This window comes from Choloepus didactylus, chromosome 1, assembly GCF_015220235.1.
Source record: "Choloepus didactylus isolate mChoDid1 chromosome 1, mChoDid1.pri, whole genome shotgun sequence".
Taxonomy (NCBI): domain Eukaryota; kingdom Metazoa; phylum Chordata; class Mammalia; order Pilosa; family Megalonychidae; genus Choloepus; species Choloepus didactylus.
In genome coordinates this window covers 166691359-166921939 of record NC_051307.1, presented here as the reverse complement: position 1 = coordinate 166921939, position 230581 = coordinate 166691359, and the positions used below count along the sequence as shown (strand labels likewise).

The 230581-nt window shown below is 41.3% G+C and overlaps 2 protein-coding genes and 1 pseudogene across 5 annotated transcripts; 2 read left to right on the top strand and 1 right to left on the bottom strand.

Annotated features, from left to right (window-relative positions):
* The first annotated feature begins 47498 nt into the window (after positions 1-47498).
* On the top strand, positions 47499-48619 carry LOC119526305 (annotated as a pseudogene).
* Positions 48620-53956: 5337 nt separating this feature from the next.
* Positions 53957-121819, top strand: SH3BP5 (SH3 domain binding protein 5). Of its 2 annotated transcripts, XM_037845163.1 has the most exons (9): positions 53957-54100; positions 55875-55937; positions 82912-83040; positions 109509-109673; positions 116039-116169; positions 117379-117421; positions 118175-118394; positions 119660-119920; positions 120432-121819. In XM_037845163.1, the coding sequence occupies exons 1-9, from the start codon at positions 53957-53959 to the stop codon at positions 120653-120655; spliced, it is 1380 nt and encodes a 459-aa protein (XP_037701091.1). In that variant the 3' UTR covers positions 120656-121819. The 2 variants fall into 2 exon arrangements, with proteins under 2 accessions (XP_037701091.1, XP_037701101.1); XM_037845173.1 differs by lacking the exons at positions 53957-54100; positions 55875-55937; positions 82912-83040 and adding an exon at positions 108707-109193 and having other exon boundaries at positions 120432-120655.
* A 2010-nt stretch (positions 121820-123829) lies between these two features.
* CAPN7 (calpain 7) lies at positions 123830-177034 on the bottom strand. 3 transcript variants are annotated; one of them, XM_037845141.1, is made up of 22 exons: positions 176623-177031; positions 173516-173624; positions 171533-171587; positions 168677-168834; positions 167758-167825; positions 165655-165855; positions 163828-163914; positions 160155-160281; positions 159253-159338; positions 157889-157982; positions 156294-156440; positions 146922-147028; positions 146037-146157; positions 142029-142173; positions 141806-141905; positions 141332-141467; positions 140658-140733; positions 136987-137132; positions 136146-136208; positions 135454-135584; positions 125173-125265; positions 123831-125064 (listed from the first exon to the last, which is right to left on the bottom strand). In XM_037845141.1, exons 2-22 carry the CDS (start codon positions 173552-173554, stop codon positions 124920-124922), a joined length of 2325 nt encoding a protein of 774 aa, XP_037701069.1. In that variant the 5' UTR covers positions 173555-173624; positions 176623-177031; the 3' UTR covers positions 123831-124919. The 3 variants fall into 3 exon arrangements, with proteins under 3 accessions (XP_037701077.1, XP_037701069.1, XP_037701060.1); XM_037845132.1 differs by lacking the exon at positions 171533-171587; XM_037845149.1 differs by lacking the exons at positions 136987-137132; positions 141332-141467; positions 171533-171587 and having other exon boundaries at positions 123830-125064; positions 176623-177034.
* Between the last annotated feature and the right edge of the window lie 53547 nt (positions 177035-230581).

The window sequence follows — 230581 nt, the reverse complement described above, 5'->3', positions numbered from 1 at the left end:
GAGATCACTCCTGTTTCTTTACAGCAGGCTCTGCGATCATGGTCAGTGCTGCACAGGTCGCCGTTTCAGCCATGACATCTTCAACACTGCTGCTGCCCCATTCCCTCTCACTCCTTCTTCTGGGACTCTGATAAATGTATGTTAGACCTATCTGAATATTTTCTATGTCTTGTCTGTGTTTTCCCTCTTTTTGACTCTTCAAATGACAGTTTGGGTGATTTCTTCAGACCTATATTTCAATCCCTAAATTCCCTCTTTAGTTGTATTTCATCTGCTGTTAAACCTAGTCATTGAGATTGTTACGTATGTATGTGTTTATTGGTTTTGGTTATTGCATTTTTTGTCTTGAAGATCTATTTAGTTCTATTGCATGTTTTATAGTTTCCTATTCCCTGAAGATATCAGCACATTTGCCTTAAAAAAACAACAACAGCGAATTTGTTTTAAGAGTCCGCACCTGATAATTCCAATGTTTTAACTCTTTGCAGGTCTTTTCTCACTATTTTTGGCTTTTTTATGCTAGTTGCCACTCTTGGACTCTATGTATTTTCTGTGTGTGCTGGATATTGTTTTGAAAAATTATATGTAGGGACAATTTGAACCTATGTTGAAGGTGCTTTCCCTCAAGAAGTATCTGCATCTACTTTGGTGAGGTGTCTGGGGACACCATGACCCCCAAAGCACCTTAAATCAAGTTCAATCAAGGTTTGATATTCCCTGACCCAGGCAATGGCAGTCTTCCACATAAAGAAATTAAAATAAAATAAAATATAAAATAAAATAATAAAGTTAAGTAAAATAAATTAAGCATATTCAGGCACACACACACACATTTGATACAGAAAATGGGAGCATGGGTACAGTATGAGGTTGTTACTGGGGTTGCAGGATTGAGGATGGACTTAACATTTTCCAGGCAGCAGCAGCAGCAGCAACTGTGTTGACAAGGGCAGGAAAAATTGGGAACTCCCAGGAAAGTATAAAAGTGGTAGGAACCTGCCACAAAGTCAGTGAAAACATACAAGAGAAGGCAGAACACTCATGGGGCTCTCATGTTCTTACCTGATCAGTTGGAGCTACTAATATGTCCTTTAGGCTTGGCCTAAAGGTTTGTTGGGTAGAAAGACCAGTATCATAATATGATGTAAAATAACTGGCAGATGTGTCAACCCATGGAAGAAGGGCTATTTGTGAGTGGGGCACTTAGATTTGATACTTTTTTTTTTTCTCTAAATGCTGTATTGTCTTGGAAGGATCACTTCATCTTTCTGGGTCTTGGTTTCCACAGCTGTAAAACCACCTGATTGTACTAGACTAGTGGTTCCCGAATTTTAATGTTCATGCGCATCACCTGGGGATCTTGTTGAACTGTGGATTCTGATTCAGTAAGTCTGGGATGGACTCTGAGCTTCTACATGTCCAATAAAAAGCTCCCAGGTGATTCCAATGCTTCTGATCAGTGATCCACACTTGGAGCACAGCAAAGTTTTATTCAGACTCTAAATTTTCCTCCTGTATAAGTCCAAGCAAATAGGGACCCTTTGGGGGCTTGCTGGTTAAACAAACCCCCTATTCAACTGGCTAATTCCATCTCATGCTCAGGCGTGGGTTCCAGTGTCACTTCCTCTAGGAAGCCTTTCCTGGCATCTGTATCTACAGTGCCTCCCTCCAGCAGTGCGGGCCGGGAACTCCTCTTCTGGGCACCCACTCCCCGAGTGCTGTGAGCACGCCTTAGTCACACCGCACTGCAATTGTCTGCCTGATGTCAACGTCCATGTCCCCTCTGCCAGCACAGCAGCTGGCACATAGTCAGCCCTCAGTAAATAATTGTGGTGTAAATGAATGCAAGGGCAGACTATCAGAAGTTTTAACTGGGGGTCGGGTATGAGAGGTGCAGTATATTCTCAACCAGGGCTTAAAAGCCAGGGCTCTGTTTATTCTCAGAGTTACAAATGTCCACTTGGCTTCTGACCTGGGAATGGAATGGGAGCCTCCGGCTTCTAGGCTGATTCTTTCTGCTCTCAACCATGGTGATCTCCTTCAGAGGCTGCTCAGATCCATTCAGCTGTCACCCTAAAGCCAGTAGAGGAGAAACTCCTCTGGGCTAGATAGGGTTTTGTTTTGTTTTGTTTTGTTTTTTAGGGGTGGTGGTAGTTGCGGAGACCAGAGAAAAAAGACTGTGCCAGATGGGATTTGTGATATTTCAGGGCTACTGACTCTTAATATTAGTAGGACCTGTCTAAATTCCAAGGCTTGATTTTCAGGTGCTACATTCTTGCTGAGAAGCCTCCTCCTAACAGTGATATCCAGGTATTGTCTGTGACTACTCTGTCCCATTCCTGCCTTTTCACATTCCCCTCTGAATCTTAGGGGGTTGGAAGCCCGGAAGCTGCATGTCCCAAACTTTCTTGCCAGCTGGGTTTCTTGCCAGTTAGGTTCTGCGAGTAGAAGTTGCTTGTGTAAGGTTGGTTGGAAGGCAGGAAGAAAGGAACAGGCATTTTTCTTTTTGTTTGTTTTTGACATTAGCAGCAGCTGTGGCCAGCAATTTTGGGCTCTGCAGTGGCGGAGTGCTGGGGCAGGGGCAGCAGCAGGGGCTTTGGGTGACTAAGTGCTCCAGCAGCTCTGTGGCAGTTTCAGTAGCTTGAACAGGTGGGCACTTGACTTCTTGCTCCATGGAAGAGGTGGCAATTTTCAGTAGCAGCAGCAACATTCCAGATGCATCCAAGGGCAGGGAGTTCACGCTACCCTTTTTGCTCTTCCAGCCCAGTGGTGCGCTAATGGCCTCTTACATGCTCTGGTTTTTTGATAACATCGTTTCCCCCCCGGGGTCATGGAGAAAAGCTGAGCACATCACACAAGTGGTCAGAAGGCCTTGAGTGCCAGCTAAATAGCGTGCCTTGCACTTTGTTCACCTTGCTGGGCCACTTTGTCCTTGGTGGTCCTGACAAGGTCTTGACCTGACCAGTCCTTTGGAGGTGGATGACGGAGAAGTTACCGTCACCTCCTCATTTTTCACCAGGGAGAGCTGGCAGGGGAAACTGCACTGCTTCCTTAATCATTGGATATCCTGCTTCAGACAAGTTTGCCCTTTCTCAACCCTGAAAGGAACGGAAGAGAGAAGGCAGGGGATCCACCTAATGTGCCTGGGAAACGGGATGGGCTTCCTGCTCCTGCGACGTTCTTGGCTTGTCTTAATGTCCCCCATGGCTCACCCACTCTTACTTCCTTGACTTAATCATGCCAGTCTCACCTCTGAAGCTATGAGCCTCTGATATCTTTCCAGTAAATTCCCATTTTGCTTAGCTATCCAGAGTTGACTTTCATTGCTACTGAACCATTCCTGACCAACAGTTACTCTTAACCAAGAAGAAAGGTTAAGCCCTCTGGTCAGCTCTTCAGGGTTGCCAGGAGGTTTCAGGGATCTCCAAAGAGCTCCTGGGAAAAACTGTGCCGTGCAGAGTCCTCAGAGGAGAACAACGGGGCAGGCTGTGTGCATCCTCCTTCCACCCCACTCCCCCACCTTGCAGGAGAAGGGCCACCCTCATCTTCAAGCAAGGAATGGTAAGAAGTTGGCAGGGATTCTGCTTGAGTTTGTTTATTCTCAGCAGAATAGATCTTATGTATTCATCCAACAAATAATTATCGAGCACCTCTTATGGGCCACTTTGCGCTGGTGATAGAGCAGTGAGCCAAACAGATGTAGAGCCCACGAGCTGCATATTCCACTGGGGAAAGGGAAAACAAACAAAATCAGCCCTAAACAAATAAAATAATAAGGCGATTTTAGATGGTTGTGACATGGAGAAAATAAGGGTATGGGAGAAAAGAGAGGAGGGGAAAGAGTTACTTTAGCTCAGGAAGTCAGAGAAGTATACTCTGAGGAAATGCGGTGATGTGAGAAGAGGGAGAACCAGGCTTATTGAGAAGGACAGGAGGAGCTTGGCGGACAGACAGCATGGCCAGGGTGAAGGCTGTGAGGTGGGAGTGGGTTTGGTGTTTCTGAGGAACCACATGAGGGCCAGTGTGGCTGCCGAAAAGTAAGCAGAGGCGTTGGAGGGGTAGGCAGGGGCTAGATCATGTCGGGGCTGGGGTGGCACACACAAGGATGAATTTCTATACTAACGGAAACATTATTGGAAGTTTTAAGCAGGGGTGGTTCCTAAGATCTGACTCATGGTGTGGAAAGATCACCTGGCCGTAGCGTGGAGAATGGACTGTGATGGAGCAACCGCGAAAGCAGGAAGACCGGCTGGGATGCTGCTGCTGAGGCCAAACGCAAGAGACCGCAGCAAACAATCTGTGAAAGGCTGTGCTTAGTCATCTGAAGTCATTCCTCAAAGGCATCTTCTCAGTTAGAACTTGCTGCTGCAACCCAGAAACACAGCAATTACCTACCAGAAAAAACATACTTACGCTAAAACAATAGTAGTTATAGGGAAACTCCTCTCTGCTTCTTCTCGGCTAACTCCTGATTGCCCTAACAATTAACTCTGGCAAGGGAGTGATCTGCTCAACCCACCTGCTCTTGCATTATAGGGGTGCTTGAATCCCTCAAGGCCTCCACCCTCCCCTTCCATGCTCGCCTCCTCCAGTGTTAGAGACTTTCATTACCAGCTTGTTATTATACAGTGTCAGAGTTGAAGGGATCTGATAAATTTTTGGAGACAAGTTCCACATATTACAAAGTATTTGGTTACTGTGACAGCACTTAGTTATTCACCTCTAATCCTTTACCATTCTGGAGAAATGTCTTCTCTCATTCATTTGCCCAATTACTCATTCATTCAGGAGACATTTTTTGAACACCGACTATGTACCACATCCCATCTGGGTAGAGGCTGGAGATACTGAGGCGAAAGGCACTCTGGGAGTGGCCATTTGCAGATTTCACTGTGACCAACTCTTTATCAACTGTCTATACCAAACCGGATTTGCAGACCACAGAACTATGTATTCTCTCTCTGGTAGAAGGAAGGTAATGAAAATTCGTATTTACAGAATATCTGCTCTGTGCCGAACACTGTGTCTACATACCTAACCTCGCTTAATCTTCACAACATCGTGGAAAAAGGATATGATTGTTCCCATTTTTACCAAGAGTATATTGAGGCTGAGAGAGATTACACTGTTTGCACACTATTATATATAGCCAATTAGTAGCAGAGTTAGGACTGAAACTAGCTCTGCTTGACTCAAAAATCTAAGGGCTTTCCACTCCCCATAGTTAAAATTGAAAGAAGTAGATCAAACTCAACTAGAAGGGAAGAACTTAGGTACATGCTCAGGACCCACTCCATCAGGGAAGAGAAAAGTGTGCCCTGTAAGGCAAAAAGTTAAATCAGGAATGATAAATCTCAACAACAACAACAACAAAAGAATAATGAAAACAATAATAACAAACACAAAGGGACATGGTGGAAAAACCCAGCAAGCTGTTTCACTTCACAGAATGAGTCATCCCTGAAAGACTTTGGAGAAGGATTAGAAAATGGAAAGGCTTTGGAATAATTACTCCTCTGAACTGTTTCCTGGGAGACAGCAGTCCTGCCAGATGCCGCCTATTTAGCATCCAGCTGCCTGGGAGGTGGGAGGAGGGCGGAGGTGTCTCTTGGGACTTCTGCAAGTTAAAGTCAACAAATGGTGTCCTCACCTCTCGGGTCAGGAAGAGGGGCTTTCCGGGTCCCTGCATCCCAACTCGGCACCTGTGCCCCCAGGATTATGGGCAAGACGGAGGGTAAAAGAAACCACAGGAGAAAGGGAACAGATATATTAAGGAAAGTGTCCATTTACTTAAAAATTAGGGCAAAAACAATAAATTACATTATTTTAATAACAAGCATTAACGCACTATGGAAGAGGCAGCAAATTTCCCATGAATGTTTAAGGTAAACACTAACCAGTCTTCAAGAAAGTTTCATGATTGTGGTGGGCTGCTTCAAACCTTGCTCCCAGCTCCCCAAAGATCCCTGATCCGTGTTAGGAGACAACTCCCAGCCCCCAAATCAACTTTAAGTGACATTTACTCAACTCTCATCCTGGGCTGAACCCTCTGCTGGGTCCTGTTTAAGATTAAGAAGATACTGTCTGTGGAGTTGACGCTAATATATGTTCACGATAACAATAGCATAATGTGCTCATTATGCTTTGGTAGTGGTATGTGGAAAGAGTTACGGGAGCTCGGAGGAGGAATGATTAATTCTGCCTGGGAGAGGGGATCGCGGGGAAGATTTTGCAAGTTTCAGCTGGGTGCTAAGGACTGGGTCACAGAGGAGCTCATTCCAGGCAAGCAGGGAGGGAGCCACTGAAGGGCGTTAGTGAGGAAAGTTATAGCAGGGTCAGATCACATGGTGTCCTTGAATGTCATCCCAGGCACCCTCAACTTTATTCTCTGGGCAATGAGGGTGAGAGACTCAATCAAATCTGTGTTTTTAGAAAGTTAATGCAGGTGAAGAGTGGACTGGAGGAAAGAGGTCTTATAGTTCAGATTTCTAGAGCCAACCAGACATGTGTATCCTGAAACCATCCAGCCATTTGGACAGCTCAGCCCGTTCTTGTCAGTCTAATGACAGACTCAACACTTTTATGGAGCCCATTCCAATGTGTAATCACCCCACAGGATGGGTGGATCTATTACCAGAGCACAATTTTTGATAACATTTTGATAAATGCATTTCAAGGTAATTGATTTCCTTTGTAATCCTACGTGTTTTCCTTCATACTCTTAGAAATATTATTCTGTGTTGGGCGGCATGGGCTTTACCAGACTGCCAGAGGAGTTCATGGCTTGAAAAGAATACCCTCTCCCCCTTTTTTTACAGAACTCCTTTAAACATTTGAAGATATTAGATGGACCATCTTCTTTCCCTTCCTTATGTGTAGTAACTCCAAATCAAGCAAACATTTAGCAAACATCTCCTACCTGCTCAAGACTGCTGGAGGCACACACTCCCTTTATCCGGTGTACAGACAGATGAGTAGAAAAATGGGGACAAAAACTAAATGAAAAATAGGGTGAAATGGGGGGCGGTGGAATGTTTTAGAAGCTCTTTTTTACTTTTTTTTTTTTTGAGTAAGGAAAATGTTCAAAAATTTATTCTGGTGATAAATGCACAACTGTATGATGGTACTGTGAATGATTGTACACTGTGGATGATTTAGGGTATGTGAATATATCTCAATATATTTTTTTAAAAAAAGGCTGCTGGAGGCAGAGATTTAGGAACCAGGCTATCTGGGTTTCAATCCTACTCCACCCCCTTTCTAGCTGTGTGACCTCAGGCATGTTACTTTAACCTCCCAGTTTCCTCCTTGTAAAATGAGGATAAAATAGTGTTCACTGCATGGGGTTGCTGTGAGAATTGAATCAGTTCCTGTGTGTAAATGTTCTGTGCAGTACCCAGCTCCCTGCCCCTGTGGGTTCAGACCACAATGTTTATAACAGAATTAAGGAGGCGGGATAACCTCAGGTGATGCTGCTTGAAAACAGAGCCAATTTTGTGTATCTCTCCTCATTTCCGTTTCTTTTCATCAGGCCTTCCTCAAGATGGCTCAGAAATTTCTGAGGAAAGGTGATAATGGAATCCCTTTAAAGTCTGTTTCATCTAAAATTTGGTAAGCGTCTTTGTTGGGCTTCCCCAAAGGCGGACCTTATAGCAAAGGGTTTGGGGCAAGCAGTATGTTTGGGAAGTGAGCCCAGGAAGAAGGGTGAGGAAGTGGTGAAGGGAGAAAAGCCAAAAAGCGTAAGTTAATAAGCAGGCTACCTCTGAGGGCACCTGGGGCTCAGTCCTGCTGGAGACCCTCGAAGGGGCTGTAGGACACACCTCCAAACTGTCCCACCAAGGGGTGCGGAGGCTGGTGGGTTTATTCACCAACCACTCCCACTCATCGCGCTCTCCCTGGGGACTGTTCCTGGGGGTGTCACCTCCAAGTCCTCTGGCCAGTCCCCTTGGTGGGCTGAGTGTGGCCCCGCGGCAGGAAAGGCCCTGGCAGCAGACCCAGGTGCTGAGGGAGCACAGGCTTTGTCCTCTGACGCCACAGGGGACCTGCGGGACTGGGACTCGGACCAAGTCCGACTCAGCGGGGGTGGGCAGAGTGAAACTGCTGCCAAGAATAAGCAAAAGAGATGTGAAACAGATTGTTATTATTATTATTTTTTACTATATTTGATTAAACATGTGACTGAAAGAGTTTCAGATCTCAGCCTGGATCTTTCAACTTCTTCCTCTCACCCCAACTTGTCAGCGTCTGTGATTTTCACAGGGGTTCTTTTATAACTTACATGTGGTTTAGTCTTTTAAGGGCGTGTTTATCAGAAATTCCAACCACCCACTCTTCAAAGTCCACATATTACTATGGATAAACTCTTGAGTAATTTAAGGGGGATAGTCAGAAGATAGTCATTATTTTGATAACTGCTTATTAGCAAGGAAAACAAGTACTGGAGCTTTTCTCTTTTATTGTTGTCTTTTAATCAACAAACAACCTAACTACAGCAATGCAAAAATCTTCGGACTGTGGGATATTAAATTCATCTGGTTAGAGTTCCATATAAAGTAGCGCTTGCACTTCATTGAATAAATGAGTGACTGTTATGGTGTTAAATTCCAGAAAAAGAAAACAAAACAGTTTTATCTTTTCAGTTTCCAAGTGAGAGAATGCAGAAGCTAGAGTGCAAATTTATCATCGTTATTTTAAAAAGCACTCAATGGTAAAGCAAAAGAAATACAGATACTACATTTTTAGTTATATTATGGGTCAAATTAATGTATAAATGATGTAAGTTTGTAGACAAGAACAGGAAGGTAAAATGGGGAAATGAACACTGTTTTGCCAATACAGTTAATTTTCTTTAAAAACAGAAGGAGGAAAGAGAGATCAGCAGTATCCTTATAAACAAGTCCAAGTGGAAACATGAAACTTTCAATGTGTTTTTAGTTAATTTTGGCAAATTTTCTAGGCTTAGACCAAGTTGCTGAGGAATTTCCCCAAATTTCCTGCCAACCCATTTTTTTTCTTTCAGCCATTTTTTTAAATTTACAGTTTATGTTCAATGTAAATCAATTCCATAGCATCAGAAGTTAGTATGAATCAAAGCATAAACACACAAACACAATATACAATCTAAAACAGATGTATGGCATTCAGATATGAAGAAAAAGGAGGTGTTCATTCACACACAGAGTAGCTTGTGATCTGTTGGATCTGGTTGTTCCTGTGTAGGTTTCTAAAGATGGAAAGAAATGACTGGCTATAGAGACTACTGTGGCCGTATCATCTCAGCATCAGTGTGCAACTGTGTGAACAAAAAACTTCATGGGGGGTCTATTTTATAAAAAGGTTTCTGTGCATTGAGGTAGTGTATAAGATTTAGTTTCCAGAATCAAGCCTACGTTAAGCTTTAGACAAAGTTCTAACAATCTAAAAATATTAACTGTCACAGAAAGTGTTCCAAATGAGGCTATTTTGATTCATAAAGATAAAAAAGTATTTATAGAAAGGGTACAAAAGTTTCTGATAATTTAATGCAAGGTTGGTTACAGTCTTCACTTCCCAAATACTGTATTTTCATTATTTTTGGCTCCTTCATATTTGCCTTTTAAATTTTAAGACCTGTCAATTTTACTTTCAAAACAGATCTCTTATTAAATTGTAGCAAGTATTCAAAATATGCAGAAACAGAAAAGCAGCATTTTAAAATTGGTTGAGGTCAATGCACTTCTACTCTTTGGAATCAGTTTAGCTAAATGAATCTGGTGCTGTTGTTGGATGGGAATGTGTTGGGAAATGCCTACCATATGACTTTTTAGGTGTATAAGCAAGATTTCTTCATTATGCTTGCATGGGGTGGGGGTAGATTCCAATGCATCATTGCACTGGCACATGTCGATTACTACATAAAAAGTCAAATACAATGTCAAATCCAAAGCCTTGGAAATAAGAGTTCAATTCCCAAGAGAACAGAGGTAGCTTAACAATGCAAAACTTTTGTCTAGATTTTATCAGCATTAAATTAGTATTGGTGAAACAGTATTTGGAGAATTTACAGTAACACCTGGAGAGTCCTTCTAATGTACATATAAATAGAATCATGGAATCTTTTATATTACCCAATCATTTCATGGCCCTATATATTTAATGAACCAAAATGAAAACTGAATCTCCATTCCATATCCCATTGTTTCTCTCTAGATAAGATACAAACTATTTGTTTCTCAAGGTGGACTTTTTTAAAAATTCAGTTTTATTGAGATATTCACATAAACTACAGTCATCCACAGTGTACAATCAATTGTTCACAGTACCATCATATAGTTGTGGATTCATCACCAAAATCAATTTTTGAACATTTTCATTACTCCAAAAAATAAATAAAAGCTCTCTCTTCATCTGTTACATGAAACTCCAGCAGATTTAATATTGGCATTCATCATCCAGTCAAATCCTTCACATATTCTTCAAACCGCCAAATTTGGGATTCTCAACATTCTCTGCATCAATAAGCTGTGGAACGAGTAGATTCGATGAAGACCTGTCTTCTTCTTGCCTCATCGGACTTTAGGTGCCATTTGGATTGGGTGCAGAAGCTGGGGAAGCAGAGATGTTTCTTGGCCTGAGTCTCTTAACAGTAGAAATGTAAAAGGAAGAGCGTGACCATGAGGAGGCTGGCTGCAGACTGCAGGGCACTGCCTCCTCCTGGGGTGGTGGTGTTAGCTGGACTTAGGGCAGCCAAGGTGTTCTGGGAGGAGTTACTTGAAAGTGTTATGACAGTGGTTTGATTTGAATAAATCTGCGTGGGTAAGAGCAGTGCCAGAAGCAGCAGCCCCAGCCTGACCGTGGCCACCATCGCTTTGCCCATATCTGCTGCGCTGGTGCACTGTGCGTCTCACTGGATGCCGGGTGCGTGGAGAACCACTGGCGAGGGGCAGGTGCAGGCAAGGTCCCAACCCATTTCTGTTTCCTCCAAACGTAGGCAAAAGTAGGTAGAAAAATTGGGACTGGCAAAAGAAGTACTGGCCAACATGGATGAACCTCAAAAAATTATGCCAAACGAAAGAAGGGAACCATGTAAGACCACATATTGTATGGTCTTATTTATACAAAATTTTGAGAAAAAGCAAATCTTTAGAGATAGAAAGCAGAGCAGTGATTGCCTAGTGGTTGCCAGGAGCAGGGACTGACTGCAAATGGGCATGAGGATAATTTTCAGGTAATGGAAGTATCGTAAAACTGGATCATGGTAATGATTGCACAACTGTGTAAATTTAGTAAAACCCATCAAACTGTGAATTTTATGATATGTAGATTACATAATAAAGCTGATTAGAAAAAGAGAGAGCAAAGGACTGGGAAGTGTGCACTGCCTCACCATCTTTAAAATGCAAGGGAATAATAAAATAATTTCTAAAAACAAACAGAAAATAAGTATTCACAGGATGTGGAGAAACTGGAACACTTGTGCATTGTTGTTGGGAATGTAAAGTTGTGCAGCTGTTGTGGAAAATTTAGCAGTTTCTCAAAAAGTTAAACATAGAATTATCATATGACTTACCAATTCCACTCCTAGATGTATACCCCAAAGAATTGGAAATAGGGATTCAAAAACTTATAAGACAGTGTTAATAATAGCATTATTCACAGAAGCCAAGAGTCCGTCGCTAAAGTGTACATCAACTGTGGATGTATATATATCACATGGACTATTATTTAGCCATAAAAAGGAAAGAAGTTCTGATACATGCTATAATGTGGATGAAACCTGAAACATTATGCTGAGTTAAAGAAGCAGACATGAAAGGACAAATATTGTATGATTCTACTTATATATCTAGGAATATCTAATATTAGCAATTTCATAGAGACAGAAAGAAGGTTACAGATTACCAAGGTTTGGGGGGAGGGGAAAGGACTATTGCTTGACGGTTAAAGCATTTTTGTTTGGGGTGATGAATTTTTGTTTTGGTAATGGATGGTGATGAATGTATTTTTTGGGGGGAGGGTTAAACACTGGCATTTATTATTTTTTTATTAAATTCAGTTTTATTGAAATATATTCACATACCATACAGTCATCCATGGTGTACAATCAACTGTCCACAGTACCATCATATAGTTATGCGTTCATCACCCCAAACTATTTTTGAACATTTTCCTTACATCAGAAAGAATCGGAATAAGAATAAAAGATAAAAGTAAAAAGGAACACCCAAATCATCCCCCCCATCCCACCCTATTTTTCATTTAGTTTTTGTCCCCATTTTTCTATTCACCATCCATACACTAGATAAAGGGAGTGTGAGCCACAAGGTTTTCACAATCACACTGTCACCCCTTGTAATCTACATTGTTATACAGTCGTCTTCAGGAGTCCAGACTACTGGGTTGGAGTTGTTAGTTTCAGGTATTTACTTCTAGCCATTCCAATAAGTTAAAACCTAAGAGGTGTTATCTATATAGTGCATAAGAATGTCCACCAGAGTGACCTCTTGACTCCATTTGGAATCTCTCAGACACTGAAACTTTATTTCATTTCATTTTGCATCCCCCTTTTGGTCAAGAAGATATTCTCAATCCCACAATGCCGGGTCCAGATTCATCCCTGGGAGTCATATCCTGCGTTGCCAGGGAGATTTACACCCCTGGGGGTCAGTTCCCACATAGTGGGGAGGGCAGTGAGTTCACCTGCCAAGGTGGCTCAGTTAGAGGGAGAGAGGGAGAGAGAGAGAGAGAGAAAGAGAGAGAGAGAGAGAGAGAGAGAGAGAGAGAGAGAGAGAGAGAGAGAGAGAGAGAGAGAGAGAGAGAGAGAGAGAGAGAGAGAGAGAGAGAGCGCCATATCTGAGCAACAAAGAGGTAGTGGGGGGGAAGGGGAGACTCTGAGGCACAATTATATGCAGGTTCAGCCTCTCCTTTGCAGTAATGAGCTTCCTAAGGGCAAGTCCCATGATAGAGGGCTCAGCACATCAAACCCCCAGTCCTCAATGTTTGTGGCAACATCAGCATCAATCCAGGTGAGGGAGTCCAGCTCTTCCACATTTTCCCCCAGCTCCTCAGGGGGGGACCTGCAAATATATTTTTATTCTCAGCCCAAATTACTTTGGGATGTGTCACTATTTCACTCTAGTCAATGGATGTATTTAATACCACTGAACTGTACACTTAAAGTGGCTAAAATGGAAAATTTTTATTATATGTATATATATGTTGCCACAACAAAAATGTGAAAAAAGACAATTTCTGGTTACTGTGGACTAGAAAAGCTCACTGATACTGATGATGCCAGCAGTTTCCTGGAATAGTTATAGTACCCCCCGCCCCAAGTAACCTCTAGCAGCCCTCACAAAGAAACCTTTCCAAAGACACATCAAGGAAAAATTGCACTTGCTTTGCCTAGGAACTTCAAGACAAGCCTCTAACATCCTTTCCAACAGATTGTCTCCTAAAGCTCCTATGCTATAGACAGCACTGTCCAATAGAAATATAATGGAGACACATATGTAGTTTTAAATTGGGGGATAGGCACATTACAAATGTAAAAAGAAACAGGTGGAATTAAATTTAGGAATATCTTTTCTTTAAGCCAATATACCCAAAGTATTACCCTTTCAGCATGTAATCAATATAAAAAATTATTGAGCTGTTTGACTTTTTTTTTTTACACTAAATCATTGTATTTAACTATTTTACACTTAGACCACATCTCAATTCAGACTCTCCACATTTTAAGTGCTTGATAGCCACACTGGCCAGAGGCCACCGTATTGGATAGCACAGGCCTAGGGGCAGCCTGACTCATTGATGCTAATGCAAAATCTTCAGATTGTTTGTAAAGAATTTTCATATAAAGAGCCACTGTTAAGAAAAAAAAAACAAAAACAAAGTAAAGATATCTGTTGAATTATGATCTATAAAAGCCCATTCAGCTCTGTGGTCATCTTTTTTTAAAATTAATTTTTCAAATGGCCCAAGGAACTTTTTGAATGTATTCAATGAACTTCATTTGCAGGACATGGCAGTTAAATCCCTGGGGTCACTTTATCTAGTGTATGGATGAGTGGAGGAATGGGGATAAAAACTAAAGGACAAATGGGGTGGGATGGGGGGATGATTTGGGTGTTCTTTTTTCACTTTTATTTTTTTTATTCTTGTTCTGGTTCTTTCTGATGTAAGGAAAATGTTCAGAGATAGATTATGGTGATGAATGCATAACTATGTTATCATACTGTGGACAGTGGATTGTATATCATGGATGATTGTATGGTGTGTGAATGTATTTCAATAAAACTGAATTTAATAAAAAAAAAAAATCCCTGGGGTCAGCACATACAGTAGGTATTTGAAATTAATGTTGTGAAGAAGTCATTTTGAGACTAGGAATTATGAAGTGAGGATCTTAACTAATAATTAAGTTTATTTCCTTCATCAGAAAATTGCATTCTGTCCTTAAAAAAGGAACAGCTGTGATGGCCTACAGACATAGGTCTATCTGATTATTATAATTACTGAACTGAAACTATGAGCAACCATATAGAAATTACAGCATCACAGATAAAGACCTAGTTGGGAGGGTCTCGAGTGTCTTGAGTGGGTTTTTTGGTTTTGTTTGACTGGGGGTGGGATGGAGGTGGTCTAATTTTTGGATTATACAGCTATTTGAAGTAATCTCAAGATTCTTATTCTGCAGATTCATCAGTGGGTTCTAATCTGCTATCCATTGCAAAAGAATCTGATTTATTTCACAAAGTATTTGCTATTCAACTTTGACAAATGTACTTGTAGCTGACCACACAGCTTTCTTGTGGAATTAAAATTGCTCTGCAGCTGTAGCACCTGAAAAAATATTTCTTTCCCCAAAACACTATAATATTATAACATATCTTCTCCGTAGACCCAAAATACCAAAGTAAGAAAAAAGCGACCTCATAAAATCAGCAGGAAGGAAGGCCTGTGATTGTTTGATTTCTCAGTTATTGTTGATTGTTCTTGGAAATCCCCCTTTGGTAATGGTGACTTTTTGTTTTAGTCTTCCTCTCCCTAGGTTAAAATCATGCCCTAGGGGTGCAAGTGTCCTTATTGGACCCAATTTATTTTAATCTCTACCTCCTTCACTTCATTTCCTTTTCTCTTCTCCTACAAATAAATCCTTGGTTGGGAGTGGGGGCAGTGGTTCTTTCTTTCTTTTTTTTTTTTTAGAGAAGTTGTGGGTTTACAGAACAATCATGCATAAAACACGGGATTTCCACACACCACTCCACCACCAACACCCTGCAATGGTGAGAATCATTTGTTACAATTGATGATGGCACATTTTTACAACTGTACTATTAATTAAAGTCCCAAGTTTAATTTAGGACTCACTGTTTAGTGTAGTTCCATGGATTTTTAAAATTTTTATTCTGTTACTATGTATACAATCTAACGTTTTCCCTTTTAAACATATTTGGATATGTATTTCAGTGCTGTTAACTGCATTCACAATGTTGTGCTTCCATCACCACCATCCATTATTAAAACCTTTCCATAATTCCAAACAGGAATCCCATACATTTTAAGCCTTAACTTCCCATTCCCTCACCCCTCCCTGTTCCCTTGTAACTTATATTTTAGATTCTGACTCTATGAGTTTGGTTATTCTAATCATTTCAGATCAGTGAGATCATACAATATTTGTCCTTTTGTGTCTGGCTTATTTCACTCAATGTGATGTCTTCAAGGTTCATCCATGTTGTAGCAGGTATCAGGACTCCACTTCTTTTTACGACCGAATAATATTCCATTGTATATATATACCGCACTTTATCCATTCATCGGTTGATGGACACTTGGGCTATTGTGAATAATGCTGCTGTGAATATTGGTGTGCAAATATCTGTTCGAGTTTCTACTTTCAATTCTTTTGAGTATATACTTAGTAGTGGGATTGTCGGTTCATACGTAGTTCTATGCTTAGCTTTCTTAGAAACCTCCAGACTGTCTTACAGAGTGGCTGCAGCATTTTACATTGCCACCAGACATGATTGACCGTACCTATTTCTCTGTGTTCTCTCTAACAGTTGTTATTTTCCATTTTTTAATAGCAGATATTATAATGGATATGAAAGGGTATCTCATTGTGATTTTGATTTGCATTTCCCTGAGAGCTGATATTGGGCATCTTTTCATATGTTTTCTGGCCATTTGTATATTTTCTTTGGAGAGATGCCTGTTCAAGTCTTTTGCCCATTTTTAAATTGGGTTGTTTATCTTTCTGTTGTTAAGTTGAAGGATTTCTTCATATATTCTGGATATTAATCCTTTATTGGATATGTAGTTTCCAAATATTTTCTCCCATTGTGTAGGTGGTTATTTTACTTTCATAATAAAGTCCTCTGATGCATAAAGGTTTTGATGAGGTCCCATTTATTGATTTTTTCTTTTGTCACTTGTGCTCTGGGTGTAAAGTCTAAGAAACCATTCCCTAACAGAGGTCCTGAAGATGCTTCCTTATGTTTTCTTCTAGGAGTTTGATAGTTCTAGCTCTTGTATTTCGAGTTGATTTTTATATATGGTGTTAGTTAGTGGTCCTTTTTTTTTTTTTTGCAAAAGGAGATCCAGTTTTCCCAGAACCATTTGTTGAATAGACTATTCTTTCCCAGTTGAGTGGTTTTTGCCCCCTTGTCAAAAATCATTTGGCCATAAATGTGAGGGTTGATTTCTGAGCTCTCAATTTTATTCCACTGGTCTATATATCTGTCCTGGTGCCAGTACCATGCTGTCTTGATTACTGTGGCTTTGTAACAGGTTTTAAGATTAGGACGTGTGAGTCTTCATTCTTCTTTTTCAAGGTGGCTTTAGTTATTTGGGGCCCTTTGCCCTACCATATAAATTTGATAATTGGCTTTTCCATTTCTGCAAAGAAGGTTGTTGGAATTTTGATTGGGATTGCATTGAATCTATAAATTGCTTTGGGTAGTCTTGACATCTTAATAATATTTAGTCTTCCAATCCATAAACACAAAATACCCTTCCATTTATTTAGGTCTTCTTTAATTTATTTTAGCAATGTTTTTAGTTTTCTGTGTACAAGCCCTTTATATCTGTGGTTAGACTTATTCCTGGATATTTGATTCTTTTAGTTGCTATTGTGAGTGGAATTTTTTTCTTGATTTTTTCTTCCAATTGTTCACTACTTGTATATAGAAACACTACTGATTTGGGGGTGTTGATCTCATACCCTGCCACTTCGCTGAATTTATTTATTAGCTCTAGGAGCTTTGTTGGGGATTTTACAGGATTTTCGGTATATGTGGTCATATCACCTGCAAACAGGGAAAGTTTTACTTCTTCCTTTCCAATTTGGATGCCTTTTATTTCTTTTTATTGCCTAATTGCTCTGGCAAGAACTTGCAGTACAATGTTGAATAACAGGAATGACAGTAGGCAAACTTTTCTTGCTCCTGGTCTTAGAGGGAAAGCTTTCATTCTTTCACCACTAAGTAGGATGCTAGCTGTGCGTTTTTCATATATGCTTTTTATCATGTGGAGGAAATTTCCTTCTATTCCTAGTTTTCAACATGTTTTTATCAAGAGAGTATGCTGTCTTTTGTCAAATGCCTTTTCTGCATCAATTGAGATGATAAAATGGTTTTTGTCCCTTCATTCTGTTAGTGTGGTGTGCTGGTTTGGATGTATTGTATCCCCCCAAATGCCATGTTCTTTAATGAAATCTTGTGGGGGTAGGGGACAGATGTATTAGTGGTGATTAGGTTGCAATCTTTGGATTAGGTTGTTTCCATGCAGATGTGACCCACCTAACTGTGGGTAATAGCTTTGATTAGATTATTTCCATGGAGGTATGGCCCCACCCATTCAGCGTGGGTTTTGATTTAATCATTGGAGTCCTATATAAGGACTCAGACAGAAGGAGCTCGCTGCTGCGGCCAAGAGACGTTTTGGAGACAGCCATTGAAAGCAGACTTTTGGTGACACTTTGCTCCAGAGAAGCTAAGAGAGGACAAAACTCCCCAAGAGCAACATTTTGAAGAATGCACAGGAGCTGAGAGAGGAGCTGAAACATAACTTGGGATCAGCAGATGCTAGCCATGTGCCTTCTCAGCTATCAAAGGTTTTCCAGACACCATTGGCTTCCCTTCAGTGAAGGTATACTTGTGTTGATGCCTTAATATGGACATTTTCATGGCCTTCAGACTGTAAATTTGTAACCAAATAAACCCCCTTTATAAAAGCCAATCCATTTCTGGTATTTTGCCTAATGGCAGCATTAGCAAACCAGAACATGTGGTATATTACATTGATTGATTTTCTTATGTTGAACCAACCTTACGTACCAGGGATAAAGCCCACTTGATCGTGGTGTATAAATTCTTTAAATATACTGTTGGACTGTTGGATTCAGTTTGCTAGTATTTTGTTGAGGATTTTTGCATCTATATTCATAAGAGATATTGGTCTGTAGTGTGTGTGTGTGTGTGTGTGTGTGTGTGTGTGTGTGTGTGTGTGGCATCTTCATCCAGCTTTGGTATGCGGGTGATGTTGACCTCATAGAATGAATTAAGGTGTATTCCCTGCTCTTAAATGTTTTGGAAGAGTTTGAACAGAAATGGAGTTAGGTCTTCTTGGAATGTTTGGTAGAATTCTCCTGTGAAGCCATCTAGTCCTGGGTTTTTCTTTGTTAGGAGGTTTTTTTGTTGTTGTTTTGTTTTTAATTCAATTTTATTGAGATATATTCTTATACCATACAGTCATGCGTGGTGTACAATCAACTGTTCACAGTACCATCACATAGTTGTGCATTCATCACCTCAATCTATTTTTTGAACATTCTCCTTGTACCAGAAAAAGTGAAAATAATAATAAAAAATAAAACTAAAAGAGAATACCCAAATCACCCCCCCACCATATTTTTCATTTAGTTTTTTGTCCCCATTTTTCTAGCCATCCATCCATACACTGGATAAAGGGAGTGCGATCCACAATGTTTTCACAATCACACTGTCACCCCTTGTGAGCTACATTGTTATACAATCGTCTTCAAGAGTCAAGGCTACTGGATTGGAGTTTGGTAGTTTCAGGTATTTATTTCTAGCTATTCCAATATATTAAAGCCTAAAAAGTGTTATCTATATAGCATGTAAGAATGTCCAACAGAGTGACCTCTTGACTCATTTTGAAATCTCTCAGCCACTGAAGCTTTATTTCGTTTCATTTCGCATCCCCCTTTTGGTTAAGAAGATGTTTTCAATCCCATGATGCTGGGTCCAGATTCATCCCCAGGAGTCATATCCTGCATTGCCAGGGAAATTTACACCCCTGGGAGTCAGGTCTGTTGGGAGGTTTTTGATTACTGATTCTATCTCTTTACTAGTGATTGGTTTGTTGAAATCTTCTACTTCTTCTGGAGTCAATGTAGGTAGTTTGTGTGTTTCTAAGAATTTGTCCCATTTCACCTAGTTCTTCTAATTTATTGGCACACAGTTGTTCATAGTATCTTCTTATAATCCTTTTTATTTCAGCAGTGTTGGTAGAAATGTCCCCCATTTATTTCTGATTTTTGTTATTTGTATCGTCTCTCTGTCTCTGTCTCTCTGTCTCTCTGTCTCTCTCTTTTTCTTCTGGTCAGTCTAGCTAAAGGTTTGTCAATTTTATTATCTTTACAAAAAGCTACCTTTTGGTTTTGTTGATTCTATTTTTTTTTCTGGTTTGTTTTCTATTTCATTTATCTCCACTCTGATCTTTGTTATTTCCTTCCTTCTCACTTTGTGTTTAGTTTGCTCTTATTTTTCTAGTTCCTCCAGTTTTGAGGTTAGGTCTCTGATTTGAAGTCTTTCTTCTTTTTTAACATAAGCATTTAAAGTTAAAAACTGCTCTCTCAGCACTGCCTTCAGTGCATCCCATAAGTTTTGTTACATTGTATTTTCATTTTCATTCACCTCAAGATATTTCCTAATTTTGCTTCTGAGTTCCTCTTTAACCCATTGGTTGCTTAGGAGTACGTTATTTAATTTCCATGTATCTGTGAATTTTCTCTTTCTCCCTCTGTTATTGATTTCTACCTTCATTCTCTTGTGATCAGAGAATATACATTGTATGACTTTAATATTTTTGAATTTATTGAGACTTGTTTTGTGACTCAACATATGGTTGTTCTGGTTTGCTAATGCTGCATTTTCGCAAAACACCAGAAATGGATCGGCTTTTATAAAAGGGGGTTTATTTGGTTACACAGTTACATTCTTAAGGCCATAAAGTGTCCAAGGTAATGCATCAACAGTTAAGCACCTTCACTGCAGGATGGCCAGTGGCATCCAGAAAATCTCTGATAGCTGGGAAGGCACATGGCTGGCATCTGCTCCAGAGTTCTGGTTTCAAAATGGCTTTCTCCCAGGATGTTCCTCTTTAGGCTTCGGCTTCTCTCCAAAATGTCACTCTCAGTTGCTCTTGGGGCATTTATCCTCTCTTAGCTTTTCTGGAGCAGAAGTCTGCTTTCAAAGGCCATCACCAAAATGTCTCTGTAAGCTGCAGCTCCTCTCTCACCTCCTGTGCATTCTTCAAAGTGTCCCTCTTGGCTGTAGCAAGCTTGCTCCTTCTGCCCGATCTTATATAGTGCTCTAGTAAACTAATCAAGGCCCATGCTGAATGGGCAGGGCCATGCCTCCATGGAAATTATCTAATCAGAGTTATCAACTACAATTGTGTGGATCACATCTCCATGGAAACACTCAAAGGATTCTAATCTAATCAACAGTAATATGTCTGCCCACACAGATTGCATCAAAGAATATGGCTTTTTCTGGGGGCATATACATTCAAACTGGCACAATGGTCTATCCTGGAGAATGATTCAGGCACACTTGAGAAGAATGTGTATTCTGTTTTCATTGGGTGCAGAGTTCTATATGTGTCTGTTAGGTCTAGTTGGTTTAGTGTATCATTCACGTCCTTTACTTCCTTACTGATCTTCTGACTAGATGTTCTATCCTTTATTGAGAGTGGTGTGTTAAAGTCACCTACTGTTAATGTAGAACCATCAGTTTCTCCCTTCAAATCAGTATTTGCTTCATATATTTTGGGGCTCTGCTGTTAAGTACATATATATTTATTATTGTTACATCTTCTTGTTCGGTTGTTCCCTTTATCAGTATACAAGGACCATCTTTGTCCCTCCTGTTTTTTACTTAAGTCTATTGTATCCAATATTAGTGTAGCCACACCAGCTCTCTATTGGTTACTACTTGCATGGTGTATTTTTTCTATCCTCTCACCCTCAACCTACTTGTATCTTTCACTTTAAGGTGAGTCTCTTCCAGACGGCATATAGTTGGGTGATGCTTTTTTATCCATTCTGCCAATCTCTGCCTTTTGACTGGAGAATTTAATGCATTTACATTTACATCACTACTGATAATGCAGGACTCTCTAGTGCCATTTTGCTATTTAGACTTTGTATGTCTTATATCTTTTTTGTCCTGCTTTTCTGTTAAAATCTACTTTTGTATTTATTTGCTTTTTTTGTGTTGTACTATATTGAGTGACTTCTCACTTCTATCTTGATATATTTTTCATCTATTTTCCTTGTGGTTACCATGGGGTTGAAATATAACGTCCTAAATATATGGCAATCATATCTGGTTTGATACCAACCTAACTTCAATGGCATGCACATATACATTTCCTATACCCCTCTATCCCCCCATCATTTTTTTTACTTGTTACCACTTATATCTTTGTACATTATATGTCCAAAAACCTAAACTTATCATTACTTTTTATGCATTTGCATTTTAGCACCTGTAAGAAGTAAAAAGTGGGGTTACATACCAAATAATATAACACAATAATACTGGCATTTATAATTACCCAAATGGTTATCTTTGCCACAGGTCTTTATTTGTTAATGCTGCATTGAATCTCTATCTAGTGTCCTTTCCTTTCAGTCTGAAGAACTTCCTTTTCATTGCATATAGGGTAGGTCTAATGGTGATAAACTCCTTCAGCTTTTGTTTCTTTGAGAATGTCTTAATCTCTCCCTCATTTTGGAAAGAAATTCTCACCAGATATAAAATTCTTGGCTGGCAGTTATGTTCCTGCGGTACTTTAAGTATTTCAACCTCCTTCCTTCTTGCCTCTATGGTTTCTAATGAGAAACTGACACTCAATTTAATTGGGCTCCTGTGCTGGTTTGAATCTATTTTGTCCCCCACAAAAGCCATGTTTTTTTAATCCAGTCTTGTGGGTGCAAACTTATTATGGGTGGGATCTTTTGATTAGGTTGTTTCCATGGAGCAGTGACCTACCCAACTGTGGGTGAGACCTTTTGATTAGATTATTTCCATGGAGGTGTGACCCTGCCTATTCAAGATGGGTCTTGATTAGTTTACTGGAGTCCTTAGGAGAGCTCAGGGGCTGACACAGACCTAGACACTTGGAGATGAAGACAGAAAGATGTTTGGAGAAACTAAGAGAGGACTCCCCCTCCCCAGACACTTAGAGAGAAATGCCCTGGGAGAACAAGCAAGGATGCACAGGAGCTGAGAGAGAGAAACTGAGACAGAAGCCCAGAGACATTTTGGAGAATGGCTCCATTTTGGAGCCATTTTGAAACCAGAACCCGGGAGCAGATGCCAGCCATGTGCCTTCCCAGCTGACAGAGGTGTTCTGGATGCCATTGGCCTTTCTTCAGTGAAGGTATCCTCTTTCTGATCCTTAGTTAGGGAACATTTATGGCATTAGAACTTAAAATTTGTAACCTAATAAATTTCCTTTATAAATGTCAATCCATTTCTGGTATTTTGCACAATGGCAGCTTTAGCAAACTGTAACAGCTCCCTTGTACTTAACATGTTGATTTTCTCTTGCAGCTTTCAGAACTTTCTCCTTGTGCTTTGCATTTGATTGTGCAATCATTGTATGACAGTGCGTACTTTTCTTCGTGTTTATCCTGTTTGGTGTTCTCTGAGCTTCTTGAACGTGCATTTCACATCTTTTTCTAAGTTTGGGAAGTTCTCTGTCATTATTTCTTCTACTATTTTTTCTTCCCCTTTCTCTGTTTCTTCTCCTTCTGGGACTCCCATGATGCATATACTGATGCACTTGATAGTGTCTGTTCTGGTTTGCTAATCTGCCAAAATGCAAAATATCAGAAATGGATTGACTTTTACAATGGGGGTTTATTAGTTCACAAATTTATGGTTCTAAGGCCATGAAAATGTCCCAGTCAAGGCATCAATAGGATGATACCTTCTCTGAAGAAAGGCTGATGGCATCTGGGGTTCCTCTGTCACATAGGAAGGCACATGGCTGGAGTCTGCTGGGCCTCTCCCAGGGTTAGCATCTCATTTCCATTACTTTCTCCAGAATGTCTGTGGCATCTGTCTTAGCTTTTCTGTCTCACCTCCTGCACATCCTTGCTTGTTTCTCCCAGGACATTTCTCTCTAAGCATCTGGGGTCCTCTCTTAGCTTCTCCGGGACAAACCCTGGATTTCATCTCTTAGCTTCTCTCCTGGTTCTGGTTTCAATGGCTGTCTCCAAAGTGTCCCTGGGCATTTTATCTCTAAGCATCTCTGAGCTCTCTTCAAAAAGGACACCTGCAAAGACGATTAAGACCCACCTTGAATGGGTGGGTCACATCTCCATGGAAACAATGTAATCAAGAGATTCCATCCACAGTAAGTCTGCTCCCACAAGAGTGGATTAAAAGAACATAGTCTTTTATGGGATATGTAATAGATTTAAACTGGCACAGTGTCCCATAGCTGTCTTAGGCTATTTTCACCTTTAATATTTCTGTTTTCTTTCTGCTCCTCAGCCTGACTCATTTCACAAATCTTGACTTCAAGTTTATTGATTCTTTTTTTTGCCAGTTCCAATCTGTTCTTGAAACCCTCCTGGGCACTTTTTATTTCAGTTATTGTGGTCTTCAACTCCAGTAGTTCTATATGGTTCCTTTTTAAAATTACTATCTCTTTACTAAGTTTCTCATATTGTTCATTCATTATTTTCCTGGTATCCTTTAGTTCTTTCTTTGTACTTTCCTTCATCTCCTGAGCACTTTTAAGATCATTTTTTTAAAAGGCTTTGTCCACATTCTCATCTTCTTCATTCCTATTTTCTGGATTTTTATCCTCTTCCTTTTGATGGGCCATCATTTCCTGCGTCTTTGTTTATCTTACACTCTTTTGTTGTACATTGTACATTTTAATGTTTTAAAATGTTAACTCTGGGATTTACTCCTTAGGATGTCTGTTTCTTGGTTTTACAACCAGTTGATGGTAAGATAGAGATTTTCTTGCACTTCAGCCCTCCTATCAGGAAGGTTTGCCCAAGGCGAATGCAGTGTGCAAGATTTTCCCTGTCTTTCTGGTCTTGTGTCTTGTCCAGGCTTGTGCTTGTTAATTGTTTTGGAGCTCTCCTGTTTACAGGAGTTTTGTCCCCTCTGCTTCCCGGGAGACAGACTTCCCTCTCTGAAGTATTTGAAGCCAGCAGGTCTTTGTCCTAAACTGCCTGCTTCTATAGTTTTTACATTCCTTTTATTATCTCAGGCTGCTTTTGCCTGCAGGGCAAATTCTGGGAGGAGGGTCACCCTGGAGAGGACTTTTCCAAGTCAGTCTTTCTCAGCCAACAGAGGGCCAGGGACCCACAAAGGGGGTGCAGACTGGCTCCAAAGTAACCTCGGGATGGTATCAGTAAGGGTGCCAAAATCTTTTCTGATGGCTCCCCCAATCTGAGCTTTCCTGGCCTGCCCAGTAAATACAGTCCTTTGACGTCTCCCACAGCCCTGAGGAAGCACCACATCTTTAAATCTCCACTACCTCCACTCCTGTCCAGGGTTGGTTGAAAAAATATCTGCCCTCAGAGCTGGGACACAGTGATCTGAATTTGCTAATCAAAAGCTGAGTTCAGCGATTGGCTGTGCCCACCTCTGTTCTTGGAGAAGAGGATTTTTATGTCCCTGTCTGTCATCAGCAGCCAGCCAGGGACTGGACCCCATGGTGGCCTGCTGTGAGGGCTGGGGAGGGCACTGGGAGCTGCTGCTCAGAGAGAACAATTATAGTTCTTTACTGTAATTTATCACTCTCTTTCTCCAGCTCTTCCCCAGATGCTATACAGTGTTCTTCTGACCTCTGGGGTTTCAAAATAGTTTCTTGGACAGTTCCCGTCTGTTTAATGGTTATTTTGGTGGAAGAACTGAGTCCTGGAGCCCCCTTCTCTGCCATCTTTCCCGGAAGTCCAGGAGTGGTTGTTCTTACATCCACTGGGATTCCTAGGGCATTGATCCACTGCAGGCTCCTCATGCAAATGTCAGGAACAGGAAGAAGCTGTTACCTTGCCCTACCTCCCTGGTCTCTGCAATTAATCCAGACCACCTCCTGCTTCACTAGAATGCCTTTCCCCCTTCATTTCCTGACTCTTTAACCTCAGTATGGGCTCCCCAGGCCTCCATGATGTGTCTTGAACATTTACTTCTGCCTCAACCCACAGCCTTTTCCCGTTCACCCATTCCACCTGCAGCCCCCAGCACTAGGACTGGAAATAAGACATACACCCACACTCCAAATCAGCCAGGCTATTCCTCCCCAGCCATCAACAGATCCTCACTTATTTTAACAGTCATCTTTAAGGCTTACCTTTGTTGCTGGTGGTCAGAACTGAATTCTCACTTCTTCAGCTTGAAGAAAAGCTCTTCTTCCCAATGCTGGTGGCAGGTTTCCTTTTCATTCTTGTTCAGTAAAGGAGCAACTATATCTTTGAATGTTAAAAAAAAAAAAAAATTCCATAATGCTCAGAGTTCATGTTTTAGTTCAGGTTCTTCCAGAAATAAAACCTCAGATAGGGACTTGAGTGCAAGTAGTTTATTTGGGAGGGGAGTCTAAGAAGCAGGAGAAGCAGGAGTGAGGGAGTGGGGAGAGTGGGACTGGGAAGGAAAAAAAAGCCAATAACAGGATGTTTGTCTACTGTTTACTGTTGTGGGCAGCCAGGGCTCGATCCTGCTGGGAATTCTCTAAGGAACTATGTGGAATGCTCCCCAGAATTGAACCTCTGAAGGACCCGAGGCTGGGGCCATTCTCCACTGACTTTCCATTCTTCCAGTGGTTGAGTAGTTCAACTACGTGAACTACTGCAGCTTCAAACAAAAAAGTAACCTGAGGGGAGAAGTCGAGGGACTCCACAGGTGCTTGAGGTGGGCTGTGCACATGTTCGTGGATAATGTCCACCCTGGCTGCAGCGGAAATCCTAGAAGGACTGAGGGGAAGTGGTGTAGAGCACAAAAAGCATCTGCTATTATTCACAAATGGTGATTTAAAGCTATCCTCCCAAACTGCCTCAAAAAAATTTTTTTTAAAGGAAATATCCCCATGTGCCGGTTTGAATGTAGTATGTTCCCCAAACACCATTATCTTTGATGCAATCTTGTGTGGGCAGATATATCAGTGTCAATTAGATTGTAATTCTTTGATTGAGTGTTTCCATGGAGATGCGCCCCACCCAACTGTGCGTGATGATTCTGATTGGATAGTTTCCATGGAGGTGTGGCCCCGCCCATTCAGCGTGGGCCTTGATTAGTTTACTAGAGCACTATATAAGCTCAGACAGAAGGAATGAGCTTGCTACAGCCACGAGGGACACTTTGAAGAACACACAGGACCTGAGAGAGGAGCTGCAGCTTACAGAGACATTTTGGAGACAGCCTTTGAAAGCAGTCTTTTGCTGCGGAGAAGCTAAGATAGGACAAATGCCCCAAGAGCAACTGAAAGGGACATTTTTGAGGAGCTGCAGCCTATAGAGGAACATCCTGGGAGAAAGCCATTTTGAAGCCAGAACTCCAGAGCAGATGCCAGCCACGTGTCTTCCCAGCTAACAGAGGTTTTCTGGACACCATTGGCCATCTTCCAGTGAAGGTACCCGATTGTTGATGACTCCTTGGACACTTTATGGTCTTAAGACTGTAACCTTGTAACCAAGTAAACACTCTTTATAAAAGCCAATGCATTTCTGGTTTTTGCAAAAAGGTAGCATTAGCAAACTGGAATACCCATGACCTGATATAACTTCTGCTGGTGTTTTTTCATGTCAATAAGATGGAATACTCAAAAACAGTCAGCTTACATACAATCAGGTCAGGGCCTATGCAAAGAACCTTTTCATGAGAGTTCCTCATTTTTTAGCTGCTACATACTTCTAAGTTAGATGAGTTTCACCAGCTAAAGTCAGGCCAGAAAGATGGTCATTCCCAGGCCTGTACTATGTCAGTCTTTGAGGAAACTGATCCAGAGGGGTCTGGAGCTGAGGCTTTGGGAATATTCAAAGCCCAGGTGCAGATTGGTCCAAACAAGGTCTGTTGGTGATGGTGCAGTTATTTCCACAGCAAAACAATTCCCATGGCAATGAATTTTTTATGCAACTTTATTGAGATATAATCACATAACATACAATCATTCAAAGGGTACAGTCAGCTGTTCACAGTATCGTCATATGGTTGTGCTTTCATCACCAAAATCAAACTTTGAACATTTTCGTTACTCCAAATAATAAAATAAAAATTAAAATAAAAAAGAACATCCAAAACATCCCAATTCCCTCCTCCCTCCATTGTTCATTTACTTTTTTTAATACAGTTTAATTGAGATATATTCACACACCCTACAGTCATCAACAGTGTACAATCAATTATTCACAGCACCGTCACAGAGTTGTGCGATCATCACCAGAATCAATTTTTGAAACTTTTCCTACTCCAAAATAAAAATAAATGCAAAACGATCACCTAAATCTTTCTATCCTCTCCATCCCATCCTATTCTTCATCTTATTTTTGTCCCCATTTTTCCACTCATCTGTCCATGTATTTGATAAAGGGAGTGCAAACCACAAGGTTTTCAGAGTCACACAGTCACACCATGCAATCTGCATAGTTATACAATTGTCTTCAAGAATCACGGTCACTGGGTTGCAGTTTGATAGATTCAGGTATTTCCCTCTAGCCATTCCAACACACTGAAGACTAAAGGTGATATCTATATAGCACATAGGAATACCCTCCAGAGTGACCTCTTGACTCCATTTGAAATCTCTTAGCTACTGGAACTTAATTTTGCTTCATCTCTCTTCCCTCTTTTGGTCAAGAAGATCCTCTCAATCCCACAGTGCTGGGTCCAGGCTCATCTCCAGGAGTCATGTCCCACGTTGCCAGGGGGATTCACACCCCTGGGAGTCACATCCCATGTAGGGGGGAGGGCAGTGTGTTCACCTGCCAGGTGGGCTTAGAGAGAGAAGGGGCCACATCTGAGCAACAAAGAGGCTCTCTGGGGGGCAGGCGGAGGGTGACTCCTAGGCACAATTATAAGTGGGAGACATTTCAACTCATCAACAAAACCTGTGAATCTTGAGGCTCTGATCCCAATTTTGCTTAAAATTTTGCTGCCAACAATAGGATTTCCACAGCAGCAAGGTGGAAAGATGATCTAGATTGTGGGATAGGATAACTCAGGAGTTCTGGGAATCTTCCTTATAGATTGTGGCATAGCTTGGCCCTCTCAATAAGGATTGGATATACTCAAAGATATTCTCGTTCATGATAACTACCATTTGTTGTACTCAGAATACACACACCTTCACAGAATGCAGACTGTTATAGACATTGGCTTATTTAATACTTAACTCTGCAAAGTAGAATCCATTATCACCATTGACAAATGAGGCCACCATGGCTCACAGAGGTTAATTGACTTAGGATCATATAGCTACATAAGTAGAAGAGCTGAGTTTGCTAATGCTTCTTGAATGCAAAACACCAGAGATGGATTGACTTTTATAAAAGGGGGTTTATTTGGTTACACAGTTACAGTCTTAAGGTCATAAAGTGTCCAAGGTAATGCATCAACAATGGGGTACCTTCACTGGAGGATGGCCGATGGTGTCTGGAAAACCTCTGTTAGCTGGGAAGGCACGTGACTGGTGTCTGCTCCAAAGTTCTGGGTTCAAAATGGCTTTCTCCCAGGACGTTCCTCTCTAGGCTGCAGTTCCTCAAAAATGTCACTTTCAGTTGCTCTTGGGGTGTTTGTCTTCTCTTAGCTTCTCCAGAGCAAAAGTCTGCTTTCAACAGCCGTCTTCAAACTGTCTCTAATCTGCAGCTACTCTCTCAGTTACTGTGCGTTCTTCAAAGTGTCCCTCTTGGCTGTAGCTCCTCTTCAGAATATTACTCTCAGCTGCACTGAGTTCCTTCTGTTTGTCGTCTCATTTATATGGCTCCAGTGATTTAATTTAGACCCACCCTGAATGGGTGGAGTAACACCTCCATGGAAACTATCCAATCAGAGTCATCACCCACAGTTGGGCTGGGCCAATCTCCATGGAAACACTCAAAGAATTACAATCTAATTGACACTGATACCTCTGCCCACACAAGATTACATCAAAGATAATGGCATTTTGGGGGACATAATACATTCAAACTGGCACAGCTGGGATTCTGAATTAGTTCATGGGCAGAAACAGAAATACCGTATAGCTCCTGTTGTGATTACATATACACCTTTTTATAGACCCAGGAAGACAGGCAACCTAACGAATGGGTCAGCCTGCACCTCTATAAAATAGTGTAGCAAATGGTTCAGAGCTCAGACATCGGGGTAGGATAATTTCTTTTGTAGATAATTAGGGAGTGGAATTAGATACAAAATTGTCTCCATGTCTTTTATACAGGCTGTGCTTAAAAAGTAATATTTTTTAAACAATAGATCCTGTGTGTGTGCATGTGTGTGCTTTGTCCTGGATGTGTATCATGAGAAAATAGTTTCCAGAGAAAAATAGCAAAATGTTGCAACAAAGATGACATGTTGGATCCTTCTACAAGATGCATTTGTGTCCTGTTTACAAAAATCTGCTTTTTCTTTGGGTCGCACATGTATACTTGGCAGCAGATTTCAGAAGTTTGCATGAACAAGCTTTCTTGGGAAAGTGTGGAAGGAAGAGCAGTGCGCACACCCAGCAGAAATGAAACCGCTGGCTTTATGTGTTTGTAGGTCTCCCTACAAAGGAGAAACCAGTTTGAAAATCTCCATTTGCCTATCTGTGGCTGCAATCTTGATTTTTCACTTTTTTCTTGAAGCTATAGATATGAAATCCAAACATGTTGTGCTCTGTCCAAATTCCCTGTGAGCTGTTAGGAAGAAACTCATTGGCATCACAGTCAAGTAATGGGTTTGCACGTAGGACATGTTTCATGGAATCAAAGTTCCTAAGGGTTGAAAGGGACTGTAAAGGTCATTGAGCATGCAGTGGCCATCTGTAATTTTGACCTGCCCATTTTGCAGCACAGCTTCTCAAAAGAAGTCTGGGTATTTGCTGTCGCTGCTTCCCCCATGTTTTCCTCAAACGACTGTGGCCAGGGTCTGGTCCCTTTTACTCTACCTAAATTGCTCTTGTCAGGGTTTCAGAGACCTTGTATCACCCACCTCTTCCTCTACTATCCAGTAGCCTTCAACACAATGGACCACTCCCTCCCGCTTGAAATGTCCTCTTCAAGTCTTTCATAAAACCACAGTCCCACGATTCCCTCCTGCCTTGCTAGCTACTGCTTCTTAGTCTCTTTTGCTGACTTCTCTGCCACTGGTGGCCTCTAGTTCTTGATAGGCATAGGACTCTCTCCACACCATTTCCCTGGAGATATCTCTTTAGGCCTTTGGCTTTAAATGCCATCTATCTACTGATGATTCTCAAATTTATGCCCGCAGCTCCAGATTCAAATATCTAACTGCCTTACTTAACCTTCACATAGCTAGTCTATCTCATCATTCAGGTTGGCCTGTAGCAGCTCATCTTTCCTTTGAAAAGGTACTCTTCCTTCATTTTCAGCACGTGTAGCTGAACCCCCTCTCATGCTCACCATTCTCCCTCTGGACTCCAGGGTCAACCTGTAATCAAGGCCAAATCAAATTGTAATTCTACCCACCTCCCTCTGGCCTCAGTAACTGAGTCAGGGGTGGGCCTGTAATCCAAGTTAGTTCAATGTGAGTCAGTCCCAGGAATTATTGTTGAAAAATGACTCTTGCCTGGGGTTGTTAAGCTGGTTTAACACAATCCTAGAGCTGCTGGTGGCCAATCGTCCACCACAAAGGGAGACCTGTCTGGGAATGGAGCCAACGCATAGGAAAACAGAGCAGAGGACCAAAGAGAGTGAGATAGACTCCTGGTTATAGCCACACCTGAAGCTATTACTTCCAGAAACTTCTCAATTGCATGAGCCAATATATATCCCACCCTGCTATCACTCCTCTCTTCCTTTGGTTAAACCAGTTTAAGTTGTATTTTTGTTACTTGCTCTTAAAATACCATCGATTGCTTGATTCACCCTCACCATTTACAGTAAATGTTAGGTTGACTCATATGAAATTGCCATTCCTATAGGTCAAAAATAACTGAATACGACCCACTTATTTGAATACCTTCAGAGACAGGTAACTCACTACCTTCAAAGGCAGCCCAATTAAAAATTGGATATATTTAACCAATCAAAAGTTATTTTTATTTTAGGCCAAAATTCATCTTCTCTTCCTGTCCCTTTCCTGTTTTGGGTATTCTCCTCCGAACACATGTCAAGTCTGGTGTAGCACTAGGAGGAAGGCTTTCTGAAGCACAAAAGAGTGAGATTGTCACCTCTTCATTCTAGATATGATAATTTTAGTAATGCAGCATAAAACATCGAAATCTTTTAAAATATGTGCTGCTTTAGGCCATGTCTTCTCTACCTTGTTTTAGTTTATTTACATTCAGCCCCAGTGAATTTTGCCATATTCAATTTGGCCCACCACCCCTCCCTTTTAAAATTAAGCTTCTGCCCCTGCCCACTGGGTTGAAGTCTTTGTCCATTATTCTCTCTATAGTTGTCAAGGATGCAACAACAAAATGCAAATACAGTGCTGAGATCTTAGTGATCTGTGATTTTGTAATCTGAGGTACCCCTTCCAGCATTGCGTCTTCCAGTCTGAAAAGCGTACCTTCGCTACATTCGTCTAAATCATTCCTACAAATGTGGAAAAGAACAGAGCTTAGAATCAATTCCAAAGCAAAGTGTAGGCTTGATAGTGATTCACTATCCTTTAGGTTTGGTTGTTCAATCAATTGTTCCTTCCCTGACTCGAGCCAGCAACCATCCTGATTTTCAACCTTGTCTGCAGCAAGTCACACACAGTTCCGGCTCAATATCTTGCTGAAACATACAGGGAGCTCCTCATTCCTGGGTATTCATTCTCCCATCCCTGAAATTAGGGATGGCAGTGTGTTATTTAGGATAAGCTAAGCCACAGTAACAAATAGATCCAGATGTTAATGGCTTAATAGAATGACTTTTATTTCTAGTTCAGGTAAAACAGTTCAGAGTACTCAGGGATGTTGCCGTCCGGCCAATCAGGTATCCAGGTTCTTTCTACTTGTGGGTCTGCCATTCCCAGGGTCTCATTGCCAATCTGCATCCAGCCACAGAAAAGGCTGTGTGGAAAGTTTTTGTGGGACGGGCCTGAAAGTGAGACAGCTGCATGTAGGTGGGAAAATGCTATTTAGCCATGTGCCAAAAGAAGGGAGCATGGATTGGGTGGACAGCTAGTGGTCTCCACACTAGGCAGCTAACAGCATCGTGACACAAAGTTAATCACTAATAAACTTGCCTCTGCCCGTTGGGACAAAATCTTTGTTTTCTCTTTAGTTGTCAGGATGCAACAACGTACTACAAATACAAGGCAAATAACATAAAGGTTGATGGCAGAATGAAATGCCAGTTATGCAAAATAAGCATGATTTCATGAAGATTAGCAAAGTTATTTGAGAGAACTGCTCTAAACCTTTGCAAAGCCATTGACAAATGAGGAAATGGCAGTGCTAGATCAAAGAAAATCTACAAGGATAAGGACCAAAATGATGCTTCAAATGAGAATCCTTTGAATATCAAAGGAGTAGGAGAGATACCTGGGAAAATTAACAAAGGCCTCAAATATTTTTCCCAAAATTATACTGTTTATAATTGTGCTATTAAAGCCAAATCTGAATTGAAGGATTTCATATTATATATTCATATAGTTTTATCAGGAAATATGAAAAAAAACAAAACAAAAACTCAACAGTTGGTTGATTTATTTTTGCAGTGGTTGTTGCTATTCTAAGAATTAGCTGGTTGTAATCCTCATGCCTGGCTTTACTTCCAAGGCTCAAACTCTAAATATTAGTGTGTCCCAGAGCTTCATCCTGGTTCTCTTCCACATCCTCCCTGTCCTGATTGATCTCACCCGGACCCTTGGTTTTAGAGATCATGTACATCCAGTTGACTTTCAAATTTATGTCTCTGGCCTCGGCCTGTCCCCTGAGCTTCAGACATGTATCCAACTGTCTGCTCAACATGTCCACTTCAGTGCTTAATAGCCTCCCAGACTTAGGTGTCCAAAAACAGACCTGATTTCAAACCTGTTCCTCAAGTCTTCCCTACATTGCTTAGTAAATGGTAGCATCATTCAGCTACTTGCTCAAGACAAAATCTGCAGAGTCATTCTTGATGTCTCAGCCCAACCCCACGTCTGATGGATCAGCAAGTTCTGTTGGCCCCACCTTCAAAATATCTCCTGCACTGACTCCTCTCCATCTCCCGCCTAATGCTTTAGCCCAGGTTGCTGCATCTCTCATTAGGGCCCAGTGCCAGCCTCCTATCCCATGCCCCTGCTTCCACTCTTGCCTCATGTCCATCCGTTTCTCATACATCAGCCACAGTGAGCTTCTAAACATGCAAACTGGATTATGGCATTGCTTGAATTAAATTCCCTCAACATTCATAACAAAACCCAAACATCTGATTTGTGCCAAGGTCTCCCACCTCATCTCACACCCTGTCCTCCTTGCTTCCTCCTTGCTTACATGACTGCTACCACATAGACTCTCCAGCCAGCTCCCTCCTCAGAGCCTTTGCTGTTCGGATTTGACTCCTTCTCATCACCCAGTTTCAGCTCAATGTTATATCCATAGAGAGACCTTTCCATCTTCCATCTAAAGTAGCCCCCATCCAAAAGGCCCTCTGGATCCACTTTCATTTTCTTCAAAGCAATTATCATTATCACTACCCGAAACTATCTTATTTATGTATTTAAATGTTTGCCTGTCTTTCCTTGAACTATAAGTCCCATGACTTTTTCTGTCTTGTTCATTGCTGTGTTTCATTCTCACATAAATGTTCCATAAATATTTGTCAAATAAATGTCTATTTTAAAATATAAGATAAACCTATTTTCATAATTAAAAATTTCATTTTGCAAAATCCCAGTAAAAACATTTTTTCATTATTTAATGTAAAGTTTTGGTATCCTTTAAAAGTGAATTTTTTAATGGCCTTTTCATGTACCAACTCTCTTTAAACAATGAAGATCTCCTATCCTGCTAGTTCCTTCCTCCTCTAGACTAATGAACCCATGGAATCAGGAGGTGAAGGCAGGACTGATGTGACTTGTTCTTGGTTAACCCAAGCTAGGTCAGTGATCAATCAGTTTTCTTCCAGGGGCACAGAAACACCTTATCCCTTTTAAAATCCATTCTAGAATCATGTCTGCAGTCTGTTAAGCTCACTGGTTTAACTGTGTACGGAACTCTCATTCCTCTTTTTGAGCGGACTGCTTTTTCCATCTCCAGGATTCAGCACCATTCTAAATATCTGCATTTCCTCTAAGACCTAGGGAAACACTTATTTCTGGGTTCTCTAAGGACTCTGGGCCATAATTTATCTGCTTCAAGAGACTTGAGTTTAATTTCATTTAGGAAACAAATAAAAGTTCTCATTAGAGGGGAGTGGCTATAGCATGAGACAATTTGGCAACACACTGATATCACTGAATAAAGCCTTTTCAAATAATTGGCTTCTATAGCTCCTTGAGTGCTTCTGAGAACTACTCATCTGGGGTTGAAGAGTGTTGTTGATGGGTTAATGGTCCACTTTAAAATTCTCCTGTGCCTTGCCATGTGCCATGATCCTTTGTGGTTGATGGGAAGAGAAGTGAGTGGGGGACAGTGGAAAGCAGAGAGAACCAGCTTCCCCTCCCCACTTTACCATGGGAGTGTCTCCAGGGTGAAGCGAAGTCGGGTATTTACCTGTGTATAGCCTGCTAGGTGTGAGCAGGTCTGCCAGCAGGGTCAAGGGCCAGCTTGAGAGCACACACTGAGTCTCAAGGGGTCAGTCACTCCTCACTTCTGCTCCAGACAATTGCCAACCAAAGAAAGCTGAATTTTCATGTCATATCTTCCAATTTTTAACCATTGGCTCAAATTCATAAGCACCATGCCAGCCAGAAAAACATGCCCATGGTCTGATTCAGTCAGTAGCTCCCAGTTTGCTGCCTCTGGCCTAAAGCATCATGTAGAGGTCACAGGTGGAGCAACGCAAAGCTGCGATTGTCAGTCACTGATACAGAAGGTGGCGTGAATGCCGGACTCACTCTTTCTTACTCTAGAATTGCAGTTTCCGTCTTACAGGGGTGGACCAGCAGATGTGAAACATTTTTATAATCTTGGTGTTGCAGGGACTCTTCATTTAAATGGCATTGGAGTTTGACAGAAAGAAAGAACATTAACTTTACAGTGAGGAGCTCATGGTGGCTGTTTTGTTTTGTTGTTGTTTTTTGGCATGCGAGACGATGACTTAGTCATATACATGTGTTTGGGTCCCTCAAATTGGTACCAGGAATAGTGCATGCATGTAATAGGTGTTCAAAAATGTATTGAACAATGGCTACTGACCACTTTAAACTTGTAGATTTCCCTTTAAAAATATGTTAAAAAAATACCTTGTGTAAAACACCGGATTCCCTAGGTTTAAGCCGTGGAATAGAGGAGAACAAAGACAAGGGAGCTATGATGAATTAAAGTTTGGTTACATGTCAGTCATTCTATAAACATCATCTCATCTGATCTTCAAAATGTCTCTTATATTATGCTTATATTGCAAGTGAGGATACTGAGTTCAGAGAGAATAAATAGCTTGTCCAAAGGTAGACAGCTTGCAGATGGTATAGCGAGGATTTCAACCCCACCCAAATATCATTCTTGCCACTGGAACTCTCTGTGAGCCACACCAAAAGGAGAGCAGACTTCTACTGCTCCTCTGGAGGCCTCCAAATATCTGAAATAAAACCTACATTGTCTTCAAACACCTGATGAGCTGTGACACACTTGCTAAGGCAGGGAAGTGGATTGATGCCACAAGAAAAGTCCTTCCAAAGAGTTTTTGTCAACCCTTAGGTAACCTGGATCCCTATTTCCAAATAAAACAGATGGTTGAGGTTTGGGGATTTTTCCCTTAAAATCAGAATGTTCACAAATGATTCATCTCCCCCAACAAAGCTTTTATAGTCTAGATCTAAGTTAATGGCTTCACACAGTTGTTCAAACCAGAAATTCTGGCATCTTTGATTCTTCTCCCTCCTTCCAGATCTTATCGGTCCCCAGCTTCTCTAAAGTCTCAAATTCATTTCCATCTTCCTAGCCCTTGGTTCCAAAATTCATCATTTCTCCTTGGAACTGGTTGAACCATCCCTAACCTCCTCATGTCTGCCCTTACCATTTGATCCAGTTTCGATTCCATGACCCTTCATTTAAAAACTGTGTTCTCACAGTCACCCTCAACTCCTTCTCCTCCTTCCCCCATTGTAAGAAGCTGGCATAATCCAAATCCATCATCCTTACTACTTTTTTGCCTGTACCCAGCAGCTGGGCTGGACTAAAGAAAAACACTCATTCTTGATGACTGGTCTCATTCAGAATCTCCAACCACAGGTGGGTCCTCAGAGCAGTTTGGAAATCTTGTCTCCCTGGCCCATCCCCTGTCCAAGCCTCCCGGGCAGCTATTTCACAATTTCTGTATCCTTGAACCTTCAGTGTTGCTCCAATTTCCCCAATGCCCCCATGTTCTGGGCTGATGTCCTTGGTCCTTGCTCATTATTTCACTGAAAAAAGAGAAGCAATTAGAGGAGCCATTCCTCATACCTCACCAAGCTTCCCGCACCTCTACCCACACTGTGCCATCCCACCTGCTATGCATGAACAGTCTGTTCTCTTGCCAACAGCAGCCCCTCTCCTTGTACACTAGTGTTCTAGTTTGCTAATGCTGTTGGAATGCAAAACACCAGCAACGGATTGGCTTTTATAAAAGGGGGTTTATTTGGTTACACAGTTACAGTCTTAAGGCCATAAAGTGTCCAAGGTAATGAATCAACAACTGGGTACCTTCACTGGAGGATGGCCAATGGCATCCAGAAAACCTCTGTTAGCTGGGAAGGCACGTGGCTGGTGTCTGCTCCAGAGTTCTGGTTTCACAATGGTTTTCTCTCAGGACGTTCCTCTCTAGGCTGCAGCTCCTTTTCAAAATGTCACTCTCAGTTGCTCTTGGGGCATTTGTCCTCTCTTAGCTTCTCCTGAGCAAGAGTCTGCTTTCAACAGCCATCCTCAAACTATCTCTCATCTGCAGCTCCTCTCTCAGCTCCTGGGCATTCTTCAAGGTGTCCCTCTTGGCTGTAGCAAGCTTGCTCCTTCTGTCTGAGCTTATGTAGTGTGCCAGTAATTTAATTCAGACCCACCCAATGGGTGGGCCAACACCGCCATGGAAATTACCCAGAGTCATCACCCACAGTTGGGTGGGGCACATCTCCATGGAGACACTCAATTAAAGACTTACAATCTAATCAACACTAAAACGTCTGCCCACACAAGATTGTGTCAAAGATAATGGTGTTTTGGGGGACATAATACATCCATATTGGCACAACTGGATTCCATCTTCCCTTACCCGCTCAAGGACACTGCTCCTGCAATTGTTCCCTTCCTCTCTTGCATCATCTGGGGACTTACGCAGATATGTCTCAACATATGTACAAAGGACATGTGTACAAAGTTATTCATTGCAACACTGTCTGTAATAACAGATTAGAAACAGCTAAAAAATCCACTAAGAAGAGACTGGCTAAACAGGTTATGGTAGATGCATTCAATGAGATACTGTGTAGCTAAAAACAGAACTAAGAAGCTCTCTGCACACTGATGGGGAAAGATATATTGTGAAGTGGAAAAAGCAAGGAGAACAATAGTAAATACTATGTTATGTTTTACAATAGCATATCTTTTTTGTATTTGTTTCTATATGGACAAAGAAACTCTGGAAGAAAACATAAACCATGGCTTACACAGATGGGGCAGGGAAATTAGGTAGATGGGGAACAGGGATGCTGTTATATGTTTATTACTTTGAACAATTTGAATTGTATTTTACCTAGTCAAAAAATTAAATTAAAAACTCAAAGGCAAGAACATTCCCACCTTTGATCACACATCCCCTTTCAACTACCAGCCCACTCCTCTGCTGCCCTTTTCATCAAAACTACTTGAAAGAATTGATCAAACGCATTGCTTCCACTTCTACTTCTCCATTTCTTCTTTGCGTGAGCTCCAGTCAGGCTTTCACCCCTACCACCCCATGGAAACTGCTTTTGCCAAGGTCACCAATGGCCTCCACATTACAGATCCAGTGGTCAATTCTCAGCCATGTTTCTTGGCCTTGCGGAAGCATTCGACTTAGCCTATCAGTCTCTCTCTCAAATACTCTCCCGGGTGCACTTCATCTTGATTCTCTCCTACTCCACTGATCTCTCTGACTTGGTCTTCTTTGTTGATTCCTCTTTCTCAGCCTGATGTCTAACACTGGAATGTCCAAGAGTGAATCATCTCTCTACACATTCCCTCTCAGGGTGATCTCATCCAGTCTCATGGTCTTCAATGACACCTTCATGCTGAGGACTTCTGTCCTGAATGTTACCCTCGGACTTGTAAGCCAACTGCCCCCTTGATCCTTCTTAGGTGTCTAATGGGCTTCTCAAAACTAAATGTCCAAACTCAACCTCACAATTTCCATATCTCCCCCATACCCACCTTCTCTCCCAGTCTTTCCCATCTCAGTAAATGGCATCTTCATCCTACCAGTCGTTGATGCCCTATTCCTCATAGTCTCCTGTACTCATTTTTTTTTTGTTTGTTTTGTTTTTTTCCCCGCTTACACTCGACGGCTAATCTATCAGCAAATTCTGTTGGTTATACCTTCAGAATACATTGAGACTCCAACCACTTCTCACCACTTCTATCACTTCTTCCCTAGTCCAAGCCACCATCTACTCCTGAAAGTAGATTACAGGTTACCTGGGACCAGGGGTGGGGGGACTGTAGGGATGAGGGAATGGGGAGTTATTGCTTAATAGGCATAGAGTTTCTGTTTGGGATTATGAAAACATTTTGGTAATGGTTCTAGTTTGCTAATGCTGCCAGAATGCAAAACACCAGAAATGGATTGGCTTTTATAAAAAAGGGTTTATTTGGTTACACAGTTACAGTCTTAAGGCCATAAAGTGTCCAAAGTACACTCATCAACAATTGGGTAACTTCACTGGAGGAAGGCCAATGGTGTCTGAAAAACTCTGTTAGCTGGGAAGGCACGTGGCTGGTGTCTGTTCCAAAGTTCTGGTTTCAAAATGGCTTTCTCCCAGAACATTTCTCTCTAGGCTGCAATTCCTCAAAAATGTCACTCTCAGTTGCTCTTGGGGCGTTTTTCCTCTCTTAGCTTCTCTGGAGCAAAAGTCTGCTTTCAATGACCATCTTCAAACTGTCTCTCATCTGCAGCTCCTGTGCGTTCGTCAAAGTGTCCCTCTTGGCTGTAGCTCCTCTTCAAAATGTCACTGTCAACTGCACTGAGTTCTTTCTGTTTGCCAGCTCATTTATATGGCTCCAGTGATTTAATCTAGACCCACCCTGAATCAGTGGGGTAACATCTCCATGGAAATTATCCAAACAGAGTCATCACCCACAGTTGGGTGAAGCGCATCTCCATGGAAACACTCAAAGAACTGCAATCTAATCAACACTGACATGTCCACCCACACAAGATTACATCAAAGATAATGGCATTTTGGGGGACATAATGCATTCAAACTGGCACAGTAATGGATGGTGATGATGTTGTACAATATTGTGAATGTAATAATGTCACTGAATTGTACACAGGAAAATGGTTTGGGTTGTATGTAGGTTACAACAATAAAAATAAAATGAAGGAAAAAAAAAGGAAAGGGAAGGAAAAAAGAAGAAAGCACCCTAAACGGATCTCCTTGTGTCTCCTTTGCCCCCAGCTCCTCAAGTTTCCATCAGGTAATTTTCCACACACCTTCAGAGTGACCACATGGTCACTCACTCAGAATAAAATCCAAACTCCTCACCATGGTACAAAGGCCCTACGTGGTCTACCCACCCTCCAGGTCTCTGATTTCATCTCCCTTGCCCTCTCCCTTGCCATTTCTGCTCTGTGCACAGTGATAGCTTTCTCCCCAACACTCCAGCACATTTCCATCTCTGGGACTCTGTTTGTGCTGCTGCACTGGCTGGCATGCTCTTTCCCCAAGTGTATGTGTGGTTTGCCTTCTCAATTCATTCGGGTCTGGGTTCAAAAGTGCCTTCTCAGAAATAAAAAGACAAATACTATAACACCTCACTAATACAGACTGACTATAATGTGCAAACTCTGAGAATTGAATCTTAGAGCACAGTTTATCAGGGGAAGGCTTATTGTAAAGGTCCCTAGATTGTAGGCCCTTAGAGCAGTCACATCTATTCCTGAGATGTAATGGTTATCTCTTAATTTGGAGATGCTGAGCTCTTTGTGTGTCACCTGGTCAGTCTCTGGAACTTGGGTATCTGTGTGACACCTGAGATTCAGAGCTAGAGTTTGGCAACTATGAATGTCAGCATTACCCCATACAGCAACTGTTAAAAAAGTTGAAAAAGAGTTCACATTTCAATTAGGGATATGAATGAAGCAGATCTGGTTAGGACTAAGGCAAATCAGACTAAAGGATAAAGGACGATATTGATGGTGTTTTAAAACTTCAACTTCTGTGTGAGATCAAGGGAAGAGATGTTTATTTGGTGCAAAATATATATTTTCCGTAGCACACTATATAATTTAACTTGTATGGTCAGTTTATTCAAACAACATAATTACATGGAACGTGAATTGGGAGTGAGATCTGGTTTGTTTGTACAGGTTAGTGTAAAGCCCCAATATATCCCAGAGTAATTTGGGCAGAGAATAAGAATGTATGTGCAAAGTCCCCTTGAGAGACTGAGGAAAAATGTAGAATTATTAAAATTCTCCATCTGGGCAATTACCGATATTCTTGCAAACACTGGGGATTACCAATTTAGAAGGCTGAGTCCTCAATCTTGGGGCTTGCCCTCATGAAGCTTGTTACTGCAAAGAAGAGGCTGAGCCTCTCTGAGAATTGAGACTCTATTTGAGATCTCTCAGCCACTGAAACTTTATCTTGTTTCATTTCTCTTCCCCTTTTTGGTCCAAGAAGGCTTTCTGAATCCCATGATGCTAGGGCCAGGCTCATCCCTGCCAGTCATGTCCCATGTTGCCAGAGAGATTTATACCCCTGGGAGTTATGTCCTACATAGGGGGGAGGGCAGTGAGTTTATCTGCAGGGTTGGCTTAGAGAGAGAGGCCACATCTGAGCAACAAAAGAGGTTCTCTGGGGGTGACTCTTAGGCACAATTTTAAGTTATTTCCTTATTATGATATATAACATATATACAAAAAGGGAATATCTTTCAAAGTATTATTTAACAAGTAGATATGTATGAAATTTCCAAAGTTATTATGAGTTATAGTACCATTGTTTCAGTTATTTCCTTATTGTGAAATATAACATTTATACAAAAAGGTATAGCTTTCAAATTACAATTTAACAAGTAGCTATAGAACAAATTTCAAGGATACTATGGGTTACAGTTCCACCATTCAATTCTTTCCTTCTAACTCTTCTAATACCCTCAAAACTAAGAAAAAGAAAATTATATAAAGATTCAGTATTCATAATCCTTTGTTAAATTCCATCTTGTCTGTTGCTACCCCTTCCTCTAGTTTAATCAATTTCCTGTCTTCAGGGATTTTTAGGCAGTGACCACCTGTACCAGTTTGTATATATTATGTCCCCCAGAAAAAGCCATGTTCTTTGATGCAATCTTGTGGGGGCAGAAGTATTAGTGGAGATTAAGTTGGAACATTTGGATTAGGTTGTTTCCATGGAAATGCGCCCCACCCAACTGTGGGTGATGACTCTAATTGGATAGTTTCCATGGAGGCGTGGCCCCACCCATTCAGCATGGGCCTTGATTAGTTTACTGGAGCACTGTATAAGCTCAGACAGAAGGAGCGAGATTGCTATAGCCAAGACGGATATTTTGAAGACTGCACAGATGAGAGGCAGTTTGAAGATGGCCATTGAAATCAGACTCTTGCTCCGGAGAAGCTAAGAGAGGACAAACACCCCCAGAGCAACTAAGAGTGATATTTTTGAGGAACTGCAGCCTAGAGAGGAATGTTCTGGGAAAAAAGCCATTTTGAAACCAGAACTTTAGAGCAGACCCCAGCCAGGTGCCTTCCCAGCTAACAGAGATTTTCTGGATGCCATTGGCTGTTCTCCAGTAAAGTACTCTTTGTTGATGGACACTTTATGGCCTTAAGACTGCAACTTTGTAACCAAATAAACCCTCTTTCATAAAAACCAGTCCATTTCTGGTGTTTTGCATTCTGGCAGCATTAGCAAACTAGACCACCACCCTAACCTGTTCATATTGAAAAAGGGTGTTAACTTTATGAGCAAAAGGAACCCATCTAGTTAATGTTCTTGAAGAGGCTATTGCCGCTTGGTTTTGGGACTCAGCTGGAATAGGAGCTGTTCCAGTTTGCTAAAGCTGCCATTATACAAAATACTGGAAATGGATTGGCTTATATAAAGGAGGTTTATTTGTTACAAATTTACAGTCTGAAGGCCATGAAAATGTCCAAATTAAGGCATAAACATGAGTATACCTTCACCAAAGAAAGGCCAATAGCGTCCAGAAAACCTCTGTTAGCTGGGAAGGCATGTGGCTGGCATCTGCTGATCCTGGGTTGTGTTCCAGCTCCTCTCTCAGTTCCTGTGCATTCTTCAAAATGTTGCTCTTGGAGCACTTTGTCCTCTCTTAGCTTCTCAGGATCAAACACTGGGCTAGCATCTCCAAAGTGTCAGCAAAAGTCTGCTTTCAATGGCTGTCTCCAAAATGTCTCTCTCTGCGTCTCTCCAAAATGCCACTCTTAGCTGCTCTGAGGTCCTTCTTTCTGTGCACCCTTTTATAGGACTCCAGTGATTAAATCAAGACATACCCTGAATGGGCAGGGCCCATACCTCCATGGAAAGAATTTAATCAAACTTATCACCCACAGTTGATTGAGTCACATCTCTGTTGAAACAATCAAAGGATTCTGACCTAATCAACACTAATACATCTGCTTCCACAAGATTACATTAAAGAACATAGCATTTTGGGGGACATAATACATCCAAACTGGCACAGGAGCACTCTGAAGGATTTAAGTTTCTGACTAATAAACTTAGTGAGTGAAATATTTATAGAGTCTCATATAGGGATCCAAGTATTCTTTAAGGTTTTCAGGACTACTATTGACTTGGGCTTATCATACTGTGGTCATTTGGCATAGCTAGGTGAAGCTTGCATCTGAGTAACCTCCAGGACAACCTCTTGACTCTATTTGAATTCTCTTAGCCACTAAAACCTTATTTTGTTGCCTTTCTTTTCCCCCTTTTGGTCAAAAAGGTATTCTCAATTCCTCAATTCCAGGGTCAGGCTCATTCCCAGAATTCACGTTCCATGTCACCAGGAAGGATCATTAATCTTGGGGGTTCGGTCCCACACTGGGGGAAGGGTGATGAATTTATTTGCAGAGTTAGGCTTAGAGAGAGAAAGTCCACATTTGAGCAACAAAAGAATTTCTCTGGAGGTGACTCCTAGGTGTAATTACAGGTGGGCTCAGCCTCCTCTTTACAGCTGTAAGTTTCACCCGAGCAACCTCAATATCGAGGGCTTGACTTATGAAGTAGGGGGTTCCTAAGTTCACATAGCATATGTTAAATCCACAACAATCCATCCATATCTCACATTATCATCACTTAGTTGTACACTCCTCATCACTCTCCATTTTAAACAATCCTCATGACCAAAAACATCTCAATGCTCTTGTCAGCTGTTAATTATTTGTCCCTAGTATTTGTGTAGTACTAGTATGGTATTCCTATTAATTATAGTCTCTAGTATGCAATGTGTAGATTTTCCCCATGTACGCTTCTGTTGTCAACATGTGCTAGTGTCATACCTTAGAAGTATATCATGCAAGCACCTATCTATATTTGTGGTGCTGATCTGTGGGAAACATGCCTTTAAACAACCCCTTTCATTCCTATTCACTTTCAATAGAGCTCTGATACTTATAATCCCATTAAAAATAATCACCCCCATCCATTACCATACCTTTGAATTTGACTGGCATTAACATAGCTGAACATATTAGATTATCATTCCCCACTAGCTACTATCTATCACTAGGCCCTCAATATTCTTACAAGACATTGGTTTTACATTGTTCAGATAGTTCATGGAAGTGGTATCATACAATATCTCTCCTTTAGTGTCTGAGTTATTTCACACAGAATTATATCTTGAAGTTATCCATATTGCCGTATGTTTCAGGACCTTGTTGCTTCTTACTGCTGCATAGTATTCCATGGTATGTATCTACCACATTTCCATCTGTGGAAGGACACTTGGAATATTTCCATCTCTTAGCAATTGTGAACAATGCTGCCATGAACACTGGTGTCTGTTCATGTCACTGCTTTCAAATCTTCTGGGTATACACTGAGAAGTGGAATTGCCAGATTATAGGATAATTCAATATCTAGTTTTCTGAGAAAGGCCAAACTGTCTTTCAGAGTGGCTGTACCATTATACAGTCCCACCAGCAATAAATAAGAGTTCCAATTTCTCCACATCCTCTCCAGCATTCGTAGTTTCCTGTTGTTTGATAGCAGCCATTCTTATTGGTGTGAGATAATATCTCATTGTGGTCTTGATTTGCATCTCCCTAATAGCTAGTGAAGATGAACATTTTTCCATGTTTTTTTAACCATTTGTATTTCCTCTTTGGAGAAATGTCTTTTCGTATCTTTTGCCCATTTAATAATTGGGCTTCTCCCTCATTTTTGAAGGACAGTTTTGCCAGATATAGAATTCTTGGTTGGCAGTTTTTCTATTTTGGTGTTTTAAATATATCATACCACTGCCTTCTCGCCTCCATGGTTTCTACTGAGAAACGTGCACATAGTCTTATCAAGCTTACCTTGTATGTGATGGATTGACTTTCTCTTGCTGCTTTGAGAATTCTCTGTCATTATTAAGTGTCTTGACATAGGTCTATTTGGATTCATTCTGTTTGGGGTATGCTGTGTTTCTTGGATCCGTAATTTTATGTTTTTCATAACAGATGGGAAATTTTCAGTGATTATTTCTTCCATTATTCTTTCTGCCCCTTGCTCCTTTTCCCTTCTCTTGTCCTCCTGGGATACCTATGACACATCTATTCTTGTGCTTCATGTTGTCATTCAATTCCCTGAGACTCTGCTCATATTTTTCCATTCTTTTCCCTATCTATTCTTTCGTGTGTAGAATTTCAGATGTCCTGTCCTCCAGTTCACGAATCTTTTCTTCTGCCTCTTCAAATCTGCTATTGTATGTCTCTATTGTGTTTTTCATCTCCCCTACTGTGCCTTTCATTCCCATAAGTTCTGCCAATTGTTTTCTCAAACTTTTGAGTTCTCCCTTATGTTCGTCCAATGTCTTCTTTATATCCTTCACCTCTTTTGCCATATCTTCCTTCAACTCATTGATTTGACTTTTGAATTGATTTAGGAGATTTGTTTGATTAATAATTAGTTGTTTCAATTCCTGTATCTCAGTTGAGTGTAAGTTTGTCCCTTTGACTGGGCCATATCTTTGTTTTTCCTAGTGTGATTTGTAATTTTTTGTTGTTTAGGCATCTGGTTTCCTTCATTACCCCAATAAGATTTTCCCAGACCAGACTGGCCCAGGTTTCAGGAGGAGGCTTTATTCAGTATCAGATTTCCCTGAGGGCAAGACCCAGCAGATTGTGAGACTTTCCTGTGAGGCCTCTAGACTCTGTGCTTTTCCTATCCTTCCCAGCAGGTGGCACTTGCCAGCCCATAGCTCCCCACTGGCGTAAAGAAGTGTGGTCCCTTTAATTCTCAATAGACCCTGTCCTGGCCAGGGCCCAAGAGTATCAGAAACTAAGCTTAAGTTGTTTCTGTTTCCCCACCTCCACCCCCACCCCAGGCCCTAGGGTCTGAATTCTCTGAAGGAGGGCAGCCACTTGAGCTGGGCCCCATCCCCCTTTTCTTAGGGAGGATAATCCCTTTAGGGATTTATTTTCTATACCTGAATTCCTCCTTTGTCTCTCTGACTCTGTTGACTCCACCCTTGCCTGGGTCACTGCTGACAATTGAAAATGCCTGAGGCTTTCTCTAATGAGCTCCTTAGGATGAGAGAGGAAAAAAAAAAAAAGGAAAAAAGAGAAAGCCCCCTTTCAGAGCCAGTCCCCAGCCCCCCAGTTTCACTGGTTGACCGGTGTTGGTACCTGGTTCTCCATGTCCCTTTTCTTGAGACACAGCCATTTTCCAGTATTCTGAGCTCAGCTGTCTCCAAAGCCTCTGTTTTTACTTATTTATGTATTTTTTTTCTGTCAGCCCTGTCTACTCTCTGCTGGAAGGAATTCAGTTTCCTTTCCTGCTTGCTCCAGGTTTATCTGTGCTTGTAGCTTGTATTCAGTCGTCCAAATTTGTTAATTAAAACCTTAATTGGAGCTTGGTTGAGTTACTTTCCCTCGCTTCAGGTAACCTGTTTTCACAGGGAATGTTTCAGCTTAGCCAGCTGTGCCAGTGGGGGAGGGGTGCCAGCTCCTCAGTTTGGGTAGCTTTACCTACAGTTCTATGCTGCGACCTCAGCCGTTCCACTCATTCCAGGCTGGTGTATGATGTGTGTTCAGTCACGAATGTTCCCCAACAGTTGTTCCAGACTATTTACTAGTTGTTCCTGGCTATTTACTAGTGCTCTAGAGAACTAACTAAATTCCACACCTCTCTATGCTACTATCTTGCCCTGCCTTCTTTTGATTTTTGAAGACCATTGTATAACTATGTAGGTTACATGGTGTAACTGTGTTATTGTGAATTGTTGTGTCTCATACTCCCTTTATCCAGTGTATGGATGGATGAGTAGAAAAATGGGGACAAAAATTAAATGAATTGTGGGGGTGGGGGTGGGAGATGGGAGTTTTGGTGTTCTTTTTTTACTTTTATTTTTATTCTTATTTAAATTTCTTTTGGAGTCATGAAAATGTTCAAAAGTTGATTGTGGTGATGAATGCACAACTATATGAAGGGAGTGTGAATAACTGATTGTACACTGTGGATGATTGTATGGTATGTGAATATATCTCAATAAAACTGAATTTTAGGTGGGAGTGCTAATTTCCATCTTTCCTGTCTGGCCGCCACCATGAAACAAACCACATCTCCTGGATAACTGTGACACCTGAGGAAGAACAAAACTTGAATCATTCTTTACAAGTTTTATAGAACATGCTATTGATTGTTCACACTAAGGAGCCAAGCCATGAGAAAAAAATCAGTCTCCAAATAATGTTTATTTTACAGGATCGCAGATACCAAAATTTAAGGAGATAATTACACATGGAGAAACTTCAAATGAGCATGATGTTTTAACCTATCCCACCACTGAAGAAACTACAACTTTCCTTACTAGAGGCTTCACTGGAAGCAAAGAAAAGAGGTACTAAAGGTTCAGCATTCTGGTCGATCAAACCAAAAAATGTTTCTGTTGTTTCATGTGTAAAAGAACCTTATATTGAAAAGGAAGAGCCAGATCTGGATGAGAAAGAAACTGAGGCACCAAAGGTATTGCCATATGTTACTGATTCAGTTACTGATTCACCTATGATTTCAGATGTCACTTTTGATAGAACAACTGTCTCCTATTCAAACGAGGACGATGAAGAAGATAACTCCATAGATGGAAGACTTCCACAGCTCTCAGGCAGAGCTCAAGCAGAAAAACTTTCTGTACCAACAATTGAACAACATCTACTCTCTTCAAATAATGAAGACATTTTGAAAAAAATTTCAGATATGAACGCACAGGTACAACAGGTACTTCCTAGTGAAAGAGCCTCAATCCAGAATATAGAGAGGACATTCAAGCCTCTAGAGATCACGTAAAATGAAGTCTTGCTTTAGCAGCAGTAGCAGAACATAAATTAACTAAATTATATAAATCTCAGTTAATGCCACTAGCACGATCCAGTATTGAAGTTGATAACATTGAAACTGTTAGAAAAACGCTGCATAATGCTAGATTAAAATTATATGAATATTTAAATATCAAATATGTTCCACCAGAGATGAAAAAAAAAGTTATTAAAGTAGTAAATATATTGAAAAAATATTATGTGTACATTGAAGAGAAACTCAAATCCTTATTAGGAAGTTATTAAACAATAATATAAAAATTTTAAACCTACTAGATAGTCCATGACAAAGTTGATTTAAGCAAATTGTACATTCATTCACAGGAGAAATAAACATATTACTGGTTTTAAAAGTTATGTAAAAATACTTTCTATTACTTCAATGTGCTAACATCTTTACATGTCATGTGTTATGAAAAATTTTCATATGCACTAAAAACCTAGTAATTTAAAATAAAATTTTGGTTCAGTTAAAAAAAAAAAAGCCTTCTCAGAGAGGCCTTCACCATTACTACAATAGCACACCTCATCACTTTCTGTTCACTTCCCTGCTTCATTTTTGCCCTTAGCATTGCTCACACCTGACAGATGGTACATTTATTTCTTTATTGCCTATCTCCTCCTCCAAGAATTTAAGTTCCATGATAGAAAGGAGTTTGTCTCCTTTGTTCGCAATTGGTACCCTGGCATCTGGTACAGTGACCAAAACATGCTAAATGCTTGTTAATAGTTGTTGGATGAATAAATGAACAATTAATGAATGGCATTGCATTTTTTACAGTCGGTAGTCCCAAGTTTTTATCCTGGCATTGAAGACCCTTGGGGACCTATTCCAAACTTCTGGTTTCATCATCTGCTCCTTTCACTCTCCATCAACCCTTCCTGAGTCCCCAACTCTGAATGACGCCCCTCCTCACTGTTCACGACCAGTCCATCTCCTCCATAATTGTCCCTGTGTTATTTGCTTCATCTGGGAATGTTTTGGTTTGCTAAAGCTGCCGGAATGCAATATACCAGAAATGGGTTGGCTTTTACAGTGGGAATTTATTCACTTACAGTTTACAGTTCGTAGGCCATGAAACTGTCCACCTCAAGGCATCAACAGGACAATGCCTGGATTCTGAAGACAGGCTGCCGGCATCCGGGACACCTCTGTCACATGCGAAGGCACATGACTGGCATCTGCTGGTCTTTCACTCTTGGGTTTTGTTGCTTTCAGCTTCTGGTTCCAGTGGTTTCCTCTCTGAGCTTCTGTGGGTCCTCTCAGTTTTTCTGGGGCTTTTTGCTATGAGCTTCTCTCAATTTCATCTCTTATAAAGGGCTCCAGTAAGGGGATTAAGACTCACCTTGAATGAGGTGGGTCACATCTCAATTGAAATAACCTAATCTAAAGTTCTGCACCCACAGGAATGGATTTAAAGAACATGGCATTTTCTGGGGTATGTAACAACTTCAGACCACCACAGGGAAGCACTTTTTCTTTCTTTGGCAAAATCTTACTCCCCTTTTCAAGGAAATTCTGTTTATTGTTCAAAGCCCAGTATCAGCTTCTCTGTAAAATCATCCTGGCCCTTCCAGGCAGAGGTGTGAGTGTCATTTCTGTGTTCACGCAGTGGGTAACAAGCTCCTGCTCAGGTGCCAGGAATGGAAGGGGTCCTTGCTCCCTTCTCCCTGTGAATGGCCAGCCCTCTCCTGTTTCCCAGTCCTTCTGCCCTAACTCAATCCCAGCGCTTCAAAGTCAGCAGATCTCCTCACATCCTCTGATTCCTCCACTTCCGGGTGTTGAAGAGTTTGGGGGAAGTTGTCCTCTTCACAAAAAGAGACGAAATAGTATTGAAAACATATTTGGAGATCCCTCTTTCACCCAGAGACAGAAGTGACACCCTTTGAACATGGCAGGGTTTTCTGTGAGTGCTTCTTAAGCAAATTCACATTTATCTCCACACCTACAGAAATAGAAACACACCCCAGCGTTTCGTCACTCCAAGGTATGACCCAAACAGGGAAAAGCTTTCTCTTTGCTGGAGATCCACTTGTTTTATAATGCAGGGAGAACAAGGCCCAGAATGTAAATGTTTGCCATCAGTGAGGAGGTGGGGTTACAAAAGGAGAGGTTGATTTGAATCCCTGGAAAGAAACCAGATCATAGGAAATAAGAACCCACAATGGAGGAATGTATAGACATAGGTTCATCCTGCCGGATACCATTTCCTCCTCCCTTCCACATTTAAGTCCACTGTTTTAAATGGCAACTGGGAGCAATGCAAAGGCTGCGATTTTTACCAAGGAAGATTTACAACTTGAGGAAGTGTTGGGCAGTGAACAAACACACATAGCACGCCCCCCCCCCCAATGTCTGGACTTAAACAATCTGCAAGGAGGTAATAAAAATCAGTTGATCAGGAAGTGCAGTCTCTAAGCAAAGCTGTTCTCAAGATTTCTGCTGAGACATCATCATCCCATCTTTGCCCACACTGTACGTGTGAGACCAGCCACTGCCCAGAAACAGCCGCTTCTACACAGGGGTGCCATGCCCGCTCAAGGCCCAGCCAAAGACTGGCAAGAATAGGTGTCTTCTTGGAAACCACATCACCGACAAAGCACTATAAAGTTGGTCATTTTCTCCACTGGAGCTACATTATAATTGGCATAGTGGTTGGCAAAATCTAGATCCTAGAAAATAACGAGTGGTATGCCACTTGAGCTACCCCTTATCTAATCATCTCCAGCATTTAAAGTTGTTCAATTATATTTACGCTCTTCTAAAATGGGCATAAATGTTACTGTGCCTGAAATACTTCACCAATGGTCAACAGGGGTCCTGGGGTACATATCTTTCTAATGAGGGAGGAAGTAGAACACAGAAATACAAATTTTAAAAAGACAACTCAAACTGGAATATACATTTCCTCTAAATCAGTGGTTCCCAAACTTTTTGGTGTCTGAATCTCTTTATATTCTTAATAATGATTTATTTGAGGATCTCAAAGATCTGTTGTTTATGTGGTTATATCTATCGGAAGTTACTGCATAGAAATTAAAACTGAGAATTTAAAAAATAGTTATTTATTAATTCATCTAAAAGTAACAATAATAAATTTATCACATGTTAACATAAATACGATTTTGTGACAAATAACTATAGATTCCAAAACAAAATAAAAAGTGAGAAGAGAAGCAATGTTCTACATCTTGGCAAATCTCTTTGATGTATGGCTTAATAGAAGACAGACCGATTCTCGTACCTGCTCTGCTTTCAGTCTGTTGTGATATCACATGTCACATAGCTTATGGAAAACTCCAATGTACACTCATGAGAGTGAAAAAGGCAAATACTGTCTTAGTATTAGTATGAACGCAGTTTTGACCAGATGGACATCCTGAAAGGTCTCAGGGACCGCCAGGGGTCTCTAGTCTCCTTTCAGAACCACTCCTCTAGATCAATATGCCAGCCAAAGTAAATATTAATGCATTTTACTTAATAGCATGGCTTGCCTTCTAAGTATGTGTGGAGTCAGAATTATAAGATGGTCCCTATTTTCTGCCTCCTGGTGTACATGCCGCTGTATAATTTCTGGGGCTTGTGAATATGGTAGGTAGTCGCTCCCTTGATTAGATTATGTGTACGGTACAGTTGACTTCAAGAATAGGACACTAGCCTGGGTGGATGTGACCTAATCAATTGAGCCTTTAAAAGGGACCGGGCTCATCCTGAAGAAGAGATTTGACACACCTGCGAGATTCAATACAAGGAAGACTCTTTGTTGCTGGTTCTGAAGAAGGAGAGGGCCACGTGGCAAGGAATGAGGGCAGCCTCCAGGAGCTCAGTCCTACAACTGCAAGGAAATAAATTTGGTCAACTACCTGAACGACCTTAGAAGTGATTCTTCCCCAGAGCCTCCAGAAAGGAATGCGGGCTGGACAGCACCCTGACCTAGCCTGTGAGACCCTAAGCAGAGAACCAGTAATGCTGGGTCAGAACTTCTGACCCATACAACTGTGAGATAATAAAAAGCCAAAAGCAACTATGTCTTTAGCAAGGAGCTTCAAAACATCTCTCACAGAACTGCGGACTGTCCCCTGATTTAAAGAGCAATGAACAGGTAAAAGTGGAGGGAAGGGGAGGTGATGGTGTGGAGGGGGACATGGAGCCTCCAAGTGAAAATCCAAATACTGATAACAGCATTCTGTACAGGAGAGAAAGATCTTTAAAATGGGGTTGAACCACTATTAAGCTCCTACCACAGTGACCTTTTCAGAAATAAACCTATGGAATATACCTGTACTACCTCCAGGGGACAGGACAAATCTTTGACAATGGGCCATAATGCTAGCAGGTAGGGGGTCACCTTTTCTCAGGAGTAACTTTCTCAAGTTAGCATCTGACAAAACCATCAGAAGTGGCTTTAACCATAGGCCCTCAGAAAGAAAGTCCTTTCCTAAACCAGTTTGTCCTCCAAACTCACAGAGCCCATTGGCCACAAGCCTCCATACGGGGAATGTACACTTTCTCCATTTTTTTTGTAATACAGGAAACATCAGCGGTGGTGAGTGACAACATCCCCAGCCTGCTTTGCTCAGGCTGTCTGACCCTGTGTCCACCTGACATCACAGTGACACTGACATTTCATAATAACGCACACATGCCCTTTCGGTTGTTTGGCCTTTTGTGATGATGAGTTTCCCAGGTAAGCTTTGGCATCCTACTTGTTGAGGGTGTGCAGGAAAGCTCACCAGTTCATAAATGGTTAGTGTGTGGCCATCAACAGGGGCTACACTTGCAGCAACCGTGAAAAGGCTGTGTCAACCCACCCACATCCATGCTCAATGGATTCTCAGTGCTTCATGGCTATTCAGGTAGGACCGTGCCACACCTATGAAAGCACAGGTGTTTGGTTTGATACGCCAAACCTCCCAGCTGAGGCCACAGCCTTGGGAAAACGAATCCATGCATGGACTTGCAGCTACCTCCTCTCTTTGTACTTTTGCGTCTCTACAGAGTGTATGTTTCAGTTCCCTTTTCTGGGGAAATCTCCAAGTAGATACAACTCACAAGGTACACCCAAGGAAGAAGGATGCTTTAGGTACGGGGGTTTGAGGGAGTCTTGAAAGTGGTCCAGGGGCATTGAACACAGCTCCAAAAGTGATTTCAGAGAGTGGAAATGTCCCAAACCTTCCTCCCATACACGAAACCTATCTTGGCTGAGGAGGGAGAAAGCTACCCAGAAAGCAGGTGGCTAAAGTTGAGTGTTATGTCATTTATTCCGGCTAAGTTAAAGGAGGCGGGGGTGGGGTGGGGTGGGGTGGGGAGGACGCTCCTGTTTCACCAGCCTACAGGGTTTCAGAGAACTGGGGTTTTCGTGACGGAGACCTGGGTAAGGGGGACTGGTGGATGAAAGGTGTCAAGGCAGTGCCGAGGGGCGGCCCCGGCGGGACGAGGGCGGAGCGGGCGCCACTGCGCTGACGGCCGCGGCAGAAAGGGGGCGGCCGCGCCCATTTCCACCGCTCCGCTCCGCCTCGGCCCGAGGGATCCGCATCGGCGAGCGGCGCTTCCCGGACTGTGCCCGATTGTGGCAAGAAGGCTTGGCCCAGCCCGCGACCCCCTGAGGCGCTCCAGAGCCCCCCGTGAGGTTCCCGTTCCGGCTGCAGCGCCCCGGCAGCTCTGCTCGCATGGACGCGGCGTTGAAGCGGAGCCGCTCCGAGGAGCCGGCTGAGCTCTCACCGCCTGCCCGGGACGTGGAAGAGGAGGAGGAGGAGGAAGAGGGGATGGAACAGGGGCTGGAGGAGGAGGAAGAGGTGGACCCCCGGATCCAGGTATGGCGCTCGGGTGACGCCTGGAATCCCCGCTCCGCAAGGGCTGCCGCGGAGGTTGGCGTCTACACCTACACTCTGAGGATCCGCAGCCCCTAGTGTCGGCGGTCCGCGGGGTGGCGGCCACATAGGTCTGAGGGCGACGAGAGAGGGTCTGAATACACCGTTTCGAGGCCCCCGTCCCAGTCCCCCGGAGAGGCTGCAGTGCCCGCGTGGATGCGGCCTGACTACATTGCGGGGATCCCCCTTTCCCGCAAACTCGGCGGGATCTGGGGGTTTCCGGAGATGGGCAACAAAGGGAAAAGGGGGCAGGGGCGCCATTCCCCTTTCCGGGGTACCCCCACGTCAGGTTCACGGCGCCGCGGGCATCGCCTAGCCTCCTGGCTCAGGGAGAAGGGATTGCCCGGCCCGCGTGGGCGCCGGGCTCGGGGGCGGACTGGGTGGGCGTTGCCCGCCCCTGCAGCGTGGGCACCAGTGCCCTGGGTGCGGAGCCCCCACCTGGCCGAGGTGACCGGCCTGTGCCGCCCTCCTCCTCCTTTGAGTCATTGTTAACAAACTGGGAGGTGGGGGGGTGGGTATTGTCACCACTGGCTCAACCCTCCGCTTGGCCTGAAATGGTTTCAAGCCCTGGTTCTCGTTGCTGTGAGGTCGGTTGTGAACAGAAATCAGGAACAACTGATGCGCAGTGCTGACGCGTGCAGGCAGTGAGGGGGGTGGCCTGCCTTTCTGTGCCTCCATTTCCAAGAGGGATGATTAAAAAGCAATTTAGAAGCCGACATCTATGAGTGACGACCTCTTCACCCCCTAAGCAAAAACACAGCAAATCACCTTTCCATGCCCTTTTTTCTACCCTTACCATATATCTTTATTTTTAAAATATATATATTCCTGAAAAGCATACTGTGCAATTTTTGGAGCTCTAATTGGTTTTCCAGTGCACAGATCAATTAAAAGCTCATTTAACTCAGTGGTTGGGGTTTAAATGAATTGTTTTGGCAGATTAGCAAGAGAAAGATCAGGTGGAAAAATCCATGCCTTAGGAATAATTCTGTTAATTCAAATCATCGGTTTGAGCTACCTTAAGTCTTCTGTTCTAGCTAGGAAAGATTGTTAGCAAGATCCTTTGTTTGCAGAGTAAAGAGAGTTAAGTTCATGCTCCATACTTTTTTACAAATGTTAGTTTTTAAATGTTTATTTAAAGAATTGGGGTTAAAGCTAGTTAAAAAAAATAGCTAGGTAGGTTGAATAATTGGCAGTTTGGGGGGAAAAAAGGATTTTCATTCAGTTCTTTACCGAAAAGTAGTCAACCACAGATGAGTTAATGCCAGCTGTCTGTCCTTGATTTAAATGATTTCACTGGGTGTATTATCTTTTTGGCTTGACCAAGTTTCTTTTATTGTTTTGTTTTTTTTTTCCTGTTAATTTCTTCCTTCTAGGGCAGAGGGTACTGTTTTGATTTCGGCCACTAAATTACTTGTAATAGTTGGGTCTATCTGAAGGCACATTCCTGAAATAAAGATTTGACCTTAAAAGACAAGTAAGTCCTAGACCCTTAATTCATTTTTAAAAAGGACATCATCAAGAAAAAGGCTTCCGAATTGGTGACATTCATTTGCTCTTCTGGACAAGGCTCCCCTCTTTTCTTTGAGAATTAATACCAACTTTTCCCTCTTCTACAAATTGAGCTGGGGCGGTTTTTCAGGTTATGGGCTGGCTGAGTTATACTGGAAACACAAAGACGGATCCCTCAAATCCTCTTTCTCCCTCTCTTCACTAGGGAGAACTGGAGAAGTTAAATCAATCCACGGATGATATCAACAGACGGGAGACTGAACTTGAGGTACAGAAAGCCGGGTCGCTGTTCTGGGTAACGTGGTATCAGTTATGCTGACACCAGTTCGGTTAATTTTGTTTTAATAGCTGGAGGGTTATTGCTGGAGGCCCTTCCTTGGGAGTTAAGCAACAGCTCAGCTACACAGCTGAGCCCAACCTGTGGGCGGAAGGCCTGTGGATCCAATTTCACATGTTTTTCATTATGGAAGCTCCATGGGGCCAAAACCAAGGGCTGTGTGGAGCATTGCACATGCTTAACGCCCCAAATTTAATGTGTCTATGGAAAAGTTGAAAAGACAGGGGAAAATGAGCTGAACTCTTGAATGTAGAATAATGAAAGAGCTTGCAAAATTGCTTAAATATTTAGGGCTGTTCCTTCCATTTGAACTTGTAACTGTGTTGTGTTTCCTCAGACTTCTACCATATTTTGACTTTCTTATCGTAATAATTCACCTCCCCTTCCACTTCTCTGCTCCTTTTTTTATTGTCTGCTTGTGTGTAGAATATAATTATCTTAGTTAAAAAAAAAAAAGTTGTTTAGACTGGGAAGGGCTTTCCTGCTGGGAAAAATCTTGGGAGGCAGCTTGATTTGAATTTCATGAGCATTTTCCAACCTGAGTGTAAACACATTAGCATACTTCACAGCTACCAATTAGTCCCTACCCCTGATAAGTAGTGGTTGGTTTTACCCTCCATCAGCAAATCTTAACAACCTCTGTATATATCTGAGAGCCTGGAGCTATAGGAATGCAGGGAGCCACCTGGAGGACCTGTTTTTGTAGCAGTAGCAGAAGAAATAGCAAAGAAAGGTCAACACAAAGGACAGGAAACATCTGGGCTTGTCACCAGGCCTTAAGAGTAAGGTGCGGGAGATCGGAATGTCATCCACTGGGGAGTCACTGGCAGTCTTGACTGCTGACTGCTTGTGTAGGCCCTGGAGGCACCAAATTGTGGATGTGACAATCTGGATTAAAAAGCTTGTTGCTCTTTTTTTTTTTTTTTTTTTTCCTTCAGCACATTTTTTTTTATATTAAATTCAGTTTTATTGAAATACATTCACACACCATACAATCATCCATGATATACAATCCACTGTCCACAGTATGATAACATAGTTATGCGTTCATCACCACAGTCTATCTCTGAACATTTTCCTTACATCAGAAAGAACCAGAACAAGAATAAAAAATAAAAGTGAAAAAAAACACCCAAATCATCCCCCCATCCCACCCCATTTGTCCTTTAGTTTTTATCCCCATTCCTCCACTCAAAAAAAAAAAAAAAAAGATAGTGTATAAGGAACACATGGAGCTGGAAATTGTTTATATTGGTAGTTACATAGGTGTATACATAGATAAAAATCCATTGAGCTGTACAACTAAGATTTGTACTTCATTGTATGTAACTGTAACTCAGTAAAAGTATTTTTTCAAAAGTAAAAAAAAAAAAAAAAAAGCTTGTTGCTCTGAGCTCTGTGAGCGGAAATGCCAACACACTTATTCCTATGTAGGTATCCACTAACCCTGGCTGCCCTTCTCCCCAAGTGAAAGTAAAATCTGTTTACATTTTTTTTTTTTTTTTGCTTATGATGAACTGAGTCTTTCTAACGTTGGTCAATTGAAACCTCTCTGAATATCAGATTTCTAATACATAAAACAAAAACAACAGAAACCTTACCACTTCTGTAGGGCTTGGAGTTGTCAAGGTGTTTTTGCAACCTTTGTCTTTGTCTCAATAGCCTAACGAAGTGCCATCCAATATGGTGCTACATGTGGCTATTTGAATTTACACTTAAATTAACTAAAATTAAATAAAATTTAAAAATTCCGTTCCTCAGTCACAATGGCCACATTTCAAGAGCTCAGTAGCCACTGTGTTGGATGGAGCAAAGAACACTTCCATTGTCATAGAAAATTCTACTGGACAGATCAGGCCTGGACAGGTGGGGAAGACAGGGACCACCTCTTCCCAGGTGAGAACTGGGAGGCTCAACATCTCACAGTTGAATGATGCGGCTGAGCTGGGTCTCCCATCCTAGAGCCAGGCACTTCCCAGATCCCCCTCTGGTTTTAACTTTCTACCGTCCCAAACAAGTAGACACTTTGGAAGGAGTCTTTTTTTTTTTTTTTAAAGGATTGGTTTATTCATTCAATAAATATTTGCACACCTAGGTGCTGTAAAGAATACATCTCAGCCTTCCTGGCGCTTACATTCTGAGGGTAAAATTGTTTTGTCTGTTTTTTAGCACTAATTTCTGAATCCCGCTTCTGAATACACGTATATATTTGTGTTGTCAGAGGAAGCCAGCACGACAGGTGCTTCCTGCCTTCCTCTGAGAGCAATTGGCAGCAGTGTGTGAGGCCAGCAGAGTGGGAGAGCGGGCAAGACCTGGGTTCTGTTCCTGGCTGGCTTTTCATGGTAATATTAAAACAAGACTGACTAATACAGGGCTGCCCAATAGAAATATAATTCATGCTATGGGTGTAATTAACATTTTCCTAGTCATTTCAGTAAAAAGTAAAAAAAACAGATAATTAATTTTAATAATGTATTTTATTTAACCCAGAATATCCAAGATAGTGTACTGTCAACATGTAATCATTAACAAATCGTGAATGAGATATTTTAGTTTTTTGTATCATGTTTTAAATCTGGTGCGTATTTTACACTTGGCACATCTCAGTTCGGACTGGCCACTTTTGAGTGCTCAGTTGTGACGTGGCAGTGGACAGCACAGGTCCCAAAGGTGCTTCCGTCACACCCACAAAGAAATGTGTGGGATTTCACTTTGGTGCAGGCTCTCTGGACACTTGTCATCTGCCAGAGCCTGGAGGAGAGGACTGTGTGTCTGTGTGTGCGTGCGTGTGTGTGCTGGAGACTGTGTTCTTTAAATCGAGCACTGGGCACCAGCTTTGCATCGGATACTCTGTGGGCCCCTGGGGATATGTGGGTGAGCAAGACAAGCCAAGACCTTGCCCTCATGGGGTTTATGTTTTAATCAGGGCTGAGGAGTGGAGAGGCAGAGAGTAATTACTGATTGTAAAAACTGTAGTATGAGTGATGGGACAGAGACACTGGGAGAGGAATCATTTGAGAAGATGATGTCTGAGCAAAGAGGGGCAGGCCTTGTGAGCAGCTGGGGCACTTGAGGGGGTGCGGCAAAGGATGCAGGATGGGAAAGTGAGCCGTTCTGATACATACATGCTTCTGGGGCCCCTTGGCGAGGGTCTCTTGCTGTCCGTCGTTTCCTTTCCCTTTGCTTGTTTGATTAGGATCTGGAGTGTTCGTGTTCACTTCTCCATCCTGACTGTCTGATTCTGATTAAACTGAATTGATGACTGCATTTGTGACGGTTGCTAATCCACTCCCCAGATGTGGTGCACTTGTCTCTGGGCAGCCGTAGGCCCTGGTTCCTTCTGGTTGTTCACCTTTGCTATGCCATTCTTCATCTCGGCTGTTTAAAGCGGAGTTAGGAAGAGGCCGCTGGATGCCAGCCACCTCTGTGTTGTTAGTTGGAGGTCTGCCTCCTTTTGCAACCTCGGTTTGCCTCTGACCTTGTTTGAACAGTGCTCTGTCCCTTTGCACACTGATTTATACCAAAGAGCCGATTTTTTAAGCTTTTGAAGGAAGTAACCTTTTAAGCAGAAAGGCCTTTGGATATAAGCCTGATGTTTCTCATTAAGCACATTTATTTTCCCACAGCATATTGATGAATCAACTTTAACAGTTAATTCACCAACTATTTATTGAGCACTTACTGTGTGCCAGGGACTGTTTTAGGTGATGGGGATAGAGCAATGAACAGAAGGGACAGAAATACCTGCCCTCCTGAGTCTTACATGGTAGTGTGGAGGAAATGCAATAAGACAACTAATAAAAATACACAGTAGTTAGATTATTTGGTGATATGTGCTCCAGAGAAAAACAAAAAGGAAGGGAACTGGGCAGGGTGGGTATTTGGGGGTGAGGGGAGGGTGGGGAAGAGGGAATAGAGTAGCTAATGGGGGAGTGTGGGTGGGCCTGTTTGAGGACCAGCAAGGGAGGTCTGGGAGCTGGGAGTGGGATGTGCAATGGATAGAGAAGTTGACAAGTCAGAGAGATAACTGGGTCATTCAAAAGTGTAACAAGCCATGTAGGTGAAGTAATAAAAGTAAATATGTTGTGTAATTTGAAAATGCATATTTTGTAGAGCTATCTTTTCCCAGATGTTTGTTAAAACAGATGCAGCACAGAGAATTTCTAAATCTCACTGTAATCAAGATATGCAATATTCTGTGCCAATTCTTTTTTTATTATTTTACTACAATGTATAGTGTTTTCATAACTTCTCTTGCTTGCTTCGAAGGCACATTATTCTAGGGCAGTGAAAAGGTCAAAGGGAGAAGGAGGAAGGACAAAACAGGGCCTAGTTACCCAGATTCAGTTCATCTGGCTCTGAGTAATCAAAAGCTGACTTTTTCAACCGGCCCTTCCCCAGGGAGGCAAAAGCAGTTAATTATAAATGTTCATGTTCTCTACCTCTCTGCTTGCATGGGGAGGGTTTCTGGACAGATTTGCAGGGCAGTTTGGAAATCATTTGACTCTGGACATCTCTGTTCCTTAAACTTGCATAAGACCTGCCCCCAGAATCTGTGTTTTCCTCCAACAAAAAATTTATCTTAAAAAAAAAAAAAAAAAAGACTATTTTGAGCTTGGAAACTCTGAGCATGAAGCGGAAGCAGCTTGGCCTCAGTAATGAATTATTAGCTCAAGTCAAGGGAAGAGAAACTTCCTTTCTGAAAGGACTGTGTTGTCATGTTCTAGCACTTTCTCCTTCCAGCCCCGTGGGGGTAGGGGTTGGGGGTGGGTGGGTGTATGCCTGTGTGTGTGCTGGGTCTAGGAGGATCCTATAAGACTTCTGTTGTATTTTGAAGAAACTGCTAGGGAATGTTCGGAGTGATAGATAATGGGACGTGAAGCCCTTGAAGCTAGTACCAAAGACAGGGTGCCCAGGGGCAGGCAGCCCGTGGGGGTGGGTGGTTGGGGGCTGACTTGACCCAGGTGAGATCTGGGTTAAGTAATCATTGGTTAGAGGCATGCATGCAAGCACTGAGCACCACCTGTTTGCTAAGCCCTGTGTTGGGAGCAGGGGTCTACAGTGGTGAACAACCCTCAGACTCAGTCTCTGCCCTCAGGAGCTTGCAGTTTCCCTGCATCCCAGCAGGCAGTTTTGACAGTGAGAAAGGGACATGCAGGCTCCGTTGGGAGGGCAGGGGAGGCTCTGTTGAGCACAGGGCATCAGAGTGGAGGACTGAAGCCCGCTTCACTGGGGAGGGTAGGTTGACGTCCAGAGCAGCCTCGAAGTGGGGGAGGAAAAGAGCTGACCTTCCAGGAACATTGAGGAATGTTAGGGAGGGGCTTGGGGAGCCTTGTTGATAGGACGCTTTGGTGATTGTCTGATTGTGAAGGTAAAGACTCTGGGCGCCTTCTGGGTGCCCTGAGCTGGTGCTGTTGTCCCCACAGCTCTGCCCCAAAGTTTGGCCATCAGAACAGTAGGCTGGGGCTTCCTGCTTCAGGGATCCCCCCATGCAGCTGCTGGATGTCAGGGGACCCAGCAGTTGCACTTGTAAGAATTTATCCTTAGGAAATAACTGGGCAAGGATCTGGGTCCAGTAATGTTCTTTGCAGCATTGTTTAAAATATTGGAAAATTATAAATCTAAATGTCTTATCAATGGGGATTGTTACATCAATGAATACTGTGCACGTGCAATGACTGATAGAATCTAGGCCTTAAAACGACGATACAGCTTGCTACTAACATAGAAAGATTTATCAGCCAGTTCCAAAAGAGCAGGTGGTATGGTGTTCTTTAAAGATAGGTTTATATTCATAAAAATGCTTGAACAGGATTACACACCAGTTCTATCTGGGAGGTGGGATGAGTGATATTTATTGTCCTTATATTTTTCTATGTTTTCTGAATTATTTGCATTGGTTTTGTATTACCTTATTAACAGGAAAAAAACAAAAGCCTTGAGGAAGGGGGTGGAGGGAGGACAGTGGTTTTGGCATCAGGAGAGGTGGATTGAAATCTGAGGTCTGCTGACTTTGAAGGGTCCTTAGTACCTTGGAGCCCCAGCCTCCTCATCTGTGAACTTGGAGGTCATGATTCTTGCCCTCACCCTTGGATTTCCCACATGAGAGGGGACTGTGGGAGCCTCGAGGCCTGGGAAAGTAAGAGGCTGCCTGTGGGTGGCTGGCCTGGGGTGGGCTGAGGCTCCACTGGGTGCTGGACACCAGGGAGGCTCCTACTGGACGTCCACTGGGGCCAGGGGCCTGGCGATGGCTCTGCTCTCCTCCCCAGCCCCTGCCATGACCTTTCTTTTTCAGAGAGACTGGCACTGGGCAAGTGACGAGAGGGAGGGCTTGTGCAGCCAGGATTACAGCGGGATGGATTTTATAGTAACTGGATTATCAGGGCCTTGTTCTGTGGACTGTCTCCTGGGATGTGGGAATGAGTTTGTTAACCCAAGTGAATTCTGTTTTGTTAGGGAGCATCTCCTTGGATTTGCCTGACACAAATGGTTGCTCAGTGGATATTTGGATGAATTACAGCAGATTATCTCTTAATAGCTGTGTGACCTTGGACAAATTAGTTAATGTCTCTGGGCCTCATTTTCCTCACCTAATAATGGTAGCTGGTAAGCCATCAATAAATATCATCGTTGTTGTCCTTGAAGTGGGGACAAGGTGAGGGCTGCAGTGTGGCAGGCACTTGCAGGAAGGTTTTTTTTTTTTAATGGCTAATTGATTAAAAAAATTTTTTTAATTAAAGAAATTTTAGGTTGACAGAAAAATCTATAAAAAATATAGTGTTCCCATATACCATCCTCCATTATTAACATTTGCATTAGTGTGGTACCTTTGTTACAATTGATGAAAGAATATTATAATTGGTCCATGGTTTACAGTAGGGTATGTACTTTTTTTTTTTTCCAGGAAGGGTTTTGGGTCCATTCTGGAATGTCTTTGCTGCCTGTTTTTGTGTTCTAGCTGCTCTTCAATAGTAATGATAGCTAATAATATTAATGAGTACCTACCATTATGAGTGCCTGTTCTAAGCACTTTATGTACATAAATTCATTGAATCCTCAGAACAGCTAGTATTACCACCTCTGTTTACAGGCATAGAGAATTCTTGGGCCGGATAATTCTTTGTTGTGGAGGGCTGTCCTGTGCATTGAAGGATGTTTATCAGCATCCTTGGCCCTGGCCTCTGCTCACTAGAAGCCAAGAACACTCCCTTCCTAGTTGTGACAACTAAACATGTCTCCAGATCTGCAGACATCTCCTGGGACATTTGCAAATGTCACTGCGAGTTGCAAACCTCTGCTCTCAAGCGGTACCATCAAAGTGTGGTCCTCGGACCAGCAGCATCAGCATGACCTGGGAACCTGTTAGAAATGCAGGATCTTGGGACCCACCCAGACCTACTGAATGAGAATCTCAGGGATGGGGGGCGGGGGATAGGGTGGTGTCCCAGGATTCTGTGTTTTAACCAGCTCTTCCTATCGCATGCATTTCATATCACCCCTTCCTACTGCCCTGCGTATATTCAGGCTGTGTTATGGTCATTTGTTTACTTGTCTGTTTCCCCCACTGGACTCTGAGCCCCCGGATGGCAGGGACTGGGTCTCCTGTCCTTGGTCTGCAGTGTCTTGTTCACTGCCTGCACACAGGGCCGCAGTGAACGTCAGAATGGAAGGATGTGGTCTGAGTCAAAAGTACATGCCCTTGTGGACTCATGGCTCTTGGCATTGTCACACCCAGTGTCCTGCAAAATAGGCCTGTACCTTTTCTTCAGTGCCTGCTCTGAAATTGCATTCAGTTCCCAGACTCTTCCTAGGCAAGGCCCAACCCTGGCACGATTGCATGGCAACATTGGTAAAGCTTGACCTTGTATTCTCCTTCCCCTCCCCTAGCCCCCCTCTGCATAGGGAAGTGTTAGCTCATCAGAGGGTAAGATTCTGCCCTGCTGGGGGATATTTGCATTTTAAACATGGCCTTTCACTTTAAGAAAGGCACATGTGGATGTGGACAAAGGAAGAAAAATGAGGTTATAAAACTATATCTAAAATACACAAAAAACTGTCTGTAGGGTATCTATAAAACCATGCATAGAATAAAAGACTATGTATATAAGTAAGAAAAAAGGTTTAGACTAGAGTTAGTCATGATCTGGAGACCATGAGCTTCTTGTTACCATTCCAAGATGAAGTAGTTACAGAAACTTCTTTCACACGTGACATTGTCATGATATCCAAGTGGCATTTCATTTTCCTAGTTGTTTATTTTATTGTATTTTACAGAAGTAGTGTTTCATAATGGGTTGGGGGAAAAAAGATCCGTCACCACTGGTAGTTGAGATGCACGGCTCTAGAAATATGACATCCTCAGATTTTAAGTGGTTATTGCTAGTTGCTGGAATGCTAGTGATTTTTATTTTTCATTTCTCTGTATTTCTGAATTATTTCCAATAAATATGCTTTATAATTGTCATAGGCAAGGGAACGGGGTAGGGAATAAAGGCCTATTAAGAAACAGTGTCTTTTTGAGCCAAAGAAATGAATATCTATGGATGGAATTTTAGAAACTATGAAGAATGGTGGGAAAAATATTTTAAATAGGTAGTTGCTATCTTAATCATGTAAATCCTAAAGTTGTTGGGTTTACTTGGTGAATTATAGTATTGTTAAACATTCAGTGTGGTAATTCATGGAGGGCTGAAAAGTGCTTTAAAGGCATTTTAGTATCGTCCACAGCCTAGAAATCCTCATTATACACTCATTTATAAAATATAAAGAGAAAAACAAAAAAACCAAGATGTAACGATGAAAGACATTCAAAATATTGAGAATATTTAGATATTTAAACTTAGTAAATATAAATAATGTAAATAATTTGAACATTAGTATACTTCTAATTGGATAAAGACCTGTGGGCACATCTAGACTCTTGCACAACCTCATTCACTATAGCCACATTAGCAAAATGATATTAGTATGGACTGTTGGCTAGACCATAGAAGAAGTTACCTAATATTGAAATGGACTCTTGCCTGAAAAAAATTGGATTTGTCTTCCTCTTAAACTATAAGGACCAATAAGATAAAGTATAAACTTTCTTGGCTTCTCAGCTGGAACTCATTTTAAGAATGTAGGCGTTTGCTATTGTAGGACAAACGGACTTTTCTACTATGACATAATTGCACCCCCAGGTCTATGCAAGATGCCTTCCCCCTGACTCTGACATGTCCCTGGGTATCCCCCTCATCGAAAAGGCAGGCTGTGGGGTGATGGACTCATTGCTTGATAGAATTCGTTGGTTGACAGAATCTCCAAATCCCCAAGTTGGCAATGAATGTCAAGAGGTGCCCTTCTGTGCAGAAAGTTGTAGTCCCTGTGGACTGCAACCTTTTAATATTGAGCTATTTTTCCTTTTGAGTGTTTATTGCTGGGACTTTTAGCGTTGTGGTGTATGTGTGTGTGTTTTGGCTGGATGAATTAAACATCTATTGAACCTCATCCTTTTGGCAGGCATCCCAGTTATCTTTGCCCAGCCCTCCCCTTTGCAAGTTACTTCATCTGCCTGTGGCCACATAAATGTTTCTAACAGTAAAGACTATATTGCTTTTATGCAATGCATCTTAACCAAGGGTCTCACAATAATTTGCAAAAGCAGCTCTTACAAAGCGTGGAGAATTGGTCCCTTTCATTTCCTTAAAGGAAAATGGAAACATTTTTGTTCTATTCTTGCCTGATTTTTCCTTTACTGTGTTTTGCTGGATTATCTAAGAGATATTAATGTTTGCTCTGACAGAAAGAAACTGCTAGTGGAGAGACAATGAGAGGAATATCCGCTATTTATCATAACTGCGCCAAGCTCACTTAATATAAACTCTTCAGTTTCTTTGGCATGAAACTCACCCGAAGCATGATGAATGGGTTTGGTTGTCTGCATCCATCCCATCCTTTTATTGCCAGTATCAAAAGGAGTCAGCTTCGTTTTCATAGATTTGGAGCACGCAGACTTAATCTTCCCGTGTTTTTGTTTTATTAGAAGAAGAGGTGAAAATGGGGGTGCTGTCCTGCCTCATTGTTCAGGTTACTACTTCTGCCTAACAAACTGCCCCAAAACTTAACAGCTTAAAACAACCGCTTTATTCTGTCCGTGATTTTGTGGGTCAGGCATTTGGGAAGAGCTCAGCTGGGTGGTTCTCGCCTGAGTAGTCTCACACAGCTGGGACTGAGATCATCAGAAGGCTCAGCTGGATGGGATGTTTAGATGGCTGCCTCACATGCTGCCAGTGGGTGCTGACTCTGGGAGCTCAGCTGGGTTGTCACCCAGAGCACCTACATGTACCTTTCAGTTGGCAGACTCAGGCAGTCTGACTTCTTACTGTTGCCAGGCTTTCCCCAGAGTGACTGTCCCAAGACAAAGGCTCCATGGCCTTTTCTGGACCAAACCCTGGGAGTCACGTAGCACCACTTCTGTTGTATTCCTTTGGTCCCATCTCACCAGCCCACCCAGACGTCAGAGGACTCCATCTCTTGATGGGATGATGCCAAAGAATTTTGGGGCCATGTTTTAAAAACTGTCATACTCATGGTGGTGATTTAGAGATGATGGCTCATTTTGAGGTCTTTAGAACATCCGTTTTCATCCCTTCCGTTCCTTCCTTCCTTTTTTTTTTTGCTGGGGGAGGTTTCATAAACAACCATGTTTCACAGTGCCTTCTCAAGTTGCTTTAATGGTTAACCAGCCAGCAAAGCAAGGACTTTGGTTAGCACTCCCAGTGACCCTTAAACAAGCCAGCAAAAGCAAGAAGCGGCAGTTGTTAAGCAGGTCTGTGGGTCTTGCTATGGGGAATTCTTTGCCTCTTTGCCCATTTCTTAAAAATTTTATCTGAGAGAAAATTATATCCCACAGCTTCAGTGCCTATTGAAACATTATTGGAGCAGAAAGTCAAAAGCGTCATGGTGAGACAGACATTTTATAAATTCAGGGGAAAAGGTTGTAAAACATCTTGGATAAACTCTTGACTTGCTGCTTTCTTTCCCTTTCTCCTCTTTCTCTGGTTTTGCTCGTGTGTCTGCTGCTGAGGCAAAAAAAATCATTAGCATTGCATTCATTTGCTAGAAATTGGATCTGCTTCCCCAGTTGGAACTTGTTAAACACAACCACACATTAATGCTATGAAACTTGCATAAATTAAAAAAAAAAAAAAGCACAGGGGAACTATTTTGGAACCCATAGAGACTAAAATACATTGCATGTGAAAAGGGGGTAGCACAGGCCTTGGAGGTTGGGAGAACTGAGTTTGAAGTCTCCCTTTGCCTCTTATTTTTGGACAAGTTGTTGTTGTTTTTGTTTTTTTTTTTGCTTTTCTTCTGTGTTTTAATATCCTTCCCTCAAAAATGGGGAGGGCAATACCTATCTTGATGGGGCTGTTAAGGATTAAATAAGGTGAGGTTTGTAAAGTATCTGACTCGGTACCTAGCATATAATATTCAACAAAAGTTGGCACTTTTCTTCCCACTGTTTGCCATTTGTTGAATAACAGAGCCTACCGAAAAGCAGCTACCATTTAATGAAAGTTTATTTCATGCTGAGTATTGTGCTAAGTGCTTTATATACTTTGTCCTATTAATTCTCATAACACAGCTAGAGGATGTTGAGAAAAGGAGGTCCTGAAGAGAATAAGTAACTTCCCCACGGTCACAGCCTGGGTGGTGAAGCCAGTATTTCAATCTATGAGCCCAAGGCCGGGACCCATCTGCTTGAATACACCTGGTGTTTGGAGTTGTGGAGGATGTGTATTCTGAGGCCCCATGGGATTGGTGAAATTGAAAGAACGCTGGTCTAGGATTTAGGGGTTCAGCTTTTCCATCTTTGCCCTGACACTAGTCAGGTGTGCATCCTCGGAGCAGTGCTTTACTTCCTGAGGTTTTGTTACCTCATCTGTGAAATGGGAGCATCTGAGCCAAATGATGGGCAGTGTTTTCCAGCTCTGATATTGTATGACTCTGAATTTTTAATTTTAATCTAGCCACATGCTGAATGAATTATGAATCATCCGTAGTCTCAATGATATAGGCAAAAGGGTATACAAAAGCTCTTTGGTCAATCTATACACTACACTTAAAATTTTATTTTTATTGAAATAATACTTATTAAAAAAAAAGATACTCTGAAAAGCAAAAGTCCTCTGCCCCACTCCTCCCCACCTGCAGCTCTACTCTGAGAATTGACTGCTCTAACTATTTTTTTAGCTATTTCTTCTGGACATTTCATTTGTGCCTCTACAGTTATAGCAGTGGACTCTGACTTTGGTTCTTCTGCACCCTGTACCTTCCTTTCTTTCCATTCTTATTAGCTGCAGTTGCGAGGGAGGTTATCCCAAAAGCCAGCAGAAGCAAGACAGCTAGCTTGCCTGGGATGCTGGGGTGAGTGGATGCATGCTTCTGATGGAGGCTACACTAAATGGTCATGAAAGTTTTCCAGTATTGGGCCCTGAACTCACCATACTTCCGTGATTCTAAAACTCATGTTAATTGTAAAATGGACCTTATATTTAATGACTATTTTGGTGGTGGTGGTGGTGAATGACTACCTCTGATAAATGTGCACATCAATTGTATAATCCATCTGAAATCTGTGAAATACTGAAAAAGTGGGTCTTGAAATTGAGGAAATTTGTTCAGCCTCTTGATGTAGACATGGAAATAGTTCACTTGTGGTTGAATTCAGTGAAATGCCATGGTTTAAGCAATTCTGCCTCCTCTTACATAAAGAATGCTGTGGGTTTAAAAACATGTGTTTGGCCACTAATGAAAAAGTATTGGACTGGGTCAGTCTTTCAGTCTTTTGAACTTGGCACGCACAGTGGGTGGGGTGGGAGCGGGCAGCAGGTGTTATGTAACTTCAGTCCCTCCTCCAGGGCCTCATGAGGACTGACCCAGTGCCCAAAGGTTTAAAGGGCTTTGGGCCTTTTCCTTTGTTTCTGATGCTTTGCATTTCCCTAATAGCTAGTGATGTTGAGCATCTTTTTGTGCTTTTTAGCCATTTATATTTCCACTTTGGAAAAATGTCTATTCAAGTCCCTTGCCCATTTTTAAATGGGGTTGTTTGTCATTTTATTGAGTTGTAGGATTTCTTTATATATTCTAGATATTAAGCCCTTATCAGATATGTGGTTTCCAAATATATTCTCTCATTGAGAAGGTTGCCTTTTCACTTTCTTGACAAAATCCTTTGAAGCCCAAAAGTTTTTAATTTTGAAGAGGTCCAATTTATCTATTTTTTTTTTTTGTTGTTGTTGTTCCTTGTGTTTTTTGGGTATAAAGTCTATGAAACAATTGTCTACCACAAGATCTTGAAGATGCTTCCCTCCATTTTCTTCTAGGAGTTTTATGATCCTGGTTCTTATATTTTGGTCTTTGATCCATTTTGAGTTAATTTTTGTATAAGGTGTGAGATAGGGGTCCTCTTCATTATTTTACATATGGATATCCAATTCTCCCAGTGCTGTTTGTTGAAGAGATGATTCATTTCCAGTTGAGTGGACTTGGCAGCCTTATTAAGTATCAGTTGCCCATAGACGTAAGGGTCTGTTTCTGAATTCTCAATTTGATTCCATTGGTCAATATATCTTTATTCCAGTACCATACTGTTTTGACCACTGTAGCTTTGTAATATGCTTTAAAGTCAGGAAGTGTGAGTCCTCCAACTTCCTTCTTCTTTTACAAGATGTTTTTAACTATTTAGGGGCCCCTTATCCTTCCAAATAAATTTGATAATTGGCTTTTCCATTTCTGCAGAGTAGACTGTTGGAATTTTGATTGGGATCGTGTTGAATCTGTAAATCAATTTTGGTAGAATGACATCTTAGCAATATTTGGTCTTCTAATCCATGAAATGGAATGTCCTTCCACTTATTTAGGTCTACTTTGATTTCTTTTAACCATATTTTGTAGTTTTCTGTGTACAGGTCCTTTACAGCCTTGGTTAAATTTATTCCCAGATATTTGATTCTTTTAGTTGCTATTGTAAGTTGATTCTTTTTTCTTGATTTCTTCTTCAGATTGTTCATTATTAGTGTATAGAAACACTACCAATTTTCTAGTACCCCACCACTTTGCTGAACTCGTTTATTAGTTCCAGTAGCTTTGTTGTAGGTTTTTCAAGACTTTCTATACATAGGGTCATGTCATCTATGAACAGTGAAAATTTTACTTCTTCCTTTCCTATTTGGGTGCCTTTTATTTCTTTTTCTTGCCTACCTGCTCTACTTAGAACTTCTAACACAATGTTGAATAACAATGGTGACATTGTCTTGTTTTAGATCTTAGAGGGAAAGCTCTCAGTCTTTCAACATTGAGTATGATGTTAGCTGTGGGTTTTTCATTTTTATCATGTTGAAGCTTCCGTCTATTCCTATCTTTTGAAGTGTTTTTATCAAGAAAGGATGCTGGATTTTGTCACATACCTTTTCTGCATCAATTGATATGATCAGGTGGTTTTTCCCCTTCAATCTGTTAATGTGGTATATTATATTAATTGATTTTCTTGTGTTGAACCACCACTGCATAACAGGGATAAATCCCACTTGATCATGGTGTATAATTATTTTATTGTGCTGTTGGATTTGATTTGCAAGTATTTAGTTGAGGATTTTTGCATCTATATTTATTACGGAGGTTGGTCTGTAATTTTCTTTTCTTGTAATAGTTCTATCTGGCCTTGGTATTAGGGTGATGTTGGCTTCATAGAATGATTAGGTGGTGTTCCCTCCTCTAGCTGTTTTGGAGAAGGAGTGAGTCCTGGAGTTGCCTACTCTGCCATTTCCCCTGGAAGTTCTAATCTGGTGAATAATGCTCCTGTGAACATTGCTGTACAATATCTGTCTGTGTCCTTCTTTTCAATTCTTTAGGGAAGTGGGATTGCTGTGATTAACTGTACAAATATAAAAAAGTTCTTTCATGAGCTAGAACAAATATACAACACTATTACAAGGAGTCAATAACAGAGTGGTATTTGGTTTATTTTTAATTTTTTGAGGAACAAGAAAGTTTAGGTTTTTGAGGAAACTGTTTTCCATAGCAGCTATACCATTTTACATTCCCACCAACAATGCACAAGGATTCCTATGTCTCCACGTCCTTGCCAACACTTATTTTCAAATGTTTTTAGTAACAGCCATTCTACCAGATGTGAGGTGGTATCTCATCATGGTTTTTATTTGCATTTCCCTAATGGCTCATGGTGGTGAGCATCTTTTCATGTGCCTTTTGGCTATTTGTATGTGTTTTTTGGATAAATGTCTATTCAGGTCCTTTGCCCATTTTAAAATTGGGTTGTCTGTCTTTTTGTTGTTGAGTTACAGGAGTTCTTTATATATTCTGGATATACCCTTATCAGAAATATGGTCTCCAAATATTTTCTCCCATTCTGTAGGATGTCTTTTTACTTTCATGATGAAGTCCTTTGCCTAAAAGTTTTAAATTTTGTTGAAGTCATATTTATCTATATTTTCTTTTGTTGCTTATGCATTCAGTATAGAGTCTGAGAGAATCCATTGGCTATTACAAGATCCTAAAGATATTTCCCTGTGTGGTTTTTTAATGCAGTTTTATTGAGATATATTTACACACCATATATCACATCCAAAGTATACAATCAGTTGCTCACAGTATCATCATATAGTTGTGCATTTATCACCATGATCAATTTTAGAACGTTACTTCAAAAAAAGAAAAAATAAATAAAAAAGAACACCCAAAACATCCCATATTCCTTATCCCCACCTTTTGTTGGCCCCTAGTATTGGTGTGGTACATTTGTTACTGTTGGTGAAAAAATGTTAAGGTATTACTGTTCACTATAGTCCATAGTTTGCAAAAGGTACATTTCCCCCCATATACCACTCTATTATTGATTCCTGGTAATAGTATTGTACATTTGTTATAGTTCATGAAAGAACTTTTTTGTGTTTGTATGGTGTGCTAGTTTGGATATATTATGTCCCGCCAAAAGCCTTATTCTTTGATGCAGTCTTGTGGAGGCAGATGTGTTAGTGTTGATCAGATTGGAATCCTTTGAGTGTTTCCATGGAGATGTGACTCATTCAACTGTGAGTGAAACGTTTGATTGGATAATTTCCATGGAGGTGTTACCCCACCCATTCAGGGTGGGTATTAATTGGATTACTGGAGTCATATAAAGGAATTCATAGACAGAAGGACATCAGAGCAACTGAGAGTGACATTTTGAAGAGCAGCTGCAGCTAAAGAGAGGATGAAACGCCCCAAGAGCAACACTTTGGAGAACGCCATTTTGAAATGCAACCTGGGAGCAAGCAGATGCCAGCCACGTGCCTTCCGAGCTAACAGAGGCTTTCTGGATGCCAATGGCCTTTCTCCAGTGAAGGTACCCTTTGTTGATGTCTTACTTTGGACACTTTATGACCTTAAGACTGTAACTTTGTAATCAAATAAACCCCCTTCATAAAAGCCAATCTGTTTCTGGTATTTTGCAAAAGGGTAGCATTAGCAAACCTGAATATGAGGTTAATCACAGTTGTCATCCACAAGATTTATTATATTATACATTCCCATGTTTTACCCCCCAGCTTTCCTTCTGTTGACAAACATGACTCTAAACTTCCCTTTTCCACTATATTCACCCACAATTCAGCACTGTTAATTATACTCACAATAAGTGCTACTATTACCTCTATCCATTTCCAAACATGTAAGTTCAACCTGGTTAAAAATTGTGCACATGTTAAACAACTGCTAACCATTCTCTAGTCTCATTCTATCTCCTGGTAACCTGTAGTCTAGATTTTATGTCTATGAGTTTACATATTAATAATTCATGCATATTAGTGAGATCATACAATATTTGTCCTTTTATGGCTGACTTATTTCATTCAACATAATGTCCTCAGGGTTCATCCATGTTGTTGCATGCTTCAAGACTTCATTCCCTCTTACTGCTGAATGATATTCCATTGTGTGTGTATACACACACACACACACACACACACACACACACACACATTACATATTGTTTATCCATTCATCGGTTGATGAATTCTTGAGTTGTTTCCATCTTTTGGCAATTGCCTCTGTTTTTTTTCCTAAAAGTTTTATAATTCTAGTTCTTTTGTTTAGGTCATTGATAATTTTGAGTTAACTTTTGTCCTGGATATCCAGTTTTCTCAGCACCATTTGTTGCGGAGACTATTCTTTCCCCATTGAATGGACTTGGTTCATATTCAAAAATAAACTGGCCATAGATGTGTGGATTTTCTTCCGTACTCTCAGTTCTTTTCCACTGATCTATATGTCTGTCCTTGGGCCAGTATCACACTGTTTTGTTACTGTAGATTGGAAATAAGTTTTGAAATTAGGAAGTGTGAGTCCTCCAACATTGTTCTTTTTCAAGTTGGTTTTGACTATTTGGCGTCCTTTCCCCTTCCCTAAGAACCTGATGATTAGCTTTTCCATTTCTGTGAAGAAGACTAGTGGAATTTTGATTGGGATTGTGTTTAATCTATAGGTTGCTTTAGGTAGCATTGACATCCTAATGATATTCAGTCTTCCATTCCATGAGCATGGAATATCTTTCCACTTTTTAAGGTCTTCTTTAATTTATTCAGTAATGATTCATAGTTTTCCTTGTATATGTCCTTTATAACCTTGGTTAAATTTTTTCCTAGATACCTTATTCTTTTAGTTGCTAATTTTCTGATTTTGATAATTAGATTCTGATCATGTAAGAATATCCTTCTCTTTAGTAAATATGCACTCCAAGTATTTTGGGAGCAAAGGGGCATCATGTCTGCATTTTACCCTTACTGTTTTTAAATCAGAACTTACTTTGAATGAAAAAGTTTAAAAAAGTCTTTCCCATTCTCCAGCCCTGCCAACTGCCTTAATTCAGCTTCCAAGTTACAGTACTTCTATTTGGCTATGAAATCTCTGTTTGCCAGTGCATCCAAAGGAAAGCTGCATGGGTCCAATCTGGTGGAAGAGATGTGAAGGCCCACTGTGGCGGGCTGTGATCTGGGGGATGGGAGTCTGTGCTCACCTGCTTGTTTGGAAACATAGTCATATCAGAGTTCTAAACCAAAGCCCTTACGCCCGTGAGAAAAGCAGTTCTTTCTGGGCCTTAAAAGGTCAAGGCACCTCTTCTATAAAGAGCAAATGTCTCCAAGACCCTTGCTAACCTCAGAAGAGGGACACCTGCCAGAGAAAATGTTGATGACTGCCATGTTTGCTTTCTTTCATTCTTTCCGATCAGTGGAGAAAGCCTCTTGGTGGTTCAGAACCAGGACAGGCAGTGTGGTGCTGTGGAGAGAGCTCTGGGTGGAGGGGGTAGGACACAGGATTTGGCCTCATCACTGAGGCTGCTGAATGGCATTGGGCCTGCCCAGGAGTTTGGAGCTGGTTGGTGTACAAACCCCCTACGCTTTGCATCTCAACCCACTCAAACAGCCTGATTCAAAGAGTGGATTTTCATGGTTGTAGGACTGTTGCATGGAACCCAATGGAGGGAAGGTTGTAGGACTTGCATGGAACCCAAGGGAGGGAAGGTTGTAGGACTTGCATGGAACCCAAGTGAGGGAAGCATCTCAGGTCTTAGGCACAGGGGGACCACATGTTCCTGACAGTCCTGGTTTATGCCCGTTGTCCCAACAAATTATTAATAGCGCCCCTCTTCACTCTAAAAAGTATCCTGGTTTCCTTGATAAATAATATGACCGTATAATTGCAGGATTAGAATCAGGAACCCAGATAATCTCCCACCACCCCTCCTGTCACTTCCTGGTTGTCTCCACCCTTGCTTTCTTCTGTGTGTCTCTGTCTCCCCTCCTCTGGCTTCCTCTGATCTGCTCCCTAGAGAAGATCTGGTGCCAGCAGAGCAGCAGGGACCCCCTCTGGGTGGGACAGTTCTCTCTAAAGGAAGCAGCGAGTTTGGCCCCCTTCCCCAAGGGGCCTCTGCCGCTGAATCTGGACTTGAGGTGGGAAATGAAAAGGAATCAGAAAGGAGTACTAGCCGTACTCCAATGATTCTCCTGCTGTGGTCATAATTTTTCCCATATCCTAGCCCTGCATGTACTGTTTATTCCATTTTTTCCCATTAAATTGATTCACATTTTTACTTCAAGAAATGTAAATGGAAAACCGTAAAAGGGAAATAAATGTTTTTTTTAAAGCAAGCTTTTTATTGAAGAATGATAGACCTGTAGGTAAGTGCCCAGCTCTTCAGGGCACAGCTGGATGACTTTTCAGAGGTAACGTTAATTTGTTTCTAGTGAGTTTATTGTTTTGGCTGTGGGGTTCTAGCTGATTCCCCTCTCTGTGCAAGGCCCTGTGCCTGGAGCAGCACCCCCTTTCTTAAGAAGGAATCGAACAAATGCAAAGAGGTGTTGAAGACGCAGTAGCACCAAACTGAGGCTTTCTCCTTGACAAAAAGCAGAAGGATTAAAAAAAGATCTAAGAATAACTGCTTCACTGTTCCAAAAAACACACTGGTTTTGTGGTTTGAGAGGGGTCTCCAGGGCAGATCCCAGGGGTTGGGTGTGGCCTGGTGCAGCACAGCAGACCCCAAACTTTTTGGCCTCAAGTCCCCTTTACACTCTTAGTGATCATTGAGTACCCAGGGAGGTTTTGCTGTTTGCGGGTAATATCAATCACTATTTGCTGTATTATTCATTAAAACTAACAGGTTTAAAAAACCTGTATTAATTCATTAAAAATGGTGATAATAAACACAATGCATGTTAACATGAATGTAACCAGTAGATATTCCCTTTTACTTTCTGGTATGTTAGAGGAGACAGGGAAATACTTGAAATCTCTGAACTGTAACCCAGCTGCCTTGATCTCTGATAATGACTGTATAGCCTTTATCTTGTGCCCTTGGGATTGTAAAAACCTTGTGACTGACCCTCACTTGTACCCCTTTTATCCAGTTTTTCTACTTTGGAGTCTTGGGATCACTAAAGACAGCCCCTAGTGTTTATTAATGAAGGGCCTTGGGTCAGCCCAGAACTAACCCACCCAAGTCCGAAGCTATCTTGATAAACAAGGCTGAATCTATCCAAATGGGCCCACCTGACAGGTGCAGTGGCTTAAATTTTAACCCAAGTGACCTATACCTCATTATAAAACTAAAAATTGTGCCCACTGTCATATTAAGGTTGCCATTTTCTTACATATGTTCTGTGACTACGCATGTAATCAAAATGTGCATGCTCAATAATAAGATCACTTCTAATTACATTATCTGGAGCCATTGTGCTCATTATCCTAAAACCTGCCCATCTTTTGATGCTGTAAAACTATCAGAGTTACTGCAGTTTGGAGAGACAGATTTTTGGGCTGACAGGCCATCTGATCTCTTGCTTTGTGCCTAGCAATATTCTCTTTCTTTGAAACCCCAGTGTCTCAGGAATTTGTCATTTGCGCGCATCAGGCAAAGAACCCACTGCCTTTGTCCACTAACTAAAGCGACTGCCGTAACTTTATGAAAAATAACTATTTCCCCCCACACGCAAAAAATTTAATGAAAAATAAGTAGTTTTTTAAATATTATTTTGCAGATTTCTTTAATGTCTGGCCTAACAGAAGAGAGTTGGATTCTCACTCATATCTGTTTCTGCATTCACTCTGTTGTGATGTCACATACTTTGTAGCCTCTGGAAAACTCCACTGTACACTTGGGAGAGAATGAAGGTACAAAAAGACAAGGAACATCTTTATTAAGAAAACGTTTTTGACCTTGTAGACATCCTGAAAAGGTCTCAGGGGACCCCCAGTGGTCTCCCGGACTACACCTTGAAAACCACTGGGAAAGCGAAAGGCACATTGGCTAAGATGTGTGTTTTTGACCCAAGTCTGATGTTTCCCCTGTGACCTCAGGCAGAGAGCATTTCAACCCTCTGGGCTCTGGTCTTCTTATCTGTAGCCTGAGGGTGTAATTCTTGCTGAGCCTGTCTTACAGGGCTTTTGTAAGGCTCAAATAGTGCCTGTGAAATCTCTTTCTAGAAACTGCAAGCCGTGTATTTATAAATGGCATTAGGAGGGATCCTTGGAAGTGTGGTGCCGTCATTAATTTGTAGGACAGTTATTTTTAAAACTGACATCGCGTCTCAGTGTCTCTTGGTTCTGGGGACACTTCGTGAAGGAGAAAGGCCATCGCTCTCAGCTTACAAGTGAGGCAATTGAGGCTTAGGTGAGCGGATTGGCCAGGAGACAGGGACCTGTCCCCAGGGTGGTGGCTGCTGGCACGCTGGCGTGATGTAGTGGAGTTCTTACCGAGGCAGGGCTGTGTTTTTGACTCACTGGCACTTGCAACCAGAGAGGCTGTGCCACCCTCTGTCGTTCTTTGCTTGAATGAATTACCCTCCATCTGACTCACCTAATGGACGTGACACACTTTCCTGAGTTGAAGCTCTGAGGCCTCATCCAAGCAGAGCGGACGCTTTTAGAATTCCTTCAAGTGCTGATCTAAAAAAAATCAGCAGGGATGGTAAATAACTCGTTTTTCTTGACTGGTAAAAAGAACTGCTCTTTCCCCTCAGACGAGTTTGTACTTCTGAACTGCTCTCTTCCGTGGATCATTTACTGTGGAGAAAACAGTCAGCTTTCCCTCCCCAGACATTCTGGGAAGCAACCTCCTGCTCTGATCTTGATACCGGACAAAGGTGATGGGTTCTCTGCCCAATATATATGTAAGAGCCAATCCATGACACCTGCTAGGCAGGAAGCAGGCGATCAGACAGCCTGTCGGCTTAAAAGTCTGTCTCCCCGAACTGCAGTAATTCTGATGGTTTTATAGTATCAAATGGGCAGGTTTTAGGATAATGAGCACAGTGGCCCCAGATGATGTAATTAGAGGTGATCTAATTGTTGAGCATGCACAGATTGAGTGCATGCTTAGTCACAGAAAGTATGTAAGAAAATGGTGGCCTTAACATGATGGTGGGCACGATTTTTAGAATTATAATGAGGTATAGGTCACTTAGGGTTTAAATTTAAGCCACTGTGCATGTCAGGTGGGCACATTTTGGTCAGATCCAGCCTTGTTTATCCAGATAGCTTTGGACTCGGGGTGGGTTAGTTCTGGGCTGACCCAAGGCCCTTCATTAATAAACATTAGGGGCTGTCTTTAGTGATCATAAGACTCTAAAGTGGAAAAACTGAATAAAATGGGTACAGGTGAGGGTCAGTCACAAGGCTTTTACAATCCCAAGGGCACAAGATAAAGGCTATACAGTCATTATCAGAGATCAAGGCAGCTGGATTACAGTCCAGAGATTTCAAGTATTTCCCTGTCTCCTCTAACGTACCAGAAAGAAAAGAAGGACTATCTATATAATGGTTAAGTAATCAGTAATCATCCCTTAAATCCTAACTTCTTGGTTAAAATCTTAAGACATATTTGCCTGAAATTCTAGGAGTCAGAGAATGTGATTGAGCCTCCTCCTGAACTAGGAAATTTGTCAAAAGCACAAGTCTAATAATGGCAAGTTGGTTTTCTAGACACATTAAGATGAATTTAAAGAAATGCTTTGTAGGTTGGATTTAGTTCCTCAGACTCTGCTCCTTATAAAACATGGCTTCATGGTCAGGGACAAAAGCCCCCCAGCAGTTAACTGTATTTAATTTCAGGCTTTGCTGGGGCTTGGAATATTGACTGATCCTGCCCTCTTTACCTACATTCCTGTAATGACCTTAAGGTACACTTTTTCAGTCTCATGCACTTTTTTTTTTTTTTTAAGTTCAGTTCAATTGCAAGTCACAGAAATGCAATTCTAGATAACTTAAGCAAAACCAGAGACGATGGCGACAGGGTGGGGATGGGGCAGGGGCTGTGTTGGCGCAGGAAGCTGGAGTGCAGGGGAAGGCTGCAAGGCATGGTGGGGCTCAGAGACCCAGAGGTGTCACCGGATATTGGCGCTTTCTCTCTCTCTCCTTATCTGCTGGCTTCTTTTTCTGCCAGGCTCTCGCCTCATAGTGGCAAGGTGGCTGCTGCCTGCTCCAGGCTTTCATTCCATCCTCTCAACCATCTCAGTTTCAGAAAAGTCCAAGAATGAAGTCTCTCTGGCTCTGTGGTCACGTGTCCATCTCTCGACAGTCACGGAGACTGGGGTATGCACTCCTGATTGGCCAGGCCCAGGGCACATCAGCTGTGCCTAGAGCTCTCCACCAGGGACTGAGAGGCAGGAGGAGGCCAAAGAAAAGCGGGGTTGTTACTTTGACCAGGCAGAAGAGAGATTGGTGCTGAGGTTTGTGGGCTCCCAGAACTTGTGGGGAATGGTTACTCAAGTAGCCATGATCCTCTGTAATGGTGCAAGAACTGAGTCCGTTTCATCTTATCAGGGGAAGGCTGGCTTTGTGTTTAGTTTTTAACATGTCTTGGATGGATAGGCTTGTTGGTGGTTGGAAGTCTGCCAGTCGTGCATCATCATCCCCAGGAGCATAGCTTCATTTAGGGAGGGAAAATGCTGATGTTAAATCAAGTCTCTTGGGTTCAATACCTCTGTTTGTGTATTTAATACAGGAAGGTTGTTAACCAGCTGGTCCCTGAATTTGCTCATCAGAATCACCTAAGAAGCCTTTAAAAATACTCTGCAGCTAATTTACTCTTTTTAAAACCCAGATCTGATCAGGTCACACCTCTGCTTAAAAATTCACCATGGCTCCCCATTGTCCCTGGAATAGGGTTCGAATGCCTTAAGGTGTCACCTTACCCTTCCTTGTCTAACCCCCACCAACCCCCACCCGCCGTGTTTTGCTCAGGCCATTGCCTCCGCTCTAATGCCCCTCCTCGTCTGCTTGGTGAAACCCGGATTCTTCGAGGCCTGGCGTGGATGTTATTTTCTTTGGGTGACCTGCCCAGTTGTGTCTCTGTTGAACTGTGTGTATACTCAGGTCTTAGTATGTATAGCACTACATTGTAATTACTTGTTTATGCTGGAATTTAAACCCCGGCTCTGCCATTTCTCGCTTCTGTGACCTAGGAAAATTACCTGTTCTCTTCGTGCCTCAGTTTCCTCCGTTGTGAAATGTGAAATATAGCAGTAGACCTTGTAACGGTGCTTCCAGGCTGTCAGTCTGTGCTGTGAATCCCTCTCTCCTCCCAAGGGCAGTGTTGGTGGGTTATATTCACTAGTGCCCAGCAGAGCTCATGGTGAATCACACGTCTCCAGGGCCTGGCCAGGGAACCTAAGTGAGTGAAGCATCTGGGTGTGCTGCAGGGAGAGGGCTGGAAGGGACTGGAGAGGGTAACTCCTGCCTAAGGGGGCATCATCTACCTCACTCCAAGTGATGGTTGCCAGGTAGGGATGGGGACCCGGTGCTGCCAGACTTTATTTTTTTTTTAATGAGAAATTTGAAAATTCACATTTTTTTCAAAAAGGTGGATTTTCCTGATGTTTACTCTACAGCGTATAGGCCAAACTAATCCTGTTGGCCTGTAGGTCGCTGGTGTGGAGCCTAATTCCCATTTTACAGAGGAGTCCCAGGGTGGTGATGGGACCTGCCCTGGGTCACTCACTGACTGATTTGGCCCTTGTTTTCCTCATGTGGGGTGTAGGTGTGTATACATGTGTCCTGCCCACCACCAGGGTGTTGGCTGCAAGATGCCGGTCATGCACGTGAAAGTGCATTTTGCAAAGCAGCTGCTTATGGTGTAATGGGTTTTTACCCTCATTGTGTCAGCTCCCCCTGACAAGGGGATCAAGGGATCAAGGGTCTCTCTTTATACCAGAAGGCAAATGAATGAATGAATGAATGAATGAATGCGTTATTGAGTACCTACTGGGTGCCCAGGTAGTGTTAGATGTTTTCAATTTGCTTTCTCCTTTATTCTTTCCATAGTCCTCCCCATGAGATAGAAAGTAGCTATTTTACAGGTCATCAAAATGAAAAAAATTCATAGAGAAGTTATCTATTGAGGGTTTCACAGAGAGAAGTTTAGCCAGGATCAAATCTATCTGATTAAAAATCTGGGCTTTAGACAACGTGCTCGCTCACTTAATGGAATCCAAGTCTGATAGAAACTTCGTGGTGCTTTGTTATTTCCTGGGCTACCCGAGAGTCCTGGAAACCCAGCACACCTGCAGCAGCTCCCCTAGAGCAAGTCTAGTCTTGTCTGTCTTCTGAAGCTGTGGCAGGTGACTCTGGGCCTGGCTGGATAGGAGAGAAGGCCAGAGAGTAAATTAACAAGATGAACAGGCTGGAGAATGAGGTCCAAAGCCGGTGTGAGAAGTGGGACCGGAGTTCATGCGATGAGAAGCTCCTGTAGAAGGCAAAGGCTTGTCCTGGAATGCTGATGTCCTTTTCATACCCCTCAAGCAAGCCAGTGGCTTGATATGGCAGAGGGGAATAAATGACGAGAACTGATAAGAACCTCCCTCACCCCTGTGAGCCATCCTGTTGGTCCAAAAGAGCCCTGCAATTTGGCGCTCAGGGATACAGTTTTCAGATAGTTGCTTGTGAGGCAGACCCTTTCCAGCCAGTGGAACATGAGTTGTAGAGCAGCCTCTTTAGTCCTGAGCATCCATCTCCACCCCCCCCCCCACATCCCCTCACTCAAAAGCACACACACTTATAACCCCCTCCATGCACTCACACAGGCGTTGATACACACTCACACTTGTGTGTAGTCACATGTACTCATGCACACATTTACTCTTACACATTCTCACACTCATACACTCACACACTCACTCTTGCATGCTCTCACACTCTCACTCTTTTTTGCACTCTCACCTCTCATTCTCACACCACACACACAGGTGTGACTGTGACAGGCAAATACCAAAGGGACAAGGATCAAGGGGCTATGGGGTCTGAAGTTCTGTCCTGACCTTCCAATAGTCCTCCTACACCTGGGACAAAATTTCTTTTTTCATTTTTTTTTTCCTCCTTGTACTCCATGGCTCTGATTTCTTGACTTTCATAATGTGGTTAAGCCTGGCTTGGTCCACCTGCCTGTTCTGTCCTTCCAAACACTTGCTGAGGTCTCCCTTGCTAGTCAGGGACTCCAGGGTGGGCGACTGGACTTATCGCTTGCATTCTCCACATTCCAGACCTCTGGCCTCTTTTGATTTCCTGCAGACGCCAGGCCGCTCCCCTTCCCTCTCTGCTGAGTGCAGGCTCTGCTGCCTGCTTGGGGCTCAGTATTTCCTCTTCCTCCCTCAAGTGCCCATTCTTGCTTCAGCCTCTGGCAGTTTTCCTTGAGCGTTCCCCTAACCCCCCACCCGGCCTGGCGAGGTTCTCTGCCTCTGGGGTTCTGGGACACCTGTACCCAAACTGTCCGGCACCAACTTTCTGGGATGGGTTGTAAGTGCCTGCCTTGCCCACCAGGCCAGCAGTGCCGTGGAGGCGGGATCACAGCCGAGGCCCAGCACAGGGTTTGGCACATGATGAATTCACACTTGGTGTTTAACGTTGACTGCACCACATGGTTGAGGACTTCACGGGAGTGTGGGAAAAGGTGCCATTGTTATGGACTGGAGCTGCCAGAGATTGCCAGGCTGAGCTTTCTTTGAGGACCTGGACGGAGCTTTCTAATCTAGACTTGCACTGTCTGTACAGTAGCCACTAGCCACATAATGGCTGTTAAATGTAAATATAATGAATTAAAATTAAGTAAATTAAAAATTCAGTTCCTTTGTTGCATGAACCACATTTCAAGTACTAAATAGCCAGTCTGTACAACACAGACAGAAAACATCTTCATTGTTGCAGAAAGTTCTATTGGATGGTGCCGCTGCAGGGGCTGTCATGTAAAGTACTAATTTAGGGGGCCTATATGCTGTGCAAAGTCCCTCCTTGGTGTTTCTGGTTTGGTGAAGCAGGTGTTTTCAGATTCCTTCTTAAGCCTGAACTGTGTTTCCTCGATTTCCTCTGGTTATAGGATGCACGTCAGAAGTTCCGCTCTGTTCTCGTTGAAGCAACGGTGAAACTGGACGAGCTGGTGAAGAAAATTGGCAAAGCCGTGGAAGACTCGAAGCCCTACTGGGAGGCGCGGAGGGTGGCAAGGCAGGTAATGTAACCCTGCAGACCACCTCCCCTGCCTCCACCCACCACCTTGGTGGCATTTGGGTTCCCCTTTTGACTCGTGTATCTCCTGCTGAAGGTTAGAAGCACAAATCCTATGCGATGCAAAGCAGCCATGACTTTGTAGAAGGCTGTGCCTGAAGTTGGCCACTTTCGTCTTCCTTCTCCCACATCCAGTTCCCGATGCCATGAACAGGGAGTGGCCGCTGGCTGGCAGCCTGAGTTGGTGCCTGGGCTACTTACACGGATGGGCGAATGTGTCCACAACATCAGCTGATTTCTCTTCTCTCGCCTAATAGTCGCCCGGCAGGCAGCGGGAGGACTACTGGTTCCCTCGTGTTCTCTTCGCTGGTTTGGGAGTGATTAGCCATTTGCTTCTTTTGAGATACTGTCCCGAGAACTCACAGGAGCAGCTGAGGAATGAGACAGAGGAGGGGCAGCAGAGGAAAGGGTGGGGGGACGCCCTGCAGGGTGTGCTCATTTCTACCTGGTCTCATCTTTCAGGGGAGCTGTGGTCAGGAGATGGCTGGGGGCTGTGTGGTGATGGGGACGGGTTTCAGGCTGTGTCTTCCCCTGGCCAGCTCTTAGATGATGCTGTATGCTGCTTATGTCACCTCCCAGGTTCTTCCCTGGGCCTGTGATCGGGGAGGGAAGAGACACCCCCACCACTTACCGAGTGCCCGCCACGTCCATCAATCCACTGGGGCTTTCCGCTCGGGAGTCTCTTCAGCATGAATCACCAACCCCGTCAGCTCCTGTGGTGTGTCTTGAAATAAGAGCTCAGATTTCCCAAGAAGGCTTAGGCACTTGGTCCAAATTGTAGTTCACGAATAAACAACCAGGTCCTGTCCTGTTGGGCGTTTATATCAAGGTGGAAGATGTTGCCTCCAAAAGTCTCCACTTGTAAGAAAATCTTAGTGAGGCAACAGGTATTTGAGCACCTACTGTGTGCACGGCATGTTGCTGGGCACTGTGGGGGAGACATCAGTAAGGTGGACCCCTGGGAAATTCAACTCCTGAAATCCAGGAACGTATTAAGATCAGACCCATAAAGGATGAGGGCTGGGGTGTTACCGTCCCTCTTCCCTGCCTCCTTGCACCTCTCAATTTCGCATCAGGGGAGCCCTTTGATTTTGTGGCAGTGCTGCTGAGATCCTATCTGTATATTTGGGTTTTGCACCCTGAACCCTGACCTGAGGTTTCTGGTTGGAACCTGCCAGATATGTTGTCTTCATTCTAGACAGAATGGCTGCCCGAAACCTGTCCTCCTCCCCTGGCCTGATAAATCAAGTTGTAAAAGCATCAAAGCCCCAATTACTTGTTAGTCTATAACAAGCCCTGAGCAGCTGCTCCCTGTGGACCCCACCCAGGCCTTTAGCTTTCCAGGGAGAAGAAAGTCATCTCCAAAAGGTGCTCCCTTGTCCCCAAGATCTCCAGAACCCTGAGACATCCTCCAAAGGGTCCACATTCCACCAGTCTTCAAGGTGCCTCCAAGCTGGGGGCTGCGTCCCACCCACTACTTAGGTAGCTAGTATTATTCTTGCCCCAGAATTGCAGCATGAAGGGTTTGGGTTAGGTTGGAGGAGCAATTCCTTGATAATTAAACATTGGAGAAGTACCGAGGAGGTTATGAAATTGCCCTTTCTGAAAGTCTTTCACACTAGGTTTTGTTGTCCTCTGATGAGGATTCATTCTTTTCAGCCCACAGATACTGATTGAAAGCATCCCATGTGCCAGCGCTGCAGGATGGTTGCAGAATGGTCTGTTAAAGGATCCCCTGAGAGTCCCGCAGTTCCACTGGGACCCTCGGGCCTTCCCTACCTGGAGGTGTCCCTGCCCTGTTCCCTGAGCTCAGGTCTCTGGTTTCAGGGGCCTCTCGAGGTTGGCCCTGGATTGAGGCTGTCCGCCCCAGCCGATGGGGGGTGTTCTCCTTTGGCTGGTTGATGTCAGGCGTGCTCCCACCTCAGAGTCTTTGAACTTGCTGCACCTTCTGTTTGGCATTTTCTTAAACTGGGCCTTTGCAGGGCCTGACCCTCACCTCCAGATTTCTGTTCAAATGTCACTTTATCAACAAGGCCTTCCTGGGCTAACATATTTCAAGCTGTAACTCCCAGCCCACCTCTTCTGCTACCCTCAGAACTTCCCTGCTTTACTTTTTTTTCCATAGCACTTATCACCATCTAACTTGTTATAGTTAACTTGTTTAAAGTAAGTGAAACTCCATAAGGACAGGGAATTTTGTCTGTTTTGTTCATTGTTGTGTCTGTAAGGCCTGGTATGCAAAAGTTAAAAAATTTGAGCAAATGAATATATGAACAAATGAACAGATGAGGGACTGAGGAGGTTGGCAAGCTACCCAGGGGACCAGATGTTCCTCCATGCCCTCCTTTGACATTCTGAGCTTTTTGTCCCCATTATCCCTTTGATTATAACTTGTTTTCCTCCTTGTAGCCAGGAAAGCAGACAGCTAGGAGCATGACCGGCAAATCCAGCTTCCTCTGGGTTGGGTTCATTCAGATCTAATTTGGTGGGTGGGTCCCAGACTGGTTGTGACACATCTTGGCACAGATTTCACACTACTCCCTTCTTTTTTGTACCCCAAATCCTCTTTGATGGGAAATGAGGACGCCGAGGTAGGAGGGAGCTGGGCTGGGAGGCTCCCCGTCTGCTGGGAGGCGGTGGATCCTGCACCTCTTCTTCCTCTCACCACATCTCTTGGCCAGTGACGACAGTGGTGACAATTACTGAGTCCCATGGGCAAGCCATTGAGTCATCAGATATCTAATCAGATAGCATCTGAGCCTCGGGGTGACTGACTCACTCTCACTGGCACAGCCCAAGACTAATGTTGAGGGACTCCCGCCCAGCTTTAGGCTGGCGAACCCCTTCTGTAGCCACCTACCTTGCTGCAGACAAGGTTCCAGGTGACCTCACCCCTCAACCTTGTTGGTCTATGACTGAGCAGCTGGAAGGATGCTCAGAGGAGGGGCTGGGCATGGATGTCCCATTTCATCTCCAAGGTCGGTGGGACACTGGACTTGGGCCAGGTGGATGAGCTTGTCTGCAGACAGATGTTCCTCTCTGGGCTTCTTGATGGAAAAGGGAGGGATGCCCCCCCTCCAGCTGCTGCCAAGTGGGGCTTCCTGTTTCCTTCCTCTGTTCTAATAGCACCCTCTTCCTTTTTATATTTACAAACCCCTCTGACTGTACAGCAGCCATGGTCTCTGAGATAGCCCTTCAAGGCATTTCGTCCGAGTGCAGAGAGTAAGGCTCTGCCTTCTTGGAGCCTTTGTGTCCTCATCTGTGAAACAGTGTTGGTTATGGGATCAGCCTTGGCTATCTCCTGAGGTCATTTTGAAGACTTAAATGAGATAATGTGTTTGACAAGGGAATCCCTGCACAAGCTTGGGTTTTGGCCTCATTTAAAAAAGAAAAGGATCTGTTTTAGAAAATTTAGAAAATAAACACAAAGAAGAAAATATATCCCTGCACCTTCTGTTACTATTCAATGTATAGCTTTAAAAAAAGAGCTTATACTATAGTTATGGTTTTATAAAGTGTCTGGAATGCCCATGTCCATCCATCCAGAGTCTCAGTGGAACAATAGGTAATTACAAAGGGAAAAACCTCTTCTACAACTTACTTTTCCATAAAAACTTTACAAAGATTTTTAGTTGTTGGACTGGTGGAAATTGTATCTTTCCATCAAAAATTTGCATTAGCTTTACTTTTACTAATGTCAACTCATTTTCCTACCAGTGAGTCAGATCCAACCCAGTGCTCTTGAAAACCAAGTCTAACTTCTGCAAATTCTGCCAAATGGAGGTAGAACATGACTCTTTTTTTTCTGGGCTGGCAGGGAGCTGACTTGGATTTATTTGAGAGATTTTGTCCTTGGGCCGGAGCTTGTTTTTATGGCTGCTCTGACATATCTGCGGGCCCATCTGGCCTTCCATGTGGGGTGGGGGAGAGTCTGACCCAGGGGTAGAGCCCGTGTGACTCAGTGAACCTGAATGGCAGAGTGTTTCTTGCTTACTTTGCTCCTTGAGTTCTAACTGGATTCTGATAGTGGCCTTGGGCTTGTCATTTTATCACTGCCAGTCTCAACCCTTGTTATTTTTAAGTGGCTGGAATGTGTCAGGAGAGAGCAGAGCACTTCGCAAGCCTGAGAAGTAGCATAACTGCAAAATCATGAGGGTTATTCAGTGCTGAAGGTTGCCTCTTTTGCAGTTATGGGGCCCTGTAAACCCATGTCCTACCCTTATTGGAGAAGAAAGCGGGTATGGAAACATTTGAATCTTGTAGAGGGACTTAACTATAGGACAGCTGGCAAAGCGTGGTCTCTGGAGCCTTTTTGCAACCACAGTGCAGATGAGGAAACTGGTCTTGGAGCCCACCGACTGTTACGTGGGCCTTTTCAGAAGCCTTCCTGGTGTAGTGGCCTAAACTGGGGGACATGGAGGGAGAGATTCTGTCTGACTTAATTAGCTGTAAAGAATGAGGGAACACAGAGGTTTTGGCCTGGAGCAAGCAAACAGCTGAAAGGGGATGGGCATCGAGCTTTGTAGGAAGGGGGTGGGCTCACTCTTGAGTGTGTTAAAGTTGAAGTGAACGGGTGTCTCGTTGGGACTGTCAGGGGCTGGAATGCAGGAGAGGTTGGAAATGGGAAGTTGGGAATCAACAATGTGGAGGTGCCCATTTATTGGAGGAGAGTGTGGGAAGGGAACTGGGGGTCAGAGGTTAAAGATGGAGTGGTGGGGAGGAGAAAGGGGAGAGTACCTTTAACAATCCAAGTGCTTTACATGCTGAGGGAGGTCTGTCTGTCCCTCTCTTCCTCCCTTCCTTCCCTCCCCTCCCTTCCTTTCTATTTTGCCCTTTTTATTGAGGATCTGCTAGGTGCTATGCTGGCTCTGCAGTAGCTGATCTTTGATATGCATTATCTCCTGTAATCCTCACGGCAAGGCTGCAGGGTTGTATTACCCTCATCATCCCGAGAGGCTTGGGAGGTAAAATCAGGTGCCCAGATCACAGACCTTGTAAGGAGAGGAGCTAAGACACCAACCCAGGCCTACCTGGTTCTCACCGCTGGCTGGTGTCTGGCACACGGTAGGCATTTAGTGACTATTTGAAAGCTGGAAAACACCCCGGCACACTGGGGGAGAAAAGTTAAGACAGAGAACTGGCTTGTAGGGCTGCAGGAAGTTTTTGAGCTTCTCTGGCAATGTCTGTGCATCTCTTGCCTTTTTTTTTACACTGGGGAAACTGAGAGGCTCTTGCTCCAAGTAATTTTGAGGCCCCTGAAACTTCCTCCCCTCATGGCCATCGTCCCAGGCTTTCTTCCGCCTCTGTCAGCCTTCCCTTCTTCCCCGTCACTTCTGTATCCCCCGAGCCCCTCGCCGGCCGTGCCTGGGCGGCATTTCTCCCGTGGGACTTGGCGTGTGGAGGTCCAGGTCAGTGACATCCGTCCTGTGGCCCTGGCCGCTCTCCCTCCGCGTGGCCACAGGCCCGTTTCCAGGAACTGCGTCATCACTGCTGCCCAAGGAAAGGGCAAGCAGCTGAGTGACGGGCACCTGTCCCAAAGCAGAGTTCCTGGTGATCGCTCACTCAGATTTCCCAAGAAGGCCAAAGCAGTTGGTCCAAATCGTAGTTCCCTAACAAGCGATCAGGTGCCCTGTCCCTGTTGGGCGTTTCTATCGAGATGGGCAAGAAAGGAGAATGGATCTTGGCTCTCCCTTGCCTGAAAGACCATGTCCTTCCTTGCAGTTTTGGTTGGAGATTTGGAGAAGCAGCAGCTGCATTTTGGAAGCTCTCAATCTAGAATTGAGATGGGCTCACAGGGAAGTGGGGGGCAGCTGCCGACCCAGGCCGTGAGCTCCCTAAATTGAGTAGGTCCTCAGTCCCCCCCCCCCCACAAACACATCCCCCCTTTTAGAGCTGGCTGCACCTCGCGCTTGGCAGCCTCTGCCTCAGGCATCCTCTGCTGGGGCTGGAGCAGAGAGCACATTGCAGATTTGAGGTTTTCCTCTTCTGGTGGTGCAATGGGCCACTTGCATTTAACTCTTTCCTGCCCCATAGGTAGCAGGAAGCCAGAAATGGGGGGCTGGTGGTAAGCAGGGTCCCCGCCAGGCAGTGTCTGTTGGGAGGTTTACCATGGACAATTCTCTGTCCCCTTTGTCATTCACGAGGGTGTGGCCTCTTCCTTATGTATGCTGTCCTCAGTAGCTAACTGGTGTGGTTTTTCTCTGTGGTATGCAGTGGTTATAGGGGAAATATGGGGAGTATGGGGTTTTGTTCTAGCTCTGAAACCAAGACGCTCCTTCCTTCTTTTGAAACTGTTGTCTATTTTCAATAAAATAAATCACATTGACATAGAGCAGCTCCTTCCTTCCCCTTCTGTAAACCACAAGGCATTCCCTGGAGGGAGAGGCAGGGAAATTAATTTCTCAGCTGAGGAAAATCAGTATAGGATGTATTTTTGCCTCTAGTCTTGCCAACATGGGTTGGCCTTTTTTATGTTGCCAGGCAGCAAGGTTGGTCCTGGCCAAATGGCGATGTTTCTCTTCAGCGTTGTGGCTTTCCCTTTCTGTTCCCCTTGGGGGTACCCTCCTCCTACATTTCTCATGCCTCCCAATTGAAGGGTTCATCTTCTCTCCCTTCCCTTCTGTGAAAACCTGCCCTGAAGAAAGAATCTGACTAACTTATACTGAAATGTAAATGACTGATGTGGCTTGAAGATTTATGGGTCTCTCTGGACTTGCAAGTATTTACGATTTAAAAACATGCCCATAGCTTGGGGTACCGGGCTTTCAGCTTGGTGGGACTGCTTATTCCCCAGCTCAGGGTTTAGGACAAGGCAGGGATTTTTGACATGTGTGTGAAGGAACCAGACCACATATTTATTTGGCTGCTCTTATATTGAGAGGGAATGCTTCAAAGCCCAGGCCATAGTTTTCATTTCTGCACAGTTGAATGTCCTGGAGGAGTTAAAGCCAAAAGTAGGGTTGGCAGATAAAATACAAGACCCCAAGTTAAATTTGAATTTCAGATATTTTTTAAAGTATAAAAATAAACATTAATGCTATGTGTTGTTTATCTGAAATTCAAATTTAACTGTAAGTTCTATATATTTATTTGCTAAATCTCACAGCCCTACAAAGGAGGGAAGTTGTGGTGTCAAGGCATCAGGAGGAGGGGAAAGCAGTTTTAGAGTTGGCTGCCCCCCACCCCCCAGGGTTCATGAGTTCATAGCATGTGGAGCTGTGCAAGGATTCTGGCCCATTCCTTAGTCTGCAGATTTGGGCAGGCACAAGTAAAAATGTCCCCGGGAGTGCTCGCTACCCTGAAAAGCACTCATAGGCCCACGTTTCTGTTGTAGCTACTCCCACTTCTGGTGTTTCTCAGAATAAATGGGTTTTCTAAGAAAGGGAGCTTTGGCCAGGATGTCTTCATCCCTCCTAACCTTCACGCCAACTAGGTCTCCTCTGAAGAGTCTCCCAGAATGTGGATTCCTCAGCTTTTCTTCCCCCTGGCTTCTCCAAGCCATGACCTGGCTTCTGCCTCCTTGCAGCTTTCTCTTCCCCATACCTGGGTGCCTTTATTAGGTAGGTAGTTTGGTCATTTATTCATTTCTTTGTTTATTCATTTTTCGTCTTAAATTTTTTTCTAGGAGGCACCGAGGAGCTTGCATTCTTGTAGAGGAAATAGCAAGTCTTTGCTTCAGTTAAGGCAATGCTCAGCTATGTTTAGGAAGCCTCACTTTATATATTTCACTCTGAAGAAGTGGCTTAAATGGAAGTAAGAAAAAGAGACCATTTGCTCATTAATTTGTTACCCAGCCCCGAGTGTATTCCCCGGCTCTTCAGTGAAACATCATGCAGCAGATAAGGTGCTGGGCTTTCAAAAAAAATTCTGAAATTGTTGGTGTATCTGAAATCTACAGGGATTCTCTCTTTCTCTGGATTCAGGTCTTTTGATAGCAAGTTCAGTCTAGCTGAGTGAAGGCTCTTTTTATACAGAGAGGACTGGGAGGTCTGTTTTCACACTGACCTGGATGCTCAGCCAAGGTGGTAGAAGCCAACTGTAGTGGGCTCTGCTGCTGAGAGCAGTTGTTAAAAGGAAATCATGAGGTGTAAGGCACTGTATTAATTTATGTAGGTTTTTCTATCTGGCTCCATCTCAACACCAAAGGCTCAAGAAAATATACAGATGAAGTTTTGTAGCCTGAAATTCAGAAGTTTACATAGCCCTGTGCATAAAATGATGGCCTCATTTCATATCAATTAAAATAGACTTTGCATGCAAGTAAAAGAGGACTCAAAAACAGTGGCCTTAAACACACAAAGGTTCATTCTCCCATGTGAAAGAAGATTTGAATTAGTCAGTCCAGGATTGGTGCTGCGGCTCCATGGTTATCAGGAACCAGTCTCCTAGCTGCTGCTCCATCCTGGTATGTGAGTCTCATCCTCAGTGTCCAAGATGGCTCCAGGAGCTCCAGCCATCACATCTGCTTTTCTGGACAGAAGGAGGAAAAGAGAAAGGAGAGGGGACATTTGCCCCTTTCATTTTAAGGAGTCTGCTTGAAAGTCCTACATAACCCTTCTGCTTCCATTTCATCATCTAGAGCCTAGCCACCTAGTCACAGTAGCTTCAAGGAAGGCTTGGAAGTCTAGTTTTCTTAGCTAGCTAGGCTTACTGCCCAGGGTTGTTTCTAAGGATGAAGGAGAGAATGGATGTTGGGAGGCAGCTAATAGGCTCTGCCATGTCTGTACTAGGGCTTGTATATCTGCTAGAAAGGCTCTGCATTGGAAAGAGTAAGAAGTGGGCATGTGTGACCCACAAAGCAAGCTTAGGACTCCCTTGACAACAAGATAGAGTAACCGCCCATATCTCTCTGCTACATCATTTTCCTCCCTTTATGGTGTATGGAAAACTTCCCTTTTAATGTGTTGGAAACACTAGCTTCCCATAAAGTTTTGAGTGTGTGCACATGTGCATTTTACTAATTCGAAGAATCCATTCATACTTTCCTTTAACAAATACTAATTAAATGATTCGTTTCCCATGGCCACTTCCTTGGTGTGCAAGTCTTCGTGTCTTACCTGGACTACTGAAATAACCTTTCAGCAGGTCTTTCCCCCCACCCCCACCGGCCTCTCCCCACTGCCTCCCCTTGATGGTGCTGCTCACAATCTTTAGTGTAGTCCTCTGTCTCCAGCGTCAAGCCTGAATCTGAGCACAGCATACAAGGCATTTATTTCACGGTCGGGCCAGCCTCTCCTCTGTGGTGCTCCGTGCTCCGCTGTGCTGTGCTTGTGTGTGTTGTCCCTGCCGCCCCCGCCCGTACTCACAACCGCTGGGTACATTGTGTTGTTTTGCTCACAATTTCTAAGTACATCACAGAATGTTTTGCATCACTGAGTGTTTTGTTCCCTTTGCCTGGGGATGTTTTCTCCACCAGAATGACTAGCTCTGTGCCATTCGAAATGGAAGTCACTGGTCCCACGTGGCGATTGATGTATAAATTAATTAAAATTAAAACGAAAAACTCATTTCTTCGTTTGCACTCATCACATTTCAAATGCTTGGTGGCCACCTGCGGCGGGTGGCTGCTGCATTGAGTTAGGCATATGGAGAGCATCTCCATCAGCACAGAGCTCTTTTGTATAGCGCTGCTTAGATTTTAGCCTTCCTTGAAGGCACTGCTCAGACGGAACTTCTGTGAAGCCTTCCTGCAGTCCCCGCCCTCACTAAGCTTTCCTTCGGTCCTGCTTCTCTGAGAATGTGATGAAAGTCATGGAGGCCATCCTTTGAGAACACACAGACGTGCGCCTGCATGCATAAACTGGAAAAACATAATTTTAGGGTGTTCTCTAGCTCCCCTTGAAGCCCATCTGTGTTGATAGTAACAGCTAACACATATGCATCGAGTACCAGGTGCCTGAAGTTCTAAGCACAGAGCAACCCCATGAGGTAGGTTCTGCTGTTTTGCAGATGAGGAAACTGAGGCAAAGAGAAGTAACATAATTGCTCAAGGTCACACAGCTAATGAGTGGCCCGGCCAGGGTTTGACCCAGGCCGCCCGAGTCCTGGGTCTGTGTCCTTGACCTCTGCACCGTGGGTTAAGAGTCTCACCCTGGAGTGTGAGCTCCTTGAGGGCAGAACTTGCATCTCATCCTTTCTGTGTCTTTGCAGCACAAGGCGGTATAATAAAGGTGAAATGAGTGCTTGGTGGAGGAAGGATGCTTGCCATTGAGACAGTTTCAGATACTTAAGGCATAGTATAGCCTCAGCCCCAGGACATTTGGGTTCTTCTTTGTGGGTATCTTATCCTTTTTCTTTCATAGTTCTCTTGGCTGCAGTTCATTCCTGGGACAGGCCTCCGGGCTCCTCATACCTGCCTTTGTGTTGGTGACACCAGGTGGACAGGAGGGGGTTTGCTGGGAGCCCTGGCTCACACAGAGAGCCCTGCCAGGCCAGCCTGTGGCAGCCTTGTCTCCCCTGGCAGGGGGCCCAGCTGCTGCCCTGGCCCAGTCACAAGGCGATTCCTGTCTTTTTCACAGATCTTAGGTGGCTTGAAATGGCACGGGCTCCAGGTGGCTAGAGAGGACCCCGGATGTGTGTGCCCTTGTGCCCTGCTGCTCTTTCCAACAGCCTGCTCTGGCCAGGGTCCCCTGGCAACAGCAGTGTTGGCCGTATTTGCACCTGCATTGCAACAGATCCCTTAGCAGATCCCTCAGCTTTCTGACATGGCATGCTAAGCAGGAGGTATGTACTGCTAACTCTTATCATGCCCTCATTTTCCTCCATGTCCCCCAACCTTGAATTCTTGCAGGTGGTAGGTAGAATTAAGCCAAGTCACCTGTGTTACTTGCTGACCCAGAAGAAGATGTGTTGGAGGAGGGGAATTTAACATTTTAGGGAATCAGATGCTCCTTTGGCTGTGTGTAGTGTACCAGGCAAGAAATAGTGCCAAGTGACCCTGGGAAGACTGAAGCCTGGAGAAGTGGGAAATGGGGAGTGGATGTCCCTGGCTGATGAAGGGCTTGGAATAGCACCAAATAGTTTCCAAGTATTGATTCACTACCCACCGTGTGTTTATTGAGCCCCAGCCTGGGTGGTGGAAGATTCACAGATGTATAAAACATGGTCCCTGCCTTCAAGGAGTTTACGGTCTTGTTGAGAAGACCAAGCAAATAGTAAAATAATTTGAGATGTGTCAGCAATATGTTCGTTGTGTTGGGCAGTTTTCAAAGTGTGTTTTCACATCTGCTGTCTTACAACATGGTGTACTGCAGAAATAGGTACAGAAACTTGGTGCTGTGAATTCAGAGAGGATAAAATATCACCCAGGAATGCATTTCCTGAAGACCCCTGAACCTGGGTTATATATCTCCAGCTTGGAGGAAGGAGGGTGAGTGGAGTGGGGAATTATTTACATTTTGAGAGAATGACATTCCCCTCACATGATTTAGTGTGTACAATTCAGCGATTATTTAAGTGAGTTTTCACATCCCCATAAAAGGGCATTTCTAAGTATAAATGTATCTTTTTATGTGAGCTGCAGAAGGGAAACAAAAAAAATCAAAAGGTGCATTAAAATCAAAACAACCAAGTGTTGTTGTTTATGGCTTATCATTTGTACCCTAGCTTAGTACAATAATTAAACAAATATTTCTGCAGTGTTATCGTTGAATTAAAAAATTTTGTAATACAGTCCCTGCTCTCAGAAGACTTCCCGAGTTACTAGAGGTCATGCCTTTGTAAAGGGACCATAGATATTCCATGTAGTGTGGATGGAAACGGGGGCTGTGGGTTCCAAGTCCCTTTCTGCTGCAGCACCATCACTTCTGGGGCCCTGGGGCTGGAGTGCTGACCTCCTGCCTCTCGTTGTCTAGCACGTGTTGGTGGTCCTGGTGGAGTTGCTACTTGTCCCTCTCCTCCCTGATCTCCCTTCACGGACCTCTCGTGGATGCTGTCTCAGGTTTTCAGGCCCAGAATAGAAAGCTTTGAGAACTCTCTTCCCAAACATCTCATTCCAAGGATCCCAGTGAGTTGGTGTTCTGTTGCTTTGCCTGGGATGGGCGTGCCCTCCTGCCTGCTCACGCCAGCCCCTGGAAGTGACCTGGCCAGCCCTGCTCTCCAATCCAGGGGCTCCTCTGTAGATCCAGCCTGGCAGGGAAGGAACCGTGATGGATACTCCCTTCCATCAATTCTTTGAGTATTCCTGTTTCAGAGGCATGAGGACCGTTAATGACTCTGAACCTTTGTGTTATAATCATGTTAGAAACAGTCTCCAAACAGAGGCAGTGGCACAGGGGATTAGCTCAGGAAAGTGGCTTACAGCATGTCCAGCTTGGAGGGCAAGTGGTGACAATGGATGGATGCTCCAGCCTGTCCCTTCTGAATCCAGAAAGTTAACCTTCCTGTGACATGCTTAATGATGTCTTTTTCTGACATTATATGCTCTCATATCCTTAGATTAGTTTCTAAATAGCCCAGATGTGATTTGAAGGAGTTTGGGGCCATTATTTTTCTTGGCAATGGTTGGTGGCTGGTGAACCAGTCAATCAGAGACTGTGAATTTGTCTTCTTATGTCAGCAAAGCATGACTGTGGCCTTTGTTAGCAAAATGGTATGCAGGAACAGGAAGTAATCTTTCCAGACCCAGGCATGAGGGTGGGAATGAAGAATATAATGAAAGTACCTGGGAGGGTGGCTTTGGATAGAGTTGTGTGTCCAGCTCTGTGCTGGGCATTGTGCGTGATAAAGTATAAACCACAGGTCTCCCTTCAAGAAGTTTTGGCCTGCTCAGCTGCTATTGGGCAGTGCAGAGCTATCTTTGAATGAGTTCTCTACCAGATGCTAGGGAATTTAAGCCCAATGGGAGTTCACAAAAAGGGGAAACCACTAAGCCCTAGAAGAACAGGACTGTTTACTCTGAAGAGGAGGCTAAGGGATGATAAGGCTTTTTTTTTTTTTTTTTTCTAAAATAGTTTATGAAGGGTGATAAGGAAGAAGAGAGTCAACAAATTAGTCCAGCAGAGTGTAGTGGAAAAAGAATTGACAGAGGATGGGGCATTTGAGATGGGTTTTAAAGGATGCATAGGAGTTCCCTAGGTAGCGATAAGGGGAAAAGGTATGTGTTCCTGGCTGAGGGAATGGCACATGCAAGAGCAGGGAGTGTTCGGGGGATGGTGAGTGGTTGGGTGGGAAACAATAGGAAACTAGGCTGAGAGCCCTGATGTGGCCTGATTCTGTTGAGGGTGTGGAGTGTCTTAGGTAGGGGAGTGATGCTTTAGATACTTTAGTGTACTTTAGAAAGACTATCAGGTAACCTGAATGCAATTATGTGCGACTAAATTTATGCCGTGTTGGGTTTAAATTGGCCATGCAAGATTGGAAGCTGGGAGACCAGGTAGAAATGTATTAAAACAATCCAGGGAAGAACTGGTGCCAGAAACATCTGCTGAGGTTTCTTTCCCATTCACTCCTTGGTACAGAGCTGGGGGATGGGAGAAGGGGTCTAGCAGAGCCTGTCAAGACTTTGGGTGCTCTATAGAAAGAATATCTTGCCCAGAAAGCTTGGCAAAATTGGTGTGTGGTTGGTGATGTGGAGAGAGGTTGGCGAGCTGAGGGTGGCCCAGTGATGGTTTCTGTGATTCCTCATTGGGGTCATAGCGAATCAGTCTTGTAAGTCACTGTTGGAGAAGTGGAATAAATCAGGGCCCTGTGTTCATGCTTTTTCTGTCCAGGTCATTTGAGTTGGGGGCTTGGGTTCCAGTCCCAGTTTTCCTTTCTACCTGTGTGACCTTGGACCAGTGCCTTAACCTCAGATTCCCTGGGTATAAGATGGGCAGGGCTATAGGGTAGATTCCATGGGAAAACATTTAAAGCACTTGGCATGTAGTAGGGATATAATAGGCTCCCGTTTCCAGGCTCCTCTCATCTTTCCTCCCTCAGGGGATTTGGAGGTATGCGGGCTGCAAGGAAGAGGCAGGGCTTACCCGTGTAGCTGCAGTTTGGTCTTGGCACTCCTAGACCGTGTTTTATTGTGATGATGTGCTTTGGGATTGTAAGTGGGGGTATTTTTTTTTCTCATTCTCTGCCAAGGAGGGAGAAAGAATTGAGGGTTTTAAATTACGGCAGAAGAAACTGAGGTTAGAGATGAGAACTAGACAGCTGGAGTAGTTTGGCCACTAGTAGGCTGGTAGGGGCAAGTGTTGAGCCCTCATTTTTTATGCGTTTTATTCAAAGATTGATGTGGGGAACGTGGGCTTTTAGGGATTAGGTCCCTTCCAGTCTTGTAGACCTGTCGGTTGCCTGGGCAACATTTTGACCCTTGATCTCCCCTCATTGCCAATCTGAGGGGTATTTATTGTTTTTATTTTATTTTTAGTTTAAATTTTATCTTTAATATGGGCCACCTTTGACAAATATTTTTGGTTTCCCTCTTCTTTCAGTGAGTAGAGTTTTCTTTTTTTTTTTTTTAGATATATGGCAGGTAAATAGTAAGTGATAATTGATGAACCAAACGCCTCAAATAGCCGTTCTTCTAAAACGTTTTATTATGGAATTTTTCAAGCAGATACAAAAGTAAATAGAATAGTACAATGAGCCACATTATCCATCACCAGCATCAACAATTATTAACACCTTCCCAATCATGTTTTCTCTAGTTCCTAGTGTTTTTTAATTCCTTTTGCATTTTACAGCAATTTACAGATACCGTATCACTTTACCCGTACATGCTTAACTATTTATCTCTAACAAATAAGAACTTTAAAAAAATCACAAAACCACTTTCTCAACTAACAAATTTAATGATTCTTTAATAACATCTAGTCTTTTCCGTATTTGTCCAACTGTACAAAAATGCATTTTCTTATAATTGGTTTAAAGCTTTTGATTGGAAACAGCTTTTATTTTTCGAGTTGATAAATAGTGGGATCTCTCTCTTTCCCTCAAATTATACTATTGCTCAACCCAGTGACATAGTTTTGAGTTTAAAGAAAGAACTATGTGGTAGATAAATGGCAAAGCAGTAACTGATTAAGAAGTGCATCCAGAAGCAATTTTGCAAACTTTTTATTACGGAGAATTTGCAAACACATACAAAAGTAAGGATAATAGTAAAAACAAAATAGGCCAGTGGTTAATTAGACTGCTGATACACTTATTTGCACACATTTAAGCACTGTAGAATGTTTTCTTGTAAGTCCTTGCTGTAACTGTGTATCCTCAGTGCTGTAACTGAGGCTCATGGGAGTTAGCAGAGGCCTTGGCATTCTAATCTGAGGAGTCTAATGACTTGTTCAAGGTTGTAGACCCAAGACAATGGTCATTGTTGGTGCCAGGAATATTCTCTGTTCCTCCCAGTTCTCTCCGCACATTGCTCTGGCTCACAGTGGCTCAATTGTCCTTCAGTCAATGCCAGTTCTGTGCCGGGCATTGGAACATCTCTCTTGCTAGCATTACGGTGTGTTCAGAGCTGGGTCCCTGGGGGTGGGGGGAGCTCCAAAGGGGCCTGTTTGTCCATAAGCTGGTGGGACCATCTGTCTGGGGGAGCAGTCCCTGGAAGGACTGGCATTTCTTCCCATGGTCCCCATGTTGAAGGGCTTATGCCTAAGAGGCAGAATGAGGGGAGTGGGAGCAACCATCTCCCTCGCTCCTCCACTAGAGAGGAAGGAGGAAAGTTGGGAGTTGGGGGATTGGAGCTTTCCCAAGAGCATCTGATGCTTTCAGGTCCTGCACTCCTGGCTGTGGTTGTGGTGTGGGGGGTGTTATTTCCAGTTCTGGCATTCCGGTTCTTTATACACCTGCCTCTGAGCTCTTATGCTCCATCCTCCTGATCGGAGATCAGCAGCTACTCATTAGCTGCAAAGGACTGTCACGAGGCATAATTTCAGAGCAAGCAGATTCTTCCCATGTGCAGGGTTCTCCCCTGTCCTGTGGCATAAAGCAGCACTCTTCAGTCCCTCAAAACACCAGACAATGATCAGGCCACCTGTTGTGGCCTAGGTCTGTATTATGTACCCCAGTGGAAGGACGAAATCACTTCCTGATTAGTATGTGTCTCTTTCTGACCTTAAAAGATGCTGATACTTCATGTGTTCTGGGAACGGCGGTGTAGGGGGCTGTGTGAGTCTCCTAGGACTGCCGTAACGAAGTGCCACAAACTGGGTGGCTTAAAACGACAGACATTTATCATCTCTAGTTCTAGAGCCAGAAGTCTGAAACAAGGCCTTGGCAGGCCGTACCCCCTTTGTATCCTTAGGGAGAATTCTTCCTTGCCTCTTCTAGCTTCTTATGGTGGTTGGCAGTCACCGGTGGTCGCCTTATGTTCTTGGCTTGTGGCTGCATCACTCCACTCTCTGCCTCCGTCTTCACAGGGCCTCATCCCTGCTGCCTGTCTTCTTTTAATAAGGATACCAGGTATACTGGATTATGGCCTTACCCTTATCGTAACTTGAATACACCTGCAAAGACTCTTTCCAAATAAGGTCACATCCACAGTTACTGGAGGTTAGGACTTCCACATATCTCTTTGGAGAACGGTCTAACCCATGACAGGGTCCAAGGCAGAGATGAAAGATAAATGTCGGTGGACTTGTGGGGAGGAAGGTGGAGCCCTGCTGACATTGGGGAAGCCCACCGCAGCAGTGGAGCTCTCTGGCCCAAGTTTGATGCATTTAGGGTTGGTGTACGTGGCATGTGTGCTGTGGGGCAGAGTTTGGGGGTTATGTTGGGGGTGGGCATCTGGCTAGCGGGCCGCAATGGAAAGCAGACTGAATTGGGGTTGGCATGCTACCCAGGCTTGTCTCTTTGAGCAGGCCATCTCGAATTTTCATCCATAAAATACATCCTTCCATCTCCTTGAGCCCTAAACCCCCCTGGCTTGATTCTGTGGATCGGGGGTGTAGGTTTGGTGGTGGTTCCCCAGGTTGCTGTTGGGTAGGTTGGGTGGGCCTCACCCTCGGGCATTGCTGCCTGCCCCTTGCCTCGGCCTTAAGCCTGGTCCAGCCCTTGCCAATCTCTTGTTCCGCAGCGGGAAGAACAGACGCTCCTCCACCCCAGCTGGCATGTGGGAGTGTGAGAGCCAGAGGAAGCCCGAGGAGGAATGTGGGTGGGCGGGAAATGGCTCAGTGTCTGTTCTATCCCTGCAGTAACAGAAAGGATCTGGTTTGGGGCCCTTGCATGGGATGTGTTGTTCCCGGAGGCCTCGCTGTGTGTGGCTGGCAGCCAGTAACGGGGAAGGGAGTAGGAGCAGTGAAGGGGTGAGAGGAATCAGCTGGCTGACCGGCCTTGACCTGCTGGTTTGGGCTCAGTAGGGCCCCGTGTCCTGGGGAAGAACAAGGCCTGGCACCCCCTCCTGCCAGCAAGCTTTTAGCTCAATTGGAGCAATCCCACAGGGCAATAAATGGAGCCCACCCAAGGCAGAGGTGCAGGTGCTGCGGGAGGGCCCGGGAGCCCCGCTGGCGTGATTGGGATGCGTGTGCCGTGGCTGGAGTTGAGTTGCAGGCTGGTGTCGAGCACAGACGTAGACGAGGTGGACGCAGTCCTGGTGAACCCTCACAGTCCCACAATCAAAACTCTTGAGTCCGACTCACCTCTGGATGGACTGGGCCTTCCCCACCCCCGACCTCTCTGGTCCCAGCGTACCCTCAGTTTCCTTTAATATGCTGGGTTTTTAAATGTATGCTTACTTTAATATAAAGCAGGAACAGTCCTGCTGTTTTGATCAACACAAATTAAATCAGATTATGGTTGATTGATAGCTGAGGTCTTTATATGCCTTGGTTTCAGTGTCTCCCAGGCCAACGTGTGAGCTTTCGGTGATGATGGAAATGTTCTGTATTTGCATCACTCCATAAGGGAGCCACTGGCCACATGTGGCTATTGAGCATTTGAAATGTGGCTAGTGTGGCTAAGAAACTGACATTTTACTTAATGTAATTAATTTAAAGGTAAGTAAATAGCCACATGTACTAGTGGCTCCCATTTGATGGGGCATTGGATATTGCAGTTCTAGAAAATTATAAGTTGGTAATCATGGATGAGAACAGTTTTTTTGGTATACTTTTATTATTAAAAACTTCAAATATATACATAGTAGAAAAAATAGTATAATAGATCCCTATATACTCATGGTCCAGCTTCTACAGTGTCCAACCCATGGCCAATCTTGTTTCATCTGTGCCCCTAGCTCCCCCTCCCAACTTCTGGCTGTATTATTTTGAAGGAAGTAATTGCTTAATAATAATTATTATTATTATTATCATTTTAACAGCTTATCTTTAACCTCAGGGCAGAGAAAAACTGTTTGACCTTAATTTTTTTTTTTTTTAAACTCCTTGAGACTGTTGGACACCGTGATATATATTAAAGAGCTGAATGGCCCACCCACTAAAACAGCTCAGGCCCAATGTCTCTTAAGCCTGCTCACAATTTTCTCATATTTCTTCAGGATAAACACACACTGATGGAGTCTTTAATTTATAATACGTACTGTTGGGAAAAATAATCAACACAATATTAAACTGCTGTGACCGAAGATGTACAGACATTTTGGTCTGAGAAAAATTGATGCCCAGTGTGTTTGACAATTTTTAGCTCTGCAAAATAAAAGAAAAAAGATTCAGGTAATTGGGCTTGATAGAAATTATGGAAACTCCATAGCACAAGCTTTCCTTTGTAAAATTTGATATAAATGAAACTATTTGATGGATAAAATCCATGTTAATTTGAAAACGAAAAGAACTGATCCTAAAGAAAATAATTTTGATAAACTAAAAAGGAAAAAAAATTAGGAACACTTGAGTAAAATGATCAGGGAACTAAATAGCCTTAATGGATTTCTTTCTAGAAAATGCTTTCAAATGACAATTTATCTGCTCTGAGATAATTCCAATTAAAATGTTTATGTCCAGAACCCCTCAGGGATAAAATGACTGTGTGGAAATGGCTGGTGCCCATCTCTGGGCACTCTTCAATTAACCTCATACAAAAGTTTGAAACAGGAGTGGAAGGGTAGGAAGTCTTCAGAATCAAAAGACTCGGACTAGCTAGCAGCTGCCAGCCCTTGGGATTCTGTGAATAAAGGCAGAAAACCATAGCTTTAATACAACTGAGAACAGGTGCCCACTGTGCCCACTTCTATGTGAATCCTGGACATCCCTCCCTCCCCGGGGCCTTGTCGGTGCTTTCAGAGGTTCTTGATCTTCCTCAGATGGGTTGGAAAGGAATTTGGGACTTTTCTTTGTGATCATCTGGCTGGAAGATGGGTTCTTTCCAGCAGCACATGCCACATTCTCTGTCGTGACACAAGGGCAAACTACCATCAGATGCAAGGTTAAAAAACAACAGCAAAAAATGTGAGGACAGAGGCTTCCCTCCATGTGGCTGCCCTTGTCCTGACTGCTGTGAGGTGGGGTCCTCCCGCCAAAGCTGGGTCAGGGCAGCAGGCCTCCCTGCCACGTTGCCTGGCACGTCCCTTTCCTCCAGTGCACTGCTGCTGCAGTTTGACGGAGCAGTCACTGCTGACCTCAGGCATGGGGCAGCCTCTGCTTCACCCCAGGCTGCTGCCTTTCCAGTCCTCTTGAAGAGAAAGTGGGCTCTCCCATCTCCCGGGCCACGCCCCAGCGTCCAAGGGCTTGGGAAGCCTTCTTGTCACTCCCTAATTTCTCCCATGAAGCACTGGGATGTTTGTGCAAATTAAGTCCACTTGCTCCTGAGTAAACCCCAGAATTCCTCTGGGTTTAAAGGGCCAAAGGTGTCCGGAAGGGAGTGGGGAAGGCACCTGGGGCCTGTGCCTTGAACGGGTGTATGGGATGCATGGGTGTGTGTGGTTTGATAAAGGGAGAAGTTGTGTCTCATTCATCCTCTTGGCTCCCAGGGACAGGGATCCGAGTGGTTCCTGGGAGCAGGGGAGGACTCAGCCTTGGGGTGTTGGAGAGGCTAAGCTCAGAGAGGGCCTGCAGGCTTTGGGGACCCAGCGTCTCTAGGCCCACGGTCGGCCGCCTGGCTCCTGGCTGTGAACAAGCTCGGCTCTTCTAGCATGGACCTGCTCCTCCCGCTTGTCCTTGGTTCCCTGTTGGCAATCATTGGAGGGGGACACATTCTCTTTGGTTGCCACATCTTTTCTCCCTGCAAACCTCCCCACCCATCCAGGTCCATTTAGTGTGGCCTTGGTTAGGATGAAGTAGAAAGACCAGTACCTCTTTGCAGCCCAGCAGGTTGTATTTCATTGAATTTGGGGAGCATAGGCTCTGGGTTAGGGTTTGAATTTCAGCTCCATCCCTGACAGCTCTGTGATCTCAGGCAATTGATTTAACCATTCTGAGCCTTGGTCTCCTTTAGAAAGTAGGGATAATAATTGGACAGGCTTTGTTGGGTTATTTTGAGAATTAAATGAGATACTGTATGCAGGGCACTTTGTGTATGTTATCTGACACAGGGTTAAGTGCTCAAACAGTAACTGCTCTGATTATTTTCTTTATCATCATCACCTGTATCCAGATGTGTGGGTATGAAAGTTGTTAGGAGCACTAGTTCAGATCAGTGTCTCTTGCTCTCTTTTCTTTTTTTTTGTGGGGGGGGTCTCTCGATGTGACAGGACCCCTTCCTTCTCCTTTGCAGTTTCTGGGGCTAGTGCTGGTGTGACCTGTCTTAGGTGGGGGGTGGGGTGGGGTGGTAAGGGGTGGGGGCAGCACTCCTGGCTCCATTCTGAGCCCCCTTCTGGCCCCTGGCCCGAGCAGCTCTTCTTGCTGCGTACTGGTTGCGTACTGAACTGCCTGATGATTACAGCCATGAAATAGCTGTGTGACCTTCAGGAAGTCACCTCACCTCTCTGGGCCCTGCTTTGAAAAATGAGGGGCTTGAACTGGGTGGCCTGTAAACTCTCTTCTGCCTTGAACCTTCATTACAACTGATGTAAATGTCCGGATGCTTTTGTTCCTTCCTGAGCTCCAGTTGTGGGCTAGAGCGGAAGTCGAGTCAGAAGGGCATGGCTGCAGCCTCCCTCCCCGCTTTCTTGACCCTTTGCAGAATACCCATGCACTTCCATACGCTCCATAGTCACAGCTGGCCCGGGCCAGTGTCTAATGAAGGTCACTTATCGAATGCATTCATGAGCAGCCTTTTAAAATTCTCTTCTTAGGGCTGTTTCCATGAAAGCCCTTATTGTCCATGAGTTGTGAAGATATTTAAAATTTTTCCTGTGTTGCATCTTACAGCTCAAACCTAGCCCTGCTAACATTTTCCTCTTTGGTACTGATATAAGCAGAGCCTCAGCTCTTTAGTTAATTCGTTTTCTCTTCTATGTGTGAGTCATTGTCTGCATCATGGAGCCTTTGAGCACAGAATTCCAATAATGAGCTAATAATAGGGCCTGGTTCTTTGCTAGGGTTTGGAGGTAAAAACTTTGTTTGTTCCAAAGATGCCATCTTTTATATGATGGTGAGAACCAGGTAGCCAGCTCTCTTTGGGGTTGCAGAGTGGCTTCTGATGTTGCAGGTCATGTGTCCTGTTAGGACAGTGGGAAGTGCAATCACGGAGTTAAGCTCTGCTGCTTGATAGGTCCGTAAGCTTCTTGATGCCTCCTCTCTTGCTGTGGCCTAGCCGGGTACCTGACACAAGCCTGTAATCAACTCATGTTTGGCACTCCTCTCCCCCTTTTAGGAAGCTTCCCTAGGAAGCCTTTGATAAATCACTCTCCCTTCCCTACATCCCCACACTGCTTTACATCTTCACCACTTCTCATGGTCCACCTTGTATTAGAGTTCGTAATAATCTTGTCTGTTTTTCCAGCTGAGTTGTCGCTCCTTATCTGTGTGGGCTCTCTTTCTCTCCAGAGTTTAGCCTCATGTTCTGTTGCCAGGAGGTACTGAAAGTTGAATGGATGATCTCCTGCTGGGGAGGTAGGATAGCTCCTTACCCAGGTGAGCCCCTGCCAGTCCTTCCTCATGTATGTAGTTCTAGGAAATGTTTTTAGGACATGCCTTACAAAGAGGCCATGAACACTGGGGTTCTTGAGGAAGCTCTGACAGTTTGGTTCCTTGAGTTTAATGGTGGTAAAATGATACAGGGACTTGGGGTCAGTGTACCATGGGTCAAAAACCTTCAATTTAAATTGTCTGAGATATTCAAAGATGTCTGAGATATTCAGAGGTAGCTCTGGGCTGGGAGCTACCAGAAAGAAGTTGAGGGGTGTTGGGGGATTGAATCACATCCCCCACAAGTCATGCTTAAGTCCTAACCCCTAGTCCTGCAAATGTGAACTCATTTGTAAATAAGATCTTCAAAGACCCTATTAAGATGAGGCCAAATTGAATTAGGGTGGGCCTTAACCCAATGTGACTGGAGTCTTGATAATGAAAGGAAATTTGGACCTGGAAATAGACGCCAAGGAGGAGACAGAGGCAGGTGGCACGTCATGGAGGCAGAGATTGCCTGTCTCAAGCCACCACCAGAACACTGCAGACTTCGGAGAAGGCATGGCCTGCTGGCGCCTTGATTTTGGACTTCTAGCCTACAAACTGCGAGATGATACATTCCTGTTGTTTAAACCAGCCATTTTATGGCATTTGTTATAGCAGCCCTGGCAAACTAGGACCGTTTCTGTTATTGGGAAGTGGAGTGCTGCTGTATTGAATACCTAAAAATGTGGAAGTGGCTTTTGGATTGGAAATGGGTAGAAGCTGAAAGAATTTTGAGGCTTTGGTAGAAAAAACCTAAATTGCCTTTAATAGACTGCTGGTAGAGATACAGACGTTTAGGGTGATCTTGATGAGGGCTCACAAAAAAGTGAGGAGAGCTGTAGAGAAGGTTTTTATCATCTTAGAGACTGCATATATCATCATGAACAGAATGCTGGTAGAAATACAGATGTTGAAGGTGCTGCTGATGGGGTGTTAGAAGGAAGTGGTGTTATTGGAAACTGGGAGAAAGGCAGTCCTTGTTGTAAAGTGGCAGGGAACGTAGCGAGACTGTGTTCCAATGCCAGATGGCAGGCAGACTTGTAAATGATGCACCTCAGGTATTTAGCTGAGGAGATTTCCAAAGTGTGGAAGGCACAGCCTGATTTCTTCTTATTGCTTATAAGAAAACGCAAGAAGAATGAGATAATTGAGGACTGAACTGTTAAACAAAAAGGAACCAGGACTTGATCATTTGGAAAATTCTCAGCTTATCCAGACACTGTGCTCTGAGACTAGAGCCCAAAGTGTCCCAACAGGGTCCTTTTCCAGGGAAGGAGGCTCCTTGACAGGGTAAGGCTGGGCAGCCACTTGCTGAAGAAACTAGGCACATGACTCTCAGATCCAGTCAGCCAGCTCGGAAGAAGTCAGGATTGGAGGTGCGGTTATCCTGGAAGGATCTGTGGAAGATCCTTTGGTCTGATGGCTTGGACCCCCTTGAATTGTATGGAAATCTGTAAGGTTTTTGAGAATTTTGTATGCGCAGAAGCACTGCCAGCCTGGACGGAAAGAGTTAGAGATGATGAAAGGCCACTTGAAATGGGCTTCCTCTTTTCCTTCTTCTTTGTTGGTTCCTTTATTTTGAACTGATGAAATGTTGGGAGGTGTAAAGAGGTGTGGGGCCCATGTTATAGCAGCCACATTTCAGAAGATCTCCATGGGAGCGTCTCCTTTCTTGTTTGAAGGAAGAGAAGGTTCGTATTTCAAGCAGGGAGCTGTGGGGGAAGAGAGTTTTCCCCTTAAATGTCTCTGAGATGATGACCCAACAATTCTACTCCTTGGTATATACCCCCAGAATTTAAAAATGGGGACTCTTGCACACTTTTGCTCATAACAGCATATTCACAATAGCCAAAAGGTGGAAGCAAACCAAGTGTCCATCAGCAGATGAAGGATAAGCAAAATGTATAATATCCATACTGTGGATTGTTATTCAGCCATAAAAAGGAAAGAAGTGCTGATACATTTTACAATATGGATGAACTTTAAAACCATCATGCTGAGTGAAATAAGTCAGACATAAAATATCTAGAAGAGTGAAACTCATCGAAACAGAAAGTTGATTAGAGGTTACTGGAGGCCCCGGAGGGAAGGGGAAATGGAGAGTTATTACATAACAGGTGTGGAGTTTCTTTTGGGCTTTTAGAAACAGATAGCGGTACTGGTTGTGCAACATTGTGAATGTACATTGTGAATGTAATGAATGCCACTGAATTGTACACTTAAAAATGAGTAAAATGACAAAGTTCATGTTATATATTTTACCGCAATAAAATAAAATAAAAATGTTGCTGAATTGAAATACTAAAAATTCTTAAAACAAAAGCAAATCTCAACTTAGAAAATGATAGGATCCTGTGGGATAAATTCTTTTCCCTGGGAGTCTGGGTGAGGGCAGCCTTTAAAGAACCAGCCCATGTGCTTGCAGCCTTTCCTTGTAGCCCGTCTGGGCAGGTGGAGGGCTCCAGGAGGGCTGTCCTTAGGTGGGGATGGAGGGTGGGGGTGGAGGTGTAGGGCGGGTGACGCTGAAGAGAGCACGTTGTGCTGCTTCTGTGGGTTGGTCAGGTCCGTAGAGGGTGGGCATCGTCCTGTGCAGCTGAGGCAGGTGGGTGTGTGGGTGGCTGGTCCCAGGGCCACGCAGTCCCCAGTAGGTAGGTCCTTGGGCTACTTTGGTTGCAGCCTTCACTGGGCATTCAAGACCTCTGCCCTTGATTCCTTTTTAAAAATCTAATCCAACCAAGCTGAGCCTTTGTCAAGTCTCTTGCAGATATTACATTTATAATACTGTCTTCACAGCCTCCAATGCGCCCTACTAGCCCCCCATCAACTCTTTCCCATCCTTAATCCTCAGCCCGATCGTCCTCCTTTAAGAAGCCTTCCCATATTCACTCCTGGAAGTGCTTTCTTCCCCAAGTTCCCTCACTGTATTTCCCTCTATCCTATGGTATGCTATGGCATGTAGGCCCAACTTTGTATTGAGGATTTCTGAGTGTACTGTGCGCCCATTTTATCTTCTTGACCAGACTGTCATGGCCTTGCGGGGGGTGTGAGTCTGGGGTGCAGGACGGGTTCCCTGAATGCCGGGGCGTGGCAGCCATGTGATCAGAGAGCTGGTGTGCACCATGGCTCTGATTGTTTTCCCCTTAGCCCTCACTAATGTCCTTAGCCGGTGGTTTCCCAGGACGTCCCCTCAGTCATGTGAGAATAGTTCCGCCTGTGGGTGCGGGCCCCTGCTGCTCTCTTCCCCCTTGCATCAGAGGGGCTGCCCCATGGGCGTCCCCCCAGAATGATGCAGCTACTTAGGGCTCCAGTGAATTGAGGGTGCGGGTGAAGACATTGCCCTGGGCCGGCTTTTGGAAATGGCTCTTGGTCCTATGGTCAGGAACTCAAGGAGGGTCTGCCCTGCGAGTGCTCATAGTGTTTGTGTGCTGGTTTCTGATGCAGTCACGTGGCCCGCGCTTGGGGGTGTGTGTGTATGTCTACTGTCTAAAAGGAATACAAGGTGAGCCATTTTAGTAGCCACATTAAAGAACAAAAACAGGTGAGATTATTTTTAATAATATATTTTATTGACTCAGTATGTCTAAAATATTATTTCATTGTGTAATCAATATAAAATTTATTGAGATTGTTTTACTTGATTTTTTTTCTGTACTAAGTCTTTAAAGTTCAAAGTGTTTTACACTCAAAGCACATTAATCTCAGTGTGGATTAATTGCATTTCAAATGCTTGTTAGCCACACGTGGCTGGTGGCTACTCTCTTTGTGCAGGTCTAGGCATGTGGTCAGCTATAAATTATGTCGATCCCACTTGATGCTTCTTGGAAACAGGGACTGTCTTGTTAGGTTGGGCCTTTCCCTTTCCTGCCCACACGGTGCTCTGCCCCCCACTGGCGTTGCTGAGTGTGCGCTGGGTGGGGGACTGTGGCACAGTGAAAGCACTGGGCGGGACCTGTGTACCCGGAGTCTGGGCACAGCCCTGCCTCTAACTAGCCTCCTGATCTTGGGCGAGGCCTGCCGTCTCTCAGAGCTGTGGCTTACATCCATAGAAGGAAGCTCTTGGACCATCATCTCCAGGGCCCTTTCTGGGTTTGACATGCCATGAACTGAGCTGCAGATCTGGGCAGGGAAGGCATCAGGGACCATTGGTTCCACCCTGGCCTTGTTAGTGAGTGACAGCATCTCTCCGAAAGGCCACTCTTGGGTATCAGTCACGTGAGGGCTGGTTTGCGATCTGACTGAGGGCTGGCCTGTGTATCTAATCCGTTGGGTTCCTAATTGTGGAAATTCACCCATCCCACCTCCATCCATCCATCCAGGCTCAACCCAGGACCTGCAGGTGCCAGGCCTGTTCCAAGAGTGGAGAGGCAGAGACAGATAGGACACGTCCTGGGCCTTGGGGAGCTCATCCTTTGGAGGGTACGCTGGGCTGTGGGGAGCCCCTGCCATTTCCTGAGGCCTCACAGGGTTCTTTCTCGCCTAGGCTCAGCTGGAAGCTCAGAAAGCAACGCAGGACTTCCAGAGGGCCACGGAGGTGCTCCGTGCCGCCAAGGAGACCATCTCCCTGGCCGAGCAGCGGCTGCTGGAGGATGACAAGCGGCAGTTTGACTCCGCCTGGCAGGAGATGCTGAATCACGCCACTCAGAGGGTATGAGTCATAGCTGCGTGTGCCTGTGTGTGAGGGGGTGTGCCCGTGTCCACAAGTGTCTGTCCATTTGTACCCAAGGGTGTCTGTCTGCCTGTGGGGGTGTTCGCCCATGTAGGGAGGGTGTGGGTGCCTGCGTACCAGTGGGTATCTGTGTGTACCTTTGGGTGTCTGTGTATCTGTGGATGACTGCACCCCTGTGAGTGTTGTGGGGGTGGGGGTGGAAGTGTCCTCTTCATACCCCTCCTTGTCCATCTGATCCAAACCTCCCAGTGGGTTTGGATGAGCTCTGGGTGTGGGGATTTCTCCCAAGCAGGGGTAACACACTTACAGGCACATTGACCAAAAACGTTTCCCAGGTCCGTTCCCACTGAGCTCCGGGGTGGGGCTTGGTTTAGAATCCCTGAGGGAAGACCTTGATTAACAGCCCAAACCACCCTGGGCCTGGACTCAGGGTGTGAGTATTGTGGGGGTCGTGGTCGATTAGATCAGAATCAAGTGGGCACGCAGGCGCGGCTTGTTGGGGCTGGCCTGGGATCCAGGAGTCAGCCAGAGAGTAGGATGTAGACTGTATGAAATTCATCCAGTTTTTGACCTACTGGGTTTTATTCCATTATTGCTCAGCTCTTTACCAGCTCCTGTAACTTCTCGGGTCACACTGCTCAGAATCAGAAGTGGTAGGGTCAGCTGCTGAACTCCAATGGGTATCCTGGGGGGTCATGAAGAATCTTCCTGTACACTTCCTTCTCCTCCAAGCAGGATGCCTGGGCTTCTCCCGGGATGCCCAGTCCCGTGTTCCCAGCATCCTTCGCACCAGCCTGGGTCCATTGGCCCCATCCCTTGCCCCCATCCCTATGTCTAGAACATTAGTGCCTGGAAAACCAGCATAGCACCACTTTGCTGCAGAGTGGTTGGGTGAGCCGCCATGTGGCTTCAGCACCAGCGGAGGTCCTGGGTGGAGGGTGGGTAATGTAGAGGGGGTGCAGGGCTGCAGCCCTGGTCTTGGTGGCTGCTTACAGGTTGTCTGTTGGGCTGGAATAGGAAAGTCAGGAGTTAATGTCAGTAGCCTCTCCCTTTTCAATGTTACCTGCCACAGTGGCTCAAGTCTTGGGGGATCTGATGATTAAAGATGTCCACGCATGTCCTTAATAGAAAGCCTGACACACAAATGACTTCGAGTCAAATCCGTGTTGACTTTCTCCCACCTCTCCCTGAGGCCTGAGACTCTTCTGACTGGGCTTTGCCTGTACAGTGTGTGGCCTTGAGCCTCCTGCCCCCTAGTGGACACGAGGCGTGTAGAGCTGAGCACAGGCTGGGAACAGCTTTTCTGGGTCAGCACACGAAAAACCGAAGGGAGGTTGGAAATCTTGTAAATTTATAAGCCCAAGCCTGACAGATGTGGAAAGGACACCCCTACAAATTTCAGAGTAGCTAATTCCAAGAAATTAGGTGAAGGCTTGCTTTTCCTTTTTGCCTCATGTCCCCACTCCAGCTGAATTCAGTATGTCTGGAGATACGACTTCTGGAGATTTCAGAAGTCAATCTGTAAAAAATAAAAGCATGATTTTGCTTTGGATGTGTATTATTTTAAGTCCTGGGGTCCTGGTGGATGGTGGTGGGGGGCAGCCAAGGAGGGTCCTTCCCAGGTCTCCACATTGTACAACTCTAGGGGTTACCATTCTCACCACATGGTACTTCTTGGAGCTGTGCAGTGTACAAGATGGCTTGGGGTCTCCTGAGGTCATGTGGATCTCCGAAACATTCTGGGAGAAGGCAGTCTGACGTGTGTCCTCCCTGTAGCTGCTGCAGGTGAAGGCGCACTCATTTGGTTTGTTTGGTCCTAGGTATAAAAGTTGCAGGTTAGCAGAAGTTCTGGGTCACGGACCAGGAATTTCCATTCTGGGGATGCTGTTCCTCTTCCCTAGATGTCTTCACAGTTACATAGTCCTGGAATACTCCTCCTTGAACCCCCGAGGGAGGGTTTGGAACTGACGCTAGCAAGAGACAAAGCCTGTGATGAAGCTTTCTTCAACCTTAGTGGGTTTGGGCAGCAGAGGCCCCTCCAGTCTTGTCTGATTTGGCCTGGAAGCAGCCCTTATGGGAAGATGGTGGCTCCTCATCCTCTGGAAAGAGAAGGCCTGACATCCTGGGAGCCAGGAATTATCTTTTCTGATGTCTGCTGAAAGAGACCAGACAGAGGAAGGGGAAAGTGTGATTTGGGACTGGAGAGGCAGGAACTGTTCATGAGCTGGCAGGAGGTGGCTGGTGGAGAAGAGAGGATACGGAGTCAGCCTCTCCCTGCTGGCTTCTGGAGTGGAGATTAGGTGGAGGGAGACATGGCCTGGGATGGCAAATAAGGAGCTGTTCAAACCATCTCTCCCTCAAATGCAGGGAGAAGCCGCCTTTTGGGCTCACCTCACCCAGGCACGTGATCAGAAACAGAAAAAAGTTTGAACAAGCTGCTTGGGGTTTCCAAAGAGGCCATGCAACTCTTTTCCCAGGGAGGAGGCCCCTGATCTTAACTCTGCAATGCTGGGGATGTAATTGAGGGTGTAAAGGTCTTGGGGATTGGAGAGGAGCCGAGAAGGCCACAGTGTGAGGCTGAGGCAGCCATTCTGACCAGGTGTCTAATGTCAGGTGATCTGGCCTCATGGAAGCTGCGGGCCCAGCCAGGCCCATCATGTCCAGGGGGGGAGGCTGCAGCTGTTTGAGTGTCTTCTGTGTGCTGCTGTGAGCCCAAGGCCTGGGGCTGAGCGGTGGGGACTCTGGGGCCTGGCTGCCCACTCTGGGGCTCCCAGGAGGGGCACTCCTGGACCACATTGCTCTCTGCTGACCTAGGAGGAGAAGGGGGGAGAATCGGAGCACAGGTGTTAGCAGCCTGTGTGCTTTCTCCAGCACTGGGTGCTGTGGCTGTCCTGGAACAGACTCGTCCAGAGCTGGTGCTGGCTGCTCAGCTGGGCCTCGGATCCTCCCATGGGGTGGCAGCAGGCAGTCAGTTCTTGGGCATTTGGGGCAATCCCGAGGGGGCAGGACTGCATCTCTGCAGATTTTGGGAGCCCCGGGAAACCCGACTTCTTAGTTCTGTAGGCTGAGGTGGGCATCCTAGAAGTTAACAGAGAGCCTGCAGGTCATTCCCAGGACAGGGGCCACTCAGAGGAGCAAGTTCTGAGGCATTCTGAGGGAGGCAGGACCCTGTCTATTGGACAACTATCTCTTCAGCTAAGTTGAGAGGGAGCGTTTCTGTCCTGGGGAAGGAGGCAGAAAGCTGAGCACTGCTGTCTGTTTGCCTTGTGAGGCCAGTGTGCTCATGGAGGTGGCGTATACGGTTAGACACCAGGAAAACCACAGCCTGGTCCCAAATCTACCCTTCAACCAGAAATGCTTCCTCTCTTCTTAGCCGCTACCTGATTCCTATAACCTTAACCCTCTCGAGTGCCACTTCTACTGTGAACTCCATCTGAGCTGGGGTGGGACTGCCGTTGATTCCACAGTGCTTTGTGCCTTCAGCCAGCGGCCTGGGTCTCATGCTGCCTTGAATGACAGTTACTGCTGCTGGGCGTAGCTATACCCGCCAGGCTGTAAGCCCAGATTTGGGGCCCAGTGTGTCTTGTGCAGTGCCTTGTACACAATAGGTACCCATTCACTGTAGGCGGCTCTGAACTGAATGTGGGTGGTGGTGGAACTGAAGGGCAAGGTGCAGAGATGGGGGCAGGGTTCTGTGCCCAGACCAAATGGCTAGTAAACATGGGCATCAAGGGGGCATGGGGTGGTCCCAGGGATGGTCGTGGTGGGGACTTAGATCTGAGCTGCAGATGCCCGTCTGGTTGCTCCGGCCAGTGCGGGGCTGCCTTGAGGCCTGAGGGTCATCGTTATTGCTTTCATCCATGACTCTGCTTCTCTGCCCGGTTGCTTCAATCTTCGTACCAGAGTCCCTGTTCCTGTGGCATCCTCTTCTCTTTCCCCCTTGCCCCCCCCCACCCCCCCCACTCCCGCCTTCACTGCTCACACCTCATGCCCCATTCTAGATGGAGGGGCTCCTTGGTTACTTAGGAGACGTAACCATGGCAACATGCTTGGTGTCTCTCTTCCTCAAGGCAGGAAAGCTGAGTTGGGGGCGGGGAGGGGGTCCCTTCCAAGAGCTGGAGGTTGTGTGTATATATGGGAGTCTGGGAGGTGTGGGTTGGAATATGGTAGATGGGGTCCAAGAGCGCCGAAGCAGAGGGACAGCAACGGGCTGCCTTCTCCTCAGTCTTCACTGGTGGTATTGCTGGGTGCTTGGAGCTTTCCAACTGTTTAATTTTGGAAAGCATTTACCGCCTTCTGCACTCTGGGGGCTGAGATAGATTGAGGGCTTGTGTACAGTTGGTGTGAGCGCCGCTTTTTGCTGCGGACTCTTCCTGTAGAGTAACCTCAAATCACAGCTTTTACAAATCAGTGACTATTTAAAACACATTTAGGCAGTCAGTTCTTTAAAGGTGAGTCTTGCGCTGAATTCTTTTGTAATGGAACTAATCACCCCCAATATGTCATTTTTGTCTGACAAGTTTGGGGTTTTGAGTTTTCTTAAGTGTTACACCAATTATCCCTGTCAAGCACAGGACGTTTTTAGTGCATTCTGTTTCTTTGTGAAATCCTTGATGTTAGAAGCAAAAGGAAAGGATTCTCCTAGCTCTTTGGTCTTGGTTGAAATGTCATTTTAAAAAGGATGTCACCTCACACCCCTTCACTCGGTTTCCTCTTATTTTCCTTCTCTGAGTTTGTTTTTGTTCTGTTGTTTTTTAAAGTATCTTAAGCATTGAATCCTTTGCTAAAAGATAATATATTTTTAAAACAGTAAAAGCATTGCTCTGATACAAATATAAAATGTACTTGTGTTAAAGATTTTAACTCATTATTTAAAGGAACCAGTAAGATGTTACAACTTTTCCAAAAGAGAATTAAACACACACACACACACACACATGCACGCACAATCATATATGGCAAATCAGGAATGCTGAAATGAACTTAGAAATATGCAAAATTGGTACAGGGCAATCAGCAGTCACTTGCATCTCTACCAATTCACAATTCATCTGCATTTCTATGGACAGGAATTGTTTCTTTAAGTTTTCTACAATATAAATTTTGTTGTAAAATAGCTGTAAAATAATGCAAGGGGGAGATAAATCTGTGAGTGCTGGACAGGACACCCAGTTGTTTTTTATGGCCATTTCAAAGTCTTTCACAATTTTTTCAGACACCTTTAAAAATCCTTATTATATGAATAAACTATCTCAGGGTTGACCGTGGCTCTCTAGGTTGAGCGTGGTGATGGAAGTTGGCGATCTCCTGCCATGGGCTTCCCTTTTAACTACTACTTACATGTCCTCATGGGCCCTCGGGCTCCTCCTCAGTGCTCTTCAGGTAAAGTGGAGAACGGCCCGCTAGCATAACCTTGCTCCTGCTCTCCAGATTATTTTGTAGTCACATGAGTTATCAGTAGAAATTGGGGAAGGAGATTGTGAGCTGTTCATGTCACCTAAACTGCTGTTTATTTCATTCATTCCCCTTGCCTGGGAGCTTTTTCTTAGGTAATAAAGAACCATATTGGCCATACCTTTGGGAATGTACCTTTGAGGTGCCTTGTTTGGGGCCACAGAAGGCCCTTGAGTTTTTTTTCCTTTTTTTAAAAAAACTTATTCTTATCAACAGGCTTAACAAAATGTTCCTGTCAGAGCTTCCCACCAGAGTTCTGGTCTCCTGGTCACAAATTTTTGTAATCTTCAGAATTTGATTTTGAGTGATTTTGTTGTAATTAATTGTGTAAATGTAAAGTTTGACTCTTCTGGATCCTGGATTCTTCTGTGCCCAGCCAAGTAATTCAGGATATTTGGAAAGGGGCCAAACAGCTGAAATTATGATTGCCTGTTGTCTTGACTGCTGTCATAGCTGGGTTTTTTTGGGGGGTGGGGGGTGGGACTTCTTCCAGTTCCTTGATGTCTCTAAGTTCCTGCTGGTACTTGTTTGGCCATTGCCTGCCCATCAGCCCCTACCCACGGAGGAAGGAGGAGGATTCACAAGAGAATCAGGAGGCCTGAGCAGAAGAAAGTGGTCATCAATTGAATCAGAAAATGTTTCAGATGTTATTCTGACTTTTGTTTTTCCATGTTTATTCTCTTCCTCTTTGCTACAACCAATTTGGCTATTTACTTAATTGACAAGGCTTTTTCAATATAGGTCAAAAGGGAAAAAAATAATCCTTATTTGGAAGTTAGTTTCATCTTGGTCTGCCCACTGATTTCCTCAGGGCGTAGTTTTTAGTGATATAAGTAATACTCCAGCAAGGGGCTGTTTGGGGCTGGGCTGAGCTCTCCTGTCATTCGCAGGTCATGGAGGCAGAACAGACCAAGACAAGGAGCGAGCTAGTGCACAAGGAGACGGCAGCCAGGTACAATGCTGCCATGGGCCGCATGCGGCAGCTAGAGAAGAAACTCAAGAGAGCAATCAACAAGTCTAAGTAAGTGTGGGGCAATGGCCTTGTCCTCCCCTCCACATTGTCTCAGACTTTCATGTGCCACATCCTCAGGGACTAGCCTGAGCCAGACCTTGACACACAATCTGGGGCCTCGCCAGAGCCCCCTGCCTAAGCTCCCCCTGGCCCCCCAGCATTCTGCCTGATCCCCAGAGGATGCCGAGGGGCTGGGCTACTCCACATGCCTGTCTTGGGAGACAGAAAAAAGAATTGAAAAGGCCCATTGGCTGGGCTTAGGGCTGGACTTTGGGAAACTCAAGTTGTGCCCTTGGCTCTGTGGCTGACAGTGAGAACAAGACCCTGTCCTTCAGTTTACCTGTCAGCATAACAGGGGGAACTGGTATATACGTGTTTTCTGGGGGTCAGAAGCTAATGAAATGCCCATAAGGCTGATTTTAATGAAGGTCTTTTTCGGGCTCATCTCATTCCCCCTCTCCCCCCAATATTTTTTACGTAATAATAATGATGATAAGCAGCAAACAGCTGTCTTTGCCCTCTCTTGACAAGCCCTCTCCTTCATTCACAGTTGCTGGGCCTCCAGGCAAAAGGGGGAAGGCTCTGTAGAGTGTGTGCATTTCTTGTCCTCTCTCCTGCCTTGATGGGCTGGGTCTGCAGAGAAGTTGGAGCTGGTTGCTGAATCAGACTGTCCATATACCTCTTGTCCTGGACAAAGTTCAGGTGGACCAATATGCGACCCCCTCTTTTTGGTGACCCCACTGTGCTCAGTGAGGGGAGAGGCAGTGCTGCTCTTCCCCAGTGGCCCTCAGTGGAGGAAGGTGTGTTGAAGCAGCCCCTTTCTCCAGCCTCATCGGCTCTTCATCCTTGGACAAGGGACCTGAGCCACCATGGATGCTGGGCATACCTCCTGTAGCCTTGAACAGCCCTCCCAGGGAGGAAAATGAACTAGGTGCAGGCTCCTCAGGGTGTGTGCATACATGGAGGAGTGTGGGTTCTCTGTATCTTGAGATGGGCCTCCTGTCGGCCTGGCCCTGGGTGTACCTGGCCACCCTTGGGTGGCATCAGTGTCGATCAGGCCTTGGAGCTAAGAGCATCACCTTTGTCTCACAGCCTTGTTGGTTTACTAAATCCTGGAGGGATTACCTGGCCATTTGTAGACATGCCTCTGATACGCCTTACAGACTTAATTGTGGTGACTGAATTAGTCTTACGGTTTCTCCTTCCTGTCTCCTGCAGGCCTTATTTTGAACTCAAGGCAAAGTACTATGTGCAGCTTGAGGTATGTAGAGCGTATAACTTTGTCACTGATGAGACTTTTCTGCCCTCAAAGCCCCGCTTTCCTGTGGTAGCATGCTTTCAGGAGGCCCATTTGATGCAAGGGGAGATCAGAGAGAAGCACATCGTTTACTGAGTGTTTAACCTCAAAATGGTCTTCAGTTGGGTCTTTAGAGGTCTCTGAAGCTCTCTCAAAACCTACCCTTCAGTCACTTTCTAGACTGTACTAGGGCATTGGTTCTCAAAGTGTCATCCCTGGACCAGCAGCAGGAACCTTGCCTGGAAACTTTTGAGAAAGGCAAATTCTAAGGCCCCATCCAGGACCTACTGAATTTAGAAACTGTGTGTGGAACCTAGCAGTCTGTTCTTTAGTAGGCCTTCCAGGTAATTCTGATGCACACTAAGTTTGAGTATCACTGTACTGAGGACCAAATTGCTAGATTGTGGGACTTCTCTGTGAGTCTGACACTCGTTTTGGCTTCTCTGATGGGGTTTATCCTGCCAGTGGTCGTTTCTGTAGTTTCTCTTGACAGCTTGAGTCTGTCACCTGGATGGGAATTGGGGGTGGGGGGTGGGGCAGTAGAGATTTTTGTCCTGTGCATGGATGGCTTTGATGAGAATAGAGGTCCTCAGTCATATCTTGGGAAATTCTTTGAAATGGAGAGACGGGCAGAAAATGTGCTTGACTCAGTTGTTTGAAAAGCATCTCAAGGCCAGTGGGGGCAGCCTTCGTTATTGAGCCTCCTGTTCTTACCAGCAACTGAAGAAGACGGTGGATGACTTGCAGGCCAAACTGGCCTTGGCAAAAGGCGAGTACAAGACGGCCCTGAAGAACCTAGAGATGATCTCGGACGAGATCCACGAGCGGAGGCGCTCCAGTGCCATGGGGCCTCGGGGCTGTGGCGTTGGGGCTGAGGGCAGCAGCACATCTGTGGAGGTCCTCTCAGGGACCAAACCTGAGCTGGACGCCGTTTCTGGTGAGTACAGGGTACCGTGGGCAAGTGGGGAGATCCCACAGCCTGGGTCATATCAGATATTCCAGGGGCGTCTCACCCCAGGCCCACCACCCTCTTAGGCCAGGCCATCGCTGAGGGTCTCAGAGAGTTGGGCAGGCTGGAGGACTGTTTTTGGTGGATTCCCATGTTTTGTGGAACACTGTGTGTGTGAGATGTTACTAAGTTTTCTTCACAATCAGGATTTGGTGGTCAAGTAAGTTTGGAAAATCCTATACTTTGAGATTAAAAGTACACATTAGAACATGCAAGGATTTGAGAAACCCTGTAGGAAACAAGAGTTGTTTAAGAATCTGGACTTTGGAATCAGATTTGAGTCAAACCCCATTTCCTATCATTATGTTAATACAAGGGCAAGGGTCTAACTCAGGCAAAGGCTTAAAACTCTACTCTTGTTTTTTCACCTGTGGAGTTACCATTTGAATTCAGGTCTGAGGCCCATTTTCTGTCCCCTACATTTCAGCACTTCTTATTTATGGTAACTCTCCATGGATGGTATACAAGGCTATTTTTAATGATGAGAGGGGTGAAGGGGATTAGAAGAAGAATGTGCTAAGCAGCAAGATCGTATATGGGCTGAAGAGGCTTTGACTCTATACGAATGACCTGTCTCTGGGCCTTAATTATTCTGGCTCACGGTATAAATAAGGCAAGGTTTCCATACATGGGTGTAGTAAAATGTGGCAGCTGTGACCCAGGTAGGCTCTGAGCAGGCCTTTTATGAGATCAGAAGTCACCTGGAAGATAGCAAAGGTTCCAAATACTCCATGTAGGGCTGTTTCTTCCAGCAGCTCGTTTCTACTACCTGGAAGAAGCAAGCCCAGAATGGCTTTATTTTGGGATACGTTACAAAGGGCCAACACCTTTTCCTGTGCACGTGTGGATCTGGGGGACTGGGGTGAAGACTGGGTGGCTGAATTCATGAATTTAGGCAGTGTCTGGTGACAATTTTTGGGGGGAGAGGTTAGAAAGTTATTGTGAGGACACTGAATATCCAAGGATCCGGCTGCCACTGCTTCCCTTCAAGCTGCTTTAGAGGCTGCTCATGCAGGCCCGGGTGGGGTTGGGGGGTCACATACTTTCAAGGCACCCACAGCGGCAGAGATTTTGCAGTCCCTCTGTGCTTTGGCTGCCTGCCTACCAGCACCATCACTCTATGAAGTATTTAAGGAACTAGGTTACTTACTGTCTGTCAGACCCTGTGTGACTGGTGTTCTCTCTCACCCTAGTGGCCTCAGAGGCCTTTGAAGATGACAACTGTGGCAACTTTGTGTCTGAAGATGATTCGGAAACCCAGTCTGTGTCCAGCTTTAGTTCAGGACCAACGAGCCCGTCTGAGATGCCTGATCAGTTCCCTGCCATCACAAGGCCTGGCAGCCTGGATCTCCCCAGCCCTGTTTCTCTGTCAGAGTTCGGGATGATGTTCCCAGTATTGGGCCCTCGCAGCGAATGCAGTGGGGCCTCTTCCCCTGAATGTGAGGTAGAACGAGGTAGGTTGTGGCCTCCTCACCAGGCTTCTCACTGCCTTTTCAGTCAGGTCTTTGCACTGTTTTGTACCTTTCCCAGGTCCCTGAACCCCCAGGGCCATTTTATTGGGTCTCTGTGAATGTGCTGTCAGTGTTGATCACTGTGATGGTCTCAAAATGTTGTCTTGGGGCCTTCTGGCTCCTCTACTGACCAGCCTCTGTAAAGTGGAGCTTGTAAGTTCCATGTCTCTCATCAGAACAGACCCCTTGGCAAGCACATGCTAGAGAGGTCCGTGTTGCCCAGCAGTAAAACAAATATGACAGTCTTTGTCGTTAGAGATGATTCATAGGTAAGGAGTGAATACAATGCCTTTAGGAATAAAAACAGTAAGCAGTTATGTGATGGAGAACCCTCTGTGACACGCATGGCTGGGAAACACTGGGAGATTCCAAGGGTTGAGTTGGATGATTAGCTGGGGTCCAAGTGACCCTTGGAATTGTCAGTATTCACTTGATAATCTTTATATTTCTACAGGAGACAGGGCAGAAGGGGCAGAGAATAAAACGAGTGACAAAGCCAACAACAATCGGGTGCCTAACAACAGCAGTGGCGGCAGTGGTGGCAATGGCAAGAGCCAAAGAAGCAGCGCCTCCACCGAGGGCCAGGCCTTGGAGAACCGCATGAAGCAGCTTTCCCTCCAGTGCTCAAAGGGAAGAGATGGGATTATTGCTGACATAAAAGTGGTGCAGATTGGCTGATCCATCCAGGGCCCTCACCCATGTGCATATCAATATTTATACACGAAACCGTATGGAGAACATTGTGCCAATAATCATTTAACATATGCCAAATCATAAGCATTTAAACTGAAACTAAGCATTTAAACTGAAACTAATGGAGTTTCAGTGACCTTGAAGGCTGAAGATTTTTCTTCTAGGTAAGAGCTCTTGGGCTGATTTGTTTTTCAGAAAAGAGGAGTTGTTACAAGTGGACTGTGTCCAAGTTGACAGGCCTCATGGAACATTCTCTGCAATGGCATTGTGGAAGCAATAACTAGTTCCTATGAAAGAACTGAAACCAGGATAGGAGTTGGGAAGCTAGGCCAAACGGGGGGTCAACAGCTTGCTTCTTCCCATTCTCTCACCCTGTTTGTTTGGGAAAAATGGAAATGTTCTCTCCTTTATATCCCAGGGGATCTAAGTAAAAGAATTAAAAACAAAACAATGAAACCCCAAGTACTCAGAGCATACCTTTTTGACCTACTGAAGACTTAAAATAAATCTAAGGAACTGACTGGATATTTAGGTCAAGAACACAATTTTCATCACCTCTGGTATGCAGAGGGAACCTTTTGAAAAGAGTGTATGCTGAGATGGCCACCTAGAAACTTTAAAAAACATTTTCTAGAAAGGTTACTATGAGCAGCACTTTTTAGGGTGGGAAAGGTGAATGTCAGGGTAGGGAGGGAGGGCTGAGGGTAGCAGGGTTATATAGAGGGGGATTTGTGCCTGTGGGAGAGAAGGTTCTACAGTAAAAACCTTACCCAGCTAGCCACAGGGACTTGTTTTAAGAGACATGCATGTGAAGAATGGTTGCCATTGTTATATCTAGACTGATAAGGTGTTAATTTTTCTGTAGGATGTAACTTTTAAAATAACTGAAATTTAAGGGTTATGCTGCACTAGTATTCCTTAGAGGAAACTGTTCCTTAAAGCTAGGAAACGGATTAGGCATGTGTTGTTGGCAAAGGTTATTAAATAGAAGCAATGGAGTCTGTTATGCTAATACTAGTAAGTATTAAGGTTGCTTTTCTTTAATGTTTTTGGTTATATGCATATTTAGAGCACTGCCTTTTATTTGTCCTATTTTAAGAAAATTTAGGATTGCTAAAAAAAAAAAAAGCAACCTCTCCCCCTGTTAATTGTCAAAGCTTGTATATTTTAGTCATTTGAAAATCTCTTCTTACTGTAGTGATTACTCCTTTTTTATTGACTGATACAGTATCCTGATTACAAGGTTATTTTGTACTTGTCTTAATACCTTGGGTGTAATAAAAACAGCTTAAGAAAATGTCTTAACTTTCTATGATTTCACATGAGAAATTCTGATGTTGCCTAAATCTATTCTAGGCAACCATCTTGTTATAAGGAGAAGCATGGAATTGCGAGGTCATTTTCCACTTTCAGTTAAGGTCCTGCACCCCAGTAACTTAAGCATTCCACTTTTGCTGCTATTAAAGCCTAGCAATGAGGTGATTGGTGGCAGGGAAATAAAAATAAGGTGGTAGTGCTAGAGGAGTGGGTCTCAACATCAGCTGCATATTGGAATCTAGGGAGCTTAAATACTGGTGTCTGGGTTTCATCCCCAGAGATGGGTTTAATTGACTTGGGGGCTCATTTGGGCACTGGATTTTTTTTTTTTTTTAAAGCTCTTCAGGGCATTCTGAAGTGCAGCCACGGTTGAGAATCAGATGGTGGTTTATCTTGGATCCTTTCTCTAGTAGAAATGTTATACTGCTCGATTTTTAATCTGTGTATTTCATATTAAAGCAGACTGTTGGAAAAAGTGAATATACGGTCAACAATCATGAGGATTAAAATGTTAATTCAGAAAAGATAAACCTTTGCAGTATTATCAAACATATGTTTTACTTTAGTAGTTAATATGTCATCTAGGAAAGTTTATTTGTTTAAAGGAGGAACTAAATAGTGTACTTCAATTCTGCTAGTGACCATAAATACAGTAGACACACTGAGACTTTCTTTTGAATTACCGTTATCAAAAACTGTTTTCTTCAATTGAGGCATTGCTATTTTCTTTTTTTTTTTCCTCGAAAAAATACCATCTGGAGATGCAGCCAGAATTGGGATGGTTTAAAAGTTTTCTATAACAGTATTTCTCAGAGGAATGTTCAGAATCTAATGTGCTAATAATGTGTGGTGAATTTCTGGCTCAAAAAGTTTGTTACCCAGAGTGACTGTACCTTAAATTTGTCTTTCAAAAACAGAAGCCATGAAAGAATGTCTCACTTCACTAATTGAGGCATTTCCCCAATTCATTTCTCAGCCATCTTTACTTTGCATTTGACTTTAGATTTTCTGGGTGATCTCATTTACTATACCACATGCTGATTCCAGATCTGGATTTTCTGGAGAATTCTACTGTAATGTACCAAAAAAGAAAATTTGCCTTCTCTGAATCTCCATATATGCATCTGGCTGATGGTGAAATTAGAAACCTGAGCTCTCCTCACCCTCCCCTATCTCCTTTTATCAATTCCTGACAAGTTTTTCCTGTTTCACATCTGTCCCACTGTTGTGATTTAGAACTTCAAAAGGGCCTGGATTGTGTCTTCCATATTTTTAATACCTCCTTATCTCCAACCCATCCAATGTGGTTATCTTGCTTTATCTGTGTGCATGCCTTAATTATGAAAAGGAGCAGAGTACCTGAGGGCATGATCTTTAATCACTCTAGGCCTGTTTCTTCAGTTGTAGAATGGAAATAATAGTACCTATACTTGATATTCAGCTGTTGAGAAGAGTAAAAGAAAAAACACACACATTGAGCCTGTGGTAAACAGTAACTGCTGGCTACTATTTAAGTCTACCTTTTGAAGCCTCACCTTCAAGGTTCAAGTTAAATGATCACTTCTTCAAGTAAGTCTTTCTCTGTATTGGCCCAGCTGAAATTAAAATTACTCTTTCCCTCACTTATACATCCATAGCACTGTATTTGGACCTCTAAAGGTCACAGAAAATTAGTCAAATTAATCTGCCTAAAACTAGTATGCTAAAATTGAAAGCACTAAATATTTGCCAAAATGAAATCTAATGGTATAATAACAGGTACTTTTGCTGAAGGATGGATTTCCATGCAAATCTGTATTCTCTTTTTGATGGAGCACATCTTTTAATAATCAACTACTTAAACTATGCAGTTTTTCCCATAAGTATAAACATTTTATTTCAATTAAAGGTAGTATGAAATACAAAATAAGTTTTAATAATTATAAAGTAGAGACAATCCCAACTTATTAATTTTCAGAGCTTTAAAATCTTGAGTATGATTCTGATGTATTTTTATGTAAACTGGGAACTTACACGATACTGTTTTCTTGGCAATTCAATTCACTTTTTCTGAATGCTATATAACCTAATCATATAATAAATTCTTGATTGTATTTTTTTCAGTGTTATCATAAAGAGCACTGAACTATATAGAGCAATTTTAAAAAGACTATAAAAACTGGCTGTAATGTCTCAGGAAATTATTACTTTCAATCAACCTGATAAAACAAAAATTGCACTGGTGTACATACCTCAGTCCTCCTTACGTGATTCAATGAGAGAGATGCATTGGTAACTGCAACAACCCATTCTTAAGCATGAGCATCTTCGTGCTATGTTAATGAGTACTTCTTAAAGCTTTATTCTTTTGTAACACTTGGGCAACAAATATTTCAAAATCATCAATGCAGAGTTAAAATCTGATTATGGGACATGATTCATTTGGTAATTAGCTGCCCAAGATGTATAGTGGAATCACAACACAAGCAGATTTAACTCACAACATGCTCTGAAAAAAAGAAAAATAATGTAACATTTCAGGACATTATACCAGCTCTCACCATTCCACTCAATGAGTCTGTGCCCCTCATTTTCCGCAGCTGGTCTCAGTTCCCTTGTCCTCTTAGCAAAGGCATCTCAAAATGCAGACTGAGTGTAAGTCTAATAATTTAATGATACCTACTTTTTTATACAACGTGGGCCCTAAAAGTAAGCCAATTCTATATATACTTAAAACCAGGCAAACTTTACTTCCGGGTGATTCAGGGTACTTCTGACTATATACAATTCTCACCAAACACCTTGACTTGAGTACAAGATTCCACTATGACATGGTTTTGGAGAATTTAATTAAGTTCTGATTGTTGTGTGTAGTATTCCACAGATCTGTGTTCTCATTTGAAGAGTTGATATTTGGTAAGTATAAAATCCAGTAATTGCTGAAATTTCTTCATCACTGAAGTTGTGTTGTCTTGATGGGTATTATACTATTAAAGTCCAGGAAAAAGGGTCCCTCTTGTTTAGGCAAAAAAGTACTGGGGATGATATTGTAGATCCCAGCAGGTATGTTTTCTAATTCCAGGTAGCAAAACCCACACCTGTATTCAGGGAAAATGAGAACAAGGTTTATGGAAAATGATGTTACAAAAGATAAAGCAAAATGTTAATGACTAAAGTATAAATTGGATACCAAGTACCAACATTACCTATAGTCGCCACTAGATTTCCTCTGAAAGCCATGGGAACCAGGATCTCCCACCACAGAAACTGTTACAACCTCAAATCCAACACTATATTGCCTATAATTAAAAAGAGACAAAATTACTGCTATTATTAAACAGTCTCAATTAAATGCATGATTGAAAATAACTATATAAAGTACAAATGTACTATTAAATCAAGTATATGCCTTCTAAAGCTTCAGTAAGACACAGCACTTGGAAACACATGCAAACTATTTCTACTCAATTGTACAAAAATGCCATTTATATATTTTACTTGAAGCCACAAAGATTAATACTGTATTAAACTAACTTTAAAAAGTCTTGTTTCTTTGGCTTCCCAAGGAATAATGTTAAGTTTAAAAGATAAAATATTGTCATAGTAATAGGCTGAAACAATAGAAGAAAAAACCCAGAAATAAAATCTAATTTTACAGACGTAATTAACATATGATAGACCTGGCATTCAAATCAAAATAATGGAATATAAAACCATAAAAGAACTAAACAAAATATAGGGAAAATTTATTTGATATTTGGGTTCTACTGCCAATAGCAAAATGAAACCAAAAAAAGATCTGATTGCTTTAAATGAAAATATTTTTCTATGCTCCCTCCCCCCCAAAAAAGTCAATTTGACAAAAATATTTGCAACATATGTGATCTATGCTTACATATGTGATAATGTGATAATATCCTTACATATCTTTGCCTAGAAGTTAAATACCAAAAGAGCAATTAGATGCCATATTTCACTCATCAAACAGGTAAAGGTTTTTAACAAGCAGAAAAAATAGCTTAATTGTATCTAAAGGATTATTACTTTCTTTTAAATTAGATTGTAAGCCCTCATTAACCCTAATTTTATTCAGAAGCAAGTAATTCTCTGTATTTTTATAAACTTTTAAATTTGTGAAATTCCACTGGTGGACTAAGAGGGTGGCATAAGATGTTCCAGGATGCTGTTCCCACAAAGAATCTTTGAACAGCTAGCAAAGACTGGCAAAGCCATCCTCCTCAAAACTCGGGAAAAGAGTTGCAGAAACTGGGTGAGGACTGAATCAAGAAAACAGCTTTAAAAATGGAAGGAGCAGCTCATGGTGCCCTGCTGGCCCCTAACCCAACCCCTCCTAAGCACAGTGTGGAGCCAGCTTGGCCTTTTCTGGAGGGAGCAGAATAAGCCCCAAGTGCATACTGGGGTGCCTGTATGTTAGAACCAATCTACTGGGTGGCAGCATACAAGACTGAACCAGTAAACTCTTCTCAGGCTCACTCTCCCAGTTCTTACCCTGCAGAAAGAAGCAACTTTCAGACAGCTAAAGCAGTACAAGAAACAATAAGTCCAAGTGGCCTGGGGCAAAGAATTACCTGCTTTAAGTCATACCTAATAGAGGACCCAGAGGGCAAGAAAGTCTATTTCATAGGGAGTATGTACAGCGTGCAAGTAAAGATAACAAGCAAAGAAATAGGAAATGATGGCCCATCTAAAGGAATAAGATAAGATATAAATCTAGAAAGAAGACCAGACTTAGGACATACGGGACAAAATCTTTAAAAAAAAGATGTTCAAGGAGATAAAGGAAAACATGGAAGAACTAAAGGATATCAGGAAAACAATGAACAATATGAGAATCTCAGTAAAGATGGAGACGTTTTAAAAACGAACCAAATAGAAATAAATACCAGAGTTGAAGACCACGGTAACTGAAATGAAAAATTCCCTAGTGGGTTTTTTGACGCAGGCAGAAGAATGAATCAGTGAACTCAAAGAAAAGACAATTGAAATGATTCAGGCTGAGGAACAGAAAAGAAAAAAGAATGAAGAAAGTGAACAAAGTTTAAAAGACATCATTAAATGTACCAAAAATATGCATTATGGGAGTCCCACAAGGAGAAGAGAGAGAAAAAAAGGTGCACAAGGAATATTCAGAGAAATAATGGCAGAAAACTTTCCAAATTTAACTAAAGACATGAATATGCATATTCCAGAAGCCCAACAAACTCCATATAGTATAAACTTGAAGACAACTATATCTAAACATAGCAATCAAACTGTTGAATGCTAAGGACAAGGAGAGAGTTCTAAAAGCTGCAGGAGAAAAGTAACATGTTATGTACAAGGGAGTCCCAATAAGATTAAGTGCTGAAAGAAAACAATTCAACTAAGAATTTTGTATCTCATGGTACTGTCTTCCAAAAATGGAGAGATTAAGACATTCCCAGACAAAAACAGAAGTTGTTCATCACCACTAGATCTGTTCTCAGGCAATTCTGAAGGGAGTTATTCAGACAGAAAAGAAAGCACAACACAGTGGATTGAAGCAGCATAAAGAATTAAAGATCTCCAATAAAGGTAACCATATGGGTAATTATAAATGCCAGTACTACTGTATTTTTTATGAAACCGTACTTTTCATGCATTTGCATTTTAGAACCTGTAAGAAGTAAAAAGTAATGATAAATCTATGGTTCTGGATATACAATGTATAAAGATATAATTTGTAACAAATACAAAAAAAGGCAGGGGGTGGAGGGGTAGAGGAATAGTGCATGTGTATTCTATTGAAGTTAAGTTGGTATCAAATTGTGCTGGTTTGAAGTGGTTATGTACCCCAGAAAAGGCCATGTTCTTTTGATCCATTCCTCTGGGTGTAGACCTACTGCAGGTGGGACCTTTTGATTAGGCTGTTTCAATTGAGATGTGACCCACCCAATTCAAGGGGGTCTTAATCCTCTACAAGGGCCCTTTATGAGGATAGAAGACAGAGAGAAATACCTGGAGAGAGAACTCACAGAGAGAGAGAAACCCCGAGATGCTAAGAGAGGACGTATAAAAGTTCAAAGAGGAAGCTACTGGAACCAGAAGCTGCAATCAAGAGACCTGGGAGCCAAGGAGCAGCAAATGCTGGCCATGTGCCTTGCTATCCAACAGAGAAACTCTGGATGCCAGCAATCTGTCTTCACAGTCCAAGTATCATCCTGTTGATGCCTTAACTGGGACATTTTCATGGCCTTAGAACTGTAAATTTGTAAACTAATAAATCCCCCTTGTAAAAGCCAACCTATTTCTGGTATATTGCATTCCAGCAGCTTTAGCAAACTGAAACACAAATCAAAGGTGACTGGTATAGATTTAGGATGTTAAATTTTAATCCCATGGTAAAAAGAAAATACCTGAAAAATATATACAGAAGGAAACGAGAAGAGCCTCAAAATGGTACAATAAAAAATTCAAATAAGACAAAAACCAAATAGCAAAATGAAAGAAGAAAGTCCTGCATTATCAATAGTTACTTTAAATGTAAACAGATTAAAATCTCCAGTCAAAAGGCAGAGATTGGCAGATAGATTAAAAAAAAGCACAACTATATGCAGACTCACCTTAAATTTAAAAACACACATTGGTGGAAACTAAAAGGATGGAAAAAATATACCATGCAAATAGTAACCATAAGAGAGCTGGGGTAGCTATAATAATAGATAAAAATAAATTTTAAGTAAAAAACTGTTAGGAAGAACAAAGAAGGTCACTATATACTGATAAAAGGGTCAATTAAAAAATAAGATATAACAGTATATATGCACCTAATGGTAGAGCCCTAAAATACATGAAGCAAATATTGACAGACTTGATGGAAGAAACAGATGATTCTACATTAATAGCAGGAGACTTCAATACACCACTTTCAATAATGAATAGAGTATCTAGACAGAAGATCAGTAAGGACACAGAACACTTGAACAATGTTACAAACCAAGCAGATCTAACAGGCATACATAGAACACTTCACAAAACGGTAACAGAATACACATTCTTCTCTAGTGAACATGGATCATTCTCCAAGGTAGATCATACATTAACTTACAATACAAGTCTCAATAAATTAAAAAATACTGAACTCATATAATGTATCTTCTCCAGCCACAATGGAATGATGCTGCATATCAATAACAGAGGGAGAACTGGAAAATTCACATATATGTGGGAATCAAACAACACTCTTAAGCAATGAATGGGTCAAAGAATAAACCACAAGGGAAATTAGGAAATATCTTCAGGCAAATGAACCCGAAAACACAATATATCAAAACTTAAGAGGACTTCCAGGAAGATGGCAGAGTAGGTGACGCAGAACAGGCTTCTCCTCCATCAGAGTAACTAGAAAGGGACCAGAGAACACCAGGGACTGTGGTTCCTGGGTGTGACCGGCCATAGAGGGTCCCCCACAGTATGTGGACGGGACATCCAACAAAAACGGAAGAGAGGTGGTGGCTGGAGGGACGCGGTGAGTGAGTTCCCTATCTGGACCACCTGCCACTCCACCCAGGCCTGCAGTAACAAAACCACCGCCTGGCAAGAGAGTGAGCAGCGGCTCTCCACTCCTGTCCACCTACCTTGACAGTTTGCCAGGGGGTGATTCTCCACAGCCATACAGCAGGGAACGCCCGTAAGGGAATCCAGCGGGTGGCAATGGCTCTCCTCCAACAGAAGTCTGGGGAGGGGTGTATGCAACGGAGAAGCACTATACGGGCTATCGGAAACCCCTCCCACACCCCAGAGACTCACGGGCACAGGCAGGCAGAGAATTGGCAGGCAGGGCCCACGTACTACTTGCGGGGTGCCCTTGATTGGGCTTCCCGCCTACACACTTGGGGCCCACATTGCAGCCCCAGTACTGGGATTCCCCAGAGCACATGGAGATCCAGTGCACTGGTAGTTCCCCACTTGGTTTGGACTCCGCCCACCATGCAGAAGTTCAGGGAAGACCTACCTGAGAGTACCACCTGCTGGTAGGATTGGGAAACTGCACTCCAGCAAACCAAATTATATATAAATGCTCAATTAATTCTGCACTCCACAAAATAACTCTGTTAAGACAAGCAAATGCCCTGAAGCCAAAAGAAAATTACAAAGTGCTTGAAGCATATAGAAGATGTGGACAAGCCAAACGAACAAACTAAAAAACTGGAAGAGACAAAATTTGGAGCAATTAATCAAAGTAGTACACACAAATATCAATATTATGGCTCAGGGATATAAAGGACATGAAGACCCTAGAAGAACATAAGAATTTGCAAGAGTAAATAACAAAAAATAGTGTATCTTATAGAAATAAAAGATACTGTTGATCAAATTAAAAATATTCTTGAGACACATAACACCAGATTTGAAAAAGTAGAGGAACGAATTAGTAATCATGAAGATAGGATGATGGAAAGTGAAAGCACAAAAGAATGAATGGTGAAAAAAATAAAAAAATTTGAAATGGAGCCCAGGGAAATGATGGACAACATGAAGTGCACAAATATAAGAATCACTGGTCTTCCAGAAAGGGATGAGAAGAGTAAAGGGCTAGGAAGAGTATTCGAAGAAATTGCTGGGGAATTTTGCAACCTTTCTAAATGACATAAATATGCAAATTAAAGATGTCCAACAAACTCCAAAAAGAATAAATTAAAAACTTATGAAATGTAGCAAGGGCAGTGCTGAGCAGGAAATTTATGGCTCTAAATGCTTACTCTAAAAAGGAAGAACAATCTCAAACTACAGACCTAAACTTAACAGGAGGAACTAAAAAAGTAGAACTAACTAATCCCAAAGTGAGCAGAATAATGAAAAGCAAAGAAAATGAAATAGAGAATTAAAAAACAATAGAATCAATGAAACCAAAAGTTGGTTCTTTGAAAAGATAATAAACTTGGCAGACCTTTAGCTAGACTAAGACAGAGGCCACAAATAACTAAAATCAGAAAAGGAGGGAAATTCTACTGACCCCAAAGATACAATAAAGATTATAGGAAAATACTATGAACAACTCTATGACAATAAATTAGATACCCTAGATGATACAAACTACTAGAAACATAAACACCACCTATAATGACTCAACTAGAAACAGACAATCTCAACAGGCCGATGACAAAGATTTTGTGTCAGCGATCAAAAAATCCTAGGACTGGATGGCTTCACAGGTGAATTTTAGCAAACATTACAAGAAGAATTAATACCCATCCTACTCAAACTCTTCCCAAAAACTGCAGAGGGAACACCCCTTACCTCATTATATGAAGCCAACTTTACCTAAATACCAAAGCCAGATAAAGATACCACAGGAAAAAAAAATACAGGTCAATATCCCTGATGACTATAGATGCAAAAATCCTCAACAAAATACTAGCAAATGCGATCCAACAGCACATTTAAAGAATCTTAACATGACCAAGTGGGACTCATCCCAGGTATGCAAGGGTGGTTCAACATAAGAAAATCAATTAATGTCATACATCACATTAATAGAATGAAGTGGGGGGAACCAACACATCATCTCAACTGATGCAGAAAAGGCATTTTGACAAAATCCAGTATCTCTTCTTGATAAAAACACTTAGAAAACCAGGAATAGAAGGAAACTCATATAGAAGGGCATGTGATGGTTTGAAGCTGTTATGTACCCCAGAAAAGATGATGTTCTTAAAGCTAGTTCATTTCTGTGGGTATAGACCTATTGTGGGTGGGACATTTTGATGAGGTTATTTCAGTTGAGGCACAGCTCAGGTGGATCTCAATTCTCTTACTGGAGTCCTTTATAAGAAGCTGAGAAAGAAGGACTCAGAGACGTCAAGAGAGACAGAAAACAGAGAGGAAATCATTGAAGCCAGAAGCTGGAAGCAATCAAACAGCAAGAGAAAGGAGAAACCAGCAGATGCCATGTGTCTTGCCACCTGATAGAGTCGTCCAGATATTGTCTGATGATGACTTTGATTTGGACATTTTCATGGTTTCAGAACTGTAAGCTTGTAAATTAATAAATCCCCACTGTAAAGGCCAACCTATTTCTGGTATACTGCATTTCTGCAACTTTAGGAAACTAAAGCAGGGCATATGTGGAAAACCCACCACTAACAACATAATGGTGAAAAACTAAAAGCTTTCCTTCTAAGATCAAGAACAAGATAAGGATGCCCACTGTCACCACTGTTATTCATAACTGAACTGGAAACTCTAGCTAGTGCAAATTAGGCAAAGAAAGGAAAAAATAAACTTTCCTTATTTGCAGATAACATGATCCCGTATACTGAAAAATCCATAGCAAACTTACTAGAGCTAATAAAGGAATTCAGCAAAGTAGTGAGGTGCAAGATAAACATGGAAAAATCAGCAGTGTTTCTATACACTAGTAATGAACAATCTGAAGAGGAAATCAAAAGAAATTCTATTTACAACTACAAGAATCAAATATCTAGAAATAAATTAAACCAAGGATGTAAAGGACTTATACACAGAACACTAAAAAACATTGCTAAAAGAAATCAAAAGACCTAAATAAATGGAAGGACATTCTATGTTCATGTACTGGAAAAGTATATGTTAAGATGCCAATTCTACTCCAAGCAATTTATGATTCAATGCAATTCCAATAAAAATTCCAACACCTTTTTTGCAGAAATGGAAGAGTCAATCATCAAATTTACACAGAAGGGAAAGGGGACTTGAATAGCCAACGCCATTTTGAAAAAGAACAAAGTTGAAGGACTCATACACTTCCTGATTTTAAACCTTATTATAAAGCTACAGTAATAAAAACAGCATAGTACTGGCACAAGGACGGACACAAAGACCAAGTGAATCAAACTAAGAGCTCAAAAATCAACCCTCACATCTACAGCCAATTAATTTTTGACAAGAGTGCCAAGTCCATTCAATGGGAAAATAATAGTCTCTTCAACAAATGGTACAGGGAAAACTGGATACCCAATATGCAAAAGATTGAAAGTGGATCCCTGTCACACATCATATTCAAAAATTAACTTAAAATGGATGAAGGAGGTTAACATAAGAAACAAAACTACAAAACTCCTACTAGAAACATAGGGAAGCATTTTCAGGATCTTGTGTTAGGCAACAATTTCTTACAGTTTACACCCAAAGCACAAGCAATGAAAGAAAAAAAAAATAGAATGAATGGTGTCAAAACTTTAAAAATTTACACATAAAAGAACTTCACATCATGAGAGTAAAAATACAACCTACAGAATGGGAAAAAGTATTTGGAAACCACATATCCAATAAGGGTTTAATTTTTAGACAATATAAAGAAATCAACAACAAAAAGACAGCCTAATTAAAAAATGGACAAAAGACTTGAATAGATACTTCTTCAAAGAAGATAAACAAGTGGCCAAAAAGCACAGGAAAAGATGCTCAACATCATTAGCCATTAGGGAAATGCAAATCAAAACCACAATGAGATGCCATTTTACACCCACTAGAATGGCTATTAAAAAAATGGAAAATAACAAGTGTTGGAGAGGATGTGGAGAAACAGGAACACTCCTTCATTGTTGGTGGAATGTAAAATGGTACAACCGCTGTGGAAGACAGTTTGGCGGCTCCTCAAAAAGTTAAGTATATAATTACCATATGACCTGACAATTTCATTTCTAGATATATACACCAAAAAGAATTGAAAGCAGATCTGTGAACAGATCTTTGCACACCAATGTTAATAGCAGCATTATTCACAATTGCCAAAAGATGGAAGCAACCCAAGTGTCCATCAACAGAAGAATGGAGAAACAAAATGTGGTATACCCATACAGCGGAATATTATTCAGCCAAAAAAAGGAATGAAGTTCTGGTACATGTGACAACATGGATAAACATCATGTTGAGTGAAATAAACCAGACACAAAAGGCAAATATTTATTTGCATGATCTCACTGATATGAAATAATTACAATAAGCAAATTCCAAAAGTTTAGAAACATGAATACAGGTTACCAGAGGTTGGGAAAGGATTAGGGAATGGGGAGCTAATGTTAATTGTACAGAATTTCTGTTTGGGGTGACAAGAGTTTTGATAATGGATGGTGGTGGTAGCACAATATTGTGAATGTAATTAACACCACTGAACTATATAGTTGAATGTGATTTAAAAGGGGAAATTTCAGGTTGTATATAAGTTACTAGAATAAAAAAAGACAGATAAAATAAAACAAACAGGAAAAGTATCTGAAATAATTTCATTACTTCCAATATGCTCCTACCATATCACAAAAAAAATTGGCAAACCATAGTCATTCCTGAACATTCCCATATCATTGAGATATCTTCTCTGTTACTAGATTTTAACTTATCTGATAAAGTTAATTATAAAAACAAAAACAAAAACCCCAAAACCATAGGAATGTGTAACACAGTGAACCCTAATGTAAACTATGGATCATAGTTAATATTTTAGTTATATGTTAATAATAATATTCTCTCATCAATTGTATCAAAGATAACCACATTAGTGCAAAGTGTTAATAATGGGGGTGAGGGTATATATGGGAACAATGTATTTTCTGCATGATTTTTCTGTTAACCTACAACTTTTCTAATAGAAATAAACTATGAAAGATAACACAAAGTATATAAAATATAAATATAAGGCATAACAAATAAGATCTAAAGTGAATGAACATCTGGTTAGCCACTACCCACATCAAGAGAGCCCTGTCAGCAGCACAGAAGTCTCTTGTATACTCCTTTCTGAGCACAACCTGTCTCCCACAGAATTAACTTTCACGATAATCACCTTCTTGTTTTGCTTTATAGTTTTACCACCTAAGTGTGCATATTTAAATGCCAGCACACAGTTTATCCTTTTGTATGTAGTTTCTCCGGCTCAGCATTGGTTTTCAGATTTTTTTTTTAAAAAAGGAGCTATCATTCATTTTTATTATGTTGTACTCCATTGTATGACCATATCATAATCTCAAAGGCTGTTAGTGAATATTTGGATGACTTCCAATTTTTGGCTATCATAATGGTTTACTGGACATTTGGATTGCCTCTTCTGTGACATGCCTGCTCAAGTTTTGTTCATTTTTAAAACAATACAGATTTTCTTATTAATGTAGCATATTTATGAATCTATACGCTCTTTGTGTCTTGTTTATGAAATCTTTCTTTACCCTAAGATTCAGGTATCTCCTGTATTCTAAAAGCTAGGTTTGCCTTTCACACTTATGTCTGCAATCCACCTGGAATTGATTTTTAGATACAATGTGAGGCAGGGGTCCTTTTTTGTACATGGATATTCAATTGTTCCAGAACCATTTACTGAAAGTACTCTCCTTTGACCACTACTCTGCAATGCTATCTTTATCAAAAGTCAAGTGTCCACATATGCATAGGTCTATTTCTAAACCCTATTCTGTTCCACTAAGCTCATTTTAAATATAACATTATTAATTTAAGAAAAGTTACTCATCACAAACCTTGGTCCTCTTAGCTCAATAAGTAATGGCCCAGTCTTTTCTATATGGAATTGGTAGATGGGGTTATTTTTGTGTGTCTCTTGGAAATTTCCACATCCTCCAGCACTCTGACCACTCCACTTTCCATTAATCTAATAAAACAAAGTTTTTGCATTAATAAAACTTCACATTCTTAAATTCCACTTTAAAGACAAAAATCCTTTGTGCCTTTGTACTTAAAACAAAAGCAAAACCCCCCACAACTCTGCACTCTATGACTCTACTCTGTCCCATCTCTCCAGTCTTCATTTGGCGCCGAGACTTAATATAACTCTCCATGTTACCCAGGCTGCTTTACTGCACTAAGCGTCTATCTCCATCTTTGCCAAGAATTCTCCTTCAAATCTTCCTATACTCATCCATCCCACCCTGCAAATTTAGTCCTGGAGTCTACTTTGTTCATTCACATGGTCTTCCCATCAACGAAAGTTTGTATTAATCTTCTTTCTCTGAATTTCTTGCTTCTTCCTGTAGATTCACTTAATGTTGTTCACGTGAATATCTAGTCTTTCAACCCTTTATATTCCTGTTAAGCCCCAAAATGTTTTTATTTCTTAAGAAATTGTTAAATGTGAAGAATAAAATGAAAAAAGGGAAAGGGAATTCAAACATTAGAATGCTGAAATTAGGTTCCAGAGAAAGAATTTTCTTACCCGTTTTGATAAGGTGTATGGTGAAGGAATCTTCGAAAAAGTAAAACTGCATGCTGAATATACCTAGATTCAAAAAAATTTACTGTACTGATAAACTTTATGCTTATAAAAACTTAAAAGTGACAAAAGAATATACTGAAACACTAAAAAAATTAGTTGGCATATATATACAAGTTTTCATTCTATAGGCAGACTGATATCAACTGATGTTTAATGAACTAGAAACCGGGATCTTGTCTTGGCTTTCTCTGCCACTGTGTGTGACCTGAGAAAAATTACAGCATCTTCAGGTCTTGACTTCTGTATCTGAACAATGAAGTGATGGAAGCAGTTCCTTAAGGTCCCTTTCAACACTAAAAATCTAATCAAATTAAGCTTCTTATCTGTGGCAAATCAACACAGAATACAACTACAATAACCTCACCAGCTACCTGAGAGAAACTTGTTTATAAATGACTGATTCCCTTTCACTAAGTTCAAAGACTTTAAAATCAGTAAGAGTATTATGTAGGCTAAAGAGTTTTTATTGCTTGCTTTAAAATTGAATTTATTCATCTTCCCATACCATATTACCTCAGGACTAAACTATTACTCTGAAAATTAATGTGAATTCAAAATCTTATTCAAACTAAAAACATTAGTTTTTTAAGTCATTTTCTGAAGGAAGCATAATAATTAAATATAGAATTTAGATACCTATATATACACAAACAAAAATATATGTTAGAGAACAATTTTCAGAAGTAAACTTTTCCTCCAGATCATCTTAATTATATAAAAGCAGAGCACATTATATACTTTATATTATTGTGTTTTGTCATTGTATGTTGGTTTTACTTACCCGAACTGTGTAATGGATTGTGTTCTGTTTTTCATACTGAGAAACCACTAATGTAAAGGTATGGGTCCCAGGTGTGGTCAGCTTTATCTTAGTCAAATAATGAGGGCTGTTAATTCGAATTCCATCAATATATGGAGGTGGGTCAGCTGCAAATAAACAAGTAGATTTACAGAAAAGGGGACTTTGGGGTTCCTTTTTTGAATTTAAGTTTTATGGTTGATGGCAAAAAAAAAACACCGTTAATGGATTCCGTGTCTTTAAAATATAATGATCCAATTTTGAAGTACTGTAATTCATTAGTACTATTATATTTTAAACGGTTTCTAACAAACAAAAACAATCTTGAAATTCAGTGAGGTATAATCTCTGCTACTTGCCACATAGTGCATTTTTTTCTCTCTTAGAGGGTTTTAAAGTCAGAATTAGTTTTTTTCTTTTGAGAAAAATTTTAAAAAGATACATAAAAGTGCAAAAAATTATATCTAATATTTTCCATCACTCAGAATTAACATTTTTTGGTCATACTAGTTTCTTCACAAAACGAAGTCCCTTTTAATGACACCCTTAGTCTTATTTCCTTCCACTCTGATAGATTTAGTGGGTATCTTTTTCATTTTTTTTTAGACATAACACCCAACAAAACCCTAAAATGAATAAAGGAATGAATAAATACATAGTTTTCTCTGGATGCCTATATCTAAAAAAAGGTAGCACGTCTTGTTTTATATCTTTCATTTTTCACTCAACGTTTTTTAGGTCCATGTCATTCTATGGAGATAAAATTTTATTCCTTTTAACTACCAACATAATATTCCATCCTAGGTATGTAACACATCTATTTCTCTACCAATGAATATTCAGATTGTATCCAATATTTTACTAATACAAATAGTGATGCCTGATATATTCTTTGATAGCAATGCATAAATTAAGACTGATACAATACAATCATTTTATGCATGCCAAGCACTATATGTAATTTAAGATCAATGCCATATTATTTAGGTACACTGAATAGTTTTATTAGAAAAAGTAAACAATTTAATATCTCAAATAGGTAGTAAGTCTCTAATGTGTAGAGGGAGTGTGATCTAATGTGAAGAGAAAAAGAATAGGGATGAGATTTGAATTCTAGTTCTTAATATGACAAAATCTGTGATCGTGCCCAAGTTTTTAACCTATGTCTCAGTTTAGTCTTCTGTCAAATGGGGAACAATAAGGCCTGTACTATTTACGTTAGAATGTTGGAATGGAAATAAAATTATAAACTTGAAAATACTCTGGGAAGGTAAAAATCACTATGTTTATAAAGGAGGGAGCATTGTTTTTTAAAAAAAAAAAAAGGTAAAAAGAATAACAAATACATTTGAAACTGAAAAGTCACATACCGTTTTAATGCTGGAAATAGACTCTGTATAATGGCCAACATACGGAAACTGGAAAATGTGACTAGTTTAACCCAATGTTTATCATTGGACCTACTATGTGCCATGCCTGAATTCCAGACTCTAGGCATATCGATCGAAAAGACAAAGTGCCTGTCCTCAACACACAGTGTAACAGGTAAGAATGCCATGTTCTCTTATGATTAAAAAAAATAAGCCCTAACAAAACCACTTTTGATCCCATCTCCCCCACTGTTGAAAGAACTGTCAATAGTTCTTCCTTACCTCAAAATCTCTCCTCAAAGCACTCCACTGGGGTTTCTAGCCCTGACTCTCCACCAAAACTGCTCTTTTCAATGTCAATAGTAACTGCCAGGATGCTAAATCCAACAGTCTCTTCTCGGCCTACTCTTACCTAACCTCTGAAATAGTAATGGATGCAGATGTTCACTCCTTTTCTCTTGAAATACTTCCTTTTCTTGGGTTACATGACACCTCACTCTTGGTTTTCCTCTTACTTCACCAGTCACTCTGTTCAAACTTGTTTGCTGGTATTTTTCCCTCTGCTCAACTTCAAGATGTCTGAGAGTCCAGGGGCAGATCCTGGGCATTCATCTATGTATCTACAACTCTCTCCAGAGATGATTCATACAGTCCTTGTCTTCCCTGATTCCTCAATCCATACCTCTAGTTCTGCCTTACCCTGAGAACTCAACTCAAAAATCCAGCTGCCTCCTTGGTATCTTCACATGGATATCCAATAGTATCTAAAATTTAAGAAAACCTCTGATTTTACTCCACCACAAATATGCTCCCCTGTTCCCCCCCAAACTCTTACCCATGTCAGTAAATGTCACAACTTTCAACTGTTCAAACAAAAAAGGAATCATGTTGATTCCTCTTTGTCCCCTACTTCCACTCCATCAACAAGTCCTGACAAAGCTACTAAAACCCAAATATATCCAGTCCTTATCTTCACTTCTACTACCTCTGTACAAACCACCATCATTTCTCACATAAACTAACAAAATAATCTAACTGGTTTCTCTGCTTCCATTTTTGGCCCTCTCCAATATATTCTAAAATGAATGTTCTTAAAAAAAAAAAAAATCAGAACATGCTATTTTCCCTATTAAGATCCTCCAAAAATTTCCTGCTGCACTTCCAACAAAACCCAAACCCTTTCCTGTGCTTGCAGAGCCTCATGTGATCTGACCCCTGCATACCTTTTTGACCTCTTCTGATACAATTCCTCCTCAGACCTATTGGCCATTTTCTGTTCCTAAAACACACCAATCTTTTTCTCACTTTAGGATCCTTGTACTAGTTTCCTCCTCTGCCTGTAATGCTTTCCTATTTCTTTACACACCTGATAACTTTTTGTGATTCATTTTTGTCATTCGTAACATTTGTCATTCCTCTTTGAGGCCTTCCATGACGACCCAACCAAAGCAACCAACCAATCACTAACACATGATCCTATTTATTTCTTTATAATACATGTATCACTATCTATTATGTTTTTGTTTATTATCTGTCTCCTTCACTAGAAAATAAACTTCATGAAAGCAGGGAGCTGTTTTGTTCACAACTGTTACTCATGGCCTTAAACAGTGCCTATCACTGCCTATATATCATGTTAAATGTCTCAGGAGCCCTGCAGAGAGAGATACATAGTTTGCCTGGCATTTTGAAAAGGTTATCCCAGAGTTGACATTTAGGCTGGGTCTTAACCATGTTCTTTAAGCACAACAGGGTAAAAGGGGGATATGGGTAGAGGACAGGTAGGGCTGAGACTGTCGGCAAAATAAACTGGGTGAAAGGAGGTGCAACAAAGGCATGGTGTGTTCGGGAATAGCAAGTATCTCAGGAATGCTTGCTGTGAAAGCTGGGCCATGAGATAAAAGAGGGTATCTAGGTTAAGGCCAGAATACAAAAAGCTTTATATACCATGCTAAAAATTTTAGATTTCATTCTACAGTCCATGGAGAATGATGGAATAATTCTGATCAGAGAAAGAGACATGACTTAAGGGTTAAAAATAAAACTGACAGCAATGTGCAAGAATGTGGAAATCCCAAATTCCTAGTCTCTAAATTCAAACCAAACCAAACCAAACCAAACCAAAAACTACAAGTAGCGTAAGTAACCACCTGTTTGTGTGGTTTCTAGTACTCTTATCAGTAGAATTTTTAATTTCTGCATATTATCTACCTAAAACAAAATTTGTCATTTCTCAACTTAATCATGTAAGTAAAATTTTAAAGTTTGGTTATGCAAACATACCTGGGCAATAAACTTTTTTCCCATCAGTCTTGTACACAACCATTGTGATAAATTCCCGATTGTTTGCAAAATCATCCTAAAATCACAAAGAATCCCATGTGGTTATGAAAATGGGCTCAAAATGCTCCTCATGTAGTGTAAAAAAACAAAACAAAACAAAACAAAAAACAACTCTAATCTTAAGAGCATTTTTTTTTTAAAAAGTTCATTCGTGCTATACAAAACAGGTTGCTTTTCTGACAAACTCTCAGAAGATAACCACACAATATGAAGTAAGTAACATATTAAGTATGATTCTAGGGCTATTAAGATTAAGGTTACCCTTCATAGAATCAGTTCTAAGGACCAAACCACTCCTCACCCCAGCACATTTTAATATTACTATTTTTTTTTAACATCTGAAGTATATATAACCAGCCCCCAGCCCTCACTGAAAAGCATTAACCCCCACACATTTTTTTCAGAGATGATTTTTGAACAAGATGTTATGTGTATGATTACACTTAAGTTACAAATTTCCTTAGAGGAAAATATTTATTTATCCAAGAAAACAGTATTTTCAGGGCAACTATATAAATGAAACAGACTGGTGATCAAACTATGAATCTCTTTTACAATGGTCTGATTCTAGTTAAAAGAATTTCCGTATAGGATACAATTAGGAGGGTATCTACCTTGTCTGTTATGTGTCTACTAAGCAAAATCCACACTGCAGCGCCCCCTTGTGGACACTGGACCTCCAGTTTGTACTGGGGGTTGTTGGCCAGGCTATAGGCATCTTTCACAGGTCCTTGCTTAGCATCCCAAGTACTAAAAGAGAAAGTCAACAAAGAAGGTGGTAATTAAATTTCTCGTAGAGCTAATATATAATGCTATTTTAAAAATACGCTGTGTTTTTAAAACAATGAAGCTATCAGGTTTTGTTCTGTTTTATTATTTAAATTTCTGGTATAATCAAGAAGTATGGAAAGAAAACTATGTAATAATTTCTGGTATAATCAAGAAGTATGGAAAGAAAACTATGTAATAGTTATCTGTGGGCATGACAAAAAGAGGGAATATTGGTTTTCCTAAATTAACTGTTCCATTTTAAATGAAAAAAAACTGGAGACTAATACAAAGGGTATCCTAAAATGTGGAAAAGTTACCTGTGAATACATGTCGATTCTTTAAAAAGACTTGGATTCCAACTCAAATAAATCACATCATAATACTGGCATAGATCATCCCATGAAATCCAAAATATTCCTGAAAATTATTTGTCTTTGTTAATTTAAAAAGCACCTTAATGATAAATGATTTTAATCAGTTAAATACATTTCACATTGTTAAAGCATGCTGAATAGTTTAAAATAAAATAGATAAATTTACCATTGTCTATTTTCTGAGCTGTTCGGGGATCAAAGTTTAAGTATTTTTGCAACTCTGGAGTCCAGTTTTTTACATCATTTTCACTATATCTTCCTTTCCAACGTAAATGACTCCAAGGATTTTTCAATTGTATAAATCGCAGACCCTATATAAAAAGACAGGAGTGAACATGAAGTGATAAAACAGTTCAGTTAACTGTAGTTTATTTTTAATTATATCAGAATCTCTAAGAGAGGATGCCTTTTGAATGCTATTCAATTCTTTCCCTTCCAAATTAACTTGACATTAATATTCTTTAATCAACCTTTTCACCAGATCACATATCCAATCAAAAACTTTAACTGGCTGCCTCTTCCCCAGACCTATGTTGTCCAATACAATAGTCCCAAGCCATGTTATGATTATTTTAATTCTTAAATTAAAATTTAAAAATCCGTTCCTTAGCCATACTAGCTACATTTCAAGTGCTCAATGACCACATGTGGCCAATAGCTAATGCATTAGGCAACACAGATATAGAACATTTTCATTGTCACAGAATGTTCTACTAGACAATGCTGTCCTAAGAGCATCAATTATTTCCTACCTTTTCAAAGCCCAATTTACTCTAGTATTTTCTAGTATTCATACCCCAGGTATCTTTGGCTCTAATCTAACCTTTCCTCTCACAATCCCATAAATAATCCTTATTCAATTTTGACTCTAAAGGCATTTACTCATGTTCTCTTTCTTGGAAAGCTGTCTCTGGTTCCTTTTAGCTATACTTCCTTTTAGATTCTCTCTAGCTCTTCCTTCACTGATATCTCTAAGTGAAGACTGAAACAGTGAAGAAAACTGAAAAGAACATGGACTTTGGAGTAAGAATGAAATGGGACCAAATTCCAGCTCCACTACTTATTATCAGCTTTATAGACCTTGGCTGGGGGTCATTTACCCTCTCTGACCATTTGTTTACTCATACGCAAAAATGAGGATTATAATGTCTCTCAAGAAGACTACTGCGAAGAATAGATAAAGTAAAGTAAGCTAAATATCTAGCACTTATTAATTTCATTCTCCTTTTAATTAGTATCTCTCCTATAAACTTCATAGTGCTAACAATCTGTATTACATTAGTCTAACATACATAATACCCTATCTTATTTTCTATTAGTGCAAATGTAGAAATCTTGTCTTCCTAATGAAATTGTTAACTCCTTGAGATGACGCTATTACCCTTTTAAAATAGTTTCAATTAAGCATTACAGAAGAGAAATGTTAAGGTAGTGGCAAGTGCTTATTTCAAGCAGTCACCTTAGGAAATTGTATACTTTTTCTAATGATGTCATAAACCAGACTGTTTGGGGAACATTTCTTAAACACTTTCCTTTGCTATTTTAAATGATGGTAAATTGTGGCCTAGGGTAGATTTAATTTCTGGACATAAGTAAGCCATTCCTTTCAGGCTATTTTCCATAGAAGCTTCAGTAATACAAGTTCTGTTTTCCATTTCTTCTACACCTCTGCCTTACCCCTGTTCCTGCCATGTATCAAAGAACAGACACTTAACTCTTTTTAGTTTTTTTTTCCATAAGCCCTAGCTCCACACGGGCAAGAAGTCTGCCTTTCTCAAGACTATCATTGCTGCTAAGCTTTTCAGGGGCAGATCTCATTCATCAGTGACATTCAGGGACACTCAGATATGGCTGTAAATTCTGAGTAGGCGAATAAATGCTAAATAACTAAAAAAAAAAATCAGGTTTATGCTGGAACATCCTGTTTCCAAAGTTATTTCCAAACAGCAGTAAAGGAAAAGCCTTTGTATAGGCTCTGAAATCCGATGATGGACTTGTCAGGACTGACAGACAGTGGTTTGAACGTGAGATGTACCTCCACAGTAGACAATGGAACATCAACCCAAGGAGAAGGAAAAAAATGACCCATAGGGAGGATAAATGAGACCAAAATAAAAAAGATCTTAGAATATGCAAGCAGGTTAAAGAGACATCAAACAAAAAGCATAACACTTTCACACAACCATTGTTAAGTATTCATGAAATAATCTTATTGAATGAAGAAAGCCATGACTGATGGAAGTTTGAGAGTAGCTTTAGGCTAAGATTAAGCCTGTCTGCACAAAAGAAGTTCTAGAGATAAATGACTGAATGAGATACAGATGGAAATATTTTAAAATATAAGTCAGAACTAAAGAAGTATCTCAAAATGTAGACAAGAAAATCAATATCAAAACTATTAACTCAGGAAACTCTTCAAAAAATAGATACATATACTTCATTCAAAGAATGCTGGAGAAAATCTCCATAAATTTTAACACACATGAAGAAGCCTTTAGGCAAAGATCAACTCGGACCATTCAAAGAGTTCATGAAGCAAAAGGAAACTGGGGGCAACTCCACAGTGTGAGATGTCTGCTCAAGCTATGTAGTATTTTTGATGAACTGATTTTTGATCTGTAACTTTCACAGAACTACAACATGAACGTGAGCATCATCACAGTGAAGAAACTTGTCACCAGGCCACAGTTTACTTCATGTACAGATGCTGTAAAAAGCCTGAATCTTTACAGAACTGCCCTGTGGAACTGATACTGCATGAATAATGCTACTGATTTTATTTTTTTAAACTAAAATGCTGTTATTTGAAATTTTTACGTTATTGTTTGTTTTCAACATTCAAAAAACCTCAAGTTCCTATTTTTCTCAGAAATATATCTACTTTCCTCTGAAGAATCAGAATGTCTCATTATTCAAAGTACATGATATAATCTTCATAGAAATTTTCTCCTAAATCAAGCTTACTTTCATAATGACTGCTTCATTATCTAATTTAAATCTTGCCTTTAACCTCACTAACCATCATAGATTCATTAGTATATTCCTCACAGGATGTTCTAACAATAAAATAAAAGACATTTACAGATATTCAGTACAGGACCTGGCTCATGATACTGAACAATAGTGGTTGTTATTTCCAATGTTTGACTGGTGTTTGTGGCAAATTACATTTATAAAACATATGCACACACAACCCTCTCAGCTTAATTAATTTCACATAAATTTTTATATATTTTTTGCTTTGAGTGGTCAATGTTTATGCTACTTTTAAAGGAACACACATTCCATACAGTATGGCTGGGGTGTAAGATTGACTGATTTAGAAAGCCTTGAAGACATAAACTTGAAAACACTGCAATGGGTCCCTACTGCCTTGATAATTCATATAACTCCATGTACCACACAAGAAAAACAGCATAATTAATATGCAGTGGTACCCTGTTATTGCTGACTGATGACTACTTCTTTCTGTAAGCTTAATCAGGGGGAACTGGAACATGCTGCTAATTAAACTTTCCAGTGACTAGACAGCTTAGGCACTGTATCAGGGGAAAAGAATCCTTCCTTAATAATCTTCATATTTTCTAATCCATAGAACTGACCCATTTTTTTAATTAAACATAACTTAAATCAACAATCTGAAAAGTAATGAAGTTAAACATTCTAACACCTGAGCACAGGCATTACAGAGAAAAAGCCTGAAAGACCTTATTGCAAGGGCTGCTAGGAAGAGAAGCACCTGCCTACATAAACTCACTAGCATCTTTCTTAATCCTAAATATTATCTTCCTGTATTTTGTTCTTTCACAAATAGTTACTGAGTGTCTACTATGCCTAGAGCTTACTACTATGCTAGACCCAAACACTGGCATACAGCCCAGAATTTTGGGGGCGTGTATTCATTACAACTCTGCTACTTTTATGGAAAAGAGAAAGAGCGTTAACAGCATTTCTGTTCTGTCATCAATAGCTGTGCTACAATTATCATTACATTTTCCATCTTTTAATTTCATAATTTCCAAGATGTAGAGTTCAAGTTATTTAATGTAATGGGTGGAATGGTTTTAAAACTGTCTAAAACTTGATTTGTCAGCATTCAAAAATCTAACATCTGTGGTCCTTGCAATGTCTCATCAAACAAGAAAAATAAGAGAAAAAAATTTAAAGCAAAAACCTTGAACTCTCTAATATCCAAAACAGCATATGCGTGAGTGGGAACCAGACCCCACTTTTCTCCTTCAGCTTCAGTCATCATTCCAGTCGATGCAGTGATAAGGACATCCCCTTTGTGAAATCTGGAATGACCCCAAAAGAGAATTAAAGAGAAATACATTTGTTAGATCACACCATCTTTCCTTTTAGTCTAAGAGTTTACATGAAAATTTCCACCAATTAGAAATCCTTTTTAAAATGTACTCCTCCTCCCAGGAAGTTTCAACAAGAAGTACATTTCTAATTCACAGCGTATCAGACAAAGTAAAATATATTTCCTTAATTTTCCCCCAGTTTTAGACACATCAATTCTCAGGTACCTATAAATGAAGGAAAGCAAATGCTAAATTTTCAAATGTTTTACAAACAAAGGCGAAGATGTGAAATACTAAATGTACTCCCCCAATTTGTTAAATCTCTGAGTTTTCTAATTTCACTATTAATTAATGGGTATTATTGTAGAGACAATTTTCTAGTCCCTACATACAGATTATCCTTTTAGGACTTAAGCTACTTTGCTTTTTATGTTCTCAGACTTCACTTTTCCCACCTTCCCTCAAATTGGTAAGTGCTTAGGAAATGTAAAGTAATTTTTTCATATTATATATTTCAGATTCAAATATTTTGGACTATCCACAATTCGGATTATCTGTTAACTGTATTAAGTGAAGACAACTGAGGGCTGACTGAAGCAAGTGTATAAAGTGAAGTCTTTTAAAATAATTTCTCTAATAAATTATCAGGGAAAATGACAGTACCTACACAATTTCTATTCTAAATAAAACATGACGTTTTAAAATAGCCTAACTATGGGGAAAAAAGGGGGAAAAAAAAAAGAAATGTTTACCTTTGGTAAAGCATTCTGAAAGAATTATCCTTACTGAAAGTTTGGCTATCTGAATGCATAGCAATCCTTTCTGGTATCCACCCAGTCAGTGCATGAAGATCAATATTCTGCAATATAAACACATTTCAGGACTGTCAAAGCTGTTTTCCAGCTCTTAAATAAATCCCCAGGGTAATTATCAAATTTCATAAATTTTAGATAATGATTTTTATGGGAATAAATCATAAGTTTATAACTTGTTTTCAACCAGTGATAAATTTCTTATTTAATGCAAATTCCTATCTGGACTTAAGTATACGCTGGTCTTTTCCTTATACCCTTTGCTGCTCCCTCCTGAGAACAGAACTCTTTATTGGTAAATATGATGAAACTTAAAACACCTAACAGAGAAACACTGCTTTAATAATGATAATGACAATGATGACAGTCACTCAACATTTAGTGAATTCTTACAATATGATTTCACTGTGCTAAATGTTTAACACACGTTCTCATTCTTTACTTCTCTTTTTAAACTGCACTGGGTAAATTAACAGGGAATAGATTAGAAAGCTAAACTAAAATATCTGAAGGACAGAGCCAGCTTAGCAATTGAGCACAAAGGTTGAGAAGGAACTTTAACAACCTGTTGCATATAACTATGGCCTATACATTTTTTGCTAAGCTTATTATAAAACCAGACAGTGAAGAACGCAGTATGAATAGGGTAATGAATGGTGGGTAATTTGCATACATTACTTCATTTACTCTTTAAAACAGAGAGGTGGGTATTATCATCAGAAAAAGAGAGGCTAAGAAAGGTTAAATACCTTTTTTTAAGGCCACAGGCTAGTCAGTATCATAATTCAGTCAGATCAATCTGATTAATTGCTTAGGACACTGGCATGCAAATACAGGACACACATCTCAATTTTACAAGTTAAGTTGTTAAGGTTGGAGGTAAAAAACTGCTTGAACCTGAACGTACAAATTAAAAAATATACAGGGAAGGCAGGGAAAATGGTGGAGTGGGTGAGGCAGAGCAGGGTTTTTCTCCGTGAAGGAAACTAGAGACAGACTGGAGGATACCTGGGACTGCGATTTCAGGGTGTGAGCGACCACAGAGGGACTCCTATGGTACGTGGTGGGGACATGGATGGAAAGGCAGAGAGACTGCGCCTTGAGGGACAGGGTGAGTTTGTTCAGCCAGGACCGCTTCCTTCGGCCGAGACTGTCTCCCAGGACTGGCAGTGGCGAGATAGCTGCCGGGCAAGGGAGTGAGCAGCGGCTCTCCACTCCCGTGCACCCACCTTAACAATTAATTGGGGAGATAATTCTCCACAGCCATACAGCTGGGAGCTCCTGTGAGGGAATCGGGAAGGCAGTGGCCAAGTACTGACTGCATTTACTCTCCTTCCATGAAGTCTGGCGGGTGCACAGGCAAGAAGCGAGCATAGGAGAGGGCACCACATAGAAGTACCAGGAGCCCCTCCCACACCTCAGAGGCTCACGAGGGCATGGCAGGCAGGGAGCGGGGCACGTTTAAGCTGGAGGGCACCCTTCAAAGGATCCCCTGTCGAACTGCACAGCACCTACATTGTACCCCCAGAGCAGGCAGTCCCCAGTGCACATAGAGAATTGGTGCACTGATTGGATTCCCATTTGGTTTGGATCCTGCCCAGCACACAGATGTTGAGGTTATTATAAATACCAGAGAAGAAGATGGCTTGAGAGTAAGAGGTGGCTCAAGAGCACCATTTGCTGGTAGGGCAGGGACTGTGCACCCCAACAGGTTGTACTTCTATCAAATTATATATTAATGCTCCAATAATAATGCATTTCCCAAAATAATCTTATCAAGATAAGCAAATACCCTGAAAAGCCAGCAGAAAATCATAAAGCACCCGAAGAACCAAGAAGCTATGGACAAGCCAAACAAACAAATTAATTTGGAGCAATTAATTAAAGAAGTACACACAAATCTCCAAAACAACTTCAACGAGATGGTTAATGACATAAAGGACATCAGGAAGACTCTAGAACAGCATAAAGAAGACTCTGAAAGAGTAAATGAAAAAACAACAGATCTTATGAGAATAAAAGATGCTGCTGATCAAATTAAAAATAGACTAGAGACACACAAGAGCAGATATGAAGAGGCAGAAGAAAGGATAAATGAACTAGAGGAAATAGCCATTGAATGCGAACACACAAAAGAACAAATGGTGAAGAAAACTCAAAAATTTGAAATGGATCCCAGGGAAATGACTGACAACATGAAGCTCACAAATATAAGAATCACTGGTATCTCAGAAGGAGACAAGGGCTAGGAAGAGTGTTTCAAGACATAGAGAATTGGGGCAAACTTCCCAACTCTTCTAAATGACATAAATATGCAAGTCAAAGATGCCCAACAAACTCCAAACAGAATAAATCCAAATAAACCCACTCTGAGACACATACTGATCAGACTGTCAAATGCTGAAGAGAAGGAGAAACTTCTGAAAGCAGCAAGAGAGATACGATTCATAACAAACAGGAAAACAACATAAGACTAAGTACTGACTACTCAGCAGAAACCACGGAGGTGAGAAAGCAGAGGTATGACTTATTTCAGATTCTGAAAGAGAAAAATTGCCAGCTAAGAATTCTTTATTCAGCAAAGTTCTCCATCAAAATTGAGGGAGAGTTTAGAATTTTCACAAACAAATGCTGAGAGAATGCAAGAAATACTAAATACTAAAGGGAACTGTACTGGCTGAGAAAAAAAGAAAGGAGAGACAGGTCTGGAGAAGGGCACAGAAATGAAGAGTATTAGTAAGGGTAACTTAAAGGAAGTAAAGAGAGAGAGGGGAAAAAATATATCTGACAACTAAAAACCAAAGGATAAGATGGCTGGTTCAAGAACTCCCTTCACAGTAATAACTTCAAATGTGAATGGATTAAACTCTCCAATTAAAAGATTCAGAATGGCAGAATGGATTAAAAAGTATGACTCATCGATATGCTGTTTACAAGAGACTCATCTTAGACCCTGCAATACAAAGAGACTGAAAGTGAAAGGATGGTGTTCTAGTTTGCTAATGCTGCCGTTAAGCCAAATACCAGAAATGGGTTCGTTTTTATAAAAGGAGTTTATCTGGTTACAAAGTTACAGTCTTAAGGCCATAAAGTGTCCAAGGTAAGTCATCAACAATCGGGTACCTTCACTGAAGGATGGCCAATGGTGTCCGGAAAACCTCTGTTAGCTGGGAAGGCATGTGGCTGGCATCTGCTCCAGAGTTCTGGTTTCAAAATGGCTTTCTCCCAGGATGTTCCTCTCAAGGCTGTAGTTCCTCAAAAAATGTCACTCTTAGCTTCTCTGGAGCAAAAGTCTGCTTTCAATGGCCATCTTCAAACTCTCTCTCATCTGCAGCTCCTCTCTTCTCAGCTCCTGTGCATTCTTCAAAGCTCGCTTCTTCTGTCTGAGCTTATATAGTGCTCCAGTAAACTAATTAAGGCCCATGCTGAATGGGTGGGGCCACACCTCCATGGAAATTATCCAATAAAAGATCTCATCCACAGTTGAGTGATCACATCTCCACAGAAACATCCAATCAAAAGTCTCCAACCCAATCAACACCAATATGTTTCCTGCCCACACAAGACTGCATCAAAGATAATGGCGTTTTGGGGACATAATACATCCAAATCAGCACAGACGGAAAAAAATATTCCATGCAAGCTGAAACCAAAAGAAAGCAGGGGTAGCTACACTAATATCAGAAAAAACTGACTTTAAATGCAAAGATGTCATAAGAGATAAAGAACGACGCAATATATTAATAAAAGGGACAATTCACCAAGAAGAAGTAGCAATCATAAATATGTATGTACTGAATCAAAAAGCTCCAAATTACACGAGACAAACATTGGCTAAACTGAAGGGAGCAACAGACATGTCTACAATAGTGGGAGACTTCAATACACCACTGTCTTCTATAGACAGAACTAGACAGAGGACCAATAAGGAAACTGAAAACCTAAACAATATGATAAATGAATTAAACTTAACAGTCATATATATAGATCATTACAACCCAAAGTACCAAGATATACATTCTTCTCTAGAGCTCACAGAATGCTCTCCAGGATAGATCATATGCTGAGGAACAAAACAAGTCTCAATAAATTTAAAAAGTCTGTAACTAGTCAAAGCACATTCTCTGACCATAATGGAATGCAACTAGAAATCAAGAACCACCAAAGAACCAGATCTTTCACAAACATATGGAGGTTAAACAACACACTCCTAAACAACCAATGGATCAAAGAAGAAATTCCAAGAGAAACTGTTAAATATCTAGAGACTAATGAAAATGAGAGCACAACATATTAAAACCTATGGGATATAGGGAAGGTGGTGCTGCGAGAGAAATTTATAGCTCTAAATGCATATATCAAAAAGCAAGAAAGAGCTAAAACCAAAGACCCAACTAAACTGAAGAGGCTAGAGAATGATCAGCAAACTAACCCTAAAGTAAGTAAAAGAAAAGAATTAACAAAGATTAAAGCAGAAATAAATGAGCTGGAGAACATAAAAACAATAGAGAGAATAAATAAAACAAAAAGTTGGTTCTTGGAGAAGATCAACAAGATTGACAGAACGTTAGCTAGACTGACAAAGTAAAAAAAAGAGAAGACCCAAACAAACACAATCAGAAATAAGAGTGGGGTAATTACTATGGATCCCCAAGAAATAAAAATCTTAAGAGGATACTATGAACAAGTGTGTGCAAACAAGCTAGACAATTTAGAGAAATGGGCAATTTCCTGGAAACACATGAACAAACCTAGACTGACCCAAGAAGAAACAGAAGATCTCAACAAACCAATCACAAGCAAAGAGATCCGTTCAGTCATCAAACATCTACCTACAAATAAAAGCCCAGGGCCAGATGGCTTCACAGGGGAATTTTACCAAACTTTCTGAAAAGGATTGACACCATTCCTGCTCAAACTTTTTCAAAAAATTAAAGAAAAAGAAACACTACCTAACCTATTTTATGAAGCTAATATCACTCTAATTCTGAAACCAGATAAAGATACTACAAAAAAGGAAAACTATCGGCCAATCTCCCTAATGAATACAGATGCAAAAATTCTTAACAAAACACTTGCAAATTGAATTCAAAGATACATTAAAGAATTATACACCATGACCAAGTGGGGTTCATTCCTGGCATGCAAGGATGGTTCAACATAAGAAAATCAATGTAATAAAACACTTTAACAAAACGAAAGAGAAAAATGAAATGATCATCTTGATAGATGCTGAAAAAGCATTTGACAAAATTCAGCATCCCTTTTTGATAAAAACACTTCAGTCAAAAGGAAGAAATTGAAAGACCCTTCCTCAATATGATAAAGGGCATATATAAAAAACCCACAGCCAACATAGTACTCAATGGTGAGAGACCAAAAGCCTTCCCTTTAAGATCAGGAATGAGACAAGGAGGCCCACTGTCACCACTATTATTCAACATTGGGCTAGAAGTTCTAGCCAGAGAAATTTGCCAAGACAAAGAAAAAAAAGGTATCCAAATTGGAAAGGAAGATATAAAACTGTTATTATTTGCAGATGATGTGATCTCATATTTGGAAAATGCTGAGAAATCAATGACAAAGCTACTTGAGCTAATAAATTCAGCAGAGTGGTGGGAAATAAGATTAATGCACAAAAGTCAGTAATGTTCCCATATATTAATAACTATCTAAAAGGCAATTAAAAAAATTCCACTCACAATAGCAACTGAAAGAATCAAGTGCCTAGGAATAAACTTAAACAAGGTTGCAAAAGACCTCTACACAGAAAATTACAAATTGCTACTAAAAGAAATCAAAAAGAACCCAAAGAGGTGTAAAGATACTCTGTGTTCATGGATAGCAAGGCCAAACATTATTAAACTATCAATTCTACCCAAAGTGATCTATATATTCAAAGCAATTCAAATAAACTGCTTTGCAGACTTCGTAAAGCTAGTTATCAAATTCATCTGGAAGGGAAAGGGACCTTGAATTGCCAAAAAATTCTAAAAAAGAACAAAGTGGGAAGACTTAAACTTCCAAACTTTGAAGCCCACTATAAAGCCACAGTGGTCAAAACAGCAAGGTATGGCACAAAGATGGACATACTGAGTAATGGAATTGAATTGAGAGTTCAGAAATAAACCCCTAAATCTATGGTCGACTGATTTTTGATAAGGCCCCCAAATCCACTGAACTGGGACAGAACAATCTCTTCAACAAATGGGGCTGGGAGAACTGGATGGCCACATCCAAAAGAATGAAAAAGGACCCCTACCTCACACCCTATACAAAAATTAACTCAAAGTGGATCAAAGACCTCAATATAAGAGAGAGCACAATAAAACTCTTAGAAGATAATATTGAAAAAATCTTCAAGACCTAGTAACATCAGGTAGCTTCTTAGACCTCACACCTAAAGCACAAACAACAAAAGAAAAAATAGATAAATGGGAACACCTCTAAATCAAAATCTCAGTGCCTCAAAAGACTTTGTCAAAAAGGTAAAGATCAACCAACTCAATGGGAGAAAATATTTGGAAACCATATATCTGTAAGAGACTGATATCCTGAATATATAAAGAAATCCTACAACTCAATAACAAAAGTACAAACAGCCCAATTCAAATGGGCAAAAGATATGAAACAGCACCTTTTTCCAAAGAAGAAATACAAATGGCTAGAAAATGCATGAAAAATGGTCATCTTCACTAGCTATTAGGGAAATGCAAATCAAAACTACAATGAGACACCATCTCACACCAGTAAGAATGGCTGCCATTAAAGAAACAGCAAACAACAAATGCTGGAGAGGATGTGGAGAAATTGGAACTCTTATTCATTACTAGTGGGAATGTATAATGGTACAGCCACTGTGGAAGACATGTTAGCAGTTTCTCAGAAAACTACATATCAAATTACCCTACAATCTGGCAATTCCACTTCTTGGTATATATGTAGAAGATCTGAAAGTAGTGACAGGAACAGACATTTGCACACTGACGATCACAGCAGCATTGTTCACAATTGCCAAGAGACAGAAACAATCAAAGGTCCTTCAACAGACAAGTGGATAAACAAGATGTGGTACATACAAATGATGGAATACTATACAGTAGTAAGAAGGAACAAAATCCTGCAATACATGGCAACGTGGGTGAACCTTTAAGATACAATGCTGAGTGAAATAAGTCAGACTTAAAAGAAGAGATACTGTATGTTACCACTACTATGAACTCCCTGAACAATGTAAAATCAATGTCTTATAATGCAGAATATTGGGGACCTAGAGATGGACAGAAGCTGGTGAGGGGGAATGATAACCTAATAAGTTCAGGTATGTTAATGAAGGTGAATTTAAACGTATGGGAATGGATAGAGATGATTACTGTTAATGGGATTGTAAGTATCAGAGCTGCACTGAAGGTGAATAGGATAGAAAGGGGTTGTTTAAAGGCATATATCCCACAGATCAGCACTACAAATATACAATGGTGCTTGCATGATATACTTCTAAGGTATGACACTGGTATAGAGAGTTGACAAGAGAGTGATATATGGGAAAAATCTATCTATTGCATGCTAGGGACTATAATTAATAGGAATACCTTACTAGTACCACACAAACATTAGTGAGAATTAATTAAGGGCTGAAAAGAGCTATGGGATGTTTTGGGTCATGATAATTGTTTAAAATGGAGAGTGATGAGGACTGTACAATTAAGTGATAGTAATGTGAGATATGGATGGATTATTGTGGACAGAACTCATGCTATGTGAAATTAGGAACCCCCTACTTTATAATCAAGCCCTCGATCTTGAGGCTTGTTCTTGTGAAACTTATGGTTGTAAAGGAGAGGCTAAGTCCACCTATAATTATGCCTAGGAGTCACCTCCACAGAACCTCTTTTCTTGCTTGAATGTGGACTTTCTCTAAGCCCAATTCTGCAAATAAATTCATCACCATCCCCCCGACATAGGACAGGACTCCTCAGGTGAGTGAGTCTCCCTGGCGATATAGGACACAGATCCTGGAAATGAGCCTGACTCTGGCATCAAGGGGTTGCGAATGCCTTTTTGACCAAAAAGGGGAAAAGAAAGGCAACAAAATCAGGTTTCAGTGGCTAAGAGATTTCAAATTGAGTCGAGATGTTGTCCTAGAGGTTACTCCTATGCAAGCTTCAATTAGATATCCCAAATGGCCATGCAGTATGACAACTCAACAGTAGTCCAGAAAACCCTGAAGAATACCCAGGTACCTATCTGAGACTCTATAAAAGTTTCACTCACTAAGTTTATTCTTCAGAAACTTAAATCCTCCAGAGAGCTCCTATGTCAGCTAAGTTTCAAAACCCAGAGGCAACAGCCTCCTCAAGAACATCAACCAGCTGCATCCCCTTTCCTCATAACGTCGACAACCTTTTCCAATATGAACAAGTTAGGGTGGTCACTGCCTACACAACCCTGAAGATCGGGAAAGTGATTAAACGGGAGGAAGGGGTAGCAATAGACAAGATAGAATTTAACAAAGGATTATGAATACTGAATCTCTATAATTTTTTCTTAGTTGCTAGGGTATCAGACCATCTAGAAAGAAAGAACTGAAGTGGTGGAATTGTAACCTATAACATTATTTGAAATTTGCCATATAGCTACTTGTTAAATTGTAATTTGAAAGTTATCACCTTTTTGTATACATGTTATATTTCACAATAAAGAAATAACTGAAACTATGGTACTGCAACCTATAACATTCTTGGAAATTTCCTATATAACTACTTGTTAAATAGTACTTTAAAAGTTATCAACTTTTTGCATATATGTTTTACAATAAGGAAATAACTGAAACTGTGGAACTGTATAAATATAACATTCTTTGAAATTTGCTTTCTAACTACTTATTAAATTGCATTTGGAAAGTTATCACTTCTATGTAAATGCTACATTCCACAATAAAAAAATACCCACGAAAGTGGGAAAGAATGCTGAAAAAAATACACGTGCGCACACGCACACACACAGGGATGACAATATGACACATTCCTTTGATCTAAATAGCCTTCTCTGGAAAGGTACACTCTATTTACTGGCATTGTATCCTAAGATAACAGCAGACATACGTGGTAGGCATTCTTGAATACAGAATTGACAATGTGTTCTATCCCTATACAAGAACATATGTATTTCCATAATAAGGTGACTGGTTGACATTTTTCAAGAACTGATAATCTATTTTTTTTTCCATTAAACAAAAGCATCATTTATAACCTTTCAAATTTAAAAAAAGTCTTAGAAGTCTGTGTCTAGATCATCCTATCCATTACTTACTGAATTGGATCCTGGAAAATCATATCCTCCCATGACTTTCATGTATGCTTTTTCTATGAGAGAAACCCACAATTCACTTTTGTTGTTGGAATAAGAACACAGCAATTCTCCCTTATGATCAACAGGTAATTGGTCATCAATTATCACCTGAAGAAAGAGAATATTTGTTTTCATAACAGGTACAAAATATCTTAAAAACCTTATCAAGAAAAAAAAAACCTTTACAACTGATAAACAAAAGGAACAACGGGTCTGTTATTAAGGTAATGATTGTTTCATATTTCTAGAATCTGATCAATTACAAAATGTTATAGACCTTTATTCAATCTTAGAAACTTATCTCACTGTTAGGTGATAATCTTGAGCCAGTTGAATGGCATGGAATGTCCATAAGAATTATTCGCATTCTTAGAAATATACATTATATCTAAAATAATTATAAAAGAGCCTCACTACTAAGGTAAATTACAATACTACCTGCCATTTCAACCATATAAAATAGTCTATTTTATGCCCTAAATCTGCAAAAAGACAAATTATTATAGTTGAAAAAATAGAATACTATGGCTAAAAATACATTTAAATAGGATAACCACCACAAAGATGTAGATTCTAATTTAAAAGTGAATTAGGAAACATGGGCTAAGAAGAATTTTGATCTAACAGTAATGGAATTATGCAACTGCATTTTGAAAGATTCTTTAACGAAGATGCTATTTAAATATTAGAGTACGAAAAACCATTCTCAATTATTTTATTTAGTTTTCAAGTATCAGCTACAACAGTGATTCTTAAAGGGTGTTCCCAGACTAGCAGCATCAATATCACCTGGGAACTTGTGAGAAATGCAAATTCTCAGACCTCATCCCAGTCTTAATGAACCAGAAACTCTGGAGTTGGGGTCCAGTCATCTGTTGTAACAAATCATCCAGGTGATTCTGTGCACACTAAAGTATTAATGAGCAACACTTCTCAAACTTTACTGTGCACTCAAATTACTGAGGGGATCTTGTTAAAATGCAGATTCCGATTCAGTAGGTCTGGAGTGGGGTCTGGGATTCTGCCTTTCTAACAAGCTCCAAGGTGAGACGGGAGCTAAAGAGTTCTAACAATGCAAGGACCTTATCACACCGAGTCCTTAAAGAAATTAAAGCAGTGTAATTTAAAACTTTGTATACATTTCAAAAAGGAAAACAGAATTTTAGAGCTTCTTACATCTCAGTTTATTGACTATAAATATAAAATCTTCTGTCTTAACAGACCTAATTTGCCTGGTTTTCTTTTCATGAAAAATAGTAATTAAGTACTATTAAAAATTAAGTTATTTTAAGCATTAGTAATCATTAGCTCAGTGTTACTTTTGGAACTTGTTATCAATTTTCCTTAAACCAATTTTTAAGACTTTATACTTTCATGATTTTTATTTTTTATTAACATATATTATTGGTAATAATATGAATAACAACACAGACTCATAACCAACCGAATGGACTTTAAAAATGTTTACACAAATAACATTTCTTAATGATTACACTCAAGACTCAAAGGTGGGGAAGGAAGAGAGAGGTGTGGGGGTTAGGGGAGAAGTTATTCACCTTTCTTGGAACACCATTGAGGTGAAGTTTTACCATATACTTTCCACACGGATTGTATTCTGGTTCACCATCCTTATTCTGAGGGTAAATTATGCTTTTGTGAGAAAAATAAATATTGGAATACTGACATTAATATGCAATATCAACCACTATATAAGATATTATATATTATTTAAACATATGCTATTGTCTTGGCAATTTCATAAAAACAGACATGAGAGTAATTTCTTGTAGCAGACCTAGAAAAAGAATTTCACCTTAGTCAAAGTACTTATTTGCTACAAATAAAGTACCCTATGAGATCACAAAGTAGAAGATACATTTCACAATATTCTGACAAGTACTCAAATTTAAATAACATATTCTGACTAAGAAATTGACTGCTATTTTCAGTCAGTTAAAATAATCTTCTACCATTGGCCCCAAGAAGTAGAGAGAAAACCATTCAGCTAAGCACAACTAAGGCAACTAATTATAAGTACAACAGAGATAAAGTTAGTACAACTCTATGAGAGAGATAAAGTTATTTAAAACCATAGAACAAGATAACTGTAAGAAACTATCACTATCAATTTTTAAAATAAATTTGGACCAAATTGAACACATTACCTATTATTTATTTATATGATCTATTTATCCATGATGCAAGCAATTAAAACTAAGGATTGTCTATTCATCTTTGTACCCTCAATACCTAGCAAATAAAAACCACCTAGGAAAAGTTCAATGAAAACATTATAATGCTTAATCCTTACAAAAAATGATTTTAACTAATACAGCTTTTAAAAACAGAAAGAAAAAGTATTTTAGTAACATTCTAGTACATTCCAAAGCAGTGCTAGTCAACAGAAATATGTCATTTTACATAATACATTTTATTTAACCCAATATATCAAAAAATATTATTTCAACATGTAATTGATATAAAATGCTGAGATATATTCTAATTTTACATTTTTTTCATGTAAAGTTCTCAAAATCTGACATGTATTTTCTCTTATGTTCCATCTCAATTCAGACTAGTCTATTTCAAGGCTTAAAATCCACATGTGACTAGTGTCTACCACACTGTTCAGTTCAGTTATAGAGTATCATAAACACGATGTGATTTTACTTTGACAAGTTTCATTTACTTTAAATCATATTTATCCTGCATACATTGTTTTAAATACACATACATATGTTCCTAAACTGTTTTACAGTATCTTTCCACATTCACAAATTATCTGCTTAACTTCTACAGAAAGGCCAATATATACTAAGTGATAGTCTCTTGTTACTTTCTCCACAGATAAGGCCCGATATCTTGGTGACAAGACAATGATTTTGTGAAAACAGCAAATGGGACAAATAAAAAAGTTTACCTGGTTATCAACTTCTTATTAAATCGTCTCTCGTAAGCTGCACTGATAGCCAATGACGCCACAAAGGAACAATCTGATACTATTGTCTGTTAAGAGAAATTTATTAAATTCATTCATTGGCAAAATTAATTTCAATATTCCTCAAATATATGGTACCAAGCACCTCCCTTTTTATATTAAATATCTTCTTGGCTGTTCCTTGAAAGGAAAATAATAGAAATGTCATATTGCTGATTCATATTTTGTTCAAAAAAATCCTAGAAAAAGTGAATAAGGTATTTCAATGAGGTTAATTTAGAATTAGAAATGAAGGATGCATTCCTTACATAGACAAAATAATTAGATATGGATGATATAGTCCTTACATAAATAAAAGTGCCCACTGAATCATACTGTTAATATTTGATGACAAAAAACTAAAAGCGTATCTTTAGACGTTGGGTATGATCAATTAAAATGAAAATGCGCATCAAAAGATTCTTGAATCATACTTCAGAACCATTATTTTTATAATAATGTAGAAGACATCTGTGACTTCAATGCAAAACTTAATTAAAGACTGCAATAAAGTCATCTTGTTCTGCCACTGAACTGTTTTATATAAGCCCAATATCTTTCTCTTATATCCATTTCCTTATTAAAGATGAAATTCAGACTTTCAAGTTTCTCATCTGCAAACACATATTGATAAACAGAGTCTACATGAAAATCTGTAATTGGTCAAAACAATTATTCACACTTATATTATCTCAGTATGTTTAAATCAGAATGTACAAAAGAATAACCTTTCCAATTTTACTGATGCATATGAAAATACAAACTAAGAAAAAATTCAAATCTGTATTTAAAGTACTTTTTAAATGTTTGTTTTTCATATAAAATCATACAAAATAAATGTTTACCTGTTTAATGCTAAAACTGGACACAGTGTAAATCATTGTAGGATTGTTGGTGAGGTCTTCTGGTCGTACCCATTTGGAAAACGTAGCTTTTTGTTTAGGTGACAATGGTAGCTTCCCCCATCTATCACTGAAGTGGTAATAATAATAATAATAAATTAATCTTAAAAGATGACTGAAAAGCAAAATTAAATTTCCTAGAGGGTTTTTTTTTTTTCCTTTTCTTTTTTTTTAACATATAGTGATCATAGCTATACTTACATCATCCTAAAATAATTCTCTGGTCAAATTTGGCTCTTTACACACAGCCTTGAATCCAATCAACCTGATCATATTCCCCAATTACAAAAATAGATAACTGAAAACAGAGGAGCAACTTAAATCAATTTATATTTGCTTAAGGAATATAATTTAAAAGTTTAATTTAGCACTGCTATGTTCATGAAATTCAGTTTCAATAACACGGACCCATCAACAACAGTACAAGCTGATTCACTGAGAAGGACCTAGGAAGCTACAGATTCCTTACCTTGGGTCTTGACAACTTTTCTCTTCAAGGTTAATGATAGTAGGTAAAATTTACTGAGCACTAACCATGAGCCAGGCACTAAGTTTAATCCTCAAAAGGACTATTAAAGCAAAAACTATCTTCCCCCACATTTGAAAAGGCTTAAAGTGTTTAAATAAGGTCATACAGCTAAGAAGGAGCAGAACTGACATTTGAATCCAGGTCTCTGGTACAGAAGACACCATTCTTATCCATTATCCTCTACTCACTATGCACTGGAATTATATTGTGTAGTATTTCTCTAAAATGGATGTATGGCACCAAACTAAAAAGTTCCTCAAACCACTTCTAAAACAAGAGCAATGGATCTTTGGGTTTCAAAAGATTTCTATGTTGATATAAGGTATATGATATCAAACTGAAACAAATATAACATTCTTTCTTCAAAAAATATTAATAGATATTAAGAGAAAGAGGATTTTTTTGGTAAGCATGATCTGCAAACTCTTGGCTCAAGTATTGGTTTTTCCACTACAGGACATCTATAAACCTTAAATAAGCCAATGTTTACCATAAATCTCTTAGAATAAAATAAGGCATACATCATTCCTCAAAGGTTTTTGGTGACCATCTCATAGAACCACCAGTGGTCCAGAGAATGTTTTGTTGCCTATGAAATATCAGGAGCTGATTGAATATGAAAAAATTTAAAGATAGCATCACAAAACTTTTTTTTTTGGGGGGGGGGGGACAAGGTGAATTCAAATTTACAGTCGAAATACTTAGTATTATTAACCTGCCATGACAATTTACAATACTGAGTAAATCCATGATTCCTTAATATCTGTTTTCTCAAAAGTCACCACTAAATTACCAAATTCAATGTTTTTTGTTAGAACTTTATAAATATTTAAAAAATATAATTTTTATTCAATAACACTTATTTTATGATTTTAAGAGTAATAAAGGACTAGAATAGAAATAATTTTTCTTAAATTACTGAATATCTCTAATAAAGGTAATCATTTATAAATTGTAGAGCCTTTTCCCAGTCTTCTGTCTCTGAATTAAAAAAAAAAGTTTCCTATTATTATTCTCATTGTAAAATAATCTAGAAAACAAGGAAAAACCTTACCACACAGAGTAGTTCAATTTAGTTTTTATTTTTGATTTTTCTCCAAAATTACTTCAATAAATATCTACTGAGCACCTACCACATGCCATCCCTTGTGCTAGGCACTGGGGTGCAACTTATTTAAAAGAGAAACGGTCTCCATCCTTATGAAGCTTATAATACAGTATGGAAGACTTACGCAAGTAAACACAAAATACAAATGTAAAATTCCAACTGGGAAAAGTGCTTTGCCTAAATTAAGGGCATTTGTACGGTTTTATATATATAAATTTTTTCAATTATAGTGTAAGCATTTTCCCATGTTATTAAATTCCTTGAAACTTGATTGTTATAAGAATGTTGTTATAAGAATACTGTAACATTCTTTTTATTGACATTCAGTGGTATAAGCACTAAAAATATGATTTATGTTAATTTGTTACACAAAGCTAGGATCTACAAGGTTACTTCTCTACTTGGATATGCCCATTCAAGAATACACTAGAATAACTCACGTTTTCACAATTACAATATTGGCAAATATCTTCACATAAATCTTTGACTACATTTCTACAAACTTCTTCAGAATAGGTTTCCTGAAGTGAAATTATTGGCTAAAGGGGTACAAACATTTTTAAACTATTTGAAATGCACAGCTAAATTGCATGATATAGCACTATTTAACTACACAATAATTTTTCAAGCAGCTAACCCTTTCTATATACTACTTGCTAGGTAACATGCATCATTCTAAGTGCTTTATATTTATCAACTAATTTAATCATCACAGTAACACTGAGTGGGTTTCCATTATTATCTTCATTAACTGAGACACAGATTAAGTAACTTGCTTATGACATAGGATTTGAAACTGGTCTAGCTCTAGAGTCTGTACCTTTAACATCAATGCTATAAAACTTTTGAGATGTAAAAATTTTCTTAGATCTTAATTAGTAACTAGGCATTACACAATTGCCTGAGTGATAAAATTAGGCTGGTAATTTATTGGTTTTCAACTAACTCTTACCCTTTCAAGAACAGCAAAACTGTAGAAAATGAGAAAGTAGGCCCTTTTGTTCTTCATAGACTCTTTCATATATTCTGTATATAATAAGGACTCAACTCTCTATGATTTTTTTCCTGATAATAAACACAATACTTGTTTGTTATACAAAGTTTGATAACTAAAAAAAAAATTTTTTAAAGTTACATCAACCAATTTTGTTACCTAGAGATAACCACTGTGAACATTTTGGTGTATTTCTTTACATAAATTTTTTTTTGCATCTACAAAAATATGAAAAGTAAAATAAAATTTGGATATTAAATGTAAAATTTTATCTTTTTAAATGTACTATATTGTGAACATCTTCCCTACATTTTTAAAGACTCATTTTCTATTGATAACATAATTTTTTACTGTATGATGTACCATTATTTAACCATTTCCACAATCATTTGATACGCAGTCTGATTCAACAGTTTTCTGCTATGACAGATAAGTGTTCCTATTATGTATATCTGACTGTATTTTTATTTCTTTAGAATGACTACAAAGAAGCTGGAAGTCCTTAATCAAAGAATATTTGTAAGACACTTGACATAAGCTGGCAATGTCCTAGAAGGCTGTGCCAACTAATACTTTCATTAATAACCCTTTTTCGAACTGGATCTTCTTAGAAAACAATGATTTTGCCATTTTATCCCACGTTTCCATTCAATTTCTTTGTGACTGACTTTTATTTCTATTATGATTTAATCACCAACTCAACAAATCTTTACTGAGGAGTGACTTCCTGCCAGGTACTGAGCTGGGCACTATGACTACATTAGGCAAAAAGAGAGCCATGTGCACCCATTACCAGGCAAAAGACAACAAAAGTGCTCTTGCTACACTGTCCCATTCCCCTCCCCTATCCCCATCTCTCTTTCAAATTTTTTATTACAAATTTTAATTTCAAGGCTATGAATTAAATTGGATTTCAGAATATTGAAAAACTACTGAAAAAATTATTTTTGAAGTAAAAATTGCAATATAAATAGTGCTTCCTTACCAGAAGGGCATCGGATAGGCAAAACGTTCTCTCAGGTCGACACTCATGAAAGGAACATATTCTATACCATTTATTTTTGATGTTGTCCTATAAAATGCAAGAAAAAAATCTAAAATAAATGTTCACATTTACCTTAATTGCCAAGCTTATTTAAACTCCTTAAAATTTAAATAACAAGGTATGCTACTATAATAAAATTCAACTTACAATTTCATGTTGCTATATTTGAACAAAATTTTCACAAGATTTCAGAGAATAATCAATTCAATTCAATAAGACTGAAATCCTTTATCACTAAAACTAGTATGAAGATAGAACTATATTAGAGGTAATGAAGGAAGTTTATTCCACTTGACCAAAGGACACAAAGTTAATTCTATCCTAAGCCACTGGGAGAAATCAATTGCTTAGTTATTTTGGAATTAAAAAAATATGACATTTATAATTATGAAAACCATATTCTTCCTATGTTCTGGTTATGAGAACACAGAATGGTAGTAGAAGGAAGTATCATAGATATTGGCTATGGTCTCTGGACAAATTACAGAAACAATGTCTGTAGTAGCTTTGCATATTTCCTTCTTAATTTGTGTATGTTTGATTTGTTTACATATATTAACTATTTCCTTCTCCTATCTTTCTTTTCCTTATTGTATTTAGAAGTTGTTGCAGGCTAACATCACACTTTGGTCCTTCAGTAACAAATTCAGGGAGACTGATTGCATTTGAGGACTAATTAATACAGTCAGTGATGGATACAATGTTGCAACTATGTGTCTCCTCATTTGGGAGAGGAGGTGACAACTTTTCACTTGTAAACATGATAGCTGCATTTTGTTAGCTGGAAATATGGAGTTGTTTTGTTTTACTATGAAAGTTCAAATGTGTGTAGAAAGGAGCAGTATCTGGATGCTGAGTAGCCGAAGCATTAGACTGTTACTGATTTATTGTCTTTCAGCTCCAATACCACCCTTCTATGCCTTCCTACATAGTATATCCTAGGCAAAGTGAGCTGGATTAATAGGAATAAAATTAAAATTTTCAGCAGAAAAGGGAAGAAAAGCACTCTCAGATGTCTGCTACATAGGAAGGAGCCCTTTCAGCTCAATTTTAGGAAAATTATATAGGAGCCCCTCTGTGACTTGCATGGCTCTAAGAAAGGTGAACCTCCTCCAGTTAAGAACAGCCACACCAGTTCAGAAATTTATCCCATCCATACTGATGTAGAATACAATCAAGAATTTCCACATTACTGTTATTTTACATTTTTAATACCCACAAGGCTGCTTCCAAACATGCTGAGCTGGATGCCTAGACCATGGTTCAGCAAACTCTCTCTAAAGGACCAGATATGATATATATTAGGCCTCTGTCACATATGCTTTGTGTTTTGTTTTTTTTTAACAACCCTTTAAAAAATGTAAAACTGATACATTGCTCAAGGCCCTCATTTGCTGATGACCTCTGGCCTAGATTTTTATTTCCAGGCAACAATTCCCCACTCCTAAGTATGATTACTAAATTGAATAGATTATGAGTGGTCCGCCCAAAGCCTTGGTTTTGCCCTAGGCCTTCAGTGCTCACTTTTGCAGAATGCTAGGTTTTTCAGAAAGACATGTACTGTCTACTAGAAATGCTAATACTAAAATATATTGGAATTTACAAACTTTACTTATTATGACGATGTAATTTATAACTACATGACAGTAAAACAACATACCATAACAAAGTCCTCAGTATAATCCAACTAACTCAGTGACAGTAAAATCACCTACGTCTATTATATTAGCAAAATTCGCCAGTACGATGAATCATAAACTGATTTACCTGAGCACTTCTATTTCTTCTGCTGTATATTTCTGTCCTTGTGCATCACATGACTGTGGAGTTATAAATGGTTGAGGTCTTTCAAGGAAGGGGCTAGATCCTAACGGAAAATGGGTTCTTACTGGAGGTGGCTTTGGTTTAATATTTGTTGACTTGGTTTTGCAAAATGGCTTTGTCAAAGGTTCACTCAAAGCTTCTGCTCTATAATAGAAAGAGAACCAGAAAAAACTTAGTTTTTATTCTCAAATTTAAGCTTTCCAGAAAGAAAAAAATTTACTTCAAGACCCAATCAAGAATCACTAATGTAAAACTGGAATATAAAATCCTTACATGCAAGTCAACTTTTCACTGCTTGAGCTACTCTCAAAGGTAAGGTAAGTAATTTTGCAAACAATATTCTGTCAACAACATTAAGTAAGCACTTATCAAATGTCAGATACTATGCAAGGTAAGGGAGATACAAGAATATATAAAATACAATCCCTACCCTTAAGATACTTAACAGTTTTATGGGGAAAGTGAGACAAGTAATTGTATCAAAACTGAAAGCTGCAAGGATGGAAGTACTACATGGGAGTGAACATACAGAAGACACTGACTTAACGAACTGGGAGGAAAGGCTGAATCAAGAAAAGTTTCTCTGAATTGATGCTTGAGCTGAAGAGGTGTTCATCTGGGGAGTGAGGAAGCATTCTACGTAGAGGGAAGAGAGAACAGCATGCACAAATGCACAGAAGTATAAAACAGAAGAGCAAGTTAAGGTAATTTCAAAGAATGGATGTAGCCCTCGTGAAAAGTACAAATGAGAGGCAGCAGGAGCTGGGACTAAAGAGGAAGGCGGGGGTTGGATTACAGAAGATCTTGTGTGATATGCAAAGAAGTTTTGACTTTTGTTCTGCTGAAGAACCAAAAAATCTACAAAACAGAGGTTCTTAACCTGAGGTCCACATAAAAGCTTCAAAAGTCTTGTGAGCACCCTGAAATTACATGCAAAAAGAATTTTAGGTACATTTTTTCCTAGAGAGAGAATACTTAATTTTCAACAGATCCTCAAAGGGGTTCCCGATTTACATACTGCCCCTCCTCCAAATTTTGGATGCTCTCAGAAATATCGGATGGGTTATTCAAATAGGTAATAAAAGTTATCTATGACTCATGAATTTGGAGAAACAAACTAGAGGTTGGTAGATGATGATGAAAAGGAGGGATGACTTATACCTCAATTAAAAAAAAATGGACTGGGAGGGAGATGATAGAGCTACCTAGGAGATAATTTTATTAATTTATGCTATAAATACAAACGCAATTTCCACCCTTTTCTTTTGTCTACTGTACTCCCTTAAGAGGTATAATTCTCTTGTGTAAATTCATTTCTTCAACAAATACATACTGCGTATACACTATACGTCAGGTACTCTGTTAGGTCCCTGGTTACAACATTGAATAAAACAGAAAAAATTCTCAGCCCTCATCAAGCTTACATTTGGGGATGAGATTGGAGGAAAGACAGACAATAACAGCAAACATAATAAATTGGTAGATTTCATAAACTTCAGATCCATGAGAATCATGGGAAAGAAAATAAGAGTAGAGAGTAGGCAGGATCACAGTGCTGGAAAGAGGGTAGAATTTAAAATAGAATGGTTACGACAGGCCTCAATGAAAATTAGACATTTAAGCAGAGGTTTGAAAATGGTAAACACATTCTATAATCTGAGGTATACATATGGCTGTAAATAGTCTCATTCTCAATTTTTCTGTCTCTAGTAGTAGCTCCAGAAGTCTCTCTGGAAGTTCTCCTCTTTGCAAGCCTGAGATTACAAAACAGAAGGCAAGACTTCTACTTCAAATATCCCAATCATTTCTGTTTTACAAATAGCAAAAACAAAATAAAAACTTCCTGACTGGCTATTTATGGAGATTCAAGCAGGGACTAGAGAAGGGAGGTAAATTTGCTCAGAGAAAGAAGACAGACTTGTTCTAGATCTCAGTCTACAGATGTACTTTTGTTACTGTGGCCTCCACCACAAATTTAGACTATTATATAGTAAGTAACACAGTACTAGTCATCCATGGATAAGAAAGTGAATGACTAAAACTCACCTATCCAGTGCCTGTCGAGCCAACTGTTTCAGTTTATTTTGCAGGGTTTTATCAGCAGTTTCATAAGACTTAAGAGAAAGAAAGAGACAGACCTTCTAAAGCATAATTATTTTTAAAATTTGGTTGATTCATAATATTTATAAGTAAAAAAATTTACAATGCACATTACATTTCTTGAAACTATGACTAAACAAAGACATACTTTCAAATGATATTTTGAAAGTATCATTTAAAATAATGTTGAAAACTTATCATTGAGGTAAACATTAAGGGCACTTAACATGGAAAGGTGCTAACTGGACTACAACTATACGACCACGGTGCCATGGAAGGTTGAGAGGCAGGAACCTCAGAAGACCACTGTGGACTCGGGTACTTAAAGAAATCAGCTAGGTATAGGTCCTGGCCAATAAAGCCAGTCCTCTGACCAATACTGAGAATACTCTCCAACCCTTCACCGCATTGTCCTATCAAATGCACTGCTCTGTTATGCGCTAGATGCCCCCTGCTAAAGCTAAGACTCCCAACCAGAGCTCCTCAGGGAGCAGTAAAAGCAACTCAGCATAAAAATTTTATGTTGCAAATTAATAAAGCCAATCAATCTTATTTTTTAGTACATGAATTTGGAAAAAATTTTTTTGTAAATTCTTCCTAAAATAAGTTAATTTTAGCTAACAAGGTATAAAAAGGGTTAAAAAGTAGTACCTGTAACTTTTAAAAAAAGCTTAATGATTCAAATATTGTCAAATTTTTTTAAACAAAATGTTAAAATCCATTTTTTTTTAATGAGGAGTAACATAAATGCATTTGTAATGCTAGAATAATTTTTGTCTTCAACCAGTTGTTAAGTAAAATTCACTGGTAAGGGAAGAAATTTCTTAGTATAATTCCACCAAATTTAACTTCTAGCCTCACATACGGTTTTTAGACAGAGATCCACAGCTTCTGTATATAATTCTATGGCATCTTCAACATTCTCTTTTTCATCTTCATCAAAAGCTTGTGTAACAAGGAAATGGGCACGCTCTAGATCCAACTGATGTTTTGATTTCAAAGGATCAACATTCTTTGACTGAACTAGGATACAGAAAAAAGCATATATAGAAAGAATATTACCTAAACATATCCAGAGAGCAATGTGCCATTTTAATACATTTAAGACATTCTTCACCAAAATTCAACTCCTTCATTTAAAACCCTTGGCAAAATAAAAAAAAGAAATCCTTAAAAACTAATTAGTTCTTTTCATCATCAATTTTAATTTCAAGGCCTAAAAAAATTTTTCCAATTGTTTAACTCATCATGCAATAGACATCAGCGACAATATTAGAAATGTATTATTTACTTTGAAACCTTTTTCCCTCTCTCCCTACCAATATTACCTTCATTTGAAAAATAAAACACAGGAATTCCTCCTCACACACACTTCCAAAAATAAACGAAAACTTGAAAAATGCTAAATCTAAAGGGACTCCAGTATGTTTTACAGTATTTACTTTTTTTTCTCTCAGTATAGATAATAATTGTCTATATAAAATATTCAGTGCAGATGATAAAGTTCCTGCCATGTTTCTTGTTTATCTAAGTCCAGAATAAACTATCATATATTTTTACTGCTCTTTCAAATAAGTGTCATTTGTTTTTAATATAAAAGTAAATACCTATAAGGGATTTGCATACAGAATATATAAAGATCTCTTATAACTCAACAAATAACCCAATTAAAAAATGGGCAAAGGATCTGAAGACATTTCTCCAAAGAAGATACAAAAATAGCCAATAAATACATAAAAAGATGCTCAACATCATTAGACATCAGGAAAATGCAAATCCAAACCACAATGAGATATCGCTTCAAACCCTTATTTAGGATGGCTAAAATTAAAAAGTCAGACAAAAACAAGTTTTTCTGAGGATGTGAAAAAAACTGGGAACCTCACACATTGCTGCTGGAATTATAAAATGGTGCTACTTTAGAAAAGTTTAACAGTTCGTTAAAAACTTAAACAGAGTTACCACATAGCTCAACAATTTCATGCTTAGGTATATTTCCAACAGAACTGAAAACATACACCCACACAAGAACTTACACAGAAATGGTCAAAGTAGCATTATTCGCAACAGCTAAAAAGTAGACACAGCCCAAATGCCCATCAAATGATGAATGGATAAACCAATGTGGTACATATTCATACAGTGGAATATTATTTGGTCATAAAGTACTAATATTTGCTGAAATATGGATGACCCTTGGAAACATGCTAAGTGAAAGAAGCTAGCGTCAAAAGATCATATATGTGATTCCATTTATACGAAATGTTCAGACTAGGCAAATCCACAGAGAGAGAAAACAGATTTGTGGTTGCCAGGGCCTGGGGGTGAGACTAGGGGTATGCATGGGGAGTGACTGCCAATGGAAATGGGATTTCTTTTTGGAGTGATGAAAATGTACTAAAATTAGATAGTGGCGATGGATGTACAACTCTGAGAATATACTAAACACTACTGTATATTTTAAGGGAGAATTTTCTAAAATGTGAATTATATCTCAATAAAGCTATTATTAAAAAAAGCTTCATTAACTACATTTTGCTCGTCTCTTAAAGGTATGTAGCAATGCTTTTTAAACATTTAACATTCATAACAATTCTGAAGTATGTACTAATCCCATTTATAAAATGAAGACACAAAAGTTTAAAAATGCTAAAATATGTAGCCCAGGTTTCTCATCTTTGACACTACTGACATTTTGGACTGGATAATCCTTTGTTGTGGGATGGTGAGCAATATCCCTACCGTCTACCCAACCAGATGCCAGTAACAACCTCCAGTTATAAAAACCAAGAAATCTCCCGAGATATTGCCAAATATACTTTGCAGGGTAAAACTGCTCCTAACTGAGAATGACTGAGGTTTCCTAGTTATCGGTGGCAGGGTAGGGACTCAACTCAGATATTTTAATTCCAAGTCTTCAGCTCTTTATATTACACAGATGATACTCAACTGTGTTGCCTTTTCCCATTCAAAAGTCAATTTATCTCTCAAGAGTCTCTTAACTGTCAACAGACTCTTTTAAAAACTGGGGATCTGAACAATATTTTATTTGCAAAAGAACTCTTAAAATAACAATAAATAAGAAAATATGTAATATGGAAACCATTTTATTCTCCATGGATTGTACCCCAATTGTTAAACAAAATGAGTCAAAAAAAAAAAAAATGACAAAACAATTAAAGGTATGTTATGCTTTAAAAAATCTTTTTTGAATCTTTTTTTGAACTTTACTTCTGTTTCACTGGCAAGTCTTTATTCTGTAAGAGATTAGAGCTATCACATTCTGATTTAACATTTACAAACAGCGATGCTTAGAGTTTACTTCCCAAGAAGTCAAACATAATTTTTTAAGTTTAGCTGTGTTTAAATACAGAGTTAGAATTTTTAAAAATCCTTTAGGAAAAAAAGGGTGAATCATGTATTTTCCTAAATGTTATAAGGAATACAGGGGTTTAAAGAGCCTAAGGCATAAGGTGTTTGAGTATGTGCACATACGAAGGGAAAGATGAAATTATTCTTCTGGTTACCAGGGTTTCTGTTTTTGAAACAGGATCACCATAACTCTGCCTTCTAGGGCATTCTGCTTCAACATTTGGTCTAACATGTTTCAGAAACAGATTATTATGATGGTTTAATGTTTATACTTTTATCTCTCCACACCAGATTAAGGCTTCCTGAGGGGATGGACCATCACTCAAGTTCTGTACTACACAGTACTTACCATAAAGCTCAAACATGAACTCAATAAAAGGTTGTTGAAACGAGGGGGGAAATATCTATGGAAAAAACAGGGAAATCATGGAACAAGTAAGCATAGAAGATGACTGTCCATACTTCAAAGAATTTTATTTGAAAACACGGTTTCTAAAACAAGGTAGGTTTTCTGATTATGGGACAGTTAAATTTAATAACTTCATTTACTTGGTTAAGAAAACGAAGTTTCTTTGAATTACACTGTATTTTGAATACATGAATCGGTATAACTTTGTATCAAGTGGGCCCTCATACACTGATACACTGGCCTTCATACACAATTCTGAGCACATCTTAAAGTGAACTACCCTGTTTAAGGAGATTGTCATTAACAAAAAATCTGATTATTAAGTCTACTTTATCCTAACTATGTGCTTACAACTTCTCATACCTATTCAGATGTTAAGTGGAAAGCACTGAATGAGTGGTGGAAAGTAGCACAAAGTCCATTAGGCAACGCTCAATAAGTTAAGATTTCTCTAAGCTGCTTAGAATATTTTTCAGTAACAGAAAAAATGCATTAAAAAGAGCCTCTGTGAACCTCTTTTGTTGCTCAGATGTGGCCTCTTTCTCTCAGCCAACTCTGCAAATAAACTCACTACCCTCCACCCTACGTGGGACATGAATACCAGGGATGAGCCTGGTTGTGGGATTGAGAACGCCTTCTTGACCAAAAGGGGGAAAAGAAATAAATAAAATAAAGTTTCAGTGGCTGAGCGATAGCAAATAGAGTCAAGAGGTCATTCTGGAGGTTATTCTTCTGCATTATACAGATATTCCATTTTTAGTTTCTAGTGTATTAGAATAGCTAGAAGGAAATATCTGAATCTGTTGAACTGCAATCCAGTAGACTTGATTCTTGAAGATAGCTTTTATCATTTGCCAATGTGATTGTGAAAAGCTTGTGACTGACACTCCCTTTACCCAGTCTATGGGCAGATGAGTAATAAAATGATGACAAAAAATACATAAATAATAGGAGGGATATGGGGTATGGGATGGTTTGGGTATTCTTTTTTTATTTTTTTCTTTATTTTGGAGTAATGGAAATGTTCTAAAATTGATTGTGGCAATGAATGCACAAATATATGATGATACTGTGAATCACTGACTATATACTTTGGATGGATTATATGGTATATGAATATAACTCAATGAAATTGCATCAAAAATAGCCTCTAGGAAGAAATAATGCAATTCTGAAACAAAATGTCAATAGGCAACAATTTTCTTTTCTACTCATGTGAACAGCAGATTTTGACATGAACCACTTACCTCAAATTAACAAAACTGTTATCATTAAACCTGTGTATAATGTCTATCATAGCACTTGCCATGCTGCTTATTAAAATACAAGTTGTTCCAGGTCTCTGTTTCTTTTCCAAGAATGGTTTAAAAAAAAAAGAGGTTAGCCAAGGTCTTGAGGTGAAAAAGACTTGGGTAGAAGAGACAGTGAACCTACTGCTGAAGTCTTTAAACACTGAAGTGGAGTAATCACTTATTATTTTTTTCTTTCCTTTTTTAATTCAATTTTATTGGGATATATTCACATATCATGCAGTCATACAAAGCGTACATTCAATTGCTCACAGTACCATTATATAGTTGAATCCCTTATTTTTAATATCAGGAAAGGACATATGCAGATACTTAAAAAGCAGATTCTAACAGGATCCAAATTCCAACTGCCAATGACAAATTGTCTGCAAAATCACTATGGGCCTCTGGGACATTAGGAGACTGGATTATATAACTGCTAAGATTCTTCTTAGTAATTTATCATTTATTTCTATATTATGATTATTAAAGATGTGATTAGCAAAAGGGGAATGAGCAGCAAGAGAGTGAGGATTATGATCCAGAGATGAAGATAAAAAGGAGAAAAAAATAAGATGTGATGAGAGAGAAGAAAAGAAAAATACAGTGAAAAGTTTAATAGTCCTTTACTAACCTGCTGAATGCAGAGCTTGAACTCTTTCCAGATACTCATTTATTTTTTCTTGAATATGTTCCAGGCTTGATCCTGCCATCTCAGCATAAATTAACGCTTGTGCAGCTTCCTGAAAATACAGAAGGATTTAAAGGAATCCAATAGATGTGTAACAATCTGAATTTTCTTTACTACTTTCTAATTCAAAATGGTTTTCACAAAGCAAGAAAGTCTGAATAAACTTTAAAATAACAGCAATATTCTCCATAAAATATATGAGTTATATAACCCTCCAATACCTTTTCTTCAGTTCTTAATGCTCTCAATTTCTCATACTGTTGAAAATTTATGAATTTGAGTATGAGGAATTATAAACATTTCTTTAGAATAGTTGTGGTTTACATGTTTTCTGGTTCTCTTATGCAATAGCTCAGGCTTAAAAATATACATTTTGCAAAGGCGAACTGAGCCTTAAAAACATTAAAACAAATAATAATATTAAAGGTTAAAGATCTCACAGTGGAAGGAAAAGATTTTTCTCCAGCAGAAAATAAGACTGTTGGAGAGTGACCACTTTAAAGCAGATTTCAATTACATGAAATAAACTTATTTTAATTAAGAAAACCTGGATTCTTCCCTATATAGGGCCAGTTATCCTATGGCAAGTGAAGAAGAGCTTCCATTCTCCTCAAAAACATTCTGGGAAGTTTACCAACACTACCACCTAGAAGGACCAGAGAAAAGACCTCATGCCTAACTGACTGTATGGATCCAAAGAAACCACCTACTGAACATCACTTTTTTTTTTTTTAATCTTCATTTTATTGAGATATATTCATATACCACGCAGTCAAACAAAACAAATCGTACTTTCGATTGTTCACAGTACCATTACATAGTTGTACATTCATCAACCAAATCAATCCCTGACACCTTCATTAGCACACACACAAGAATAACAAGATTAATAATTAGAGTGAAAAAGAGCAATTGAAGTAAAAAAGAACACTGGGTACCTTTGTCTGTTTGTTTCCTTCCCCTATTTTTCTACTCATCCATCCATAAACTAGACAAAGTGGAGTGTGGTCCTTATGGCTTTCCCAATCCCACTGTCACCCCTCATAAGCTACATTTTTATACAACTGTCTTCGAGATTCATGGGTTCTGGGTTGTAGTTTGATAGTTTCAGGTATCCACCACCAGCTACCCCAATTCTTTAGAACCTAAAAAGGGTTGTCTAAAGTGTGCGTAAGAGTGCCCACCAGAGTGACCTCTCGGCTCCTTTTGGATTCTCTCTGCCACTGAAGCTTATTTCATTTCCTTTCACATCCCCCTTTTGGTCAAGAAGACTGAACATCACTTTTGAATCTAGTTACTCTTGGAATTGTTTTATTGGACCAAAAAATATCAGTAAAAAGAGTGCAATATTGACCCAAATGGAAATTCAGCCTAAAGTCTATAGGGTAGAAAGGATACTTACTCAGATTTTGTAATTCAGGTATTTCAGAGGAGGAAATACAATTTTATATGTGACCATTATAGTATTTTATGTACCATATTTATCTAAATACATTATAACTACTCTTAACTTCAATAAACTGAATGTAATATATAAATATGTTACTCCTTCAATTATCATGTATTTTCAAGGAATTATCTTGCTTAAAAGAAATCAAGTTCTGAAATTATTGGTATGAATTTTACCTTACTCATTTCATTTATACTCAAAAGTGACTATCACTTAAGGAATCCTTTATAGAACAATATCAGGACAGAAAACACTAAATGTCTGATAAAGTTCACATAAATAGTTCCTAGACGTACAACCACTTTCTTAAGGATGAAAAATTCTTCCTAAGTGACATGTATGTGATCCCATGGAAAAACAAGAAGCATTGCACAGTGCTTTAGGCACTATTTAAACCTATTAACTTATAGTTGTCAAAGTTATTTCACAAAACTAATATAGTTTTATTTTTAAAGAGATCTCTCCTTGTGAGAATATCAAAAAAAAGTCCAAAACAAATGATTCTGAAACACACTGAAAGTCTCTGATACAAAGTGGATTATAAAATGAAGGCAATAAAATACTAATCTGAGAAAAGCAAATCACACATTACTTATAATATATACTTTTATGGAAAAAATTATTACCACTGTATTCATTATCAAAGTCTAACATTCTTTCTAAAAGTAAAGGTGACAGTATCACTAGGGTACAGCTATCTCTACAAGGACGTGGAGGGCCTGGCTAGAGCTGGAGGGGTGTATCTGCAAACCCTCAGGATGGAAGACCCGAAGGTAAATGATACAGCAACCCTGCCTCCAGTAACTCGACCAAAAGAAATATCAAGGAAGTGTGCAAAGCATTAACTATAAGGGTAAGATATAAATGTACTACTGCTTACAATGCTGAAAAAAAACAGAATGAAGCAGAATGCACAGAAGATGTAAATAAATGATGGCACATTCACATAATGGAATATATTCAGCTATTAGAATATTATAGGAGTAAACCTAGCGAGTTGGAAAAACGTTCAAATGAAAAGAGCAGGTTAAAAATAGTATAAACATACTCGCCAAAGTTTGGTAAATACATACATATATATATATATATACACACAAAAAAAAAAAGCAATCACAAAGCTACACATCAAATGCCACATAAAGTTTTCAATATTTTTACTTTCTTTTTAATATTTCTTACTTTAATATATTAACTTACATTATTTTGGTATCTTTCACAGACCATTTTCTCTACTCACAAAACAGAGCCAAATGTCAGTAAGGATTAACTACTAACTACCCAAACCTGCCGCCATAAGCAGATCAAATGGTGGGCATCTGCCAGCCGACTAAAATGAGAGAAGTGGTCACTCCAAAGCCCCAGTCAAACCTTTCCAGTCCCAGGAGGCCAGGCAGGCGTGGGATGTATTTGGCCCAGGTCACCCCTCGCCTCTGAGACCGCACTGAAGAGGAGGAAGAGGAGAGGAGGAAAAGGAGGAGAAACCAAAGACCAAGTGGGCCTGCGTCGACTCGGCACCTGGACCCCGCCCTTGACCTCAGGCCCCTGACTAACTCCGATTCGGATGATGGCTGCAGACATAAGCGGCAGCCCCCGGCCCTACCTTGTAGTAAAACACTGCTTCTGAGTAGCGACCTTCGTGGTCACGCTGCACCGCCAGCCGGGCGAACTGCACCGCGTCCCGCTCCAGTGCCGTCGCGTCCATGGCGCCAAACCCGTTTCGTGTGAGGGAGGCCCTGACCGCGGCAAGCCCGGAAGCTGAGGCAAGGGCTTTGAAGCGCCGCGGAAACTGGAGGAAAGTTTACTTTCGGTGGCTAGAGTTGGGAAGCAGGCCTTGCAGGATCCACCACCGCTCCGCTCCCGGTCAGCGCGGTCTGAGATTCCAGCCCACGGGGAAGCCCAGCCGCGGCTAGCGCGGCCTTCGCCCCGCCCACCGGCCGCAACACGCAAGCGCAACCTGGCCCTCGAGCGTTTCTGTGAAGCTTGGGACAGCACAGGCTCCGCTAGCCGAGGTGCGCTGGGAGGTGGGCGGGGTGGGATCCGAAGCAGGCTAGCCGGCGCGCACGTGACCGCCGCGGCGCCAGGGATTGGGCAGCCGAAAGAGGTGTCACGTCCGAGCTGCGGACGTTTCCGCCGTCTGCGTGGAGGTGGTAGTGCTCGCGGCGGCTGTTTCTGTTGACACTTTTGGGGGGAGGGGAAGACGTGTCTTACGGAGCTTTTCCTCCACTAAGTGAGGAGAGTAGGCGTGAAGAAGCGAGGACGAGCACCTCCCAACATCATATGGATTGATTAAAAAAATTAGGGTCCTGAAGTGAGGCTATAAGGTTCTTTTTAGAAACTCTTTAACCGCATTTATTTTCCACACATATGCCCTATGTACAGTATTATTGAATTAACAAACAAAATATACTTTGATTTCTACTTATCCTTAGGTTGAATATGATGCAGTTGTCATTAAATGTTTAACTTGGTGATTATTTGATCAGTATCTTCCTCTTTCTCGTATATGTGGAACAACATGGATGAAATGCAAAAAACATGCTGAATCAAAGAAACATACTGTATGATCCCATTTATAAGAAATACTGGGAAAGACAAATATCAGTAGTGATAGAAAGCAGATCAGTGAGCCTTTGGGGTGATGGAAATGTTTTATCTCTTGATGGCAGCGGTGTCAAAATGTATTCGTTTGTCAGAATTCATCCAACTGTACACTTTAAATGTATCCATTTCATTTTTGTAAATTATACCTCGATAAAATTCTTTAAAAAGTCTATTGGCCTAGATTTAAATGGGACTTCCCACTCCTTTCTTCAAGCTACTTAATTTCTTTAATTCTTCCTCACATTTGGAGAAGTTAGTAATAATAACTATCTTACTTGGCTGTTGTAAAGAACATGTACAGAATTTGACTCTGCCTGGCCAAAGTCGGTTCTCAGTGTTTACTACCGGGATGAAGCAGGGATGGTTTCTATCTTAACCAGTTTTATACCAGCATTGGGCACAAGCTTTGGTCCAGAGCAGGTGCTTAACCAATATTTTTAAATGTTGAATGAGTGAGCTCCCCTACTTAAGTATATTTTATGGTTTCTCCCCAAATCTTGCTTCTGAAGAGTGAAATCTCAATCCTTTGGCCAAGGGTAGTGTCAGACCCCAGAAAGAAGAGTCTAACATATAGAAGGAATGTCTGATCCAGGGCCCTGCTGCTTATCTCGTAGATACCAGGTGCACCATAAACTAAGGGTTGAAGGCTGTTTTAGAAATCCCAGTCATAGCGGCACCTAGACCCCAGGGGATGGACAAGGCAAGATCAGATATGCCCATAGGATGAACAATCACAAACAAGCCAAAAGGCCTGCTTCCTCCACATAAATAACACAGCTACATTTCAAAGAAGAATAATGCTCAGAACCCTAGCAACCAATCAGCCCAGAAATTGATAAGCACTCACCCAGTCAAGGCACAGAACACACACTCAGCAGGCACCCTTCCTCCCCAACACCCTTCCATCCCCAAATGGGTTTTTCCTTTAAAAAAATGCTGCTCTCAGAGAGCTGGAGCCATTTTCTTTCTTTTTTCTTTTCTGCTGGCTCTCACCTGCTTTCTTTCTCTAATAAACCTTAAACTCTCTACTTAAACCATGACTCGCTGCATTGTGTGGATTCCTGAACAACTCCAACCTAAAAAGTAGGTCCATAAGAATATTAGCTCAGGACGTATTCTCAAAGTGTTTCTAGTCGCTGCTTTCTACAAACTGATTACGGCAGCAGACTGATTGTAGTTTTACTTACTTCTACCAGGATTCTTATGTCTAATATTCCTTTTCTCATCACAGCTTATGGAATTTCTAGTCCATCTTGAAGGAAGTCTTTCCCAGCGCTCCCAGGTAGTTGTGATCTCTTCCTGTATGTATTCATTTATTCCTTATACATTTAATCCTTATTCCTTATGCACTTACTCAGTGAACACTGAATGCCTTCTTTGTACCAGGCATAGAGCTAGACATTGAAAATACATAGACAAATGAGAGAGAAAAAGAAAGACAGAGAGAGGGAGAGGACAGGGGAAAAGTAAATTGAAACTTTAAAATGTCTATAATCTTAACAAATTTGAGCCTTCCAATCCATGAACATAGTAAATCCCTGAATTTATTTAGTTCTTCATTAGTTTCTCACAGCAGTATTTTGTATTTTTCAATGTATGGGTCTTGCATGTCTTTTGACAAATTTAACTGTAAACATTTCATATTTTTGATGCTATTTTAAATAATATTGATTGCTTATTTAATTTGAATTTCTAATTGTTTGTTGCTAGGTAGAAACAGAACTGATATTTGTGTATTGATCTTGTATCCTGCAATTATGAATTATCCCCCAAACCTTGAGGGTTTGATAGTGGAGCCTCATGACAGGCTATCTCTCTGAATTTCTGCCAGAGACGTGCAATTGCACCTCCACTTTAGGCCAGGTCTGTGACATTTCATGCTGTAGAATTTCTCCAATGTTAAGAACATTGGTTGGTCAAAATGCTCTCATCTTGCAATATCGGAAGCCACCCACATGGAGAGCTGGGGCAGACCCAGAAAGAAGGATGAGCTTGAGAAGACACTGGTCAGCACACATTACCATGGTCAGGCAGACCTTGCTGTTGATTGTTGAATGAATCCCTTGGCTCCCTTCCTACAAATAGCTTCATAATCAGAAGAAGCAAAGCAGAGTTGTGAAATTCAGACTTGCAGGGGGCTTGGTGGAAATAGCTCTGCCCTGGGACTTAGCCACGATAGGCAGAAAAGAATGTATTATTATTATTACTCTTTTTAAAGTTGCCACTGGTGAGGATAATTGATTACTTCATTTGACAAATATTAAGAATTCTGTTGGCCAGACACTGGGGATTAAAACAAAATGATCAAAACAGCTCACTCTGTAGTGAGCAAGACACACATAAGCCAACATTAAAACATCATGTGATAATTGCTCAGAGACAGATGAGTCAGGGGCTGGGAGGGCCAGAGGAGCAGCATCTAAACCAGGCTGTGTTTGGGGAGTCAAATACATGGTCCCAGTAGAAGGGATGCTTGCACTGAGCCCCAAGGTCAGAACAAGAGCAACGTAGGAGAGAAAGACAGAGATGTTTCAGGCTCCACTAGAGGCAGGCAAGAGCCCAGTGGATTGAGAGTCATAGGGTGTAGCTGTGGGGAAGTGATGCAAAAGGAGACTTGAGAGCACTGGGTCTCACCCTTTAGCTGTTTCAGAATCACCTCGGGTGTGTGTTTATAAACAGATTGCTGGGTACAGCCCCCAGGGTTTCTGATGCGCTTCATCTGGGTGGGGCCCTGGAATTTGCATTTCTGGCGGGCTCTGACAGTTGATGCTGATGCTGCTGGTCCGGAGACACCCTTTGAGAACCACTGCTCTTGCTTTAGAAGGGAGGCGTGGAAAGCTCCAGGTCTGTTTCCAACCATGGGGCCATGAAGTCCCAGCACTCAGAGAGAGTGGTTCATGTTAATGAGAACAGAGGCAGGGGTGATATGTTAAAGATATATACTATGAAGCTTAAGGCAACCACTAAAATAACAATAAAAAAAGTTACAGGTAATAAGTCAACCAATGAGATAAAATTGAAAAAAAAATTTAGCCCAAATGAAAGAAAAAAGAGAAAATAAAGGGAACAAACAAAAGATGAGAGAAATAGAACAAAAATAGCAAAATGGTGGATTTAAACCTGACCCTATCAATAATCACATTAAACTTAAATGGTCTACACACCCAATTAAAAGGCAGAGATTGTCAGGTTGGGTATAGAAGCAAGACTCATCTACATGTTGCCTAAAATAAATACACTTTGAAGAAAAAGAAAAAGATTAAACATAAAAGAACGAAAAGAGATATGTCATGCTAACACTAATCAAAAGAAAGCTGGAGTGGCCATATTGATATCAAAGTAGATTTCTGAGCAAAGATTCTTATCAGGAATAAACAAGGTCATTTTACAGGGATACAGTGTTAATTAATCAAGAGGACATAATAATTGTGAACATTTATGTAGCTAAGAACAGCTTCAAAATACATGAAGCAAAAACAACTGAAAGGAGAAATGGACAAAACCACGATCATAGTTGGAGATTTCAATACTTCTCCCAGTAATTGATAGTATAAGTAGATAAAAAAATTGATCTAATTGTCAAACAAATTGATCTAATTGATATTTATAGAGCACTCACTTAAAAACAACAAATTATACCTTCTTTCCAAGTACACATCAATCATTTACCAAGATAGACCATATTGTAGGACATAAAACAATTCTCAATTTTAAAAAGATTCAAGTCATTCTAAGTACGTTTCCTGACCATTTTGGAATTAAGTAAGAAATTAGCAACAGTAAGAGTTTGGAAAATCTTATTCAGAAACTAAAAAACACACTTCTGAAAAACCCATGTATCAAAGAAGAAATAAAAGGGAGAAATTAGAAAGTATTTGAAACTAAATTAAAATGACATCAGTAGGAAAATTTGTAGCAATGAACCCCTATATTAGGAAAGAAGAAAGGGCTCAACTCAGTGACTGTAACTTCTACTCTAAGAATGGAAAAGGTAGAACAAATTAAATTGAAAGTAAGCAGGATATCTGAGAGGAAATCAATGAAGTAGAAAACCAAAACAATAGAGAAAACCAATGGAAACAAAAGCTGCTTCTTTGAGTAGATCAATAAAATTGATAAGAATAAAAAGAGAGGAGACACATGACTGCAGTGTTTTAAAACAGAGGGTGATATGATTTCAATTTTCACACATCTCTCTGGCAGCTATAGAGAACGGATTGTAGAGAGTTGAGAGTGGCAGCAGGGAGGTCAGTGTGGAAGCTGGAGAGAGCATCCTGATGAGGCTGAGAAGGTTGGACTAGGTTAAGAGCAGTAGATTTTGATGAAAATGAAAAGTCAGAATCTGTTTTTTTATTAATTACTTTTTTGGTATATTGTCTTTGTTATATTAAAGGAAGCATAATACAATGTTTCTGTTAATTATAGTCTCTAGTTTGCATTGATTGTATTTTCCCCCCAACACCACCCTATTTTTAACACCTTGCAATGTTGACATTCATTTGTTCTACCTCGTTTAAAAACATATTTGTACCTTTTATTACAATCATTGAGCATCCTAGGTTTCTCTGAGTTATACAGTCCCAGTCTTTATCTTTCCTCTGTTGTTCTGGTGTCCCACATAGTCCTAACCTTCCTCTTTCAACCATACTCACAGTCATCTTTGTTCAGTGTACTTACATTGCTGTGCTACTATCTCCCAAAAGTGTTTTCCAAACCTCTCACTCCTGTCTTTTCCTTTCTGTCTGCAGTGCTTCCTTTAGTGCTGCCTGTAAAGCAGGTATCTTGTTCACAAATTCTGTCATTGTCTGCTTGTCAGAGAACATTTTAAGCTCTCCCTAATATTTGAAGAATAGTTTTGCCAGATACAGGATTCTTGGTTGGTGGGTTTTCTCTTTCAGTATCTTAAATATATCACCCCACTTCCTTCTTGCCTCCATGGTTTCTATTGAGAAATCTGCAAATAGTCTTATCAAGCTTCCTTTGTATGTGATGGATTGCTTTTCTCTTGTTGCTTTCAGGATTCTCTCTTTATCTTTGATGTTTGATAATCTAATTATTAAGTGTCTTGGTGTAGGCCTATTCAGATCTATTCTGTTTGGGGTATGCTGTGTTTCTTGGATCTGTAATTTTATGTCTTTCATAAGAGACGGGAAATTTTTGTTGATTATTTCCTCTATTATTGCTTCTGTCCCTTTTCCCTTCTCTTCTCCTTCTGGGCCACCCATGATATGTACATTCCTGCATTTCATTTTGTCCTTAAGTTCCTGGAGACATTGCTCATATTTTTCCATTCTTTCCTCTATTTGTTCTTTTGTGTATAGGCTTTCAGGTGCCTTGTTCTCCAGTTCCTAAGTATTTTCTTCTGCCTCTTGAGATCTGCTGTTGTATGTTTCCACTGTGTCTTTCATCTCTTGTGTTGTGCCTTTCATTTCTGTACATTCTGCCAGTTGTTTTTTCGAACTTTCTATTTCTATTTATATATGTCCAGTGTTTTCACTATACGCTTCATCTTTTTTTGCCATATCTTCCCTAAACTTTTTGAATTGATTTAGTATTAGTTGTTTAAGTTCCTGTATCTCAGTTGAAGTGTAAGTTTGTTCCTTTGACTGGGTCATAATTTCATTTTTCTTAGTGTAGGTTGTAGTTTTCTGTTTTCTAGGCATCTGGTTTCCTTGGATACCCCAATCAGGTTTTCCCAGACCAGAAGGCAATAATGTCATGTCTCCCTGAGGGTGTGTCTTAGAATATTGGTACACCCTGTGAGGCCTCAAGTCACTGTGCTGTTCTGCCCAGCAGGTGGTGCCTGTCAGCCTGTAGCTCCAGCCTGGTGTAAGGAGGTGTGGCCCATGGCTGTTTTCCTCCAGGCTCTGGGGTCTTGTTCTGAATGGAAGGCGGGTAGTAGAGCTGGGCCCCACCTCTTTCCTCTTAGGGAAGATACTCCACCTAGCGAGAATTCATTAGCATTTGAATAGACTCTCTGCCTGTGCTATCTCCACCCTTGCCTGGGTCAGAGCACTGGAAACTGAAAATGGCTGAGGCTTTCTCCACTGAGCCAAAAAAGGGAAAGAAAGTCCCCTTCAGGGCCAGTCCACAACCACCCTCTAGCTCTCCAAGTTCAGTCATCACCAAAAGCCTCTGTCTGCTTGTTGGGGATTTGTAGATTGTATTGAGCAGTCTACATTTGTTAATTAAAACCCCAGTTGGAGCTCAGCTAAGCTGTATTCACTTGGTCAGAGAGAGCTGCTTTCTAGCACTGGGAGGGAGGCTTTGCAGTTCAGGCCATGGGGGGAGGGGGCTCCTGGCCTGGATCCGCAGTTTTCACTTACAGATTTTATGCTGTGATCTTGGGCATTCTTCCCAATTCAGATTGGTGTATGATGCTTGTCCCCCTGCAGTTATTCCAGATTATTTCCTTGTTGTTCCTGGTTGTTTATTAGTTGTTCCAGGGAGACAAACTAGCTTCCATTCCTCTCTATGTTGCCATCTTCTTCCATCTCCCAGGATCTGTTTTAAAGGTGAAGCCAAAAAGACTTGCTGACTATATGGGGTGAGGGTAGGGGAGAGCTAATGGAGAGGGCTCTTAGGATTGGGACCTCAGCAAAAGGGCCCTGGTAGAGGCCTTTTCAGAAATGGGGAAGACTGGGGAATGAAGCAGGATGTTTTGGAGAGAAAATCATGAATTGTTTTGGCTACACTCAGTTTGAGATGTGTGTGACGCATCAACTTGGAGGTGCCAATCAAGCAGCTGTCTTTGTGAGCCTGGGTAGATCATAGAAATAAATCTGTTCTGGCTTCCTGAAGGTGACAGGTGTTTGTGCCACTGCCAGCGTGCACCTGACCTGAGCTGGTTGACAGGCCTCGGACCTCTTTCACACATGTGCCACAACAGATTCTCCACAAAAACTGATGGCATCCCAACCACAAACCAGTTCTCAGGGTCTCAGAACCTTGGGAGCCTTGCTTGTTAAAACAAACAAATCTCAAAAGTAAAAAAGAATCACTTTCTTTGACTTCTCATCCCAAGGGCAAAGGGCTCAACTGGCCGGGGGTAGAAGCCTGCTAGCTCCAGAAGTCTTTGGGGAAACTGTATTCCTCTCCCTGGTGGCTGACAGCTGAGAAATGCTTCTCAACTCCTTCCCTGGCTGTTGGAGGTGAGACTGGGAGTTTGGGTTTCAGAGCCTTTCCCTTCAAGCATTCCTGTGATCTTGGAGTACTTATAAAGTTTCCTTTGTTTCTGCCATAAGAGGGGTCCAGAAGCCAGAGCCTTCCCGTGGGCAGAGGGTGATAGCCGCTGCACTCCGGTGGGTCTAGTGTGGATCATGCGAGGGTTGGAGGCACTGGAGGGAGGGAGGAGCCCCTGACGTTGAGGAACATGAAGCAAGGCCCCAGGGAAGGCACCAGTTCTGCAATTCACTGAGTTCTAAGCCAAGATATTAGTTGTTAAGATGAAGATGCTGCTGTGGAGGCAGAGGCTAAGCTGCTCACACTGGCTCTGGAGACCCTCATTCAGGTTCTTAACTCATTGCCAGCCATTCCTCCGTAGCTCCTTCTGTGCCTTTGCACTCCCACTTCCTGGAGTTGTTTGACTGGTGAAGTCCAATCTCATGATGCAAAACTGCTCCCTGTGAGCTTCAGGGGGCAGGGACCATCTTTTTTCTCCACAGTAATCCAGACCCCAATCAGAGGCTGAATGAACACATTTGTGGAAAGGCTGAATGCGTGGAAGACTTGGCTTGAATGTCACCACCTTCCCCAATCTCATCAAATTCTGTTGGCTACCTACTCTGCCTTGTATAGATATTTATCACTGCCACAGCCCCCTCCCAGTTCTCCCTGATTCTGTCTTAACCCTCCTATGGACTACCCTCAATACTGCAGATGGGGGGATTTTTTTAAAAGTCAGAAGATTCCATTTTCTGTTGAAAACTCCATAATGATTCTTGCTTCATTGGGATCAGCTTTTATAAAGGGGGTTTATTTGGTTACAAAGTTACAGTCTTAAGGCAATAAAGTGTCTAAGGTAAGTCATCAACAACCAGGTACCTTCACTGGAGGATGGCCAATGGTGTCCGGAAAACCTCTGTTAGCTGGGAAGGCACGTGGCTGGCATCTGCTCCAAAGTTCTGGTTTCAAAATGGCCTTCTCCCAGGACGTTCCTCTCTAGGCTGCAGTTTCTCAAAAATGTCACTCTTAGTTGCTCTTGGGATATTTGTCCTCTCTCAGCTTCTCCAGAGCAAGAGTCTGCTTTCAACAGCCATCTTCAAACTGTCTCTCATCTGCAGCTCCTGTGCTTTCTTCAAAGTGTTCCTCTTGGCTGTAGCTCCTCTTCAAAATGTCACTCTCAGTTGCTCTTTGCAATGTCATTCACAGCTGCACTGAGTTCCTTCTGTTTGTCAGCTCATTTATATGGCTCCAGTGATTTAATTTAGACCCACCCTGAATGGGTGGAGTAACACCTCCATGGAAAACTATCCAATCAGAGTCATCACCCACAATTGGATGGGGCACATCTCCACAGAAACACTCAAAGAATTACAATCTAATCAACACTGATACATTTGCCCACACAAGATTACATCAAAGAATATGGCCTTTCCTGGGAGACATAATACATTCAAACCAGCATAGGGAGTAAAGCCAAATCCTCACAAGACCCACAGGCCTGATGTCATCTCTTCCACCCCTACCTCTCCATCTCTTCTCTATCTTCTTCCCATCCCAGTGTGACCATGCTGTCCAGCCACACTGGCCCCTCACTGCTTCTCAAATCCATCTGCTGCAGCCTGCATAGGGCCTTGCACTCACGGTGCCCTCTCCCAGGAGCATTCCCCAGAGATGCCCACGTGGCTTCTTCCCTCCTTCAGATCTTTGCTCAAATGTCACCTTCTCAGTGAGGCTTTCCCTGACACTCGCATTTGACATTGGAACCCTTATCCACCTATCTTGTTTTCTCAATAGCACTTGTTATCTGACATCATAAATATTTTACTTCTTTTTTTCCACTAAGGTAGAGATCATTAACTCTTTCGGACATTGCTGCCTCCCCTGTGCTGGAACTTAATAGGCCCTCAGAATCATTTACAGAACTCGTCATGATGCATTTTGCTCAGATTTGCCTTTTACTCTGCACTGGAAGCAAGGGTTCCAGGGTCAGGCGACGCGTCAAGTCCAACTCTTCCTCCTGAGACTTGGCCATTGGGAAGTGTCCAAGGTTAGACTGAAGAGTCTTATTTAATCTTTACAACAACCAGACCCTTCCCTGCATTTTATTGCTTAAGAACCTGAGGCACAGAGATTAGCTCTGTTGCCTGAGAACTCAGGAGCAAGAACAAACGAGGGATTTGGTGCACCGTGCCCTGGCCTGGGGTTCTGTAGTCAGGGCCTTTAACACTGCAGGGTTTGATCCTGGTGCCTGGAGGTTTGTGATGACCCCAGCTTGTGGGGGCAGCAGAGCCAAAGAGCCAGCTCCCAACCCCAGGTCAGAGCTCTTTTTAAGGCTTCAGCCAAGCCCTGCTTCTCTGCACAGGTTTCACTGACCTGTCCCAGGGCCTAGGACTGCCCTCCGCCCCCAAGCTCTCGCAGAACCCAGAATAGACCTCTTCATCCAGCCCTTCTGTTTAGACATTGAATGTGCTGAGGAAAGTTCCCCCAAAAAGTCCAGGTCTATGCCTGATTCATCATTGTTTCCCCAGGAACCCAGAGTATGTTAGGTCCAGAACTGGTCTTTCCAATCACTGAATTAAATTCAGCATCTCTGGGATGGCCCACTCTTTTCTTTGAGTAACCATAGCTAATAATAATATCCACAGCTAAGTGACGGCCTGGAAGGGTTTGTGTGGGAAGCTTTCTATGAATTCTCCCTCATTTGATCCTTCTCACTGTCCTGAGCACATGTCATGGATGAAAGCCTGAGGCTGACAGATGAGGTGATTTCCTCAAGCTCACCCAGGTCCCAGAGTCCCGACTGCTTGGTTGCTGTGTCTTCACGCCTGGTCTTACTCCGGTTGCTTGGTCCCAGGGGATTCTGAGAAGGGATCTCTGTGCCGCATCGGAAGACGTGGTGTCAGCCATCCCTCACCTCCAACTTCCAAGTCCCCCTGGTTTATGGATAAGACTGCCACCTGAGATTTGCTTTGAAGTGGTACTACTGCAAAAAAAAAACAACAACAACAAAAAAAAAAAAACAAAAAAAAACAGGTTTTAAAAACCACCGTAGGCCTGTCAGTGTGGGATGCCACATGGCAGTTCAGGGAAGGGAGTGGGGACACCCGTGTCAACACCGCGTCCTACATACAGTACGAACTGTGCTGCTGGCTGGTTTTCTGCCCTCAGCTGCATAATTTGTAGTATAACATATACTTGCTAAAGAACTCCCACAAAATCACCCTATGTATCATTTGTGATTACATAGATATGTGGTAAAAATATATAAACTGGGATAGAAAAGATGCACCCCAATATCAGGAGGGCAGCTGCCTCTGGAGGAGGAGGGGAATGGGTCTGGGATGGGGTAGTAAAGGGAACTCCCACTGCATTTGCATTGTTGTTTTCTATTTTTTAAAAACTGAAGAATTAAAAAAAAAAAGATTGAAGAGTGAAGTGACTTGTAAGTGCTTGAGGCCAGACAGGCCCGGCCTGGAATCCCAGCTGCACCGCCTGTCCCTGTGGGGCTTGGGACCAGGACCTTCCACACCGTGCCTTTGCTCACAGTCACGGCTCTATCTACCTCGCAGGGTGCTGGGCGCACTTCTGCATAAGGCAAGTGAAACAACTAGCACACAGCAGGCTCACAGTGATACTCCATTTCCAGTCTCTGGTACTAAATAAAACCAGTTTGTCTTTATTTTCAATGGGGAAGATAATTGAACTGTGTGGCCTTGTGTAACTCTCTTTACCTCACCTCTGAAATTGGGGGTCCTAGTGTGGACTAAATGAAACAGAGTATGAAAAGGGATCTGGCTGGGGCCTTGGACGATGATGGTTATTTCCGTTACCCCAACAAGGGGCAGATGGGAATGCTTGTCCTCACCAGGGGCCATGGCGTGAGCTCTGGAGCCAATTGTCGTGGAGTGAACCCTGGCTCTGCCAGTTACTAGCTCCATGATCCTGAGTCAGTCACGTCATGTCCAGGAGCCTCAATCTACTTGTCTTAAAAATATGGAGGTAACAGTCCCCACCTTGGTGGGGGCTGGAGAATTGAGATATTCCCTTGCAGGACTTAGCAGGCACCGGGACACAGCAAGTGCTCTATAAATGTTGAGTCCGAGGCTCGGGTAACCAGGGCCAAGGGAAGGAGTCAGGTGTTTTAGCCACACGACCACGGTGGAGGACACGCCCCACTGTTCTCATCTCGCCTGCAGGTCACAGCCTTGGTTACTTCCTGCCATCTGGCCTGCACATCTCTTCTGGCTCCCAAAGGGTCACCGTTCTGACTGCCCCTCTTGGAGGAAAGACATAGACTCTCTTCATTTACCAGCCTGACCCTGCTTTAACCTAGCTCCCTATCTTACCTATCTTTGAGGTTTCCAGTCCTTGGCCAGAACCCCCAGCTTACCTTTGGCTCAGACGAGCCTCCTGACCTGGAGGTGCTGGGGCAGTGGAGTCACATAAACACAACTCTGTTATCTCCTGCCTGTGTGATCATGGTCATATTAGATTACTTCTCCCTGACCCTCTGTTTCCTCATCTAAAAGATGAGGGCTGTCATGTGGATACATGAGATGATGATTCCAAATAGACCAGCACCATAAGGGCTTCCGGTGATTATGATTTCCCTCTCTCCTAAGGCTGTTTCTATGAAAACTCACCTGGCCTTTTCTGAGGAAGTTTTCCTATAGTGTTGTCCTACTCAGGCCTCCCTTACTCACCGACCCTGGGGGAGTTTACTCAGTGTCAACAACTTTTACATAACCTTTAAGCCCATATACTACATTGTTATTATTTTTGTTCCAATAGTCAATTATCTTTTAAAGAGTTTTAAATCATGAGAAAAGGGCCATCCATTTTTCCATGTAGTTACCATCTCCGGTGCTCTTCAACCTTTTGTGCAGATCCATATCTCCATCTGGTACTATATGCCTCTGCCGGAAAGCTTTCCTTTAATGTTTCATGTCATGCAAATCTTCTTGTGACAGATTCTTCCAGCTTTTGTCTGTCTGCAAAAAGTCTTTATCTTCTCTTTATTTTGAAAGGTGTTTTTCGCTGGGTACAGAATTCTAGATTGTAAGTTTTGTTTTGTTTTAAGTATTTTGAGATGTTGCTTGAATGTCTACTTGCTTGCTTCTGTTTGATTGGCAAGTTTTTATTCTTCAAGAAATTAGGGCTGTTTTATTCTGATATCTGAACATAATATTTACAAATAGCAATGTATAAAGTTTACTTCCATAAAATCAAATGTAAGTTTTTAGGATTAGATGAGGTTGAGGTGAAAAATATAAAGTAGAAAGAAAAATACTGACTTTGAGAGAAAAAAGAAATCCTTCAGGAAAAAAAGGTGATTCATATTTGTTCTTTTCCAACTATTAAAAGGATTTTGGGGGTTTAAAGAGCACTTGTATTTGGGATAAATATAAAGGCCTGTGGCATAAGGGTGCTTGAGTGTGGGCACATGCTGAAAGGAAAGATGGAATTATGCTTTTGGCTGCCAGGGTTTCTACTTCTGGAAAAATATCGCCATGTGATAGCTCCCTTCCAGAGCATTCCGCTTCAACATTTAGTCTAGCATGTTTCAGATATGGATTTCAAGTATAGTTCTGTATTTATCATTTATCTCCCTACACCTCATTAATGCCTTCCTAAGGCATAGACTGTCACTCAGTTTTCTGTCACCCAGGATTTACCATATAGCCCAAGCACGCTTACTCAACAAGTGGTTGCTGACACGAAGGAAACTGTCTATGAAAATAACAGAGAAATCATGGAAGTAAGCAAGAAAGGTTGCTCTCCACATTTCCACATGGTAAGAAACTGCAGGTGGCCTCTAGGAGCTGAGGGTGTCCCCTGGCTGACAGGCAGCAAGAAACCGAAGCCCTGGTTCCCTCATCTGCAAGGAGCTAAATTCTGTTAACAACTTGAGTAGCTGGGAAGCAGATTCTTCCCCAGTTGAACCTCAGATGAGACTGTAGCCTGGGGAGACCCTAAGCAGAAACCCATCTAAGCCAGGACTGGACTACTGACCCAAGACACTGTGAAAAAACAAATGTGTATTTTTTTTAAGCCACAAACTTAATGGTAATATTGTTTCTCAGCAACAGATAACATAGATTTTGATCCTCTAATACCTTTTCTTCAGTTCCTAATGGTCTCAATTTTCTCATACTGCTAAAAATGTATGAATTTAAGTGTGAGGTTGTGGTTGATGTGTTTACTCAAAATAGTTGTGGTTGATATGTTTATATTTTTCCTCATATGATAGACCAGCTGGGTGAACTGCACCATCTCCTGTTCTCCTGCATTTTCATGTCCATGGCTGGAAATCCTCCACCATGGGGAGGGAGGGGCCCTTCCCTGACAGTGAGCTGAGAGTGGGCGGTGCTGGACCCACAGGGGACCTGCAGGTGTACATGTGACAACTGCAGCACCGGGGAGAGCATAGGGCAAAGGCAGGGGTCACATCTGAGCTACAGGTATCTCTGCCCTCTGTCGTGATTATTTAGAAAAAATTAATTATTTTTATATTGACTACATGTTGAAATGATAACTATTTTAAGAATATTGGGTTAAATAAAATACATTATTAAATTTAATTTCACCTGTTTCTTCTTTTTTTGATGTGTCTTCTAGAAAATTTAAAATTACGCATGTGGCTAACATTATATTTCTATTGGCAGCATTGTTCTAAAACATTTCATCAGACTCTGACATTTGGTTTTCAAGCAACATCTTGGTGGGATTTTAGTTATATGTCACATATTGGGTTCTTGGGGAATGAGAGGCCAAAAAAGGCAGGTGTCTAAAGGTTTACTAGGGAATAACACTTGTGAAAGAAAGTGGGAGGACAAAAGATTGGGAAGGGAGAGCCACCAGCTTGCAATGTAGGCCTGACAAAGTGTCCTCCTGCCTAAAGGGAATTCTGGAGCAAATACTGTTCTTTAGGGGTGTTCCACTTTAGGTGGTAATAGACTGGCTCTGGGATCACTGCCTTCCTCAGTCCTGGGTTAGGGCTAAGAAGAGAGTTTCCTCGCCCGGAAAGCTGAAGTGGCAGAAGGGGTAGCAGCTGGAGGCTCTCAGCTAAGCACCATCTATACAGCCTGGCAGAGAGTCTTTTCTTGAAGGAGGATATGAGCATCACATCTCTGAGTCTGCCCCGTTATGCTTAAAAACCTCTTCAACTGCCATTACTCTCAGCTTTCAAGGAAGGTCTCCTTCAAGAGGGTGGGGGAAATATCTACCCAGGTGAGCAGAAAAGTTTCTGACTCTGAGCCCTGATCCCTTACTCGCTTGATAGATCAGTCAAGATCCGGCCTTTTCTCTCTTAAGGGCTTCAGAGAAGGGCAAGTTTATAGATCACTTTCAAGGTCTTCTTCCCCATGTCCAGGGTTGCTCTTAGGATAAATAGCCTGTAAAATTTTATATAAAATTCAGAAAGAGCCACTTATTTTGCTCATACATCTGGTGACAAATTGCATAGGCCCCTAAGGAGTCTAATTTGTTTAATCTTATTTTTATTTTTTATTGAGTCCTAATATATATTCAGTGAAGTGCTTAAGTCTTATGCCTATAGCTCAATAAAATTTTACATTTGTGCACACCCATTTGACTACACCCAAGAAAAATAAAAAATATTTCCAGCATCCCAGAGGCTCACCTGTGTAACCTCCAAGGCAATGCCTCCTTCCTCCCTGAGAGAACTACTATTCTAATGTCCATCTCTGTAGATTGGTTTTACCTGTTCTTGAATTTCATATAATTGGAATCATACAGCTACGTATTTTTTGAGTCTTCTTCCACTCATCATTATATCTTTGAGGTTTATCTAAAGTTTTGCATGTATCAGTATTGGCATTTCATTCTTTTAAAAAATTGCTACATGATATTCAATAGTATAAATATAGCATCATTTATTTACCAATTCTACTGTGGATGAACATTTGGGGTATAATGAATAAAGTTGCTGAGAACATTTTACGCAAGTCTTTGTGTGGACATACGCACTCATTTCTTTTGGTTTTTTACCTGGAAGAATTGCTGAATCATAAGGTAGATATATGGTCAGCTTTAGAAGATACCACCACATAATTTTCCAAAGTGTTTGTACTGCTTTACACACTCAGCAATGTATGAAAGTTCCAGTTGCTCCACATCCTCATCAAAATTCATACAGTCTTATTCATTTTAGCCATTCTAATGGGTTCTAATTTAGTTTTATTAGTTCCAAACTCTCCTGAGACTAGTCATGGTGAGTAGGTAACCCTGCTACCAACACTGCATGAGGTGTGGTTGCTCTGTATCTTCCTGCACGGTTTCCTCTACCATGCTGGCACCCACTTTGAATGGTGAACTGTGATCAAAGAGATATTTAGCATCTTTGGTAAAGGGGTTACTATATGTGCCTGGCTCCTTTTAGTTCCTCTTTGTCACCCGTCTGTCTTCCGTGACTTGCAGGGATTCAGGACTGGCAGATTGGCAGATTGTGCCAGAGCAGGGTCGGTGGGTGCACTAGACTGGTATGCTTTTTATAAGTCTAGAATATTCTCTTTTAATGTAGCTATTAGAAGGAACATAGATATTAGGAAATAGTCAAAATGGCCAGAAACCCCACGAGGTGAGGGCTGTGTCTACTTCTGCACACCACTGCTTTCCCAGGTGTCAGGATTTACTTCCTCTCCTTCCTGAGATACAATTAACTGATGGAAAGGGATAAAGAAGGTACCAACCAGTGCATCAAAAATGACAAGATGAAGGCTGAATATAGCCTGCCAATGTGCACTGTTGGTTACGGTATTTAGAAATAATTAGAATTTTTAGTTATTTTAAAATCAGGGATTTTCACACCAACATTGGAATTTCTGTCTTCTTTTAGAAAAAATACTGGGAATATGTTCCCTTCTTGAAGGAAATGTCTAGAGCTGAGCAGTGGCTGCCCCACTTAGGAGGGGACACTTAATTTCCAACTCACTTGCCACCTGCTGCCTGCTTCTGACTTTTACAGTCTTTGCCTGGGGAATGGAGCTAATTTGCCCCAAATTGCCCCAAAGAGGTTTCAGACAAGAAATAATTGTACTCTGCATCTAGCCTAGTGCAGGGTTTATAGTAGGTGTTAAATGTTTTATTGAATAAATGAGTGTGCACAAGTCCCTTCCACGGGTAACATGCTACAATAGCCACATGCAGTTCCACATTGAGACACAAGGGGGTGGTGTGCTCTCAGAAATTCACACATAGCCTCCTTACAACCACAAAAGAACAACAGCCCCGATTTTCTTTACAGGCTGTGCATGTATGTGTGTGTATCGTCTAATCATATAAATATATTGTAAATTTACATATATCCTGATACATACACATACATATATACACATATATGTAAGTAAAGATATGTAATTGTGTATTAAACTATATATATGACTAGGATATTCATGAAATTAGGATTTATAATTGGATATATATAATTAAATTATTTATAAATATTAAGATGTATGTAAAATTATATATACTTAAATATAATTAGGATATATAATTATGTTGGACCATATGAAAAAGCAGATATTTGACTGTTTGGACCTAAAAAATGGCAGTTTTGTACAGTTGAACTTAATGTTTCAAATGGGCCAAAATAATTATATCATTCTGAAAACAAAGCTTACCCTCTGTTCTCTTTCACTAGAATCCAACTTCCAATTCCAATGTCTCTAATTTGTCAACGACTTAAAAAACTGTCTCTTATCAGAGTAAGTGAACCAATATAACCAAGAAACCAAGGACCAAGAGTTGGTTTTGCTTATAACATGCAGGAAGTTAAAGGGCAGATGTTTGTGGATGGGTGGAGAGAATCATTTTTCTTTCCTCTTTTCTCCCCTTATATGGGAAGGAAAGGAGTTCACTGAGAGTTGACGGTTTTTCTAAGTCAGGAATGGAGGCTGCAGAAATGGAATCTGGAGGGATAAGTGGGAGTACTCCTGGATTATCTACCAGCACAGTGACAACTCATAAAAGTTTTGTGTTCTTACAAGAGGGGAGATGGGGATGGGGGCGGTTGGTGTCTTAATTATCTGGCTGCAAAAACAAATATCATACAATAGGTTGGCTTAATCAATGGGAATTTACTGGCTCACAGTTTTGAGGCTAAGGAGAAGTCCACAACTGAGGCATCAGCAAGGCGCTGCTTTCTCCCGGAAGACTGTGGTATTCTGGGGCTGGCTGCTGGAGATCTTTGGGTCCCTGGCTTTTCCTGTCATGTGGTGATACATGTGGCGATGTCCTTTCCTTTCTCTTCCAGGTTCTTGCTGGCTTCCAGCTTCTGGCTCTCCCTGTGGCTTTCTCTCTCTCTGTCTGAATTTCCTGCTGCTTATAAAGGACTCCAGTGATCAGGATTAGGGCACAACCTGATTTAGTTGACCACATCTTAACTAAAATTAACCTCTTCAGAAGATCCTTTTACAATGGGTTCACACACAGAAGAATGGATAACAATTATGAACTTGTAATTTTCTAAAGTACATAATTCAACTTACCACACCTGGGAAAGCAGTGTTCAGATCCATTTCTGGATCAAGGGCAATATTACAATGTCAGAGGGTGGCAGTGGAAGAGGTTAGGAAGGAAGGAAGCTCAACACCATGGACCCAGCACAGAAGAATTGGGACCCCAAGGAAGGAATAAACTCACCCCTGTCTCTGTTGTCATTAACATGAACCACTCTCTCTGAGTGCTGGGACTTCATGGCCCCATGGTTGGAAACAGACCTGGAGCTTTCCACACCTCCCTTCTAAAGCAAGAGCAGTGGTTCTCAAAGGGTGTCTCCGGACCAGCAGCATCAGCATCACCTGTCAGAGCCCGCCAGAAATGCAAATTCCAGGGCCCCACCCAGATGAAGCGCATCAGAAACACTGGGAGCTGTACCCAGCAATCTGTTTATAAACAGACCCCCCAGGTGATTCTGAAACAGCTGAAGGGTGAGACCCACTGCTCTCAAGCCTCCTTTTGCATCACCTCCCCACAGCCACACCCTATGACTCTCAATCCACTGGGCTCTTGCCTGCCTCTAGTGGAGCCTGAAACATCTCTGTCTTCCTCTCCTACTTTGCTCTTGTTCTGACCTTGGGGATCAGTGCAAGCATCCCTTTTACTGGGACCCTGTGTTTGACTCCCCAAACACAACCTGGTTTAGATGCTGCTCCTCTGGCCCTCCCAGCCCCTGACTCATCTGTCTCTGAGCAATTATCACATGATGTTTTAATGTTGGCTTATGTGTGTCTTGCTCACTACAGAGTGAGCTGTTTTGATCATTTTGTTTTAATCCCCAGTGTGTGGCCAACAGAATTCTCAATATTTACTGAATGAAGTAATTAATTAACATCCCTCAGCTGGCAAGTATAAAAGGAGTAATAATAATAAGTCAAATAAAAAGAAATAATATTTACGCAGTATTTCTTATCGCACTTTTTTTTACCTCTTAAAATCAACTTTATTCAGGGAAAATTTACAAAGGAAAAAAAAGCATTTTTTAAGTATACAGTTTAATGAGTTTTGACCTGTGTAAACACCATCACTCCAAAAGATTCCTGATACTCCTTTCCAATCAACTTCCTCTGTCCCTACCAACTCTAGGCAACCACTGATCAGTTTTATATCATTGTTTGTAGTTTTGTCTCTCCTAGAGTTTTACAAAAATGAAGTCACACAGTATGCACTCTTTTGTGTCTGGCTTCTTTTGCTCAAAATAATGTTTTTGAGATTTGTCCGTGTTATTGTGTGTATCAGTAATGAATTCCATTTTTATTGTTGAATAGTGTTTCATTGTGCAGATATACAAAACTTTGTTTATCCATTCACTTGTTTTTGGCATATTTGAATTGTTTCCAGTTTTTGGCTATTATGAATAAAGCTGTTATGCATATTTGTGATCAAATTTTAGATAAACACATAAATATACCATTCGCCACTACTTTCCTCTGCCTTGATATCTTCATCGTAAAATGGAGATAATAAAGCCACCTACCTCACAAGATTAGTGTGAAATTAAATAAGTTCATATAGGTAAAGCACATAGAACTCTGCCTAGCACTTTGTAAAACCTCTTTGTAAACTAATGTTCCGTTGACTATTACTATATAACAAACCACGCCAAAGTTCGTGGCATAAAACCACCATTTCATTGTACTAACTGATTCTTTGGGTCAGGAATTTGGAAAGGGCTCAGCAGGGCAGCTTGTCTATGCTTCCCAATGTTTGGGGCCTCAACTCAGAAGACTGAAAGGCTGGGAGTGACACCACAGCTGGGGGCTGGAATCACCTGAAGCTTGTTTACTCATATGTACAGTACCTGGGTTGGGAGAACACAAAGGCTGATGATGTTGACCAGAGTGCCTCCCCTTGGTCTACCCCTGAGTCTTGCCTTCCTTACAGCATGGCGTCCTAGTTGGATTTCTTACCTGGTGGCTTAGGGTTCCAAGCACCAGCATTCCAGAGAACAAGGCAGAAGCTGCATTACTTTTTATGATCTAGCCTCAGAAGTCATGCAACATTGCTTCCATCACATTCTACTGGGTACAAGCAAGATAAAAACCTGCCTAGCTTCAAGGGGGGGGGGCATTGATGCCATCTCTTGATGGCATGTGGGATGGGAGATGTTGTTGTGGTCATCTTTGTAAAAACACCATCTACTGAAGTTTTATTATCATTAATTCTTTCAAGGTCTTGCAGGAGAACTTACAGGGAGACAGACAGTTGCCCTCTTTCATTGTCTTGTGGACTAAAATCTTCCAGTAAACTAGTTTCTAATAAAATTTCAGAGATTTAATTCCAGGAAAGGATGACCAATTTTGCCCCTTGCAAAGCATTTATTTTGTGTTAGCTTGGTATGAAGGAGTCTTTTTATGAAATAAAAAAGGTATATTTATGTTGGTGTTAGGGGACCCCAGGAAGGTTCTGTTCCACCAAGTTCTTGGCATTTTCCAATTTCTTCTTTTCTGTTTACTGAGAAGAACATTTCCCAGTTGGTCTGTTTTTCTAAAGATAAAGCTGAGGGGTTTGATTTAGGAGAATACTTTCGAGCAACTAATTCCTGAGTGGGCGGAAAAGGCTAAAATCACAGAAGCTTTCTTTTAGCCTAGAAATATGGAAACGTTTCATTATCAAATATGGTCATGCTGATTTTGACACAATGTCAGCATGCTAAGCCCAGTCTAGTGAACATACATGTAGTGAATGTTTTATAGAAGCTCTGCACTGGGTTAAATGGGGGGGGGTGGGGAGTCAAAGAAGAGACGCCTTCTTGCACTTAAGGAGTCTTCACTTCAGTGACCAGTGGTGCACAGGTTAACCTAAGAGATTATGCAGTAGTTAGTCGCTGGAAATACTGGTTGGAGTTAGACAAGCAGCATTGCTTTCCTTATAATAGGATTCTGTAGAGCCAAAGTGCCTAGATATTTCTCCAGGAGGCAGCAGTGGCTAAAAGTCTGGGTGTCTGTGCTTGCGGGTGTGGGGAGGGAGAGTTTTTTTAGGAAACACTGTGTACAGTGTTCAGACATATATAAGGAACTCACACCCATGCCTACCCCAATATAAGGGTGACTTCTCTGTGTGTCACCACAAGACATGTGGGTGGCAGCTATGAAGTAGATACTAATACCCTCAAACCCTATACTCTCTAGTTTCTTGGTGAATAAAATCTTTCAGCAGATGAGGTGTTAAAACATTTCCTCTGCTTGTGAAGCATTGATCTGGTTTGGGTTTGGGTTAGCTTTGTTCCAAGGCTGTCTTCTCAGGAAAAAAAACTGTTTTCAGGGACATTATTTATGTGGAAAAACTGAGTCCAAGCTCCTTAGTATGGCACACACTCCTGCGTGATCTGACCTGAGCCTGTGTCTCTTACTCCAACTCTCCCCACTCCCCCCTTGGGCACCATATGACAACCATAGTCAGCCACTCGCAGCCCCATGATGCCTGTTCTCTCACCTCAGGGCTTTGCCATGATCTTCCTGCTGCCTGGGATGCCCATCACCCTCTCCCCCCAGTTACCCTTGGCTAGCTCCTCTTTCCGTTGTGTTGTGTCCTTCAGGAACACTTCCCTGAACACTCATCATCCCCAATTGGATCAGGGTCTCCTCTTCCTTCCCTAGTTATGGAGCTGGTCAAATTGTATTGTTCCCTGTTCACCTGTCAGTATCCCCAATGACAGCAAGGCTTGCAATCACATTTGCTGTTAATTTCCCAGTGCCTAGTAGATACTTGCCACATAGTAGTATTAAACTACTCATGGAATGAATGAAGACACCTATTTGTAAGGTCTTTATATTTTATAGGTTTTATAGTTCATAATGAGCACAACCTAGTTCATCTGACTTCTGTGGTTTTACCATGAGACACCCATCCTTCTCTGCTTGGACTTCACCTACTAAAAATGTACATGGATATTTTTCAGATACATGTTATAGCCCAATAAGTCTGTTGCAAGATTTTAATTTTATGGAATATTTTAGTTGATGCTAAGATGAATTGGAAAATGTTGTTGTTAGCTAATGTTCTGAGATAGATGTAACATATGATACATCTGAGGCAGATATATCATAACAGAACAATGCATTTCTTTTATTTTTTATTTTTTTTATTTTTTTAATTCAGTTTTATTGAAATATATTCACAAACCATACAGTCATCCATGATATACAATCAACTGTTCACAGTATTATCATATAGTTATGCGTTCATCACCACAATCTATTTCTGAACATTTTCCTTACATCAGAAAGAATCAGAATAAGAATAAAAAATAAAAGTGAAAAGAGAATACCCAAACCATCCCCCCATCCCACCCTATTTGTCATTTAGTTTTTACTCCCATTTTTCTACTGATTTTTTTTTCAATTTTTTAACTTTGTTTATCAAAAAATTAAAAACAAACAGGCAAACAACAACCAAAAAAACCCCACATTTCAAACAAAGCAATGGATTAAGGAAAACAAATAACCTAAAATAACTACTTTGCTTCCAATATGTTCCTACCATACCCCAAGAAAATTAATAAACCATGTCCAAACAGAGGAGTAAGAAAAACAAATAATCTAAAATAACTACATTGCTTCCAACATGTTCCTACCATACCCCAAGAAAATTAACAACCCCTAAGAAAACAAAGGAATAAGAGAAAAAAAAAACCTAAAATAACTCTATTGCTTCCAACATGATCTTACTATATCCAAGAAAGTTTATAAACCATAATCATTCCTGAGCATTCCCATAACATTGAGATTACCCTCCATAGTTTATCTGTTCTTATTAGATTATCATTCCCCCTCCACTAATTGGTATCTCTAGGTCCCCTACATTCTACAGTATAAAACATTGTACATTTTTCACAGAATTCACATTAGTGGTAACATACAATATCTCTCTTTTTGTGCCTGGCTTATTTTGCTCAACATTATGTCTTTTTTTTTTTTTTTTTTAATATTCATTTTATTGAGATATATTCATATACCATGCAGTCATACAAAACAAATCGTACTTTCGATTAGAACAATGCATTTCTAGTGTTTTCTCTGGCTGAAGAGAACTGACCATACCCTGGCTAGAGCAACCTTCCCAATGAACTACTGGAGTGTGGTAATGGTGATGATGGTGGTGATGGTGTTGGTGTTGGTGATGGTGGTGATGGCGGTGATGGTGGTGATGGTGGTGAGGGTGATGGCCAGGATAGTGGTGATAGTGGTGATAGTGATGGTGGATTGGGGGGTGGTAGTGATGATGATGGCTTTGGAGGAAGTGGCAATGATGGCAGTTTGGGTAATGGTGATGGTGATTGTGGTATGGGGGTAGAGGTAATGGTGTTAGTGTTGGTTATTGCAATGTTGGTGATGATGGCTCAGCTTTAAAAAGAAATTTTCCCCACTAAGAAGTTACCAAGTAGCAGAAATACCCCAAGAAAGGGTGTTCTGTTATGTATTAGGTAATGTATAAAGTGTTTTTCATACAGGATTACACTTAATTTTTACATTATTGGGATAAACATTGCAGCTGAGGAAACTAAGGCTCACAGAGAATAAATGTTTTGTCCAGGGTTACACTTGGTCTTAGCCTGGATTCCCTGAGAAAGCAGAACCTGAGACAACGGCTCGTGTGCACAGAGTTTATCTTGGCAAGTGATCTCAGGGGAACACAAATGCAGGGAGGAGAGACTAATACTCGGGTTGATTTTCATGAATTGGCCATCACTATGGGCAACGGGGGCTTTCCACTGCTTTCTCCTGGGATCTTCTGAGGAGCCAAGTAGAACGTTCCTCCAAATTGTCTGCCTGAGACAGAAAATGGAAGAAGCTGTTCGTGGATCCAGACCCCTTTCTTTAAGGCTATCACAGGGGTGCATTCCCATGTGTGAATGAACCCTGAGGTGGCCACAGCGGTTCCAAGCCCCCATGCATTAGGAAATCCCTAGACCAAAAGCAGAGCACCCAGTGAAGTCGAGGCAAGCTTATATCCCTTCACATCTCCATGAAGTTGATGAGGCAAGAAGCTGTGCAGCACAGCACAAAATGTGCCTAATAAACGTTGCTGTTAGGTGATGGAACAGTCTGTCAAATTCCAAAATTTGTGTTCTTTCTATTCTCTCAAGCAGTTAAGAAAGGGCCCACAACACATTCTCACAGTTAATTAGGACTAAAAAAAATCAAATTCAAACCAACTGGCTGTTCTGACAGTTCAGTTTCTTATTAGCGGCTGTCACTACACCTGTCACATTCTGGCTTCCACAAGAACTTATGATACCTTGCTTTGCACCTAGCATGTGCTCATGGTGGCCTCTAGGTGGCGCTAGCACATTTTCGGCTGCTTTGGGGCTGCAAAGGTGTGAGTCAAACGAGTCAGAATGGAGGATGCAATTTGGCAACCATCAAGTTATTTATTAATAGAGAAAGCAACACTTATAAACCCTTAATAAAGAGAATTCTAAAGTAACCTTTAGAACATCATGCTAAAGTAAATAGCAGATTTTTTTCCCCTATGCTTTCTTTTTGTAAAGATTTTCTCTGCTGTTGCCTCAAAATTGATAAATATGGTCATCAGATGTTACAAGCAGGGTAGACTTGGGAGTTTTTCTGACTAGCAGGGTTCTAGAGCAGTCTTTCTTGAAGTGTGGACTAAGTCCACCTGCAGGATAGTCTTGTTGGGTGCTGGCTGAAAGGCAGATTCCTGGGATTCTCCCCAGACCTGCTATGTCAGCATCACCGGGGGAATCGACATTTTTACACACACATCAGGGGATTTTTATACAGTCTAATTTCTGACTCTAAATTTCAACTCTGGATTACATTCTCCATCTTGCTTTGAAGGGCTAGCTCTTCAGGAATCTAACTGTAGTCTCACTTATCTAATTGGTACAAAAATCCTCTGAATTGAGGTATACATGCCCAGATTTACAAGGCTGCAGTTTTAAGTCTGCTCCTCTCCTCAGCAACTTTTCTAAAAATTTACTGTGAATCAGGACTGATCACCAGCATTCTTATACTTAGAACTCCTCTGAGCTATTGCAAGGCACCTTGTGCTCCGTAGGACCTGACTTCTGACCACACAGATGAGTTTTAGCTGCTCTAGTGTTGTGGTGGATTTCTATTGTGTCATCTAATTTGGAACGGCATCTCCCTGAATTCCCTTCCCTGCATAATTATCCTTCAGTGTGGGCCCCAGGAGACATTTTGGGGGGAGACTTGGACGGGAGAAGTGAAGCAGCAGTCTAGCCTTTGACGTTTGGAGGACCGCTGCCGGACACTTGGCTGTTGCAGTCCCGGCTCATGGCTGTTTATCCGCTGGCTCCCCTGATTGGTGCGCCACAGCAGTCCCGCCCACAGCTCCTCCACCTCTGCCGATCGCCGTCTTGGGCTTCTCCAACTCCTGGTCCAGGTGCGTGTTTACCGCCCTGACAACGCGCCCCAGCTTCTCCTGCAGGTCCCTTGCACCTCCGAAGTCGGAGGCTGGGAGGCGTGAGAGACTGACGTGGTTCTAGGCGTTCTCGTGGGTTCCAGTTCAGCCTCGCGGGTTCCAGCTTGTCCTTGTTCTCCCCGCCTCTCGTCCATCTTTCCCTCCCATCTGCCAGCGCTGCTAACTTCCGGCCCCCGCACCACGTGTGGAAGCAACAACGTCACATTAGCTGTTTAACTAGCCTGATTGTGTAAGTTCAAATCCCTTTGATAAGGTCTTTATTATTTACATATTTCCTAGTGGTTCTGCTTGTCTTCTCTGATCAAACCCCAACAGATATACAAGTCTGGAAAAAAAACAGCACAATCAGGTGAATTCAGTGCTTACACACACACTGATTTCTTATGACTAAGACTGTTCTCTGTACATACCATGACTGTGGTAGTTTGGAGCTGTTATGTACCCTCAAAAAGACCATGTTCTTTTAACCCATTCTTGTGGGTGGGACCTTTTGGCTAGGTTGTTTCCATTGATGTGTGACCCACCCAATTCAAGATGGGTCTTAATCCTTTGCTGGAGTCCTTTATGAGAGGATGAAAGGCAGAAACACACAGACAGAGAGGGAGTTTAGAGAGAGAAACCCCCCAGAGATGCTAAGAGAGAACCCACAGACTCTCAGAGAGATAGCTGCTGGAATCAGGAGCTGAAAGCACTGAAAGCTGGGAGCAAAGGCCCAGTTGCCAGCCATGTGCCTTGCTATCTGACAGAGAACCCCGGATGCCAGCAGCCTTTGGTCAGAGAAGGTAGTCTCTTGTTGATGCCTTAATTTGGACATTTTCACAGCCTTAGAATTGTAACTTATAACTTAATAAATCCCCATTAAGAGCCAACCCAATTCTGGTATATTGCATTCTGGCAGCTTTAGCAAACCTGAGCAATGACCATCATGTGTCAGTCATACCATATGTCATAGATAAAGAGAAGGTCCAATAATTACCTTGTTTAATGACAACTAACCAAACCAGCATTTCTTGAGCACCTGTCATGCATCAGGTGCTGTGTCTGAGATATTAACTCTACAAAGAGTGTAAGACCTCTTCCTGGAACTCGCAGGGGAAACAGTGGGGAGTGAAAGTTGGAAGGATGTAAATATTCCTGGTTTTGCTCTGGCAGCTCAGTCTTTGTTTCCTGGTTCCCTGGAGGTCCCAGGAAAGGTCCAGGCTTGAGACTGCAGCTGTTGAAGCCAGTGTGTTGGCAACGTACTGATCTGTGAAACCCGAGGACGCCCATAGTTCCATGCATGCTGGAGGCGAGTTGGGCAGGTCTGACCAAGCTGGACGCTAACTCCTCCACCTTCCCTAATGCCCCTCTCCCACAGATCGGACTAGGCTGCACAGGAGCTGCATCCTCCCCATCCCTCATAATTCATGATTCCATAAACTCTGGCATCCTTTTCAGATATTCTTGCCAACAGAGGCATTCAGAACTGGTTTTGCACTTATAAATTATTCCCTAAGGTTTTCTTAAAATTCTGCTTAAAATGAAATTTTTTTTCCTTTTTGGTGTGTTTTTTCTTAAAAAGAGTCAAGGTAAGACAATTTGGGACAAACTATGGGATATTTTGCCTTTTGTTATAGTTACTAGAATTTACAATAAAGTAAAAATAATGCTTCTACAAAATAACCAGTTGGAAAACTTAGCTATTCTGCATTGAAATTTGAACCAAGGACAGATGTCTTACAAGCATGGGATATGTTATCCTCACCTGCCCCTCCCAGATTAAGAGTTAAATAAGTGAGTGAGTGTAGATTTGCATAGCCTCCTCCCAGGCCCTGGCAAAGGATGAGGCAGCCCTGCCAATAAACCTACAGCTCAGAACCTTGTTAAGCCACAATCTGGATATTACCTTTGTATATAGGCAATCCCCAGGAGGTGCGTGCATGCGTATGTGTGTTTTCTGCTAGAAATAATAGCTCCCATGTAGTAAGCTTCTACTATGCACCAGGAACTTTACCAAATTTTTAAAGTCCTTTATTTCATTTGTCCTTGACAATAATCCTAGAAGTAATATTATTGCAGATGAAGAAACTGAGGTCAAAGAAGTTAAGTAACTTGCCAGGTTCAAATAGCTAACAAGCAGCATGCTCTTCCCTTTACACCAGTTGTTTTCATACTATAGTTCCCAGATCAGCAGCATCAGCATCACCTGCTGTGCCAGTTTGAATGTATTATGTCCCCCCAAATGTCATTATCTTTGATGTAATCTTGTGTGGGCAGACTTATCAGTGTTAATTAGATTGTAATTCTTTGAGTGTTTCCATGGAGGTATGCCCCACCCAGTTGTGGGTGATGACTCTGATTGGATAATTTCCATGGAGTTGTTGGCCCACCCATTCAGGGTGAATCTGAGTTAAATTACTGGAGCACTATATAAGATCAGACAGAAGGAGCAAGCTTGCTACAGCCAAGAGGGACACTTTGAAGAAAGCACAGGAGCTGAGAGAGGAGCTGTAGATAAGAGACAATTTGAAGATGGCCGTTGAAAGCAGACTCTTGCTCCAGAGAAGCTAAGAGAGGACAAACACACCAAGAGCAGCTAAGAGTGACATTTTTGAGGAACTGCAGCCTAGAGAGGAGTGCCCTGGGAGAAAGCCATTTTGAAACCAGAACTTTGGAGCAGACGCCAGCCACGTGCCTTCCCAGGTAACAGAGGTTTTCCGGACACCATTGGCCATCCTCCAGTGAAGACTTACCTTGTACACTTTATGGCCTTAAGACTGTAACTTTGTAACCAAATAAACCCCCTTTATAAAAGCCGATCCTTTTCTGGTGTTTTGCATTCCAGCAGCATTAGCAAACTAGAACACCTGGTGACTTATTAGAACCTCAGCTTCTTGGGCCTCATTTTGGATCTCCTGAATTAGAAACTCTGGGAGTGTGTGAAATCCTCCATGTGATTCTGCAGCACATTTGAGACCCACTGAATTAGAGAGATTTCAAGGTTATGAACAACTGAATATTTAAGTTGGACCATAAAGCTCCTAAATACCATAGGACACCAGGGAAGGGAGATGTGTAATAGGATGGGGTACTACAGGAAGGTTTCTGGAACAGCTGGATCTAGATGTAGGCCAGAAGGATGGGTAGAATTAGGAAAGGTGGAGGGGAATGAAGAGAACATAAGTTGGAAAGAATAGTATGCAAAAAGCATGGCAAAGGGAGTGGATTTGGTTTATGCAGAAGAAGAAGTGTTAGAGTTTGGACTAAGTGAGGCAAAGAGAAAGAAAGTTGGGAAAGAGTAAGTGATGTCTCATGATAAGTTCTATATAAGTACTTGTTCATTTATTCATGGAAAGAGTTTGGATTTGTTGCAATATTGATCTTTTGTAAATGAGCAAGTGAGTGATCCATTTAGCTTGAGAAACTAGGAAGAAGTTTTCTAAGATGGAGGATTTTCTGAGCATTTACACTTTAGTGAAAAAAAAATAGAGGCAAATTTCAAGTACAAGGAACGTGGATGTGCATATATGTTTATGTGTGTGAGTAAGTGTATAAATGCGTATAAAGTACTAAGATTGAGAAGCCCCTTCCATTGACAACTCCTTCCAATGATACTTGTGAAGAATCACGGGTGTAGCAAAATGTTGGTTAACTTGCTGAGCAAAATATTTTTTGCTCATCTTCTGTGTCTGCCCTTTTTTGGGGGGCAGTAAAGTGTCTTTCCTGATCAGTATGAATCTCTTCTCCTCAAATCTTGCAGCTGTTCTTGCACAATGTTGGCATGAGTAGAAATGAGGGAAAACTGTGGTGAGATTCAATTTCCTGGAATTTCTTAACAATATATGCAAACTGATGCTTGTTCTACTTATGCATTGCAAGAATAATTTCCATTTCTAAGTAAATGTTCAGTACAAATGTTAATCTCATAGTCTTTCTCCTTCAAAGAATTGTATAAAATCATCTTCACTTCTTTACATTGTGTTACTTTCTGGCAGAAAACAACTTGTAATGAAATATTTTCTTGTAGTGTGCAATGATTTGGAAATGCAGAGAGACTAGGGGCTCTCAAATGAAAGTGTATAACTGAATTGTGCTACTGTGAGCTAGGGATCGAAATAAGAAGTCAAGCAGAAATAGAAATAATTAACCTTAAAGAGCTGTGGAAAGGGTAGAAATAATGTATTTAAAGCAGGTTGCATGCTGGGCACAGTGGAGATCATGTAATAATAGTTAGGATTATCTAATATACTTAATAATTTTGTGGTCTCCTTCAGTTGCAAAAATGAGCCTATCTTCTTTCACTGGAAATGCTGGCTAGACACCCTTGACACTCCTGAATTTTTGAAGATGACATGTAGTGATTTGGGTTGACCACATTCGCAGGATAAATTCCACAGAGTGAAACTGCTCAGACTCAGAGTACAAGCATTTGTTAATTTTAATAAATATTGCCAAATTGGCCCCTGTGGGACTTATACCAATTTACCCTCCCACCAGCAAGGTACATGGGCTAGGCAGATATTTTTTGAACACTGCCAGATACATTGTGGAAGTTTGAAAACATATCTGAAAATTTTTGATGCACCTCCAATTGAGAGGTGGGTGTATGTCCCTTCCCTTTGAATCTGGATGGACTTGTGTCTACTTTGACAAATAGTTATGTCAGAAGTGATGCTTTATGATTTCCAAGGCTGTGTCATAAAAGGCTGTGTAGTTTCCACTTGGTTCCCTTGGAATGTTAACTTTATGGAGAGTGGTCACCATGAAGGAAGTCCTACTACCCTGAGACCGCCAAGTTGTAGAGGCCACGTTGTGCCGGCTTGGATGTGTTATGTCCCCCAAAATGCCGTGTTCTTAAATGCAGTCTTGTGGGGGCAGACTGATTAATCTTTCTGATTAGGGTGTGACTGCTTGATTGAGTGCTTCCATGGAGATGTGACTCACCCAACTGCAGGTGATAATTTTGATTAGATTATTTCTGTGGAAGTGTGGCCTGCCCATTCAGAGTGGGTCTTGATTTGTTTACTGGAGCCCTATAAGAGCTCAGACAGAAGAAGCTTGCTGCTGCAGCCAAGAGAGGCATTTTGGAGATGGCCACTGAAAATAGACTTTTGCTAGTCCAGAGTTTGCCTGGGAGAAACTAAGAGAACACCCCCAGAAGCCTAGGGAGAAGCATCCTGGGAGAGAGCCATTTTGAAACCAGAACTCCAGAGCAGACGCCAGCCACGTGCCTTCCCAGCTGACAGAAGTTTTCCGGACGCCATCAGTGTTCTTCAGTGAAGGTACTCTATTGCTGATGCTTTCATTTGGACATTTTCATGGCCTTCAGACTGTAACTTTGTAACCAAACAAATCCCCTTTATAAAAGCCAATCCATTTCTGGTATTTTGCATAACGGCAGCATTAGCAAACTGGAACACACATGTTGTAGGCACTCCAGTAGATAGCCCAGCTGAGCTCCCGGCCACAGGGAGGATAGACTGCCAGCTATGCTAGTGCGCCATCTTGGACATCCTGCCCAGTGGAGCGTTTACCTGATGGAAGCCTCAGTCAACATCTGACTGCAGCAACACGAGATCCCAAGAGAGAAAACTGCCAGCCACACCCTTCCTGAATTCCCAACCCTCAGAATCGTGAGCAAAATAAGATGGTTGTTTTAAGTTCCTAAGCTTTGGGATGATTTGTCACTCAGCAATAGTAACTTGGACTCTTTTTTTACAGTGGTTCTCAAACTTGTTTTTTTTTCAGCCGCCCTGGAAAATCTTCCAAATGAAGGTTCCATAGGTTTACCAGGGTTGGATGCAGTTTCTAGCTCACTGGACTCAACTCTGGTACTCTCCAACCAAGAAAACATAGGAGAAAGCAAGTAAGAATGACATTATTATAGAATCAGTTCTAATTTATATTTAAAAAGTTATTAACTAGACTATTGCAGTATTTCTGCTATTACCTAGGAGGCAGTACAAAGGCTTGTGATCTTCCTTTGGTGTCACAGAGAACTTGGTGTGACAATTGGGAAACATACTTCGTCTCTCTGAGCCTCAATTTCTTCATCTGTATTGATGGTACTTGGTAGTGTTCTTGAGATTTTAAATAATGTAATGTATGAAAAATGCATAATGCAGTGGTTGCTTCTACACAGTAGTTAGCTGAAGTAGTAGAAACATGAGTTTCTTGTAACTGCTTCCCCACTAGGCTGTATGTCCTCAAGGCTGGACGACAGAAGACTTATTACTCGAAGCCACTCCCTGGATTAATACTTCTACAAAACAGGTATTTATAGCCTCCTCATTGGTTTGCCTGCTTCCGCCTTTGCTCTCTATTTGCCACCAATCGGGGAGAATGATTCTAAGTTGGATCATATCACTTCTCTGCTCAGAAGAGCCCTTTGATGGCTCCCATCTCACCCAGGGACAAAGCCAGTCCTTATGATAACCTACAAGGCCCTATATGTTTGCCTCACCTCCTGTGAATCTTCACCTCAATCACTTGGCTTCAACCACTTAGACCTCCTTGCTGTTCCTTGAAAGCTCCCAAGGTCACCACATTCTGTTGAGTGAGTTGTGCCCTGAGGGAAGTACCCAGCCAGGGGGCAGGAAGAGCTGAAATCCAGTCCAGGCTGCACTTATCATGTTATACCCCCAGCATGATTGACACAAAGGTGTCTTCTTGGTTGACAGCAGCCCTGACTTCCCAAAGCATGCTCCTGCCCCAGGGCCTCTGTACTTGCCTTTCCCTTTGCCCTGAACTGTCTTCCGTTGGAACCTCTGAGCCTCTCCTCCAATGCTCTCTTATCAGAGAAATCTTCTCTGACCTGTGGGAGTCGTAATCCCCGTGCCCCTTGCCCTGCTTTGTTTTCTCCATATCACTAGTTGCCATCTGACATATTCTTTATTTGCTTGATCATTTGTCTTTGCTCTCCCCTCTCTGGAATATAAATCTAGAACAGTGGTTCTCAAAGTGTGGTTTCTGGACCCGCAGCATTGGTATCACCTGGGAACTTGTTAGAAATGTAAATTCCTGGGGTCCACCCCAGACCTAATGAATCAAAACTCTAGAGGTGGGGCCCAGTAATGTGTTTTAATAAGCCCTCTAGATAATTCTGATGCCCACTCAGATTTGAGAATCACTGGTCTAGGATATAAGAGAGAAAGAGCTTTGTCTATTCATTTGCTGCTACGTCCTCAGAACTTGGAACAGTATCTAACATAAAGTAGTTGTGCAATAAATATTTGTTGAATGCATGCTGAATGAATTTATTGAGTGCTTTTTAGGTAGGGGCATCCTTTTAAGTGCTTTGCAAGTAGTAACTCATTCAATGCTACTCTGGGTACTATGATTATACCATTTTACAGCCTAAGAATCTGAGACACAGAAAGGCTAGGTAAGTAGCCCAAAGCCACACAGCCAGGAGCCCAGAGCGTGTGTTTAACTGCAGGACATACTGCTTCACAATAGGACCAGGAGTCTACAGCAGAAAAGTGTCAGGCTGTCAGGATGATGTAGGCTGCCAGGTAGGAGGAACTTTTTTTTTTAACCAAAAAAGAACATAGGGGGGCTTTTTGGAAGTTTAACTAGAAAGGCCAACATTTTAATTGAATTTGCTAAGCAGTACCACTAGCTCAGCTGCGAATCTTCAATGATTCCTTTTAAATAAAAGTAAACCGGAGAGAGGCGGGGCAAGATGGCAGACTGGTGAGCTGTATGTTTTAGTTACTCCTCCAGGAAAGTAGGTAAAAAGCCAGGAACTGCGTGGACTGGACACCACAGAGCAATCTGTCTTTGGGCATACTTCATACAACACTCATGAAAACGTGGAACTGCTGAGATCAGCGAAATCTGTAAGTTTTTGCGGCCAGGGGACCCGCGCCCCTCCCTGCCAGGCTCAGTCCCGGGGGAGGAGGGGCTGTCAGCTCCAGGAAGGAGAAGGGAGAATTGCAGTGGCTGCTCTTATCGGAAACTCATTCTACTGATTCAAACTCCAACCATAGATAGACTGAGGCCAGACACCAGAGACTCTGAGAGCAGCCAGCCCAGCAGAGAGGAGACAGGCATAGAAAAAAAACAACACGAAAAACTCCAAAATAAAAGCAGAGGATTTTTGGAGTTCTGGTGAACACAGAAAGGGGAAGGGCGGAGATCAGGCCTTGAGGCGCATATGCAAATCCCGAAGCAAGGCTGATCTCTCTGCCCTGGGCACTTTTCCTTAATGGCCCTGGTTGCTTTGTCTATTAGCATTTCAATAACCCATTAGATCTCTGAGGAGGGCCGTTTTTTTTTTTTTTTTTTTTTTTTTTTTTAAATCCTTTTTGCTTTTTCTAAAACAATTACTCTAAGAAGCTCAATACAGAAAGCTTCAAAGAATTGAAATTTGGGCACCTCAAGTCAAGAGCAGAACTAAGAGAGCTCTGAGACAAAAGGCAATAATCCAGTGGCTGAGAAAATTCACTAAACAACACAACTTCCCAAGAAAAGGGGGGTGTCCGCTCACAGCCACCATCCTGGTGGACAGGAAACACTCCTGCCCATCGCCAGCCCCATAGCCCAGAGCTGCCCCAGACAACCCAGTGTGACGGAAGTGCTTCAAATAACAGGCACACACCACAAAACTGGGCATGGACATTAGCCTTCCCTGCAACCTCAGCTGAATGTCCCAGAGCTGGGAAGGGGGAGCAGTGTGAATTAACAGAGCCCCATTCAGCCATCATTTGAGCAGACTGGGAGCCTCCCAACACAGCCCAGCAGCCCAGAACTGCCCTGGGGGGACGGCACTCACCTGTGACATAGCACAGTCATCCCTCAACAGAGGACCTGGGGTGCACAGCCTGGAAGAGGGGCCCACTTGCAAGTCTCAGGAGCCATACGCCAATACCAAAGACTTGTGGGTCAGTGGCAGAGACAAACTGTGGCAGGACTGAACTGAAGGATTAGACTATTGCAGTAGCTTTAAAACTCTAGGATCATCAGGGAGATTTGATTGTTAGGGCCACCCCCCCTCCCCGACTGCCCAGAAACACGCCCCACATACAGGGCAGGCAACACCAACTACACACGCAAGCTTGGGACACCAATTGGGCCCCACAAGACTCACTCCCCCACTCACCAAAAAGGCTAAGCAGGGGAGATCTGGCTTGTGGAGAACAGGTGGCTCGTGGACGCCACCTGCTGGTTAGTTAGAGAAAGTGTACTCCACGAAGCTGTAGATCTGATAAATTAGAGATAAGGACTTCAACTGGTCTACAAACCCTAAAAGAACCCTATCAAGGTCACCAAATGCCACGAGGCCAAAAACAACAGAAAATTATAAAGCATATGAAAAAACCAGACGATATGGATAACCCAAGCCCAAGCACCCAAATCAAAAGACCAGAAGAGACACACCTAGAGCAGCTACTCAAAGAACTAAAGATGAACAATGAGACCCTAGTACGGGATATGAAGGAAATCAAGAAGACCCTAGAAGAGCATAAAGAAGACATTGCAAGACTAAATAAAAAAATGGATGATCTTATGGAAATTAAAGAAACTGTTGACCAAATTAAAAAGATTCTGGACACTCATAGTACAAGACTAGAGGAAGTTGAACAACGAATCAGTGACCTGGAAGATGACAGAATGGAAAATGAAAGCATAAAAGAAAGAATGGGGAAAAAAATTGAAAAACTCGAAATGGACCTCAGGGATATGATAGATAATATGAAACGTCCGAATATAAGACTCATTGGTGTCCCAGAAGGGGAAGAAAAGGGTAAAGGTCTAGGAAGAGTATTCAAAGAAATTGTTGGGGAAAACTTCCCAAATCTTCTAAACAACATAAATACACAAATCATAAATGCTCAGCGAACTCCAAATAGAATAAATCCAAAAAAACCCACTCCGAGACATATACTGATCACACTGTCAAACATAGAAGAGAAGGAGCAAGTTCTGAAAGCAGCAAGAGAAAAGCAATTCACCACATACAAAGGAAACAGCATAAGACTAAGTAGTGACTACTCAGCAGCCACCATGGAGGCAAGAAGGCAGTGGCACGATATATTTAAAATTCTGAGTGAGAGGAATTTCCAGCCAAGAATACTTTATCCAGCAAAGCTCTCCTTCAAATTTGAGGGAGAGCTTAAATTTTTCACAGACAAAGAAATGCTGAGAGAATTTGCTAACCAGAGACCTGCCCTACTGGAGATACTAAAGGGAGCCCTACAGACAGAGAAACAAAGACAGGACAGAGAGACTTGGAGAAAGGTTCAGTACTAAAGAGATTCGGTATGGGTACAATACAGGATATTAATAGAGAGAGGGAAAAATATGGCAAACATAATCCAAAGGATAAGATGGCCGATTCAAGAAATGCCTTCACGGTTTTAACGTTGAATGTAAATGGATTAAACTCCCCAATTAAAAGATATAGATTCGCAGAATGGATCAAAAAAAATGAACCATCAATATGTTGCATACAAGAGACTCATCTTAGACACAGGGACACAAAGAAACTGAAAGTGAAAGGATGGAAAAAAATATTTCATGCAAGCTACAGCCAAAAGAAAGCAGGTGTAGCAATATTAATCTCAGATAAAATAGACTTCAAATGCAGGGATGTTTTGAGAGACAAAGAAGGCCACTACATACTAATAAAAGGGGCAATTCAGCAAGAAGAAATAACAATCGTAAATGTCTATGCACCCAATCAAGGTGCCACAAAATACATGAGAGAAACATTGGCAAAACTAAAGGAAGCAATTGATGTTTCCACAATAATTGTGGGAGACTTCAACACATCACTCTCTCCTATAGATAGATCAACCAGACAGAAGACCAATAAGGAAATTGAAAACCTAAACAATCTGATAAATGAATTAGATTTAACAGACATCTACAGGACATTACATCCCAAATCAACAGGATACACATACTTTTCTAGTGCTCACGGAACTTTCTCCAGAATAGATCATATGCTGGGACATAAAACAAGCCTCAATAAATTTAAAAAGATTGAAATTATTCAAAGCACATTCTCTGACCACAATGGAATACAATTAGAAGTCAATAACCATCAGAGACTTAGAAAATTCACAAATACCTGGAGGTTAAACAACACACTCCTAAACAATCAGTGGGTTAAAGAAGAAATAGCAAGAGAAATTGCTAAATATATAGAGACGAATGAAAATGAGAACACAACATACCAAAACCTATGGGATGCAGCAAAAGCAGTGCTAAGGGGAAAATTTATAGCACTAAACGCATATATTAAAAAGGAAGAAAGAGCCAAAATCAAAGAACTAATGGATCAACTGAAGAAGCTAGAAAATGAACAGCAAACCAATCCTAAACCAAGTACAAGAAAAGAAATAACAAGGATTAAAGCAGAAATAAATGACATAGAGAACAAAAAAACAATAGAAAGGATAAATATCACCAAAAGTTGGTTCTTTGAGAAGATCAACAAGATTGACAAGCCCCTAGCTAGACTGACAAAATCAAAAAGAGAGAAGACCCATATAAACAAAATAATGAATGAAAAAGGTGACATAACTGCAGATCCTGAAGAAATTAAAAAAATTATAAGAGGATATTATGAACAACTGTATGGCAACAAACTGGATAATGTAGAAGAAATGGACAATTTCCTGGAAACATATGAACAACCTAGACTGACCAGAGAAGAAATAGAAGACCTCAACCAACCCATCACAAGCAAAGAGATCCAATCAGTCATCAAAAATCTTCCCACAAATAAATGCCCAGGGCCAGATGGCTTCACAGGGGAATTCTACCAAACTTTCCAGAAAGAACTGACACCAATCTTACTCAAACTCTTTCAAAACATTGAAAAAAATGGAACACTACCTAACTCATTTTATGAAGCTAACATCAATCTAATACCAAAACCAGGCAAAGATGCTACAAAAAAGGAAAACTACCGGCCAATCTCCCTAATGAATATAGATGCAAAAATCCTCAACAAAATACTTGCAAATCGAATCCAAAGACACATTAAAAAAATCATACACCATGACCAAGTGGGGTTCATTCCAGGCATGCAAGGATGGTTCAACATAAGAAAAACAATCAATGTATTACAACACATTAAAAACTCGAAAGGGAAAAATCAATTGATCATCTCAATAGATGCTGAAAAAGCATTTGACAAAATCCAACATCCCTTTTTGATAAAAACACTTCAAAAGGTAGGAATTGAAGGAAACTTCCTCAACATGATAAAGAGCATATATGAAAAACCCACAGCCAGCATAGTACTCAATGGTGAGAGACTGAAAGCCTTCCCTCTAAGATCAGGAACAAGACAAGGATGCCCGCTGTCACCACTGTTATTCAACATTGTGCTGGAAGTGCTAGCCAGGGCAATCCGGCAAGACAAAGAAATAAAAGGCATCCAAATTGGAAAAGAAGAAGTAAAACTGTCATTGTTTGCAGATGATATGATCTTATATCTAGAAAACCCTGAGAAATCAACGATACACCTACTAGAGCTAATAAACAAATTTAGCAAAGTAGCGGGATACAAGATTAATGCACAGAAGTCAGTAATGTTTCTATATGCTAGAAATGAACAAACTGAAGAGACACTCAAGAAAAAGATACCATTTTCAATAGCAACTAAAAAAATCAAGTACCTAGGAATAAACTTAACCAAAGATGTAAAAGACCTATACAAAGAAAACTACATAACTCTACTAAAAGAAATAGAAGGGGACCTTAAAAGATGGAAAAATATTCCATGTTCATGGATAGGAAGGCTAAATGTCATTAAGATGTCAATTCTACCCAAACTCATCTACAGATTCAATGCAATCCCAATCAAAATTCCAACAACCTACTTTGCAGACTTGGAAAAGCTAGTTATCAAATTTATTTGGAAAGGGAAGATGCCTCGAATTGCTAAAGACACTCTAAAAAAGAAAAACGAAGTGGGAGGACTTACACTCCCTGACTTTGAAGCTTATTATAAAGCCACAGTTGCCAAAACAGCATGGTACTGGCACAAAGATAGACATATAGATCAATGGAATCGAATTGAGAATTCAGAGATAGACCCTCAGATCTATGGCCGACTGATCTTTGATAAGGCCCCCAAAGTCACCGAACTGAGCCATAATGGTCTTTTCAACAAATGGGGCTGGGAGAGTTGGATATCCATATCCAAAAGAATGAAAGAGGACCCCTACCTCACCCCCTACACAAAAATTAACTCAAAATGGACCAAAGATCTCAATATAAAAGAAAGTACCATAAAACTCCTAGAAGATAATGTAGGAAAACATCTTCAAGACCTTGTATTAGGAGGCCACTTCCTAGACTTTACACCCAAAGCACAAGCAACAAAAGAGAAAATAGATAAATGGGAACTCCTCAAGCTTAGAAGTTTCTGCACCTCAAAGGAATTTCTCAAAAAGGTAAAGAGGCAGCCAACTCAATGGGAAAAAATTTTTGGAAACCATGTATCTGACAAAAGACTGATATCTTGCATATACAAAGAAATCCTACAACTCAATGACAATAGTACAGACAGCCCAATTATAAAATGGGCAAAAGATATGAAAAGACAGTTCTCTGAAGAGGAAATACAAATGGCCAAGAAACACATGAAAAAATGTTCAGCTTCACTAGCTATTAGAGAGATGCAAATTAAGACCACAATGAGATACCATCTAACACCGGTTAGAATGGCTGCCATTAAACAAACAGGAAACTACAAATGCTGGAGGGGATGTGGAGAAATTGGAACTCTTATTCATTGTTGGTGGGACTGTATAATGGTTCAGCCACTCTGGAAGTCAGTCTGGCAGTTCCTTAGAAAACTAGATATAGAGCTACCATTCGATCCAGCGATTGCACTCCTCGGTATATACCCGGAAGATCGGAAAGCAGTGACACGAACAGATATCTGCACGCCAATGTTCATAGCAGCATTATTCACAATTGCCAAGAGATGGAAACAACCCAAATGTCCTTCAACAGATGAGTGGATAAATAAAATGTGGTATATACACACGATGGAATACTACGCGGCAGTAAGAAGGAACGATCTGGTGAAACATATGACAACATGGATGAACCTTGAAGACATAATGCTGAGCGAAATAAGCCAGGCACAAAAAGACAAATATTATATGCTACCACTAATGTGAACTTTGAAAAATGTAAAACAAATGGTTTATAATGTAGAATGTAGGGGAACTAGCAGTAGAGAGCAATTAAGGAAGGGGGAACAATAATCCAAGAAGAACAGATAAACTATTTAACGTTCTGGGGATGCCCAGAAATGACTATGGTCTGTTAATTTCTGATGGATGTAGTAGGAACAAGTTCACTGAAATGTTGCTATATTATGTAACTTTCTTGGGGTAAAGTAGGAACATGTTGGAAGTTAAGCAGTTATCTTAGGTTAGTTGTCTTTTTCTTACTCCCTTGCTATGGTCTCTTTGAAATGTTCTTTTATTGTATGTTTGTTTTCTTTTTAACTTTTTTTTTCATACAGTTGATTTGAAAAAAGAAGGGAAAGTTAAAAAAAAAAAAAAAAAAGAAAAAAGACAAACAAGGAAAAAAAAAAAAAAAGATGTAGTGCCCCCTTGAGGAGCCTGTGGAGAATGCAGGGGTATTCGCCTACCCCACCTCCATGGTTGCTAACATGACCACGGACATAGGGGACTGGTGGTTTGATGGGTTGAGCCCTCTACCATAGGTTTTGCCCTTGGGAAGACGGTTGCTGCAAAGGAGAGGCTAGGCCTCCCTGTATTTGTGCCTAAGAGTCTCCTCCTGAATGCCTCTTTGTTGCTCAGATGTGGCCCTCTCTCTCTGGCTAAGCCAACTTGAAAGGTGAAATCACTGCCCTCCCCCCTACGTGGGATCAGACACCCAGGGAAGTGAATCTCCCTGGCAACGTGGAATATGACTCCCGGGGAGGAATGTAGACCCGGCATCGTGGGATGGAGAACATCTTCTTGACCAAAAGGGGGATGTGAAAGGAAATGAAATAAGCTTCAGTGGCAGAGAGATTCCAAAACGAGCCGAGAGATCACTCTGGTGGGCACTCTTACGCACACTTTAGACAACCTTTTTTAGGTTCTAAAGAATTGGGGTAGCTGGTGGTGGATACCTGAAACTATTAAACTACAACCCAGAACCCATGAAACTCGAAGACAGTTGTATAAAAATGTAGCTTATGAGGGGTGACAGTGGGATTGGGAATGCCATAAGGACCAAACTCCACTTTGTCTAGTTTATGGATGGATGTGTAGAAAAGTAGGGGAAGCAAACAAACAGACAAAGGTACCTAGTGTTCTTTTTTACTTCAATTGCTCTTTTTCACTCTAATTATTATTCTTGTTATTTTTGTGTGTGTGCTAATGAAGGTGTCAGGGATTGATTTAGGTGATGAATGTACAACTATGTAATGGTACTGTAAACAATCGAAAGTACAATTTGTTTTGTATGACTGCGTGGTATGTGAATATATCTCAATAAAATGATGATTAAAAAAAAAAAAAAAAAAAAAAAAAAAAAAAGAACATAGGGGAAGACTGTGGTATAACATCACTTAGAGGGTTTGGGAGGCTGAAGGAAAATGGAACCAGGCAGCAGGAGATGCAGATTCAGTCCCTTTTGTCCACGTCTTAGTTGCACAAAATTGGCAAGCCATTCTAACTCTCTGAGCCTGGATTGCTCCATTGGTGAAATAGGCCTGAAACCAGGGATTTGGGAATTTGAGACAGGATGGAGCTATACTAGCTCACACTGTGTTGAAGCGAGTGCTGTTGGCACCCCACATCACATCCCCTTGGTCCATCTCTGACTTCAGCTGCAGCTATGGTGAAGAATTCTGGGGGAGCTCAGAACACCCTCATCCTGACAATTTACCCTCTTAAGGGTGTGTCCCTGTGTCTTACCTCTTTGTAATTCAGTTTTCTCTCATGCTTAGAAGCCCATTGGGTCTTCTAATAAGGTTCCCGGGAAGTTCAAGAGTTCATGACCATGCTGGTTTGGAGCTGTTATGTACCCCAGAAAAGACCATGTTCTTTTAATCCTTTCCTGTGGGTGCAGACCTATTGTGGCTGGAACCTTTTGATTAGGTTATTTCAATTGAGATGTGACCCATCCATTTCATGGTGGGTCTTAATCCTTTACTGGAGTCCTTTATGAGGATAAAAGACAGAAAAAGCCCAGAAGCTCAGAGAGAAACACTCAGAGAAGTTTGGAGAAAGTTTAGAGAAAAAGTCCCTGGAGAAAGCTTAGAGAGAAAAGCCCCTGAGATGCTAAGAGAGGACCCACAGGAGCTCAGAGAGGAGACCTCTGGAACCAGGAGCTGAAAGTAACAAAATTTGGGAGTGAAGGACCAATAGATGCTGGTCATATGCCTTCCTATGTGACAGAGATGTCCCAGATGCCGGCAGCCTTTCTTCAGTGTCCAGGTATCATCCTGTTGATGCCTTAGTTTGGACATTTTCATGGTCTAAGAATTGTAAATTGTAAGTTAATAAACCCCCATTGTAAAAGCCAACCCATTTCTGGTATATTTGCATTTGACAACTTAAGCAAACCGAAACAGTGCCTGTTTTAGTTTCCTAGGCTGCTCAAGCAAATCCCATGAAATGGGCTGACCAAACAATGGGAATGTATTATTTTATAGTTTTGAGGCTAAAAGAAAATCTAAATCAATGCATCATCAAGGTGATGCTTTCTCCCCCATGTTGGTTTGAATGTATTATGTCCCCCAGAAGAAGCCATATTCTTTGATGCAATCTTGTGGGGCAGACGTTTTAGTCCTGATTAGATTGGAATCTTTTGAGTGTTTCCGTGGAGATGTGACCCACCTAACTGTGGATGATGACTCTGATTGGATACATTTCCATGGAGGTGTTACCCCACCCATTCAGGGTAGGTCTAAATTAAATCGCTGGCACCATATAAATGAGCTGACAAACAGAAGGAACTCAGTGCAGCTGAGAGTGACATTCTGAAGAGGAGCTACAGCCAAGAGGGATGCTTTGAAGATTGCACAGAAGCTGAGAGAGTAGCTGCAGATGAGAGACAATTTGAAGACGGCCTTTGAAAGCAGGCTCTTGCTCTGGAGAAGCTAAGAGAGGACAAATACCCCAAGAGCAACTGAGAGTAACATTTTTGAGGAACTGCAGCCTAGAAAGGAACATCCTGGGAGAAAGCCATTTTGAACTCAGAACTTTGGAGCAGGCACCAGCCACGTGCCTTCCCAGCTAACGGAGGTTTTCCAGACACCATTGGCCATCCTCCAGTGTAGGTACCCGATTTCGATGCATTACCTTGGACACTTTATGTCCTTAAGATTGTAACTGTGTAACCAAATAAACCCCCTTATGTAAAAGCCAATCCATTTCTGGTGTTTTACATTCCGGCAGCATTAGCAAACTAGAACATCTCCAAAGACTGTGGCATTCTGGGGCTGGCTGCCAGCAATTCTTGACTCCTCTGTCACATGTCAAGGCACATGGCGGCATCTCCTGGTCTCTCTCTTTTCATCTGGTGTCCAGCCTCTTGCTTCCTTTGGCTTTCTTTCTGTCTATTTGAATTTTACTCTGCTTATAAAGGACTCCAAGACTCCAGGACTCCAGTAAGAGGAATAAAACCCATCCAGATTGAGGTTGGTGACACCTTCTTAACTGAAGTCACCTTATCAAAAGATCCTACTTACAATGGATTCACACCCACAGGAATGGATTAGATTTAAGAACATGTTTTTCTGGGGTACATACAGCTTCAAACCAGCATAGCGCCCTTGGAAACAATCCTCAACTAATGGGGAATGGCAACCACCAATTAAATGTCCTGGTTGCCAGTCTTGTAGATGGTCAATTTTAAAAGGCATTCTGTACACTTCTCAGGAGGTTGCTGAGAGATCAATCCCTCTTTGCTCACAGATCTCAATAACACAGCCTTATATTGACCTACCCTTCCACCCTATCTTGCTCCCTCACTTGTACTTCTTAGGATCATCTTCCACATAAATCACCTGCTTCCAAGTCCCTGACTAAGGCTCAGCTTTCTGACATGGAGGATGTAGCCCTGAGGGTGCATGGCTGGGTCAGCAGAGTGTGGGCTAAGTCCGTGTCCTTTGGCTGTAATTGCCCACAGCAGCCTGAATTCTTGTCCAATCTGTAATTGGACAGATGGGGAAGCAGAGTTTTTCTTCTTTCCTTTTTTCTCTTGGCAATCAGCTCATTCATTCCCAGCTTTTGAATGAGCTTTGAAGAGGGGCTGACATCTCCAGCTTTTGTGTTCAGATGCTGGGGCCCGAGGCTAAAACTTGGTTGGAGTTTAGCCGTTATCCTTCGCATTCAGATAAGACCTGCTGAGAAAACCCTGCATTGGCCTGCGCCATGTAGATCAGAGAGATGAGCTCAGCTGCTGACAGCTCATATGCCCAACTCATCTCTTCATCTTCTGCCCACTGGGCAGTAGCTCTTTCTCTTTGCAGCACTCAGCTCATCTCATACCACTCCCAAACAAAAGAAGAAGGAAGACAACCTTCAAAGAACAAAGCAAGGAACACTTCCCTTTCTAAAACAGACACCTGAGGTTATTTCTGAGTGGGTGGGAGGGATGGATTAAAGGTGATTTTTCTTTTTTCCTTTAGGCATAACTGTATTTTTTAGATTTTTCTATTTAATACCTTGGAACATGTAGTTTTTGTGCAATATAAAAGGTTAAAAAATAATTTCAGCTGCACAGATAATTTGTGAATAAATAAATGCACCAAGGAAACAGCTGAATGTATAGAGAGATATAATAATTAAGTGTATATATATATATATATATATATTATATGCTTATTTCATGCCTCAGTTCTTAAGTCAAATTCTCAGAATGCTACATATTGGTCCAAATCCCTCTGCCAGCACCAGCCCCTCTTCTGACCCCACAGCAGCTTTGCAGAAGCAAGCTGTAACCTTAACTCAATTTTCTGCCAAAGAACAAAGCCCAAAACAGCAGAAGTGAAACACCTTTGCTGATTGGGTAGACTTGTTACTGAGGCTGTACTTTGTCAGAGCCCCCCGTGAATGTAGCAGATATGACATTTACTCCATAGCATTTGAGTTTGAGAATATTAATGATAGAAAACATCTATTTAGCACTTAGGACATACCAGGCATGGTTCTAATGATCTCTCTGTTAACTCATCTAAAATTTCATGATGAACTTACGGGATTATTATTATCCTCATTTTAGAGACAGAAAACGGAGCTACAGATGGGGTAAGTAACTGGCCTGAGGTCACACAGCTAATAATGGGTAGGGCCAGATACACCCAGAACTTCTGGCTCCAAAGTCCCTGCTCTTAAATAATATGCTAAATTTTCTCTCTAAACTTCTGTTTTCTCTCACTGTGATGACTTCTTCTAAGATTGAATCGTGTCCCCTGAGAAGACATGTTCAAGTCCTAATTCCAGTACTGTGGTTGTGAACTTATTTTAAATAGGACCTTTGAGGATGTTATCAGGTAAGATGAGGCGAAACTGGATTAGGGTGGGCCTGAAATCGATATGACTGTTGTCCTTACAAGGAGAGGAAATTTGGACAGAGAGAGACAGAGAAAGAGACGGTCGTGTATGAAGGTGGAGAGTGAGTTATGCCATCATAAATGAAGGACTGACACTGATTGCTGGCCACCGCCAGGAGTCAGGGGCAAGGCACGGAATGGGTTCTCCCCTTAGGAGGACACACGGCCCTGCCAACACCTTGATTTTGACTTCTAGCCTCTAGACCAAAAGGCAAGGGATTTATATTATTTAAGCCAATCAGTGCGCGGTACTTTGTACAGCTGCCCCAGCAAACTCAGACATCTCTCTACCTGACAGGTAGGGAATTTGCCTCCTCATCTTCTCAGGGACAAATAATCCTCCTCTTGAGCAAGGAGAGGGTCCTGGGCTGGGGTGCTCTGGTTCCATGGTGGCGGCCACCCTCAAAGCTGCCCCTCCCACCTGGCGCTTCTCTGGGCTGCACTATGCTGCAGACTTGCCCTTTCAGACACCCAACCACAGCCCCCCATCTGTTATTGGGCTCAGTCAGCAAACAGGGTCCAGGCATTGTCCTCTGTGGATACCCCGAGCCCCACTCCAGTGGTCTAGTCTAAGGACATTTCTGCCTGCCTTCTCAACCCCAAGTACTAGCCTCTGGTCCTCTTCTTGCGAACATCCAGCTGAATCCTCTTCAGCTGTGCCAAAACAAAGGCCTTTTACTTAGTTCTGAGGTTGACTCAGGTGGACTGAGATGTAAAGGCATCTTAGTGTGACCTGTCCTAGCAGGGAGAGAGCTGGAGAAGGACATACCAACCCCATGTAAATCATTTATCCTATTACAGATTCCCATGAGCCAACGCATGAGGTAAGTGAATCAGGCGTGGAGCGAAGCAGGGGTAGAAGACGTTAAAGACTGGAAGGTGGAAAGGCAAGATCCAGTTTCCCTTTGGAATCACTTGGAGATGATTGTTTAAAATACCTTGTTTAAAATACTCCAAGTACATGGAATCAGAAGTTCCCAGAAGACTTTATGCATATTGCTGTTTGAGATCTTTTGGTCCACAGAGTCCAGAAAATTTTTGCAAAGGAAGTTAGGTAATATATGAAGTCTATTGGGTCAGCCAGAGCAAACGTCGTGGATATGCCCTGGCTAAAAGGGATGGCAATAAGGGCCATGTGTGTATGTGTGTGTGTGTGTGTGTGTGTGTGTGTGTGTGCACGTGGGACTGTTTCTGGGGTTTATTCATATCTGTATAGTCAGAGGAAAGCAGATTACTTATTAACTGATGGTGGGTAAAAAGATTTTATTCAGGAAAATTATCTGAAACTTAGGAATGAAGCAAAAAGATGATTACCTGACATTTCTTTTCTCTTTATTGGAGAACTTTTGTGAGTTTACAGAACAATCATGCATAAAGTACAGGATTCCCATACACCACCCCAAAAACAAAGCAACAACTTGCTTTGGTCTGGAATGATAGCACATTTTCATAATTGTACTATTAGTTAAAGTCCATGTTTAACATAGAATTCACTGCTTGTATAGTGTAGTTTCATGGATTTAAAAAAAAAATTTATTGCTTGACATTTTAATGCCATACTAGAGCATTTTCTAATAAGCCTGCCTCAGGGTCATCTTCTGTCAGGGAATGTAACTGACTTTAGACTATTCACAATCAATTAAAATCCATTTGCTTTACAGTCCGAAAAGTTAGAGATTATGTTGTATTACACTAATAAGGGACAGTTTTTTTTTTTTTTAAGGCCAGGGGAGAAGATAAGTCCAAAGATAAGTCCTTACTGCCTTGTAGGATATTAATCAGTATTGTATCCAATTTAGCAATCTTATTTCAGCATTCCTTTTTTCCACTGATCATATAAAACCAAGTTTCTTATATCCTCATGCAACCAGCTTTGTCTTGCTGCTAGTACTCTCATTAATAAGTTAAATAAAACTTTGACATATTCTGATTATCTTCTCATGTGAGAATTATGATTTTAATAATCTGAAAATTATGCTTTCACAGTGTAAACAGCATGTTTTCAGTCTGAGGAGTAAGCTGAGGCAATTGACAGGAAGCCAGTCAAAGGGACAAGTTACATTGATTAGAAACAGACTGAGAGGTGGAGCCCTAGAAGGGTGGAGGCTAGCAGTTCAGGATGAAGACCATAAACACGACAATGCTGTCAGGTGTTGTACAGGTTGGGTTTAGCCCCACTGGCATGGACCAGGATTGTTTTAAGGTACCATTCTGGACTAGTCACATAACCCACTGTGTTCACCTCTTGCCTTGGCTGTTAGGAAGCTCAAACGTAAACTCCATGCTCAATTGCTATTTCTTTCCTCAGTCAACAGTTTTTGATTTATTTTGCTTCTTTCTTGTCTTTTTGATACTTCTCTCTTTTTGTTTTGTGTTTATTAGTTGAAGTATTTTTCTCCCTTTTTATTGTAAGTTGCTTTAAATTCCCATTGTAACTCAGTAAATAAAATAAGGACAGATTGCTCAGTACTGCAATCTGATCTAAGTTGATATGGTTGTTCACAATTATCAGGCTCTTTATGTTTATTTTAGTTTAGTTTTTGGTTAATATCTTCAGTGTCCAATGTTAGAAGCTAGAGCTGTAGGTTTCATATCTTACCATTTTGCTGTTATGTTAGAAGAAAGCAAGTCTCAGACTAAAGTTAGCTAGTTAGGCCTATGTATTTAAGCAGACAAAACAGGCTAGGAAGACAGTATACAGACCACCTGTTTGGCAAGATCGAGGAAGCACTAGTTCTTTGTCTTGTAGGAGCTCATGATAGCATCTTGCATGAAAGAAAGGCTCACCAGAGGCCAGTGTGACAATTTTCAATGGACAGGGTTTGGATTTCCATCTAGATGGTGTGTGGGGACCCAGAATCCTTCACAGTCAGGGGCTGGACTCAGAATCACTTGAGAATCAAGACTCTGACAACAGTCTTAAAGTACACTGGGCTTGCTAAATTCTTATACCCTGTTTGTGCAATGATGGGAGGTGTCTCTAATGTTTCTAGCTAATCTACATATCTAGAACATCACTGATTTCACCAAAGAAAATCCATTTTTAATGGCTGTTATGCTAATTAATAAAATCCTTGATATTGGTTGCTTAAGCACTGGTAGTAGTCATTTCCGATGTGTGGCCTTTTGATTTTAAAGGCTATTGGATCACCTAGATTAGGGCAAACCCCCTCTCCTAGAGCAGAGATGAAAACTAAAACCTGTATACAACACTTTCCCTTATGAAGTGTTTTCAAGAATTTACCAACCACGTCACACCCATGACAGGGGAAAATTCACTGATGCTCCATTTAGCTGGTATAAGAATTACATTATAAGCCACCAATATCTTAGAATCAGCCTTGATTTAAAATTAAGATTGATAATTTCCAGAGAAGTAAATTTGAAAGGATGGTAAGTTGTTGATGCAAGTGCTTTTGAGAAAGCAAAGGCTGCTTTACATGGATTAGGAAGATTAGAAAATATTTACATATCAGTTGCAAAAAAAAATGGGTTTAAACTTATATTTTGTCATCATAAAGTTGATTTTCTGACTAAGTCAGTTATCTAAAAATGCAAAGAGTTTCCTGTAATATTAAAAAGATTACTTAATATAAACCTTTGAAAGACATTGACTTATAACCTTGAGACCATTAAAGTTTGTTTTAAGAAACTACATTTGTCAGAATATTTATTTAGACAGTAGTGTTTATCACTTAAAGTTGTAGAGGTTGTTGGTAGAGGTTGAATTTTTGGCCAACATCAGGGTCGTCTATGTCCTGGCTATGACCTCTTAGACCTTGTAATTAACTAATTAGGGTATGAAAATTGAGCATTTTTTGGAAGTAGGAAAATTATTCCTCTTTAAAGAAGAGTAAACATTAAATACATCATTTTAACAGACTAAGATACAAAGCAAATTGTCTTTTCCCCACAATGGGTTTGAACCTGCTTTCCTGCAGCCTGACAAAGTTTTATAACAAAGAATTATTGAATATTCTGTGTACAATTTTGGAAATGATATAAGAATGACCAAAAAGCCCAGGCTTTGGCTGCACGGAGGTTAGCAATTTTTTGTTTGGGTTTGGTTTCTCAATCCCTTCTGGGTTTTCTCTTTATCATGGGTGCAAAAATCTTATCTCTCTAGGGAACATAGCTTTTGGGAGGAGTCCTGGATTCCAAGAGGCCAGTGAAGTGCTGCTCACACTGTGAATTCCCAGTCAGCATTTGTTAGGATGGCTGGGGAGCTCCCCCATCCTCCATGGATCCAGGGTTGAGGTGGGGATGGAGGGAGATCCTTGATACCCTAAAATGAGGAAGGGCATCATATCTCTGTGTCTCTCAGGGATGAGAGACTGTAACAAAGTTTTGTGTGGCCCCCAAATATCTCTTCCGGTTTCCAGATCAAGAGGATTTTGAGCAGATGATGAGACAGATGTTAGAAATGGAAGCTAGTTTGCCTATTGAAAAATACATGTTCTTCCCATGGGGTCTCATATTGGTTTATAGAGTTGACAATTATCTCTCTTCTCAGTGGCTGCTAGTATCTTATCTCCCAAAGACCCCACAAAGATATTCTGAATCATAGACTAAACTTATTTCATCATTTCCCCTCTTGCCATTTCTCACCCATGAAGGGCTTGTGAGAGGCAGCGTGCATCTGAGATTCTGACATAGCCTGGTTTTTATACAGTTCTGACTGAATACATTGTTACAAATTTGTGACTAAGCATTGCTTAATTCATTCTTAATTTAGATATTACTTAATTCATTCTCTTAGGTCTTCAGAATACTATGTGTTTTCAGAGCACTATATCTGTAACCAAGTGTTTTGGTTTTGCAAAGCTGCTGGAAAGCAGTGTACCAGAAATGGGTTGGCTTTCACAATGGGGATTTATTAACTTACAATGTACAGTTCTTAGGCCATGAAAATGTATAACTCAAGGCATCAATGGGAAGATACCTGGACTCTGAAGACAGCTGCTGGCGTCCAGGACACCTCTTTCACATGGAAAGGCACATGGCCGGCATCTGCTGATCCTTCTCTGCTGGGTTTGGTTGCTTTCAGCTTCTTGCTTCAATGGCTTCCTCTCTTTTTCCTGTGGGTCCTCTTTTAGCCTCTCTGGGGCCTCTCTGAGCTTCTCTTAGTTTCATCTCTTATAAAAGGCTCCAGTAAGGTGATTAAGACCCACAGGTCTCAACTGAAATAACCTCATCAAAATGTCCCACTTACAATATGTGTGCACCCACAGGAATGGATTAAAAGAACACGGCCTTTCCTGGGGTACGTAACAGCTTCAAACTACCTTGCCGAGTATTAGGAATTCTTGAGTTTAGCACCAAGTCTTCATTTTCTAACCTTTAAACTTTCCTCCTTCCCTGGCTCCTCAATAATCCCTTTCCTTTCTGAAATCACTCTGAAGTTCATCTCTTATGTAAACATCCAGGCTTTATTAGGGACTGAATAGTATTAATTCCTTGGTTAATTCCCATATCTTTTTCAGCTTTTCCTTCCTGTTTTCCTGGGATCATTCCTTCATCCTCTACCCTTTGCTTTCCCATCAGTAAAGATGAAATTGGAGAGACTCTTATTCAAGGCAGTTTTCAGAAAAAAATCAGAGAGGATGTAAAGGGAGCAGAGTCAGTAGATGTGATCAGTTACCAAAGAAAATGGCTAGTTGCTTATGTGTCCCTTGGACAAATCACTTTGCCTTTTTGAATCTCAGTTTTCTCTGCAAAGTAATGGGGCTTTGACTAGATAATCTGTAAAAGCTCTTCCAGAGCCAAATTCTATGAATGCACAAACATTTGTTGCAGCAGGGTGTTGTTTTTGGCTCTAGGATTCCTGGTTGCAAAAGAAAATAGGAAAAGCTATTGAATTATGTTGTGTTCATTGTCTGACAAAAAGAAGTACAGGCATGCATCTGCAGAGACGGAATAAATCTCAAGTATGAAAGTTTAATAGGAACCCTTGAGAAAGTTTTAAATTGTGTGTATGCAAAGTCATAGTGATGACGCTGTTTATATGTGATTGAAATTCAAGTTGAGCTAGCTTAAGCAAAAAAAAAAAAAAAAACGGTAATATACTGACTGTTGGGGCAGGGGAGGAATGAAGTGGGCAGTGTTGGGGTTGGATTCAGGTACTTGAATATCCTCAGGTTTTCATCTCTGCTTTCCTCGGTGTTTCAGGGTCCTTGCATCCGGCTGGCTTCCCTGCAGAGCTGAAATCATGGCAAGAGGCAATTTCCGCATTACATTGCTAAAGTTTCATAACCAGAGATGTTAGGGAAAAAACCTAAGAAAGGACAATGATTAGACAGGCTTGGGTCACATGCTGATTTCTGGACCAATATTGTGGCCCAGAGATTGAGTCCTGTGGTTTGCAGCTGTCCCGCTGGAGCCAAGGGTGAAATGGGGCAGTTTCCCACAAGGAGGGTGGTTACCATTCCAGGCAGGCTAAGAGTAAATGACTGACCTTGTTGTGGTTACTCCCTTTTCCCCTTATCATCTGGGTCCACATAGATTGACCCTTTTCAAAAGTCCACTATATCCTCAAAGCCCTTAGGTCTTTAAACATTTTTCTATTTATCCCCTTACTGAAGTTAACCTGTCCAGTCTTCTTGGTACCTATTTTTAAGTGCCTTTCAAGGCAGTTGACTAGCAACCTTGATAAATTAATCTGTGCTACAGAAAATTGGCTACAGACTTTCCAGCTGTCTACCAAGGACACACTTGTAGTTTGACAAAGTTAGGGTAACTTGCTTTTAGCAAGGGGAACCACATACCAGAAGGACCATGGGGCATCTCACAGAACAAAGGGAGACATGGACTTATTATAGTATTTGGGGGAAGGTTGGGGTTTAGGTAAAATTTAAACAAAGCAATATTGTGCTAGCTCAAAGCAAAGCAGGATTGTTTATGAAGGGGTCAGCATCAGGCCTGGGCTGAGATGAGAATCCAGGGTCCTGTTTTCTTGGTAACTACAAAGTTAAGGGTGGAATGTTTTGTCCAAAACCGTTATCTGAAGCTCTGCGCCTGAGTTGGAAATTGAAGCTATTTCTTTCTGTTAAAATGACTTAGATCCTCCAGGCAAGAATGACGGGTGTCATTCTCACTAAACATGATTTCAAACCACAAACTTTCTGAGAGTCTGTGATTTTAGAGAACAAAGGTTCTCATGTCCTTTAGTTAATTAGCAAAAGCATTTTTTATAGCTTAACAGAGATGCTCTTTCCCCCTCCACTGGTCAGATATGCACTTAATCAGGGTCCATCTTGGAATAAAGGCATGGCGTTTGTAGTCTAACATCAAAGAATGATTAAAAGTGGACACATCAGGTCATTTATGAGGAAAAATCAGAGAAGGTCTTTTGGAAGTTAAATACATTGTTGAGGCAATTATTTGTTCATTTACTCACTCTGCACATGTTTCTTGAGCTCCTAATACTTGCCAATCATTGTAGCAAGACAAGGCTTCTACCCTTGAGCAGGTCACAATTTAGTGAGGGAGACAATGTGGAAAGAAATATATCCCATATGCTATGATGAGGGCAGTAGTGGATTTTGGCGTAAGGGTTTGTAAGAAAGAAGAGGAAGGATTTGTGGACTCTGATCTGAGGAGTTTGGTCCCACTAGAGGTGAGAACCATCAGTGGGAGAGGGAGCCTGAGGTTTTGAGGTGAGGTGGTTTCCTTTTGAGGAAGTTGGCAAGTGTAACAGATGCTGTCAGTGTCCCCTGCCAGATTCCCTCCATGCATCTCGGAGGTCACCTGCTGCTGGGTGGACGGTTCCTGAACGTGCCCACAGGCTGCCACCGTATGGGCCCACGTCTTCCAGCTTCTCTGTCTGAGAGCTTTCTCTAGGGCTAAGGGAGCTTATTCAGGCTGCACACAGGGCAGCTTGGAAGTGCTGGGGATTTAATGCCCAACCACGGAGAGATGGCAGCTGATGAATAAATCCCAACTGCCCCTACAGAGTTTCTTAGAGGGTCCCCAGTGGGATTGAACCCCAGTTACCTACGGTGGTATCACACTCATTAAGGCACAACTTTTCTTCCTTCCAGGTCCTACTTTCTGCACTGTCTCCCCTGCTTCGTGGGATCACTTTCTAGATATATTACCTACCCACAAGTCCTTGTCTCAGGATCTGCTTTTGAGAGAACCAAAACTAAGACAGCAAGCTTCTTGCCTGCAAGAGAATAATAAATAAGGAGAATCAGGGAAGATGGTTTCAAGGTCAAGGAGAGGATTCAGAGTAGAGAAAAGTGGTGGATGCTCTGAAGTGATGGAAGAAATGACTGTACTACTTAATCAGGGTCAGTGTTAGGAGAGTTCACGACCTTGAAGCTAAAGTCATCTC

What these genes read in the sequence shown, in the direction of transcription:
- SH3BP5 (XM_037845163.1), top strand. Translation starts at nt 53,957, where the DNA reads ATGGACGCGGCGTTGAAGCGGAGCCGCTCCGAGGAGCCGGCTGAGCTC. An exon ending in AGGTGGACCCCCGGATCCAG is followed by an intron (nt 54,101 to 55,874) that starts GTATGGCGCTCG and finishes TCTCTTCACTAG; the next exon opens with GGAGAACTGGAGAAGTTAAA. An exon ending in AGAGCAATCAACAAGTCTAA is followed by an intron (nt 116,170 to 117,378) that starts GTAAGTGTGGGG and finishes TGTCTCCTGCAG; the next exon opens with GCCTTATTTTGAACTCAAGG.
- CAPN7 (XM_037845132.1), bottom strand. Translation starts at nt 176,724, where the DNA reads ATGGACGCGACGGCACTGGAGCGGGACGCGGTGCAGTTCGCCCGGCTG. An exon ending in CCAGTTTTAGCATTAAACAG is followed by an intron (nt 159,339 to 160,154) that starts GTAAACATTTAT and finishes TTCTCTTAACAG; the next exon opens with ACAATAGTATCAGATTGTTC. An exon ending in AAATCTAGTGGCGACTATAG is followed by an intron (nt 125,065 to 125,172) that starts GTAATGTTGGTA and finishes CCCTGAATACAG; the next exon opens with GTGTGGGTTTTGCTACCTGG.